General features: G+C 38.7%; 2 protein-coding genes and 1 long non-coding RNA gene across 11 annotated transcripts; 1 reads left to right on the top strand and 2 right to left on the bottom strand.

Annotated features, from left to right (window-relative positions):
- Window positions 1-1,221: 1,221 nt before the first annotated feature.
- Window positions 1,222-4,130, bottom strand: LOC129734616 (talin-1-like). The gene is given in 4 exon segments (XM_055698250.1): window positions 1,222-2,282; window positions 2,939-3,064; window positions 3,967-4,055; window positions 4,058-4,130. Coding segments are annotated over 4 exon segments (420 nt in total). The 3' UTR covers window positions 1,222-2,150.
- Window positions 4,131-85,055: 80,925 nt separating this feature from the next.
- Window positions 85,056-100,790, bottom strand: LOC129734533 (uncharacterized). Its single transcript, XR_008730101.1, has 3 exons — window positions 100,198-100,790; window positions 90,614-90,723; window positions 85,056-85,172 (listed from the first exon to the last, which is right to left on the bottom strand). It is a non-coding gene; the product is annotated as an uncharacterized LOC129734533 (long non-coding RNA).
- Window positions 100,791-100,914: 124 nt separating this feature from the next.
- LOC129734519 (nipped-B-like protein) lies at window positions 100,915-268,550 on the top strand. Of its 9 annotated transcripts, none has more exons than XM_055698075.1 (48): window positions 100,915-101,409; window positions 154,404-154,513; window positions 161,521-161,664; window positions 164,465-164,630; window positions 165,836-165,966; window positions 171,363-171,462; window positions 175,112-175,263; window positions 176,325-176,485; window positions 179,657-179,750; window positions 191,063-191,695; window positions 204,592-206,151; window positions 220,924-221,106; window positions 224,390-224,587; window positions 224,734-224,805; window positions 224,893-224,982; window positions 226,114-226,217; window positions 227,812-227,898; window positions 230,112-230,343; window positions 230,652-230,803; window positions 231,181-231,261; window positions 232,329-232,429; window positions 236,194-236,332; window positions 236,540-236,622; window positions 237,649-237,781; window positions 239,435-239,578; window positions 243,319-243,408; window positions 243,633-243,847; window positions 243,948-244,050; window positions 244,981-245,079; window positions 245,182-245,328; window positions 246,507-246,641; window positions 248,077-248,175; window positions 249,376-249,429; window positions 250,614-250,722; window positions 251,292-251,428; window positions 254,281-254,421; window positions 254,745-254,838; window positions 255,239-255,393; window positions 255,608-255,698; window positions 259,206-259,379; window positions 259,912-260,102; window positions 260,885-260,992; window positions 262,928-263,128; window positions 263,525-263,671; window positions 265,088-265,383; window positions 265,696-265,870; window positions 266,502-266,687; window positions 267,241-268,550. In XM_055698075.1, exons 3-48 carry the CDS (start codon window positions 161,601-161,603, stop codon window positions 267,604-267,606), a joined length of 8,373 nt encoding a protein of 2,790 aa, XP_055554050.1. In that variant the 5' UTR covers window positions 100,915-101,409; window positions 154,404-154,513; window positions 161,521-161,600; the 3' UTR covers window positions 267,607-268,550. The 9 variants fall into 9 exon arrangements, with proteins under 9 accessions (XP_055554050.1, XP_055554049.1, XP_055554047.1 ...); XM_055698074.1 differs by lacking the exon at window positions 154,404-154,513 and adding an exon at window positions 104,259-104,377; XM_055698072.1 differs by lacking the exon at window positions 154,404-154,513.
- Window positions 268,551-288,358: the final 19,808 nt, after the last annotated feature.

Below are 288,358 nucleotides of genomic sequence, written 5' to 3'. Positions count from 1 at the left end.
CACTCAGAGGGGCCCTGTGTGCAGCCAATACCTGGGTGAGAGCCTGGTATCAGGTCAGGCCAGAACAGATTGTCAGGGGACACCTGGGAGGACTAGGATGCCTGCAAGAGCCACAAATTCACCCTGGAGCCTGGCCAGGGGTGAGCATCCCAGGAGAGGACAGCCCCTCTGCATCTGTCACAGCACTCTCCCAACTAGCCAGCTGCAACAAGGTCTTTTACCATCTCATACCAACATACTCTTCATGCCAGTCCCTCTGCTGCCTGCTCCTAGTCCCTCCTCACCTAAGACACATATCCTCTCATCTCTTCCTTAGCTGCTCTCTTTTCATTGGCTGCCCAACCACCTAACAGAACCAGCCACAGCTGCACCTTATCTACATCGGCCAACCCACCGCCCCTGAAGCCAGCCCACAGCTGTATTTTATCAATGCTAATTAACCCAGCTTCATTCCTCTACATGCATGCCCAGGGATGTGCCTGCAGGGGGACAGAGGGTCGTTGGTGGTGATGCTGCCATCGCTACTCATGATGCTTGTAGCTCATGCTGCTGTGGACAGGTCCTAGAGACAGGGGACACATGCCAGTCTAGCCATGTCCCTGTTCCACCCTACAGCATCCCTGTCTGCCCCACCACTGCTTGGGCACTCCAAACCCCTGCTGAGTGACAGGGTATGAACAGGTGGGGACATGCTCAGGACAGCTGCCACCCACACAGGTTGGCCCCAAGGGGCTATTTCAGGAAGTGACCTCAGTGCCAGCAGCTGGGAGGGCTCCAGACCCATTCCTGGTCTTGCTGCATGCCAGGCACTGCCGCTTCCCCACCGGTGGGCTGCTGGTGACCAGGGGTCCCCCACCTACACCCCCATAGCACCCTAACCAGGGATATTTTCAGCTGGTATCAGGAAAATTACCAGAAACCTGTCTGGTTCCCACCCTGAAGCCCCAAATCCCCCAGCAACAAAAAACCCAGGGCCCCCTTGTGCAGCAGTATCCCCCCAGCAGCACCTGTGAGGGTGAGCACATGGCTAGCAGCAGGAGTCCAGCCCGCCAGATGCCGAGGGCCAGGCCTGCCTTGAATATTTTCCATACTGTATAAGCACCCAGAAAGCATTCCCTCCCCTGAATCCTGAGGGCAGGTGCCTGTGGGCCTCTCTGCCTACCAGCCCCTCATTTCTCCTAGGAGGTCCCATTGATGTTGATACACAGGTGGTGAGAAAGAAGTAAAACTAGATTTTATTGATGAACATGTCTTTCCAAGGAGACATTGACACCTCCCAGGCCAGAGTGTCAGGAGGAAGCTGGTTTCCTCCAATGTTTAATAGGGGAAGCTTAGTAAATGTATGTTAAAAGCTGCAGGTTCGATACTAGAGAAACTAAAAAGTTCCAAAAATACTGCAGGTCTTGGAAAATGATGCAGGCACTTGGGAAAGAAGAACAGGGCAGAGCTGGCTGGGGCCACAAGGGGGAAAAGCCCGGTGGGAAGGCAAAGAGCAGCTCCAGGGGCAAACCCATTGCATTCCCCCACCCTGAGTAGAGGCAGTGCAGCTTCCAGACCTCCCAGGAGGGGCCCAGGCTGAAGAAGATGTTCATGGTGTGTGTGTGTGTGCATGCTTGATGTCTCCCAGGGAAGCTGGGGAGGAAGAGGGAGATTTAGCCAGCAATAGGGCACTGGAGGTGAAAGGCAGCTCCATGCAAGAGCTCAGTGAAGGACCACGCTGCTCCCTGCACCCCATTGCACAGAGGGCAAGCTGCCCGCCTCTCCCCTCCCATGCAGAGGAGAGAGAAGAAAGGAACACAAGTGGGAATGATGAATGCACATGGAAACATTCCCCATGCTGGGGAGCTCTCCAGCCCCCCAGCCTCTGGGTCTGGTGGGTGAGCTCTGAGCTGGCACAGCCCCAGCTCTCACTCCAGTTAGGCCCCTTGAGGTGCTCTGGCCATGCCCTAGGTGTGCATGGGAAGGTGGGCTGGGTGGCAAAGCACAGTTGCTGGTGCAGTGCCAATGAGTGGTGACTAGGTTAGTCCTAGCACTCTGGGTGCGGGCAGAGCTCTGGTCTAGCCCAGGCAGCCCTTTGTTTGAGGAAGGTTGTCTTAAATAGGAGTGGGTAGGCAGCAGTCTGTGTGGTAAGTGGTGGAAGGGTGCAGGACTCAGTTCTGCTCTTCATTCTGCAGCTCCAAGGGCGGGAATTTGTACTGCTGCTGCCGGATCATGGCCAGCTTTTTCCACGCCTCCTCCAACTCCTGCTCCTTGCGCAGCATTTTCTCTTGGGCAGTGATGATCTGCCAGAAGAGCATGGCGAGCACTCTAGGGTCACAACTGTCTCCATTGGGGATGGCCAGAGCCTCCGCTGTGGCAATGCTGAGCCCAGAGTTGGGCTCTTGGGCTGCTGCTTTTCCCCCATCACAGCCACAGTCTCCCTAGGCTGGCATAGCCCCAGGCATGAGGGCTACTGTCCCTACAGTGGGACTGCAGTCCTCCAGAGATAATGGGGAGCAGCAGAGCTCCTGGGGCTCAGCCCCACACACTCTGGGGAGGGTCTCAGCTGCAAGCCCGTGGCTGGGAGGCAGTGCTGGGATATGTGGCAGCCCATACCAGGCAGCTCTCACCCCTTACCAAATGCTCTGCCCTTCACGTGTCCTGGACACAAGGATAGTGAAGGCACCATGCCAAGGAGAAGCCAGGGCATTATGCTCCTGGGAGCATGCATGGTCACCGGCTGTGCCTGCTGCTACACACAGCAGTACAAGGATAAAGCCACAGCACTGAATTGGCACTGGGTGGGAAGGGTGCATCTGCACCATTTTTTTGAGGCTCTACAGAGATGTGCCCTGTGCCAGTGGGTGGTAGGACATGCTCCTGAGACAGGAGCACATAGGCTGTGGTGGCAGACAGCCAGAGCCACCTCTGCTCCATTGAGAGCGGCCCCACTCCTCACCTGTGCAATTCTCCCAACCATCTTCTCCTTCACCACCACTGTCTCATCATGATCCTGGAAGGCAGCTGCTTTTTGTGCTGCCTTCACCAGATTGTCTGATGCTCTCTTCACTGCATAGCCGGCAGCCTGCAGCAGGGAAGAGAGGGAGCAGCAGCCTAAGTCCCAGCCCCAGGGCCCAACAGCCGCCTGGGGGGATGAGAAGGAACCCCTGCCTCAGATCAGACTGGCAAGCAGGAGGGCATGCTGGGAGCTGCAGGCAGGGATTCCTTTACACCAGGGGTCCTCAAACTTTTTAAACAGGGGGCCGGCCGGCGAGCAGGTGAAGTGGCAGGAGGTCATCTGCAGCTGCTTGGTTTCCCCCCCCAGCGGGGGGGGAGGGTTCTGTAAATACCGGGGGCCGGATTGAGGACTCTGGGGGGCTGTATCCAACCCTCGGGCCGTAGTTTGAGGACCCCTGCACATGGCTTGCTGCTGCACTACTACTACCCACTCATGACCATGTCAGGCACTGCTGTTCCCAGCTGGGCTCTAGCTCCTGTCTGAGCTGGGGGGCAGGGACTGGGGGGCAGCCCTGCTGACCCTCCAGCCCTTCGCCCTGAGGAACCATTGCTGGAACCATGCATTAACCTCCCAACATGTAGGTATTAACCTCTTGTGTGCCATGGCCTCTGAGGATTGAGTGCTACAAAACATGCCCCCCAAACATTAACCTCTTGAATACCAGGGATCCAGTGCACACATTTCAGGCATTTCCATGCCAGTTCATCAGCCCTGAATGCCCCTAAGCTCAGCAGCCTAGCATCGCACATATGCCCAGCATGCAGTAGCAGTAAAGTCCAAGCTATCTGGAGCATGCACCCCAACAAGCTCCCCACTGATACACACAGTTAGGGAGCATGAGCCTTGGGGAGACACATCTGTTGTGGAGGGCCCCATCCTGAAGTCCCACGTGCCCTCACCCCACTCCCAACCACCTCTCAAGTAACCAGGAGGAGGCAGCTGGGGCTGGAGGTCAGCCTGGGACTCACCTGGAGCCAGTTCATGGCCTCTGAGTCACGGTCAGCCTTCACCTTGCAGGCCACCAGGAGCTGTGATGTGGAGGCAGCCACCTGCTTGGCTTCTCCTTGCTGGCATGGCCCTGCACTGCTGCATTGGTGGCTTCACACAGGTTGTTGGTAGCAGCAGCTACCATGCATGCCTGTGGCGAGAGAGGCTGTCAGGGGTGTGGCAGGAGCCTCCCCCAGAGAGGATATGCCCAGACTGGCCCCAAGGAGGTCATGGGATATGGGATGGGGATGACCAGCTTCCATGCCATGTCTCAGCTAGTGGGAAAGGGAGCAAGAAGTGAGGCTGCTTCTTCCACAGAGAAGTGCAGAAGCAGAGCATCCTCATCTTTGCAGCAAGAGCTGAGAGGAGGGTCCCCTCCCATCCCACAGGCATGACCTTGATACTCATGGCTGAAATGAGTCCCTGAAACCACTGTCCATTGTCCACTGCATTGGCAGGGATGATGCCCACCTGTGAGGCAGGAGAGGAGTGAAGCTCATTGCCCCACACACTCCTTGCCACAGGGCCTGAGGGCTGCAAGCAGCTCCGGGAGAAGGGAGAGCCCACCACAGCCCTAAATTTTCTTTCCCCCTTCCAGCCTTACCTTTCCTTGGGCCACTAATTCTCACTGGGCCACTGAGGCTGACTTCACCAGGGTGCTTGTGGCTGCAGCAATGGATTTGGCAGCTTCCAGGATCTGTTCCTCAAAGTTCAGGCTCTTGTCTTCTTGCTGCGGGCAAAAGTGGGGCATAAGTCCCAGTCAGGGGTGCTCGGACAGATGGGACAGAGAAGGAAGATGGTTGCAGGGGGCTGAGGGGGACACACATAGAGCTGGATTAAAGGCCATGGAGAGCAGGAGGGTATGAGGCTGTGGATAACTGGCTAGCTGAAAAAGGTCTCATAGACATAGTCCAGCTGGCTGGACAAAAATGCACATTGCTCTCAGCTTATCTGAAGTAAAGCAAAAGTTACAAAATAACAGGAAGACTGCGGTGGGAAAAGAATGTTGCAGGTGGGAACAGATAACTACAGAAGAGAAACTAGGGGCGGGCTTGGTATTTAGGCAACTAACCAATAATGAGCTTAACTTTTGTAATATGTATGAGCTAATTATAAGAAGGCATAAAAGGTGACTGTAAGGGACAATAAATGAAGTCTGCTGATCACTCATATTGAGCGACTGTGTCTTCCCTCCGTCGCAACAAATGGCGCCCGAACAGGGACCCTAGAGAGGGCTGAACCTGCGAGCCACGGTTCGACGGAGATTCGGGTACCGGTGCTGAAAGCAGCGCAGGAGGCGGAAGGGCACAGTCCCCGCGCCCGGGAGCACCTACAGAGGGTCCCGCCGGCCACGCGTCACCGAAGTCTCGCAAAGGCTGCAACAGCGCTGACGACGGTATGGAGAGACAAGCGACGTACGATTCGCTCATATGCTTTTTAGAAAAGCGGAGCGTTCGGGACATAGATTGTAAAAAGGAATTCCTCGGGTTATTAGCGTATGGGATAGCATCCGGGACCCCCGCGGCAGCGGCGAGCGGCGGCGCAGCCCGGCAGGCCCCGTCCCGGCCGCGGTTTCTCTCCGAGGCGGCACCCCCCCACACCCCCCCGCTCCGATCGGCGCCATGGCGATGCAAGCGGCCAAGCGAGCTGACATCCGGCTGCCCCCAGAGGTCAATCGGATCCTTTATATTCGGAACCTGCCGTATAAAATCACAGCGGAGGAAATGTGTGATATTTTTGGGAAATACGGACCTATTCGACAAATCAGAGTTGGAAACACTCCTGAAACAAGAGGAACAGCTTAAACTCCTCAAGGAAAAATACGGACTTGATTACAAACCCACAAAAAAAAAAAAAAAAAAAAAAGTGCTTCAGATGTCCCCTACAAGAAATGGGTTTCTGCCTTGAACTAGCAAACATCTCTGTGCTTAAAGAGAAGCCTTTTTGCCTTGATGGAGATAATTTATGCTGTATTCTGTATTTATGCTGTATTCTGAATGTGGAAATTGGTTGGGACTAGGAGGCTGGCTTAAAGGCATTTTGCAAACGGGATTATTATTTTTGATCATTACTGTAATAATAGTTTTTTGATCAAAACCAGCCAAAATTATTTGTAAGCATTAGGCATATCTGAAGAGAATGCCTTTATTTGAATCAGCAGTTAAGGTGTAGTTTAGTCTGAGGCTGTGGTTTTATCTGCTTCTGGTGAATTTTTGAAGTGATGAAATCAGAGATACTAAGAGTTATGAGGTAATAAGGTAATAATCTAAGTAAGGGTGCTGTCTTTTATATCTACAAGTGCAACATGCTTTTATGTAGCAGAGAGAAACTTTAACAATAATGTTGCTTGAGCGAGATGTGCATGTGAACTTGGGAAAAGGGATATCACAACTGGAGTGCAACAGTGTTTCTACGTCTGGCAGAGTGAAATCTTTCAAGGCCTGAGTTTAGACAGTCTAAAATAAATTGTTAGTATTCAGAAAACCCATCTTAAGCCTCTTTTGCTTACATAGTGTTATGGAAGTCAACTGCTATTGTAGAGAATTAATGATTTTTTAATACATATTAACAAATACTACTATTTTACCTTGAGGCAGTTGAGTGAGAAATACTCACGTGTAGCATTTGAGGGAATGTCAGCATAAATCGCACTTACAGTAAGACTGCATTTTTAATTACTGTACTCGTTAAGATTTGATGATGCCATAAGGCTAAGGCCTTTTATCACAGATTGGTTCTGAACTAAAAGGTGTGTGCACATGTAGATATGCACATTTGTGTTATTTTCCTTAATTGGCTACAAAATAATATAATTAGGTTGGGGACTAGATCTTGGGAATTTGTCTATTATACTTCTGTTTGTTAAGGAACGTGCATAACACACAGCACCCATGTAGGCTTGGCTTGTGGCACAGTTGTCAAATTTAGCATAGACATTCAGACAGATAAGCAACGTACTCTTCTTGTGTGTATCACCTACAAGCCATTATGGCTTAGTGTGTAAATCTGTACGTAACTATTGAAAAATCCCCTTATGAATGTATATAGCTTAGAACTAATTTTTCCCCTTTGTTAATTCTTTGATATCAATGAGGTATTCTTCAGAAAATGTAGGGACTGGTTGGTTGCATAAGGGCAGTTGTTATTTGGACAGAAAATTGTTAATGGTCAGGGATTTTCCACTAAAATATTTGCAAATATTCCTAGTCAAACATCAGTTTGGTTTCTTTTGGGGTTTTGAGCTTGCATTAGTCCATGTTCAGAACTTTGAAATTACCTTTGAATTTTTTAAACTTTTTATATCACTGGAACAGAAAGAGCATCTAAATTAAAGCTTCAAGCTAACTTTATTTTTCAAGTATTTCAGGAATTATACTTCTGAACTGAGATTTTATAAGTTGGCTGTGTATTTTCCTGTGTTAAAACGCTGTTATTGAAAATGGTCAACCAAGCCTGTGTCGCCCAAAATAAAAATGGGGGAATTGTGGATAACTGACTAGCTGAAAAGGGTCACATAGACATAGTCCAGCTGGCTGGACAAAAATGCACATCGCTCTCAGCTTATCTGAAGTAAAGCAAAAGTTACAAAATAACAGGAAGACTGCGGTGGGAAAAGAATGTTGCAGGTGGGAACCGATAACTACAGAAGAGAAACTAGGGGCGGGCTTGGTATTTAGGCAACTAACCAATAATGAGCTTAACTTTTGTAATATGTATGAGCTAATTATAACAAGGCATAAAAGGTGACTGTAAGGGACAATAAATGAAGTCTGCTGATCACTCATATTGAGTGACTGTGTCTTCCCTCCGTCGCGACATGAGGCTGCCCAAGGAAGGTCCAGCTGAGGATGTGGGAGGCAGCAGGGGTGCAGGAAGAGAGACTGGCTGTTGGATGGGGCTTCCCATGGGTGACCCTTCACATCTGGCCAAGGCCCAGGCAGGAGAGCCCCAGCCTACCCCAAGCTGAGTATAGGGCTCAGCACCACTACACCTTGGCTTTAGCCCTTGGTTTCAGCTGCTCCAGCTTCTTGGCTGCAGCCTCAATGGCAGCTGCTGTCCCCAGCAGCATGACAGTGGGGTCTTCTAGGTCAACCCACTCCATCCCTAGAAAAACCAGGAAGTGATGCAGGTTAAATCTGTGTACAACCTCATTTCTGACCTGCCCTACCTCCTCCAGTAGCTGCTGAGCCCTCCACCCTAATCTCAGTCTTTAGTCCTGCCCCTTTGAGCAGGACTTTTCTTTACCTTTCATGGCCTCAGATGCCTGGATGAGCTCAGTGATAGAGCTGGCCACATGCTTGGAGTAGCCTGCCAGCTGCTACTTCAGCTCACGAGTTGGCTTTTCCAGGATCTGTGGGAAAGGAGGAGAGGTAAGCACCTGGAAAAAGAGGGGGGCCCATTGGCCTGTTCAGGGTGAGCTCCCCAGGGAAGGAGAGTGGGATCCCCCAGACCCACTGCATGTGTGTAGTTATTGGGCATTGTCTGCAATGCTTTCTTGAGTGACCCTAGCTGGTCCCTGGTCTCCTCCTGCCCAAGGATGGGATGAGCATCCACAACTTCTGGGACATCTTGCAGACAAGTCCCTCAATGCAAGCCTTCCTGCATTCAGTGGCTACCCCCTCCAGTATTTCTCCCCCTTGCCAAAAAAAAAAAAAAAAGTATTTCAAGCTCCAGAAGCATTTCCCCCTTGCTGCTCCCACATCCCAGCCTGGGAGGGCTGGCCCCACCAACGCAAGGTGGCAGGAAGAGCCACAGAGGTCCTTCACCAGGGCAGGGGACAGACACACACATACCATGGCATGTGCATGTGCACACACGCAGGGTCTGTATGTGCAAGCAGAGCTCACTGCTGGCCTGACTCACACTGCATAGGCAGCAGCCACCCCATCAGCTAGAGCAGGTGTGAGTACACATGTGCGTGCACACACACACCAGGGTCCTTGCAGACACACACAAGTGCCACCCCAGGGCTGGGTACACAGACACACCATGAGCAAGGCTCACGCTGAGGTTAGACACTGGCAGGCACCCCAATGTTGCCTTACAAGCTGACAGAGAGGGAGGGAGGGAGAAGAGAGATAAGACAGCAGTGAATGCCCTGGCTGGGAAACATGGGTGCTGGGGATGGGGAGCACAGGAAGGTGGGTGCTCTCTGGTGGGGGGTGAAGGGCAGGCAAGAGGAGAGGTAGGAATGAAGGATCAGAGGCCCCAGGTGGGGAGCCGTGCTGCCAGTGTTAGCTCATACTTCAGCCTCATCAGGGCCAGGGGAGCTGGGGTGCTGGAAGAGGCTGGCTACCCAGACCTAGAGGTTCCTGGGGCTGGAGGAGCCACCTACACTCAGAGCAGCCACAAAGTCACGGTTCTCCTTGCCCCCCTTTGCACTTTGTTTCTCCCCACTCTGAACTGCTTCGCTGTGGTCTTCAGCCATCAGATCGCTCTGCTTTTGAAGAGAGAAACCTATTGTTACCAAATACCAAGTCCCTGTAGAGGTTCAAATTCCTTCCCCTCCCCAGTGAAATATGCAGGCTTTCCCACTCTTCTGCCAGGAGCCACATTTTCCATTCTGAGTCAAATAACTCCCTTTCTCAAACCCTAACCATGCTTGTTCACGCTCCATGCAAGGTGCTGGTTCCCATGGGAACCCAGTGTACAGCAATGGTCTTACTGCTGCCAGGGAGCAAGGCAGCATTGCATCTCCCTTCCAATTCCCCTAGATCCTTCCTGCTTGTGGCTTTCCAGGAACCTGCTGCTCTGATAAATGTGACCCACACGCTTAATTCCTGCCTTCGCAGGCCAGAGTGCTGCAGAGGCTGAGGGGGTCATGACTTTATTCTGGACTCACCCACATATGGCCATTTGGCTGGAAAGCTGCCTAGTGGAAAAGGACCTGGGAGTGCTGGTTGACAGTTCAGCATGAGCCAGCAGTGTGCCCAGGTGGCCAAGAAGGCCAATTGCATCCTGGCTTGTATCAGAAATAGTGTGGCCAGCAGGACTAGGGAAGTGATTGTCCCCCTGCATTCAGCACTGGTGAATCTGCACCTCAAATCCTGTGTTCAGCTTTGGGCTTCTCACTTCAAGAGGGACATTGAGGTGCTGGAGTGTGTCCAGAGAAGGGCAATGAAGCTGGTGAAGGGTCTGGAGCACAAGTCTTATGAGGAGCAGCTGAGGGAACTGGGGTTGTTTAGTTTGGAGAGGAGGCAGCGGCTCAGGGGAGAGCTTATTGCTCTCTACAGCTATCTTAAAGGAGGTTGTAGGCAGGTGGGTCAGTCTCCCAGATAACAAGTGACAGGACAAGAGGAAACAGCCTCAAGTTGTGCCAGGGGAGGTTTAGTTTGGATATTAGGAAAAAATTTTCACTGAAAGAGTGGTGAAGCATTGGAACAGGCTGTCCGGGGAGGTGGTGGAATCACCATCCCTGGAGGTATTTAAAAAACACATAGATGCGGTGCTTAGGGACATGGTTTATTGATGGACTTGCCAGTGCTGGGTTAACAGTTGGACTTGATGATCTCAAAGATTTTTTCCAACCTAAATGATTCTATTATCCCAGCAAAGTCACAAGAGCTGCACGAGGCTGAGTCCTTGAGCTGATGACATACAGCAACAGACTGTTTGCCTTCATAAGTGCATCCAGACAAAATGCCACATGATTAAGTCTGCTGTTTGCTCTGATGCGTTTAAAATTGCTGAATGATCTCTATTGGGAACTGAAGGAAGCCTGGAAGCTATGAGCTTAATAAGATGCACCTCTGTTGCAGAATGGCTGTGTGATCATGGCCATGACTCCCTTAAAGATCTTTGTGAAACAAAGTTAGCGTAAGTTAGCTGAAGCAGGCCTTGCAGCTATGCTGAGGCATGCTGATAAGGAAGCTGAGAAAAACACTGACCTTGTGCCTAATGTTGTAAATAACTTTGAGGAATTCGCGTAGACAAGAGAGGAAAAAAAAAAATGTAGCTAGCTATCCGCAGAAACCGCAAGTAGGAGGACGTATGAAAATGTAACCCTTTAGAGCTTAGCCAATCAGCAGATGACTAGTAGGCATAATTAACTGGAACTGTATATAAGACATAATTGCGCCGTAATAAATCGAAGCTTGCTTTATCACTCATATTGTCGGCCGCGTGCTTCCCCTCGCTCGTCAAAGTGGCGCCCAAACAAGGGACCCCTAACCTTGTTCTTCACCGGACAGCGAGGATGGAGAAGCACTGGTAGCAGCGACCAGAGAGCAGAAGATCGGCTGATGCTGGCATCGTACCCGATCCGTGCTTGAGCCCAGGATAATTCAAGAAGGGGTTCGCCGTCCGTGAGCTGCTACCCAAGGGAAAAGGCTGCAACAAAGAGGACTTTAACGAGTGCACAATGGAAAAAGAGGTAGCGCTAGCACTTTTACAATGCTTTTTAGAAAAGCGGGGAGTAGGCCCTTTAAAAGATCTGGCCAGGTTAATTGTATTAGGTAAAGCAAAAGGATATTTTGCAGATCCTGAGCATATGTTTGAAGTAGAAGAATGGTGTAATTATGGGGATTGTTTATGAGATTTAGTAATAGATGATGATAAGGCAGCAAAAAGATTGATGAAATCATGGCATGAAGTAACTAATTGTATAAAAAGATATCAAGCAGAAAAGCGCCTTGCTGCAGCAGTAACAAGCCGACTTGCAAGCGCAGATCCTAATGCAGGAAAAATTAATTATGCCATGTGAAAATTACATTCCAATACCCCCTTTATCACAAACGGTGCCCTCTGTACCACCTATAGAGCCCACTGTACCACCTATAGACCCTTCGTGTCCTCCGCCCCCCCCTCCGGCGAAGTAGCCTCGGGGGGGGGCAGAGGGCGGGGACACATCTGACGAAAGTGCTGCTGAGGAAGAAAATAGCAGTGGGCAGTCAATACAAAATTAAAAAAACAAAACAAAACAAAACAAAAAAAAGGAATAAAAAAAGACAGTAAACAAACTGGTGCGTTCTACGTGCATTAATTGGCAAAAAATAGCACAAGAAGCAGCTGCTCAGGGAATATTTGATATTGCTGAGCAAGTCAACCCCCCACAAGCTTTCCCTGTAACGTATCAGATAAATGCCGCTAACCAAAGACAGGGAACCTGGGAGGCTTTGATTGGAAAATATTGTCAGTTACGTAGTACAGTGAATGAGTCAGGCCTCCACAGTGAGCCCACCAGATATACCTAACTTTATGAAAGGGCCGTTATTGTGCCAGTGTATTCTGGAGAATAGTAACAGTTACACCAAAGGCATTTTAGTAACCCTGCCCTTAGATTCTTCTGTAGAAACAATGCTAGAGCGAATGAGTTGGGTGCCAGTAGGTCAGCAAGCCTTGCTAGTGGAAGCAATCCAAGCAGTAGGGAGAGATTTAGTGCAAGCCCAAAGTCAGGCTTTTGCAGCGCTTGCGCCTCTGCGCCCCCCTGGGGCAACCGCGCCCCCAAAGCCAGCGACCACCACGTGCCGAGACTTCCCCTGCTATCGATGCGGGAAGCCAGGACATACCCGTGACCGATGTCGACAACGTCAAGTGTGGTGCCAAAATTGTCAGCGAGGGACCCACAGCACCAATGTCTGTCGGCAGACGGGAAATGAGAAACCGAGCGCGAGGAGCCGCAGCGCATCAACCCCAATCGCGACTCCTGTCACCTTCACAACACCCCCTCCAGGAGACATGACCAACTCTTATCGGCAGACACCGTGTTACAACCCGCCACCCGAAGGAGCCTCGGCCTGGACCTGGCAACAGCAGTAGATACAACATTAATTGACAACTGACCACAAAACATCGCAACTCGTGTCCGAGGACCTCTGATAATTAATGGACAAAGCTATGGTGCTCTATTATTAGGGCAGTCTTCTGGTAGTTTGAAAGGGCTGTTGTAAAGTGTGTTGCTTATAGTAATAATTGCTATCATTGCACTCGTATGTTTAAGCTGTGCTCTCTCTTGTATTCAAAAATTACTTGAGCGTGTAACTGCACAAGTTTTGCTTGCGCAACGAGAAAAAGGGGGAAATGTTGCAGAATGGCTGTGTGATCATGGCCATGACTCCCTTAAAGATCTTTGTGAAACAAAGTTAGCGTAAGTTAGCTGAAGCAGGCCTTGCAGCTATGCTGAGGCATGCTGATAAGGAAGCTGAGAAAAACACAGACCTTGTGCCTAATGTTGTAAATAACTTTGAGGAATTTGCGTAGACAAGAGAGGAAAAAAAAATATGTAGCTAGCTATCCGCAGAAACCGCAAGTAGGAGGACGTATGAAAATGTAACCCTTTAGAGCTTAGCCAATCAGCAGATGACTAGTAGGCATAATTAACTGGAACTGTATATAAGACATAATCGCGCCGTAATAAATCGAAGCTTGCTTTATCACTCATATTGAGTCGGCCGCGTGCTTCCCCTCGCTTGTCACACCTCCAGTGAATGTTTCAGGGGATGTACTGTACATATGATATTCAAAAGATATCACACAGCAGCTGGACAGTTACACCCAAAATACAGCAGAATAGTGTGTTCCTGCAAGTAGTCTGACCTCATGCACTGCCACAGTAAGTCATTACACCAATCATCTGTTAACAGGTCAGCCAGAGATTTTTTCGTTAGCACTACAGCCTTGGCTGCGATGACTTATGTGTGGCTAAAGCATCTTCCAGACAGATGTTTGATCTAGATGCAGAGGACAGAAAACTCACTGCTCCCTTTGGAACTGCACCCCAGTGGTTACCGCCTTTGGATAAAACCATCCTTTGACCTCCCCTCTGCCCAGCTTCAATTTCTAGCCACTGATTCCTGCCCACCTCCTCTTTGTGCTGCCAGTGCTGGTTACCCTCTGCCTAAAGGGGCTTTTTCTGGTGAACCTGTGTCGCGACGGAGGGAAGACACAGTCACTCAATATGAGAGATCAGCAGACTTCGTTTATTGTCCCTTACAGTCACCTTTTATGCCTTGTTATAATTAGCTCATACATATTACAAAAGTTAAGCTCATTATTGGTTAGTTGCCTAAATACCAAGCCCGCCCCTTGTTTCTCTTCTGTAGTTTTCTGTTCCCACCTGCAACATTCTTTTCCCACCGCGATCTTCCTGTTATTGTGTAACAAGAACAGCCAAGGATAGTGTATTTTTGCTTTACTTCAGATAAGCTGAGAGCGATGTGCATTTTTGTCCAGCCAGCTGGACTATGTCTATGTGACCCTTTTCAGCTAGCCAGTTATCCACAATTCCCCCGTTTTTATTTTGGGTGACACAGGCTTGGTTGACCATTTTCAATAACAGCGTTTTAACACAGGAAAATACACAGCCAACCTATAAAATCTCAGTTCAGAAGTATAATTCCAGAAATACTTGAAAAATAAAGTTAGCTTGAAGCTTTAATTTCGATGCTCTTTCTGTTCCAGTGATATAAAAAGTTTAAAAAATTCAAAGGTAATTTTAAAGTTCTGAACATGGACTAATGCAAGCTCAAAACCCCAAAAGAAACCAAACTGATGTTTGACTAGGAATATTTGCAAATATTTTAGTGGAAAATCCCTGACCATTAACAATTTTCTGTCCAAATAACAACTGCCCTTATGCAACCAACCAGTCCCTACATTTTCTGAAGAATACCTCATTGATATCAAAGAATTAACAAAGGGGAAAAATTAGTTCTAAGCTATATACATTCATAAGGGGATTTTTCAATAGTTACGTACAGATTTACACACTAAGCCATAATGGCTTGTAGGTGATACACACAAGAAGAGTACGTTGCTTATCTGTCTGAATGTCTATGCTAAATTTGACAACTGTGCCACAAGCCAAGCCTACATGGGTGCTGTGTGTTATGCACGTTCCTTAACAAACAGAAGTATAATAGACAAATTCCCAAGATCTAGTCCCCAACCTAATTATATTATTTTGTAGCCAATTAAGGAAAATAACACAAATGTGCATATCTACATGTGCACACACCTTTTAGTTCAGAACCAATCTGTGATAAAAGGCCTTAGCCTTATGGCATCATCAAATCTTAACGAGTACAGTAATTAAAAATGCAGTCTTACTGTAAGTGCGATTTATGCTGACATTCCCTCAAATGCTACACGTGAGTATTTCTCGCTCAACTGCCTCAAGGTAAAATAGTAGTATTTGTTAATATGTATTAAAAAATCATTAATTCTCTACAATAGCAGTTGACTTCCATAACACTATGTAAGCAAAAGAGGCTTAAGATGGGTTTTCTGAATACTAACAATTTATTTTAGACTGTCTAAACTCAGCCCTTGAAAGATTTCACTCTGCCAGACGTAGAAACACTGTTGCACTCCAGTTGTGATATCCCTTTTCCCAAGTTGTCACATGCACATCTCGCTCAAGCAACATTATTGTTAAAGTTTCTCTCTGCTACATAAAAGCATGTTGCACTTGTAGATATAAAAGACAGCACCCTTACTTAGATTATTACCTTATTACCTCATAACTCTTAGTATACCTTGTATCTCTGATTTCATCACTTCAAAAATTCACCAGAAGCAGATAAAACCACAGCCTCAGACTAAACTACACCTTAACTGCTGATTCAAATAAAGGCATTCTCTTCAGATATGCCTAATGCTTACAAATAATTTTGGCTGGTTTTGATCAAAAAACTATTATTACAATAATGATCAAAAATAATAATCCCGTTTGCAAAATGCCTTTAAGCCAGCCTCCTAGTCCCAACCAATTTCCACATTCAGAATACAGCATAAATACAGAATACAGCATAAATTATCTCCATCAAGGCAAAAAGGCTTCTCGTTAAACACAGAGATGTTTGCTAGTTCAAGGCAGAAACCCATTTCTTGTAGGGGACATCTGGAGCACTTTTTTTTTTTTTTTTTTTTTTTTGTGGGTTTGTAATCAAGTCCGTATTTTTCCTTGAGGAGCTTAAGCTGTTCCTCTTGTTTCAGGAGTGTTTCCAACTCTGATTTGTCGAATAGGTCCGTATTTCCCAAACATATCACACATTTCCTCCGCTGTGATTTTATACGGCAGGTTCCGAATATAAAGGGTCCGATTGATCCCTTGGGATAGCCGGATGTCAGCTCGCTTGGCCGCTTGCATCGCCATGGCGCCGATCGGAGGGGGGGGGGGGGATGGTGCCGCCTCGGAGAGAAACCGCGGCCGGGAAGGGGCCTGCCGGGCTGCGCCGCCGCTCGCCGCTGCCGCGGGGGTCCCGGATGCTATCCCATACGCTAATAACCCGGGTAATGCCTTTTTACAATCTATGTCCCGAACGCTCCGCTTTTCTAAAAAGCATATGAGCGAATCGTACGTCGCTTGTCTCTCCATACCGTCGTCAGCGCTGTTGCAGCCTTTGCGAGACTTCGGCGACGCGTGGCCGGCGGGACCCTCTGTAGGTGCTCCCGGGCGCGGGGACTGTGCCCTTCCGCCTCCTGCGCTGCTTTCAGCACCGGTACCCGAATCTCCGTCGAACCGTGGTGAGAGAGAGAAGGGGGGGGTTAAGAGATAGGGTAAAATTTAACGACTATGGTAGTCTGCTTAGCTGTCTAGAGTAAAGTTTAACGATTATGATAGTCTGCTAGTCTGCTTAGCTGTTTAGGGTAAAGTGTAAACGACTATGATAGTCTGCTTAGCTGTTTGCCAAATTTTACATGGTTTGCTTGGGTGCTGTGATAAGGTATACGGGAGTAGAGGGCTTTATGACCATATAAGTCCAGAGAATAATTACAACCTTGCAAGAACAAGCCAAAGCCGGTTCTGCGGTTTGGACAAAGACCAGGACGTTACTGAGCCTGCGCCAGGTGTGGGGGCAACTAGCGGAAGACTCACCTGCCTTCATCCTCAGGACCCCCGACGACCACCACCAGGGGACACTGCGCAAACTCAGTCGAGAGTCATGGAAATGACTCGCAGAGCTAATTTTAATACGAAGCGGGGATAGGTAATGCATATGTATAGGCGTATTGCAACATATTATGAATATGTAATGAGTTGCCCTATAAAAATAGAGCAAGTTTTCGAGTCGGGCGCGCACGGTTTTTGGCGGGACTACCCCCCCCCGTGCTGCCCAGCGCTGAATAAACATACCTACTTTACAATCTTACAGATTGTGGAGTCTGCTTTCCGCACGTCAGTGGCTCGCAGGTTCAGCCCTCTCTAGGGTCCCTGTTAGGGCGCCATTTGTCGCGACGGAGGGAAGACACAGTCACTCAATATGAGTGATCAGCAGACTTCGTTTATTGTCTCTTACAGTCACCTTTTATGCCTTGTTATAATTAGCTCATACATATTACAAAAGTTAAGCTCATTATTGGTTAGTTGCCTAAATACCAAGCCCGCCCCTAGTTTCTCTTCTGTAGTTATCGGTTCCCACCTGCAACATTCTTTTCCCACCGCGATCTTCCTGTTATTGTGTAACAAGAACAGCCAAGGATAGTGTATTTTTGCTTTACTTCAGATAAGCTGAGAGCGATGTGCATTTTTGTCCAGCCAGCTGGACTATGTCTATGTGACCCTTTTCAGCTAGCCAGTTATCCACACATTCCTTTCCGATTCTCCTCCCTATCCCTCTGGGTGAGGGGGGAGTGAGCGAGCATGTGCATGGTACTTAGTTACTGGCTGGGATTAAACCACGACAGTCCTTTTTGGCACCTAACATGGGGCTCGAAGGGTTGAGATGACAGGTCCAATCAGACTGTGTTAGAACGAAATACTTGTCAGTGTTCATTGTATTGGATTAATAATCATTGGCAACAATGCTGATTTCTCTGCTCTTGAATTTGCTGCCCATGGTCTCAGGGTTGTGTTATTTACTTTACTTGCAGTATGTGTTCCCTGTTGTTCTGTTGTCATTGGGACCTGGGCTAAAGTCATTATAGTGTTATACTATATAGAACTGGTTTATAATATGATGGACTCGCTGGTTATCAAACTAATCTGGTCGGTGTACGGGGTGTTGTTGTCACCCTTGTGTCTCGGGTGGCCCCTGATGGGGAATGTCAACAACTGCACCTTTGGATTTTCTGGAGAGCCAACCTATGGGTGGGGCCCACACCTCCCCCTTCTTCTCAAAGCTAATTACTGAAGCATTTAGGATTTTTGGAAATTCTGAATATCTTTGGTCCATTGGAGCCACCATAGCGCAGGTCCTGATCCTATTGCTAGTAATACTGAATGTGGTTTTCACCTTCTGTACCTGGTGGAGAATTAAGCAACTAATTGTAACTACTCTAGCCTCCATGGCAGAAAAAACAGCTGCTCCAGCCCCTGCAGCTACTCCAGCCTCCACGGCAGGTGCTTTAGCTACTCCAGTCCCTGTGGCAGGCACTGCTGCTACCTTGGCCCCCGAAATGAGTGATGCAGAAGATCAACCTGTGTCAATATCAGTGGCCTCTATAGAGAAAAAGAAATGGAAACAGAAAGCAGCTCGTTTTGTAAAGGAAGATGAAGCAGGGCCATCACAGGATCAGGATGAAGAAGGTGAACAAGAGGTAACCTCTCGATCCCTATCTTTGAATGAACTGTGGGATATGCGGAAAGATTATGCCCATCAGGTGAACACATTATCACCTGGTTGCTTTGATGCTAGGATAATGGGGCTAATAGTGTAGAATTAGAGGAAAGGGAAGCCAAGCAGCTAGGGTCGCTTCCTAAAGAACAAGATATTGACAAGGCAATTGGAAAGGAATGCAATTCCTCAGCCTCTGGAAGCCTCTTCTGTCAAGCATTAAGGAAAAGTATCCAATCAAGGAGGATATTACATGCTGCCCAGGCAAGTGGACTGCAAAGGTATCCAGTACCTGAGGGGATTAGCTGTGAAAGACATGATTGATTATGACTAGGACAATCCAAGGTCATTGATGGATCCCAATGAAGTTCTACGCACATGACCCATGTGGTGGAAATTGATACAGAGCACACCATCATCATATGCCAACTCATTGGCAGTAATGGGTTAGAAAGACAACACAGCACCAACAGTGAAGTGGTTCATCATCTCTGGGACTACAAAGATAGCATCTCTACCTCCGTCATCTCAGCTGTGGAGAAGCTGGTCCAGCAACTTGAAGAGGCTATATCCCACTCTCCACCTGTACAGACCTGCATCTCAACTATCAACCATAGATGCCCTACTGTTTGGGAGGGAGAATATAGAAAATACACACCACAGGGTACTCTGTGGTTCTACCTGCGAGACCACGAAGAGGACATGAGGAGGTGGGATGAAAAACCTACCTCAACCCTGGAAGCACAGGTGCGTGAACTACAAGGAAAAACAATCACAAATGGGGAGTCTTCCAGGAAGGCTGCTGCTCCAGTCTCCAATGGGCAGTTTCCCAGACAGAGTGATAGGGCTGACTTTACTCTTGATCCTGTGAAAAGGAATTCTAACCCATTCTGGCAACACATAAGTGGACAGAATTACTCCTTGATACAATTGCTTCACACCAATTCCCATCCTGCTGGAGAACCCTATAACTAGGATTAGAGGGACCCTGACTCCAGCCAGGTGGAGGAAAGGGATAACAGGGTTTGCTGGACTGTGTGGATGCATTGGCTTGGCACATCAGACCCACAGGAATATAAAGCTCTAGTAGATACAGGTGGACAGTGTACTTTAATGCCATCAAGCTATGAGGGGGCAGAACCAATTAGTATTTCTGGAGCGATAGGGGGGATCTCAATAGCTAACCGTATTGGAGGCTGAAATAAGCCTGACTGGGGATGAGTGACAAAAGCACCCCATTGTGACTGGCCCAGAGTCTCTGTGCATCCTTGGCATAGACCAGGGGTCCTCAAACTTTTTAAACAGGGGGCCGCTGCATGGATGAATTGGCAGGCAGTCATCTGCGGCTGCTTGGTTTCCCCCCCCCAACCCCCAGTGTGGGGGGGGTTCTGTAAATACCGGGGGCCGGATTGAGGACCCTAGGGGGCTGTATCCAGCCCACGGGCCGTAGTTTGAGAACCCCTAGCATAAACTATCTTAGGAGAGGGTATTTCAAGGACCCAGAAGGGTATCAGTGGGCTTTTGGTATAGCTGCCATGGAAATGAAGGAAATTAAGCAGCTTTCTACTGTGCCTGGCCCTTCAGAAGACCCATTTGTTGTGGGGTTACTGAAAGTAAAAAAGCAATAGGTGCCGATCGCTACTTCAACAGTACACCAGCAGCAATATCGCACCAACTGAGACTCCTTGATTCCCATCCATAAGCTGATTCACTGACTAGAGAGCCCCATATGATATGGCCAGTACGAAAGTCTAATGGAGAATGGAGACTAACAGTGGGCTATCGTAGCCTGAATGAAGTCACGCCGCCTTTGAGTGCTGCTGTAGCAGACAAGCTAGAACTTCAATATGAACTGCAAACAAAGGCAGCCTGTTGGGGTCTGCAGCGGGTCTGCAGATAAGTTAGTTGACCTCAAAGACTTAGCCATGTATCTTTAAGACAGCCACAAATTGTCAGGTCTGTAAACAGGATGTGAAGAACCAGAACTTAGAACCGCAGCATACGGGCACCTACAGCAACAGAAAATAGCAAGCAAGAACACAAAAACGTATCAGGGTCTAACACCTGCACTGTCTAAGATATATAAATAGTTTGTATAAACAATAAAGGCCATTTTTTGTCCGAACCCAGCCACACAGACATAGTGTTTTTTTCAGTCCGCCTCGACTTGTGTCACCATAGTTGGTGACCCCGACGTGCCGATGTGATCCCAGTAAAGGGTATCAAAAAGAGACCCTGAGACTGTGCCGATGTGACCCCGGTAAGGGGTGTCAGGAGCGATCCTGAGACTGTGACCAGCGGGTTGCTGGGGAGGCGGAGCCTGGTGAAGCGGAATAGCACAGAGAGTGGCTGCCAGATCCCGGGAGAAAGTGACACCGGTAAGGTGAGCCACCAGGGACAACATGGGGACTAAGTTATCTAAAGAAGATACCATGGTGCTATCAATGTGGAAATTAGTATTAGAGAAGCGTGGAATTACTTTAGATGGGCTTCGGTTAAAAAATATGTTATTGTGGGCCAAAATACATGGAGTGGAAATGTCCCCAGCGACTGCTCTTAGTGTGTGGACCTGGGACAATTTAGGATCAACACTGTCAGAAGCTCTGGAGAAAGGGGACAAAGAGGCGTCCGGGTTTTTGCTTACCTGGGGACTGCTTAGACATGTTGTAGGGGGCTTCAAGAATCCACAAGACGCAAATGGGGGCTTGCAAAATCAGCAAAATGCAAATGAGGGCTTGAAAAATCAGCAAAATGTGACTGGGGGCTTGCAGGATCAGCAAGATGCGAGTGGAGACTTGCAGAGTCTGCAAGACGCGAGTGAGAGCTTAAAAAGTCAGCAAAATGCGAATGAGGGTACATCGTTCAAACCTCCCCTGTATCCCCCTCCAGAACACAGACAAGAGGATGAGGGGGTGGGGGAGGGGGAGAGACTGTGTCCCTTACCAGACGCCACTCCCCAATGCCCCGAATCCCCTAAATCTGTCCAACTGCATCGACTTATACTTGATACCGATTCCGAGGACAAGGACGGCAAGCAGAAACCTCGGTGGACCGATCCCAGCCCCCCTGACTCCCCCCAGCCCACACTCCTTCCCCCCTCTGCTCCGCCCCCCCCCGCCCGCCCCCTCGGCTCCGGCCCTGCCTGCGCAGGATGGAAATGCCGAAAACCCGGATTCGGGTCCAGCTACGACAACGTTATCAGTCACAGGCAATGAAGAAGGTCGAAGGTGGTAAAAATCCAGTTTCCAGTGGTACAGTAATGATGCGCGACCCTCGGCGATTTTGGCAGGCTGTAAGAGATGGGGCATTAAGAGACGGGAACTGGGATTTAGTAGAACAGATAGGCGGACCGCTCCTTGATCTTCCTACTCCTTCCACCGATGCACCGCACACATGTCCTATTGTATTGGGAGATGCGGCTGCTGGTAATACCTCATGTTCACACACCATTTGCTTGGAAAGTAGCACAGGACTTGCAAAAAACTGTTTCTCAGTACAGGGTGACTGTGTTCTGTCACGCAGAAAAGCTGTCTATACTCTACTGTATTACAGTGGTTGAAATGTATTTTGCTGTTAAAAAAAAAAAAAGGAATTGTAGAATTGTATGGAACAGAGCAGTGGGTTGTTTTGACATTGATGTGCAGTTTTGGCCTTGCTTTGAATGATGTGCAGCTGACATCCTGCAAGCAAAGCGTTAAATAACTAAGGGAGTATGAGTAGAAACTAGGATGAGATGGAAGTTTTAACCTATCAACTTTTAAATAACAAAGTCTGCGTAAGTGTGTGTATTTTTAGCTGGGTTACACATTGGTGTGAGTCTATTAATAAAGTGGCACTAACTTAAAAAAAAAAAGGGAATGAAGGGAATGACCCCAGAGGCACGATTAGAGAAAGCATGAAGGTGTCGTACCAGGCATTGGTCGGGACAGCATGAATTGTTAACTTGGGGGAGAGGTTATGCTTGTGTTTCTACAGATGAAGGTCTGTGATGGATACTTGTAGAGGGATTTTTAAAGGCCCGAGGACATATGTTACCATTGTCCGGGTTGGACAACCCAGGCCTGTTAGTTCAAGCTGCAGAGCAACTTTGAATTGTCCTGGGAACAAGCAGTGGGAGAAAGAAAACAAGCTGTGCACAAACAAGAAGCCAGGTGCAGAGCAAGTCCTGGGAACCGCGAAATCAACACACTCTCATCGGCACACTCTGATCAGGTGCCTGCAGCATGCTCACCGATCAGTGACACGGACACCTGCGTGACCAGAGACTTTTATCCAATCACCTGGGTGTAGAGTCGTGTGAGCGGTCGGTTTAAGTTATAAATATGACCTGTTTGTTTAATAAAGTGAGCACGGCATGTAGCCATATTGGTGTGATTGTCGTGACTTGGCTGACTCTCCACGGGGGACTCTCTTCCTCTGGCGCCCGAACAGGGACCCATTTAGTCGCTTAAATGCGGTTTAGCTTAAATGCTGTTCGCTTAAATGCGGCAGTCTCCGTGCATCGGACCCGAAGGGACGTTGTCCGATTAGGGAGCTGGAGGTCGGAGGCGGGCGGAACCTGGAAGGCGAAAAGCGGAGTCCAGAGTTCGGTGTAGAGCTGCAGATCGCACCTCCGCCGGCGGTAAAACCGCGTAAAGTAAATCGCGGCAGGACTCTCCGCTAAATTCCTCTCGGGCGGGGGGGGGCGGGGCACTACGGAAGGCCGCGACGAGGAGTGCGGCGGGGCTCCCCGCTGATACCCTTTCTGTGAGAGGGGGGAGCTCTGAGAAGACCGCGATGGAATTAGATGCGGCAATTAAACCGTTAACTGGCATCCTCCTTGGGAGAGGGGAGGGCGTTAAAGAGACAGAAATGGAGACATTAGTTCGCTGGGCACCAAAAAAGAGTAAGATCCCCGAGCCCGCGTTATTGTTTAGTATTGCGGAATGGAGAGAAGTGGGAAATTGCGTCTGGGACACTACGATCGAGGGAGGCAAAGAAGGAAAAGAAGCTAAAGCGTTAGGAGCTACGTGGCGGTCGATAGTTAACACTCTGGAAACTATGAAGGCGGAAAAAAAAGTAGCGGCGGCAACCATAGAAGCGTTGGGGGGAGATGTGGTAGAAAAGCCGGTGGAGCAGAAGGGTGATTCACCTAAGCCTTCTCTCTTGGCTACATTTTTCGGAGTTGGGCATACTCGTCCTAGGAAGGGTATGTCAGCCTCTGCGTGTTCAATAGTGCAGGAGCTTTTAGATAAGACAGCGGACAAACCGGAAGTTCCTCCTCGGGAGTCTGCTGTAACTGAGCCAGACCCGGAAGAGGCGATTGAGCCTCCCCAGGAAGGAGGAGCAGCGAGTCCTGCTGCACCAATTGGAGCCGTGGGTGGAGCAAGGCCGAAACGGCGGGTGCCCACAGCTCGTAGGTCACATCAGGGCGGGCAAAAGCGCCGTTGGATGATGTATCCTCCTCTTCCTGAAACATCATCGCACGAATTTGAGGAGGAAGGCGGGGAGAAACTTTGTGATAACAATACAGGGAAATCCATACAGGAGGTAACAGATAAATTAAGAAAACTGGAAAAGGGAGTTAAAATGAACCTGCCTACTACTCCAATACCCGTAGTTCCTCCAGTTAGCCCAACTACCCCACCGATGCTGACCGCTAGAAAAGATCCAATTCTACAGTGTTGGTCTGGTGTTATTCGTGATGCTATTTTGGAGGGTGACTGGCAGGTGATTAGCTGGTTAGCTTGTCCAGTACTGATTAATAATCTTGATGCACATAACTGGGACATGATTTATGGAAGATTAATGATCAGATTTTCGCGATGGGAGTGTTGCAACCTGTTCTTCCACCTTTTATGATGATCCCACAGATTTGGCAAATTGTTGTGATAGACTTGAAAGACTGTTCTGTCTTTTTCACGATTCCCTTACACCCTAATGACACACAAAGAGACTCACTAACGATGATTTGCAACTGTTCCAATCCTGGTTGCATGGCACCAAAGCCAACAGTCCTCAAACTTGTTCACCAGAACAGCGGGCTGCCCTGAAAGTTGTGTCCCGCAAGATTCAGACTTGCTGGTGTGGTCGCCAAATGGCGAATCATCCGTTATCTTTTTTGGTTTGTAATGTTGCCACTTCACCTTTTGCCCTTATTTTGCAATGGCAAAAGAAAAAGGGGGAAAATACGGCGATCGTTTTAGAGCGGTTGTTTTTGCCATTGCAACCAAGACATCATATTTTAAGTCATCCTGAAGCAGTAGCGGCCTTGGTGAGAAAAGGAAGAGACAGGATTGTTGAAATTGATGGGACTGAACTGGCAGATATCAGTATTCCAGTCCGTGGTGATGATTATGAATGGCTTCTGAGACATTCAACAGCCATACAGGGAGCCTTGATGGGCTATACAGGTCTTGTACACAACAACCGGCCAAAAGGACCTCTCTGGAAAATGTTAGAACATTACCAGTGGATTGCGAGACCGTTATGCTCAAAAAGGCCAGTTGAAGAGTCAACAGTGTTCACAGATGCAGGACGAATGATGAAGAAGGCTGCGTGTGTTTGGCAATCCGATAATCAGTGGCAGAAACACGTGATCACCGGTGAACCACGGGACAACCTTCAAACCTTAGAACTGAAAACAGTGTGTTGGGCATTGGGAAGCTGGAAAAATACAATACACCTGTAAACATAGTATCAGACTCATTGTACGTAGTTGGTGTAGTACAGCGCATTGAAGATGCCTTGTTGAGAGAGACAAAGAGCCAACATCTTGGTGAAATGTTTCTACAACTGCTTAGTACTCTTCGACAGAGAAAACATGAATTTGTATTATGCATATTAGAAGTCATCAGTGGACTGTTGGTTTGGGCGAAGGTAATGCTAGAGCTGATGAAGCAGTCAGCTGTCTGGCAATAACTCCTCCAACAAATAAGTTCGAAAAAGCTCGTAACAGCCACGAGATGTTTCATCAAAATGCAAAGTCTTTACATCGACAGTATCAAATACCCATAGTAGATGCAAAGGGTATTGTCCGCTCCTGTCCTCAATGTAGTCATCATGGACCTGGTTTAGGGGTGGGCACTAACCCAAAAGGTCTGAAGGCACTTCAGGTTTGGCAAATGGATGTAACACATGTACCTGACTTTGGGAAGCTTAAGTATGTGCATGTCACAACTGACACCTATTCTCATTTTATATGGGCCACTGCACAAACCGGTGAAAAGGCATTACATGTGGAGAGACACTTAATGTCTTGGTTTGCTGTCATGGGAGGACCTGTAGAAATAAAGACAGACAATGGTCCAGCGTATAGTAGTCAACGGGTCGCTACGTTTATGACAGCTTGGGGAATTAAACACGTTAAAGGGATTCCTCACTCCCCAACGGGGCAAGCAGTTGTTGAAAGGGCAAACCGTACCCTGAAGGATTATCTTCAGAGACAGAAAGTATCGCAGGACACAGATGTAACTAAACGGTTGACTAAGGTGTTGTTTACCTTAAACTATCTCTCCCTTACGGAGGGTAGAGAGGGACCACCTGTTGCAGAATGGCTGTGTGATCATGGCCATGACTCCCTTAAAGATCTTTGTGAAACAAAGTTAGCCTAAGTTAGCTGAAGCAGGCCTTGCAGCTATGCTGAGGCATGCTGATAAGGAAGCTGAGAAAAACACAGACCTTGTGCCTAATGTTGTAAATAACTTTGAGGAATTCGCGTAGACAAGAGAGGAAAAAAAAATATGTAGCTAGCTATCCGCAGAAACCGCAAGTAGGAGGACGTATGAAAATGTAACCCTTTAGAGCTTAGCCAATCAGCAGATGACTTGTAGGCATAATTAACTGGAACTGTATATAAGAAATAATTGCGCCGTAATAAATCGAAGCTTGCTTTATCACTCATATTGAGTAGGCCGCGTGCTTCCCCTCGCTCGTCGCAAGTGGCGCCCAAACAGGGACCCCTAACCTTGTTCTTCACCAGACAGCGAGGACGGAGAAGCACTGGTAGCAGCGACCAGAGAGCAGAAGATCGGCTGATGCTGGCATCGTACCCGATCCGTGCTTGAGCCCAGGATAATTAAAGAAGGGGTTCGCCGTCTGTGAGCTGCTACCCAAGGGAAAAGGCTGCAACAAAGAGGACTTTAACGAGTGCACAATGGAAAAAGAGGTAGCGCTAGCACTTTTACAATGCTTTTTAGAAAAGCGGGGAGTAGGCCCTTTAAAAGATCTGGCCAGGTTAATTGTATTAGGTAAAGCAAAAGGATATTTTGCAGATCCTGAGCATATGTTTGAAGTAGAAGAATGGCGTAATTATGGGGATTGTTTATGAGATTTAGTAATAGATGATGATAAGGCAGCAAAAAGATTGATGAAATCATGGCATGAAGTAACTAATTGTATAAAAAGATATCAAGCAGAAAAGCGCCTTGCTGCAGCAGTAACAAGCCGACTTGCAAGCGCAGATCCTAATGCAGGAAAAATTAATTATGCCATGTGAAAATTACATTCCAATACCCCCTTTATCACAAACGGTGCCCTCTGTACCACCTATAGAGCCCACTGTACCACCTATAGACCCTTCGTGTCCTCCGCCCCCCCCCTCCGGCGAAGTAGCCTCGGGGGGGGGCAGAGGGCGGGGACACATCTGACGAAAGTGCTGCTGAGGAAGAAAATAGCAGTGGGCAGTCAATACAAAATTAAAAAAACAAAACAAAACAAAACAAAAAAAAGGAACAAAAAAAGACAGTAAACAAACTGGTGCGTTCTACGTGCATTAATTGGCAAAAAATAGCACAAGAAGCAGCTGCTCAGGGAATATTTGATATTGCTGAGCAAGTCAACCCCCCACAAGCTTTCCCTGTAACGTATCAGATAAATGCCGCTAACCAAAGACAGGGAACCTGGGAGGCTTTGATTGGAAAATATTGTCAGTTACGTAGTACAGTGAATGAGTCAGGCCTCCACAGTGAGCCCACCAGATATACCTAACTTTATGAAAGGGCCGTTATTGTGCCAGTGTATTCTGGAGAATAGTAACAGTTACACCAAAGGCATTTTAGTAACCCTGCCCTTAGATTCTTCTGTAGAAACAATGCTAGAGCGAATGAGTTGGGTGCCAGTAGGTCAGCAAGCCTTGCTAGTGGAAGCAATCCAAGCAGTAGGGAGAGATTTAGTGCAAGCCCAAAGTCAGGCTTTTGCAGCGCTTGCGCCTCTGCGCCCCCCTGGGGCAACCGCGCCCACAAAGCCAGTGACCACCACGTGCCGAGACTTCCCCTGCTATCGATGCGGGAAGCCAGGACATACCCGTGACCGATGTCGACAACGTCAAGTGTGGTGCCAAAATTGTCAGCGAGGGACCCACAGCACCAATGTCTGTCGGCAGACGGGAAACGAGAAACCGAGCGCGAGGAGCCGCAGCGCATCAACCCCAATCGCGACTCCTGTCACCTTCACGACACCCCCTCCAGGAGACATGACCAACTCTTATCAGCAGACACCGTGTTACAACCCGCCACCCGAAGGAGCCTCGGCCTGGACCTGGCAACAGCAGTAGATACAACATTAATTGACAACTGACCACAAAACATCGCAACTCGTGTCCGAGGACCTCTGATAATTAATGGACAAAGCTATGGTGCTCTATTATTAGGGCGGTCTTCTGGTAGTTTGAAAGGGCTGTTGTAAAGTGTGTTGCTTATAGTAATAATTGCTATCATTGCACTCGTATGTTTAAGCTGTGCTCTCTCTTGTATTCAAAAATTACTTGAGCGTGTAACTGCACAAGTTTTGCTTGCGCAAAGAGAAAAAAGGGGAAATGTTGCAGAATGGCTGTGTGATCATGGCCATGACTCCCTTAAAGATCTTTGTGAAACAAAGTTAGCGTAAGTTAGCTGAAGCAGGCCTTGCAGCTATGCTGAGGCATGCTGATAAGGAAGCTGAGAAAAACACGGACCTTGTGCCTAATGTTGTAAATAACTTTGAGGAATTTGCGTAGACAAGAGAGGAAAAAAAAATATGTAGCTAGCTATCCGCAGAAACTGCAAGTAGGAGGACGTATGAAAATGTAACCCTTTAGAGCTTAGCCAATCAGCAGATGACTAGTAGGCATAATTAACTGGAACTGTATATAAGACATAATTGCGCCGTAATAAATCGAAGCTTGCTTTATCACTCATATTGAGTCGGCCGCGTGCTTCCCCTCGCTCGTCGCAACCACCTGGTATACATCACCAAACAGCGTGAGGGAACCAAACAACTACAGTTCCTGGTTTGAATGTTCTGTATAAAAATATGGCTTCAGGTGTATGGGAAGGACCTAATCCGGTGTTATTTATCGGTAGAGGTTATTTTTGTATCTCCACAGATAAAGGACCGATATGGGTCCCTAGCAAGTTTATGCAACCTGTATTTCCAGATCAGAAGATGGAAGAGAAGACTCAGAGCGAGCAGACGGAATAAACTGTCTATGTTGTAAGGGATGTAACCCACGGGTATTGTGCGGGTGTATGCTATGTGGGGTAAAACGGTTCTGTAAGCCAAAGCTGAAATGTAAATGGAGTAAAGAGTGTATGTGTTTGATTGGTAACCGGGCATGAAGCAAGAGAAAACATACGACTAGTGTAATACCATGCCGATTGGAGACAGTATACATCAGTGTGAAACGTCGTAAACCCATTTTTGTATCTAAAATTTGGTCTGTTTTAGAGCAGGATAGGGAAGAAACTTAAAAGATTTGTTTAAAACAATTTTGCGGTAAATAAAAAAAAATAATTGTGGAAATTTTAGAAATTGTAGGAGTAACATTTTTGAGTGGTGGACTTGGTTTACGGTCTTGAATTTTTTACCAATTGGCCAAAGTATTTTCGACGTTTTTGCCCGGAGAATCGTATGGGTGACGTGGGCAAATGTCACGGGAATAACAGACTTTTGTCTAAGTCTGCAACAGGCAGACAACCCCTTTAGAACTTGTTTAATTGGTATTCCCCTGCAAGAGAATGAAACAAATTTTGATGGTTTTTGGAATGTTGACTTCCAATCAGAATGGTACATGTATGAGTCCAAATGGGCAATATGTTTGGCCTTCTATGCGTAATGCAGCGTGGTTATTGAGACGGTTATTGAGAATTTAAATCAGCCACATCATTTACCTTTACAGGAGTCCTTGCCCCCATATTTATTCCGGGGGGAAATGGCAGCATTATATGCTAAGAATATACAAAGGTTAGCGTGCTGGGGAGAGAAGCAATTTAATCTTACATCACAGATATTAAGTTCGTTATTGCTTGACGTAGATAGTGTTAGGCATGATACGTTACAGAACAGAGCTGCAATAGATTTTTTGTTATTAGCTCATGGACACAGTTGTGAGGATTTTGAAGGGATGTGTTGTATGAACCTTTCCGATCATTCCATATCGATGCACAAGAAGTTGTCACAACTGCAGGGAAACATGAAGCTTATTCTTGCTGATGACAATCCCTTCGATGAATGGTTGAGAGGATTGGGCATAACAGGATGGTTAAAGATGTTATTGATGGAAGGAATACGCTTTGTTATAATCATTGTTGTAATGTTTTTAGTTTTTAGCTGTTTATTTTCTTGTGTGAAGAAAGGTTTAACATCTATTGTGAATCAGATATGGGTTGTCCAAAAATAAAAAGGGGGATATGTAGAGGGATTTTTAAAGGCCCGAGGACATATGTTACCATTGTCCGGGTTGGACAACCCAGGCCTGTTAGTTCAAGCTGCAGAGCAACTTTGAATTGTCCTGGGAACAAGCAGTGTGAGAAAGAAAACAAGCTGTGCACAAACAAGAAGTCAGGTGCAGAGCAAGTCATGGGAACCGCGGAATCAACACACTCTCATCGGCACACTCTAATCAGGTGCCTGCAGCATGCTCACCGATCAGCGACACGGACGCCCGCGTGACCAGAAACGTTTATCAAATCATCTGTGTGTAAAGTCATGTGAGCGGTCGGTTTAAGTTATAGATATGACCTGTTTGTTTAATAAAGTGAGCACGGCATGTAGCCATATTGGTGTGATTGTCGTGACTTGGCTGACTCTCCACAGGGGACCCTCTTTGGCTCCCTACAATGGCATTCTTTACAAAGTAGTATCCATATTTCACAATTCCCAGGAATTTGTTGTAAGGCTATGTTACATTCACAAATGACTTATTTTCCATCAGATTTAGATAGAAAAGTCAGAAACTTTCTGTAGCAATGAATGGCTTGGGTTTATTGGTCTGGTTTCTTTAATGGTTTCTTATCCCTTCTGATAATAAGACTTGGAAAACGACTGTATCACTGGAAAAGAGGATTCTCTGTTCTCAAGGTGTGTTGCTAATTATTCATTACAATTTAATTTTGCACTCTTCTGAACAGACACACCCAGTCTCTTGTGAAAGATTCAGGAAATCAGTCTGACTTGCAAGTTACTGTGTTAAAAATGTACTATTAGAATTACCACTAGTCTAGTGCTACATTTACAGTAGTGAGATATTCCTCACAAACAAGAAGGTCATTTTTATTGTCAAGGTCTTGTTCAGAGGATTTTGTGAACACCAAAGTCATCCTTTCAGTACCCAATTTTGGCTTTATTTAGGGTAAGTGTTTTATCCACAGATATATCTGACCATAGTGAGATACATGGTAGCCAGCAAGATCTATTGTCATTTGTAACGCCTTTTGTTTGTCTTTTTTTTTTTCTTTAAAGATGAAAATACCATTTTTTATTTATTTAAATGACATCTATACTGTAGTGAAGAAAATTCAGTGAAAGAACATAGAGACTTTATTCTGGGCTATAAGGTACTCAGTGCAAATACTTGTACTCACATTTTTTTGCAACAATAGTGTTTGAATATGGCAACTCTCCCTTTTGTTATGTTTGCACTTCAGAAGTGTCAACTTCATTTTCCTCCTCCTTTTTCAACTGTTTATTAGAAAATGCTAATGTTCTTGAAGTTCATTCTTTGCCTGATGCCTTCCTTGTGGATACTGTGATACTATGATAGCAGGGTGGGGAAGCATTTCTGTGTTTTGAATAATTTAAGTGTATCCTACAGATTTTCATGGTTAAAGTTGTTTAGAAAAATAGAACAATGCACACAGAACAGCTACAGAAATAAGATATTGTTTCTACACATGGGGCATCAACTGCTGGTTTTTATTTCTCACAGCCATGGTGTGTTATAGTACCAGTATATACATATTACACACTCCCCTATCATTTTGTAAATTAAATGTTGACATATTTAAAACCTTTAAGTATGTCAATATTTATTTAAATGATAAGTGGCCTACCATATCCACATTGACCCTCCACAAAGGCAATATTTTAATATGCTACTCTCATGAGAGTTTGCAGCAAAATTTCTGCTTCCAGATACTGTTGCCATCTGCACACAATGAAGTGACATGCTGTTGATCACCACTGACCAGCCTGGATATTTGCAGGTCATTTGTGATAAGAGAGGAAGACAGTTTCATCACAAGAGTGAATAATGAAATAGATAAAATGTATTCTTGATAGATAAACCTGTTATGAGGGAAATTGGAAAGTATTTAAACATCCTGCTCGATACTAATAGACTATTCTATAGGAATAGATCTGAGATAATTCATAGACATAGCTTCCTCTGTACAGTTACAAGCTTCTCTTGAGTCTTAGGTGATTTGTTTTTTTGCAGGTGAGAAGAACTGAACTTTATCAGAGCAAAACCACATATGCTTTTAGGAAAAAATAGGAATTTCTTTAAGGAAGGTCTAACAACATTTTATTCTATTTGTTATTTCATTTCAAAGACACCATTGATTTTATTTTAAACATTGACCTAGTTAATTTTCTTTAAGAGTAAAAAGACGACTGGAAGTTGCTTCTTTCTACCAGTTATAATGAAGGCAAAGTACCTTTCTTAGGGAACCACATCTTCAGGTGCTTGCTTGGAGCTAGGTTCTCTTTTACATATGAGCAGAGGAAAGAATGGCTCAGGAGTTCTCCCTGCCTTGGGCAGCTCATGAAAATGCCAAGTAGAATTGCAGCCTTTTTTTAGCTGAGGGTGGAAAGGACTACTTTGCATTCCTGCTTTTTCCAGTGGAATGATACAGATCTCCACAGTGCTGTAAGCTATATTTAACAGAATAATTCTCAGGTCTATCTCATATTGGATGTATGCTAATAAAGAATTAGTAAATATATAGGACTGTCATTGTTTTCAAGTACAATTCTTCATTCTTTACTAGCATGATAAAGATTTCATGATTCATTTGAAGTCTGAACAGGACAATATGGATTTAGATAGTTGAATGCATGTCAGATGTAATTAGAATATATAGTTAAAATATTTTAGGAGCAACAGGAAAAATCAGTTGTTTCAATCTACTAGTTTTTATGAGTTCTAATAATGAAAATAATTTTCACATTTTTAACTCATCTCTTTTAATTACCTCAGTGCAAAATTGAGAACTAGAGATTAGAGATTCATGAGAACAAAAATACCTGCAGAATGACACTACCAGTAACAAGTGCTACATTCTGTTATGAAAATCTGATAAATTGAACATTGAAATATACACTTGAGATTAGGGTCAGATTTTCAGAACAGTCAATTTGTGCAATTTGTGCTTTTGAATTTTGGTGAAGAATACAAATATCTATGCAATAATGTCTTGATTATTCACACAATACTGTAAGGTCTGATTCAGTGGAAACCAATGTACATATCTGACTCCATGTACTTTCACTTATTCATGATACACTGTATTTATTTTTACTTTTTTGGATCAAGGCCTGTGTTACAAACAGAGAAGTCAGAAGGGAGAGTCTTTGGAGAGTCTTCAGTTGTCAGATAGGGGAGTAAGAGATTCCTGCAGCAAGAATATGAAGAATGGAGAACTCTGGAAGAAAAGTGTTTCAAGTTGTAAAAAGTTGTTTTGAGTGTAAAACAGGTGTAATTGATGTCATGTCAATATCCAGCATAGATAGCTATAAGCTTTATGAGTGGAAAAATATTAAGATACTGGAAATCAGAAAAAAGCCTGGAAGAAGAGATCACAACATTAAATGAAACTACATTATATGAGAAAACACTGTATAGATGACAAGTTAATGGAAGATTAATTTAATTATAGACATGACTGCTTTTGTCTTGCATTCATAACTGAAGCATTTTCTCCTCCTCTTCCTCTTATCTTCTTCTACTCTATACTCCTTCCTGTATTTTCTCATCTGATTGCTGTGATTTTATGGTATAATGTGCTCCACATAACATGTTATTAATATATTTACGGAAGCTTTATGTGCATTTTTATTGTAAACAGGAGGAGTAAAAACAAAATTGTATTGAGATATGGATAGGCATATTGGAAATGAATGTGAGATTCAGATATTATTAACCTCTGAAGGTTCCAGATGGAAAGAATGCTGTCAGCCTGCCAGAGGGAAACTGGCTGTGGGACCTGAAACTAAAGAGTCACTATAGCCTTCCACTTCAAAACAGGAGATGCAATACAGAATCCTTCCATGAGGTTAAGTGTTATGTTTCCTGCAGACTTGAAACAAAGAGGTATACCTGGATGAAGAACAATAACAGAAACTGCAGAGCTTCAAAGAGGCACCTGAGTGTGTGTATTTATCTTTGTGATTGCAGCTACCCTGCATTTACACAGGCTGTGCAGCGAGTCTTACACATTATTGAGAAATATATAGGGCAGAAAAAAATATTTTAACCAATGTTAATATCCTTACTTTGACTCCTTCCAACTGCAAGGTGTGAAACTGAGAACAATACAATTCTTCTTAAGGAGTCGGGTTTGTGTGGAAATGGCAGTCTCTTCTCTCCTAAAAGCTAGTTGCCTTTTGCAAACCAGAATATAAATGGCTCTTTTCCTATCACTCTAGGGAAAAGAGGTAAGATTTAAGGTGTGTTTTGAGAGAGACGAGGAGAATCCTTCCATATGGGAAGTGATATTTTTCCAAGCACTTGAGGCAATATGAGAGCAGTCACTGAATTTTAAAGGAGACAAAGAAAACTCTGAATAGAGGAGTGGGCAAAGCTTCAGTAATACTGAACAATGAATGTAAATAAATTACCTTGACCTGTAGTACAAAATAAATGCATTCAGCTGCTTCTATCACGTATTTTTAATCTCTGAGGAGAGTGTCTTTTTGGTGGTTTTTACTTGTATAGCATAGAGCTACAAGGACCAAAACAAAGCAGAAGGTATAACATAAATGAAAACAGTATGATTAAAGAGATATGTAAACATTTTATTTCATTGTGAAGTGACTCATTCCCAACACTTGACTTAGGATAACAATCTCTCAACAATTAAGAGAGAAGCTGCCATGCCTGCTAGCATTAGAAACTTGTTTCACTACTAAGAGTGGAGATATCTGATATGTGAGAGATCTGACACCCTTAGGGAAAACACACAGATGCAAAGGGTAGGAGTAAGCTCAGGTTCTGATGATTATTTACTGGAAACAACACTGAATCATTGGTGCTGAAGTTCTCATCCTAAACTAAGACAATGCTGTGATCAGGAAGTCCCACCAGGTGTTCACAGGTGGGAATACAGACCACATGAAAAATTTCTAATAATATACATCCTTGCCACGCTGAGCTGCAGTGCAAACTAAACACTCTCAAACTTGACTGGAGAGACAGGAGTTCATTGTTAAGCTTTCCTACCAGTGTTGTCTCTTTCATTGTAGTTAGAGTGAGGTAATTTTACCAAAATGCAAGTATTATGGCATCATTAGCATCTTCTACAGATTGTTTGACAATGCAGTTACAAACACAACATTGAAAGAAACATATACTCCTTTCTTCCATAGTGATCAGAGAAGATAATCTGGAGTTACTTAATGGAAACTTCATTTTTTCTTCACTAGCTTTATAACAGCCATATCAGACCAAATCCTCAATTAGTGTAAATTGGCTTAGTTCCACTGAAATCAATGACGCTATACAAAGGCCTTGGCCACTGTATATAGATAATACCAAAGAGTCTGTCAGTTCAGTGTTGCTTGGTTCTTTGAAGTTGTTTGCTTTTGATGAGTAGATAAGGACTAGGAGTCAGGACCTAAGTGATTGAATCATTTACAAAGTGTTCCATAGTCTTTATTCATTGAGCTGCTTTTTGGAATTTCTCAGATCCTCTTTCATCAGTCTCAACTTGAGATAATTAAAGAAGCTCTGAGGAGTGGTTAACACTCATCAGCTTTTATTTATATATTTCAATAGCTTCTCCTGGGTTTTTTTGTTTCTTTCTATTTCATAAGCTACATCAATAGTAATATAATCTATAATGAATGCTCATCAATTTATTTAGTAGGATTAATTTCTAGGTGCTATTGTATTCTATATGAGTTTGCTAAATCATTCTGTGACCTGGTTAGATATAAAACTGCTAATTTTAAGTAGCACAAAGAAAATTTATCACCTATGATAGAGTGCTAAGACATCCTCATAGAACATTACAATCTGATACTGATGCTTTAAATCCTGCCAAACTGTAAGTTTGCTTATTACCTCTAAAGTATGAAAATTAGGGAGATATAAGGCATGCATAACTTTAAATTCAATATTTTGTTGTTCTCTCTCCTTCTCCCCTGTCTCTCTCCTGCAGAAAAAAGGTTGAAAGAAGTTGCTATAGAAACACAGGTGTCTCAGTTAAAAAATTCTGAAGTTACAGCACGAGCTGAAAAAATTTTGAATGAACTTCCTGTTCCTCTAATTAGCTCCCAACTAAACATCATTTTATTAGGATATATGACTCCAATGGCATTCATGATGAAGGATGGAAGAATCTGGATCTTAGCTAGTTTCAAACAAAATATATAATAAAATGAATTATTCTTAAAGATATCATAGAGATTCTAAGCCACCTCTTAGAGCATGACTATTCCATCAACATTTTTCAAGGGAGATAAATAAGAGAAAAAAACCAGCAACTAATTTACTATGATTACAGCTATATGGAACATTTACTGCTGTAAAATGAATCACACAGGAGAAAATTTCAGAAGCTGAGCTGAGAAATGGGCCTGTCTTCACAGGCTTGGTAATATAATTGGATGTCAAACTGACCTTTAGACCTTCTAGAAGAAATAGGGGACCATTTTTTTCATTAAAGACATGAGAATAAGAAACTATGAAAATAAAAATTTTGTTTACTATTATTAGATTAACAGTAAACTTAATACTTGAAAAAAAAATCCTCAAATTTTCTGGAGAATTTGATAGAAAAGTATGAGAATATCTGAAAAATTGATAGCTGCTGTTCAATTTGTAATACTTCACATTATTATAAACATAGTTCTTAATTTGCATTACTCTGCTGGCCATACACCTCCGTCAGGACCCAAATCCTATATACCTCTGTATTCAAAAAGACACTTAACTCCAGAGGTATTAAAATAAAATGCTAGTGAGTTAAAAGAGAAGACAACATCAAGGACTTGCAGTTAATTTAAATCTTCCTTTATTTAATAGAATTTTTCAATAATTACAATAGCTCTTATATAGCATTTATCATCCATAGATCTTAGAGGATGATGAATAAAATTATATAATTAATTATGTAGAAGATATGCTTAGTCAAACACAAATCACCGGGCTTAATGTAACGGTTCCTTTGGCCTTAAAAATCTTGGGATGCTTGTACTTAGTTTACAAATTAAGGTATAGAGGATGGAAATGAGTCAGCAGAGTGAGATGCAGGAAGGCAGAGCAGAGATATCTCCTGTTTCTACATCAAACACCCTCTCAAGCCCTTGCCAAATTTAAACAGAAATCAACTACTCTAACAGAAGTTAATGGCAGAATTAGGGCCTCTGAGTGACTTAGGCAAAATCAGAATATCTCCTTCTACTTAGGAAACTAATAACTCTCAAGCTGATAAGCAGCACTTGCTACAGTCAATTGTGTCAAAGTCCACTTTGAGAACATTTGGTTTGCAGATCAATAACTTGGAAGGCCATAACTACTCAGAAGCCATTGCACTCAGTGGACTAATAGAAGCATTGTTTATTGATAGGCTATAATATTTAGGCAGGAGATGTTTTTATCTGTTGTGCCAAAGATGATTGCATCACCGACTTTATAAAGTCCTCTGAACTGTAACAAGCTATCCAATCAATGACTGTGACAGCTGAATCATAATTTTGCATATTATGCAGACTAAATAGTGTGCATTTTTAAAGATGAGTCCTGGTGTTACCCTGTGCTCCAGACAGTCATTTGCATGCAAGTGCTCTCCATTAGGGCTCTCTTTCTGTTACTTTGGTCATTTTGACTGAGGAGATCCATGCTGCTCTGTGTGACAGCTAGCAGGCATCACTCAAACCTGAATCAAGATGCTCGATGACTAAAGGGGATAGTTCAGGTTTCCCAGGTGCTCCTGGTATGAAGACTGAGGTACCAAACTTCAGATTGTCAGATATGGTCAGGGTAACAGGTGGTTTTATGTGTGCAGATGTCTCTCTTTTCCTCTTTGTCTTTCTGCTCAGTACTGAAAATGCATAGGAGTATTTTTTTTAGTTAATTATTATTCTTTTAATTAAACATAGGCACCTAGAACAGATACTATCAGTCTGCAAAAGAATGTCATGCAGAGTAATAAAAGCAACATAAAATCTGCTGGAATGTTGCACACTGAAACTTAGTTGCTCCAAGAGACCCTAAAAGATATAAAATTCAAGTAATTTCCACTACATTTAAAAAGTGTTATCAGCTTCTAATTTGAAAATAATTTTCCTTAATAATTTTATAAAATGTATTTTTTCTTTGTTTCAGGAAAAGGTATAGAAATTTAAATAAATCATACATATATTTGTCCTTTTCTACAGTCAAAAGAAAAAAGAGAACAGTCTTCCCCAAAACAATTCCTGATCCAGTATCTGCAAAAGATGACCTCCTGAGGAACAAAAAAGAGGTCTTTCATTGAGTTTAGATATCAACAAACCCTGTGAATCAATTTAGAAGAAGCTTATACTGTAAGTGGAGGTCTTTTGTGGAGGATAAATAAATAACAGTATCCTTATGTGTCTGAATAGGAAATTAAGTATCTTAAGGTACTATCTGACCTTAATTGTCATGTAGGTCAGTGACAGATAGGTGAGCTCTTTAGAACATCTCTAAGACTGTATAGACCAGACCTTCAGCATGGAAGCAAAGAGGAAATCATTGTAGCAGGCACAACCAGTTGAAAAATTGGTGTAACTTCTGCTCCTTATAAACCCTCAACTAATAAACATTCAGTCATGTCCTTTGTGGATTTCTCTCTTTAGTGTCTTAAAATGCGTTCCATGCAGAATCACCTGAAGTGGTTCAATCCAGAAGCCAGAGGCATGGGGAACTGAGGGAGCTCTATAATGAGAGGAGAAGCCTACAAGAGATGCCAAGATATGTGGAAACAATTAATGCCACTTGTGATTTGAGAAACAACTTAGATCTAAGAGCATATTGCAGCTCAAAAAATTATTAATGGGAGCAGAAAGCTGTGCCAGTCAAATGTAGGATATTCTTCTGCAAACTAATGTCATCACTATAATCTTCTTTGGCCTGTACTTCATTCCTGTCATGCCTCTTCATTCAGTCATACTTAGTAAAGAAATTTTCAGCTGCCTAATTACAGCCATTCTCTGTTTTCTGAACAGAGCAAAGGGTCTATATTTTACTTGGCTTGCAGCATGACCACTGAACTTTGGTCTGTAGGAGACCGTTTGCAGGCAGAGATGATCCACAAGCTGCCATACAGCAAATTTGCTCTTTGGAGGTACTTGATTGATAAAAGAGCCATCCTGCTGACTCAGTGTAGAAGTCAGACTGTCTCAGAAGCATAATGGATAGACTGTCCCTAAAGCATAGGCAGAAAGGTCAGAAATGAAGCTGTCCTGTCAAACCTGAGGTATAGTAAAGTTCAGACTGAGATTTATGATTTTCATTATTTAACTTAGTAATGAAAGCAAAAGAAGAAAGGGAGGATGTGTACACCATATCCAGTGAGAGAACATTAGAAACAAGGGAAAGTGATCTTGCTCAACCACAGAGAAGGTGGGGAAGCTAGCAGACCTGCCAGGATCAAAGTGGATTAGGGAAATCTGGGGAACCATGGTCTTTTCAGCCAGAGAAGGAAGAATACCTCAGTGAGAGAAGGTCCTTCACTAAGGAAGAGGTGCCATTTAAACAGTGAAGACTGGGTAGTTTTAATATAATATTGCTGTTCAGAGTACTAGACATCACGTTCATTATGTGGGATCCATGTGTGCATGACAAACAAAAACCCAACAAGGAAGGACTGAGCTCTCCTATAAAATATGTCTCAGACTTATCTGCTGGCAAGAAGGTAACAATGCTGGAATTTATCTGCCTTTCTTTCCCGAGTAAGTCCCTAATACACATTCACAGCATGGCTACACTTTGAACTCTAAATGCAAATTCATGCCGTTTGGTATTCAGGCTGCTTCTCAGCTCTGTTAATTTGTAGAATCCAGCACATACTTTTGTTTGTGCAGTGGATGTTGTCAAGATGTCTGAATGCTAACTGTAATCTACATCTAATTTTTGTTACTTAGTGTCTCTAGAATAAATATTTCCATTCCCCTTCCATCCTTTCCTCTTCATTGTGGGATTTAAGCAAGCACAGGTAAAAATTAAGGCTGCCATTTGCAACTAAAAAAGGCATATGGCTCTTGTTGGCACTGAAGAAAAATAGTCATAAAAATGTTCATAAGTGTACAGTACAAAAGCTGGGAAAATATATACTGGTTGGGCAGGTGAAGCATTTGCAACATCTTTGTAATAGCTTCAAAATATCATTACCTCTGAATGAGAAATTTTCTGTATGAAATCCAAGCATTTAAATTAGCAGGGAAGTGCTCCTAGTTTTGGATTTATTTATTATAAAAACAGGATTTCAAAATTAGGTAGCCTTGGGGGAAGCAACATAACATTTTAAGAATTTGGTTCCTAAATGAAAAAGCAGCTGATATCTTCTGTGTTCCTGGTCCTGCTGTTTGTACTCCTGGTCCATTTATTGACATGTTTCTGAATTATTTTCTGATTTGAAGTGTAGTCCAGAGAGATATATAAACTCAAGCTTGAGCTATTTGAACAGTCGTACTGACTGCTGTGGGACATGCATAGCTCACCTCAGGTCAGCACCATTTAGATGACAATTGATTCATTGACTGGAAAATTTCTACACTTGGAGCCATAAATATACAGTGTTTGTATATTGCTCTCAGTGTTGGCTAATTTTCCTTTCCTGCTGTCCCTACAATCTTTCTGTTACTGTCGTAGTTTAACCCTTACCAGTAATTAAATACCATGCAGCCGCTCGCTCACTCCCCCCTCACCCATAGGGGTGAGGAGGACTGGAAAGGAATGTAAAACTCGAGGGTTGAGAAAAGAACAATTTAATAAATGAAATAAAACAAAACCAATAATAATAATAACAGCTATAATGAAAAGGAAGGAGAAGGGGAGAGGAATGAAATCCAAAGGGAAGGGAGAAAAGAAAACTAGTGATGTACAATACAACTGCTCATCACCCACTGAGCGATGCCCAGCCAGTCCCCAAGCAATGATTGGCAGCCCTGGTCAACCCCCTCCCAATTTATATACCAAGCATGACGTCCCATGGTATGGAATACCTCTTTGGCTCGTTCAGGTCAGCTGACCTGGCTGTGTCCCCTTCCCAGTTCAAGCACTACCCATCAACAACCAAAAACATTGATTTGCTATTAACACTGTTCCCACACCAAATCCAACACACCACCAAGAAGAAAATTAACTCTATCTCAGCCATAACCAGAACACTGTGTTATACAACGTAAGAGCAAAATTGTAATAGCTTTTTGGAATAATAGCTGCTCATGAAAGCCATGCTAACTTCTTCACAACTTAGCTCTATTTCCTTTTAAGTGCATAGGAAATTCTTACTGACAGTATTGGATCTTAGGTCAGGCCCCTTATCATCCCTGAATGATTAATCAAGCAAATGCATCAAATACACAGAGCAAAACTATACCACAACCATAATACATATAAAACACAGAAGACACTGAAATGTGTTATTTGAAATAGAATCCACCCAACACACACAAGAAAAGAAAGACTAACCAGTAGGAGCTACTTCCAATGCTTATGCAGGAAAGTCATCATTATCCATCACCACTGGATTTAAAATCTACAACCTATAATTACCTTGGACAATTCCAGGTTTGCTTATATCCTTAAACCATCACAGCTACCACATCACTCTTATAACATATGAAATGTAGCTCATTAATAACAAAGTAAATATAATAATAAAGCAGAAAGTATCAATCAGTAAATCAAAGGCAATTTTTGATAGCAAACGCCTTACTTTTTTCAACTTGAGAAGGACCTGTGTCATCTATGAGTTGCTGTAGTCTGTGGAAAAAAAAAGTTAAAAGGCAATAAAATTTATTATTCACTAATGTGCATAGTGTTAACGGCCAAAGAGCTTCTTGACTGCAGCTCCATACTTTAAATTTCATTTAATACAGTTTGATATTTTAAATGTAGTACCACAGTCAAGACCAGCCTCAAGACAGCCACTGCAGTGGCCAAGGAATCAGATTTACAAGTGATGCTCTGCAGCTGTTGACTAATGCAGATTCATTAGAAATAAATTTTTTCAAGATAGGTATAATCTGAAGGGTTTTAAATAAAAAGACTACATCAAATCAGTCATCCTTGAGAAAGAATTCTGGCTTTACCTTCCTTATATTACTGTGGATCTACATGTTACTTGGAGAAAATACATTCATATAGGCCACAAAAAACATGTTCATCATCAATGTCTCATTAAGGAGAATAAATTTGTTTATATTCTTTCTTGCAAACACATTCCAGCTGGAACCTAAAAACGCAGGTCTTGTGCTTTTAAAATCACAATGTAAATCTTAACCTGCATTAATAGAAGATAATCATTCAGACAAAAACTATGTTTATTTACCTTGCCACTACTCTGTAAATTCTTCTCACAGCTGACTTCATTCTGTAAAGTATGTATAAAAACTAAAAATCATAAAGAGTTGAAAGGAAACTCATTTAGTCCATTCTCTTGCCCAAAGACAAGATCTAAACTATTCACAGCACCTGTCCTTAAACCTTCAGTGACAGAGATTCTACAATCTCACCAGGCCATCTACTCCAGTATTTAACTACCACAGTGTGAAAATGTTGGATTTTTTTTCTCTAATGCTTAATTAAATCTTCCTTCCTGCGAACTGAGCTGTGATTTCTTGTCCCATCCAGAGCAAACATTGGTGTTCCCCTTGCCATTTTCAGATACACTTTGCATATTTTAACACAGTTCTGAAAGCTTCCTCAAGCCATCCTTCCTTTGGCTGAACAACCTGAATTCATTCAAAGTTGTTAGGTCATGTTTTCCAGCAGGCTATTCTCATTGATCCTTTGTAGGTTTTCTCCAGTTGTCCACAACTTTCTTGAAATACAGTGATCAAAACTGAACAAAACACTCCAGTTTAGGCTTTATCAATTTCAAATACAGTGGACATATTACTTCATATATCTTACTGAAGATATTCTTATTTAGGCATCTAAATATTGGCTTGATTATTGGACAGTAGCATGATAGTGCTGACAGATATTCAGGATAGCTACTAGTACTCTCTGATCTTTCTCTACAGATTTGTCATTCTCCACCCTGCATTTTGCATTTGATTATTCCAACCTCCCTCACTTTGAAATATTTCTCATTTATGCCCTTAATATACTTTTTCTAAGTACCTGCTGGCATTCCTAAGCTCCTTTTTCCATTACAATCCTTTCCTATGGGATTTTGTTTACTAATGGTATTTTCATTCTCTTCCTAGGAATCATAAATTCTAGAATTTCATGACCACAATCACTAATGTTGCTTTTCACCTTCAAATTCTCAAATAACTCTATACCTATGATTTTACTCTCAGATGCACTTCACCCTGTTTTCCTTCTTACTGTCTGAAACAAAAATCTGGCCAATACATTCCAATAACTTGTTCATACTTTGCATCCTGCTACATACTGTACTTCTACCAAAGTTAAGCCTAGTCTGAAATTATCTCATCACTTTGGATTGATGTTCTATATTGGGCTAACCATGAAAGCACCTTTGTTATTCTTCCCTTTTATTGCCACTATGGACTTTGAACAGGTTTATCTCCTGACAGATTCTGCCTCTCAGAGCAAGCATGTATCCCTCAATATATGGGATAATATCTTATTCCTCTTCTTCCGTCTGTTCTTCCTAATAAGGTTTACCATTCTATATTCATATTTCAATTATGAAATTTATCCTATGAAATCACTGTTAGGACAAACAGATCATAATCTTGATTAAGTAATAAGATTTCCAGCTTCACCTCTTTATTTTGATACTTTTTGTGTAAGTATACCATACTAGAAGAGATTATTTGACATGGTAGTTTGTAAATAAAACAAACTCAGTCCTATTCCTATTAAATTGAATTTAATTAATCTTGGACAGTTAGTTTTTATCTGCTTATTTTGTTTTTGTTCTCACTGAACAAAAGGGTACTTTACTGACTAGGCTTCCAAACAGCTCAAAATATTAGCATGTTTTTTTAAACATGGAAAACCTGTAACACTAAACCAAATCATCCATGTAAATAAATAAATAAATTATTAAGGGTAATAGAACATTTTCAAAATGAGAAAATGTCTGATGCAAATCTTAGATGCAAAATTTTTCAACAGCTCAATAATGCCAGGAAAAGGTCAAGCTATGGCAATGTCATTATTAGCCTACCACCAAATACCTATCACAGCGTGAAAATATATTTATATTATTATGATGTTGTTACCTTCGGAAAGAAAATATTTTGAAGCTCTATTATAGACCTGCAATTCTAAAATATCAGGTACAATGAATGGACTGTCTGGTACAATTTCAAAAGACTTCTTATGCTTTCATTTAATTCCCCTTAAGATCATTTACAGCTAAACATGAAAACCTTTTAAGCTCATTGTTTCTTTCTGAGATTTCCTTTAATTACTGTTTTAGTACAATATTTAACTTACTGATACAAATTAGAATGTATCTTTTGTGGAAAGTGCAACTTAATTTGAATGTTATTTTCATGTATTGTTCATTTTAATATATTTTTATGTCTTGTTCAATGAATCATTTATGAACATTTTAGGAGGTAAATAATATGATCTGGTAATAATAGTACAGTACATCTGAAGCAATAATTACTCAGAGTCCTAGGGAAACTTAGGAAAATGATATAGTCACAGAATTGTGAGCAAGAAATTTATCTGAAAATCCACATTTCAATCTATAAGATTCCCTAGCAGGATATGCACTTATAGCCAGTGAAACAGAAATTAAAGCACTATGTTATCATTTAATAAGCATTTTTGTTGATCAGAGTGGAATCACACTCTCTGTAGCAGCTACTAAAATGTAACAACCCAATTTTATAATAAGCCTTTTTCCTGGGTAAGACACACCACATAGTTCTTCCAAATTCTGAGGGCTGTTCATCACTGCAGGCATGCAGTATGTAGATTAAACTTCTTTGGTCCAGATGAGGCTGTACTATGCCCACTGAGTGATTCATCTTTGCAGGAGAGCAGGCAGTCTTTGCACCATTAACTTTCCCTGAGATTTTAGTGGGGGGGAGCTTACTTCATTATTTTGATGTGATTACATAAAAGTCTTGGTATGGAAACTACCCTAAATTGAAACATTTTTGGATATGTCCTGGCCATGGACCTAGTATCTGCAGTCTTATCCATTTGGAGCATAGCACAGGCTGCATATGATGCTTTAAGACAATTGTAAACTGTTTTTACCCTTTCCTGTGATGTAGAGGGATTTTTAAAGGACAGAGGACATATGTTACCATTGTCCGGGTTGGACAACCCAGGCCTGTTAGTTGAAACTGCAGAGCAACTTTGAATTGTCCTGGGAACAAGCAGTGTGAGAAAGAAAACAAGCTGTGCACAAACAAGAAGCCAGGTGCAGAGCAAGTCATGGGAATGGCGGAATCAACACACTCTCATCGGCACACTCTGATCAGGCACCTGCAGCATGCTCACCGATCAGCGACGCGGACCCCCACGTGGCCAGAGACTTTTATCCAATCACCTGTGTGTAAAGTCGTGTGAGCGGTCAGTTTAAGTTATAATTATGACCTGTTTGTTTAATAAAGTGAGCGTGACATGTAGCCATATTGATGTGATTATCGTGACTTGGTCGACTCTCCACAGGGGACCCTCTTTGTCTGGTACCCAAACAGGGACACATTTATTCGCTTAAATGCTGTTCACTTAAATGCTGTTCGCTTAAATGTGGAAGTCTCCGTGCATCGGACCTGAAGGGAAGTTGTTCAATTTGGGAGCTGGAGGTCGGAAGCGGGCGGAACCTGGAAGGAGAAAAGCGGAGTCCATAGTTCGGTGTAGAGCTGCAGATCGCACCTCCGCCGGAGGTAAGACTGCGTCAAATAAAACGCGGCAGGGCTCTCCACTGATATCCTCACTGAGAGAGGGGATAGCACTAAGGAAGAGCGCGACAAAAAAGACGTGGCAGGGCTCTCCGCCGATACCCTCTCTGAGAGAGGGGGGAGCACTAAGGAAGACTGCTGCGGCGAATGAAGAGACGGGACGCAGCTTGATGCAAGCAAATGTCAATTTATTGTACAGAAGCACGCGTTTTTATACACTTTCAGAAGCTGCGCGTTTTAAACTAATTGGTTCTTGAAGCTAAGCACTGCATACTAGGCAATCCCTGATTGGTGGTTAACTACCAGCAATTAACAGCAAGGGGTTACCTTTCCTTGGCGCCATCCTTGGCGCCATCCGTCTCCCACTCCCCCGTGCTCTGCAAACATGCCCCATCATGTTAATTGTTGTCTAGACAAGCTCGAGCACATTCCCCTCAGCTAACTGATTGCCATGCGTGGTCCTAGTTTCCAGCCCGCTCCTGCATCTCCCCCTTCCTGTTGCACAAAAGAACCCCTGAAACCGAGCAAAAACAAGGCACAAGTAATAGAACAAATAAAAAACCAACTAAGACATATTATCAATGTCAAAATAACCCACTGTCTTTGTTCCGTACAGTTTTACAATTTCCCCTTTTTGTTTTTGAACAGCTAGTACCAGGTTTGCCATGTTCTGCAGGGCCCTTGCAAACATGACAGCAACCAAGGCAAACAAACAATACTGCCAATTGAGTGAATGGATGCCAAAAAGGCTGAAATTTTCTCAGATTTTGTTAACATGTTGCTGCAATGGGGCGCCTAAAATCCACGCAGCACATACCATCAAAATCCTCACAGCCATGTCCTTGAACCAACAACAAAAAGCAGTGGCAATTTTGACTCACATTCTTAACTGCCTAACAAACAAGGTGATTTAACTCTTTAATGCTTTCCCTGCTGTTACTCCGGATAAGAGAAGAACCGCTGCGACACGTTCCCATCATAGCCTCCTACTACATTAGCATCTACAGAAAGACAATTATCGACAAAGTGTAAACAATATCAGCTTCTTTTAGATTAACATTATACATAGGTGGAAGGGCACACCAAACAAGAACTGGTTCAGTCAAAAAGTTCGAAACATCGCATGCCTTCTCTGAACATACCTCTGGGGTCATTCCCTTTGTTATAAATTGAGACCACAACGGATCATAATCCAATTAAATTTTATTAATTATAGCAAGTAGAATATGAGCAAAACCAGCGCTGGACGGCAGGGGAGTCTGCGCTCCGCCAACTGCCGTACTGAGCAGTTCAAACAGTCCCTTTTTATACATCTTTACTTCTGTGTTCATGAAGTAGTGGAGGTACTCTGCGCATGCTTCAGTTGTTGTTAGGGGGTCGTTTTCTGCCTCCTGGTGGTCGTTGAGGCCGAAGTAAGAAGTCTTCCTCCTTTGTCCCATAGTTGACCCCTCACTCATATGTCCTTATATGGGGTTGTTTGTCCTGTTTCTGTCGGTTCCTGGACATCTGGTGGTTATCTTATCTTGCACAAGCGGTATCTGGTGGCTGTTTTAGTTTGCATAAGCGATTTCATATCTTTTGCTGTCCGACCTTTACATTGGGCTTAACATAAATCTTAATAAACAATACCCTAGTCCATAGTTTCTCACAATCCCCCCTTTTTCTTTTTATCCTATTATTGTTTATTAGACGCTACTTTCATTCTCGGCACTGCAAGCAAACCTTTTTCCACAATCCCAACATTTATCATAACACTCACAAGGTAATACCTCACAATTACAATAGGCATAGTTCTCACGTGGCATAACGCATTCACAACAATCTTCATCCTCATTAATAGATACACTCTTATATTTTGCCCCAGACCTCGTAGTTAAAATAAGCAGTTTAGCTATGTCAAACCGTTCTTTAATAAAGTGTAAAATATAGCGTAATATACAAGGCCCAAATATAAGTCCCAAAATCAACATGATAAGCGGTCCTGCTAAAGCGGACAACAAAGTGGTTAGCCAAGGTGAAACATTAAACCAGTTTTCATACCATGACCTGCCCGCCTCACGATCCTTCTTACGTTGATCTAACCTTTTCCGGAGTTCAGACATGGTGTCCTGGACTACTCCCGTATGGTCAGCAAAAGAACAACATTCTTCATTGAGAGCTACACATAACCCTCCTTCCTTTAAGAACAATAGATCTAATCCTCTTCTATTTTGCAGCACTACTTCTGATAAAGACTTTACTGAAGTGGCTAAATTTTGGATAGATTGTTCTATTTTTGCTAAATCCTCATCTACAGCCATCTGCAAACTTTGTAATTCCTGACCTTTTACTAGGGAGGCTATGCCTGTACCTGCTCCAACTCCGCCCGCTATCAGCAGTGTAGCTAGGGTTACCACTGTAATTGGCTCTCGTTTTTGTCTATTCAGGTCTTCTTCAAAGTGGCGTAACACCTCCTCGGAGGTGTGATAGATCAGACGAGGAACAATAATCACCTGTACACAAAACTGAGATTGATTAAACACGTTTAGGGATAGGCAAGGCGTTACTCCAATGTCTGAACAAACCCATTTAGCTCCTGGTGTCGGGATAGCCCATTTGTCAGCTTGATTCTTGTGTTTCTCTATATTGGTGTTAGTGACTGTTCGGTTGCACAAAGGCTGATACTTTTCGGGCACTGTACCTATACATTTTCCTTGACCTGTTACTAATTGAATAGTAATTCCTTGTGTATGGTTCCTCTGGTCATCCCATGGGCATTCTCGTGGATTTGAACCATTAGACCATTGAATCCTACCTGGTTTTCCAATTGCCTCAAAATATGGTGGTTTAACATTATAACATAACCAGCATTCCTCAGTTAAATTTGGTTTGCTTTCATTAAGGGCACGATAAGAGGCTTGCATTAGATTCCATAAGGGGTTTTTGGATTCTGACAACTCTAGATCCCTGGATAAAGAAAATTCAGTCACAGTGTCATTAGTTGTTTCCGAAAGGGAGTCTGGAGAAGGGGTTACAACAATTACGGGGGCAACCTTTTTTCAGAGGAAGTGGGTGGATTCAGGACCAGGTTTGGTCCTACTGGTAAGGGATCGTGTGGAAGCTTTTCCTTTATTACTTTAATAAAACCCCCTCGGTCTGGCCCTGGTTCTCTGATTCTAACTCCCCACATCTTTCCTACTAACCAACTATCATCTGTAGGACTTGATATATTTATTTCCAGATATTGACAGTTTGACGAGTATTGTCCCCCTAATATATATCCATTGTAAGTATATGAAGGTGGGTTACAGCCTTGGGGTCCCCAACTAATTTTCAAATATTTATCATTATTAATTCCCCATTCTAGGGCCATTGTTTCACATCCCCAGTATGCGCAATAATAATGTCCAGGGTAATTACAGTATTCTTTCCCTGGATTAGAGGCAGGACAAAAATAAGTTGAACTTTTATTACCTTGCCATCCTTGTCTTTTGCATACAGGAGTGAATTGCCCGATTAGTTGACATGGAGTTACGTTGAATGTTGGGCTGCCAGGTCCTTGAAATTCACCAACGACTTGGCTTGTATCTAATTGCAATAATTTCCAGCTCATTGGCTCATGAGGGTTTCCATCTGCTTGGGTTATTATCAATAACAGAACTAACGGCATAACAGGAAAAAGGGTGTCTGTCAATTTTGCCAATTTAAGTATATTTTTACCAGTCCTGGGGAAGTTCGGCCATTGTTGCTTTTGTGTCCCATTGTTCTGGTTCTTTTCTCCACAGTTTGTTTCTCCTCTGCCTTGCCCGTCGACTCGGTTGCTTCGAGCCACGGGGTGTACCATCTTCTCGGCAGCAAGGGAATTCTTCAGGAGAACAGCTGTTTCGGGCTTTCTGCCTGTTTACATAGGCTTCCCACTTTGCAGCTTTAACTAATGGGGCAAAGCAAAACACGGTTAGTACTTCCCTTCTGCACTTTATAGCCAAGATTTCAGCTATAAAGGGGACTGGTTCGTTGGAGTGGTAACAATAATATTGAGGGTTTATTCCTTTGGCAAAAATTTCCCACCACTCATGGGATTCTCAAATAATTTCTTGTTTAGACTCTAATTGTTTTAATTTCCACTCAGTGAGAGTTCTTTGGATTTTTCCAACACTGTGTGTAAACTCCTATCGGAGGGTATCTACATTCACAGTGTGTCCACCATTTATCCTGGCATACCTTACACCTGAAACAAGCAAATGGATAACAATTGCAGTTCAAATTATTACACCTAATTCGTATATCTAGAGTACATATATTATTTACATCAGCATATCTTCTATATTCAATATTGTGTGGTTGCATAAGTTTAGCAATTTCCTTCAACACACTTTGTACGCTTCCATATATAATAGATAAAAAAGAAATAATTATAGCAAATATAAACAGCAATACACACTTTATACCAAAAGGTAATGCGGCAAAATAATCAAATAAAGTCTCTATCATTACGTTATCTTTTCAGGGTTATCTTGGTGTCACCTGGAGTACTGATTACTTTCCAGTGGGGTCTCGTCACTGGGCCTTTAATGCGACTGGCATGACTCCATCCACGCTCAGCAGTCCGGACAGCTGTTTCTTCCACTATTCGAGATGACCCATCTATGAAAAATATTTCTCCATGTTGTAATTCCTCTTCTTCTAGGTCTGGTCGAATTCGTGTTTGTTGTTCAATCGTTTGAAGACAATCATGTACTAACTCAGTACTTTCCCCTGGGTATAGAAATTCTGCAGGGTTAACCGCTCCGATAGTCCTTAGGGATAGTTTTGGAGATTCTATGAGTATTCCCTCATACTTTAATAGTCGGCTATCTGTAAGCCATTTTTCTGCTTTTTGTTGAAGCACCCCCCTTATATTATGAGGCGCATATAGGACAACTTCTCCATTAAAGGTAATACGATTCGTTTCTTCAAGTAATAAGGCAGCAGCAACAATGATTTGTAAACAACTCGGCCATCCCCTGCTCACAGGGTCCCACAGCTTTGATAAGTATGCCACCGGTTTCTTTTGTCCGGCCCATTCCTGAGTTAATACTCCGAATGCTGTTCCTTCATGTATGTTAACGAATAAATGGAATGGCCGCTTTAAATCTGGGAGACTTAAAACCGGTGCTTGACTTAGCTCCCTTTTGAGACTGGCAAACTGCTCTTGATCCTGAGGGGTCCACTTGGGTATTTTGTCTTTAGACAGTTGTTCATATAAGAATTTAACTTTAAAGCTGTAGTTCTCTATCCATTGCCTACAATACCCAAATAGCCCTAATGCCTGCCGAATTTGCCTCTTAGTGACAGGCATAGGTAATTCCAGAATTCCTTTAATGCGCTCTGGATCCAATATCTTCTTGCCGTTAAACAAATAATGCCCCGAACATTTCACTTTTTCCTCCACAAATTGTAACTTTTCTTGTGATACCCGTAGTCCCTTTTGTGCAAGAAAGTTTAGGAGTCGAATGCTTTCTTTTTTTACATCCTCCTTATTATTCCCTGCTATGAGCAGATCATCTACATACTGTAACAGCACGTTTCCCGTTTGTACCTGGTATTCTTTTAAGAGCTCTTCCAGGGCCTGTCCAAACAGATTAGGGGACTCAGTGAACCCTTGGGGGAGCACGGTCCATCTCAATTGCTGTCTACGGCCTGTCTCTATGTCTTCCCATTCAAAGGCAAAATAATCACGGCATTCTTCTGCCAGTGGACAGGCCCAAAAGGCATCCTTTAAATCAGCCACACTATACCAGGAGTTATGGGGTCCTAGCTTGCTTAGCAGTGTGTATGGATTTGCTACTACAGGGAACCGGGTGATAGTTCTTTTGTTTATTTCCCTTAAATCATGTACGAGCCGGTATTTCCCATTTGGTTTCTTTACAGGCAGAATGGGAGTGTTAAAGGGTGACATACAAGGCTCTAAGATTCCTTGTGCTAACAATCGATCAATTTCTGGTTTTAATCCTCTCCGTCCTTCTAGGGTTATGGGATATTGCCTTACCCTCACAGGTATGTGGGGTTCGGAAATTTGGATTTTAATCGGTGGGATTTCCAGTCTACTAATTGTGTCCGGAGAGTACCAGACATCGGGGTTAATTTGTTTTTGATCATCCACGGTCAAAGGATAAGCAGACACCGTTAGCTCTTGATTTTTTATTTTAATTTCTAATTGCAATTCAACAATTAAATCTCGTCCTAACAGATTAAATTCTGCTTCAGGGACGAGCAAGAGTTCACCCATTCCAAATTTATTTTCAGTTTCGAATACCACATTTTTGATTTTGCTTACTTTAAAGGGTTCTCCTTTTGCCCCAATTACTTGTACTTTTTTTCAGGGGAAGCTTTACATCCCTCAGGTATTTGCCTAATAGTCGATTTCTCAGCTCCAGTGTCTACTAAAAGGGTGAACCCTTGTTTATGGGGACCTATTTTTAATTTTATCAAGGGCTCATGATGACTCCGGTCCCCTAAGATATAAAGCCCCTGACTCTCCTATTCCATTTTCAATATTTCCTCATCCCTGATCCTTTCTCTGCAATTCTTCTTTATATGTCCCTTCTTTCCACAGTAAAAACAACATCCCTGTTCCTTCTTTACTACTATGTTCCCTTGTTTCGTTCCAGCAGACCTGTGTTCACCAGTCCGCCCTTTGCGATCCTCTCTGACCGCTGCTACCATCATTTTTACTTGTCGCTTGCTGCTCTCTTCTTCCCGCCTTACGTAGACTTTCTGAGCTTCCCTCAATAATTCATCCAACCCTCTATTCTGCCAGTCTTCTAACTTTTCAATCTTCTTTCTGATATCTTCCCATGATTTTGCCACAAACTGAGTTTTGAGGAGTGCTTACCCTAAAGGGTTGTCTGGATTTACCCCAGAGTACAGCTGAAGGGCTTTCCTCAGTCGTTCCAGCCACTCAGTAGGGCTTTCATCTTTCTTTTGCATTTCATTAAATGCTTTATTGATATGCTGGCCACGGGGTACTGCTTCTCTAATCCCCTGAATTACTATAGTTCTCAGGTCCTGCATATGAGTTCTATGCACCGGATCCTGATTATCCCAATTAGGTTTTTGAAGTGGCCATTTAATATCTGCTTGAGGTCCCTGGGCATGTTGAGCATCCCACAGTCTCATTCCTGCTTGTCTAATCATATCTCTTTCCTCGGTAGTAAATAATTGACCAAGGATAGATTACATCTCATCCCAAGTATAAAGGTTTGGTCCCAAAAATTGATTTAATCTTTCTGCCACTCCGAGTGGGTCCTCAATTAAGTTTCCCATCTCGATTCTTTTAAAATCTCGTAGGTCAGCCGAGTTTAGGGGTACGGAAATATATCCAATCACAGGTTGAGGTCCCCCCATGGGTATTACCCTTAGGGGGTATATCTGAGCTGCCCCTTTTTGACTTCTAGTTACGTGTCTAGGAGGAGGGGGAGACCCTTGTTCCGACTCTGGTGGGGGAGTGGGCGCTCTGGGGACCTCTGGAGGGGCTGCGGGAGCAGGAGGAGGAATGTAAGGAGGGGGGGTTAGAAGGGTTTCGTCTAACTCTTCCTTCTTTTTCCTTTGTTTAATTTTTACTTCATTCAGCGGGTAAAGTCTAGCTCCTGGTCTTTCTAGCCACACTTCCGCATATTGACTCTCCTCCGGGTTAAGGTTTTTTTTTTTTTATTATTAACCCAGAGGTTTAATTGCTGTCTTACCCAATCTTCTTCTGACCCATAGACTGGCCAAAAGACATTTTTAGAAATCTTCTTCCCTCCCCATATCTTAGTACAATATTCTATCATCTTCTGCTTATCTTTCCCTAGGGTTCCAGGGAAATATCTCCAATTGTCTAAGATATATGCCAGAGGGGTATTCTTAGGTACAGTGGGTACCCTTCCCATGGGAGTCGAAGGCTTGCTGCCCTTCGCCCCCATCTTCTGGAATATCCACAAACATACACTCACTCGCTCCCCTTGTTCCTGGCCCAGTCCCTCACGGGAGATGGGAGACGCAGTACTTAAGAGTCCACACTCGCTTGGTTCAGTATATCGAACCTCTCACTCGTTATATTCCAGGAAACCCAATCCCGCCCGAACGGCAAACCCGCGAACAAATTCGCAATATACTTACGCGTCCTGCGTCTTCGTCCGGACTCCCGTGCACAGAATTTTATGGGATTTTACCGGTTTCTCCTTTGCTCATTATTCTAGAATTTAGGTTCGTCGGTAAGGTTGAGGTAGGCTGTCGGTCGCGGGGCCGCGGATTGTCGCGGGGCGCCTCCCCGGAGGACGGAAGCCCACCGTTCCTTATCCGAGTCACGGCACCAGGAATTGTTATAAATTGAGACCACAACGGATCATAATCCAATTAAATTTTATTAATTATAGCAAGTAGAATATGAGCAAAACCAGCGCTGGACGGCAGGGGAGTCTGCGCTCCGCCAACTGCCGTACTGAGCAGTTCAAACAGTCCCTTTTTATACATCTTTACTTCCGTGTTCATGAAGTAGTGGAGGTACTCTGCGCATGCTTCAGTTGTTGTTAGGGGGTCGTTTTCTGCCTCCTGGTGGTCGTTGAGGCCGAAGTAAGAAGTCTTCCTCCTTTGTCCCATAGTTGACCCCTCACTCATATGTCCTTATATGGGGTTGTTTGTCCTGTTTCTGTCGGTTCCTGGACATCTGGTGGTTATCTTATCTTGCACAAGCGGTATCTGGTGGCTGTTTTAGTTTGCATAAGCGATTTCATATCTTTTGCTGTCCGACCTTTACATTGGGCTTAACATAAATCTTAATAAACAATACCCTAGTCCATAGTTTCTCACACCTTCATTCCCTCTCTTTTTTATGCAAAGAGAAACACTTTTACCATAACAGAGAAGCCCCTATTTACATCTCTGAGCCAGGACACAAACCGCAGCTGTATGCTCCACCAGGCTCAGGGCAGAAATCGTTCATGTAGTTACATAGCTATATATCACTACAAGCATGCAGACACCTATTAAACACTAGATAACCATGTTTATCTTTCCTAGTCTCCTTCACAATACCCAGCTGTTCTCTCATCTCTTGTTAGGTCAAATATTCTCCAGTTTCCTCTCCTACATCTCTCTTCAGACATTCTCTATCCTCCTCTTTTTTGCTTGTTAATTGCGACAAGGCAAAGGTTGTGTGTAGCTGGGTGACCATGACCTGATTTATGTTACAATCAACTTAACACTGAATACAGGAAAAAAAGGTATGGGAGACATAAGGCAAACATCAATAAGGTGGTTAAAGATAATTATAATAAATCCTGTAATACTTTTGAGTCATGGCCCAAAGTTTCCCAGCTGTGAGAAGAGACCAAAGGCATCCCGCCCCTGGCTCTGTTGCAGATCTTTGTTTTAAGGCTTTTGAGTTTTGTATACTTTTGTAAATTAATTCACAGTGGTCACTCAGATTCACGTAACACATCCTATCAAAGTCTTCACACTTGTGTCCCTGTGCTAATAATAAAAATCAATAGCAACTCGGTTCTGTAGCAACATATGATGGACAGAATCAACATCTGTTAATAAGCCAGAAAAAAAAGAACAGTATTTGTAGTATTACTTTGTTTAGCAAGCTAGCAGCCTAATTTACTAAGCAAGTTAAGAGCGTGTACTATTCTTACAGAAGAGATTAAAGAAGCAAAAATGTGTTATGCTGCATTCCAGAACTCAGCCTGAGAATTACAGTCTGCTGTGAGTTCTGCGTTACAATCATTTGACACATGTTGGGGTTGCGATTGTGAAAGTTGCCCGTTTACAATTTTCATTGACATTATCACAGCTAGTTGTTTTAAAAGCAACCCTTGAGCTACCTGAAGTTTGACTTGTTGCAAAATATTCTGAAGCCAATCAATAAAGTTAGTATTAAAATTAGTGACTCTCTAGGACCCTGCAAGACTGTGGCAAGACTCTTGCATCCTGACTGCCTTAATAGCCATCTCATTCATTTGCAAACAGTTGTCCCTGGGATACCTTGCCTGAGTCACAGAATCGGCACAGTTAATTGCTCCAGCCAACTGCTCATAGTTAACAGCAATTCCCCGATTAAGGTTTTCAGTCAAGGCCACTACACATAGCTCACAAAAATCAGATAACCACATCATATACTGTATCAGTTAGTACCATACAAAGCAATAACTTCCAATCATGCAGTGTGAGTGTATAAGGCTCTGCCATCACTTCAAGAAGGGACATAGCAAATGTATTATGAATCCTCCCTTCCCGCACTGCTTTGCTTAACTCTGTAACAGCCTTGTATTGCACAGGCTGCCACTCTGCAGGTTGATTTGTCTGACAAAATACTGAACATGCCCTAGCGACTCCCAAAACCCATCACTGAAGTGTTTCCCACTTGCATTCCTGTCACCAATCCCTCAGACTCCCTTTCACCCTCCCCAAAAATACAATCAATGCATCAGGAGAGACGAGGGGGTGGGGGAAAGGTCTAGCTCCTTTTCCAGATCTATAGGACCTGGATCAAAAGGTTTATCAGTGTCAATGGAATCATTGTCCGAGTTGTCCTGTTCCCGTACTTGGTCCTGTGTTGTGAGGGTCGCTGCAATCAGTGACAGAAGCTTTGGGGGCAGAGGAGGTGTGGACGGAATCGCCATCGCTGACGGTGTCTTGAGAAGAGTCGTGCTGTCGGTGGAATTTACAGCCTCCTCTGGTTTAGCACCGTTAGTAGAATTAGTCCACACTTGGCAAAGAGTAGTCAGAATTTGCCACCAAGATGTTAAATGCATTCCCGACACGGAGTTCCCCTCCGCGGCAGCATCATACAATTGGCTGCTGTATGTACACACTTTCATTCTTTCAAAGTCTCTAAAGTTTCTTGGCTGCTCACCTGTCTCGATAAATACAGGCGTTATCCTGGGGGTTTAGGTTGTCCGCCTGGTCCAGACAGCAAGACGATCGTTCAGCCAAGCCGTCTCCTCCGGAACGCAGCCCTCTTCCACGAGCTGTCTTTTTTCCGTCCTTATTGTTCCAAGGCTTGGGAACACCACCACAGGGGTCACCATTTGAGGAGACTGAGGCACGGACTCCCTGATCTGACTAGAAGACCCTTTATGAGTCCATATACGTCTCTTTCTGGGGACGAAGCCTGATTCCCCATTACGGATTTCCCACAGCTCACCTCTCAACTCCGGAGGGATTTATGGCCAGCTCCTGCTTCCTTTCAGCAGATCATTCAAAGTTCTGTGGGATTCGCTGCATGTCGCTCAGATAGGCGATTCGAGAGCCCTTCACGTTAGATCCTTAAACGCATCACGTCGGGGTCACCAATTTGCGGCGAATGAAGAGACAGGACGCAGCTTGATGCAAGCAAATGTCAATTTATTGTACAGAAGCACGCGTTTTTATACACTTTCAGAAGCTGCGCGTTTTAAACAGATTGGTTCTTGAAGCTAAGCATTGCATCCTAGGCAATCCCTGATTGGTGGTTAACTACCAGCAATTAACCGCAAGGTGTTGCCTTTCCTTGGCGCCATCCATCTCCCACTCCCCTGTGCTCTGCAAACATGCCTCATCATGTTAATTGTTGTCTAGACAAGCTCGAGCACATTCCCCTCAGCTAACTGATTGCCACGCGTGGTCCTAGTTTCCAGCCCGCTCCTGCAGACTGCAATGGAATTAGACGCGACAATTAAACTTTTAACTAGTATCCTCTTTAAGAGAGGTGAGAGCACTAAAGAAACAGAAGTGGAGGCTTTAAATCGCTGGGCAGGAAAAAAGGATAAGATTCCCGGGCCCACATTATTTTTTAGTACTACGGAAAAGAGAGAAGTGGGAAATTGCCTCTGGGATACTACGATTGAGGGAGGTAAAGAAGGCAAAGAGGCTAAAGCGTTAGAAGCTACGTGGCGGTCTATAATTAACACTCTGGAAACTATAAAGGCAGAAAAGAAAGTAGCGGCAGCAGCTATAGAAGCGTTGGGGGGAGATGTGGTAGAAAAGCTAATAGAGCTGAAGGGTGATTCACCTAAGCCTTCTGTCTTGGCTAAATTTTTCGGAGTTGGGCATACTCGTCCTTTGAAGGGTATGTCAGCCTCTGCGTGCTCAGCAGTACAGGAGTTTTTAGAAAAGACAGCGGACAAACCGAAAGTTACTCCTCGGGGGTCTGTTGTAACTGAGCCAGACCCGGAAGAGGCGATTGAGCCTCCCCAGGAAGGAGGAGCAGCGAGTCCTGCTGCACCAATCGGAGCTGTGGGTGGAGCAAGGCCAAAACGGAGGGTGGCGACAGCTCGTAGGTCAAATCAGGGGGGGCAAAAGCACCATCCGATGCCATATCTTCCTCTTCCTGAAACATCATCGCACGAATTTGAGGAGGAAGGCAGGGAGAAACCTTGTGATAAACACTACAGAGAAATCCTTACAGGAGGTAACAGATAAATTAAGAAAACTGGAAAAGGGAGTTGAAATGAACCTGCCTACTACTTCGATTACTGTAGTTCCTCCAGTTAGCCCAACTACCCCACCGATGCTGACCGCTAGAAAAGATCCAATTCTACAGTGTTGATCTGGTGTTATTTGTGATGCTATTTTGGAGGGTGATTGGCAGGTGATTAGCTGGTTAGCTTGTCCAGTACTGATTAATAATCTTGATGCACATAACTGGGACATGATTTATGGAAGATTAATGATCAGATTTTAGCGATGGGAGTGTTGCAACCTGCTCTTCCACCTTTTATGATGATCCCACAGATTTGGCAAATTGTTGTGATAGACTTGAAAGACTGTTCTGTCTTTTTCACGATTCCCTTACACCCTAATGACACACAAAGAGACTCACTAACGATGATTTGCAACTGTTCCAATCCTGGTTGCATGGCACCAAAGCCAACAGTCCTCAAACTTGTTCACCAGAACAGCGGGCTGCCCTGAAAGTTGTGTCCCGCAAGATTCAGACTTGCTGGTGTTGTCGATTTGTTAAAAAGTTGAAATCAATTGATTTTATTTGTTTGATTATCTTATTTTATAGGGTTATTTTATAGAATAGAAATATAGGAGGATAAAAATATATTTTGAAGAAAGTTATGATTATTTAGTAAAAGCAGTTGTGAGACCCTTTGTACATTTTGTACTAAGGCCAGAAGAATGGGTTGGAATCATTGTTGAAACTTAAGTAATAATTTAGGGTTTGAAGGGTTTCTTTGTATCTAACTAGTCTTCTGTATATAGAAAGTATATTGAGATGTCAGAATGTAGGATTAATGGAAACTGGGGAGAATCGACTGGAACAGCTTGTAGTTACCTGCCAAGAAACCGTGAACTTTAGTAAAAGGTAATTCCGGCAGGGGGAGATCGCGACCACCGACTCATATACCACCTACCCAAATCGTACCCCAGACCCATTTCTAGATCTTTCTAAGCTTTATTGTGCAGAATCGGATATGGGAGGAGAATATGTTAATGATTTATGGGAAATGTTATGATTATGTATGAATATTTAATGAATATGTATGAATAAGTTCTATATATGGAATCTGATTTTGGGACCTGGTGTGTGTTGATCGTGAGAGGACTCGCTCACGCACCCGGCCGTCAATAAAGAAGTGTTGGCTTATCTACATCACATTGGTGTCGATAAGTTCTTCATTCCGAGATTTCGGTAACAGTTTTGGCGACCCAGATGGGACCTCGCTGAAGGAGACCGGAGGAGTCGGGGACCTGATCGGTTCCAGCCGGCACCAAGGATTTCTCGGGGACACCCATCGATCCCCGATCCGTAAGGCTCTTCACGACGTTCCCTGGATATTTGGTAAGACACTTCTTTTTTTGATTGTAGTAAGTAAGTGCACTAGAGGAAGTGGGTAGGAGTCCCACTATAATAAGTGTATGGTAAGGAGTGGGTTGGAGACCCACCAGTGAGTTTGAGTCTCACTGAGTAAGTCTGCCTGTCAGACGCGGTGAAAGCTGCGCAGGGTTGGACTAAAAGGATCCTTGTGGAAGTGGAAGCCTAGGCGTCTGCCCGTAAGACATAAGCGAAAGCTATTGCAGGGTTGGACAAAAGTGGAAACAAGAGAAACTATATGCTATAGTGTTCTCTAAGGTAGTGCCTCTAACAAGAAGTTAGAAGAAGCTTTTGTTTTTGTTGTTTTGTGTTTGTGTATTAAGAAGAAAATTAAGAGGTATAATATTGTGTTATATGTTTGTTTAAAGTAACTGTGGGAAAGTGTGAGTGTGGCTGTAAGGGTGAGACGTGCAATTGAGCATGAAAGCGAGTGTGGAGTGTGTATCCGTGGATCGGAGTGACAGAGTTGAATAATTGTGTATTGTACGGAAGAGATCATATCATGGCATCTAAGTTAACTCGGTTGTTTAAAAGTAAAAGCTTGGGTAATCTTGTGTTAAATGATAAAATCCCAAAAAATTCTTTGTTGGGATGTTTATTGGCACATTGGGGAAATTTATAGGTTGATCTGTAAAAGAGCCAGATGATTGAGTATTGTAATAATTTGAGTATTGTAATAATTGGTGGCCTTTGTATATATTGGATGATCAGGAAAAGTGGCCCACGAATGGGACACTGAATTATAACACTATTTTGTAGTTAATGCTGTATTGTAAAAGAGAAGGGAAATGGAATAAAATGCCAGATGTGGATTTGTTTTTTATTTAAGACAAAGAAAGGATTGGCAGGATGAATGTAAGCTAACTATTAGAGATAATTTGGTAATGGCTATAACTTTTGATAATAAGAAAGTGGAAAAAATGTTGTTTAAATTGTGAGGTTGGGAGTGGATACAGGAGCAACATTTTTTTTTATTAAATACCTGTAAAGGAAAACTTGGAACAAAAACAGGCCATTCTTGCAACCCCTGGATTTGAAATTTGGAAATAAGATAATTACACATGAATTTTTGTATGTACCAGAATGTCCGATACCCTTCTTAGGAAGAGATTTGTTATCCAAATTAAATGTACAGATTGTTTTGACGAAGGAGAACTTTTCTTGAAAATTCCTGAGTCAAAACCGGGAGAAATCCTGATGATACAAGAAAAGGTAAAGGAACAAGAAATTCCACCGGAGGTGGATTTGGCAGTGATCCCTACTGTATGGGAAACAAATATTCCTGGTAAATCGAAACTAGCAGAACCGGTTAAAATAGATTTGAAGGAAGGCGCAGGAACAGTGAGAATTAAACAATATCCAATTAAACCAGAAGTGAGAAAGGAATTAAAGAAGTTGATTGATAAATTTTTTTGGAGTATAAAATTTTGGAAGAATGTGAATCTGAGTATAATACTCCTATTTTACCAGTCAGAAAACCTTCGGGTGAATATAGACTGGTACAAGACTTGAGAGCAGTAAATCAAATAGTTAAGGATATTTATCCTGTAGTAGCAAACCCTTATACACTGTTAACAGCGTTAAGGGAGAATTATCAGTGGTTTACAGTGCTTGATTTAAAAGATGCTTTCTTTTGTATACCTTTGGAAAAGGAAACCAGAAAACTGTTTGCTTTTGAATGGGAAAATCCTCAAACCGGGCGAAAGATGCAGCTGACATGGACTAGATTACCCCAAGGATTTAAAAACAGTCCAACTAGTTTTGGAAATCAATTAGCTAAAGAACTTGAAATCTGGAAACAGGATAAATCAAGACCTGGGCATTTACTCTTACAATATGTGGATGACATATTGATTGTTGCAGAAGAAAGACTTACCTGTATACAGGTGACTATTGATCTCTTGAATTTCCCGGGACTAAATGGATACAAAGTGTCCAGGAAGAAAGCCCAGATAGCCTGCCAAACTGTGATATATCTGGGCTTTGAGATTTCAAAAGGACAACGGCAATTAGGAAAAGATCGCAAAGAAGCTATTTGTAGTATACCTGAGCCGAGAAATATTCATGAACTCAGAGCATTTCTGGGAATGACTGGGTGGTGTCGCCTTTGGATCATGAACTATGGGCTAATAGCTAAACCGCTGTACGAGGCCCAAAAGAATTCTCCCTTTGTATGGGGCCCACAACAACAAAAGGCTTTTGTAGAGTTGAAACGTGCCTTAATGTCTGCACCTGCCTTGGGACTGCCGGATCTAACCAAAGATTTCCAGCTGTTTGTACATGAAAGACAACACCTTGCACTGGGCGTGTTAACCCAGAGGATAGGAAGCTGGAAACGACCAGTCGGATATTTCTCTAAACAACTGGACACAGTGAGTAAAGGGTGGCCAAACTGCCTTCGAGCACTGGCCGCAACAGTGATGCTCATACAAGAAGCTCGGAAATTGACTTTGGGAAGAACAATAACAGTCTATGTCCCACACATGGTGATAACTGTCCTAGAACAGAAGGGGGGACATTGGCTGTCCCCCAGCCGAATGATGAAATACCAGGTGGTATTGACTGAACAAGATGATGTGATTCTAAAGACAACTAACCTGGTAAATCCTGCAGTGTTTTTAAGTTCCATACAGGAAGAAGGACGACTGGAACGTGATTGCTTGACTACCATCGAGTATGTTTATTCCAGTCGTGAAGATCTGAAGGATGTGCCATTGGAGCGACCAGACTGGGAATTGTATACTGATGGAAGCAGCTTTATGGAACAAGGAGTCCCATACGCTGGATATGCGGTAACAACAGAGACTACAGTTATAGAAGCAGGAGCATTGGCGAGTACCACATCAGCCCAAAAGGCGGAACTCATCGCTTTAATTCGAGCCTTAGAACTAAGCAAAGACAAGAGAGTAAATATCTGGACTGATTCAAAATATGCCTTTGGGGTAGTGCATGTCCATGGAGCTTTGTGGAAAGAGAGGGGGTTATTGTCCTCTCAGGGATCAAACATTAAGCATCAAACAGAAATTTTATGATTATTGCAAGCAGTTCAAAAGCCGGGTCAAGTAGCAATCATGCACTGTAAAGCACATTAGATTGGAAATATAAAAAGAATAGTTGGAAATAATTTAGCTGATAAAACAGCAAAAAAGGTAGCAAAGAAACAAGCATCGCAAATGGCAATAATTTTTTTTAAAACAGTAACCCTTCCTAGGGAAAAACCGAGATATTCAGAGGAAGATGACAAATTAGGTCAGTTATTAAATGCTAAGAAAAACTTAGCTGGATGGTGGATAACTCCTAATGGACAGGTAGTAATTCCACCTCTTTTAATGAGAGAGATAATTCAAACAAAGCACCAAGAATGTCACTGGGGGGCAGAAGCTTTAGTAACATCCTTACGAAAACAAGTGGTATCAGTTAAGATGTTGGGAATAGCTAAAATGATAACTGCAAAGTGGGAAGTATGTTTGAAAAATAATCCAATGATTAAGAAAAGGGTTCAAATGGGTAGACTGAAATCTGGTGTAGAACCTGGAGATTATTGGCAAGTAGATTTTTCAGAATTACCCAGACAAAATGGGTATCGGTACATTCTGGTAGGGGTTGATACTTTTACAGGATGGCCAGAAGCCCTTCCCTGTCGCACTACACAAGCAAAAGAGGTGGTGAAGTGGTTATTACAGGAAATAATTCCGAGATTTGGAGTTCCTATTGGAATTTCCTCTGACAGAGGTCCACACTTTGTTGCTGAAGTAGTCCAAAGTGTTAGCAAAGTATTGGGTATTAATTGGGATTTACATGCGTCTTGGAGACCACAATCTAGTGGGAAAGCGGAAAGGATGAATCAAACTTTGAAACGACAAATAAGTAAAATTTGTCAAGAAACCAGTTTAAAGTGGCCTCAGGTGCTTTTATTGGCATTATTATGAATCAGGGTATAGCCAAAGAGTGGAACCTCAGTCAGTTTTTATGAATTATTATATGGAAAAACATGAGTCTCCAGAACCAAATCTAAACATATATGTAAAAGGAAAACAAGATGTGTATAACTATTTGCTTTTTTTAAGGAAAACTTTGGCTGCAATTTGGAGTGTAGTAATTTGGAATAGACTTTATTCTAGGAAAATTCAGTGTATGATTTCCAACCAGGGGACTATGTCTATGTGAAAACCTGGACCTCTGAACCTTTGCAGGAACGTTGGAAAGGACCTTTCCAAGTACTGTTAACCACTTTTACAGCTATCAGAATAGCAGAGTCAGAAGCTTGGATCCATTATACCCGAGTGAAGAAAGCACCTGTTCCATGGAAGATTATCAACCGTGACCCAAAGACTTTAAAATTGACTTTGAAACATGTCTAATTTTTTGTATCAGATCATAATTGTTTTGTGGATTTTATGTTGGTTGATTGTGTTGACAGGATCATGGGCTGACTTGGTGGACAGGAACAAAAGACAAGTAGAAACAGAACAAATGATTGACATTTCCAAACAAATGGCTGAGGAAAATTTGATGGTAGGACTGATTAAAGAATTTGCCAATTTACAAAACGTCACGCAGATCACTGCTTGTTTACCAATACCGAGGGCAGTAGGTGAATCTATTCCATGAGGAATCTTAACCATGAATATGACCAAATTAGAATATGAAAATGAGACGATGGATTGTAAACAAGAACCTAGGAAACTTGGGAATTGCAAAAGGTTAAAGTTGGAGAAGAATCACCAGTATATTCAACTATGTGGGAATGTAAAGGACGATTTGTAGCTAAACCGGGATTAGAGGGAGATGTAGGGAACAAAGGATGGTGTTATTATCCTAAAATGGCTACAACAAACACCAGTGTATGGGTAACCGAGACGAAATGTGAGAAAAAGAATCGAACCCTACAGGAAAAGGAAATAGTTTGGGATTCAGTTTGGTCTATGACCTTATATTCCCATTTTCAGTATATGGCAGAAACTCCTTGGTGTTTTATATGGGAGGGAAAAGTTTTTTCAGTATTACCCTGGGTCAATGATAGGTCAACTTCATTGGGAGAGAAGGAAGATAAAATAATGCCATGGTGGAAATGTGAAAAAGTATATGATTGCAGTAATGCAGACTTAATAATCCAAAGAATTCCTCTGTTGGCTGTTGTTTTGAAATATGGTTGTTTTTGTCGAGGTCTTAAGAATACTCACAATTTAACCAGCACTTTTACAGTCAGAAGAGGAACTTTGTTTAGTTGCAGAAAAGCTACTATTCAAAGTCTTGGACATTTAATTTGGGCATTGAGTGATGGAACCTGGACAACTCATCTATTATTAGATGGTAAAGTGAAACAAATTATTTTAGGCATGTCAACATTGTGTCCAATTTGGAAGAAATCACCATTTAAAGGATCCTTAGAGAATTTAGAATTGAAACGAATAAAGAGATCTGAGATAAATGATGATATTTGGAATGAACCATTTATAGGAGTGAAAACTGGTTGGGCACTTGAATCATTTTTAAATCTTATAGCTTTATATAGAAACAGAGCATGGCTTTATAAGTTAACTGGTCAAGTAGAAAAATTAGCAAACGTTACTAAAAAGGGGTTTAAGGAATTGAACATATAATTACAGGCGACCTCCAGAATGACTTTATAAAATAGAATGGCACTAGATATGTTCCTATTTAAAGAACATGGAGTATGTGGGTAGCTCAAGGATAAACTGGACCACTGTTGTGTCCACATTCCAAATGTCACTCAGGATGTGGAACATGATCTAGACCTATTAGGAAAATTGAAAAAGAAACTGAAACAATTCAAAAGGATATGTCAGAAGATTGGCTTGGGAAAATTTTAACAAATTAGGATGGAACTTGAGCTCTTGGATACAATCCATAATCAAAACTTTGTTTTTGTTATTGATTGTCTTTTTGATGATCATGTTAGTATATGTATGTTTGAAAAAGCAGTTTATCAATAGGATTGCTGTCAATCGTATGATTATGAGAGAAGTGCCTAGTAGTCCACCAAGACACAGCCCACCACCAAAATATGTTGAAACAAATGACATGTAAATAGTGTGAAAGTATTGAAATAATGGTTTTCAACACTTTCAAAGGGGGGAAATGTTGTCAATTTGTTAAAAAGTTGAAATCAATTGATTTTATTTGTTTGATTATCTTATTTTATAGGGTTATTTTATAGAATAGAAATATAGGAGGATAAAAATATATTTTGAAGAAAGTTATGATTATTTAGTAAAAGCAGTTGTGAGACCCTTTGTACATTTTGTACTAAGGCCAGAAGAATGGGTTGGAATCATTGTTGAAACTTAAGTAATAATTTAGGGTTTGAAGGGTTTCTTTGTATCTAACTAGTCTTCTGTATATAGAAAGTATATTGAGATGTCAGAATGTAGGATTAATGGAAACTGGGGAGAATCGACTGGAACAGCTTGTAGTTACCTGCCAAGAAACCGTGAACTTTAGTAAAAGGTAATTCCGGCAGGGGGAGATCGCGACCACCGACTCATATACCACCTACCCAAATCGTACCCCAGACCCATTTCTAGATCTTTCTAAGCTTTATTGTGCAGAATCGGATATGGGAGGAGAATATGTTAATGATTTATGGGAAATGTTATGATTATGTATGAATATTTAATGAATATGTATGAATAAGTTCTATATATGGAATCTGATTATGGGACCTGGTGTGTGTTGATCGTGAGAGGACTCACTCACGCACCCGGCCGTCAATAAAGAAGTGTCGGCTTATCTACATCACATTGGTGTCGATAAGTTCTTCATTCCGAGATTTCGGTAACAGTGTGGTCGCCAAATGGCGAATCATCCGTTATCTTTTTTGGTTTGTAATGTTGCCACTTCACCTTTTGCCCTTATTTTGCAATGGCAAAAGAAAATGGGGGAAAATACGGCGATCGTTTTAGAGCGGTTGTTTTTGCCATTGCAACCAAGACATCATATTTTAAGTCATCCTGAAGCAGTAGCGGCCTTGGTGAGAAAAGGAAGAGACAGGATTGTTGAAATTGATGGGACTGAACTGGCAGATATCAGTATTCCAGTCTGTGGTGATGATTATGAGTGGCTCCTGAGACATTCAACAGCCATACAGGGAGCCTTGATGGGCTATACAGGTGTTGTACACAACAACCGGCCAAAAGGACCTCTCTGGAAAATGTTAGAACATTACCAGTGGATTGCGAGACCGTTATGCTCAAAAAGACCTGTTGAAGGGCCAACGGTGTTCACAGATGCAGGACGAAAGATGAAGAAGGCTGCGTGTGTTTGGCAATCCGATAATCAGTGGCAGAAACACGTGATCACCGGTGAACCACGGGACAACCTTCAAACCTTAGAACTGAAAACAGTGTGTTGGGCATTGGGAAGCTGGAACAATACACCTGTAAACATAGTATCAGACTCATTGTACGTAGTTGGTGTAGTACAGCGCATTGAAGATGCCTTGTTGAGAGAGACAAAGGACCAACATCTTGGTGAAATGTATCTACAACTGCGTAGTACTCTTCGACAGAGAAAACATGAATTTGTATTATGCATATTAGAAGTCATCAGTGGACCGTTGGTTTGGGCGAAGGTAATGCTAGAGCTGATGAAGCAGTCAGCTGTCTGGCAATAACTCCTCCAACAAATAAGTTCGAAAAAGCTCGTAACAGCCATGAGATGTTTCATCAAAATGCAAAGTCTTTACATCGACAGTATCAAATACCCATAGCAGATGCAAAGGGTATTGTTCCCTCCTGTCCTCAATGTAGTCATCATGGACCTGGTTTAGGGGTGGGCACTAACCCAAAAGGTCTGAAGGCACTTCAGGTTTGGCAAATGGATGTAACACATGTACCTGACTTTGGGAAGCTTAAGTATGTGCATGTCACAACTGACACCTATTCTCATTTTATATGGGCCACTGCACAAACCGGTGAAAAGGCATTACATGTGGAGAGACACTTAATGTCTTGGTTTGCTGTCATGGGAGGACCTGTAGAAATAAAGACAGACAATGGTCCAGCGTATAGTAGTCAACGGGTCGCTACGTTTATGACAGCTTGGGGAATTAAACACGTTAAAGGGATTCCTCACTCCCCAACGGGGCAAGCAGTTGTTGAAAGGGCAAACCGTACCCTGAAGGATTATCTTCAGAGACAGAAAGTATCGCAGGACACAGATGTAACTAAACGGTTGACTAAGGTGTTGTTTACCTTAAACTATCTCTCCCTTACGGAGGACAGAGAGGGACCACCTGTTGTTATACATCACCAAACAGCGTGAGGGAACCAAACAACTACAGTTCCTGGTTTGAATGTTCTGTATAAAAATATGGCTTCAGGTGTATGGGAAGGACCTAATCCGGTGTTATTTATCGGTAGAGGTTATTTTTGTATCTCCACAGATAAAGGACCAATATGGGTCCCTAGCAAGTTTGTGCGACCTGTATTTCCAGATCAGAAGATGGAAGAGAAGACTCAGAGCGAGCAGACGGAATAAACTGTCTATGTTGTAAGGGATGTAACCCGCGGGTATTGTGCCAGTGTATGCTATGTGGGGTAAAACGGTTCTGTAAGCCAAAGCTAAAATGTAAATGGAGTAAAGAGTGTATGTGTTTGATTGGTAACCGGGCATGAAGCAAGAGAAAGCATACGACTAGTGTAATACCATGCTGATTGGAGACAGTACACATCATCAGAATCTGTGAAAGCACAGATTTGTGGGGTGGAATGTAAACAAAAAAACCCCAAACAAAAACCCCCAAAAAACCCCCAAAAACAAAAAAAAAAAGGTGGAAATTGCAAGAGTAAACATGTGGACTTGGTTTACGGTCTTGAATTTTTTACCCATTGGCCAAAATATTTTTGACATCTTGCCTAGGTCAAACATATGGGTGACGTGGGCAAATATCACGGGAGTAACAGACTTTTGTTTAAGTCTGCAACAGGCAGACAACCCCTTTAGAACTTGTTTAATTGGTATTCCCCTGCAAGAGAATGAAACAAATGTTGATGGGTTTTGGAATGTTAAAACAGTGAATCTGACTTCCAATCAGAATGGTAAATGTATGAGTCTGAATGGGCAATATGTTTGGCCTTCTGTGCGTAATGCAGCGTGGCAGAAGACGGTTATTGAGAATTTAAATCAGCCGCATCATTTACCTTTGCAGGAGTTAGACCTATTGGCTAGCGTTGTACCTGTTGAATATGTTAATGTAACTGCAACTGGTATGGCAGACTGTACCCACATGTCATCACCACTTCAACCCGTGAATGGCACTGGAGTAATTTGGTTTGGTGACCTGTGGCAGTTATGGCTAACACGTCCAGGTGAACGGGGGTTTTATACAGGGTTTCAAAATCTAACCGGTTCACCTATTTGGGGAGAATTGAAAACTGGGGGTTTCCATATAGATGTATCAGGGGTTATCAGTTGCCACCAGGAGTCTTTCTGATATGTGGGGACAGAGCGTGGCCAGGGATTCCTTTGTATCCTGTTGGTGGACCATGTTATTTAGGGCATTTGACTTTGTTTGCTCCACATATGAAAGACTTATTAAAATTGACTCAACAATCTCACAGATCACGGGGGGCACTGCACACCTTTGATGAAACATGTAATGACTGAGTCGATCTGCAGTCTGTAACAGCAAATGTCCTAGCCTCCATATTTATGCCGGGAGCAATGACTGCATTAAACACTAAGAATATACGAAGGTTAGCGTGTTGGAGAGAGAAGCAATTTAATCTTACATCACAGATTTTAAGATCTTTATCGCTTGATGTAGATAGTGTTAGGCATGATACGTTACAGAACAGAGCTGCAATAGATTTTTTGTTATTAGCACATGGACACGGTTGTGAGGATTTTGAAGGGATGTGTTGTGTGAACCTTTCCGATCATTCCATATCTATCCACGAGAAGTTGCCACAACTGCAGGGAAACATGAAGCATATTCTTGCTGATGATAATCCCTTTGATGAATGGTTGAGAGGATTGGGCATAACAGGATGGTTAAAGACGTTATTGATGGAAGGAATACGCTTTGTTATAATCATTATTGTGATGCTTTTAGTTTTTAGCTGTGTTTTTCTTGTTTAAAGAGAGTAGTTTTTAACATAACCAATCAGGCCTGGCTTCTGCAAAAGAAAAAAGGGGGAATTGTAGAAGAATGGCTGCAGAAGCGTGGCCTTAGAATCTCTGAAGATCTGCACAATCCAGGCCTGGTATTAGAATAGGCCTGCAATTAGAATTGTGCTGAAGTTGCTGTGCTGAAGTTAACAAGAAAGGTAGCCTTGAGCTATTCTTGAATCCTGAGACTGAATAATTATGTTGTGCCAACAGGCCGTGGCTGTAACAAGATACAGCTGCTGGGAAAGCAGGTGCAGGGCCAAGAAAGATAGGGAGCGGTATGGGAATATAGGGAGTAACAAACTACAAGGCTGAAGCATAGCAACACAATTAGCTACATGGATAGAATGCTTATTTTAGTCATGATAATTAGGGGTGTGAGAACCGCGTGCGTTTAGAGACTACTAACCAATTATATTTCTGCTTTACGAATATGCATGTGCATCGGTTCTATATAAGTAGTGTTAGAAACTAATAAAGTTGAGCAAGATGCATAACTCATATTGAGCGTCTTCTTGACTCCGGCAAACCCTTCTTCCAACAGTTAGCCAGGGTGATTGATTAAACCAGGTTTCATACCATGCTTGCTGTGCCTCATGTTCTCGTTTACGCTGTAACAAACCCTCACGCAATTTCACTAGTGAATCTCTAACTATGCCCATGTGGTCCGCATAAAACAGCACTCTTCCTGTAGGGCTGCACAAAGGCCTCCTTGTTGTAAGAAAAGAAGGTCTAGGCCCCGCCTATTCTGTAGGACCACCTCTGATAATGAGGATAGGCATTTCTCTAGGGCCGAGATAGATCGTTCAAGTCTTTCTAAATCCTCATCAACTGCTGCATGCAAGGAGGTCCAGCCGTTCCGTTGTTGAACTAGGGAGTTGGCGCCAGTCGCCGTTCCGGTGATTCCAAGTGCCATGAGGGTTGCGACCATTATGCACGTTATCGGCTCCCTCTTGACCCGGACAGGTGGTGGTTGTTTTTCCCAGTGTGCATATATGTCCTCCGAGGGATGATACAGAATCCTTGGCATAACTAAGACTTGGATACAAAAATCAGTGATGTTATTAAAAGGTTCAAGTGATAACACACGGTACGAGGCCCTTCCTGGAACAAATCCACCACCCTCCTTCTCCGGGAATAACCCATTTGACGTTTCCACTAAAGGACTGTTGAGATGTTATAAGCACACAACGAGACCCAGCTTCTTTTCACCCGGCCCAGACAGGTTCCCCCCCCCCCCCAATCGCTAACATCATGAGGCCAATATTAGATGTCTCCCACTTACATGAACCGGGGTTATCCACCGTAGAGAAATTATAGGTGCCATTCCAAGCAATACCTTCATAAAACGGGGGTTTGCTGTCATAGCAGAACCAACAGGGGTTAGTTAGGTTTGGATTAGATTCATTCAAGGTGAAATACATCGTCTACATCATGGACCAAAGGGGATAAGGGTCAGGGCTTTCGGTATGAGTCCTTTGAGGGACACGAATTGTACCTTTAATCGCTTTGGAAGTTGAGTCAGGGGCGCGGGTCTGTGGGGGTAGAAGCCATGAGATTACTACGTTGGGGCCTAGGGGTTGAGGTTGAGGGGTGTACTGTGAGGTTTCTTTTGTGATTTTAATAAGGGTGTCCCTATCAGTACCTAATGTCCAAAGCATTACTCCCCAAGTTTTGCCAATAAACCAAGCTAGATCGGACGGGTTAGTGACGTTTATCTAGAGGTACCTACAATTCCCACAGTGCCATACCGTCCCACCATCAGTTTTAGAAGGGGTCTTACAGCCAAAGGGACCCCACGTTACCATAAGAAATCTATCAGGTTGACTCGGGGTCCACACCATGGCAATAGTTTCGCAGCCCCAGTAGGCACAATAAAAATAACCAGGGGAATTATAATAACTCCTACCGGGATTTGAACTTGGGCACCAATATGTATTCCTACCCCCAATGTCCCATCTGCTACTGTTACTAGCACAGTTCGGGGCTCGCCAACCATCCAGTAGATCTGGGCCCATCAGCTGACAGACCGTGACATTGAAGGAGGGAGCACCCGGAGTCACTATAGATTGTAGTATTTGCGATTCTTGAAGTTGTATCAGTGTCCAGTTGTACGGGCGATCACCGTTGACCAAGGACACGCAAACCAGTAGCAGTGCTAAAAACTTCAGATCCCTCCTTTTCCGTTTAATGTGACCAGGTTGTCCACAGTGATGACACGTCTATGTGGTTACGACTTGCACCAGCGGGGTTGGTGTTCCTGATGGACCTGCTTTCTCCTGAAGTGCAACTGTTCGCAATAAACGAGGTAACAGTGTCGACGATGACAGAGTCTGCAAAATACCTTGTGCAATCGGGTTAGCATTACTACACAAAGCCTCTGTCAATACCGCATCATGAGTAGCTGGTGGCAGGTTAGAATTAGCTATCGCCCGCTGAAGCCTGTCTGCAAAATCTAAAAATGGTTCATTTAACTTTTGTTTAATGGTCATCCATGGTTCTTTTGCGCGCTCGTATTGACTCACCACAACAAATGCAGATTTCGCAGCCTGTGTTGTTGCTCATAGTATTCTGCCACGCAAAGTGTGTTTGTGCCTGCTGTGTCGCAAAGGCTCCTGTGCCCATCAATCGGTCAAACGTTGCTCCTCTGGCATTTCTGCTGGCATTCATGCCCACCGGTCATTTGACAAGATATTGCACGTCATTAATTTAAATCCTGAAGCTACCAGCCAGAAAATGAACGCATGGGGGGTGGTGGGGGCACGTGTGCACGGAGTGCAAAACCTGAAGGAGGCCGTAAATGGCCAGGAGGCAACACCATCAATATAGAACTTGAACACAGGGCGAAGGTTAACGTAAACAAGTCCCGCGTGGATGTGAACTTTTTTTTTTTTTCTTTCAGACAAAATGGCCTTTATTGATTATACAAACTATTTATATATCTTAGACAGTGCAGGTGTTAGACCCTGATACGTTTTTGTGTCCTTCTTGCTTGCTATTTGCTGTTGCTGTAGGTGCCTGTATGCTGCGGTTCTAAGTTCCGATTCTTCACATCCTGTTTACATAACTGACAATTTGTGGCTGTCTTTGAACTCAACTAACTTGTCTGCAGACCCACTGCAGACCCCAACAATTCCCCCTTTTTGTTTTTTGACCAGCTAGTACCAGGTTTGTCATGTTCTGCAGGGCCCTTGCAAACATGACAGCAACCAAGGCAAACAAACAATACTGCCAATTGAGTGAACGGATGCCCAAAAGGCTGACATTTTCTCAGATTTTGTTAACATGTTGCTGCAATGGGGCGCCTAAAATCCACGCAGCACATACCATCAAAATCCTCACAGCCATGTCCTTGAACCAACAACAAAAAGCCAATAGTTGCTCTGTTTTGTATATAATGGTGGCAAATTTGACTCACATTCTTAACTGCCTAACAAACAAGGTGATTTAACTCTTTAATGCTTTCCCTGTTGTTAGTTTGGATAAGAGAAGAACCGCTGCAATACGTTCCCATCAGTTCCATAAATCAACTACATCATTACATGCTTCATCCAAAGTTATACTGCGTTTAAATGCATTATGCTTATCAGCATGTTCACGTGTTGACTTATGTGGGTGTCATGGTCCCATCATAGCTTTCCACTACATTAGCATCTACATAAAGACAACTATCAACATTTAAAGTGCAAACAATATCAACTTCTTTTGGGTTAACATTATACAGAGGTAATCAATTATCGAAAATACCAAGACTTTCAGTAAGATTCTTCATTCCCCACATACATTCACTTTTTTGCAACATTGTCTGCAAGTCAGTTTCAAGGAAGGGCACACCAAACAAGGACTGGTTCAGTAAGGAGGCCACACATTAGTTGTTGGGTTGACTGGCGGCAGCAGCGCTCCCATGATCCGGCACACTAAGCTCAGGCCGCACACAGCAAGCAGGTATCCATCACGGACCTTCCATCTGTAGAAACACAAGCATAACCTCTCCCCCAAGTTAACAATTCATGCGGTCCTGACCAATGCCCGGTACGAAGGTCTTTCATGCGTGCTAAAACACCTTCATACTTTTGCTGCTTGTCACCAATTGACACAAAATGTCGCACAGTGGGAGGCACCACATGGTCGACAGAGATTTTCAGAAAGTTCAAAACATAACATGCTTTCTCTAATCGTGCCTCTGGGGTCATTCCCTTAATTCCCCTTTTTTTTTTTTTTTTTGAGTTAGTGCCACTTTATTAATAGACTCACACCAATTTATACCCCCAGCTAAAAATACACACGCTACGCAGGCTTTGTTATTTAAAAGGTGATAGGTTAAAACTACTCGTTCACACGCTTCCATCTCCCCTATGATTGGTCCCGGTGCGGCGCCCACACGCTGCTCCCCCCTTGTGCAGGCATCCTGTTCTTTCTCTTCTTTCTGTCCAACTCTCTTATCTCTCTGCGAATACAGTTTCTTTGTCTCCCTTGGCCTTGCATATGTCCTTCACAACACTTGCAGCTTGTTACAGTTTCGGCCTGCTCGGCCTGCTATTACAACACAGTTACTTGGTCTGGATTGCTCGTGATATGTCCGTTGTCTTCCAGCCATTCCACAAATCCCCCTTTTTGTTTTTGAGCGATCCAGACCCCTTTTATTATTATGTTCATAATTCTCATAAAGCAATTCCACACACAGCCCAATATTATTAAAAAGATTACAATGGCAATTAATACCGTTATCCCATGCAGAAACAAATCTTTTAACCATCCAGTAATTCCTAAACTCTGTAGCCAGTCCGTTAACCCGTTCTCAATCTTTATGACCTGTACATTTTTTCTCAACTCAGCAAGCTGCTTATGAATACAGTTTGAGTTAACAGCCAAATTCATACAATGCTTTCCTTAGCGCTGTTCACTACAGGCTACTCTCTACTGTTCATGCTGTTTCCTTATCTTCTAGAGGTGAGATCACATTCCTCCTTTGTTTCTGTCTCATCCTAGTTTCTTCTCATACTCCCCCAGAGTTATTTAACTCTTTGCTACAGGATCTCAGCTGCACATCATCAAAGCAAGGCCAAAACTGCACATCAATGTCAAAACAACCCACTGTCTCTGTTCCGTACAATTCTACAATTTCCTCCCCCCATTGGGCTGATGTATTTAGGCAACCAGTCTGCATCAGGTAGTTCATTGCTGGCTGCGTTATCACAGTTTTTTGAATCCTCCTCTTCATCTGAACTAGATGAAGGGAGGGTTGGCACGTCCAAATAACTCGGCGGCTGTTCTCGCCAGCGCCATGTTTGGGTGTTGTCCCCTGCTTTGTCTATTCTGCGCAATCTGTCTTCGCCTTGCCTAATAGCCTCCCGCACACTACTTTCTTTTGCCTTATCCCTTTCCTGTAGTTTTTGTTCCTCAACTTTTAATCTCCGCAGTAAATTTGCCAGGTCATCTGTTGGGTATAAGTTCTTTTGATCCCACTTTGCATTCTTATCTTCTACCGGATAGCATTCCGCCTTTCTTTGTGACAGTGGACTGTCCGGTAAATTACCCGGTGGACTAGGAGGAGGACTAGGAGGTTTAGAGTCCCCTGCTAATGAAGTGCCCACCTGCGCTTCCTGATTTATTCCCGGGAGCCGAGGACGCTCCGTACCAAATACAGATGCTCCTGCCGCAGCCCATATTTGAGCCCCTTCACATTTTTTGTTCATAGCACGACATATCTTACCCCAGGTTGAACCCCACACCATCGTGCCCATTTTCTCAGATTCCCAAATTTCTTGTTCAAAATTTTCCCACAGTTCACAATGCATAATATCTTGCGGGTTAACAATCAACCCTCTGCCCTTCATCCATAGGATGATTTCCGTTATATCTTTCCACGGGCATTTTCCCCCCGCCTCCTTCACCCATTTTTTCAATACCCGTACCACGAAATCAACATCAACATCTTTTTCCAGCTTCATCGCCCCTCCGGAGGTCCAGCGTCGTCCAGCGCGCTGCCTCCCAGGATCACGTCGGGGTCACCACTTGTTGTAGCTCATGACATGTCCAAACCTCAGCGCAGCACCTGAGGGACCATCAGCACTCAGACTCTCATAGAGAGGAAGGCAAAATGGCAGTTTTTTGAAAGACACAGGCACTTATATACTAGTAGCAGAGCCAGCCCCTTCGTGGGCGGTTTTCTACTTAGTTCCTACATTTCTGTCACTACATGTGATCTTCCGCATTGCCACATCCCTATGCTACTACACTGACATAATTTAGGAGTGTACAAGAATCCTAAAAAAGATATTTGAAAGAGTAAGTTTACTTGAAAAATTAAAATCTCATAGTGAACACTAAAGTAACTGTTGCTCCCCTCCCAAGTTTGAATGTTCTAATAGTCTGTAGAAATAAGATTTGTCTGGGGTACTAACATCAATAGATTATAGTCCTCCAAAATCAAAATAAAAGCTTGCTAAATATATTTGATTCTCTTTTGCTACATAAACCTTTTAAATTCTCCAATAGAAAAAAGAGGATTTTTTTCCTCTTTAATATCTTGATTATAGCCTTAAAGGCCCACATATGTCAGATCCCCTCACAAAGAAATGTTCACAAACTAGTAAGAGAAAACGAAATACTCTGTATTTTTAATCTTCTAAGCAAAAAACCTCAAAACAAAAAAACCCCGCAACCAAACAAGAAAAACCTACAAAGAAAAAACAGGGAACAAACACATAAGAATTTAACTGAACTGCTCAGTTGTTCTACTTTCCCATTCTTTCTCATTTAGTCCTTTTTCACTTGACTGTGTATCTAAACTGTAAACTATTTTGGGTGAGGGAGTTGTTCTCTCACTTTCATATTTGTCAGTAAAGATTGCTGGTGTTCTGTACTAACAAGTAACTGTGTCCTGGTTTCAGCTCGGATGGAGTTAATTTTCTTCTTAGGAGCTAGTACAGTGCTGTGTTTTGGCTCTGATGTGAGAACAATGTTGATAGCACACTGATGTTTTTAGTTGTTGCTGGGTGATGTTTATACTAAGTCAAGGACTTTTCAGTTTCTCAGGCCTTGCCAGCCAGAGGGCTGGAGGGGCACAAGGAATTGGGAGGGGACACAGCCAGGTCAACTGATCTGAACTAACCAAAGAGGTATTCCATACCATGGGATGTCATGCTTGGTATATATATCTGGGGGTTTAGCCAGGGAGGGCAGATTGTTGCTCGGGGACTGGCTGGGCATCGGTCAGCAGGTGGTGAGCAGTTGCATTTGTGCATCACTTGTTTTCTTTCTTCCTTTCCCTCTAGATTTTATTTTTCACCTCCCTTCTTATTATAACTATTATTGTTATTATTTTTCTTTCATTTTTATTCAATTTCAATTATTAAATTGTTCTGACCTCAACCCTTGATTTTTACATTCCTTTCCAATTCTCCTCATCCCTCTAGGTGAGGGGGGAGTGAGTGAATAGCTGCATGGTACTTAAATACTGGTTAGGGTTAAACCACGACAAACTGTTATAAACAACAACATGAATACGCTTTCATACAAACTTGCTAGAATTTTTAATGATCAAGAATGAGGATTAGAAAAGAGATTCTATACTTCAGCCTAGAAAACTGGAAATTAGCTGAAAGGAATGAGACAGCCAGACCCCATGAGTTAAGGAAGAGATGTTCATAGTGCCAATAGTGGCACGAAGCAATGAAAGGACAGAGGGGAATCTAATTTTAAAGGACTAGAAGAAACATTGTCCTGGTTTCGGCTGGGATAGAGTTAATTTTCTTCTTGGTAGTTAGCGCAGTACTGTGTTTTGGCTGTGATGGGAGAACAATGCTGATGGGATACTGATGTTTTTAGTTGTTGCTGGGCAATGTTTGTACTAGAGTCAAGGACTTTTCAGTTTCTTGGGCCCTGCCAGCCAGAGGGCTCGGGAGGCACAGGACACTGGGAGGGGACACAGCCAGGACAGGTGACCCAAGCTAGCCAAAGAGGTATTCCATACCATATGACGTCACGCTGAGTATATAAACTGGGGGAAGAAGAAGGAAGGTGGGGACATTTGGCATTATGGCATTTGTCTTCCCGAGTAACTGTTACATGTGACGGAGCCCTGCTTTCCTGGGGATGGCCGAACACCTGCCTGCCCATGGGAAGTGGTGAATGAATTCATTGCTTTGTTTTGCTTGCATGCATGGCTTTTGCTTTACCAAATAAATTGTTCTTATCTCAACCCTGGAGTTTTACATTCCTTTCCGATCCTCTTTCCCATCCCTCTGGGTGGGGGGGAGTGAGCAAGCAGCTGCGTGGTGCTTGGTTGCCAGTCGGGGTTAAACCACGACACACATAAAGGGTTGAAAATGAGACACAAGTGAATCACTGTAGCATGAATGTGGCTCTCATTCACAAAGCTCAATGTAGTAGAAATCCGATATTATGTAGGTCCCAGATTTTTGAAATTGCCCAAGCCAAAATGCTGCTGGGAAGAAAATTCCAAGCTTTACAGTAACACTGTACAACAGACAACAGCGACTGGGTCTGAAACAATGGATGTCCTCTCTCCAGTGGCCAGTTCAGCAGGATCACAGAGAGGCTATGACAGTTATTTTACAGACATCTCTATCTGCAGTGCAATCCATTTCTTTTTTAATGGAAAAATTTAGTACTTCAAGGGTACCCAAAAGTACTAGTAAATAAGTGATTTGGTTCAAAATGGAAATAAAGAATATGTGTATGTTTATCACCGTATAATCAATATATTATTAGATTCTATTAATTGATTTTAAAAAATGATTATGAAAGAAACATGACAGGGAACTTGTTCATTCATACAAATAGCTATATGTAAAACAGAATAGCCACAGTATGAGAAAAAGTAATTCATAGTTATATTTATGGAATTGGTAAGAACTCATTAAGAAAGTACAATTCGCATTTGCCAATCTTAAAAATCAGAACTTAAATCACATTATAGAAGAGCATAAACTGGTTATTAGTTCTGAGTGGCAGTATTTATACCTGTTATGATACATAACCACAATTTTAAACATTGTGTTGATTAATAAGTTTGCCACTAAATGCAGTTCACTAAGGCTTGGTTCTCAGTGCATTTCTGTAAAATTTTGTGTACAGTCATTATTTTCATCACTGTAATTGAAATTGTTACCTGCTTTATTTCAAGATTAAGTTCTAAACATTTTTTCTTTTTTCATCTTGTAAAACTCACATAATTCCATATCACAACACAATCATCATCAGATAAAATTATTATTAATGATTTTCCCAGTACATCTGGAACCACAGCCTAGAAAGTCTGATGTTCACAGAAGGCAAATTGGTAGAAACAATACTAAAACATACAAATAATGGACATGTGGATAAATATTGGCATAGGGGGAAGCGTGAACTTGGCTTTTTAGAGACAAATCATGTTTCACAATTCTTTTGGACCACTCTAGGTATATCTCAGTTCTTAATTTTTCCATTACACATGGTGTTCCCAGATCCAACTCTCCCTCATTCTTAATATACAGAATACTCCTATACCTTTTCTTACATGATACCAAATATATTTTCAAATGTCAGCTAGCTCCTGGCACAAGCTCAAATTTGGCAGCAGGTAACACAATTAAAAGATGGAAAACCCACTTATTTGCTCAACATTGCTTTTTAAAATACTGTTGCTTTACCACTTTGTTAACTTATCTGCTTTTCCACTTTTTTTGCTACATTGTCTGTTTCAAATTTGAAAATCTGATGTCTAAAACTGTGGTTCCAAAAATCGTTCAGTGATAAGACTGTGGAATGTTAATTTTACCTGTTTTTTTTTAATGGAGGGTATCTAGCAGTTTCTTGAATTACTATTTCTCAAATGAAAGACTATAGCATATTGTAAAAATGAAAAAAACCTTTGGATTAGAAACAGAAATGACTGTGGGAACTAAGTAGGGCATTAGAAAAGTGTGCTAAAAATATACCTGTTCCCAGAGTAAGAAGGTGGACAGGACCATTCTGCAGTAGCTGACATCAGTAGCTATCAGTCAAGGTAAGAGGGGAAATGAAATTGTACATAGAAATTCCAGCAAATATATGCCACAACCTTAAATAAATGTCTGTATGGGATTTTTTGATTGTTTGTTGTTTTCCTTCCACTAATGCAGCTCTATTGGTGTTTCTAACAGTGGAGGAAGGATGTAGGTGTTATCACCATGTCATCTGGTCCTGCTCAGGGCAATACTAATAAATGCTTGTAGATTTCTCTAGAAAAAGGCATTTTACTGCCTGTAAAAATGAGGTAATAGTTGTCAAAGTTGTGAAGAGAACATATTTACAATCATAAGAGATATGGTAGGATGGGATGAAGGATAACATCAAGGCACCTCCTCAAGGAAGTCAAAAGGGTGGTCTGAACTGGTAAGGTTCAGACAGGATGTGTTGGTACCTGATGTTAATAAACATAAAACAATCCATACTGGCAAATCTCTTCGTTCCTAAAGTGTCTCACTTCCTGCCTATTTCTGATAGCAACAACTTGTACCAGGATGTTTTCAACAATTGCTAATATTTCAGAAAAAACTAGATGCTGACAAGGAACTGCAAAGCCCAGTTTAAATTTTCCAGTGCAGGGAGTAAAGCTATTGTTTGATTAGTTATCAACTCTGAGCAATTAATTTAGCCTCTCCATATAAACTTCTAACTTACTAATAATTAATGAACCTTTTACAGTCTGGGTTAGAATCACAGATAAAGTGTTATCCATAGAAAACATTAATTAAAATAGCAGTAATTCTGTGTGTATGCCCAATTCTGAAATTATAAATGCACTGATTTTCAGATAACAGTATGATGAAAGTGTAAACATTTCTGTAGAACCTTTTCAGATGTTTTTAATTTTTCTGTAGGCAAGATAATGAAAACTAAGATATTATAAAGTCTGTTCTACTTTCTAAACAAGTCTTTCAGATAACCTAATTTTAAGTGATTACAATACCACAAAAATAGTAACTTTGTGGCATATAGTTAATTCTAGTTTTCTCTCTACTTTTAATTTTTTTAAGTTGCATGGCATGTCGAATTTAGCGTTACCTATTGTTTAATTATTAAAATATTCAGTTCAAGCTTAAACTATTTTACAAATTTAGTATATATTGCTACAAACAATATTATAAACAGAAATATTATATAAACCACAGATGTAACAGCATAAATATTAGCTATTCATGAGGCCTTATGAGATAGAAAGGGAAATTAATGTCTCCATCATTTGGTTGACAGGATTCAGATTTCTTTTTCAACCAGAGCAAATCAAAGTAGGAATAAAACCTGACTCCCTATTTTAGAGACACTGAACTACTGCAGAGTAACATCTCAGATGTTCTTGCCCGTGGCTTATAAAATTTCTCAGATTTATTTTTTCAGAAAATGTTAAGAATTATATCCTTGTCTCAGAAGACAACCATGGTGAAAGTGCCTTTTGACTAGGATAAGTTCCAAATTTCAGCCTATATTTAAAGATTTCTCCTCTACTTAGATGATTTACTTAGATGCAAGATTATCTTTCTGGCCCAAAACCCAAGCTTTCCAAACTAATTTTATTATTCAGTGCTCCTATATACCATATTATATTTTTAGGGGTGTAGCCTGCACCTCAGATAACCAACAGCCTTTTAGAAGTACCAGGCCTTGAGAGTAAGCATGTAGATAACATGTAGAGGACCAGAGGAAGGAGGAAAACTACTGGGGAATAAGAGCTGTGGAGTAAATCTTTTATATGCAGCCTACACTTCTAAAACTGCTCAAGTGAAGAGGATTTTTGTCTATTTTAAAGAAACTGAAGTTCCACATGTGAGAAAGAAGCGTAAGGCTTTGAATTGCTACCAGTTACTTTCCATATGTACCATTACTTTCTCACAGCTCTGTAACATCCAGCTTCCTAATGTTTATACCATGCATTTTTTGTTATAAATACCTGTCTTTCTAAATATATTCATAGCTTCAGTTTCTGCTTCTGTCTTTACATACCTAAGTCCACGTACAACAAGCAGTTCCACACACTGCTCTCTCTGACATAACTAAGGCCCTTCCACACAATCATTCATGCTGTATGGATTGATAGATTGCTGTGCTGAATTAAACCATTATTTTTTAGTTAGGCAAAAGATTATGATTGATGCCATTTAGAATGTCAAATTTCTAAAATATATCTTCCTCCAAAGTGTCCTAATAAGTTTTGCACATTAGTATTATCACCACACATATCTACACATTATTTTATTATTCAGACTCAAATACCTCCTCTCTCTTGAGCAAGCTCATCCTTCTTTATAATCTCATCATAGACTGCACTTCCTCAAAACAGGAAAGAAATTTGTTTGAAAGTATTTTTAACTGTCCGCTTATATCTAAGAGACCATGCATGAGTGAGTGTATTGCTTTTTGCTAGCCCAGAGATTAACCTGCTGTCCCTCAAATAGGGAAGCCGGAGCTTTTCCTCTATCACCATCTAGTGGGAAAGAAACAGGAAGTGCTGGAGGGCCGTGCAGTGGCTGTGGGCTGGCAGTTGGAGCGATTACCTTCTATTGACTCTGCTCCTGTGAACAGTGCTTGGAAATACGCACAGTTCCTGTCTTTCCACAGACGTGCACATAACTTATCTGAACTTCATAAGTATGAAATCAGGTTCTTGACAGAATGCCCTAACTGATGGATTTCACATTACCTGCTTTATCTGAATCTTGATATCCTGACATCAAATAACTCTCAGATAGGAGACTGAACTGAACATTAGATCAGAGATGTTAAAAAAATCCAGCCCAACAGCTCTGAGTACATCACCTTTTTTAACCTCTTACCATTTTGGACAGAAGCAGAGTATTTTTGAATGCCATAAATTCCATGCATGGAGATTAAAAATTAGAAACTTCCCTAGCTATTATTGAGAGTAAACATTTACAACAAATAATTGAGGTTTCTTGTAAAATAACAAGCCACAAAACTGGCATGATTATTTTAGGGAAATAAAACAACTGGACATAATTTGCTCAACCCCTGAAACAAGGACAAGAGTAAGACACTATGGAAAAACATGTCTTTGGGATAAAAATTCAAAGAACAGGGGAAGATTTGTAACACTTATTTCCCTTTTTGCAGCTTTAAAGCAATAACTCTAACAAAGTGGTAAAGAAAAAAATGGATGTCAGGACAAATTTTATATCAAATAGGGCTAAAATTTAAAAGATTTATTGATATTTTCAGAGACATTAGAGGGACATGGTAATAATTCAGAAAATTTTACATGGGCTAGGATATTTTAGTGTATGTGCTTCCAAACTAGATTTAAACTATTAAAGGGTGTCATTTCTCTCTTCATGTGTCAATATAGAGTTTAGAGTTACTTTTCTGACCTAGCTATGTATTTCCATACCTAAATTTCTTGTAAATATAATCCTAACACTGAATTTCTTGACATGAAAACTAGGCAGAAGCTGACAGATGCCATGAGGGGAATTCAGTTTAAAGCACTGTCCATACCAATGCTTTTTTGCAACCTTAAATATCAACCAAGGCCAAAGGTGGCCAAGGTACCTTTTACAAGAAAAGGTTTATGGGTGTTCTGAAAGACTGGTTTTATATTATTGTCGTTTATTTCTGAAGGAAGAAAAACAAGCTGTAGATTTTCTCTCTCTCTCTCACACACACACCCCCCCACCCCCCCCACCCCCACCCCCCAGAATCATAGCCATCTGTGAGGCTGTAGTGTGAGAGAAAAGTCGTCCTTTCTAGAGTCTAACTGGAGAGGAGAACAGGAGGTCAATGGAATCAACCAGAACTTCAAAAGTCCCCAGTGCTCCCAACACTTCCTCATATGAAAAGGAAAGCTCTACATTTGACTGAAGAGAACCAAACAACAACATTTACTGAGTGAATACAGTACCCTTGTTTACCCTTTTATTTAAAACTTGCACAAATTCTCTAAGCAAAAGTAGACATTTCTTATATGTGTTGTATTAAACAAAATCTTGCAATTTATTGTTATTTTGCAAAATGGTTTCTTTCTCTTTTTACTTTTAAGGGTTATGTTTGCAATTGTATACCATGTGTGCTTTCTAGATTAGAAAACTAGGCCTAATGTTGAAATATAAACCAAATGTGCAAAACACTTTTCAAACAAGAAGTTATACAGCTGTAATAAATTTAAATATTCTAATGCCTAGTTTGTTATAGGAAATGTAATACCAGCATTCATGAATTGTCAGACACCAGTAGAAGTAACTCACCTTGCATGGCCTTAAGCACTCTAAGAACTGCAATTCATACATCCACTCATACAACTTAAGAGGCTTCTAGAAAAAGCTCTCCTGCACTAGCACAGGTGACACGAACTTCTTGCAGAACTTCTACCAGAACTCTTTCCACATGTTCCCTGCTACCAAGACATGCCTAATAACCTTAATAACTTGGAGTAAAAGCAACAGTTTTCTTCTGCATTTACTTTAAGCTATATACCTCCCTTTCTTCCTACAAAATGTAAATGTCTCTTACTGTACAGTTCAGTATGGTTCAGAACAGTATCCTTTAGGAATTAGAGAACAAAAGAGAATGGGAAGAAAAAGAGTGGTCCAAAGAAGGAACCTTGTTCCAGCAAAGATGTCAGAGAGGGAAAATACTGAAAGAGAAACATTTAATTGCAGCCATTAAGGTCAGGGAAAATTACAGATCTCCAGTGCTATGAACCCAGGAGACAATCCGAGGAAGGGAAACAGGGTTTTTAGAATTCAGTACAGCCAATAAACTGAAGAGGCTGAGAACTGAAAAGTTGATAATTTTTTATATGCCTTATTTAGAATAACTGAAGTTTTCTGAGGGATTGAACTACCACTTGAAGTTGAGGGGAAGCAGGAATAGAGAAATGGAGGATTAGTTGAAGAAACAGAAAATTTTATCTAAATGACCCCTCACATTATATTATTTTAAAAAGTAAGTACATTTACTACAGTTTTCTTTAATTCCTCTGCAATTCTAACTGAGAAAGACCGTATATCAAAACCTATAACATCTTACCATACACTTAAGTGCTTAAATTGAGAAATGGAGGTTAGGACCCCAGTTCTCAGGTCAGGACACATCCATGTCTCCAGTTATTGCTCAAGAGGAAGAAAAAAATGTTTCTGAAAGGAGCAAATGTTTTCCGCTGACCGAGGGCAACGTATGTCCTCAAGGGATGAGGAGATTGCTGATCTGGGGTGGCAGGTATGCCACAGGGTCAACAAAGTTTTCCACTTCAAAACTTAAAAAAGAAAGAAAAAAATCCGTTCACCCAATCAATACTTAAGCATTGATACATATCTCCACAACACTTATTAAGAAGAAAACACAATGGATGACTTTACCTGATGGCATTTAAGTCCATCTTGAGTTTTTACACTGCCCATATGCGAAAGTTCCTACAACCTTGACCTGTCTGTGATGTTTAAGTGTGACAGAGCTTGAGGCAGGATCCAAGTCTCTGAAAGAAAGAACCTTCTACAAGGGAGGATTGGGATTTGGCAGAAAAGGAATTAAAAGTTGAGTGTCGGTGCCGAGGAACCCAGCGGACTGTTCCATTACCTGGAGAGGGGGAAATCTACTTCCATGCTATTAATTATTCGCTATAAAATTAAAGATAAAATTTCAAAAGGAGAGCGATAAACAGTCATTATAAAGCATGAGGAGGAGATCTATGAATTAAAAGAGGTGAACCTGAGGTAAAATCTTGAGGGCACCTCTCTCCTTTCTCCTGCGTGGGCAAGTTCCACTCAGGCGCCTGGTTTGAGGGAGGAGGCGAGGTGGCACTCCGGTAGCGTGTTTGGGGTTGGCTGGGTGTTTTAGGAGCTTTTAGATCCACTTTTATTTCTCCTTCCAGCATCACCAGTGTTTCCCTCCTCACTGGCGCTGTGGCTGCTCATAACAGTCTCATTTATATGAGCAGGACTGGGAGGAGAGAAAAAAGGGAGAGCAGGGAAGCAGCGATGGGAGGTGGGGTTTGGAGTGACAAAGGCGCAGGCAGCGGCCACCACGGGGTCAGCCCGGGCTGCCGCTCAGTTAAGAGTCCAGTGACTTCTTCAGTCATAATCTGACGTACTGAGCCAAAATCTGCTCAGTAGGTGTAACAAATAGGCTTGGCTAACGGAAGTCCTGAGCATAAATGCAAGTAACTCGACCAGATTTCATACAAAGCGTTTTAAAGAACCGGAGGCTGGGTGAGACCCACCACAGGCAGTTCTCAGGAACATGCTCAGCCATTGAGTACTTCTCCAGGCATCTGATTACACTAATGTATTGGAGTATTTGATATATTGTGTTCTTTAAGAATAATTTAAAATGTCAGTGTATACAAAAAATACTTTTTGCTATTAAGTGATTATACTGTGGTGTCTTTGATTTAGAGGCCCATAATAAAAATTTCTCAAGAAAGTGAGGAACTGGGTTCTTTGATCTGCACCTAGATGACAAGAAACTGAGGGCACTTAAAATGTTCATGAAGTAGCTGGTGTAGGAGCAGCTATCAGTGATAAACATGAGAGCTTTCCATCATACTAAAAATATTTCTGTAGAATCATAAGCATGTGCAGTGCTTCCCAAGCAACTTTAAAATGCCAGTCTCACTTCCTCTGAGAAACTCTGAAACTTAAAAGCAAACCAAAACCACACAGAATAAACAAATTAGGAGCATAAAATGAGGTGAATAGGAGGGGTATTGTCTTTGGAAAGTCCAATTAATTTTTTTAATGTGATAGTTTCTTCTATATAATTAATAAGAACATTTATTGACTACCCAATTACACCTAAGTACCTGAGTAGTATAAGCAATAATACTGTGATAACATGGTATGTATGGAGACTCCATATACTAAAGAGAAAGAAGAGATTGAACTACATTATAACAACTGTGATCCCTCTGGGGCACACCAGTGAAACATCACCAGGAAGTCTGCATTAATCATTGTTCTGGCACTATTTGTGGGGGGGTTTTTTGTGGATAAATAAGGACTTCAGTGCACTAAGCAATCCTGAACCTTTCTTGAGCTCTACATTAACAAATAACCAAACATAGTATTTAATTAAGAAAAAGTTGCCATATGCTTTTGCAGCCAAAGGGAAGTATGTATGCTGGATGAAACCTATTAGATTAATAGTACCACAACTTTTTGCTTGGCACATACATGGTTGTAAGAATTTGTCCTTTAAATTTTTGCAGATGAAAAGAAAACATTCCTAAAGGCAATAATTAGTTATTATTCTACAGCTACTGAAACATGTAGTTGTATTCCTATAGCCTGATTATTACAGGTCTATAACTTCCCTGAAATTACATGTGAAATTTTTGATTTCAGGCATTTTGGCATCAGTATATAGCATTTCGGCATCAGTATATAGCATTTCAAATGAAATTTTGGGGAATCAGAGAAATTATATTTATTACATGTGAAGAGCATCAGCCATAAATAAGTCATATAGACATCTCTGAACTGCTTTTAGAAGAGGGCAAAGCTGTTACAAGGCCTTGTAAGAAAAATCTTCATTTAAAAATACACATTTGTTTTTATTGTTGGGAGGGAAGATTATTAAAGGAGTGAGAAGGAGGAAAAAAGATGTAACTAACTGCTAAGGATAATCAGTTTGATAGATTGTGAATGTTCAACAGTTATGCAGTTTTATACTAACTTCATAACACTATGAAGGTCATCAGAGTGCTGTGTAACACAATGTTCATGATAATGAAACAAAGCCTCACAGGCTATAAAATATGTGACACTCCTGCCCCTATAGACCATGTTATATTTTTGAGTTAATCATCAACAATATAGGGACACTAAGCGTTTTTCTCTTTTCAAGCTCTAGCTGGTATTAATGAGAAGATTTAGAAAATAAGGGGACTATAAGATTATGATGTGACTAACTGTAAAATAAAGACCAATGCCTTGCATTCAAAATTTAAATGGACTAGAAAAAGCTACATTTACCTTTATTAATCTAGATTTTAAAAGCAAAACAAAATCCCCAAACTTCTATTAGTACTTGTTTAGATGACCAATTTTTCATGAAACTGCATTATTAAGGAAAACTCAGATGAGGTTAACATCAAAATACATAGCCTGTACAACTCAACATGCCCCTAGACTAGACAGTCAACTTTAGTACTTCTGAAGATTACATGGAAACATCCAAGTTTTCATAGCATAAGTAATATGCTAAGCTCTTAACAGTCAGTCATAAACACAGCACATTTATATTTTAAATTAAAAAAAAAGAAATGAAACATTTACACTCTATAGTCTAAATGAAGTTTCTGAAATTAGCTGTGAAAAAACTGAAAATTGAAAGATCATATTTTCAAGTCTGCACATATATAACAATTTTTCTGAAACAATATTTTCATATAAGTATTTCTTATGGTACACTATATTTTAAACATCAATTTTATAGCATGGGTTTTACAATTAATCTCTTTACCAAGAGTATTCCTTATTTAACTGACTTTTTTATCCAAATGTTATTCAACACAAATACCTTTTCTATAGTATTAAAATAGGATATCCACCAAAACAAATTTTACATTCACCTTCTGCGATGAAAGTTTATTAAATAATGATTGATTACTGCTTATGAAAAAGTCTTTGATCATGTATTTAATTAGGAATTGTTTAACTTGGACAGTGAGTTCAAGGGCAACTATAAATCACATTTAATGGATCCAACAGGTGGTGCTTGTCCTAAGCCCCCTGAACAGGCAGGATGTGAGCAGGACCATCCAGACAAAAAATACTGTGTGCAGCTGTGTCATGACAGTAACTCAACCACGCTTGGATGTCTGGCCAATGTCCCTGATGTGTGTGGACCTTATGGATCATGAGATAGCGTACACCTGCACTTAGCCTAAACTTAAAAGTTTGCAAACGCTAGGTATGTAAGCTGGGTTGTTTTTTTTTTTTTTTGCTGAGTATAAAGGCGGGCAAGCTCCAGGACTGGGCCAGAAGCCTCATCTACAGGTGGATGCACCATATAGGAACTTCCCAGTTACCAAGAGACTCCTGGCACTGGCTGCAATGGGGCTTCCCAGCCAAAGTGGGGGTCAGGATGATGTTATTAAGGTGGTAATTGGCCATGTATCCTTTTCTTAATCGCTGTAATGCTTTGCAGTAAGGATGTGATGCTTTGCTCATATTGCTCTTCTATCATATTGTGCATAATAACTAGTACTGTTTCCTTTTATCATATTGCATACTATCTTCCTTTATTATATTACAATATAATAAACTACATTTATTTTTATATTTGATTTGGAATCCATTTTTGCTTGGTAGCCAGTCAGTCAGCAAAACACCTACTCAAAGACATAATAAATTATTCTTTTGCCTCTATGGGCATTTGACTAGTTTGTAAACATTATTACAAGAAAAAATAAAACAGCAAGATCATTGCTTATAGAGAGAACCTTTTTTAAGCCAGTGGATTCTTTAAGAGGAACAGGTAGAGATTTATATTTTGGATTATTTTTGCCAATGAAGAACAGTCAAAATAGGAAAAGAAGGCAAGTAAGGGCTTTTATATGCTGCCTCTATATTTGGAAGCAAGTGAGAAGGAAACAATCTAAAACATTAGGGAAAACACAGTCTAATGGCAGAGAAAATATAAATATTACCCAAGAAAATGCAAGAGAAACAAGCGCTTTGACCAGAAGAGAGCAATCACTAGTGTAGTCTGGAAATGAGGGGAAACAGCAGTGGAACCATGGAAGGTATGAAAGTAACTAGTAACTTCAGGAAACTCTAGCAAATGAAAGTATTAAAAAAATATTTAAAGGGGCATATGCATATATTATCCTGTCAGGAAAATTCATATTTTGAGTGCTGCCAGGTTATTGTAATTTATGGATCTATTTAGAAGGCAACTGTCTTTAAAAATGGAAACGTATTCTTATGTGCTTTGACTTGAATGGCTAGTGGATTGCCTCTGTCAGAAAAAATATATGATGGCATCAGATATTTTGATGCACTCTATTTCTAATGATTGTGCATACATTCTTTTCCTCTGAAACCATGGGAAAATTTCACTCAGTCTCAAGTCCTTTTTGCTTGACAGTCATCTTGAATCTCTCTTGCTCCATTTTCCTTAGAGCTATGCTCCCAGTGATTGCTCAGACCTGTGTATGAGTTTCTGTGCCTTCTCTGCATCTGTTCCTATGGCATTTTTGGGTTTTTTTTCTCACACATCTAACTTCAAAATATTCAATAAAATATGTGCTGCCCATATGTGCCTTTTTTTGGGTGGTGACATGTACCCATGTTCTCGTGGAGGCTGTTCTTGTTCCAGAAAGTTTAACTACTTTTAAGCAATTTTAATTTTTTAGCAATTTTAAGAAGCACTGTCTATGATAATTAGCTGTAATATGTTTTATCTAACATTATGGCTAAGAGACCATCTTAATACATTGAACTCTGCATGGAAAACATACTACCAAAAGCACAGGTATACATATTACAGCCTCCTTAAGAGAGTGACTATATTGTCTTTCATATCAGTACTTGCACTGGAATGCAATCTTTACTGGGAATACAGTAGATAAAGTTGGCAAACCTACAAAATGTTCAATAGTAACTAAAAACTATAAATTAACATTAATTAACAACGCTGTGCATGCTAGTGTTCTTTCATTATAGTCAAGATTTGTAAACAATTTCCGCTTACCTATAACCTTTAAGAAAACTGCTCATGCTTAATCCCGTTATTTCTCCAAATCTTAGGACAAGATTTTCTATGCTGTTCTTCTCTTCAAAGATGAATTACATTTAAGGAACCTGAGGGAAGTCATATAGGTATTTTAAAACAGCGGGAGAACAAATAAAGAAATTTAAACATCAAAAACTTTTGCAGCACTCTCAAAACTAGCCAGCTGCAACAAGGTCTTTTACCATCACATACCAAGTTAACTTCAATAAGTAGTTAGCACACCTTGCCCCGGCACAGCCACCAATCCCCCACAAGGTTTCTAAGGTCCATCTACTGTTCATGCTGTTTCTTCATACTCTTCAGGCCAGTCCCTCAGCTTCTTGCCTCTGCTGCCTTCTCCTCCTCTCTCCTCATCCAGGTCTCTCTCTCTCTCTCACACACACACCCCTGAAGCCAGCCCACAACTGTATGTTATCAATGTTAATTAACCCAGCTTCATTCCTCTACAAAAAACTAGAATTTAAATATATCATGATGCAGAAAAGGACATTTTTCATAAATAGATCATTTTGACTTGATTTTAAAGTTATGGTGTTATGAGCAAAAAGCAGGTGCAGATCCCTCAGGGATGAGGCACAACACTCAGCAACTGAAAACTTTGGCTTTAATGAAAGTGTATGGTTACCACTGTGGGAGCCCCTGGGACACCATCACTAATCAAATAAGGACCCTATGCAGTGGAGCCCTACTAGGAAGTGAAGCTCAAAGGAAAAGCACCTCAGGGGTGGATAATAAAACGTGTGCTTATTAGCATATCATATATATGCAATGTCTTGTTACCGTGGTTTAACCCCAACCGACAACCAAGCATCACACAGCCACTTGCTCACTCCCCCCCACCCGGAGGGGTGGGGAAGAGAATCAGAAAGGAATGTAAAACTTGAGGGTTGAGATAAGAACAATTTTATAATTTTAACAGAACAAAAAAAAGAACAATAATAACAATTATAACGGAAAAGGGGGGGGAAGGGTAAAACGCAAAGGAAAAGGGAGAAAGGAAAACAAGCAATGCACAGTACAACTGCTCACCACCTGCTGACCAATGCCCAGCCAGTCCCTGAGCAACAATCCCCCCCAGTTAACCCTCCAAGTTTATATACCAAGAGCCAAAACACAGCACTGTACTAGCTACTAAGAAGAAAATTAACTCCATCCCAGCTGAAACCAGGACACTTGTTTTGCTTATTAGCAAAGTAGCTGATGTAATGCGGGTGGTGTTTGAATTCTGAGATCTGCAGCTAGCCACCCTCATTGGCACCCATGCAGGGGTATGTGCAGATGGGTGGGGTGGGTAAGCAAACTATCCTGGGTTACCGTGACAATGAAATAAAATGTGCTTGGGACTCTACATACTCCTATGGGGAGAAAGAAACTATCCCAGGTTACCGTAACAACAAGATAAGATGTTTTATTTATCCTTACTCCTTTTCCATTTTTATCTTAAAATAAATTACATTTTAGAAATTATTTTCATTATGTTAGCCATAATTTAAAGGAGTGCAAAAGTTACTTGTGTTTATTTAATTTTATTGCACAATGTATGCTTCCTGTTCCTTTTCTCACTATAATTTTTTTTTCATAAGGATGTCTAAAAGAAAGAGGGACATCTGTTGCAAGTTAGAAGGCTGTTTTAGCCACCATAAAGGACTTTCTAAAATGTCTTCATATGAACAAAAATCTAACTTGATAGCCAAATTCCAATCAACATTCTTTTGTCAGGTTTCTGGATAAAAAAAATAGGTGATTAATTGCTTCAATAAAGAATTAATTGGAAATATGAATGTGATTTATCTCTAGGTAGAGGACCACAGTTCTCTCTTTCTTACCTTCCTTTTGGCTAATTGCTCCAAGGAGACTGCATTAGGTGTATCTATAAAATGCAATGTAAATGAAACCACCATAAAACATTCACAGGCACTGGAAATAATTTGTCTAAAAACTGTGTATTAAAATGTTCGAACAGACCTTGGCACAGGCTAAAAGCATGCCAGCTAGTACTTTCCTAAACAATTCCTGGGCACGGTTTGGGAGTTAGTGTGAGTCAGGAACCATTCCCAATGGGCAGTAGATGCATGTGACTATCCTGTTTTGAAGAATAAAAGGGTTTAATAATAAAGGCATAAAACATTGTATGGTTACCAATCTCAGTGCCAGAGAACAATCCCAGACATGTTTAACCTAATAGCTTATATGTAGCCATTGAATCTTTTGGCTGATATGGATAACACTTCAGTATCTGAAGAATGGAAAAGTTCTGCTTTCTTTCAAAGAAGCAGTTTTTAAAGGCCTAAGCCCAAGAAGCTTTTAACATACATGATTTAGATAATCATCTCTCTGTCTCAAATCATTTTTTACTGGCAAGATCGTTAAAAAGGGCATGGCAAGGCATTTTAAGCATGATATGATGTTCTCAGATTTCTTTAATCCATAAAAGTGTGGCTTTCAGCTTGCACCAAATACAACAGTCCATCAGGCCAATTTTTAATTTCTGTCCTTTGTCAGAAGATGAATGTCCACATTAACTTGCTGGCCCATGAAACTGCATCAATTTACCTTTACACCTTAAAAAGTTAAAAAAAAAAATTAAATGCCTGAATGTGTTTATCGTAATCTCTCAAAATAATCCATAGCAGCCCTCACATCTCTTGTATGAAATTGCACAGGATTTGTTATGTAACCGACATGCAGTTCTATATCTCTGTTATAAAACATGATGGTAAGTTGCTTTCCCAGTGCCCGTCCAAAAAAAGACTTTTGAGAGGATAAAGTCATATGAGGCTCAGATTAAAGAAAAAAAAAATTGTGGGAAGTTCAGGAAGTTATAGCAGGAACGGTACCTGCTTTCTTTCTGAAGTTCACCAATAGTGAATCCACAGAAAAGAGCCTAAAGAGCATCTTTAGCCAGATTTCAGATTTCTTTCAATGACAATGTATAACTGATCATTTATCTTCCCTACAAAAATAACTGTTATTATGTCTGTTCTTACAGCCCTAACAATACTGGGACAATCTACTTGTCCAGCAGAGTATTCTATCACTGACCTCTTTTTCTGTTATATAATGTATTTTATTGTTATCTATATTTTATAATCTAAATTACATATATTATCTGTGTTTTAAATTTTTGCCTTGCATAATCAAAAACTGACTGTAACATTCAAATGAAAATACTAGAGCTTTGTCTTCAATATTTTTCCTCCATATATAACAAGTATACATTTTAAAAGACATATTTGCCATAGAATCCATATCCCTTCTTCATAGAAACAGAAGCATATTCTTAACACAGTAGAGACAGTGCAAGTTTGTCACTTAAGAAAAAATTAAAAGATGAAATAGTATTATTTCATTCCATATGAAATTCTTGTTGGTAAATTATGCTAAATAATTAGAATAAAACACCCAAACCAACAAACACAAACCTCCATCTGTCTTACCAGAAAAAAAAATAAAATAAAATCAGTAGTCACCATCAAGTTCTAAACTTAGAGCAAGTACCTATACAAATATTTTACTACTCAATATGCAGGCTTCCTTAGTTTTTTATTTTACCTGTACCACTGAAGGCCTCATCTGATATTAGGTTGCTTACTTCTCACAATGAATATTCCATAGTGAATTAATTGCATGGTGCTATTATTTACTCCTTTGAACTAAAGTCAATGCAAAGAGCATAACTTTATCTTACCTGCCATACAGCATTCAGCATTACATTCTTCCTACTCGCTGTTGTAGTTCAGCCTTAACACCAGACTCCCAATCATTTGAATAATTAAATTTAGGATGATAGCTATATGATTGCATTACTATATTACATTCAGATAATAAGCTGAGTTACTTTCAATTATTTTTTTAAAAATTAAAAATATACCATCAGGTGGATAACTGGCTAGCTGAAAAAGGTCTCATAGACATAGTCCAGCTGGCTGGACAAAAATGCACATCGCGCTCAGCTTATCTGAAGTAAAGCAAAATACACTGTCTTTGGCTGTCCTTGTTACACAATAACAGGAAGATTTCGGTGGGAAAAGAATGTTGCAGGTGGGAACAGAAAACTACAGAAGAGAAACTAGGGGCAGGCTTGATATTTAGGCAACTAACCAATAATGAGCTTAACTTTTGTAATATGTATGAGCTAATTATAACAAGGCATAAAAGGCACAATAAACGAAGTCTGCTGATCACTCATATTGAGCGACTGTGTCTTCCCTCCGTCGCGACAAATGGCGCCCGAACAGGGACCCTAGAGAGGGCTGAACCTGCGAGCCACGGTTCGGCGGAGATTCGGGTACCGGTGCTGAAAGCAGCGCAGGAGGCGGAAGGGCACAGTCCCCGCGCCCGGGAGCACCTACAGAGGGTCCCGCCGGCCACGCGTCGCCGAAGTCTCGCAAAGGCTGCAACAGCGCTGACGAAGGTATGGAGAGACAAGCGACGTACGATTCGCTCATATGCTTTTTAGAAAAGCGGAGCGTTCGGGACATAGATTGTAAAAAGGAATTCCTCGGGTTATTAGCGTATGGGATAGCATCTGGGTCCCCCGCGGCAGCGGCGAGCGGCGGCGCGCGGCCCGGCAGGCCCCTTCCCGGCCGCGGTTTCTCTCCAAGGCGGCACCATCCCCCCCCCCCCCCTCCGATCGGCGCCATGGCGATGCAAGCGGCCAAGCGAGCTAACATCCGGCTATCCCAAGGGATCAATCGGACCCTTTATATTCGGAACCTGCCGTATAAAATCACAGCGGAGGAAATGTATGATATGTTTGGGAAATACGGACCTAGTCGACAACTCAGAGTTGGAAACACTCCTGAAACAAGAGGCACAGCTTAAGCTTCTCAAGGAAAAATACGGAATTCATTACAAACCTACCAAAAAAAAAAAAGGTGCTTCAGATGTCCCCTACAAGAAATGGGTTTCTGCCTTGAACTAGCAAACATCTCTGTGTTTAACGAGAAGCCTTTTTGCCTTGATGGAGATAATTTATGCTGTATTCTGTATTTATGCTGTATTCTGAATGTGGAAATTGGTTGGGACTAGGAGGCTGGCTTAAAGGCATTTTGCAAACGGGATTATTATTTTTGATCATTATTGTAATAATAGTTTTTTGATCAAAACCAGCCAAAATTATTTGTAAGCATTAGGCATATCTGAAGAGAATGCCTTTATTTGAATCAGCAGTTAAGGTGTAGTTTAGTCTGAGGCTGTGGTTTTATCTGCTTCTGGTGAATTTTTGAAGTGATGAAATCAGAGATACAAGGTATACTAAGAGTTATGAGGTAATAAGGTAATAATCTAAGTAAGGGTGCTGTCTTTTATATCTACAAGTGCAACATGCTTTTATGTAGCAGAGAGAAACTTTAACAATAATGTTGCTTGAGCGAGATGTGCATGTGACAACTTGGGAAAAGGGATATCACAACTGGAGTGCAACAGTGTTTCTACGTCTGGCAGAGTGAAATCTTTCAAGGGCTGAGTTTAGACAGTCTAAAATAAATTGTTAGTATTCAGAAAACCCATCTTAAGCCTCTTTTGCTTACATAGTGTTATGGAAGTCAACTGCTATTGTAGAGAATTAATGATTTTTTAATACATATTAACAAATACTACTATTTTAACTTGAGGCAGTTGAGTGAGAAATACTCACGTGTAGCATTTGAGGGAATGTCAGCATAAATCGCACTTACAGTAAGACTGCATTTTTAATTACTGTACTCGTTAAGATTCGATGATGCCATAAGGCTAAGGCCTTTTATCACAGATTGGTTCTGAACTAAAAGGTGTGTGCACATGTAGATATGCACATTTGTGTTATTTTCCTTAATTGGCTACAAAATAATATAATTAGGTTGGGGACTAGATCTTGGGAATTTGTCTATTATACTTCTGTTTGTTAAGGAATGTGCATAACACACAGCACCCATGTAGGCTTGGCTTGTGGCATAGTTGTCAAATTTAGCATAGACATTCAGACAGATAAGCAACGTACTCTTCTTGTGTGTATCACCTACAAGCCATTATGGCTTAGTGTGTAAATCTGTACGTAACTATTGAAAAATCCCCTTATGAATGTATATAGCTTAGAACTAATTTTTCCCCTTTGTTAATTCTTTGATATCAATGAGGTATTCTTCAGAAAATGTAGGGACTGGTTGGTTGCATAAGGGTAGTTGTTATTTGGACAGAAAATTGTTAATGGTCAGGGATTTTCCACTAAAATATTTGCAAATATTCCTAGTCAAACATCAGTTTGGTTTCTTTTTGGGTTTTGAGCTTGTATTAGTCCATGTTCAGAACTTTAAAATTACCTTTGAAGTTTTTAAACTTTTTATATCACTGGAACAGAAAGAGCATCTAAATTAAAGCTTCAAGCTAACTTTATTTTTCAAGTATTTCAGGAATTATACTTCTGAACTGAGATTTTATAAGTTGGCTGTGTATTTTCCTGTGTTAAAACGCTGTTATTGAAAATGGTCAACCAGGCCCATGTCGCCCAAAATAAAGATGGGGGAATTGTGGATAACTGGCTAGCTGAAAAGGGTCACATAGACATAGTCCAGCTGGCTGGACAAAAATGCACATCGCTCTCAGCTTATCTGAAGTAAAGCAAAATACACTGTCTTTGGCTGTCCTTGTTACACAATAACAGGAAGATTTCGGTGGGAAAAGAATGTTGCAGGTGGGAACAGAAAACTACAGAAGAGAAACTAGGGGCGGGCTTGGTATTTAGGCAACTAACCAATAATGAGCTTAACTTTTGTAATATGTATGAGCTAATTATAACAAGGCATAAAAGGTGACTGTAAGAGACAATAAACGAAGTCTGCTGATCACTCATATTGAGTGACTGTGTCTTCCCTCCGTCGCAACACCATCATAATGCTAATTTCTAAATATTTTACTGAGACATCACATTTATTTAAAATTCTGCCCAGAAATACATACTACCTGTAAATTACTAACAGGTAAATATAACAATGTTTGTTCATCCCATTAACAACTTAAAATGACAAGCACCTTTATGTTATACCAGCCCTTACAGAATCAAAAATGGAAAAGCACAATACATTTTTCATTCATTCTATAGAAAAAAAATTAATGACAACAAGCAACCGCTAAGAAAACATTGGTGTCAGGTGTGTTTTTACAGTAATATTACATGCTGTCCAGAATTTATGAAGCTAAATGACAACATGTAGCTGTCAGGGAAATTAACATCAGAATGAAAAGGGCAAAGAGGCCTCCAGTATTTTCAACAGTGTATACATGCATATTGTATAACTAGAAAGCTTTTTATCTCAGTACACAGTTTCAAACAGCAGCAAGAGAGGTACCTACAACAACGTATTTTTTTGTGAAAATTGCTTGAGAAATACATTTTAAAACCAGTACTGTCTGCATGGAGATCTCCAATTCCTGCCTTTTAAAGTTACACTAAAACTACTGAATTATTGATTCTTTGAAGAACAAGAAATTAGTCTCAGAATAACTGACTGTGCAAACACCTTAGATTTATGGGAGCCCAGTCATTTGTTTAGGGCAAAAGAAACATTCTCCCTTGACATCAAAGGGAGCAGGATTAGGTTCTAAAGCTTTACCCTGAATCTTGCAGTTCATTTTCAGGGCTACATAGGCGTGGATTTATCAGGGGAATTCAGAGAGCTTTGCATTTGCATAGCCATCAGCTTTGTTTAGTGCAGCATATGCTCCTTAAGTGTGCCACAGTCATGGTTGTATGACTGCATAACTCCTCCCATACAGATTAGGACCACCTCTACCCCATGACTAAGATCTGGAACAGACATAAGATTTAAATTATCTTTTGATATGCTTTCCAGTAATATTATGAAATACTTGTTTTTATCCCTTTTTCTGGGCATTTCAGGCATAACAAGATGAACCCCATGCATACTAAAATATCTTTTTAGGAACATAGTGAGTTTTCATTCTGCAATAAATCTTTGTTAGTAGACCTTTGAAGACAAAAGGAATACAAGGAACCACTTGTCTGAATGCAACTGAAGAATTTGCACTTTCCTTTAAAAAAGTAGATTACAGTAATATCTAATGGAATAAAACATATTTAAGTATTTAATTTCCCTTAAAAAAATGTCCTGATTTGCTCATGTGTGTTACAACACCTTCTAAAACAACTAATGACTTAAATTAGTTGTTTTCTTGTGCAGGTAAAACATCATAGTACTCAGACAAAACAGCCATTTCTACAAATTCTTTTAGTTGAATGGGATTTTAAAAGCATAAAATGGTCCAGTGACATTCTCACTGGAAAATTCCAACAGAAACAAAGTAGTCAAATATGTGTTGTGTCTTACCATGATGTTTGTACTGGCTAAACCATATTTCATATGGAAGACACATGGCATTTGAAAAGCAAAATTTCAGTATTTACATTTTATTTACACCCTAAATCACCAATTAAGAAAAAAATCACTATATAAATAAGTTACTAAAATCACATGAAGACTCCATCAACATGAATTGGTAACAATCAGAAGTAGACTGAAGTAGTATTCCTAGACCAACTTTGTCATTTTTGAATCATATTTTCCTTTGAATTCATAGGTGTACATGTCCACATAAATATGCGTATGTGAATTCTTAAATAGGTAGTTTATTAAACTTTAGTTTGTTACCAAAAGAAGATAAATATTTCCCCCTTGACTTACAGAGTTGCACTGTATTAAATTAAGCACAAAGACTTATGAACATACTTAGTTTACTACACCAATATCTATTTCAAATGAATAATTAAGTTGTGAATGAATAAACCTTTTATATGAACTTGGAACAAAGGTATATAATACATTTATTTCAGAGCCCAGTTTACTCTGTCTCCATTAAACTTACATGAGCATGTACCCATTAAATATTTGTATTTCCAGTACTGAATTACCATATTCTCCAGTGCTGTCTTCATTTCTGTACTTTCAAACAAAACCACATACACTTGTAAAATGAACTTTGATTCATCCAACATTATAAATTTAATAGTCTTTTAAGCTTGAGAAAGGCATTTTAAATCTGTATTAAAGACAGAGAACTATTCAGGAAATCCTAAGACTTGGAAAAATTCAAGTGCATTGGTGTGAGATATTATCCCTCTGTGCAAATAATATCCATCCAAAGCTGAAAGGGTGTGTTTATATGTTACAGAATATTTAAAGCTGGCTGTGTCCAAATGTATGGCTGAATCCTGAAGTCCACAGACAAGGAAGGCTTCCTCTGAAAATCAAAGGATTTTTGTCCAAGTACTGAGGAGCAAAACTATATAAATAGGAAAATACATAGTTGATTCATCAGATATAAATGATATTATCCCATTCTATTATTATTCACAGTTTACCTACACAGAGGAAAATCAGAAAATCTTTCAGACTAGGACATTCACTTTCATCAAACACTCCATCACAACCCAAAATTAAAATATTTCCAGTAAATCTAGCGGTGGTGGTGGAGAGCACCAGCCTCCAGCAAAGGGCCCCGAATTTAAATATCAGCATTCCCCCCCATGCTCGTTTCGGTACGCCCACCTGGAGATTCCTCGCCCCAGCAACGTTTCCAGCATCGGGTGTTTCAGTTCCTGCGACGCGGCCTATTTACACCCGCAGAGATGGACATTAGCAGTAACACTAACTCCAGCAAGTGTCCAGCCGGGTCTGACACATCTCACCCGCTGGGGCGGGAGGATGGACACACGAGACGACAGGACTGCCACCTTTGTGGGTTCATTTTAAGATGCTTTTTTTAAGTCTGCCTCCTGCAAGACGGCATTTTTTAGTTCTCCTCCCCACCATCCTTAAGGAAGGCAAAAATAAAGCCCAAAACACGTGCTTTTTTCAATGGTTACTTCATTACAAATCACTGGCTGCCTTCCTTTCAGCGCAGGCCTAAGCATAAACTCCAGTCTTCTTCCACACGGGGGGGGGGGGAAGACAAACTCAAGCAGCAGCCGAAGGGGTGGGGAAGCCATGTAGCGGAGCCTTGGTTGTACCCGCTGCGGCGAGGCGAAGAGATCTACTCCAGCTGCAGCAGAGCTGGGAGGGGAACGACGTGGAGCAGAGCAGTAGCAACAGCGGAAGCAACACTGGTTGAGCGAGTGAGAAGAGAGTAGCGGAGGGAAGGGGGAGGCTGTTGGTGTTTGGCGCCGGTGGAGGGAGTCATTCCTGCAGCGGCACTTCCGGTCGGCATTTTGTTCTGAGAAGGGAGCGAGAGGCACACACAGAGGATCCTTTCCTTTCCTTTCCTTTCTCCTGTTCCTTCTTTTTCTCCTTCTTCTCCCTCTCTTCTCCCCACCCTACCCCCTGCACTTAACCCCGCTTGGTATCAACTCACTGTGCCCAGGCTGCTACCTCCCCCACCCTCCTACGCTCGCATATACGGAGGGAACGGCGGCCCCTTGGCAGCTCCCCTCCTCTTGGCTACCTCCCTGCGGCTTGGAGTGTGTCTCGGAACCGGTTCGGTCCAGCTCATGTTGATGTTGTGAAGCAGGCTCAGGGGGAAGGGATTTGTTTCGTCTGCTCACCTCCCGGCTCTACATGTTTGCTGCACCGAGGAGGAGACGGAAGAGGAACCAGCCCCCCTCCCGGCCCGGATTATTGTTGTTATATTATCTCCCCTCCTCCTCCTCCTCCTGCTCCGCGGCGGCGGCCTAGCAGCGGCGGCAGCTCCTCTAAGGAGGGAGGGGGCGGATTTCTCTCCCCTTCTTTCGCATTCTCGTTGGATTCAAACGCCGATTTGCTCAGGTAATCCCCCTTCCTTGTCTCCCCTTCTCCTCCCTGCCCTCTCCAGCAGCGGGCTGGGCCTCCCAATCCAGACGGCCCAGCACTGCCGGGAGCGGAGGGGATTAGCTGTTATCTGGGGTAGAGGAGAATGAGTGGCAACCAGAGGTGTTTATTTCGCAGCCCTCCTTCCTGCTCGCTCGGGTTTGGTGGAGGAGATTGGTTCTTCCCGGGCTGCCGGGAAGCCTAGGCCCAGTAGAGAGCGCAGGCCCGCCGGCCAGCGCCTTTACTCCAGCTCGGGGATTAGAAAGGCGAAGCGGCTTCTCAGTAGTAGGCCTCAACCCGGAGAGGAGCAGGAGGAGGAAACAATACAATTAGCCGCAAACGTGCACTGATCCTTTTGTCATATTTACAGCTTCCCCAGGGCAAGGAAAGAAAGTCCTAGCTCAGACGGCCCTCTGAAGTGGAGGAGTAAAGTGGAGGAATAGGGGAAGAGAAACAATGTAAATACCCAGAAACTGAAATACCACCTCTCTTTACTGTTGCTTTTTTACCAACTCTGTTCTGAACATTCAAAAGTTCGAATGCACATGGATTTATAACGTGCAGAGCTTTAATCTTTAACTAATATAGCGATTGATTAATGTGTTAATCACTTAATATATTTATAGCATAAAACTAGTGCTTATGGAATGATTGACAACACAGACACCTGCAGACCCAGGAAATACAGATAGGCAAGCATATTGTGTCAGGTACTCCACACAATCCTGGTTTTCATGTGCTGTATATGTTACAGGAATATGTACTGAATTCAGATGAAATACTATTTTATACTCTTAACAAACAGAAAAGGGGAGAGGGGATCGTGTGTAAAGTGTGATGTTTATGATATTTCAGGGACCAAGGTGAAGATGAGATCTTACCCTAAGTACTTGAGAATCAAGAGTAAATTAAGTGAAAAGTGAGGAATCTTAAAAAGTGTCATCCTTTCTTGTCAGGCCGTATCACTGAGCTTATTATTATCCTGAGCTTGTTATTAGCTGTTTGTGTGCATGATATTTGAATATGTAGTTAGGTGTCATTTTAACAGGTCAAATGTGTTTTGTAAATGATGGTTGATTAAGTGTCAGGTCTTTAAATGGTAGCTAATTTACAGTAAAGTAAATCTTGGGTTTACCGTGTGGTAGAGGTAGAGAGTGTTATTAAAAATGGGGGTCGCTTTAAAACAAACACCCTGTGAACTAATAAAAATATGCCTACAGAAGCTACATAATTGAGTGAAATTTTAAGATACTAAGTTTCTTCTTTCATATAGAAAGGAAACTACATAATTTGTCTTTTTCAGTAGGCTTTTTGGTTCTGCAGGTAGATCTGTTGTAATAAGTGGTTAATGTATCTAATAAAGTAACTTTCTGGTATATTTTGTTTAGAGTCTTATAAACTGTGCTATCATATCTCAGAGTGCCCTCTGAATATTAACTCGGAAGTTAATATAGCTGTCACATAGAAGTGTATTTTTAATGCTGTAAATCCGTGTAGCAGTCAGTAGTGTGTTGGTGATTTGTATTGGTCAGGGAGCAGTTTGAATTTTAAAAAGCCTGAAGATCCTGCTGAGCCCCAATCCCGGCCTCCCTCCCTCCCACTAACCTCCCATTCCTGCCTTTGTGCTGCCTGGTCCTGTTAGACACTGTTTGCAACAGGGCCTCAGGCCTATGTGCGTGGAGAGGAACCATTTAGGCTTCGAAAAAGCAGCTTTTTACCTTAAACTTTGTGAATTGCAGAGGGAGCTGTTAGTTGTCTCTAACTGTCCCTATCTCTGCGTGTAGCTGAATTGCTGTTTTCTTTTGGTCCGTAGCATTCGTAGAGGCCCAGTGTAACTCTGCTTTACAGGAAAGGGCTGTGCAGAAGTAGTTGTAGTTCTTGGGTAGTTTTTATCATCAGGAAGTGACGTGAACTCTAGCGTTTCTTTTGTCGTCTGTGTAAAACTGCTCTCATTTTAACAAAAATGGGTTTAAGCTAACAGTAGTGAACTTCCCTGACTTATTTTTCATATAAGGGGGTTTGCTTTAAACATACCACATAAAAGCAGGAAATAAGCTACTGTAGTTATGCAGTTCCTGTCAAGTTTATCTTGCCAGGATTGTGTTTACAACATGTTCTTTTTTTTTTTTTTTTTAATTCCCCCCCTTTAAATCGAGAAAGCATGCACTTTTTTTGGTATGAAAAATAGGTGTATTTATAGAGGGAAACTTAAGATGCTGCTTATTTGTAATGAGTTTTTTTGATTTTGTTCTTCAGAGCCATGTGGTTAATCCTGAATTAGTTGCATTATCAATTATCACAGTTTATGTAGTTGTAAATTTATCTTGAAAATTATATTTAGCATACAGAAATACTTAATGTGGAAACGTTTATAAGATGACTTTTGGTTTAGACTGTATTTTTAGCACATTTAAGAGTGTGTGTGTGTGAAGCAGGACTTTCGTTCTTTTTTTTTCTTTTTTTTTTCCTTACGCTCCACCCCTTTAGTTTATACTGGTCCACTTGTTTATCACAAGAGCTAGCTGCTTAAGGAGGATGTAGTTATTTTATTCATGTTCTAGAAATAAAAAATTATTCTTGAGGCATTAGTTGTAACAATTATTTTAACTGGAAGAGGAAAATATTTTCTTCTTGTTATCTTTTATTTTGTGCTTTTGACTACCTTGTATATATTGAATTTTTCCTGTGTACAGGTTTTATTTCTTTTTTTTTTAGCCTTTGCTATCTTTTAAAACTGTTTATACTTTTTTAAAAAACATTTTTTACACTTATAGGGGGAACAGAACAGGATCAGAGAAGCAAAATTAACCACTTAAACCCATTTACAGATCCCTGTTCTACATAAGAGTACATGTACCCTGGTGCAACCTCATTGCATGTTTGAGACTATGTATGTTAATGTTCATATGACTTGCAGAATCAAGGCAATAGATGGTTCTAACCCAAGGTAATGACTATGGTTTTTTGTTGTATTTATATGATGATTTAAGGTAATACAGCCTTAATTCTAAATTTTTCATGTATATATTCCTCTATAATATAAACTATATTTTGAAGGATACTAGATGAAAGATAGTCAGTCTGAATTGATTTGAGCCAGGAGTTGGTATACCAAATTTCCTGTTACAGTTTTATGTATGTATTATAATAAAAATTGTTAATGATATTAAATTTATATTAACATTTACATCCTGTTGCACAAGAAATGCAAAGTTAGTGGACAATTGCTAGTAACTAGAAGGAAAAATATACTTCTATTCTTTATATCTATATGTAGGAAAAATTAAGTATTCACATTCAGAAATTTCTGCTTTCTGAGTACATAATATTCATTGATGTGTGGACATTTTGACAACAATTATGAGCATACTTAATTGGAAAAATGAGTTTTGATATTTAGTTTGGTGTCTGGTAGGTTTGTGGTGGATTATCCAGTGTTAGAACAACTATTTAGGGTCACAAAATATTTCACTAGAAATATTTAACACTTGAAAAAACTGTCCATTTCAAGATGATACTGCTTTTTTTCAGTCTTTCATATGCCTTTATTAGAAGTAGTACAGGTTAAGTTAGCTTCTGATTTTGAATCATTAGCAGTAATGAGCACTCAGTTGCACAGAGATGCCTACAAGGAAATGCTTGAAATTGGTTATGTGTGTATTATTGTTAATAATGATCCTTTTTAATAATCAAAAAAGGAAGACCTTTTGAAATTACAACTGTTAAAGGCTTGTATGCTAAAAACTTCTAATATAATTCATCTATATTTGTGGTTTAAGTTTATTAGTGTTACATGCACGCTTTATGGCTGATTCTGACCTCCGAAGTACATGGGAGAGGAATGCTTTATATTGATATCTACTGCACACCAGGAGTGAAGAAATTGTGTTTGAGGAGATTGTGGGGGACCTATGATTTGTGTCTCACTTCCTGTCCCTACTTTTCACTACGGAAAAATCTCACTAGCAAAAGGGAGAGGAGTAAGGATTTTGGCTCAACTGTATGTAGAAACTAAAAAGAATTCCAGTCAAATTGAACACAGTTGTTGATACGTACTTGAAGGTGACTACTTAGTTCATACAAATAAACACTGAAGAACATTTTTCATATTTAAGTCAGGGAAAAATTCTAGAAAATTTTATTTTTATTGCTTTTAATATGTGTATCAGTTGGCTCTAAGTGGTTTTCCAATTGGAGATCTCAAAATTCTGAAAAATGAAAATATCTACCCATATAAAGATTATTGCTGTGGCTTGATTTGAAGCACTTTGTTTCTTTTGGGAGTGTGTATGTGTAGACATGCAATGCATTTTACAGGAACACTGTTAGAAAACACTAGGCTGCAATGTCAGGGACTTGGATAAGGAAACAGCAGACTGAGATTGCAGGAAAGAGTGTAATCCAGCCCTCTTCTCCATATGCTGGGCCTTTAACTACACTACTGTATTTCCCCCTTACCCTCGTGGCCCCAATTCAGTGCCTGGGAAATAGTAGCTGACTGGTATACTGATATAGCCTAGCTGATATATTTGTTTTTCTTTGTCATTCAGTGTGCAGCTTACTGCTTTATCTACTGTATACCATCCATATCTTTCAGGAATGCTGAAGTGTTTTCATCTATTCATTTGTTGGAATTATCTCAAAATACATACCTGCACTTCACAGACATTAGAGATTTTTTTTTTTGTACATCTGTAAAATGTTATTTCCATTTTACAGATGGAAGACTGAAAGTGAGTCAAATAGTGAGTTTGTAAATTGCTTATAAATCTTGTGTAATTTGACATGCTTTATTCTTGAGATTTTTCAAGTTACTTTACAGCACTTAAAAGTTCATAACATTGTTTTGACTTGATTTGTGGTTGAGCGCCCTGCATTTCAACATACTGGGCTCATTGTTTCTCATGGTGGATTCCTAAGTAGTATAGAATGGGGGTTTGCTGATGGCCTTAAGCATCTGTTCAGTTTCAGCTGTCTTGATTATGCTGAGAGCTGGACAAGAATAGATTTCCTGTCCTGAAAAATCAAAAAGAATCATCCTCCATATTAGGAAGAAATCAAAATCTCTTAAAATTTATAAGGAAGAACAGAGACAACTAGATAATAACCCAAATCCTGCAAGTAATTAAATGGTTTGTCTACAATATTGGAGACAGATTCGAAATATTACTCTGTTAACTTCCAGCAGGATCTAGTAACCCTGGAAAGTATCCTAAGCATTGGTTATTGGCTGTTAGGGATAAAACTCTGCCTCTTAAATTGATGATTGTTATAGTTGACGTAAACTGGTTGAATGGAAACCTCTGCAACCTAGGTGTCAGACCATTTAACTGTGATGTCAGTCTGTTGTCCAGCTGCTGTACAGCTGTTAAGAAAGCAAGACTGTTCAGAGGTGTAGTAAGTGTGTTCCTAGCCAGAACATTGCTTTTGGGATATCAGAAGTCCAGGTTCAAATGCCTGATCTGTATCAGGTAGAGAGGTTCTTGAGCTTTTCTTCCCCTGTATGGCTTTTTATGTTCTAATCCTATGCTCTAGGCATGACCCAGAGGCTGTGGGTATGTTACGGAACAGGTAGAATTTTTCTTTCTTTCTTTCTTTCCTTGTGATAAAGTTTTCTGTAAAAATAAGCTTGCTTTTTTATTTTTTTTAAATAATAGGAAATGAATTTTCTTCTACTAGCATTCTCGGTGATGATTGATTCCTCTTGGCAGGTTCCTTAAAAACTCTTGTTGAGGTATAATCTTTAACATAGAAAAGCTTAAGTGTATCCTATTAAAATTTGGCAGTTATAAGCAACACTTCAGTTGCTTAACAGAATTGTTAGTCAACTTCAAGAATGCATGTTGCTCCCTGCTTGTTTTGTATAGGTGATGTATATAACTTGGTGAAAAAGTAGCTGACTTATCTGATTGTAGACATTAAAGTTGAAAAAATTTTCATGTGCAACAGAACCTTCCTAATAAGTGTGGTTCTAAGCAGCGAGATGTGGTACAGACTCTTAGTTCTCTGGTGTCCATTCCCTGTTTATCCACCGTGCCGATTCATTTGAATGTGGAAAAGACAAGAACTGAGGTTGCAGATGGCTGGAAGGGTGAGCACATGGAGAAGAGTGGTGGACTGGAACCAGACTTATACAAATGGGGAGGGAATGGGAATTTGAAGGGCAGGAATTTGGAGGAGGGTAGGAGCTTGGAGTTCCTAAGGAAGTAATGGCTGAACTGAGAGGACTGGATAACAGAGCTGGTGGGGCAGATAAGTGTCCTTAGTGAAGAATACAGGAAGAGCTGTGAAACAGCCTTAGCAAGAAACTGAGACAGAAAGGTACTCTGGAATTGGGTGTGCAGTCAAGGGAAACAGTTTAGGCATGGGAATGGGTGGGAAGTATGTACTGAGAGAGACCAGAGAGGGGAAGAACAAATGGCTTCTCAAGCCATTTGTACGAAACAAGGATTGGCTGGGCAAAGAAGCATTATTTCACACACAGGATTTTGTTGTTTGAATTGTCTTCCCCACTCACCCAGGAAATCGCATAGTTAAAAAAAAAAAAGCTCAGAAATGTGGAATACTTGTACTTGTGAGAGCAAACTGTAGGGCAGGGGTCCTCAAACTACGGCCCGTGGGCTGGATACAGCCCCCCAGGGTCCTCAACCCGGCCCCCGGTATTTACAGAACCCCCCCGCTGGGGGTTGGTGGGGGAAACCAAGCAGCCGTAGATGACTGCCTGCCCCTTCATCCGCCCTGGCCCCCTGGTTAAAAAGTTTGAGGACCCCTGCTGTAGGGAATTCTGTAGTTCAGATTACTTGTGTAGTCTGCATTTGGCATCTTTGTGGATGCATTGTGGTAGTCTTTAACTCTGTCACTGTTTCTTCCTACAGCAGGATGCCTATTTCACTGACTATGTGGAATGAATAGAGATTTAAAAAAAAAAATTATAAAATCAACCAAACAAAAAAACCCAACTCCACACACACACACCCCCAAATACAAAAAACCAGGTTATATTAACACATCCTAGGATTAGCTTTAGATATTGTTGATCCTGCCTTGGGGAAAGGGATAGACTCTTGAGATTACTTCCAGTCCTGTCTTTTATGATTAGATATTTTGGTTTCTCTTTGGTGTTCAATGTGTACCTTAATCACTTCACATCATTAAACCCTGCTCCAGAGACAGAATTCTTAATTTCCTCATGGGCTTTTCTGTGATGTGTATTATGATATTGGAATGCTTCACAAATACTTGCTTGTTTAATATTTTTGAGGGAGAGTATGTAATCATGCAGGTTGGGAACTGAGATGCAAAATTAGTCTTTATAACTTTGGAAGTCCAACTGGAGCAACTGTAGGGCTTGAATTTTAAATTAACTTGACTTTTTTTCTATCATAATGTGTGTGATGATAATATAACAGATTTTGTTAATTTGGTTATAAATGACTAATCAGTGCTTCTTCAAATTTGGCTTCAGAGCATGCAGGAAGAAAGGAACACAGAAATATAGTAATAGAAATAGAATCAGATTCCCAAGAGCGGCATTTTTGTTTCCTGCTATCTCATATGCAGCCTCTTTCACTTCATGCTTCTCTTTCATTTTTACTTGAAGTTGGAGAGTCATGTATACAACAGACCATACAGCCTTATGAATAGCCTCTGATTCGTTTCCAGAGCAGATCCTTCCTGTAGGCTGAATGAAGATTGGGCCCAGGGGTGAGAGGAGAATGTTACGCAATTATATAATCCAAAGACTGTGTCAGAATTCTTGAGTGCAAGGGATCTTTATTAAGTTTTGGTTGACTTTGCAAATGTGATTTTTCAGCCGGGGGTATGGAATTTCTGGTAGAAGTCTAGAAAGCTTTGAGTTGATACACAGAAAATTTGGTATCAACAAATACTCAAACATTACTTTTTCTATGTTGAATGCTCTGTTTTAGAGGGCTTTTAAAAAGTCAGATCTTCAACATAATTTTAAATTATATGAATTTTAACATATGGAAATGCATTTAATATATTGTTTTAGGCATTGCCTTGTAAACCAGCTGTCACAGTGCAGTAACTAAAATTTGTAATCTTGATTTCTACGTAATAAAAAAGGAATTGGAGTGAGATCAAAAAGGGACTTCATTGTTGTGATACTGCTGTTGAACAGGTCAGCCCCTAAGTGTTAATCGCTAGTTTGAGATGTGTGAGTATGCAAAATGGAACTCACAACTCCTGTGGTGCTCAGTAAGTGATCCATATTGGTTAGTCAATAGAAAACATTGAAGAAATTTTTACCTCCTGAAAGAGAGTTTAAATTATTTGATAATCATATTCTATCTTTCAGGTTTTTTTCCCCGTTCTAATTAATTCTCTTTGCAATGTTATGTAGTACTCCTTCAACAAGAGAAGGGAATGCTTGCTACCCTGTAAAAATCTTAGAGCCAATCAAGGACTCTAATGGATAGTGACAAATGCATGTTTGAACCTCCTGCTACTGAGGAGGATGTTAGAATCTGGGTGTCTGATATCCTGAGCAAGTGCCCTTCCTCTGTCCTGCTGAGATTTTGAGTGATGGAATAGAGGCAGCAGCTAGTATGCAGTGTGAAGTACTCAGTTTTGTGTGTTAGGCATGTTCAAAGCATGTGTATATGACTGGACTTTCCTACTCTGAGGATCTTGCTCAGGCTTAGGTTTAAAACAGGTGTTGAGCTGCTTAGTTCTACAAAAATAGTGGCAGTTGTGGCAGTTCTGGCATACACTGAAGCAAAGCTGTAGGTGAACTTTCCTGCTGATAATTTGGGTGGCTAATGGCTTAGTTGTAGGAACACACTGCACTTTAAGGTTGCTTATAAAAGACTATTTAGAGTTATGGCTCTGCATATTTACTCACTGTAGTAATTCTTTCTGGTTCGATCTAGCGTGATGTAATGTTTAATAATTCTACTATGGAAAATATACCATTTCTATTGCAATTTCTAAAATACAGACAAAATTTTTTAAACTATAACTTTCTAAATATCATTATATGAACAAGCCATCATAATACTGCAAGGTAAATATTTTCAGTTTTCATATCACACTGTAATCTTAGCCTGCATTTTGGAGGAAGAATAATGAAAGCTACTTATTTAATTTAGTGACATGTTAAATAATTATATTGAATTAGTAGACTTCATTTACAGAAAGAGAGAATTCCTATTCTGTTTGATTATTCTTGACAAATCCTTTTTCTAGGCTCAAAGTAGACATGATATCATGGGATTAAGCAAATTCTTAATCGCATCTATTGGCTAATTATTTATCAAAAGTCTTATAGAAAGCTCTGTAGATGGACTTATGAGGATTCAACATAACTCCAAATTGCCAGGACTCAACAAGTTATTGCATGCTCAGCTACAGTGAATGCTCAATTGTAGATAGGTAGCTGGTGGCAATTGTACATAACTTGATTTAATTTAACCATGTTTCACTGCTGGCTAAGGCAGGCTGAATCAGTTTGCATTTTTCACAGGCTAAGTGTATGTGTGCAATTATTGCAAGTCAGCTGATGCACTGTAACTTGAGAGTCTGGGCTAATCAACTTGCCCAAATGTGGCTGAGACTCTGTGTAACCCTATGTGAATTTTGGGAGAGAATGATATTGTCTGAATCAAAAATGTTGAAGGTCTTCTACCTGCACCTAATTACTGATATAAGTGTAAATTTGAACAAATGTTTTGGGAAGGACAATAAAAAGGGGTAAAATACCTCATTGTAAAATACACGAATTTTGACATCCTGTTACAAGATATCATAAAGCTTGTTATAGATATAAGCAGATAACTATTTTAAGAACAAAAAACCCTCATCTGTTTTATGACCACGAAGCTTACATGCTTATGCTATTTTGTAATGAAAACCACAGAGAAATTAGAAGATGGATGTAGTTTAAACTGATGCTATTTCTATAGTCACTGATAAAAAAGTTAAATTTGCTGTACAGACCTTAGAGGCTTTATTAGTAAAATGATTTTACCTTGGCAAAGAATTCTGTTTAGTTTCATGTGCGTGGCTATGACAAATGTTCTGTAAATAAAGTTGCATACAGGTTCATTAGTGGAGTTGTGTGTTAGTGCTTTAAAATTATACTTCTGCAAATGCATTGCCTTCAGTGGGTTTACATAGGTATAATTACTTGAAACTGATATATACCAACATATTTGCTTCCTGAAATAAGTTGGAATTTCAGTTGGACTCTAGGTTAGTCTGTAAATCTTAGGGCATTAAAATATAGTAAAATATTTATTCACTGAACTCAGTGTTTATAAAATGGTGCACACGAGACTAAGAAGCATTTTTGTTTTTCTTTAAATAATATATAATAATTTTGTGGATTAGATTTACCCTGTCAAGATTTAATGATTCTGTCATGGTTACTTAGCATTGTTCTTGTGGTTGATTATGAGAAAACCCAAATTATTGTTAAGCATTTTATGAATTGTTGTGAGTTAGATGTTTGTATTTTGTGGGGTGGGGTGGGTTGTGGCCTGGAGTGCTAATTGCCAAGATGTAGTGGTAGGCTTCAACTTGTGATTTCTTTCCAATAACTTTCTGAATTCTGAACAATAGTTTAATAAATTCAGTGATCATGTAGCTTATGAATATACTCCATCAGTGATATGTTGATGTTAATTAGCTTCAGATAACTTGAGATAATTTTTATTATCTGTGTAAAAGGTGCATATATATTTTATATATGAATGAATGATTGGGTAACAATCCAGATACTTTTTCACTGAAATGACAGTCATGTTTGAAAACTTGCCTTAAAAACTTTTAGAAATAAGAAACACCTACTTGACAGCCAAGAAGATCTAGAAAAGGATGTTTGCTGTGAGTAAACATTAGGAATAATTAGCAGTGGGGGGAGCTCAAGTTCTTTGTAATACAAACCTGGAAAAGACAAATGTAAATGAATATTGGATAATGTGAAATAGCAGTTCAGTACTATACAGAATACTATCAGTATAAATTTGTCTTGGATATAAATATGATCATGTGTGCTAAAGCATGCAGACAGTTATGTCAAATGTGTGGCCTGGGAGGGCTACTTGTGGTTCTGCTTTAATTTATGGTCTCCCATGGCAACTGCTAAGGAGAAAAAAAGGATTATGAATTGAGATGTGTCCCTGGATCATGTCCTGTGAGTTTAATGTAAAGACTTTTTTTTTTTTTTTTTTGAGGAGGTAAACAGCCTGTTGTTACAGGAACAGATCTTTTCCTTATTGCTGCTACTTAGTTGCTCTTCTGTTGTATGTTTTATCACAGAGGCTGGTGGTAAGTTAGATATTATGCTATTGGAAAACAGGACAGGAAAACAGGACAGGAATCCAGTAGTTTGAAAGCCTGGGTGAATAGTTAGCAAAAGATAGTGCCCCTACCCATATAGGTGCCTCAGAGTCAAATGAAAAAAGGAAATACAGGGAACTGAAAACTAGCTACTCCTTATTGCTACTTGAGTGTATGTATCAGTCTTGATGCAAGTTTAAGGTAGTTGAGGCTTGATCTATTTCTGTTGCTTCTGGTCTCTGTTTGAATGGCATATGAATAGAAACTAGAAGGGTATCATGCTTCATTTTTAATGATTCTGTATTGCCAGAATATTCCCATAAAGATGTGTAGTCTCTGGGTCTCCTTTGTGGTAATTTACAATTTGGAAAAAAAGCAAGTTGATTTTATTCCTTCTACAGTAGCAAAGCTACTGAGAATCTTCTCCCAAATGAGCCTGACTTGTGAAATAATGGTAATGTTTCACACTAGAAAGATTGAGCTACCTCTCTAAAAGGTGGTTGTATATCACTTGCATCCCAGGGAAGACTGCAAAGATAAGCTTTAGTTTTCCCTTGGAGGTACTGCTCTGTGTTTTTTTTTTTATATATATATACATACGCACATATATATCAGTGCTGTGTTTCACATCTTTGTACATACTCATTTTCATGTCGGTGAATGATGGTAGGCAAACGGCTATAACTGTTTTGCTCATAACAGGATGACCTGAAATATATAACACTTAGGATATTTTGAAATGTTTAATTTTTAAGTAATTAAAATATATAGTAATGATAATCCCATTTCAGTGGGGTTTTATGTTTTTTCAAAATCTTTAAAACTTTGTGACACTTCAAATATAACTTTCCTGCATTTTAAAATCCATCCCTTTGCTAGCAAACAGGGATACTTCATTGCAAATTGTTGCAGTTGAAGAAATTACAGAAATCAAGTGCTCAGCATGCAGTTGTGTACATTCTATTAAAACTAAAAAATTAAGCATGACTTGAGTAATCTAGTCTTCAGTTTTACTGATTTGGTTTATTGGCATGGTCAAGTTGTGGCTGTTAATGTATTTGTAGCATATGGGCCACAGTTCAACTTTGCCTTAGCAACAGCAGGGACAATAGTGCTGTCTGAATTCTGCAGTAGAAAGCTTTGTATTAAAGCCTCAGAGTAATTGATGGCTATAATTAGCCCCCTCTTCCACAGCAGTGAGTTTTAGATTCTTAGGAAAAGAAGACGGTAGTAATTTGAAGTGCCCGGAGAATAAAGTACATAGAAGGTAAGCAGAACATCTGTAGGTTGACTTATTTGCTCTCAGAGTTGTTTTGCTTGTTCTCAGAGTTATGATGGGTAACACCTTACTTGGAGTATATGTTCCTGTTGTGTTCTTTATCACCTCTGAGGGCTGGGCTAAGGTTATCATTTTGTTATACTGTGTAACACAGACTTATGATAGAATTGCTGGTTGCAAGACAAATCTGGTCTGTGTACTCAGCATTGCTGTCACCTCTGTACTTTGGGAGTCATCTAATGTGAACGATTAATAATTATGCTTTTCGTCTTTCCTCCTTGGAGAGCCAACTGACGGAAGAGACATCTCCCCCTTCTACTCCAGTCTAATCACAGAAGTATCTGAGAATTTTGAATATCCTTGGGATATTGAAACCAGTATGGTCCTGTAGCTATGAAACATGAATGTTGTTCAGGTCTTGTTTAGGGTTAAGCAACTATTTGAGACTACTCGGACCCAGCTAACAGGCAGTGTGGCTGCTCCCAACCCCCTGTGATGGGTGATGCACCTGAACCAGAGGACCAACCCATGTAAGTATCAGTCGCCCCTATACACAAGAAGAAATGGACACAAAAGTCAAGCTCATTAAGTAAAGGAGGGCGAAGCAGGGGCCATCATAGGAACAGGAGGAAGAGCCAGAACAAGAGGTAACCACTCGATCCCTATCCCTGAATGAGCTGTCGGATAGGCAAAAAGATTTTAGACGTCATCCAGGTGAGCACGTTATCACCCGACTGCTTCGATGCTGGGATAATGGGACTAATAGATTGGAATTGGAAGGTAGGGAAGCCAAGCAGCTGGGATCACTTTTCTAGAGAAGGGGGCATTGACAAGGCCACTGGAAGAGGGGCACAAGTCCTCAGTCTTTGGAGGTGACTCCTGTCAAGCCTGAAAGGAAAGGTATGCCTTCAAGGAGGATATTAGATGTTGCCCAGGCAAGTGGACTGCAATAGAGATATCCAGTACCTGAGGGAGCTAGCCATGAAAGAGATGATTTATTATGACCAGGACAACGCACAGTTACCCACAGATCCTGACAAAGTCCCGTGCACGTGACCCGTGTGGCAGAATTTTCTATGGAGTGCGCCATCGTCATATATATCAACTCATTGGCAGTAATGAGCTGGAGAGATGCAGCGCCACTGACAGCGGATGAAATGGCTCACCGATTCTGGGCATATGAAAATAACATCTCTACCTCCCTCATCTGGGCTGTCCAGGAACTGGTCCAGCAACTCAACAAGGATAGATCCTACTCCCCACCTGTAGGGACCTATATCTCGGCTATTAACAGTAAGCGCCCTTCTGCTGGAGAGGGAGAACATAGGAGGTACACACTACAGGGTACCCTGTGGTTTTACCTGTGGGACCGTGGAGGGGACATGAGGAGGTGAGATGGAAAACCTACCTCAGTCCTGGAGGCCACAGGTACGTGAATTACAAGGAAAACCAATCACAAATAGGGAGTCTTCCAGGAAGGCTGCTGCTCCAGTCTCCAGTGGGCAGTTTCCCAGACAGAATGGAAGGGATGACGTTACTCCTGATCCTGTGAGAAGGGGCTCTAATCTGTTTTCACAAGACGCAAATGGGCTGGACTGCAACTGCTCCACGTGATGGCCCCTCTGCACTGCTTGCTGCTGTGGTAGGGAATCCTATGACCAGGACTAGAGGGGCCCTGCCTCCAGCCAGGTGGAAGAGAGGGACAACCAGGTTTACTGGACTGTGTGGATTTGATAGCCTGGCACGTCAGGTCCAGAGGAGTACAAGTACATACTTGTGCACAGTGTATTCTAATGCTATCAAGCTATACATGGGTGGAACCCATTAGTTTTTCTGGAGTGACGGGGGATCTCAACGGCTAACTGTACTGGAGGCTGAAATAAGCCTGACTGGGAATGAGTGGGAAAAGCACCCCATTGTGACTGGCCCAGAGGCTCTGTGCATCCCTGGCATAGACTATCTTAGGAGAGGGTATTTCAAGGACCCAGAAGGGTACCGGTGGGCCTTTGGTATAGCTGCCTTGGGGCTGGGGGGAAATTAAGCAACTGTCTACCTTGCCTGGTCTTTCAGAGGACCCTTCTGTTGTGGGGTTGCTGAAGGTCAGAGAACAACAGGTGCTGATCACTGTACACAACAGTGCACCATTGGCAATATTGCACCAATTGCAACTCCCTGATTCCCATCCGTAAGCTGATTCATTGACTGGATAGCCAAGGAGTGATCAGCAGGACCCCCTCACCCTTTGATAGCCCCATATGGCCAGTGCGAAAGTCTAATGGAGAATGGAGACTAACAGTGGGCTATCGTAGCCTGAATGAAGTCACGCCACCTTTGCTTGCTGCTGTAGCAGACATGCTAGAACTTCAATATGAGCTGCAAACAAAGGCAGCCAAGTGGTATGCCACCACTGATATTGCAAATGTGTTTTCCTCAATCCCTTTGGCTGCGGAGTGCAGGCCGCAGTTTGCCTTCACTTGGAGAGGCATGCAATACACCTGGAATCGACTGCCCCAGGGGTGGAAACACAGCCCTGCCATCTGCCATGGACTGATCCAGGCCGCACTAGAACAGGGTGGAGCTCCAGAACATCTGCAATACATTGATGACATCATCGTATGGGGTGATACAGCAGAAGTTGTTTTTGAGAAAGAGGAGAAAATAGTCCAAATCCTTCTGAAAGCCGGTTTTGCCATAAACCAAAGTAAGGTCAAGGGACCTGCACAGGAGATCCAGCTTTTGGGAATAAAATGGCAAGATGGACGTCATGCAATCCCAATGGATGTGATCAACAAAATAACAGCCCTGTCTCTGCCAACTTATAAGAAAGAAACTCAGGCTTTCTTAGGCATTGTGGGTTATTGGAGAATGCACATTCCAAACTACAGTCTGATTGTAAGCTGTCTCTGTCAAGCGACCCGGAAGAAGAATGATTTCCAATGGGGCCCTGAGCAACCACAAGCCTTTGAACAGATTAAACAGGAGATAGTTCAAGCAGTAGTTCTTGGCACCCTGGTTACCAGTGCTGGGCTGGATGTTTAAAGGGAGGGTTTCTTCTACACATCACACAACTGATGCTACATGGAGTAAGTGGATCTCACTGATTACACAAGAATGGATAGGAAACCCCAATCCCCCAGGAGTTTTGGAAATTATTATGGACTGGCCAGAAGGTAAAGATTTTTGGATGTCACCAGAGGAAGAGGTGGCATGTGCTGAAGAAGCCCCTTTGTATAATGAACTGCCAGAACATGGTAAGCAATATGCCTTGTTTACTGATGGGTCCTGCCGTATTGTAGGAAAGCATCGGAGGTGGAAAGTGGCTGTATGGAGTCCCCTACGACAAGTCGCAGAAACTGCTGAAGGAGAAGGTGAATCGAGCCAGTTTGCAGAAGTGAAAGCTATCCAGCTGGCTTTAGACGTTGCAGAATGAGAAAGATGGCCAATGCTTTACCTTTGTACTCAGTCATGGATGGTGGCAAATGCCCTGTGGGGGTGGTTACGGCAATGGAAGCAGAGTAATTGGCAATGCAGAGGCAAGGCCATCTGGGCTGCTGCATTGTGGATATGTCACATTCCCCATCATCCACCAGACTCTGGGAAAATTGAGTGATGTAATGGACTGCTAAAGACTACACTGAAAGCAATGGGTAGTGGGACTGTCAAACATTGGGATACACATTTAGCAAAAGCCACGTCTTTAGTCAACACCAGAGGCTCTTGCCAGTTGACCTGGCCCTGCCCAATTAAAAATATTATGTGCTGTAGAAGGGGATAAAGTTCCTGTAGTGGATGTAAAAAATTATGGTTGGGAAACATTTGTGCTATTCCTGCCTCTGGCAAAGGCAAGGGCATTCATCAGATTGCTTTTACTTAAGGGTCTGGACGCACTTGGTGGGTAATGCTGGAGGGTGGGGAAGTCTGATGTGTACCTCAAGGGGATTTGATTTTGAGTGAGAATAGCCCAAGAGTTAAGTTGTGTGGTTTTAGTTGCTATATAAGAATGTATGTTGTTACTTCTGTGCAGATATATGCAATATCAAGGGTGTTACAGTAAAAATCACCCAGATTAATAAAGAATGAACTTTGATGAAACTGGGAAAGTGCAGGTTTGGTGGAATCAGAACTGTTCTGAATGACTGTTTACTACAGATGGAGCCCAAAGTTCGAGGCTAAATGTACTTAACGGGCATTTTGTAGGGATGGCCTGTAGAGTAAGGGAATAATATCTGTGTGTTTATATCAAATGTCATGGAAGGTGATGTTGTTTGGATGGGATGTATTGGAAAGTGTGGGACTTGAACATGATGTAAATGGGATGGAATAAGTGGTGGCTACTGTCCTGGTTTCAGCTGGGATAGAGTTATTTTTATTCTTAGTATCTGGTACAGTGCTGTGTTTTGGTTTTAGTATGAGAATAATGTTGATAACACACTGATGTTTTAGTTGTTGCTGAGCAGTGCTTACTCTAAATCAATGACTCTTCAGTTTCCTGTGATGTGCTAATGAGCAGGTGTACAAGAAGCTTGGAGGGAGCGTAGGCAGGACAGCTGACCTGAATTAGCTAAAGGAATATTCCATACCATAGAATGTCATGTTCAGTGTATAAATTGCAGGGAGGGGGCTGATTGCTTCTGGGGGACTGGCTGGGTATCTGTCAGCAGGTGGTGAGCAATAGTATTGTGTGTCACTTGTTTTTCATGGGGTTTATTCCTCTGTTTTTGTTATCTCCCTTTTCATGACTATTATTAAAATAATATACCTTATTTCAGTTATTAACTGTTCTTATCTCAACCCATGGGTTTTACCTTTTCCTAATTCTTCTCTCAATGCCTCTTCGGGGGTTGGGGGGGAAGGGAGAGTGAGTAAATGAGTACTTAAATGGTATTTAGTTTCTGGCTGGTGTTAAACCATGACAACCTGTCATCTCTAAACCTACCTATTGTGCTTGTTTTGTCAGGTTCATATGACAGGGCAGCGGTTGCATGGTTTTACAGCTTTCTATCTTCAAGACTGCTATGTCTAAATTTCCTTAAGCCTAAAAAAAGTAGTATATGTACTTGGAGAGCATAAAACCCATTAATGTAAGCTTTTGCTCACCACTAACTGACCCATCCGATGCCCAGCCGGTCCCTAAGCAGTGGCCCCCTGCCAATCTCCCCCCTTGTATTGCTGAGCATGATGTCATACGGTATGGAACATCCCTTCGGTCAGTTGGGGTCAGCTGTCCCAGCTGTGTCGCCTCACAACTTCTGTGCACCACCAGTCTACTTGCTGGTGGGGCAGTGCGAGGAGCAGAAAGAAAAGACCTTCAGTCTAAGCACTATTCAGCAGTAATGAAAACATTGGTGTGTTATCAACAGTGTATTCAGCACAAATCCAAAACATGGCCCCATACAAGCTACAATGAAGAAAATTAACTCTAACCCAGCCAGAACCAGTACAGGGTGACCATGCTTAGTTGGTGCACACCCTATCCTAAATTATTGAGTAGTTACTTTGTTTAGTCAATTTGTTTACCTGAACAGTAATGCTTTTTCCACAGTAGGTAGAGCAGGAGTTTTGAAAGTTTTTCATATTGTATAAATTTAGTATATTCAAAACTTTTGAATTGTAGTGAGAAATAGTTGATATACAGGGCTATGATCTTCTGGCTCTCTAGAACTGGAAAAGTAAGGAAAAATGCTTTTATTTAAAATTGATTAATGAAACCTCTCTATCCAGTTTTATTTACTTTTTGTGTTAAGAACCCTCCTTAACGCTGCCATTTAATTTATATCCCTGGAAAGGACATTCTTTAGAAAGTAGATTAAAAATCTGTCATAGTGCTGCTGCATGCATTCCTTACATATTGACTGAAGAATCCATTCTGGATGATATATTTCTCCCTTCCTATTTAGAACATGAGCCTATTTTGAGTGATGTCTGCTAATGATGTTTAATTAAATGGTAATTTTTAGTGTGGACAGGCTGCTGTCTTTCAAGTTAGAGTGCAGTCACTCAATTCAGATTTCTCTGTCATTTGTTAAAAGTGGTATCACTTAGCTATTTGTGTGGAGTGACAAACCTAGGAATACATTGTTTACTTGAAATAGTTATTCTTATTTCTGACACTAGTGTGGCTTATGGCTTTGACAATTTTGGATGGAGAATATAAGGAAAATTCTGTGAAGGAAAAAAAAAAAGTATAAGAGTAAACAGACAACCAGCCCCAAACCTTGAAATATTAAGTTTTCCTTTATGTATGTATATTAATTATTTAGCATACCTCCCTGGCTTTTCCTGTCATTCTTATGTTTACATTTCCTTTTTTTGTGTGTGTTGGGGTTTTTTTGTCTTTTACTGCCCTGATTAAGATGGTGATGTCTTTTCCTCTAAGGCTTCCCCTTATTGGCTTGGGAGAACCTTGCTTTAAGAATTGTTTCCAGTATTTTGCTGTTACTCGATGCACTTAGAATTTTTAATACCATGACATTTTTCATGTACAATATTTCTCTTCTATTTTTTTTCTTTAATGAATGGTAAGAATCAAAGTTTTTTTCATATTTTAGTATTACAACTTTCAGATTGCATGTTCTGTTCAAAATTATCCCTTTGTAATCAAGGGGAAGAAAAGCAACAAAACCAAACTGTATTAGAAATGAGGGAATTTGAAAATGCTTGTTCTTTAGTAAATTTGATCATACATTTAATCTTGTGATGGTAATTTCCAAAAAGATGGAGAATGTGGTTTAAGGATGTTGTCATTGTGAACAAGGAATAAGGCATGTACAGAATTCAAGTATAATTTTTTTTTGCTAAAAGCTGGAAAGAACTACCTGGGGATTAATGACAAATGTCTCTCCCTGTCCACCACAAGTTATGTTGATGAAACATCTTTGCCTACTACCTTTTAGAACCCAGACAACTTTCTGCTCCTTGACAGGCCAGTGAACAGGTCTACAAGACCCATATATATTTCTGAGAAATACTGCTACTTAAGCCTGGGCCCCTTTATAAAAGGGCTACTTATTTTCTAGCATTTATTAGTGCTGCTGTTCATTAATCATAAATCATCTTGGGTCATTAAGCTTTTTGAAGGTTATTATCTGACAGTGTTGGAGGCATTGCCAAAGTATTCCTGAAGCTTCAACCAGAAGCTGTTACTGCTTTGAAGGCATGGATGCATAATTTGGAGTTGAAGGTCAAGCTGTCCACTAAATAGAATTCAAGTTAGAGAAGACCTCGCCCTTAATATCTGAAATAGGAACCTGTACAAAATGAGCTATTTTCAGTGGACAGTGAGGATTAAATTCAAAGTAATGCTATATATTGAGTGCTGTCTAAACAATGTTACATAATGGGTTAACTATCTACATATATATATATAGATGTTTTAGAGGTCAGCTGTAAGTTGTTTTCCCTCAGTCTATTCAGTAGAGCAAAACTTCCAATGAGCTGCTATGAGTTTGTTGGCAAGTTGAAACATCAGCTGGAATTTGAGTATGTTAGTTTGGCTCTCCAGAGGCTACCATGGGTAACTTGTCCAGTATAAAAATAGAAATTGTAGTAACTTGGTGAGGCCTTAAATGTCTTTTCTCTACAGTAGTACCAGTGAAAATGGTCAGAGTTTGCTAGTGTTATGCTGCTGTATTGCAAAAGGTGTAAGGTAAGATTTTTGTGAATTCTGCAGAACAGCATGTTAGAAAGCCTTCAGTGACTTAAGTCAATTAGAATAGCGGATGTTAATAGTAATTGTATGTGTTTATTTTGATGTGGATATCATATATAGTGTTATTTTAAATCCAGCTTATTTTACATTGTTCTTGCATGTGATTTTTGACATATTGATGCTTGTCATTATATAATTATCCTGCTAGAGGTACAGGTAACCCTAGGATTGGTCTAGAATAGCTGAAGGCTTTTTTCTGGTACGTGGGACCAATAGGGTGTTTAACAGTGGACTAAACATTTGGATGTGAGTGTTTTGAAGTGACCAACTCTTGATAAGATGATAGCAACAGGTGAAACAAAAAAAATTATTTACTTCAGATCACCAGATAGTCTCTGTAGTAGTTGGAGATGAGAGGCCTTTTGTTAAGATGGTAATCTTTATCATTGATGATAAAGTTTCCATGACCTTTCTCTGTAATTTTTTTTCTTTGTAGCTTTTTGCCCATATACATCTGGGGTCATGTACACATCTCAAGTTTAAATTAACTGTGTAATATTTAAGAATTTGGAAATATTGACAGGCTGGACAGAAGAATTCAGCACATCAGTGCTCTCAAAGCACTTTTCTCGCCACTCTTTCTACTAATACTTATATTGAATACACTACAGTGTTGCCCTCCTGTCCTGAGGGAGCAAAAGGAGCAGGATTAATCCTGTTTTTTCTTGCTGTTTCAGTAGTAATAGTTTTTCTTGATCTTTGCATGAAGCAATGGGGACAGCGTGGAAGGAAACCTGGCTAATGAGTTGAACTGAGAGGAAAGGAAAGCAGTAAGATATAAATACTTGAATTTGAGGGAAGATTTTTGCAAAATAATGTTTTTGAAAAGTTGCCAGTAGCAACAGTAGTAGGAAAGGAGGCATATTTGATTTTGTTTTAGTGGTTGAAAACACACAGGAGGCAGCAAAGGGAGATAAAGAAATGATTAGTGCTTCTCTCCTGTTTCTCAATCCAACTCTTAATTGCATTAGAAACTTAAAATATAGATTTCTTCTTGAGTGCCTTCTTTCAGGATAAGATTAGGTCATCTCATTCTTATCCTCCTATTTGTTAACTTATCATCCTTTCTCATTGAAATGAATAATGAATTGGAGAGTGTTGTGGGAGCAATAGCTTTCAGTGACAGTGAGCCACTGAAACAGTTCAGCTGTTACATGGAACTTTACCCTGTGCTTTATGTCAGCACCTTTAGTGCTATTACTTTCACTCGGTATCTCTGATTCTTGGGTTGTCCTGTACTTATTTTTTTTTTAATATATTAATTTCTATTTAGTCCTCCAGTTTCCTGATGCATTAACTTAAGAGAAAGTCATGGGATTAACTTTTGTCAACTGATCATGCTACTTTTTGCTCTAGTTTTTCTGTTTATGTACATAATACAATTTTAATTTATATTGTGAGTGGTCTAAATTAAAAATAACAGTGGGGTGATTCAGACACCTGCATCTCATATTTAATCCAAACTTAAAATGTAAGGTATGTATTTTAGGGCCAGTGCTTTTTAATGTTTTCATAAATGATCTGGACTCAGGAGTCAAATGTACATTAAGTAAGTTTGCTGACAATACTAAACTAGGAGGTGCTGTGGACTCCCTCAAGGGTAGAGAGGCCTTACAGAGAGATCTGGATAGACTAGAGAGCTGGGCAATCACCAACCGTGTGAAATTTAACAAGAGCAAGTGCTGGATTCTCCACCTGGCATGAGGTAATCCTGGTTGTACATACAAATTGTTGGACAAGAGGCTGGAGAACAGTCCTGCAGAAAGAGATCTGGGGGTTTGGGTTGATGGCAAGTTGAATATGAGTCAACAGTGTGCCCTGGCAGCCAAAAGGGCCAACCGTGCCCTGGGGTGCATTGAGCACAGCATAGCTAGCCAGTCAAGGGAGGTGATTGTCCCAATCTACACCGCACTGGTGCGGCCCCACCTCGAGTACTGTGTGCAGTTTTGGGTGCCTCAGTATAAGAAGGACAACAAATTGCTAGAGTGTGTCCAGAGCAGGGTGACCAAGATGGTGAAAGGCCTCGAGGGCAAGACTTATGAGGAGTGGCTGAGGTCACTTGGCTTGTTCAGCTTAGAGAAGGCTGAGGGGTGACCTCTTCGCAGTCTACAACTTCCTCAAGGGGGACAGCAGAGGGGGAGGTGCTGATCTCCTCTCTCTGGTGACCAGCAATAGGACACGAGGAAATGGAATGAAGCTGCGTCAGGGGAAGTTCAGATTGGACACTAAGAAAAGGTTCTTCATTGAGAGGGTGGTTGGTCACTGGAACAGGCTCCCCAGGGAAGTGGTCACAGTTCCAAGCCTGTCAGAGTTCAAGGAGCATCTGGACGATGCTCTTAATCATATGGCTTAATTTTGGGTAGCCCTGCGAGGAGCAGGGAGCTGGACTTGATGATTGATTCTTATAGGTTCCTTCCAACTTGAGATATTTTATGATTCTATAATATTTTATCAAAATTACCATGTTAATGTAAAAGTAAATGAAATAGCTTCCTGATGTATAAGGCAGATGTTTTCTAGGACTAAACTTCCACTGTCAAAGTATGCTAGCATAATGTTTTTGTATATTGACAGAGGCATATTTGCACTTTTACTAGATATTGTTTGCAAAGCTGCAGGAAGTCATATGCAGTTACCATAGTTGAGCTGATGCACAGTAGCCTGAAGAGCAGCCCTAAGCCAGAATACTGGCAATATGTGGATAGAGAAAATCTTGATGACTACGGTTCTTGTACCAAACTAAAACTCATTCAGTGATTTCATCAGGAAAATAATGAAATCCATTCCTGAAATAAGCAGTTTTCAAAAATGGTGAGTGTAGCTCATTACCTTAGCTGTGTAGCTGCCTTCTAAACTAGAAGTTGCAATAGCCTTTCAGTTTCCGGAAAGATAGGATAATTTGTGGGTACATGAAGTAGATAAATACAGTTATGTTTACAATCTTATATACATAAGGATATACAAGTTTTACTTTGTGTATGACAATCAACAAGTTTTCCATGCTTTTCAAGGAGAATTTTGTTCACAAGAGATTTCAGGGTGGAGAATGCAAAGGACTTGTGGTTAATCTAGGAAATGTACTTTGTATACGGAAAACACCTAAAGGCTTTGTTCTGTCAGTGTGAAGAGGCCTAATGGTAGAGGGAGCTGGCCTTATTTGTCAGTATGGAGGAGATGGAATGGAGCATGTTGTGAGACAAAGTGTGTAAGTGATATGTAACATCAAGTGAGGAAAAAAACCTGCAAAGTCTTCTAGCTGTAACATAGTGGGGTAGAAATGGAAGCTGGTTGAAGGGACAAGATTAATGAAAAGGTGGGCTCGGAATGCGTAGAAGACAGTCGTAACAACAAAGTATGCTGTTGCCTGTGAGGACAAAATTGATCTGAAACCAGAACGTAAATGACACTCATATTTTTTTTTTTTTAAAAAAAAGGCACAAAACCAAACGCTGACAAACTGGAGGGAGTGTGACAGACGGCCACTAAGATTGTTAGGGGACTGGAGCATGATATGTAGAAGAATCTAAGGTAGCTGGGTTTGTTTACTCTGGTGAAGAGAAAGCTAAGAGGGATTGAAATGCTGCCTTTAGCTAATGAGTGTTTATATAGAAGATTAAGACAGGCTTCTTTGAGGTGCACAACAAAAGAAGCAACAGCTGCTGTTGCAGTAAGGGAAATACTGATTGGATTTAAGGGAGAAAAAATTCACAATGAATCTCCATCCTTGGAGATATTAAGAACTTGACTGGTAAGGCCTTTAGAAACTTGATATAACTTTCAAGTTACTCCTACTTTGAGGAGAGGGTTGGTCCAGAGATCCCTCTAAGCCTACATAGATCTATGATTTTGTGGTTAACTTCTGTTTATGATTATCTATGCTTGTGTAGCAACAGGAGTTATTGAGAGAAAGCAGTGTTAAAATACAGGACCAGTTAAATCTTACCTGGCTGACATATTCAGTATAATCCAAGTGTGAACATAGTTTCATTTAAGCACAATGTTTAGGAGAATAACTGCCGTCTAAGATGAGTTATATGGTACCTTGTGGATTTAATGAAATGAAATATTTGTTAGACTAAGATGTTTATCTAAAAGGTAGTTTTTAAAATGTATTTTCAAATTTCTGTATCTAATGTACTGTATTTCCATATCCAGTTTTTGAAATTCTATGTTTAAATGATGAAAGAAAGAGTGGGGATAGTTGTACTGAAGTATCTTGTACAGAGGTGTTACTCAAGCCAATCATAATTACAAGTTCAATTACTAAGTAAAATTTTTATTCTTTATCATCTTTTCCTATGGATGGACTTTTTTTGTGGATAGAGGCTGTTCTATAGCTTTAACTGTATTCTTTCACAGTAGTGATACTTAAAATGTTCTTTAGAAAAGATCAAATTATATTATTGTCTTAACTACTGAAAAATTAGATGCTGGTATAGGATCTCATTTTGTAGGTAAGTGCAAGAAGGAATGCACTCTTATTGTAAAAAAAAAAGTCTTAAATGTTAAAAGATTGTTAATAGTAAATACAAGTTCTGAAGATGGATCTAAAAGCTGTTTATTCATGGCTTATTAATAAATCCAGTTTAAAAAAAAAATATATCGCTTGAGGATTTAAATTTGCTAGCTATTGTCAGTTCAAGGAAGGATGGGAATACTTGTCAGGAAAAAATTGATTACTTGAAAGCGGCAGAAATAGAAGTAGAATGAAATTTAAGTGCCAAATATTGATACATTTAGAGATTTATTATACAATTTCTGCTTTAAGCAGATACGCTTCCTCTGTCATACCCAGGTGAAAAGCTAAGATCCATGTATATTAATATTATTACAAAATACCTAGTTAGTCATCAGTAAAATGAGACTATTAAAAAGCATATGTGGTTTTTGAATCAATCAGGAGAGATATATCTGTGTAGAGATATTTAAATATCAGAGTATATGCATGAGATGACATCTGTGTGTGGTTCCTTTGTGCTCAGGAAAAAAAATAATCAAATGGTATCAAATGTAGAGGTTAGAAGATTGGGAAAACTTATGCTGAGTTTCCTCTTACAAAATAACTTACTGTGCAGCAGTCTGAACTAATTTGTTTACGTGGCTTCTGTCTAATTAGCTGAGTGTTTACTGAGTGATACTCTATTTCATCTATTCGTACAACAATTCTGAAGATGAGCTTGTGACCATGTTTGGTGGTGGTGGGTTGTTTTTGGTTTTTGATTATTTTTTTTTTGTGGGGATTTGGATGTTTTTTGGGTTTTTTCCTGTTTGTTTTTTTTGTGGGGGGTGGGAAAGGGGGGGGTGTTGGGTAGTTTTTATTTTTTAGGTTTTCTTGGGGTGTATGTTTTTGTTTTTTTAGGTTTTTTTTGTAGTGATGCTCCTGCTGTTAAATTTGTCAAATCTGTGAACTGCTTGTGTTCTACAGCTCCATCCTTAGGGGGTTGCTGAGGGATAGTACAAATGAGTTCTCTAAATATTCTGGAAGGGCTCACATTTGTAAAGGAGAGGAACTACAGGCAAAGATGATGGAAGAAAAAGGGAATATAAGCTGAGTCTGAATAATTCTAGTCTGGAAATTGATATAAAGCTCTAAAATGCAGAAGAAAGATAACAGAATTACCTTCCAATAAGAATGATGAAGGCAAAATGCTTAACTAGTTAAGGAAGAGAAGTTGATGAAATTATTAAATGCTTGAAATACTTTATGTGATATTATTGATAAAGTGTGATAAATTGTTTAATAATTTCTTATGTATTTAATGTGAAAATGATAAAATCTGTAAATAATGAAAGTTACAAGAACCTGAAAATTACATTACAGAACTGATATATTTAGCCTTATTCAGTGTGAGGGAATTACTGTTACACCTCCAGCTCCTGGTAGTTTTAGGCTGTACCTCTTTGAAAAGGAACTTTATAAAGTAACTAATTTATTCAGATGAATTTCTAAATTGTATTCTGAACATTATATTTTTACATTGATAGCTACAGTTTCTGTTCTTTTCTCTTGGGAATGTAGAGTCATTGCTCTTACTAGAAAATGAGATAAAGTTGTTCCCCTCTCTTTGCTCAATTTGAATTTACTATTCATATGTAAAACCATTGGTGCTAATAAGATTAAGGTTTTTGGATATCTTATGGTGGAAATGAAACAAACATTTATAGTGTTGAACTGTTTTCATTGAGGGATTTGTGCAAGTGTAATGCAGAACCTAAAGAAGTGTGCTTGAAAGGAAGAACCTGATTTGATGTTGGGGTTCTAGGTGGACACTTGAAAAGACAAACCTGCTTGCTTTGCATGTTGCTTTTTCTTTGAAAAGAACACAATAAATGGTGGTGTTGATTGTAATCATACTGCTATAGGAGCTATTTGTTTGAGATAAGAGAATGGCATTGTGCTATGTGATTCACAAAAATGTAGTTAAGACCCTGCTTTGGAAAACTTACTTTCTAAATGCATATTGTATTATTTGTTCTCTTTACCAAAAACTATTTTTGTTGCTAAGGTGCATTTCTTTCTTTCAAAGGAATAGGCTTGTCTGTTCCATTTCTAGTCCAAAATAGTTTGTCTGCCCTCATGACTTTTCAGAGGGGACATTTGTTTGTGAATGCTTTTGTGAATGACCGTGATAGGTTTTAGAAATGTGTGTAGAGGGGATGAGGGAGGCTGTTCAGTGTTCTGTTTCCTGTTTAACTTATGGCAGAAGTGCCTAGAGCCTTGAACAGGTGTGCCGTTCTGTTTCTGTTCAAATTTGAAGAAATGTAGATAAAAGGGATAAAGACAGAAGAAAAATTGAAGCACCAAGAGGTGAATTTGACTAGGTCAAAAATCATACAGCAAATGAATTGATAGCCAAAAAAGGAACCACAGTCTTTCTAGCTCAATTTGGAGCCCCATTCTTTTGCTATGATTTTAGTCCAAATGCTGGGAGCTAAAGAATGGGTTGTTTATGATAGAGAAACCTATATTCTATGAAAATCGGAGAACACTAGTTTTATTGCCACCTTGGACTGTAGTCCTATAACAAAGGCAAAGGATTTGTTGATGAATCTTCCTTTCTTTCCCCAGCAAGGTCAGAGCTCCTCGGCTGAGGAGTGGAAGACACTTCTCCAATTCCATCCCAACAACTTCCTAAATAGAGTGAATAGCATCATGATACTTGGCTGTATTGTTATTCTTTACATGGTGTTAGTATAATGAAAGTTTCAGATAGTATTACTCAATTTGTATGAACCATATGTAGTCAGCAGTACACAATTTCTGCCCCTGGCAGTAGAAAAAGCATGAAAACTTTGAAGTATTAACTGCTTCTGTTATGCTCCCTCCCCACCAAGTTTTTTTGATTAGTTGGAAATTACTTGGAACTGGTTTGGAAGAAAAACTTTTAAGTCTGGCAGTTACAAAAAGATAAATACTTAAGTTCTTGAAGTTTATAAAATTCATGTGAAACAACAAAATTTCTAGGTTTGCAAAATTTAGAAGTTCATGCAAGCAGATTCAGTTGTATCCGTGAAGTAAAGCTACAAATGAATAGGGGTTGAATGAGACTTTAATTATATTACTTCAACATTTTAGGTTACTATTGGTTATACCACCTTCATTTTCATGACTTGCTAAATTGCAAGAGCATTTCATCATGAGCCCTGTTCTTTTGAATCAGGGTTTTGATAAGTCACCACTGAGTTAAATTGCTGGTATGTTCAACTTGCTGACTATTGCATGCCACTTTCTGTAGTATTTCCCTATCTATCAATGTCCCTTAAAGATCATGAGTACTGTGTGATTCTTTAGCTTGATTTCTTACAGAAACAATCGTACCAAATTCTGAACCTTCTCTGCCATTATCAGCTGTATCTGGAAGAGGGGTGCAAGTCTTAAGACAATTTGTTATTGCAGACTTCATGAAGACTGTCTTGGCTGAATGTGGTATAAGCCCTAATTAGTCCTTCTCTGCCCTGTTATCTTAGAAAGAAATCAGTTATAATGTTTTATAGCATTGACCAGCATCCATGTAGCACCGAATTAGGAGTAGGATGTTGTGTGTCTATATATAGTATCTCTAGATAGATAAGGGTTAAAGGGTGACGTTCAAATTAGTGTGAAGGTAAGGTACAAAGCTGCATGAAACAAGTTCTCCTTAGTTCGGCTGCGTGTGGAACAGCTTGTTTTATTCTTTGTATCTCCCAGTACCAGGGAGAGAAGCAGACTCTGTCTTTGGGTCATAGGCTTCTGATGATAATGCCTTGCTTTTTTCCATCCCTGGCAAAATATTTGGACTCTATGAAGTGTGCCAGGATTGTCAGATTACAGGCTTAAGTGTTAGATGGTTTTAAACTGTTCTAGCAATACCGGGACACCACTTTGAGAGGGCAAACCTTGCACTTTTAGGCTACTTTGTTACCAGGAGGTACACTTAAATAGCAAAACAGTCATGTGTTCCCTCCTCCCCACCTAAAGCAGTTTTACAGAGCTGAAATACAGTTTTTAAATTCTTATATGCTTTCTTCCTAAAAATCTTAAAAAAAAAAAAAATAAATAAAAAAATCCCTTCTAGTCTGGAATAAAATTGAGTCTATAATGGAGAAACATTTCTGACCCAAATTATGAAGACATTCATTTCCATTATTCTGGTTACTTCTTTTACAGAGTTCTGCTCAAATTCATGACTTTTTGTATTAAACTCTTTAAATGGGTATTACAATTATAAAAAGTCCATTCTCCTTTATACCTGTGGAAGTGAGTACTATCAGTTTTCATTGATAGCAAAGGGTTATTTATGAGGTAAACTGCCTTGACTTGCCTGTCTTTCTCTCCTACTCTGTGTGTAGTTTGTTGCAAAAAGCAAGTGCTTCAGGTTTTCATTATGTTAAAAACTTCCCAGCACTCTGCTTGAGCAAAAGTGAATTTTGTGGCACTTCTAAGGTGAAGGTTGAAAGATGAGTTGACTGTACAATGGAGGAGTACAATAGCTGACGTTGAGGAGGAGCAGGTGTCTTAAACTGTGGGTTCTCCAGCAGTAGCTCCCCTCACATTAAAAATCTTCAAGAATCCTTGGTAGATACTCACCACTGTCATTATTATCCGTGCCATCCATGGTTTAAATCTGCTTTAGCTGTCGTGTAAGGTAGAATTGGAAATGCTGCATTGTGTTTCCATTTCCAATGTGATAATGCTGCGCTATATTCTTAAAATCTTTCTTTAGTTATCTTAGAAAATTTAAATTGCAACAATGTTACGAACTCATATTTTTTAAAAAATAATAATCTGGGTAGCATGACTTTGTATGTTTTACTGATACCCTAAACTGCTTTGATCATATATATAACTTCTAATAGTTTTTATTCTGTCTGGGATATGGACTGAAAATTTCTATTGCCAATGACTTCTAATTGTATAGTCAAAGCATGCATGTTTAGTCTTTTTATTTATTTTTTTTTCCACCATAAATTCCTCCCAGCTTGTAAAATCTTGAGTTGCATTAGTTTCCTTGGTGTCCTAGTTTCAGCTAGGATAGAGTATTTTTTCTTCTCGGTAGCTGGTGCAGTGCTGTCTTTTGGATTTAGTATGAGAATAATGTTGATAGGACACTGATGTTTTTAGTTGCTGCTAGGTAATGTTTATACTAAGTCAAGGACTTTTCAGTTTCTCAGGCCCTGCCAGTGAGAGGGCTGGAGTGGCACAAGAAGCTGGAGGGAGCATAGCCAGGACAGCTGACCCAAAACAGCCAAAGGGAAATTCCATACCATAGAATGCCATGCTCAGTATATAAACTGGGGGGAGTTGGCCGGGGCCTGCCGAATGCTGCTTGGGGACTGGCTGGGCATCAGTCAGTGGGTGGCGAGCAGTTGTATTGCACATCACTTATGGGTTTTTTTGGTTTTTTTTTCCCTCTTTGGATTTTATTCTTCTCTGTGGAGTGGCTAGAAGAAAATGGACATATTATGAGCAATCCAGACCAAGTAACTTCGTTTTTTATCTCAACCCATGAGTTTTGCCTTCTCGCCCCCCCCCCAATTCTCCTCCTCATCCCTCAGAGCAAGGGGGGAGTGAGAGAGCAAGTGGCTGTGTGGTGCTTAGTCGCTAGCTGGGGTTAAACCACAACAGTCCTGTTTTGGCGCCCAACGTGAGATGGTGAGAGGATTAAATCTAGTTTACTTGATTTATTGTCTTTAAATGTTATATTATTTACTGTTTTAAAATATTATGTTACTGGTTTACTTAAAATTTATTTAAAGTTACTAAAATCTTTTAAAACGAAAGAAGTGTGTGCAAAACTAAACCAAACATTCTCAAGATAATAACAGTTGCTTCTTGAGGGAGTTTCTACATGGAAACAAAATTCAGTCTACAGAGATGGAGCTGAGGGGATAGGCCTTTAGAAGTAGCTGCAACAATTGTGAAAGCTAAGAGGGACAAATGAGAACCAGCGTTATAGGGTCTAAAAGTTTGATTGCTTTTTGTTTAGTCCTCAAACATCTGGTAAAGAGGAAAAACAAAATTATCAGTCTGTGTTGGTTATTGGTCAGTGCTGTAGTTTCTTACAAATTGTGCAAAGTATTGCTGAACACAGAATAACTTGTATAATATTCAGTTTTTTCCACAGGTAAAAAGAAAATATTAGTTTGTCTCAGTATCTGTACAGGTAGTACAAAGCAGCAGTTCAGCAGTTGAGAGTATAATTCTTTGCATGCAGAAGCTCTGTAGCTATCATTTAAAATTTAATCTTGGATTACTGAGTAGTTAGCTTAACCCTGAAACAAAACTATACAACCACAGAACTATCATATGTTTCAGTTTTGCATGGGCCAGTATTTGTTTCACTTACTGAGACAGAATTATAATTGAAACCAGTAGACAGTGTGCAAAATAAGTGTCAGAGAATCATGCAGGTTTTTATCTTGACAACTTAATACGTACAAACATTTATTTATTTTTAAACCCATTTAAACTATATTTGATGGCTTTACCCATACCCAGAGAAGGAGCCAGTGCTGTGATTTTTAGGATAGGCATTTATTAAAACAAGATTCTGGGGATTATCTCTTCAGAAGATGATGGAAGGGTTTAACACTTTGTTAATCTGTAGATAATTGATACCTGAAAGATATAGTAAGCTTCATTCTACAAGTTGATCAGCATCAAACCTGAGGAGGCACTCAGTTTCCCCTCTTATAAGACATTCTTTATCAGATGAATCATGGATGAATTATTTTTTTCAAATGATCTTTAAAAGGTTACTGTTACTTCTTTCAGATTACCCATTAAATTTTGTTCAACAATTAAGAAACTGTAGTAGTTCACCAACTAAATACCATCTCTCTTTAAGCAAAAATTCCTGTTTTAGATGGATTAAGTAGGAATTTTAAAATTTAAAATAGTGGCTTTGATTCCTTTTTTGCTTTATGCTTTTTTTTTTCTCCTAGTCTCCTTATGGCAAGCCTTTGTAGATAGTGTTTCTGCTCACTACATGTTCTTTTATATATGTGGCTTTGCTATCTTGACGAAGTTTGCATTGTTGATTCCCTGTGTAGAGCAAAGGAAGAATACATACTAAGCCTGGATGCCTCTGGATTATGTCTGGTAATTGTGATGTCATTCTTTAACAAAAAAGGAAATTGTGAGAACTTTGAAGTCAAGTAGAACTTCATGAACTGACAGAAGTAGAAGACTACACCTTGTAATGGGTTATTTTCTTTTAGAATACTTTCTATGTGCATTTGAAGACACCTTAGATTGTATTTAGGAGACAGTTTTCTTTCCTCTATGATACCTACTGCAATTTTTTTGCTTATCTCTTTATCTAAAGTCTTAATTAAAAAAAATCATTTGGAGTCATCAAGTTTTCTGAATCAGAACTATAGAAAGTGTATGTGAATATTTTCCCTCAGTCACATGCTGATGTTTTGAAGAGCTGTGATGTGCGGTACAGGCACAAGGAAGGGAAGATAGTTGCTGGAAGATGTTATGCTGTACATGTGTAGAGATGTTTTTAATAGGCTTACATGGACCTATGCAAGTGTGTTTGTAGTGACATTGTTGTCCCTTAGGCAGACTTGTTACTCTGTGTGTAGTGCCAATTCGCACACCTAGTCAAGGTATTTGTTTCTTTATTCTAATTTGCACAAAGTAGGGAGCTAGGTGGTCACCCACAAATGCCTAGCTCCCCAATTGTCTAAACTTTACACTATTTATACAGTTCAGCAAGCAAAGACATCAGCCTTCATTGGTTACAAGTTACTAAACTCCTTCATTACTTAGCATTCGGTTTCCTATTTGTCAAGTAATTCTCTCTCTTCTCACGTTAATTAGTTCACATACTCGTTAATTAGTTCACATACTCGGTCTCAACTTCTTTTTGGGTCTGGGGGGATTTCTTGAGTGGTGGTCACGATCTCCCTCTGGAATTACCTTTCCCCTAGTTTTTGCTGAGCTCATTCCTCATGGTCGACTTCCAGTCAGCTCATCTGTCTTGTAGGGGTGCTTTCTTTTGAAGTTGCTCTTTTGGACAATGGATTTATTGGTGCTTAACGAAGCGCTTAGCAGGATATACTTATATCTTGAATTAACCATTAACAACTCATTAGTTTCAATTGTCCTAAAGTCAAACTTCTAACAATACATTTGATTTTATTAATCATTCCCTTAATCATTTGATGTCAACATGGTAGTGGCTTCTGGAAAGAAGCTCATTTTCTCTGTAGTTGTTGGCCAGAAAAAACTTCAGCTGAATATAGTTTAGGTAACATGTGTTTTGTCATGGCCTACGCTTAGCTTATTCTCATGCGGTTTTATCTAACACAGGGTTGCAACACTTTTGAGAGAAGAACACAGGAAGAAATTAGCATGATTCCAGTTAACTTCTGAAGTTAAATAAAAATAATTAATATGAAAAACTGATGGTGAATGCATGTCTTCCATCACTATCTCTATATAATAATAGATTCACAGAATGGTTTGGTTTGTAAGGGACCTTAAAGATCTTCTAGTCCACCCACCCCCCCCGCCATGAGCAGGGACATCTTCAACTAGATCAGGTTGCTCAGAGCCCCATCCAACCCTACCTTGAATCTTTCCAGGGATGGGGCATCTATCACCTCTCTGGGCAACCTGTTCCAGTGTTTCACCACCCTTGTAAAAAAATGTCTTCCTTATATCTAGTCTGAATCTGTCCTCTTTTGGTTTAAAACAATTATCCCTTGTCATATACCCATTTCCATTTCTGAAATCAATGCCAGAAGTCCCCAAAAGATGAGGCAGTTTGAGGCTCTTCATTAGATGCAGGTTTAGAAGGCATGAGCTCACCTCATAACAATATCTGAAACTTTCAAGCATTTCCTAAGTAACAGTCATTTAGTTGCAGAGAGGTTCATTATTCCAGTTGCTATTTGCACTCTTTGTTTTTGGTGTTTTGTTTTTTTTTTCCCCTGCTACGGATTTGTTTTGACTGTTTAAAATATTACCTCTTCTAAGGGTTTAGATTTTAAGTTTTGGTTTAGATTTTTTTAATATTTTTTTTTTTTTAAAATCTACAGTAGAAACAAAACTTTAGCAATTTAAATGAGATAGCTAACCCTTTGGTTGGAGGTTAGACGTGTAGACTCCTATTCGGGTGATACTGGGTGGATTGCTTAGTGTGAGGAGTCGCCACTTTCAGGTCACTAGGAAGGAACTGAGCCCTTTTTGGTGCTGTGTTGTCTTTTGGGGTGTGGTTTTTTTTTTTTGTTTTTTTTTTTTTTTTTAATTTTTCTTCCTGCAAAACTAAGCCCTTTGTGGAAAATATGTGTAAGCAAAACCTCAAGCTGGTCGTGTAAGCATGCATTCTCCAATAGTCAGTACACAGATACAATGGGCAGATACAATTCCAGCTCAAATGCTACTCTAGAGTGTTCATGTATATAGGTAAAGCCTTTCCACCTCTCCATCAAAAATCCTCCTGTACTGGAAGGGATAGAATATCTAAAGCTCTTGATGTCTAACCCTGCATATAGATGTTAGTGACTTCATTTATTCCAGCTATATATGTTTAGTTCTGTGATTCAGTGCACTCTAAATGTGAGGTTGAAAACCTTTTATTGGGGTGTGTGTGGTGGCAGTAGATGGGGGAGCGTGAATATGATTTTCACGCATCTTTAGCATGCAACATGGAAATTCTGAATTTTATTGCTCTCTGGTAGTGTGCACCCAACAGAGCCCTACAGCATCCTGTGCTTTTCTGAATATACTCTGATCCCTGGTATAGCAGTGTTCCCTATAACCTTTTGCATTACATAATCCTGCTAGGCTGCTGTTATCATTCACAATGCTTTCCCTGTCCCTCATGGATGTTTGGAAAATCCGTATACGGTATGCAAGTTTCATACTTGAAACAGGGGTGGAGGACAGAGAGACATTCTTAAAGTTGCCTTTAAAATGTTGATTTGTATGACGACTGTGTGATTTGTTATGATTAGTCAAGGAAAAATATCTTTTGCCCCCTGTAATTTCTCCAAGAAATTAGGGTGATATAGGATTGGGTGGGGGTTACCCAGGTCATCAAGTTTAGCTCCTGTAATAGCTATAATGATACAATGGTTGTCTACCTCAGAAGAAGCCACGTAGTTTATTCCATGTACTATTTTAATTTGTCTCATAATTTCTTTCTGATAGCGTTACCATACAGGCAGTATTATCTATAGAAACAGATAATTATTAGTAGAACAAGATATTAAACAATTGGGGATGCAAGTATAAAACAGCAGATAAAGAGGTGATGGATGGTAGGGTATTCTTGTAGGGTTGGGGTTTTGGTTTTTTTTTTTTTCAGTTTTTAAACTTATTTTCTGGCTCTTTTCTGTAAGAGTACTACCCTCGCTACTACTTTGCTGCTGAAGTGTGTGTTAGACAGTTATGAAAGGTCCTGACTAGTGGTGAGTAGTTCTAGCAGCTATACCGAAATTATTCTGTGGACCAGTGAATCTGTTCCTATTACAGCTGATTGTTCAAGAGACATTTTTTTAAAATAATTTTCAGGGAAGGTGGAAGTTTCTATTTTGGGGGTGGAGTATTTCAGTATGTATTTATCCTTCAAGTTTTAAAAATTTGTTGTAATATGTTGCTGTACCCTAGCAGTCATTTAACAATGAATTTATGATCTAGTAATTCTTGAAATGAAATTATGTGAAATAACACTAAAAAAATTACAACTTTAAATGCAACTATATGACCTTTTTATTCTTGGTTCCTTTAATTCAGTAATATGTAATATTTGCTTTTCTAGTTTAATAATGAATCAAGGCAACACTATTAGCTTTTAACCCTTTTAATTAAGCCTTTTTCTTCTTATGGAATAAGCATATTGCAATTCCCAGCTGCGTTTCACTTTTTATCTAAGTGGTTACCTCTGCAAAGGCTTATTTAGCGACACACTCTCTATCTATACTAAATTTCTCCTTATGGTTATAACTGTTTATTTTGGCCTTTTTCTTTCTTTGCTTTGTGCAATTAGATTTCCAAATGGAAAGCAGTATTTCAGATAAGGAGATATTAATTTGTCATGTAGTTTACTAAGATGGAGTATGCACTAGAAACTTTTGCAGACACATTTCTTATGAATTCATATATGTATGTTGTTTTCTCGGTGGTCCTAGTAAAGGTGCAGATTTTACTGATGTATTCTGTCAGTGAACCGATATAAAATATGTAAAAAAAAATGTGCTCTTAACAGAAGTTGAAGTAGGAAATCATGCTGCTTTTTATAGCTAAAAGCTTAAATGCTGATTAAAGAAGTAATTGGATGAAAACATTACTTTCTGACAACTTATTTGCTCTTTTTAAAAAAAATGAAACATTTTGTCATGATGTATTTCTCTTCCCTAGTTTGTATTTATTGGTACTAGTTAAAGACAGATTGGGAAGTTCTGCAATCTTCAGCAGTGGACCATGAAAGAGGGAAACATAAAATTTATCAGTGAAGGATAGGCCATTTCTTCCTCACTTTAACCCCCTAAACATTAGTTTATAGAAATAACTTAGAGTCCTTCTGACTTTTATTATTCTTTTGTATTGATCTCCATCTCTTATTCTGCTAGTTTTCTAGTTTTGGAAAGACGTTTAATATTGAATGATGTAGTAAAGGTAGCAATGACATGCAGAATAACTCAGGATAGGTTATAAAGCAGGTATGTTTAATTCACTGGCGGGCATCAGGGTGGATAATTCCAAAAGCACCTGCTGCCCCGACTTTGTGCACATGTGATTTAAAGTATTCATTCATACATATTCAATAGATGCCCGAGAATAGGTTGGGCTAGGATAATTAGTCTACCGAGAAGTCATTAACATAAGTTTCCTCCTGTTTGCGCTTGCGCACTGTCTCCTGGTGGTGGTTGTGGGGGTCGTTGAGGATGAAGGCTTAGTAGTCTCCCTCGCTCTGAACTTTTCACCTTCACTCTTTGCGCAGACTCAGTCGTGTCTTGAGTTTCTTCCAAACCACTAACCAGGACAGAACCAGTTTTCCTATCTCAAGGCACAGATGTTCGCATGCGAGTGTCATCTTATCGGCACACAGAGCATCCCAGGTCCACCTTATCAGTACAAAGGGCCCCAGGACTGGGCCTAATTTGCAAAGTCACACTGTGAAGCTCCTCTTTGTACATACAATGAGAGTTTTAATTATTCTAAGTTTTCCATATCCTATTAATCTAGTTATTTCTAAGCTTTCTTTCAGCAATGTGTGGCAGGTTTTGATAATGCCTTTAAAAGTATTGCTGAGTTCCTGATGAGTGTCTGCTAAGCTCTGATCATTTGCTCTTTCTTCAGTTTTTGTGCCTTAATCAGCTTTTATTTGTCTCCCTTTGCTGGTCACCAGTTTCTATTACAAAGTCTCTTACAGATTGTTCTAGAAATCATTTGAAATCAGTTGTATGTAAATGATATATTCACAAGCACTATCTGTAATCATACTTCTCATGCCTACATAATTCTTGAAGTTAAAATGCCATGACTTGAATTCTTCATGAGTTTTGTGGAGCTTGGTTTCTTAATATCCTAGTTGCATATTTATTGGTTTTATGGTTTAATGGGCATTTAAACTACTTTTTCAGATACTGAAAGTAGGACTTGGGAGTATAAAATTCAGAAGGTCATTTAGTGCCTTTTTGAAAGAGCTATGCAGTTTTGACCGCTATGCATCCCTTAAGAGACCTGTTCTTGATCACTTGCACTTTTCAGTTTGATCTTTGAGTCCTCTCAAAACTATCAGACGAATGCCACCAAATCCTTGTCGTTAATCACACTGCTTGAAACAGCTCCTGTATTTTGGATGGGCTCCTATATTTGACAATAAAATGTGCTAAGTGGGAAACTCTTACAGTTCTTGTCAAGACTAATGATGGTGTGAAATTCAGATAGTAATCTAAATTCTTCTGTACCTGGAGATGTTTTCAATTTCCTGATATTTCTGTACAGGACTCATCAGTGCTGTTCTTATTTAAAGGCTATAAATATATTTAGATGTTTTATATTATGCATAGAATCTAGGATTTAATTTAACTGCCTCCCTCTTCTTCATCACCCGTTTCTATTATAAAGTCTCTTACAGGTCATTCTAGATACAATTTGACATCTGTTGTAAGTTATACACTCAATATCACCATCTGTAGTAATGCTTTTTCATGTCTACGTAATTCTTGGATTTAAAAAGTCAGGAAGAAGTACTAGTTGAGGAATCCTTTAGACAACTAGAAGAATTCTTGCATTCCTAGGCCCTGGTCTTCGTGGAGGACTTTACCACCCTGGTATCTCCTGGAGGGACACCATAGTAGGGCACAAGTAATTCAGGAGGTTTCTACAGTTTACTGACAACTTCCAGACACAGGTGACTGACTAGCTGATGAGCGAAATGCTGTGTTGGACCTTGTATTTACAAACAAGGGAGAACTGGTTGGGGATATAGGTTAGGGCAGGCTTGGCTGCAGCAATATGAGATGGTGGAGTTCAGGATCCTGAGAGGAAGTGAGCAAGGCAAATAGCAAGATTGTAACCATGGACTTAGGAGAGCAGACTTTGGCTTGTTCAGGGCTCTGCTTGGAATAATCTCTTGGGGTACAGCCCTGGAGAGAAGAGAGATCCAGGAAAGATGGTTGATTTTTCAAGGATCACCTTTTCCCAGCTCAAAAATGGTCCATCCTGACATGCAGGAAGTCAAGCAAAGGTAGCAGGAGGTCTGCATGGAGACCTGACAAAAACTCAAATATAAAAAGGAAATACAGAAGTGTAAGCAGGATCAGGTGACCTAAGAGCATGCAGGGATGCCTGAGCATGCAGGGATGGGGTTAGAGAAGCCTCATCCTATTTGGAGCTGTGTTGTGAAACTGAGGGCAACAAGAAGGGTTTCTACAAGTACATCAGCAGCAAAAAGAAGATAAAGGAAAATGAGGCCCCACTGCTGAATGGGAATAGGGACCTGGTGACAAAGGACGTGAAAGAGGATGAAGTACTCACTGTTTTCTTCACTTTAGTCTTAACTGGTAAGACTGGCCTGCAGGAATCCCAGGCACTGAGGCTAGTGGGAAAGTCCAAAGCAATGAAGACTTACCCTTGGTCAAGGAGGATCATGCTAGGGAACATTTAAACAAACTGGACATGCACAAGTCCATGCAATCTGGTGAGATGCATTCATGAGTGCTGAGGGATATGGCCAATGTTGTTGTGAGGCTACTCTCAATAGTCTTTGAAAGATCAAGGTGATAGAGGGAGGCATCAGAGAACTGAAAATGAATGTCGCCCGTATTTCAGGAAGGGCAAGAGGGAGGATCTGGAAAATTAAAAGCCAATCAACCTCACCTCGATCCCTGGGAAGTTGTTGCATCAAGTAATCCTGCAAACTGCTTCCAAACACATGGAGCACAGGAAAGTGATCAGGAGTAGTCAGCATAGATTTGTGGAGGGGAGATCATGCTTAATAAGCCTGATAACCTTTTATGATGAGATGACTAGCAGCGTGGATGGATGAGGGCATGTTCATGTTTTACTTTAATAAGGCTTTCAACACTGTATTCCATAACATCCTCGTAGACAAATCAATAAAGTACAGATTAGATAAGTGGACAGTGAGGTGGATCAAAAACTAGCTGAACTGCTGGACTCGAATCATTGTTAACAGTGGCATGAAGTGCAGCTGGAAGCCAGTCAGGTTGACACCGGGGCCAGGACTGTTTAGCATCTTCATTAATGATCTGGATGATGGGACAGAGTGCACTCAGCAAGTTTGCTGACAAAATGGGGAGGAGTGCTGATACACCAGATCAGTGTGCTGCTATTCAGAGGGACCTCAACATGCTGGAGAACTGGGCACATGGAAACATCAGTCAGTTCAACAAAGGGAGGTACCAATTTCTGCACCCCGGAGGTGGATAACTCCATGCAACAGTACAGCCTGGGGGACAACCAGCTGAGAAGCAGGTTGGCAAAAAAGGACCTGGGGGTCCTTGTGGATATAGGGTTGAACATAAGCCAGCAATGTTCCCTGTTGCAAAGGGTAGCAAATAGAATCCCGTGCTTCAATAAGAATAGTGTTGCCAGGAGGTCAAAGGAGGTAATTCTTCTGTTCCATTTGTGAGTGATAAGACACATCTGGAGTGCTGGGTTCAGTTCTGGGCTCCCCAGCACAAGACAAACATGGACATACTAAAGCGAGTCCAACAAAGGGCCATGAAGATTGTTAAGGGATCGGAGCATTTAGTATTTGAGGAGAGGCTGAGAGAGCTGGGGCAGAGATGGTTCAGGGGGACGCTATCAATGTGTTGATAAGATACCCAATGGGAAGGCAGTAAAGAAGATGGAACCAGACTCTTCTCAGTGGTGTCCAGTAGCAGGGCAAGAGACAGTGGCCTCTATGGAGGGAGCTGGACAGGCTGGATTGATGGGCTGAGGCCAGTTTTATGAGGTTCAACAAGAAGTGCTGGGTCCTGCACTTGGGCCACAACCCCACGCAATGCTACAGGCTTGGGGAAGAATAGCTGGAAAGCTGCCTGGCAGAACAGGACCTGGGGGTGCTGATTGACACCTGGCTGAACATGAGCCAGCAGTGTGCCCAGGTGGCCAAGGAGGCCAGTACACACCAGCATGCTATCAGAAACAGTGTGGCCATCAGGACAAGGGAAGTGATTGTCCGCCTGTACTGGGCACTGGTGAGGCCCCACCTTGAATACTGTGTTCAGTTTTGGGCCCCTCACGTCAAGGGGGATGTAGAGGTGCTGGAGTGTGCCCAGAGAAGGGCAACGAAGCTGGTGAAGGGTCTGGAGCACAAGTGTCATGAGGAGCGGCTGAGGGAACTGGGGTTGTTTGGTCTGGAGAAGAGGATGCTCAGGGGGGACCTTAATTGTTCTCTACAGCTACCTGAAAGGAGGTTTCAGGCAGGTGAGGGTCGGTCTCTTCTCCCAGATAACAAATGACAGGACAAGAGGAAACTACCTCAAGTTACGCCAGGAGAGATTTAGACTGAATATAAGGAAAAATGTGTTCCCTGAAAGGGTGGTCAAGCACTGGAACAGGCTGCCCAGGGAGGTGGTGGAATCACCATCCCTGGAGGCGTTTAAAAAACATGTAGGTGTGGTGCTTAGGGACATGGTTTAGCAATGGCCTTGACAGTCCTGGGTTAACAGTTGCACTTTATGATCTCAAAGTTCTTTTCCAACCTAAATGATTCTATGATTCTGTAAAACTGAAATGCAAGAAATCCCATTTAGACAAGAAGCTGTTTGGCTCTAAGGGTGGTCAAATATTGGAATATAGGGGATTGTGGAGTTTCCATGCTTGGAGTTATTAAAAATCTAACAGGAGACAGCCCTGAGCAACCTGCTGTAGCTGACCCTGCTCTGAGGAGGGGGATAAGACTAGATGGCCTCCAGACGTCCCTTCCAACCTTAACCATTCTATGATATTTTTTTTTTCATATGTAACTCCCTTAAAGAAAAACATACTCATGTTGTACATGTTACAGCTGGCACTTGCCAGCTATCTATTACAGAATTCTTTTATGGCATTACTTCCTGATTTCAATAACTTATCTTTCACATATATTTTACTTCTAGGAAATGCAAAATCTGCGTCTTGTCCCACATACATTTCAGAAATGACAATTTATTGCCTAGATACTTTATTACCCCTTTACTTTTAAGGCTCTTGTGTTAACATATATAGGAAGCTTTATGGGATGTGGTGTTTTTTAAAAAAAATTATGTCCTTTCATATGTGCTGATTTTACTAATTAAAAATGTCTTTTTCACTCCTTATTTTTCCTTGGAAAGCCATTAGGTATTCAATAAGTTATTGGGGGCTTGGTTTTGTCTGTTTCTGCTTTAGAGCTGCTTGTGCAGTGTGAGCATATAAACCACATTATTACAAAGAATATTCTTATCATCATAATTAAATTGTTGCTGACCGCCTGTTTCCATTGAATCCTGCTGAGTCAATAGCATCTATCAAAAGTTGCTTTAATGAGATTTTGATTTAAAGAATCAACTTGAAAGTTTTTAGATCTTTTAGTGGAAATTGTGATAACTGCTTTCTGCCACAGAGGAAAAAAACATGGGACCTGATGAGATGCATCCATGAGTCCTGAGGGAACTGGCGGATGAAGTGGCTAAGCCGCACTCCATCTTATTTGAAAAGTCGTGGCAGTCCGGTGAAATTCACATGGAATAGAAAGGAGAAACGTAACCCCCATTTTTAAAAGGGAAATAAGGAAGACCTGGGAAACTACAGACCAGTCAGTCTTACTTCTGTGCCCGGCAAGATCATGGAGCATATCCTCCTGGAAACTATGTTATGGCACACGGAAAATAAGGAGGTGATTGGCGACAGTCAACATGGCTTCACTAAGGGCAAATCTTGCCTGACAAATTTGGTGACCTTCTATGATGGGGTTACAGCATTGACAGATGAGGGAAGAGTGACCGATGTCATCTACCTGGACTTGTGCAAAGCTTTTGATACTGTCCTGCATGACATCCTTGTCTCTAAACTGGAGAGACATGGATTTGATGGGTGGACCACTCGGTGAATAAGGAATTGGATGGATGGTTGCACTTGAAAAGTTGTGGTCAACAGCTCAGTGTCCAAGCGGAGACTGGTGATGAGCGGCATTCCTCAGGGTTCTGTACTGGGACCGGTGCTGTTCAACATCTTTGTCGGGGATGTGGACAGTGGGATCGAGTGCACCCTCAGCAAGTTTGCCAATGACAACGAGCTGAGTGGTGCAGTCGACATGCTGGAGGGAAGGGATGCCATCCAGAGGGACCTTGACAGGCTAGAGAGGTGGGCCCATGTGAATCTCATGAGGTTCAACAGGGCCAAGTGCAAGGTCCTGCACCTGGGTCAGGGTAACCCCCAGTATCAATACAGGCTGGGCAGAGAATGGATTGAGAGCAGCCCTGAGGAGGAGGATTTGGGATTACTGGTGGATGAAAAGCTCAACATTGGCTTGATAATGTTTGCTTGCAGCCCAGAAAGCCAACTGTATCCTGGGTTGCATCAAAAGAAGCATGGCCAGCAGGTTGAGGGAGGTGACTTTCTCCCTGTACTCTGTTCTCATGAGACTCCACCTGGAGTACTGTGTTCAGCTTTGGGGCCCGCAACATAAGAAGGACGTGTACCTGCTGGAGCAAGTCCAGAGGAGGGCCACAAAGATGATCAGAGGGCTGGAGCACCTCTCCTATGAAGACAGGCTGAGAAAGTTGGGCTGCTTCATCCTGAAGAAGAGAAGGCTCCATGGAGCCTTTCAATACTTAAAGGGGGCTTATAAGAAAGATGGGGACAGACTTTTTAGTAGGGCCTGTAGCAATAGGACAAGGGGTGATGGGTTTAAACTGAAAGAGAGTAGATTTAGATGAGATATTAGGAAGAAATTCTTTACTGTGAGGGTGGTGAGATGCTGGAACAGGTTGCCCAGAGAAGTTGTAGATGCCCCATCCCTGGAAGTGTTCAAGGCCAGGTTGGATGTGGCTTTGAGCAACCTGGTCTAGTGGAAGGTGTGCCTGCTGATGGCAGGAGGTTGGAACTAGATGATCTTTAAGGTCCCTTCCAACCTAAATCACACTATGATTCTATGAAAACTGAGAAAAGTTGCAATGCTAAAACCCCCCATTGCTATTGAACTACTGAAACTTGTGTTATTATATTTCATTGGAGCTTAATATTTGATGAAAATCTGCTCTATAAAGGGCTATGCTCTCTAATTTTCTTTACTTACTGATATAGTAAGTAATAGTCATTCTTGGTTTGGGGAAAAAAAGAAGATAAGCTAGGTCTCCTAAATGCTTTTCAAAGTAGAGCTATGCCCTAAATGACTACAGAGGGAATTATCATTTTGGAGACTCATAGTGTGAACCTTTCCAGTTTCCTCAAATTATTATCTCAAATTGATTTCCAGCTAGAGTTTATTCTTGTATGATATGCAGTGGAATTCAACTTTCTTTTAATATTGGAAACCATTTTTGTCTATTATGTTATAATAAGCAGTTTGGTCTTTCTTACTAAATTTACTTCAAAAGAGGTAGGAAATCATAATGAACATTTTATGGGAACAATTGACTGCTTACAGCTTTCCAAGATTGCTTGTCTGACATAATATCCTGGACACTGAAATAGCACTTGCATAAGAGGTTTTGCATGCTTTGTGAAAGCTAGATAACAAAATTTGCCTTCTACTCTAAGAACTTGGAATCAGCTCAAGAGCATAGCAAGTCCCAGTCTTTTTTCCTTCTAGTTTCAAAATCTGTGGTGAGGAGTGATTCTGAAAAACTTTCTTCCAAGAGGAACTGAAGTTTAGTAAAGGTATTTCTGAGAACCAATATCTTAAGAAGTTGGTTTTGTGTATGTGTGGTTTTTTTGTTGTTGATTGGGGTTTTTTTAGTTGTTGATATTTATTTATTTATTTAAAACTAGGATGCACTTTTCACTATCATTCAAGCTTTGGATCATGCACTCTCAAGTTTTGTGTGACAGATAACGATAATTTCCCTTGGGAGAAGGTACTTGCTTGCAAAGTCCTGCTGGAAGACTGAATTGAATTGAGGGAAGCCAGTAAAGGAAGTCAGATGGTAATTACAAGCAGCCACATACATTTCTAAAATAGTTGCAAAAGCGGTGACCATTGCTTTGAAACCAACAAAGAAGTTTCAGATGTGTCACAATGCAGTAAAAGGTACTTTGGAACAATTGAGCAATTGGCCAAAATGTTTTGTTCCTTTAAGGCTTGAGAAGCAAACATTTTGCTTGGGAATCTGTATGTTGAGTGTTAATGGCTGCTTCAGCAGTTCAAAGGCATTGTATTTTTTGATCTTAGAGAAGGGTCACCAGAAAAGGAGAAATCTTATTAACAGGTAGATTTTCATCTTTATCAAACGGTGCACCTCATTGGAGATGGTTCAGTCTTATTGGTGCTCTTAATTTCTCTTACCGTTCATAGCAAAGTTGTGGGCATTGTTAAGATTTTACTACTTTTATTCTAATTTCATGTTTGCAAACTGTATTGCATATTCTCCAAAAGAAGAGAAACAGGAGGAAAGTACAATGGAAATAGCAGATGAAGTAGTTAGCTTTGATTAAATAGTGATTGATAGCATCTTGTAATGGTAATGTCACATTATGTTTAAGGCTCAGCTTTGTAGTACTATTCAGGGTAGTTTAATCATAAGTAAAACTCTGCAGGTATATTAAATAAAAAATTAACAAAACAGAAGTTTTCTATATTTTAACTATTGTTATGCAGACTGACAATTTAGTATAGTACACAACTATTTTAGTATTTTTTTCTTTTTTTTTTCTTCTCCAATTAGAAAGGGCATGGCTTTGGCTGGAGATGTATTCTTTAGGGATTAACATACTTGGTTTTCATCCTGGTTGAATAACTGTAGTGGTTGTTCTAAACTGTAGCTACAGTCTAATTGAGGAAGTAGAAAAGTTTGATACTTGGATCCAGTGTTTCCAGTTCATCCACTTAATCTGGTTGCAGAGAGTTTATTTAACCAAAGGTCTGCATATTTCTCAAAGCAAGAATAGGTAGCCTGTGGCTCATATTGAGTACTGGCACTTAAAGCTGGAAGCTGAATCTTTTCAAGTTCCATGAATGTGTGAATAGAATAGTGATGACTTTGTTGTTTCCACTGACCACATAGGAAGAAATGCCTATTATTATGGATACTTCTAATTTTGTTTAAAAAGACCATTCCAGTTGGAGACGTTGAGTTACCTGTTTCTTTTTGCAAGATACATTTAAAAACCTTCTGCTGGTTTGTGTTAGTTTTTTTGGTTTTGTTCTTTCTTACAGTAAAAGGGATTTTTTTTTTTTAAAATATAACTGTTCTCTGTACATGTCAACTCTCTTCCTTCTGTCTTCCATCAAAGTAATACATAAATAGGAATAAAAGCCCAAAGTAAAAACTACAACGTGGAATACCTTTGGGAAACAAGTAAACTTGAGTGTAGATTTTTTTGCAGAATTTAGTGCAATTTCTGGATTACTGATGCTTTTTTACCTTGTAATAATTTATAACTTTATGTATTCTTGGAATGTGATTACATGTTAATTGTAACTTGGTCTAAAAAGGTTAGTGTGGTGAACTTCAGGGAAAGTTTTTGCTTTGTTATTGTCAATGTCTAGATTAGAGATGTTAGATGCAGCTTTTCTTGGGGTCTTTGTAATCTAAAAGTCTCATATTTTTCTTTAAAATGGAGAAAATCTCTACTTTTAGAGGAGGAGTTGAAAAAATATTCTGCAACTGTTGAAAATTTTTTGTTGATGTAATGTTGCTCAGTGGCTTGTTTACACTTTTATCTTTGGAATAGGGAGCCTCAGATTTTGGGAAATACTTTCTTCCTCAGTTTAATAAAGTATGTTGTCTAAACAGCTGAATTGTCTTTGGATTAATTTTGTTATAGAGCAAGTCAGGTAGTTATATGTCGTGTATAATAAAGATTACTGCTAAAGAAAATATGTAGTCAGTTTGAGTACACAGGGTTTTTTTATTTTATTATTTTTTTTCCCCAGTTTCTGGGCAGCCTGATCTTGGTGTCCCTGCTTAAGCAGGAGGTTGGACAAGATGACATCCAGAGGTTACTTCCTACCTCAACCATTCTGTGATTATTTTTTTTTGGGGGGGGGAGGGGAGAAAAGTAGTGAGATATGCAAAATCATGGATGCATGTGCGTGTTAGTAGTCCTCTATTCCTTCCTTCACCCTCAAAGGGAGGGGGAGAGAAGGGAAAACGAGTATATGCAATGTCTTTAGTATTTGTTGCTACAGACTACCTCATTGGTACTAAAAGACATTGTTCAGTGCAGTGGAGAAGAGTTGCGGTGTTAGCTTAATGGTAATTTTTAGACCTGTCGAAATTCAAGTGACTTGTTTTCTGCTGTTCCTTGTGTTGCATACGGAAAAGGAGAGCTCTACATAAGTATCTGCATGGGCAGACCATGTTTTATGGAGAAATGAGATTAATAATCATGGACATGAGGAAAATTATAAGTAGTTGGAGCAGGAGAAAGGCAGGTCAGGAAAAAGTAAAGTTGTGTGTTGTGCCTTCAGTCACCTAAAAGCTGTGTTTGTAAAAGTTTTGGGAAATGTAACTGTTCTTTTTGACTCATTTGTCTTTGTGCTGTCCACTGAGTCATCAGAAGCCCTATTTTATAAGAGGACAGGATTCCCAGTTGTAGTTACTGATTGCATGTATCTAAACTCATTCTTCCGTCTTCTTCCCCAGTCTCTATATGTGCACATGCATGTGTGTGCATGCCCTCCTGTCTGAGGGACTGAGCTGCTGCTTTCTATAACTCTGTGACTCAGCCCCGTAATTGGGGATTGTGAAAGACGGCTGGCAAAATATAGTCCTAAAGGAACAGAACAAAACCAGACTAGAATAAAAAGGCATGAAATTTTAAAAAAAACCCAACAAATAATCTTGGATGGGGGAAAAAGGGCAGTGAAGGATAACTTGTTTGGTTGGTAATCACAGTGTTTTGTAGACTGTTCTATAAGCTCTTTGGCTGCCTTTGTCTCCTCTAACCTTATGCCTTCTGGAATTGCTATGGAAGGAGGAGGTAGCCATTATAGAAGTGCCCTGTTCTGTGTTTTTTCAAAATAGTCTGCAAATGAAGTGAAAACTTTTTAGCACAGTTCCTCAGTGGGAAGGTTTCTAACCTTTTTGTGTCATGGATTCTGGTCCTGCTTTGCTCTTTTCAGTGAAAATAATTTCTAGTATTGATCATCCACAATCTAATCTCTTTATATGACCTGCAGTGTTTTTACTTGATCTCCAGTGATATGCCTTGGTTTTCACATTGTTCTCCCTCTAGATTAACAATGGATCAATCTTGAAATGTCATAACAAATCTTCTGTTTTCTTTTATTTGTTCTACCCACTTTTATTCTGATTGATAAGTTTATACCAGAAGTTAAGATAGAAACTTCCAATGTTGTACCTGAAATTTTCCCTTTTTCTTGGAAAATCAAAATTGAAGCTAGATCACAGGCATATTATTTGTGTTCAGCTGAACTCTTTCAAGATGTGTGACTGACTTTGTCCAAGTAATTAGGAATAAAGGGATTACTCAAACCTTGTCTATGTAAAGGTACTTAAAGCTTTTAATGTAAATTAAAGAACTGAATTTAAAGTGGTTTAGTTGAGCTACATTAAACACTTGAATTGATATTCTCATTCAGAATTAGTAGCTTGAATTCAGTTGGTTTTATCCCACTAAAATTCAATTGTGTTGAACTCTAATTTGAAGAAAATGTCCACCTGATTTGAGATGGTTAAATCTGTGTTTAAAAAAAACAACCACAAAACAAAACCACCAACCAACACAAAAAACACACCCCCCCACCCCCCCCAAACCAACAGATTAGTGTTTTAGGGAATTTCTATGCATAAAGATATTTTCTTCAAAGTAATGTTCTTCATTGTACTTGCTTTCTACTAACTGGTTTGTGGTAGTCCTTTCCACACAAATTTTTAGCTGCTGTTTTGCTCCAAATTATTACTTCAACAATGCTTTCACTGTTAAACAGCTATTCCATATTCCTTTGTATTGCTGCTGGGCTTGATGTCTTGTAGAATTATTCCTGCAGTATCCAGTGGAGGTGAGCTGAGTGTTAAACATGGACAGATCAAATGTCAAAAATCCCCAAGCCTTTTTGTGTATGGCCATCATAATTTTGAGATGCCATCTCATTGTTATTGATGGAACATTTGTTTATGCTGTGACACTGGTAATTTTGGAAAATTTGAAAGTTGGGAAGTTTAAGCTTGACTGAAGTGATCATAGCCTCTGAGCAGCTTTGCAAACCAATTGCAATTGCCAGGTAGCTTTGGTTTAGATTTGTGACATCTGCAGCCTGTCAAGAGTAGAATATGGAAGATTACCAGTAAGGTGAAAGAGAATACTGCTTTAGAGAAATGTTTTTTTTGGAAGCGTCCCTCTTTTCAGCATGGTTTGCGAGCTTAATAAATTATTATCACATTTGTGCTGCAGATGGTGGGAGAACCAGCAGTAGCAGCAGAAGTTCAGTATGGCATAGGACACTTTCCTAAGTAATTGTATGAATCCTTCCCCAGACCTGATTGTTGCCATCTAGCCCTAGTTGCTTGTGGTGAGATGGTCATCATTTGAACTTTTTTAACATTAGTTCCAACATAATACCTCTAGATGTTGTGTACTGTATGCTTCAGGGTTTATTAATAACTTTGAATATGTGTGGTTTCCCAGCTGTAGTCTCCATTTGTTTCCTACACTATGTCTTTGAGTTCACTGTGCTCCAAAAGTTTAGCTGACTTTAATATTTATATGTTGAAAAGCCTTTAGTCACCAGACTGTGTGCGCAGTTGGAAAAAAGGAATATCTTGGATGACTAGTGATATTGTTTTACATGCTTGTTGATAATATCTTTATTTATAATGTTAATGGGAATGACTACCTGGAAGATAACAGAAAAAAATAAAATTCTATAAAGTAAAGAGTCAGGGACTTCTGATACTAATCATACTTTTGTAGTCACAAAGTCATGGAACTCCTACATTTTTAGGATTGCTAAATAGGATAGTGCATGAAATATTTTATGTGATCTCCTGAATTTTAGAATATAAATGCTAACTAAAATCAGTTATCAAGAGATGAATTTTTTCATGTTTGAAGTATCTTACACAATTACTTTATTTTAGACACTAACACTACATTTTTTCAAAGTTACTTTTGCTCGTGTTTAATCTTTCCAAGCAGTATGGTTTTGCAAGATGTTAGTAAACTTAATTAAAATGTTAAATTCCATTGATTATTTTGGGATTTTTTTAAAAATAATGTCAGCATACTTTCCTTTAGAGAGAGTATATGTTACCTGTATGTTGTATGAGCAATATAAACTACCTCTTGTAAAATGAACCAAACAGAATAAATTTGGGTAGTGAATGCTATAAAATTACAAAAATAATTGCATTACCAGTAATTATGCAAATGTGTACAATAGGGCAGTACAAACAAAACTATATGTTTCTGTACATAGTAAAAACATTGATTTATTTGATGATTTTCTGTCTAATGATCATGGCACTTGTTTATCTGTAAGTCTGTCTAATAATTTTGGAAATAACAGCTAATTTCAGTTATTTTACAGGGGGTGAAAGTCTCAACCATTTAGTTTGTGACAATTTGTTGTTGGATAGAGGAGATGCTCATGTCCCCATTGAGTAAGTGGCTGCAGCATCTGCTGTCTCTCTTCTATCTAGCAGCTCAGAGGTGTGGGAGTGGATTTGATGTGAGGGGAGGAAACTAGGTATGTTACAGAGGGCTGTCTAGAGCCTTTGGATGGAGGAATTACATAATCATGGTGAGGGGATGAGGGGGAATAATACACCAATCCAGAAGAAAAGCATCTTAACCACCTACAGTGCTGTACAGCATCTCTCTTAGATGTGCATGGACCTTAAGTTGAAGAACAGGCAACAAGATTAGGACAAAATGGAATAATATATCACAGATCAATATTAATTCCAATATAAAAAGGCAGTGAGCTGCTTTTGAAATGTAACACACTAAATTTGTTTATATACAGTTTTCCATTGGCATTTATTGTGGATCTCTAAAGAAATGTTATAGTTGTGCATCTGTTTTCTTAGTGTGTATTAGAGAAGCTTAGAGGTATTTTAATTGTTTTTCAAAGACAAAAAAGAGGCAAAAATAGTGTGACTGCAAGACTTGTGCAAAATCAGCTACTGCCTCAAGAGCTATATTTCTTCCCAGTTTTGTTTTATAAAGGTTATGAATCATCTGAGAGAGTTAAAGGACAGAAGTGCAAGATTAAAAGTTGGAAAAGACTCCTGAATTTAAATAGATTTTGGTCTAGTGTTTAGTCACTAAGTTTTCAGCCTGGTTAAGAGTCAACCTAATTAAAGAGAAGTCTTTAAAATATAAGTAATGTTAGTACACAGTTGTTTTTAGAAAAGGGTAACACTACTACCAGCTAACATGAATGAGACATTCAAGAAACAGTTAAAAAAAAACCCCAGAAGTTACTACTTCCTTTCTCATACCTGTCACAACTATTTTGTTAACAAAGATGTGTTGCAACCTAAAGTGCTCTCCATTTGACAGAGCTGACCTACCAAACCCTTTTAATTGCTGTTGCTCTTCTACACATCTCTTAGCTATTTTCTTCCAATAAAATGAACTGTAATATCAGCCACTGCTTGTGTGCCTGAGCAAGCAAAAGGGCTGTGCTCACCAAAAAGACCATAATTATGAATGTACTTTCTTTGTTGCAATAGAAGTTGCATGTGGAATATGTAGCACAGATGGCAAATAAATGTATGAACTACTGAAATAGCTTGAGGTTTTCCCTTTATATTTGATTTTCTCTGCTATGCTTTAATATCATGACTGCTTCCAATTTTATTGATGCATTGGGCATTTTCCTTGAAAATCAGTAATTCTGAGATTTGCATTTTCCTCTCTGGCTGAAATAATCTCCACTTGTTGATCATTGCAACACTTTGTAAATATAATTTGGTTTTCTGCAAACTTTTGGGACACTGTTGCCCTAATGGATAGGCTTTTATTGGATGCTTAAATGTCTTTTGTGTATGAAGGACTTGATATGGCCACATTTTAAGAGTTCTTAGTGCTTAGGCACCTGAATTAAACATTTGAGATGTTAATTTTTAAGTAGAGAACGCTGTTTTATAAGTGCTTTTTAATTTTTATATAAAATAAAAAGGAAGAGCTTCCTGTGCTTACGAGATGGAAATGGCTTTAAAAGAAAAGGTACTAATAGTGTTGGGGACTTGGGGACCTATTCCTTCTTTTCAGGAAACTGTGTTCTAATGAATTTTCATGGTTTATGATTGAAAGGTAGCAAGAAAGGTAAACATTTCCTGCTAGACATTCATGTGGTATAGATCAGGGAAGCTGCATACTACCTGTAGGTATCTGCTTTCTGCACATGGCTTAGTCTGGTTTTTTTTTTTTCTTTGTTTTGGGTTTTTTGTTGTGTGCGTGTGTGATGTTTTTTGTTGATGTAGTGGTGGTGTGGTGGTTTTCTTTTTTTTTTTTTTTTTTTGGTTGGTTTGGTTTTGGGGTATTTTTTGGTGTGTTGTGTGTTGTGGGTTTTTTTTTTTTTTTTTTTTTTTTGTGATGGTCTGATTGCATCAATTCCTTTCCTCCCTCAGGAAGACTTATGACAGGTGCAAAGCACAATTATGCTTTATGTTAGTTTACTGTGGTAGAAAACTGTGTGTGCTCCTGCAGTAGGGGGCATCTTTCCTTGAATCCACAGACATCTCGTACTGTGTATGCTTTCATCACCTTTACTGGGGTTTCTCTTGATATTTACTGTGGTGTCATTGCCACTACTAACACATGGGCAACAGAGGCATCAGTGTCATGGTTACCGAATAAACCATCAAAACAGCAGAGACCAAAGGAATGCAGCAGTATCCACAGAGGAAGAAGCTGGTTGCTCTAAAACTTTTTTTTCTAAAGGTTGCTTCATATTCAGAAGCAACTTATACTTGGCCCAGTTACAGTACTTTTCACTAAGGTTTCTTTTCTTACAGTGGTTGTAGTTTGTAGTGATTTGAGCAGCTACTATTGGAATAGTTTTAGGAAAACGCATCATGCTAATACTGGTTTAAGAATCATACTAAATAATTATTATCTCAAAATTTTAAATTTTTCACTTGCTTTGTCAGCATCACTCGGATTCTGCTGGCTGGTCACTTTATGAACCAAACATATGGATTTCACTAGTACACTGAATTTCATCTGGTTTTATGCTTCTGGGATTTCTTTATCTCTATTTTCAAACATATTTTTTTGTAGCCATTATTGTAGACGGTGAAACTATTCTTTATATGCTGTGAACTTTACTGGTTTTATAAATGCTGATGTGTTTTCATGGGCTTTTATCGTTAACAATGAGTCTTCTGCTTTTCTGATGTGTGTCCCCCCCCAGTTGTTCAAGTTACTCATACATCACTATTTTCACCTTAGGCAGCTGCATCAGTGATTTAATTACTGTTCACTTCCAGTACTGACTTTTTCTGAGATTGAATTAGTATTAAGGTGCTTTATATTGTGAATGTGTATGCTTCTTTTTTTCCATGTAAATTAAGTGTTAGATTATGTTTTGGCAACCATATCTCCTTTCTTAGTATTTTTTTAGGTATTAAAGCATTTTGTTCTGGAAACTTGTAACACAAGTACTGTCACTGTATCAAACTTGCAGCTCTGGTATGAAAACCAGAAATCTGCCCTCTTGTGGGTAAGTCTGTATGATGTACTCAGTCACAGTATCTTATTTGAATGAGAACTAGAGGATATTAATTCATTCTCTTTCTGCCTCTCTCCCTCATTAAATATTTTATTATTTTATTTTTGGACAGTTTATGGACTGATTACTAGAAGAGCTTAATGTAGTATCTACCAAGAAAAGTGGTTTATTGCAAAATGTGGAAGCTTGAAACTGGCTATGAGGCAAGGCTTCTTAAATTTATACTGGCATGTTTGCTGTTTTAAAAAAAGTCCACTGCTTACCTAAATTATAAAGTAGCTAATAAATGAGTTGTACTGGTTTGCCTTTTGCAGCTGCAGAAATCAACTTTGATCGTGGTGCTGCAGTTATATCAATACAATCCTACTTAACATATAAGAAATTAAACCCACTTTTTAAAGTATTTTCATTCTAACCAAAGATTTCATAATCTAAATAAAACATAACTGTATTTAAAGTATTCTATTTAATAGGATGCTTTTAAAAAAATAAAAGGAGGATATTAGATGTTGCCCAGGCAAGTGGACTGCAATAGAGATATCCAGTACCTGAGGGAGCTAGCCATGAAAGAGATGATTTATTATGACCAGGACAACGCACAGTTACCCACAGATCCTGACAAAGTCCCGTGCACGTGACCCGTGTGGCAGAATTTTCTATGGAGTGCGCCATCGTCATATATATCAACTCATTGGCAGTAATGAGCTGGAGAGATGCAGCGCCACTGACAGCGGATGAAATGGCTCACTGATTCTGGGCATATGAAAATAACATCTCTACCTCCCTCATCTGGGCTGTCCAGGAACTGGTCCAGCAACTCAACAAGGATAGATCCTACTCCCCACCTGTAGGGACCTATATCTCGGCTATTAACAGTAAGCGCCCTTCTGCTGGAGAGGGAGAACATAGGAGGTACACACTACAGGGTACCCTGTGGTTTTACCTGTGGGACCGTGGAGGGGACATGAGGAGGTGAGATGGAAAACCTACCTCAGTCCTGGAGGCCACAGGTACGTGAATTACAAGGAAAACCAATCACAAATAGGGAGTCTTCCAGGAAGGCTGCTGCTCCAGTCTCCAGTGGGCAGTTTCCCAGACAGAATGGAAGGGATGACGTTACTCCTGATCCTGTGAGAAGGGGCTCTAATCTGTTTTCACAAGACGCAAATGGGCTGGACTGCAACTGCTCCACGTGATGGCCCCTCTGCACTGCTTGCTGCTGTGGTAGGGAATCCTATGACCAGGACTAGAGGGGCCCTGCCTCCAGCCAGGTGGAAGAGAGGGACAACCAGGTTTACTGGACTGTGTGGATTTGATAGCCTGGCACGTCAGGTCCAGAGGAGTACAAGTACATACTTGTGCACAGTGTATTCTAATGCTATCAAGCTATACATGGGTGGAACCCATTAGTTTTTCTGGAGTGACGGGGGATCTCAACGGCTAACTGTACTGGAGGCTGAAATAAGCCTGACTGGGAATGAGTGGGAAAAGCACCCCATTGTGACTGGCCCAGAGGCTCTGTGCATCCCTGGCATAGACTATCTTAGGAGAGGGTATTTCAAGGACCCAGAAGGGTACCGGTGGGCCTTTGGTATAGCTGCCTTGGGGCTGGGGGGAAATTAAGCAACTGTCTACCTTGCCTGGTCTTTCAGAGGACCCTTCTGTTGTGGGGTTGCTGAAGGTCAGAGAACAACAGGTGCTGATCACTGTACACAACAGTGCACCATTGGCAATATTGCACCAATTGCAACTCCCTGATTCCCATCCGTAAGCTGATTCATTGACTGGATAGCCAAGGAGTGATCAGCAGGACCCCCTCACCCTTTGATAGCCCCATATGGCCAGTGCGAAAGTCTAATGGAGAATGGAGACTAACAGTGGGCTATCGTAGCCTGAATGAAGTCACGCCACCTTTGCTTGCTGCTGTAGCAGACATGCTAGAACTTCAATATGAGCTGCAAACAAAGGCAGCCAAGTGGTATGCCACCACTGATATTGCAAATGTGTTTTCCTCAATCCCTTTGGCTGCGGAGTGCAGGCCGCAGTTTGCCTTCACTTGGAGAGGCATGCAATACACCTGGAATCGACTGCCCCAGGGGTGGAAACACAGCCCTGCCATCTGCCATGGACTGATCCAGGCCGCACTAGAACAGGGTGGAGCTCCAGAACATCTGCAATACATTGATGACATCATCGTATGGGGTGATACAGCAGAAGTTGTTTTTGAGAAAGAGGAGAAAATAGTCCAAATCCTTCTGAAAGCCGGTTTTGCCATAAACCAAAGTAAGGTCAAGGGACCTGCACAGGAGATCCAGCTTTTGGGAATAAAATGGCAAGATGGACGTCATGCAATCCCAATGGATGTGATCAACAAAATAACAGCCCTGTCTCTGCCAACTTATAAGAAAGAAACTCAGGCTTTCTTAGGCATTGTGGGTTATTGGAGAATGCACATTCCAAACTACAGTCTGATTGTAAGCTGTCTCTGTCAAGCGACCCGGAAGAAGAATGATTTCCAATGGGGCCCTGAGCAACCACAAGCCTTTGAACAGATTAAACAGGAGATAGTTCAAGCAGTAGTTCTTGGCACCCTGGTTACCAGTGCTGGGCTGGATGTTTAAAGGGAGGGTTTCTTCTACACATCACACAACTGATGCTACATGGAGTAAGTGGATCTCACTGATTACACAAGAATGGATAGGAAACCCCAATCCCCCAGGAGTTTTGGAAATTATTATGGACTGGCCAGAAGGTAAAGATTTTTGGATGTCACCAGAGGAAGAGGTGGCATGTGCTGAAGAAGCCCCTTTGTATAATGAACTGCCAGAACATGGTAAGCAATATGCCTTGTTTACTGATGGGTCCTGCCGTATTGTAGGAAAGCATCGGAGGTGGAAAGTGGCTGTATGGAGTCCCCTACGACAAGTCGCAGAAACTGCTGAAGGAGAAGGTGAATCGAGCCAGTTTGCAGAAGTGAAAGCTATCCAGCTGGCTTTAGACGTTGCAGAATGAGAAAGATGGCCAATGCTTTACCTTTGTACTCAGTCATGGATGGTGGCAAATGCCCTGTGGGGGTGGTTACGGCAATGGAAGCAGAGTAATTGGCAATGCAGAGGCAAGGCCATCTGGGCTGCTGCATTGTGGCAAGATATTGCTGCTTGGGTGGTGAACTTGGTTTTAAAGGTAAGTCATGTAGATGCTCATGTACCCAAGAGTCAGGCCACTGAAGAATAGCAAAACAACCAGCAGGTAGATTAAACAGCTAGGACTGAAGTGGCTCAGGTAGATTTGGATTGGCAATATAAGGGTGATTTATTCATAGCCTGGTGGGCACATGACACCTCAGGCCATCAAGGACAAGATGCAACATATAGATGGGCCTGGGATCAAGGGGTGGACTTGACCATGGAAACTATCACACAGGTAATCCATGAATGTGAAACGTGCTGCAGTTAAGCAAGCCAAGCGGTTAAAGCCTCTCTGGTATGGAGGACGATGGCGGAAATATAAATCTGGGGAGCCCTGGCAGATTGACTATATCACACTCCCACAGACCCGCCAAGGCAAGCACCATGTGCTTACAATGGTGGAAACAACCCTTGGATGGTTGGAAACATATCCCATGCCACTGCCCAGAACACTATCCTGGGCCTTGAAATACAGGTCTTGTGGCAACATGGCACCCCAGAAATAATTGAATTAGACAACAGAACTCATTTAGGAAACAATCTCATAGACACCTGGGCCAAAGAGCATGGCATTGAGTGGGTATATCACATCCCCTGTCATGCACCTGCCTCTGGGAAAATTGAACGATGTAACGGACTGTTAAAGACTACACTGAAAGCAACGGGTGGTGGAACTTTCAAGCATTGGGATACATATTTAGGAAAAGCCACCTTGTTAGTCAACTCCAGAGGATCTGCCAGCTGAGCTGGCCCTGCCCAGTCAAAGATTATATGTACTGCAGAAGGGGATAAAGTTTCTGTAGTGCACATTAAAAATATTCTGGGGAAGGGTCTGGGTTATTTCTGCCTCAGGCAAAGGTAAACCCATTTATGGGATGACTTTTGCTTAAGGATGTGGGAGTGCTTGGTAGGTAACACGGGAGGATGGGGAAATTAGATGTGTGCCTCAAGGGGATTTGATTCTGGGCGGAAATAGCCAATTAATGGAATTGTGTGATGTTAATTGTTATACAGTATTGTACATTATTATTTCCATATGCCCATCATTGCACTGGGTGCCTTGTGGTGCTTGTCTGTGCCATTCTGAATTTGGAGATCTGAACCTGACTTCCTTCCAATTGCCACATTAATGAGGAATGAATTTTGATGAAACTCTACCAGGGCAGCAGTGATAGAATCAGAACTGTCTTCAAGATGCAACAGTCCAGCACCTCACACCATCTTTCCTCCCTTGAATAGACTGTCTTTCACTGTTTTCCTTTTACTAGTGGTTTTTTTCTATCATTTCCTTTGTGTGCTGTAGTTTCTTCGTCCCTGGTTTATCTTTTACAATATGCATTGTTTCTTATAAAGCAGTAAGAGTTTAAATACATAAATACTGAATATGCAAGACCTCCTCTGTGTATATGTAAATTGTATTTTTACTTCTCCATTTGAACTGTTATATTTTACATTCCTTAAAAGCTTTCCAATGCAGCAGTTCTTTGATTTTCTTAATTCAGTTAGCAATGTTAGCTAAGTCTTTTTTTTCAACCTAGAGGTAGAAATGCTGTATTGGTAATAGCTACTGTACAAAGCTGATAATGTAACATTTTGTAAATACTGATAAATGTTTATTCCTCTTGACTAATTGTGAGCTGCTACAATGTATTACTTTTAATTCATTACAGTTGAATGAAAAAACAAAGCTAAAACACAAGAAAAATTGTCTGTCAGTGAAGCCGTTAATTGATGCATGCTGTTCTGATGTTTTGTATGAAAGAATGTATCTTGTCTGGAGCTGTCATTTTTTTCCCCCAAACTGCTTGATATTTTGAATTCCCTGAATGAGTGAGTTTAGTAATGTTTTCAGTGACATCAAATTCTATTTCTAGTTTCACTGGACCTCAGTCTCTAGTTCTGGAATTGAATTCCACCTCATTTGCTAGTTGTATGACAGATGCAGTTTTCCTCTCAATACACAACAGATGTAATATTTGGACCTGTATATTTCCATGTACTTTTTTTCATTTTGTGTTTATTGTACAAACTAGTCCCATCGCTTAATTTCATCAGTCTCTTTGTCTTTTGTTTACTCTCATTTGTTTACCCACATCATCATACTTACAAAAATTTCCTAGTGTAAGAAACAGACTTAAATCACTGTGCTTTGGTTCCCAGCTGGTGCAGGCAACCACATCCTGTGCCTTCTGTAACATCTGTATGATCTATTTTTAAAGTAATGGTGTTGCTTATCTATGCTGCTACTCCTAATGGAAGGCTGTTCCAGAAAGCGGGTGCTCTGATGGTGGGAAGCTCTGTTCTGATTTTCTTCTTCCTTGCGTTCATGGCCTTCATTTATTTTTGTGTTAGCATTGCCCTGTAGCATTTTTCTTTTGTAACCTTTTTTGACTGCCTTAGAGAGAGCAACCACGTCCCATCTTGGAAAGCTTAGTTGTCTCCCTCTGTGTCCGCCATCTTCCCCCCCCCCCCCCCCCCCCCCCCCCCAAGAATTTAGTTGTATGTATGTAGATAGGGAAACTTTCAAAAGTGAACTTCAGTGGTTCATGAAAACTTTGTTTCCTTGTCTTGCTTGGAATCTGTACATATATGTTAGCAGTGGTGTCCTATATATTGTTATTGATGTGGCATAAGAAAGAATGAGATAAAAGTTACTAAGGCAATGACAGTGATCTTTTGATATGTATTGTATATGTAATTTGCAAAAATGTTGAATTGTAAAGTAAGTGCAAGCAAATCACGATTTCAGAGTCTTCAGTAGACAACATAAATGCTGACGGAAGGTCTTTTTACTATTTTGCAAAATGTTAACACAGGAGCCTGTCTATAATAGGTAAATTTATATATGTCAAGTTCCTTTCCTGTATTTTGTTTGTTCTCAGAAAAGATCATGCTCAATTTCTGTCATTTTGTTAGTATAATGATAGTTGATTGTAATGTTGTGATCTATGTAAATTTTTGTTGTTTTGGAACTGCAGTTGAAATTATTGTGATGATCTTTTGGGGGGAGTTTTTGGTGAGGGTTTGTTTTGGTTGGTTTTATTTTTTTATTTTTTAATAGTGTTGACTTCCTTACAATTGAGATCTTTTATAGTTAGTGAAAACTGGATTAACAAATTCTTTTTCAGTAGATGAATATAAACTGTGCTGTTTTACAGGAAATAAATGAACTAGTTCAGTGGTGACTAAACCTTTTCTTTCTGTGGAGTGGGTGAAACAGTTCCTGGTAGTGGTTTGATGAGAGTGTGTTTAAAGAGATATTTTCAGATACATTTTAAAATAGTTACTACTTTTAAAATATACTAAGATTGATGTATTTGTTGCTTTGTGTAATACTTAACTTTTGCATCTGTAAATTATTCCTTTTGGTTTTGCTAGCTTCTTATATGAAAAATATTTCCTTCTCCAAAGCTGGGAAGTGAATATAGCAGCTAATTACTTTAACTGGTTATGGATTAAGAGCTGACCACTGCAGTATGAACCGACAAAAGTTTTGTTACCAGTTTTTGAGTTGGTGCCATATAACCTCAGTAAATTTTCTATTGATTGCCTTATCTTGCATCTCTTTTGGTGAAGGGCTCTGCCTCTGAGACCAAAAGCTTGCCTTCTGATTGCTTAATGCAATTTGATATTTAAATTCTACATTGTTCTACCCACTTTTGACAAAATTTACTCAGTATGCAGCTGAGGTTATGGTCTGTGTTTCATTTATGTTATTGAATTTAAAATTCTTTTAAGTAAGCCAAGAATTTTAATTTGGTTTTGTGTTGTGTGTTTTTTTTGTGTTTTGTTTTGGTTCTTTTTTTTTAGTGCTTGGGAGATGGGAAGTAATGATAGCTGGCACCTGAACTAAAATATTTGTGTAGGCGCTACCATCCCAGAACTTCAGGATGAATGGGGATATGCCTCATGTTCCCATCACTACTCTTGCAGGGATTGCTAGTCTTACAGACCGTAAGTACTCCTCTTATTTTGTCTTTGCTGTGTTCCCTTCTACCTCTTCAGTAAATATCTGCATTTCCAAAATACTAAAAATAGTTTTATTTTTAAAGTCTTTAAAAGTAAATCTGTTCAAAATCAGATTTGGTATCAAAAATGTTAATTTTGTCATTGCTCAAATTTGAAAAATATATTCAAACAAAATATGCTTATTTAAATATGAAACAAAATGTAGATTAAAAAAACCCAAACAACCCTTAAGTAAACCCAAAACATAAAATATAGGAATTCATTGTTTATTTGGAATATCATTCAGTAACATATCTGGATATCCCACAAATAAAGAAAAACATATACACGATAAAATATTTCTCTAAAACATGCATTTCATTGTCTTCACTGAAGAGAGAGAGAAGATTAGACTGATGTTCAGCTAGAGAGAGTTGTGGAATATGCTGAATATACTTGAAACCTTGTTCCTTAGTTTTGGACAAAGTACAAAAAGTTGCTCTAATAGGTGCAAAGAATGGCTGCTAGAATGGAAATAAGTAGCTGAACTTATGTGGCTTCTTTCTTGGCTGTTCAGCCTACAAAAGGAGCAGATGAGGTGTGTGCACTGTCTTTAAATATGTCAGGAAGACATAATACAAGGAAAGGAGAACTATTTAAATAAAAAGCTGATACTGATGAAAACCAAATGGTTATAATCTGACCAAAAATAAATATCTCGTGGAAATTAAGAGAAGAGTTATCATTACTATAATGAGATCCTAGAACAGCCACTCCAATAAAAGAAGCTGGGACAAAGATGCATCCTGTTTATAAAGTGTAAGCAAGAGTTTATAGCTCAGTTGTCTGTCTGAGGATAATTGGACTTAGTAAACAGAGTGATTCTTCTGAGCTCTTGTTTTTATTATTATACTGTTGAAATTTGGAGACTTTCCAAGAGACACTGAAAGTATATACCCAGCAATTGAATTTAATTGGCTACAGTAAAAAAGCAGATGTATTCAAGAGGAAAAAAAACCCAATTTTTTATGTCTTTCTGGTATTCTGAAATATTAAATTGGAAAATGCTGCTTATATATTTACATGTGTATATATGTATCATTATGTGTGTCTAATAATGGGCCATCAGGATGCAAATCATAAGTTTCTGGGAATGGGCAGTTTTCCAGCACTAAGTATTTGCAGGTAAGGTTCTAAAGAACTCAAAATACTTAACTAGAAGTAACTGGTCAGACTCCTGGTGAAAAGAGTTTTTTGAAACACTGAACTACCTTTGGTGGGATTAGTTCTTGTATTAGGTACATTTGCTTCTTTATCTGTTGTATTTATCTGATGTTTAGAAACTCAGAAGTAGGTGAAAGAGAAAGGCTCATCACTGCTTCACCTTATTTCTCTCTCTGTGAAAAGAAGGTACTGGAATGGACAAGTCCTGTTGCCCTAAAAACATGGAGGACACAATGAGTAGAGGCAGTAGAGTAGTAGGCTCAGTTAACTAGCTGAATTTATACTGTTTTAATAAATATGTTTTGTTGATCTTGCAAATTTTTCCAAGTTTCAAGGCACATTCAAGGTAATCTAATGAAAGTAATGAAAGCTAGGCTAGCTATTTTAATATATTATATGCTTCTATTTGAATTTCAGTTTATTTTTAAATACATTAATGATATACATTGTATAGAGGAGGAAAAAACCTGGAATTTTCCGCCCCCCCCCCCCCCCCCCCTTTATTTTTTAAGTATTGCAAAATATAAAAGAGCCAAGAGAGTATTTCACAGCTGCTTTTTTTTCTGAAGATATTCAATCAACTAATGTAATTAGCCTGGGAACTTGAAGTCAGAGTCAGCTTGTTTTCATGGGCCCATGAAAGTATCTTTCCTATGTAGCAGGCTTTTTGGCCTCTTCTGACTCGCTCTTGTCTCTTTAGCCCTGACAAATCATCTCGTCAAGGCTTCTTATTCGGTACACTTCCTTGTTATGCCTGTAGACCTAAGAATGTCCTCTGAAAGTATATTATGCTCATTTATAATCTGAAATATTGTGATAGGTGTTTTCATTAAATCTTTTTGCTGAGATTTGTGAATAGGTATATTGACTGAATTGATGCTGTAGTAATCATTCCAACCAACAATATTAGTCTTTTCTTGAGAAGACTACTTACGTAAAAACGAATACAACAAGAGAAGAATAAACTGAGAATTTAATTAGTGACTTAAATTGGTTGTTGGGTTGTTTAGATTTTTTGGTGTATTTTTATTGTTTTGTTGGGGGGGAGGGTTGGTTTTGTTTGTGGGGTTTTTTATTGTGTGTTTTTTTTGTTGGTTTTTTTTTTTTAATCTACCCTCACCATACAAAATGGGATCACTAATTAAATACGATGGTCAGAGTAGAAAACTTAAAGTATATGATAAATACACTTACAGTACTACATGCAGCTACAAGGATTTTGCATTTCATTCCTTCCATTTATCAATGCTTTCAGCTCCAAGAGAAAGCTGCCATAACGTTAAATAACTCAGTTTTCTGGAATGTTCAAAAGTATGTTTTTATTCGTAACACTTGCCTTAGCACAGTTAAATATTTATAGTAATATAACTTATGGACTTGACTGTATTACTTTGTTTAAAAGAGTCCAGCCTTTGTGTGTGTGTGTGTGTTCATGATTTAAAAGAAATCCAGAAATATTTCCTGTATTTCAAATGTAGCTGTCAGGTTTTCTTCTTAATCACATGAGGGAGTAAGGTGTCCATCTTTGTATGCTTGTGTTTCATGAAATGATTCTGAACTCCTTTCTGTTTTCTGATAACAGTTTTGAACCAGCTGCCTCTTCCATCACCTTTACCTGCTACAACAACAAAAAGCCTGCTTTTCAATGGACGGATAGCTGAAGAGGTGAACTGCCTTCTGACTTGCAGGGATGAAAATCTGGTTTCACAGCTTGTCCACAGTCTCAATCAGGTGTCAACAGATCATATGTATGTATTTTGAACTTCAACTATATCAGATCAACATCCTTATTCCTTGAAATTAAAATGAACCTAATTGAGAAGGGTATTTGTACAAATCTGAAAAGTAGAATGTGCAGGGTTTTTTTATTAGACTAGTTTAGCAGATTACTGCTGTATAAGAGTCAATTGTTTCAGTCAGAGTGGTGGTAGTTGTCCGACAGCCCTTATGCATAATTAAACTTTTTTTTTAATAGATCTACTGCTTGTTCCTTTCTTGCTAGTTAGGAATGCAGACTTTGTGGTATTGATTGTGCAATAGTAATTTGTGTTTGACTGTGGATAATAGTGCACATAGACAAATTATATACCCAGTATTCCACAAAAAGATACTTTTTTGAGACACCCACATAAGACCCATGTCAGTTCTGATTAGATATTGAACTTAAGATTTGAGCCAAAAAGTATGCTCATGTAGTCTCTTTTTGTTAATATATATTTTGGGGTTTTGTGGGGGTTTTTTTGGTGTAGGTTTTGTTGGGATTTTTTTCCTCCATTTTTCCCTGATGTCCTTTGAATTGTCTTATGTTGACAGCCCTGTCTTTTTCCTACATGTTACAATCAATTGTTTTGATTAAATGGAAGTAGCTTTTAAAAGACCTCAAAGCAAACAATAAGTGAAAGCGTGGATGCATTTATGGAAATCCATTACATTTTTGATGGTTCAAAGGGAATACCATTATGTCAAAGATATGCCAAATTTTCTTTTTAAAATAGAAGATTCTCAAAGTGTTGGGCTGCAACCTGAATGTTATACATTCATGCATATCTTATTTTCACACCTACAGTAATGCCAAAGCATTTTTCTTTTATGGAGAATATCATGATGCAAAAGTAGGCATAAAAAACTTATATATATACATGGCTGTCAGTTTCAGAATATTATAATTAAGTGCTTACTAACAGAAAATAATTTTGAAGGCTAGTAGGAATACCTATTTTCCATTCCTTAAATGGGGGGAGGAGGGGGAGGGAATAGAATCAGGGAACAGGACTTTGCAGACTTTGTTTTTTCTATATTTTAACAGTAAATTGTAGTTTGGTTTGGTTTCGGTCAGGTGTTTTTTTGTTTGGTTTGGGTTTGTTGGTGGTTTTTTTTTTTTTTATTTGACTCATGGTTTCTTAAAACTTGAAAATGCATTTGCTTCTTTATTTGCTTGCTTCCACAATTCCAGAGAACTAAAAGATAACCTTGGCAGTGATGATCCAGAGGGAGATATACCAGTTTTGCTGCAGGCTATCCTGACAAGGAATCCTAATGTTTTCAGGGAGAAAAGCATGCAAAACAGATATGGAGTACAAAGTGGTAAGGATTTTTGATTATTTATTGATTGTCTTTTATGTTGTTCTATAAGTTTAGGGGACTGATACTAACCACAAATATATATGGAGCACAACTGTGATTATGCCTTACCTTGTATTTGATAGTGACGTAAAGCTATGTATGTTGACATCTTCTAAGAGTGATTACATTAGAATTAGCATAGAAATAAAATCTACTGGGTATTTTGGTAAAAAATAATATTTAATTTCACTACAAAATTTAATTTCTAGGATGAGTGATTGGATTTTATTTTAAAGTAAATTAATTTGAATTTCTTTATGGCTAGGTTCATATGTTTGTCTTAGTAAATAATTGAAGTTGGGAAAATATGTCTTGATCTTACTGAAAATCTGTACAATTATAGCATATCATTGTAGTGCGAGTTCTTAATAGTTCTGGGTTAAGGAATAAGGTTGAATGAACCATACTTAACAGCTCCTCCTTGCCATTCCTCAGCAATTTGTGATGTCATGCAGATTTTACTGTTTCAATAGCTGATTCTTTTCTGAGGTTCAGGGAGATATACTGCTGGATAGCAAAACTGGAGAATGAGAGAGACTGAGCAAAGGATTAATCAGATTCTACTTGTAGATCTGGAGATTTCTTATATGCACCTGAAATCTTTTCTTTAAATACTAAACTATGAAATGAGTAAGAGAATTTCTACTGTTTTCGCAGTGTGAAGATTAAGTTTTGCTAGTATTGTAGAGATATAGATAGAAGTGTTACCAGAGTCCACAGGGGATAGAAAGCGTAGGGTGGTTTTGGAGGGGAAAAATAATAAAATGAGATTATTAAGTTTGTTCACCTAGGCTAGTGAGTAAAAAGCCATACAATATTTGAAAAGAACTTGCTAAGGACAGAACACATAATCTTCCTTGAAAGAATGCAGAAATTTCCTGGAATGAAAAAATAAAATGCAGTGCTAAATATTTTTTAGCTCATTGATACATATATACTGAAATTTAAGCTCTGAAAACAGTCTCTAGATTCTAGATTTGGTGGTAGCCATGACAGAGTATGATTTTTCCAGCTGTGGGAAGAGTTGTGACTGTCCTGCCAGTTTTTGCAGAGTGATTCCACAAAGAACATACACTTGAATCGGAGTTTTCCACCAGTTTTGTAGAGTAAAATATTTTTTTGCAAGTGCAAAAGGGAGACATTGTTTTTGAAATTATTGTTCCAGCAGAGGCTTTTGAAAGAAAGAAGGTAAAGTGAGTTAATTTCTTTCTAATTTTTGTGAATTCTGTGCTTCAGAGGGGAAAGACTTTACAGCTTGATTCAATAGGTTAAAAATAATCCTTAATGAAATAAAAACACTTCTGTCTTTAATAAATGTGCTTTGGCCTATGCTTGAAGGAAGGTGCTAGTATAGAAATAAAAACAATTCAACAGGAAAATTAAAAGAATAGTTGATGTAATTTTAATAAAGTTATTAAAGTGGTTTCAGAGAACCAGAAGAGATCAGACTTTAAAACTTCCTTGACTATTTAACATTGGTTTACGTAATTCTGAATACTTGTACCAGTGCAAACATTGCAATGTAAATGTGAAATCAGAAAAATTGAAAGAAAGGGGGGTGGGGGAAAAGCATAGCTGTAGACCAAGTATTTTGAGAGGAAGACAACCCTGGAATGAATGTTTGGAAAAGCTAGGCAAAGTGTGACTTTACTTTCTATGGAAAAAGGCTCTTACCTGGAAATAGGAAGATTTTGAAGCTAGATACTGGCAAATTGTGGTGGCCTTATTAGCTGTTAATCCATCCCATTCAGACCCCCAAGGCCAATGGGGGATATACTGATGTGTTCTGGCAGAAAAATTTGGGTTTTCTTCTGCTTTCTGAGCAGATTTTGTAATATCTATAGAGTCATGATTTGTAGAACAATTGGGGGTTTGGTAGAAAACTTATGTAATGCATTTTGCCAGCTAGAAGAATGAAATTTAGACTCTATTCTAGTATTTCAAATTAATCTCTTCTGCTTTCCTTACTGTCTTCCTTCTGAATTTTGTCCTTCTGTGTTTTTTTGAGTCCAGCATGTAGTGAATTCAGTGCTGGGTACTGTGATCCAGTATTTCTGTAATGCCCAGAATTGAGAAGGAATGAAGGCAGCGGGGACCCCCTGTGGGACTCAGCCTGGGGTGGGCCCCTGCACCATGATCCCTTGAGTTCCAGCATTAGTATGGACGAACTGAACTCATATTCATTTCTCCCAGTTGTCTTTTCTAATATAAGAACAGAAAGACCATCTGACTAAAGAATTACATTAAACGTGGAAAAAATTTTTGGTACAGTACAGTTTGTCCGGAAATAAAGGCATCTTTAGAAAGCTAAATGTTATGTTTTGGATAGTTGTGAATATAAGGTAAAGCACAAGCAGAATGCTGTGCTGATGTTTTTCTTTTTTTCCCAAGATCATATTGATTTGTAGCTCATCATTAAGTTTAGAGTGAGAATTGGTTTTAGTTATGATGAACAAATAGTACAAGAAAGATGTATTATGTGGATGCTTCTTTGTGTCCTGGGCTCACACCCTCCCCTGCCACCTCCACTTCCAAAAAATTGCTGGCATATTTCATTTCAGGTAATGTAGCAGCTGTGTTCAAAGTATTATTCCCTGTCTTTTGATAATAGTCACATTGTTGAAACAGTCTTCATACAGATTAGATTTTTAGTTAGATTTTTTCAGACCGTTTTCTGTTACTGGGTTGTCTGAACAGACTGAATCACATCACCAGGCATCAGGCCTAACTTTGTACAAGGGCAGCATATTAGTTTTATTTTAGACTTTTTTCATCAGATGATAGAGGAAGTTCTGGGTGCCATCTTTCAACTACATCTGTCTTGCATCTTATAGTGTATGAGTGAAGTGGATTTCTTTATTTAAAATTAAGATATTATTTAGTTTTTCATAATATTTTTTCCTCTTTTCTCTCTCAACACTTTGGCTTTGGCTTTCAGCAGATATGTGTTGGAAGATCAGCTAAAATAATGTATTGCAATAGGTTAGTATTCATAGCATAGCTTAGGGTGCAGAAAAGACTTAAAATTCACTTTATTGCAACTTGTGCATTTTTTGAGGATTAAAATCTTATACATCTTTCCATAAACATCAATTACTTCAATAATTTTTTTCATTTATACAAGCATTCAAGTGTACATGTCTGTAAAAGGGAAAAACTTTGTAGATGTATGCTTTCAATAAGAGTGTATATTTAACTGAAAAATAACCTGTTGGTGAGCAGTCCTAGCTTAAGCATGTGTGATGCTGTAATACAGTTTAACCATACAGGACTTTCTGTGATCCTGAGCTGTGCTTTCACGTGGTTTGTTCTTTGGCATTTAGTAGGAATGCTAAAATAGATTTATGTGTGTTGCTTTTTTCCAAGCAAAAATAAATTATAGTCAAGACTGGGAGTATGTGTTAAGGAAACTAATTCTAGGAATATTATTATTAGGATGATGTTCTCTCAAAACTGAACATTACCAACAATCAAAATTAAAGTTGCATTTAAAAGAAATCCTTAAGTATTTTAAGGTATGGAAATGTACAGTGGAGCCATAAGTCTGCTGCTTAGTGATATGACAACAACGTAAAAAACGTACAAAAAGATATTTTGACATTAATGGCCTCAGACTATTTTCAGCTCCTTTTTAGACTAAATGTTTGGGGCTTATTTTTACACCTTCCTCATTACATTGTTACATTGTTACTAGGCAGACTTGTTATCTGTCTTGAAACTTTGGAGACACTGTTGTGGTGGGGGCTTTTTGTGTTGTTTTTTTTTTTGGGGGTGTGTGTGTTTTTTCATACTCATATGGGCACATTCTGTCAGCTTTCTGTACATGAATGATAAGGGCTAGTAGTTTGACTAACTACTACCTAGTTGTGACGAGAGTGACTAAGAGGCGAGCAGACAGTGGGCATGCCAGGTGGTGCCTCCAACACAAAACCCCTGGAGTTTCCTCCTCACTTGCCTTCTATGCAAGGCAAAAGTGTTCATTTAAACAAATTTTGCAGGAGTTGAGGAGTCCTCTTCTGTTGTTTGTGACAATGAATTTTCCTCTGTACTGAACTATGGAGGTCTCTGATTTGATTCCTCCCCATCACAACATGGGACTTTTACGCCTGCTCTGGGCTAGTTTTCCTGTGCTAATGTACTTGGAAAGCAGCACTTCATACCTACAGGGAGGTAGTAATGGCTGCATTCCTGGGGGATTATCCCATCTCTTACCTGCTGGGGAGAGGGAAAGAGAGGGAGGATTTCTGAAACTAGCTTTGCTTGTGTGAATATTGCAGTAATTGAAATCAGTGATAGTAATTAAAGGACTGATGGCTCCCAAACACTCTGGATTGGGGATTACTGTCAGCCTTCTATCTAACCTTTGGTTTAAAATATTTGCATTACTGATGTGCTTTTACCCATGGCTGTGGATCACTTGCTATGGCTTCCCAGGCTGCAGTGCGCACATGAATTCTGATGCTGTTTTAGTTGCAAGACATTCAACTCTGTCATTAAAATCACCTGGTTAAAAGTCATATAAGTTTTTGTGTACCTGCACCTCTTCAACTTCCAGTGTCATGTGGTGGTTAGGAAATTCTTTATACATGTATCAAAGAGGAAGGAAAAAAAAAAAAGATTCCTTTAAATTATCCCTAATAAAGATGTAAGTTAGTTTCAAGCATATTGGTACTTGTGGCTTGCCATCTAATAAAACTCCTGAATTTCCAAAGGCTGATTGTGGGAATCTACAGGCTGTTGGGAGTCTACAGGTGGGATATTGGTGGTTCTTTGCAATTGAAAATATTTTAGCACCTTCTTTGATAACATTCCTTATAAGCTTGGTGGAGGTTGAATAGAAAGCTGTCCTCCCTAGGTAGAAAGGAACCACTAAGGCATTATTGGAGCAGGGAAAATATCTTCAACCATGCAGTCTGAGGTGATTGTTTTCTGTACTTGCTCTAAAATGGGAGATAAGTTTTCTGTGTTCTTCTGACTTGTGAAGTTTTCAAATCTTTTACTTATTGGCATGATGAGTATTGTACACACCAGTCTGAGGTGTAAAAGTATACATCCTGTTATGAAATGTTTCTGTTTACTAGCAGGTTTTTGGCTAAGGAACAGAGAAAGGAACTACTGTTGATATTTATAACTGAATTAATACTGCTTTAGGGAACACTCTTTTTATGTCATGGTGTAAAATGGACACTTTACATGGACTTCATCTTTTTTTAATGTTTTCTAACAGTTGTAGGTAGAAGATGTTAATGTCTGTAAAGTTTATAATTTCCTTGTATATAATAATTTCTGAAATAAGAGACTTCATTGATTAAAAAGGAAGTGCGTGTAAAGTAATGCTGCTATCTTCTTCTTAATAGGGATGATGATGTCCCAGTTTAATATTTCTCAGAATTCCATGCGAGGTAGTCCTGCATCTTCCAGTTATCAACAAACCACTATCTCACATAGCCCTTCCAGGTAATGTTTTCTTTCAAATGGGGTGGGATGGGCAGCGAACTGCAAATTCTTCCTACAATGATAGTCAATTCTTGTTGCAAGTATGTGAATGGAAGATGATCGGTGTCAAGACAAATTTTGCATTTGTCTGACAGCAGGGTGAGTTTCTTCAGCTGCCAAAGAAACATCTTTTTGTTAGCAAGTTAATCTTTGTGTTCTGACTAGTCATGATTCCCTGCTCTCTCTCCTTCACATAATTTTTGTCAAACTTTCTTTCCTACTTAAGGAATCCCCCTGCCTCCTGCCACCCCTCTAGCTGTTCTTTACCTGTGGCAGAGGCTGAGTCTGGTGGCGGGAAGATAGGAGAGAAGAGGCTGTGTTCCAGCATGTATAACAGTACCAATGTGACAGGAGGGTGGGAAAGAAGGCTTGTAAAAGCATGGAGTACTGCTGTAACAGTTATACAATAGGCCACTCAGAGAACCATAGGCCCAGTAATTTGGGCCACAGTTCCAGCAGCTTCCTCATCAACTTTCTGATTCTATTTTAAACTTTGAGTGTTGGCAATTAAGATGTACCTATAATCCAGGCCTATTTAAATATAATAAAAAACTCTGGACTAAAGGAAAGAGTTCTGCATGTAGTTTCAACCCAATTACTGGGCTTTAACAGATTTCATCTCCAGTTATTAGATATCATTATTAAAATAAACTTTTTTCACTTCAAGTTAGTGTAATTGTCTTGGCAAATGAAATGCTTGGTATCTGCACAAAAAAGTACGCTTTCTTTTATGTCTAAAAGTGATATTGAAGAAGGTGGGTGGTTTTTTTTCAATTGTGAATATTACAATGTGCTAAGTCGTCTTGAAATCCTTGTGTTATATACATATACTTTGCTATTTCTTTCTATGGAAGCTTACCTTCACAGAGTTGCTATCTAGAACTGAGGGTTGTGAAAGCATATATTGTACTTTCTGAAGTATTTGGTTTATTTTTATTTTTAAAAGCTCATATAAGAATGTAGGTTATAATGTACATTTATCGTCACAAGCCTATTCGAAGAGGGTCGGCCAAGTCACGACAATCACACCAATATGGCTACATGCCGTGCTCACTTTATTAAACAAACAGGTCATATTTATAACTTAAACCGACCGCTCACAAGACTTTACACAAAGGTGATTGGATAAAAGTCTCTGGCCACGTGGGGGTCCGTGTCACTGATCGGTGAGCATGCTGCAGGTGTCTTATCAGAGTGTGCCGATGAGAGTGTGTTGATTTCGCAGTTCCCAGGACTTGCTCTGCACCTGGCTTCTTGTTTGTGCACAGCTTGTTTTCTTTCTCACACTGCTTGTTCCCAGGACAATTCAAAGTTGCTCTGCAGCTTCAACTAACAGGCCTGAGTTGTCCAACCCGGACAATGGTAACATATGTCCTTGGGCCTTTAAAAATCCCTCTACCTATCATCCTTTTTCTTTTTGGACAACCCATGTCTGATTCACAATAGATATTAAACCTTTCTTCACACAAGAAAATAAACAGCTAAAAAATTAAAAACATTGCAACAATGATTATAACAAAGCATATTCCTTCCATCAATAATGTCTTTAACCATCCTGTTATGCCCAATCCTCTCAACCATTCATCGAAGGGATTGTCATCAGCAAGAATAAGCTTCATGTTTCCCTGCAGTTGTGACAACTTCTTGTGCATCGATATGGAATGATCGGAAAGGTTCACAAAACACATCCCTTCAAAATCCTCACAACCGTGTCCATGTGCTAATAACAAAAAAATCTACTGCAGCTCTGTTCTGTAACGTATCATGCCTAACATTATCTACATCAAGCAATAATGAACTTTAAAATCTTTGACGTAAGATTAAATTGTTTCTCTCCCCAGCACGCTAACCTTCGTATATTCTTAGCATTTGATGCTGCCATTGCCCCCGGCATAAATATGGAGGCTAGGACATTTGCTGTTACGGAATGTAGATAGACTCGGTCATTACATGTTTCATCAAAGGTGCGCAGTGTCCTCCGTGATCTGTGAGATTGTTGAGTCAATTTCAATAAGTCTTTCATATGTGGAGCAAACAAAGTCAAACGCCCTAAATAACATGGTCCACCAACAGGATACAAAGGAATCCCTGGCCACGCTCTGTCCCCACATATCAGAAAGACTCCTGGTGGCAACTGATAACCCCTGATACATCTATATGGAAACCCCCAGTTTTCAATTCTCACCAAATAGGTGAACCGGTTAGATTTTGAAACCCTGTATAAAACCCCCGTTCACCTGGACGTGTTAGCCATAACTGCCACGGGTCACCAAACCAAATTACTCCAGTGCCATTCACGGGCTGAAGTGGTGATGACATGTGGGTACAGTCTGCCATACCAGTTGCAGTTACATTAACATATTCAACAGGTACAACGCTAGCCAATAGGACTAGCTCCTGCAAAGGTAAATGATGTGGCTGATTTAAATTCTCAATAACCGTCTTCTGCCACGCTGCATTACGCATAGAAGGCCAAACATATTGCCCATTTGGACTCATACATGTACCATTCTGATTGGAAGTCGGATCCACTGTTTTAACATTCCAAAACCCATCAACTTTTGTTTCATTCTCTTGCAGGGGAATACCAATTAAACAAGTTCTAAAGGGGTTGTCTGCCTGTTGCAGACTTAGACAAAAGTCTGTTACTCCCGTGATATTTGCCCATGTCACCCATATGTTTGTCCTAGGCAAGATGTCAAAAATACTTTGGCCAATGGGTAAAAAATTCATCAAGACCATAAACCAAGTTCACCACTCAAACATGTTTACTCCTGCAATTTCCACAATATATTTTTTTTTTTTTTTGGCTACAGCCAAATAGTTTTAAACAAATCGTTTTAGTCTCTTCCCAATCTTACTCTGAAACAGCTTGTTTTCTTTCTCACGCTGCTTGTTCCCAGGACACTTCAAAGCTGCTCTGCAGCTTCAACTAACAGGCCTGGGTTGTCCAACCTGGACAATGGTAACATATGTCCTCGGTCCTTTAAAAATCCCTCTACACCTGTTTTATTTTTATGGCTTCCTATCTTTAGGATAAGTCTAAGATAAAGCCAGTGAAAGAATAATTTGTATTCAGTGGACTTTGGGTCAGGTCCTACCTGACCGCCTATCACATTCCTGTATCTTAGCAATATAGTTCTGTTAGATGAAGTTCTTTGAAATCTTACTGGAAAAATCATATTTAGAGTAGATGGCTTCTTGTTAATCCTAGCGAGCTAGTTGTTACATGATAATTAAACCTTAGATGTCACTTTCATTCAAACTTCTAGGACTAACTTTTGGAAATTGCATATCTTGTTTTAGTAAATCTGCAGATCTTACTTTAATAATTATTTGTTATTGTTTCCCTAGGTGGAGGTCTTATGAATGCTTTTTATTCTGTTCTTTACTTTTACTAATGCAGTACCCAAGCTGTGGTTCTGAAGTAATAATTGAAGTTTGGAAGGTATTGACAGCTTAAAATATTGGTTTTGAAGGGGTTTCTTGATTGTGTTCAAATTTTGTCTCTCACAGGAGTTACAATGTTCCACAGGTATAATATTCCGAAAGAAATAAGAAATTTGTCTAAATTTCCAACTTTTAAAAACTTCTAAAATTTTACTTTTAGCCGGTTTGTGCCACCACAGACAAGCTCTGGTAACAGATTTTTGGCACAGCAGAACAGTCCAGTGCCTAGTCCATATGCTCCTCAAAGTCCTGCAGGATATATGCCATATTCACATCCTCCAAGTTATACACCCCATCCTCAGATGCAGCAAGGTGAGTCTATGATGTTTGTTTTTATTCTCCTATCTCATGTCAGCTTTACCTTCATGTGCATGTTTCATAGCTCTAATTTCTTTGAAGGAGTCACATGCTTAATGCAAATCATGAGTTGATAGGGAATTTTGGGGGTATGTTTAAGCTTTGTTTTCCAAATTGTACAGAGTGGTAGTGTATACTTTTTTTTTAAAAAAAAAAGGGAAGAAGAAATAGTGAAATATAGGTTTATGTTACACTGCTCCTCCCCTATGTAAACTGATTTTGCATAGTTGTTACATATACATGACAATAGAAAAATAAAACCAAACCAAAATCTTTTATTTGTTAGCTATGGCAATTGTTTATCTGTACTAGTAAAAACCTAATTTTTGCCAGTGTAATGTAAGATTTGCTGCCATCTTATTTAGCCTTACCAAACCTTTGTAGTATAGACTAGACAATGTTGGCTAGAATTATGCTCAAAGTATGCTAGTAACTGGCAAAGATGACCTTCAGAATGAATGGATTTCTTTGTTCTTCCCTTTTGTAAAAACAGTTTTGATCAACATAAACACTATTACATATCTAGGCTTATTTTTTTTTGTAAGTGGAATTCTCATTGGATTCTTTTAAGTCATCTGTTTTTAAAGTTTAGCAATGTGCTTAGAATTTATATAGCTATTTTGTATATAATGTTGTGTGTCTCATGAATAACTTGGAAGTTACTAAGAGTAGCAAATACAAATTATATAGAGGAAAATAAAGTTTTCTGTAAGCTATAAGAATATGATACTGACTGTAATTAGGATAGACATGGAGAGAACCTTGGCTAATCTGTACATGGAATTTAGGTTTTAAATCCCCTCTAAAATTAAAATCTTAGATATCTAATTTTATTCAAGGTATTTGTGGCAAAAGAATTCAATCAAGACAGTTGGATTCCTGTTCAGATTCCAGACCTCTTACATCCAAGTCGTTAATATCCATTCTTATGATGTTTTCTGTGAAATTTTTCAGAGTTAACAAATGTGTGATTATATCAATATAGGTTTGAGGGTTTTTTGTTTTGTTTTTTTCAGCTTCAGTATCCAGTCCCATTGTCACAGCTGGGATGAGGAATCTCCATGAAAATAAAGTTTCAAGTCAGTTGTCTGGAAATTCAGCTAATCATCATACTGATAATTCTAGACATGACTCAAATGAAGACTACCTACAGATGGTGAACAGGCTAAGTAGTGATGTATGTTACCTAGACCAGTTTATGATGATAAAGCAAATATGTGTTTAGCTGTTTTAGAAGTCAGATATTTTACTATGTTGTTGATGAATAAAACCACTGAAAATATATTTAGGTTTCAGATGTGTATACTCAACTGTGCGACTTTAATGTGTGAGTTTTGTTTTTTTTTTCTAGATCTCTCTTTGGAACAGTTTGTAACATTGATTCTGATGAAATTATGAAAAGTAAAAAAGTTTTACTCATATTTCAGTTTATTTTAAAGAAATGGTAGTGTCTCTGCAATTATTGTAGCAATATGTTGATGCAAACAATACTAGATTCTAAAGAGGTATATAGTTGTCTTTATGAAGATTACCATAACTGTCAATTAGACTTGACATATTTGAATAACCTATTGGGTAATATAGTAGTGTTGTTGAAGGCAAAAATTCCTTTTGATGCTGTTTATTACTGGTTTATTATGTGCTTTTATGGCCTGGTTTCTTTATAAGATGATTTTTTCATAGTGATTAGTTCATGTCGGAAAAATTCTTTCTGGAATCTTGATTCTAAAGGAAAAAACCAGCAACTTTCTCCTACAGCTTTGTGAACTTCTTAATTTTCTTCTTAATGAGCATCACACCCTGTGAATGAAGCATATTGGGATTCTTTACAAGTTTGGCACATAGTCTCCTAACAGCTCTAAAGGGGAGAGCACTTAATTTTCATTTTTATTTTTTGACTTTAGCTCTTTGAACAGCGTAGTCATAGTGGTGCCTACAACAGTAGGCATAACAGTAGTTATAAAACTTCATTAAAACCTGCTGGCAAGCAGGCCTTTTTTTCATGTGTGTGTGTCATCCTAAATTAGCTTGTGGAAGCAAAAATGAAGTGTTGTATTCCACAGGTGTACTGTTAACACCAGACTCCCTAAATCCCTTACCAGGATTAATACACTGGAACTCCAAGAGCGTTATTAGTTTTATTAGTCATCTTTTTTTTTTTATGCAAGAATTATTCTCATTAAAAATATTAGCTAAGAAGTAGTATCTTAAGAAAGCTTTGTAATGAAGGAATCTATCATAATACACAATCATCAGATGTTTTTCTCAGTCTCTGCTTCAGCAATGCTAATTCTTCTAAATAAGAAGCTTTTCTTGGCACTAAGTGTACATGTTATATCCCCCAGCTATGTTAAAGGTACACTTTCAAGAGAATCTTGGGGGTTTTTAAGACAAGATTTTTGGAAAACTTTAGTATTAGGATAATTTATTTCACAGTGTTTAAAGAGGAAGTATTTAAAAATATTCACCCCTAATTTTGTGATCCAAACATTGCAACCACATCCTAGTTCATGAGAACTTAAAAATGAAGCTCATTCAAAACTGGCAGACTATGAAAACATAAAACATGCCATCATTGTTTGGTTTGATTGGAGAAATACTGAATGTAAAAAGTAATTACACCTTTTAAAGCTGATTTTAATAGCTATCATGGAGAAAACAGTTTGAATAATTTGGATTAATTAAAGTTTTGCATCTATGTGTGAATAATAAGCTTAAACATAAAGCTGCATCCTTTTCAGAAGCAATGTCACTTTTGGCATAGATAGCTATGAATGAGGATTATTATATCATAAAACTTAAAATGTTTAATATTTTTCTTAGGAATTTTTTGCTTTAAAAATTATGAATAGTTACAGGATATTGTGTATTTGCAATATATTATTTTACAAAATCAGCAAGTATATACCCTTGAAGGCTCACTGCACATATACCCATTTTTTGATAAACTTGAAAACATTCCTAGAATATAAGTTCGTGCCTACATGCCTACATTTCATTATTAGAAGTTCTGAACTAGGAGACAGTAAATGAGTACTTCTGAAAATTTGTCAGCTACGGTAGGAATGGCATGTGTACCTGAAAGATCATAGATCATCTACCTAGATAGTCTGTTTAGTTAATCTAACAAAAGGTGCCTTTGCCTGTGTCCTTGGTAATCATGGGTAGAGGACCTCTCCCATCCTAATAAAACATATATGTTCAGAAGTTACTAAGCTCCCCCCCCATTTTTTGGGGTTTTGAGATTTATTACAATTCAAAGATAAGTCAGTTTTGAAAAAAAAAAATAGCTCCATAATTTCAATGTACTAAATAAATGAGTAACTCATACATCAGGAAATTAATTCATTTTGACTTGCAATAATAAAACACATGTGCGTTTAAGGTATAGTTCTTTTTATTGCATTGAATCTGAATGTTATATTTCTTTGCGCATGAGGCTTTCCTCATGTGAGGCAATAAGTCTTTTTGCAAGTGCTGTTGCAAAAATAAGTGTAATTAATAGCACAGCATGAGTTTTAGATTCATTTTGCTGTGGGAGGGGAAAACCCCCAATCAAATAGAATTGTTTTGTAAGTGCCTATGGATGATGAAATGTGGTTTCTTATGGATTTATATTATTTACCTTGTAAGCACCTTCAGTCCATAAATATAAAACTTTTTTCCTTTTTCCTAAGTAATATGAACTACACCTTCACAAGGTATAACGTGTATGGTAGCTAGTCTACTGCTGTGCATGTGGAAATTGGCCGTTTGAACATTGTCAGAGGGAGTGTGTAATTGCCATCCACTTTTCTCAGCTGCTGCAATGGGGGTGCTACAGATTTTGTTCAGTCCTGATGTGTGTATGCTGGAGGTTATAAATACAAAGTCTTAGTTTACTTAACTGTAAGATAGCATTCTAATAAACTTTAAGGGTAGGTTAAGTGAAAAAATGGCGAGTTTGTTTTAAAAAAAAACAACCTACTTTTTATACTCAATTTTTTCCAGTTGGTATTGTATAGAGTTCATTTTCCTGTTTTTCAGCTCTTTACTATGAGTGCATATAGCAAAAAATCTAAATGGAATCTTAATGTTGACCAAAAGAGCTTATTTAGCTAGAAGACCTAGATTTATTTTTGTGTGCATGTTCTGATTCTAGATTCTTCTTAAGGCTGTGCTCTGGAATGTTGCCTATATAATAGTCTAATAGCAGTCTAAATTACAAAGATTTTAATATAAATAATTATTTTTCTAATATTTGTTGTATGCTTCTTTATTCAGTCCATTTTATCAGTATACGTACTAATTTCAGTCTTTATCAAGTATTCATGTTCATAATGTTATTTTTTTATCATTGTCACTTTAGGATGGTGATCCTTCAATAAGGAATGCTGCATCTTTTTCCTTGAGGTCACCACAGTCAGTCTGTTCTCCAACTGGAAGCGACGGAACACTTAAAGGTAGTCTAGCAGTCATACATATCAATGTATTTTTTTTCCAATTTCAAAGAACAGAGAGTTTACAGAGGTATTTATTTCTCCCAACTTGTGTATTCCTGTAGTACTAAATAGTATGTCATTAAGTTTTGGTTACAAAATTATTTTGAGTCCTGATCCAGAAGAAATTTCTGAAGGTCCAAAAATTGATTAATCATACTTCAAAACAAAGCTCAAATTCATGCATGACAGTAAAAATTTAAATCCTTTTCAGTATGAGGATTAAATTCTTTATAAGAATGGTTTCAGTTGCTCTATATAAGAAATGGTTTAAAGGCGGCATTATGAGTAATAAACGCTTAACCAGCTCAAAAGTGTTTTAAAATGCAATGTTTGTCTTGATTGCAATCATCAAATTTCAAGAATGGGAAAATAAAAGTAGTTTAATTAATACAATAGATGTAGCGTAAATGAAGCCTGAAAACCTTAGCTGTGCAGAAGGAATAGGGTGAACTGTCAGTCCACTGAGAAAATAATTCTTTATGCTAAAATCTGGAATGTATACTGCTGTTTTTAATATTATCCCTAAGAAGCAATGACTGAGATACATGAGACTTAGCAAGGTAGGGGTTTGGGCATATTCCTGTTAGTTTAGGTTTTCAGTGTTTATGTATTTACATGACAGTAGTCAAAAGATGCAACAGTACTTTCTTCTCTTTAGTCCTGAAACAAAATAAAGTCTTTCTCGATGGTCAGGTTAGGTCAGGAGGCCGGCACGGATGAAGGGGCAGGCAGTCATCTGTGGCTGCTTGGTTTCCCCCCCCAACCCCCGGCGGGGGGGTTCCGTAAATACTGGGGGCTGGATTGAGGACCCTGGGGGGCCGTATCCAGCCTGCGGCCGTAGTTTGAGGACCCCTGGGTTAGGTGGAGAGGTAGAACAGGAGATGGGGGAGATTCTAGAGAAGGTGAGTGTATTTGGTTTGTGCAGCCTGGATAAAAGGGGGGGGGGGGGGGGGGCAGCAGGATGGATGGGATGACACACAATGGACAGACATGACCATAAAGCAGTCTCCTCATACCTATGAGGAGATTATCAGGAACACTTGAGTCAGGCTTTTTATAGTGTTGTACAGGAAGGATGAGAGACTGGACTTGAAATGGGAAGTTCTGACTAGGTATAAGGAAAAACTTTTTTGCTATCAGGGCAGTCAAACATTGGAAAAGCCCAGAGAATCTGTACATTTTCCCTCCTTGGAGGTTTTCAAGACCAAGCTAGATAAAGCCCTGCATAATGTGGCCTTGTTCACCCTGCTTTTTGAGTGTGAGGATCAGCTAAAGATCTCCTGAGGGTCCCTTCTTAACTGAATTATCCTGCGATCCTGTGACTGCTAAATGATGTAAGTGGTTCATCTTCTGTAGGCATATACTGTGTTCAACGGTGATAGAAGAAATGTGACTCAAATGCAAGCGAGAAGGACATGTATAGCATGCCAACAGCATCAGTATTTTAGGAGGCTTTGTGCTAAAGGACTTGTTTGTAAGACTTGTCTAAATGGCGAAGACTAAATGTGGTTGGTTGTCTTTAACTCAGTACACAAAATCCATGTTTGTTGAGCTTATTAGTTTAACAGCATTGTGAATCTAAGCTACTTCCACTCATATATGATTACCACTTCAGCCAGAAGAATATTTTAATTATTTTTTTGGTTAAAGTTGCTGCTGTTTCAATTGGTTGTCTCAGAACCCATTTTGAAGGGATACCTTTTCAGAAACTGAAAACAATCTGTGATTGTACAATTTGGATTGTAACATTTCAACATTAGCACAAAGAGGAGTTTTTTGATTTATTTACCTGTATGTTAGCCTTACTTTTCTCATTGATAAAGCACACAACTGAAATACTGTTACTAATGGTGCTACCATTTTGCCTTCTTAAAGATATTAATGAACTCTGACTGAGAGAACCATTTCTTGATACTGCAAGAATCTTGCCAGACATTTACTTCCACTAATCTTGCATTTTAGAAATATATTGAAGAGGTGTAGATAATTACAGTGTTACTTAGAATATGTGATCCCTGACAGTTTTTGGCCTATGATTTGGAGTGAAAGCAATTGGTTAAGCTGATAAATTTTCCAGTGGTGAACAAACAGCAAGTATCTACACTGAGCTTTTTGTTGCTACTCTTATTAGACCTTGAAAGTTTGGATGACAAGTTGCAAACTTTGATAATAAAATTTGGCAAAATATTTAATTATTTGGGAGGACAGAAAGAATGGCACTAGACATCACCAATCCAGAGAAAGGTCACAAGAAGGATGTTATAATATCTAAGTTTTCTTATATAACATAGAAATGTGAGGCAATTACCGAAGGTATGGGTACAGACTGTGTTTCTGTACTTCTGACATGGAAGTAGCAAGGACTTCTGGAGACTTGGAGAATGTGATTGTACAGCCTTGAATTACTTTAAGATTGAATGATAGCTGTCTGATTGACAGAATCTGAATGAGGAAGAAGTAGTTTTGTTTGCAACTCAGACAAATATTTGAGAGATGACAGAAATTATATTTGTTCTTTTGGTTTGTTATTCACTCAGTGGAGTAAAATTTCTCTGTTACAGAAATTTTTGCCTTGCTTCTGTTCCAGTAAAGGTACCAGGGCAGCTGAAGTTTTTTCCATAAGGCTGGTCTTTATCCTTTCTTTTTTATATAAATTTTATATTTTTAGCTATGCAAACAGAATAGTGGCTTTGCTTTCATGTTGTCATCTGTTACTTCATCGGCTTTCGTAGAAAATACATGTCTATGAATTCATCTATGAAGAATTAACATGAAGTATTTTCCTTCTGTTTAGCTCAAAATATTCTGTGGTATCCATTATCCAAGATCAATTACTCATCAAAATCCTTTATCTATTTGTTCTACTTTCCCACTATGGAATCAGATGATTGTTTTTTTAACTTAGGACAACTTCTAAAGATGGAGAAAGGAAAGTCTTCCACAATGTTTTTAGTCCATTGCTTTCCAAATAGAAGTGTTTCATATATTTACAGTCCTGTTTCTATAGTTTCCTAAACTCCTGGGAAAACATCTGTAAGGAATAGCGATAACCCTTAGGATACCATATAATTTTGCACTCTTTTCCAGAATAAGTTATATTCCCTCCGGAGATTGTTAATGGGTACTTGATTATTTTCTGAATAATTTGGAAAGATTACTTTTATGTTCTTAGGAATTTATAGGACTCCTCCAGAGACATTCTTCTACACTTGGTCTTTGAACATATAGAGGGTAGTAAGAAGAATTAGGAATCTTCTCAAATCTGTAGTACAAACTTCAGTGCTTTCAAAGGTACTTGTTAAGAAAAATTATCATCTCACCCTCTCTCCTTCAAAAGAAAGGTGGAAGAAATTTATTCCAAAATATTTTCTGACAGGGCCAAAATAAACATTAATTCCTTTTTCTTTCTTCAAGTCTTAACTTTTTATGCAGGGATTCTTCTGAATACAGCAGTTCTCAGCTTTGGCTGTTCTAGCTTAGGTTTTTCATGAGGCATTTGAAGCTCTGGAGAAAAATGGTGGGACTCTTCCCTGAAAATTATTGAAAGAGTATGTGGAAAGTGAATACAATCTGTCCTGAAAAACCTCCTAAATGTATGTTCTTTGTCTCATATGCTATTCCTTTTAAGTTTGAATTTTAAGCTATGCTCTTTGAAAATGAATGTCAATATAGTTTGTTAATCAAAATAAGTAATAATTTCTTTATATCTAGTACAAAACTTGGGAAGATTTCCAGAGGAAGATTCTGTGATTTTAGAAAATACAGCAGGAAATGGCTTGGGGGCTTCCCATCTTCTTACCCTCATGTTGGATGAGCTGTACCAGTATCCCAATAACTGCCATCTTTTTTTTGTTGTTGTTAAAATGTCAGTAATCGAGTTTCCTTACTCTTGCCATGCAACCTGTTCACATTCTTAGTGCTAGAAAGCTTTTCTTCTGATGCTTAGCCTGAATAATTTTTGTTGCAGTTAGACATGACACTATTTGACTTCTTTCCAGTGGGCAAGGAAGAACAATTCACAATTTATTTATTTTTATTTATAGCAGTCACATATCAAAGAATGTTATTGTGTCTTGCACTAATCTTTCTACAGACTGAACAGCATGGTTTCTTTCTATCATCTTTACATAAGTAATAATTTCTGAGCTTTTTTTTGTCTCTGTTTTTATTTGAATTCTAATTGGTCTGCATTTGTCTTGATGTTGTACGGCCTGAAGTTGTGATACAACTATTTGAAGACTTAGAAGGATGAGTAGTCAGAAAAGTACTGTAGGTGACCTTGTATTATACTACTGTCATATATGAATGTAGCTGCTGTTTGGTGATAACTTAGATTTGTGTTGCAAGCTGTTATAAACATATTGCTGTCTTTCTATAGAGCTTATCTATCTTCCTCTCGTGTTGTTACAATTGCTCTTTCTCAGCTGAATAAAAAGTTTGTGCTGCTGCTTACTGAATATTTTTTGTTTCAGAAGGTTATTCCAGTTAGTGAAAAAAACTGTAAATTTTGATTCATTTTTTTAAAAGCAGTTGTGGGTCTCAAACACTTGACACCAAAAGCTCATTATGATCTTTAGATTAATAAAATACTCTCTAATTCTGTTACATGAAAGGTTATTAATGATAAATATTTTATACTACTATCCTCAAGACAGTGCTCTGGAAAGCTGCACTTGTTCACCTATGTTCCGTTCATCCATTTTTACCAAGAACAACTGATACTCTGAACACAGTTTTGCAACAGGGTATACTGCAATCTTGTGGTATTTTTGCCTAGACCATACTTTCTCAGCTTGTTAATGAAATTGTTATGAGAAGCTATATAAAAAGCCATGCTATAGTCCAGGCATAACACTCAGTTCTCCTTAATCCACAAGACCTATTGCTTTACAGAATAAAATTGTTTTGATTTGATGATGCATATTCTTAACAAAATCACTTTGGAATACTACCTCTTTGTTATATCTTAATCATTATAGAGAAATTGTTCTTCTAGTATGTACTTAAATCATACAGACTATATATAATACTCTGGGCAGTCCTTTATCATCCTTTTAAAGGGACTAGTTCTCCCTTTTTGAATCTGCTGTAGACACAGATTCTTGAAATTATTCTTATCAATTCTAAGATAGCTTTAGCCAGGGTTCCAGGGTGAATTTGTCTGATCCCATTTTCATGAAAACACTTGATTTATGTGAAGGTAGTAAATAGGATCATACTAAATAAATAATAAAAAAAGACTTCTCCATTTACACATTTTAACTTGTGGCCTCTTAAAATATTTGGCAATAGTGTGTGAATGTTCCTCAGGATCTGGCATCACCAGGTTCTCAGCTTTTTCCAGACAAACATCAGTATGAGTGCAGTATGGATACTCTAGTAGTCTTCTCCATCTTCTGCCTTCAAGGACTTATTTTCAGAATAATTACTCAGATGTGAAGTCTGATAATCCACACATAGAAAATATGCATTCATTAAAGCCTCTCTTTCAAAAAATAATTTCAGTAAAAAGTCTGGAATGCTGTGTCCAGGTTTGATGAACAATAGTTTGATACCCACTTAAATAATGGTCTCAAGGATCACTTTGCTATAGATTTAAAAAGGCATAGCACTTGAATGTTCCTGATGTTTCTCTACAGTGTGCTATGAACCAAGTATTACCCATCAGTCTTCATTTGTTCACTAGTAGTATTTTTCCAGCTTTCATGCATAGGGATCAATACTTCGTGCAAAAGAGCATGTAGCATGGGTTAAAGACTTTCTTTTGAGATCTGGGAACCTTTACTTGCAAGGGATTTAAAGGAATATGGAGATACTATTTCAAGTGACCCTTTTGAACTCGTCGTTATTGTGCAAGTGGAAAATGAACAATTCTTTAAAATATGTGAATCCTAAGTACCTGGTAACATTAATAGTTGTTTTTTAACCATGTGGAACACAACAAAGAATGTGACCAGTGGTGGGACTTCAGTGCATCAGCTTTAAAAGGCGAGTGGTCTTTGCTCTGAAGAGGCTCAGAGAAAGTATCATGAATGTTTAAATAAGATGTGAGTAGAATAGAATATTTCAATTGGAAAGGGACCTACAACAATCATCTGGTTCAACTGCCTGACCAATTCAGGGCTGACCAAAAGTTAAAGCATGTTAAGGGCATTGTCCAAATACCTCTTGAACACTGACAGGCTTGGGGCATCAACCACCTCTCTAGGAAGCCTGTTCCAGTGTCTGACCACCTTCACGGTTAAGACATGCTTCCTAATGTCAAGTCTGAACCTCCCCTCTTGCAGCTTTGAACCATTCCCATGCATGCTATCACTGGATCCCAGGGAGAAGAGCTCAGCACCTCCCTCTCCACTTCCCCTCCTCAGGAAGCTGTAGAGAGCAATGAGGTCACCCCTCAGCCTCCTTTTCTCCAAACTAGACAAGCCCAAAGTCCTTAGCCGCTCCTCATAGGACATGCCTTCCAGCCCTTTCACCACCTTTGTTGCCTTCCTCTGGACGGATTCAAGTACATTTGTATCCTTCTTCAATTGTGTGGCCCTGAACTGCACACAGTACTCAAGGTGAGGCCGCACCAATGATGAATACAGCAGGATAATCACCTCTTTTGACTGGCTGGTTATGCTGTGTTTGATGCACCCCAGAATGTGGTTTTCCCTCTTGGCTGCCAGGGCACACTGCTGACTCATATTGAGCCTACTGCCAACCACCATCCCTAGATCCCTTTCTGCAGGGCTGCTCTCCAACCACTCCTTTCCCAATTTATACTTGTGCCTAGTGTTACTCCATCCCAGGTGCAGAATCTGGCATTTGGACTTGTTAAATTTCATGCCACTTATGTTTGCCGAATGTTCCAATCTATCCAGATCCCCCTGCAAGGCCTCTTGTCCTTTGAGAGAGTCAACAGCACCTCCCAGTTCTGTATCATCAGCAAACTTGCTAACGGTGCATTCAACTCCTGCATTCAGATCACTGATAAATATATTGAACAGAGCTGGCCCTAGAATTGAGCCCTGAGGAACACTGCTCATGACTGGTCGCCAGCCAGATGTAGCCTTCTTGTAAATTGGAATAACGTTGGCTAGCTTCCAGTCAGCGGGGACCTCCCCAGACTACCAAGACCTTTGGCAGATGATTGAGAGGGGTCCTGTCATAACTTCTGCTAGCTTCTTCAGTACTCTGGGATGAATCCCATCAGGCCCCATGGACTTGTGAAAATTCAACTGATACAGCTGGTCCCCTACACTTTCAGTATCTGCAAATGAAAAGTCACTGTTCCTGCAGTCATGGTCTTTCCCCAGTATTGGGAGGATCAAGGAAAACACTACTTGTGCTCCTGATTTTTTTAGCATTTTTCTCAGGGCCCTGTAATCTCTTTTGATTGACTTTAGACTTTTTGTTGTGACATCATCAGTACACACATGAAAGAGCAGGAGTAGGTAATAGTTCGAAGGCTGTACTAATCTCTTCAGTCATCTTGTGACATCCCTAATTCAGGCCCCAGGGAGGCAGAAAACTTCCCTGAAAAAAGGGTCCAGTCTGCAATGGGTGCTTTTGTTCTGCATAGGAGGGAGTCACTAATGACCATAACTTGCTGTTGTTTCTTTTCAGCACTAGTCTTTATGCAGGTCTTGTTGCAAGGGGTTGGTTGATCTGATCTTGGTGAGAGTATTTGCATAGGTTCCTTCTATCTCATTATATGTTTTGTCTACCATACCCAGGGCCTCATAGCTATTCTGTAAAGGTATCTGAGAGGGTAAGGAGGGGTTTCTCTTACAGCTCTGCGCAGAGTATTGTGGCAAAGTTATAAAGTGTGCAGACAGAAGCTGTAAGATTTAGATGTTGTTGATATGTGCAATCTCCTGGACAGAAGCTTATTTGTTTGCTACCTGAGTTACTGATGTACAATGAGCAAGCGAAGCTATTCCATTGTAAACAGGAAGTTTTTTTGAAACTATATGTTTTTAAGAAGGCTAACTTACTGTCAATGCAATGCATGTTATAGTTTGCATTATAAAGGATACGATAAGAAATCAGTCAAGAGTTACAGAAAAAATAATGTTTAAGAATTGCTACAGCAGTTGATAAAACTTCTGTACTCAGTGCCATCTACTATTAGGAATCAGTAGGAAAACTAATTGGTATAGAGAACTAGTTCCAGGATTATCATAGGTGGTCAGGATGACTGTTAATGAAAGATTGTGGAGGTCTTGTTAATGGGTGTGTTTGTTCTCTGTAGAGGCCTTATTTCCTATGATGTTACCTGCATCGTGACTACATTTGGCATTATCTGGATGATCATCAGTGTTTCCTGTTCAGTAATGATACAATGACCTTCTCAAATCAGTAGAGAATCACTTTTTATCTCACAAGTTTTACATATCCCTGCCATACAAAGAGTTTGGACAGTTATTTTACTGATACTGTGGAAGATCAACTACAGAAAGTCAGTTATTTTTTCCTGAATTACCGCACAGTTCTAGATTTAGACTCAAAATCTGTCTACATATTTCTCTGTTCTAAAAGAGTATTCTGAAATTCAGTTCATTCCCAAAGATAATTTCTGAAGATCACTGTATGATTTACTATATTGACAGCATTTTGTAGAACAAAACTTTTCAACCTTGGAATCTTGACTAGTTAAGCAAACAGATCATGTTTTGTCTGTCTGTGTATTCTTTCCATAAAAAACATTTTTTCTGTTATCAGCAAGTCTTGTAAGAGCTTTGTTCTCAAGGCTCAAGCCTTTTCCCATAGGAAATATTCCAGACTGACTTCAACAGTAATAGGCACAACTCTCTCTGTATAATGGGTGATGTTATGTCTGAAGTCTAAGCATCCAGCAGAACATGGTACATGTTCAGTGTGGGATACCTGTTCAAAACTGTTAATGTCTGTGGTAGAATTAAACTGTTACAGGATGCTTCATCTTTTTCAATTTCTTTTCACCTCAGTGTATAGGTATTGTAGCTTCTAAGCCCCTTTGTTGCCAGAGGCTTAGCCATCATTAGACATCTTGAAAATATGTGAAGTTATTGCCAGAACATGTACTCTTAAAATGCAACTTATAGGCCTTATTATCAACTCCTTTCAGGAGGAACATACTTTCAAATAGCTATTTGTGGTGCTGCTGCTGAGGAGGAAATCTTAACTTTTGTTTTTTCTTTTACTGGGCTCTAAGTACGTTCAATGGAATGAGCTGAAATCCTTCTGACTTCCTCCAGTTTACCCAAAGATAAAAAAAACCCACCTTATCTGTTGCTGCAGTGTTATTTTTCAGCATGAGAAATACCGAATGAATACAAATCAGAACAATTTTGTCAAATTTACTTAAAAGTTTAGGACAAGGGAGAATCAAATCTCTTCCCTCTATTTGAAGCGCAACTGTGAAAAACATTAAATATTCTATTGTTGCAACTTAAGAAGTATGCAGTTAAGAGATAATTCAAGACGAAAATGTCAGTAAGATCTCTTTGAAAAGTTTTGAGCTGCCTCTAATATTTGTAGAAATAAAAATGCAGACTGTATTTCCAGTGAGTGGTAGTCATTTCCTTAAAATAAATTAGTAGCTAACAGTTTTTGCTATGCATTACACTGAGACAGTCTTATAAATTATTGTCTAAAGATAGTTATTAGGAGAAATTAGCGTGTGTAGAGGGGATATCGCAGTTATAGGAACCTCTGGTAGAAGGCATGTGAGAAATCTTTATAGGGTATGGCCGGGTCTTCAGTACTAGTGATTGAGCGTGGTATCTAATTTGAGGGGAGGAAATGGAATAGTGAAAAGATCTTGAGAATCAGGATGAGTCAAAACAGGGCTTCCCAACCTTGTGGATTTTATTGGCAGAATATGGATGGAGTTGTTGCTGATGGTCAAGAAAGGGTAAGATAAACCCATTTTATACCCTGCTCTACATACAGGGATTATAGGATTTCTCACAGAATGAACTAGGGAAAGAAAATAAGTAGTCTGTGCAAAGTAGTCATCAGTAAAGGCACACATTTCATTTGAGTTGAAGTTTTACTAGAAGTATCCATTCTTTGTTTCATCTACAGGTCAGTATATTGCTTAATGATTCTTAATATTTCTTAAAATATCTGATAGAAATTTAAGCTTCAGAATAAAGCTGCTTTCTTGTTTAGTGGTGTATCTTGAATGAAGCACATGGGGACTTGTATTCCAGTTAGGTTTTGAGTGTTGTTAGAAGTATTGACCTATGATGACCTAAAACAGAATGACTAATAATAATCTCAGTCACTGCTTTCTGAAGATCAGTATTCCCCAGTGGATGAATGGGATCAGATAAATGTTTGCTTTGAACAAGAGGAGGTTGGCACTATTGGTCCAGCCAGTAGGCTTTTTTTATCATTATTATTTTTTTCCACACACCAGTATGTCTTTTTAAGCCAAAAATTATAGCTCAAAATTATAATTGGGACCGGTTGAAAAGCTCTGTTTTTCAAAGCTTTTCTGGGCTAACAGTTATGGGGAGCTGGTTTAATTTGAGGAACAAAAACATTCATGTGATTAATTGGAGAATGTTTTAAATAAAAAATGTTCTCTTTTAAAAATTTCTCTAGATATACTCAGAGCCTGAAATGGGTGCATGTAGAAGTAAAAATTAATATGTTTAAAAAAAGAAAAAAAAAAAGAGGGGAGATAAGACAGAGTGATAGAAAAATGCTCTAGGACAATTGGTGGTTTTTAGATAGCAATGAGTGGGGGAGGTTGGAATGAGTTTATAAATAAAAAAAAGTTGAAAATGAACTGTCAGAATCAAAGTTGAGGAGGTTGTGTATGTTTTGATTTTTTTAATATATATGTATTTTTAATTACTTAAAAATATGTGGCTAAAATGGCTAATGCCTATACACTGATGATTAAGTCTTCATCATGACCTTATTAAGAATCTTTTTTATATTTCCTTTTTCTGTAGTCAACTTGCTTTCATTGACTATTTTCTAATAGTTGATATTCTGAACCTGCAGGTACTATTTTTATTTTTTTATTTTGTTAGTTGTGGGGGTTTTGTTTTCTCTAAAATGATCCCTTCTTTACCTGCAGTGGACAGCTAAAATTCCTAGTACTCTGCAACTGTCTGGATTACAGCTTGATCTAGGAATGATGTGCTTCCTACCGATCTCACTTAGACCTTCTGTGAACTCAGATAAATATACAAATACATATTAAAATTACGTAGGTTATATTTAGTGTATTTTTATATAAACATGGAACAACATAACTGTTCAGTTTTTCTGAATTATTATTCTAGGATCAAGACAACCTTTAATCCAACAATCTCAGCCTCCACCTTATTCATCACCTAGAGATGTTCCCCCAGACATATTGTTAGATTCTCCAGAAAGAAAGCAAAAGAAACAAAAGAAAATGAAGTTAGGCAAGGATGAAAAAGACCAGACTGAAAAAGCTGCAATGTATGATATCATTAGTTCTCCTTCCAAGGACTCCACTAAGCTTACATTAAGACTCTCTCGTGTAAGATCTTCGGATATGGACCAGCAGGATGATATGCTTTCTGGTTTGGAAAACAGCAGTGTGTCAGAGGGTGATATTCCTTTTAATGTGCAGTACCCAGGACAGTCTTCTAAAACACCCGTTACTCCACAGGATGTTAACCACCCACTAAACGCTGCTCAGTGTTTGCCGCAGCACGAACAGACAGCTTTCCTTCAGGCACAACAAGTGCCTGTTTTACAACAGAACACTTCAGTTGCTGCAAAACAACATCAAACTCCTGTGGTACAGACACAGCAACAGGTTTCGCAACAAGGAACTATAACATCATATGATGAAGTAGAATTGGATGCATTGGCTGAAATTGAGCGGATAGAGCGTGAATCAGCTATTGAAAGGGAGCGATTTTCAAAAGAAGTGCAAGACAAAGGTAAAAGAATTGTGTGTGTGTATACACTATGTATATTATATAAATATATTTATGCATATAAACCATATATATATATAAAAACCTTTCTGTCGTTATCACATAGTTCAATTCTGTTTACTCAGTGTAGGTGATTTGATGACATTCATCTCCATTTCTCTCCAACAATGAATTGCAATGTCTCATATATGCCTATTTTTAATATTTGATATTCTTTATTTGAGATCTTAATGGATAGAAACTGAAGTTCTTATGTTTCAAAATTCTTTTTAAACTACTCTTATTTTGAGTAGTAGCAGTGCCATAAGTAAAAATTTGTACTAAGTTTTGATAGTTGAATTATTAATTAATTATCTATGTTGCCTAATTTTAAAAATGTACAGGAAAACTCTTTTATGCCATTTCTATTCATATCCCAATTTGAAACTAATGTGAAGGTGGTGTTAGGCTAAAATCACATCTATTCTTTTAAAGGCTCTGTAATGATTGAGTAATATATACTACTATGTTCTCTCCAATGTTTGTTCAACTGGATATTCATTATTATGTAGTCATTACAAGGTTTTAGAGAACTGCCATATATCTATATGGTCTCTAGCACAGAACCAGATGAGACTCTGAAATGTTTGCTCTTCAGTAGCTGTACTGGTTATCTTAACTGTTTTCATTGAATCTGTCCTCTTTTTGGTTTTTCTTTTTTTTTTTTTTTCTTGTCCTTTTAACTAGTTTGAAGGTCTTAGGCTTCAGAAATATCAAAAGTGGATGCAAAACCCACATGTAAATCTTGAAGATAAGATGTGGTTTATAAAGTAGATAGTGATATGTGTAAGTGTTTCTCAGAAGCTTCCTCTGCGGTTTTTAACTTCTGAGGAAAAAAAGTCTTTTATAGTATAATGCTAATTAATTAGATACCCCCAAGAAAAATCTTGCAGAGTGGAAAATGGCACAGATTCTGATTTTGGAAGTTCATAAGCAAAAATGGTCAATTTTGGACATACTTGCGTAGAGGCAACTGAATTTACATATGGCTTGGATCTTTAACCAGCAGAGAGAGTACAGGTTTTCTCCCTATTCAAAGATTATTTCTTTTCTGTTTTAAAGATGGCAAGAAAGATTGTTGTGTTTGTGTGTGTAAATATTCTTGTTACGATTACTAAAAGGATTAACTTTTTAGGTATTTCTTATTTGGTAACTAACTAAAGTCTTGTTAGAAAACATTGTGAATATACAGAGAAAATGGGTACTCACCTCAAAAGAGATCTCTACTGCCTTTTATTTTAATATAATGAAATGGTGGAATTTGTTACTTTGTTTACATCTCTTCCACTAATTTTAAATTTATTTATGGAGAGCTTGTGGTTTGTCTCCTACTACTTAAAAAGCTACTCTTGTATCCCCATACTTTGAGTAGATTCTCCAGCACAATTTAGCTGAGAAGCATCTCAAAAAATGCAGTGTATTTTTGATGGTACACAGCACCCTTCAAACACTTGGAGCAAGACTAAAACATTTTCTCTTTTGTTTTGGCTTTCAGGATATGTTGAACATTAGTTTTGAAGTTTATTTACCATAATTATATAGCCATAGGCACACTCTGATTTGTTTCTTTTGGGGAAAGGAGTGATTTTTATAGAATGTGATTTCTCCCTTTCACTACTGCTGAATAACCATCTTGCCAAATAAGGTTTCCAACATTATGCTTCCCTTCTACCTGCATCCTCTGCCATGTCTCGGTTCTTCCTGAGTTTCTGCAGTTGCTATGGATCAGGTACAAGAGTTACTGCCTTCTGTTGGGGCAAATGATCAACATTTATTCACTGGTGGTAAGTTGCCCCTGTGCTAGGTGGCAGCTCTTTTCACTTTAGCTGCTGAGGTTTCACCCATGAATTAATAGTATTGAGTAAGAAGGCTTTTTAGTAGTCTTGGGACAGATTTCCTGAAAAGCTATTACCTTGGAGAAATATGGTTCTTATTTTTTGGTAATGTTTTTGCCATTGCTTGTAAGTTTGTACTGTGTCTACAAGTTGATAAAATCTGGGATTGTTCTAGTTATAGCTGTTTGGTTTGGTGTGACTGCGGGGGGGAAACTTCCTTTATTGTTCCTATGGCAATATGTCTGTTAGAAATATATTCAGTAACTCCTAAATATGTAATTCATTTTTGTGAAGTTGCTTACTGTATTTATGCAAAAGCCTGGCATTTGTGCATTTTAGTACATATACTGTAACTTCAGATCACATTATGTCAAGAAAATAGTGTGATTGTAGCATGTACTTGGTCTAATTAGAACAGGACCTATAGTGCTAGCTGATGCTGTGCATAGCGTGTGTCCCTCTAGAGATCTTACACTAGACCAGGGGTCCTCAAACTACGGCCCGTGGGCTGGATACAGCCCCCCAGGGTCCTCAGTCCAGCCCCCGGTATTTACAGAACCCCCCCGCCAGGGGTTGGGGGGGAAACCAAGCAGCCGTAGATGACTGTCTGCCCCTTCATCCGCGCCGGCCCCCTGGTTAAAAAGTTTGAGGACCCCTGCTCTAGATGCTAGCACATGCTAAAATCTGCATGAAAGCATCTTTGCTGCTTTTGTAATTGAGGCATGGGAATAAATATTACAGTCACACTACACTTTCTGCATAGGCATGCATTGTTGTATTCCATAAATTACTTTGAGTAGAATTGTGTTCTCAGGTTTTGCTAGAAGATTAGTGGTCCATTTTGTCTTTTTTTTAGACATGAAATATCTACAGTACTATGCTTCATCAGAGGTTTTCAGATGCTTCTTTTTTAACAGTAAGGCTTTGAATAGATATGACTTGTTCTTTCTGAGGATCGGAACCAGTAATGTGGTGGAAATGTTTATTACAGAGGAGAGGCAATGTTTTTTGGGAGATTCTTGCTAAAAATTACCCAACTACTACACTTGCCTAAGGCAATGCTAAGGTCTTTTTTTTTTTTTTTTTTTTTTAATGCTGAGGTCCTTTTATAATGTTTGGTACAGGTGGAAATGAAGATTAGAGTCCTTTGGAAATTATAGTACTTTCTGTAATAAATTCCGAATTCTAACAAAACTCTTAAAATATTTAGCTTCCACCAAACAAAGTCTCTCACAGTAGGAGGCAGTCTTCATTCCACAGGTGGAACTAACACAGGGTTTTGCAGAAGTGCCACTGCCTTTGAAAAGCAGTGTATCTTTCTGAAACCTGATTGTCATGCTTTAGCTTTCTGAAAAAGGAATTCTTAGTGCAAAAGTCATTAATGCAAATCTGGTAGAATTGACCTAATATATATCAGATATGCATAAGGAGAAATGTTATAATACAGACCTTTTACCTTGATATCTAAGTGCTTTTCAGAGCTCTGTTTTTATAATTCTTTTTGGTCTATTTGGATCTTTGATTAAGTGGATTATATGGTCTTTTCATCATGATAGAGATATGTAAAATTTGTAAAACTTGGTTTTGTCCTTGTCCTCTGTGTGGAAGGGCAAGAGTCCGTTTCCTCTTCTACTTTTTCCATCACGGAAGTCTCTCTGTATTGATTAATTTTGCAAGTAATTTGTCTGTATCTGTTAGTGAAAGGAATAATTGGAGATTTTGGAGATCTAGGCACTCTGCACCAAAAGTTACATTCTAATACATCTGTTAATGTTTAATAGCTTTAGAACAAACAAATAAGTCCATGGAACATGACAAGCCTCAAGTTTTCAGTTCCCATAACCTCCCTCATAATGGCCTCTATACCCTCATCAGATACAAGTTGTCAATCAATACTAGATCATATCTTCTCTTTTGAAAGGATGTGTAATATCACAGATCAAGCTATTGTTTATCAGTACTCAGATTGAGTTGAAAAAAAGTGATTTGGAAGGGTTAATACAGAAAGGGATTATCTTTTTTCACAACAGTCAACAAGTGAACCATCCTCTGCTTAGGTACATCAGAATACCTTTCTAAAGAAATTAGAAATAATGAAGCTTCACGCACACTTTCCTCTAATCACTGTCAGTAGTCTCATTTTCTGTACTACTTGGTGCTCTTGAATGCTTTCAAAACAAGCAGAGGCCCATATTCTGAACCTATTTTGTTCACTTAACTGGAGCTGTGCTTAGTTCACATTCTGAAGTTGACTACTCCAAGAAAGTACAGGAAATCCTGTGGAGTTTTAGAAAATTATGTCCCAGGAATTTCTGTTGTTCTCGGGAATCTTTTTTTCCTTGCAGGGGGGAGGTGTTGAGGGAGAAAGTTCATTTTGCTAACCTCAGTTCTTTGTATTAACTCATGCTTTGCCACTGTTCAGATACAAGTGAGTTATTTTTGTTTATAGTCAAGTAGTTCAAAGCTAGTCAGTCACTTTCAGTCTAAACCTTTCCCAGAAATTACATTAAGTTCTTCTTGTTCATCAAGATTTAGACGTGCTACTGAATTAATTTTCAGGTTCAAGGTTTCTACCTCAAGATCTTTCACGCTTTTCTAAAAACCCCAAATACTGTGAATCAAAAATATTTAAGGTATTAATGTAAAAAGGAGCTCCAAGTCTTCTAGAAAGGGGAAAAGGGAAGATAACCTTGAAAACTACTTGAAAAAACAGAAAGCAACCCATCTTTTTTCAGAGACTCTTTTTCAAATTGCTTTAGTTATTTATGTTATTCAGATTTGCTAAACTTTAATTTGAGCTTTTCCATACATAGTATTGTGTGTTCACTGTTAGATTTTAGGATACTTCAAAGACACTTTTATGTAATGAAGCTGTCTTAACAGATTAAGGAGTTCTGCTTTTACTTGTAAAAGGCACTGTTCTCTGGAGTTTGAGAGAAGAGTCATGAAATCATTAATCGCTGACCATTTAATTGGAAAGATAATATTTTTTTTCAAACTTAAAAGCATTAGAAGCATTTTTTAAATGAGAAAAAACCTACTCATTTCTGTGGTTTTTTTACCCTATATATTTTACCTTTGAGGATCCATTTTTACCCACTTTGGAATCTTACTGTAGATTCTTTGAATTGGGAAGAAGTGAAGCTGTAATAACTTTATTTCCAATAATTGGATTAGTTAGGGGGCATTTGGATGCCTGTTGTGGGCTTCCTTTTTTAGTTCATTCCAAGCCCATAGCAGCAGACACACACATCCCGAGTGTGAATCTGCTGGAGCAAAAGTCAAAACTACAGTTATAGGTAAGTAAACTTTTTATCTTACCTTTTATGTTCTTATCCAGCTCCTCTCCCTTTCTCCCCATTACCCGTCTCCCAGAGAGGAGACTAACAGAACAACACTATTAAGAATTAATAGTTTGCTTACATCTAATTTTATGTAGCCAATGAATTAAATGAGAGAATGTGTAATTATGACCAGTATATTACCATTCATTTCCAAATATGTTATAGGGGTTTTATTTATTTAAAAATGGAAATATGAGTGTAGTCATTTGTATAGTAATCTTGCAAGAGATTGCAGTCACTAATACCAGAAGACAAAATGAGACACTGTAAAATATAAATTATTGTGTATCTATGTAGTAGGACAGTGTGTAAATTCAGGTATGGTGTATTTTGTGTGTACAAAATTTCATTAGGTCTGCATGTTTTAGTGTTATGTAATGGATGAAACTGGCACCTTACATAGCTTTCCCAAGAAAAAGCAGATTTGCAAGGTCTAGTTCCTATAGATTTTTTTTTTTTTATGTGTTCAGATGTGTTATAAGAAAAGGGGAAGAAATTCTTCTACCTAGAGAAATTGCAATAGTGTTGCAATGTTTCCATCTATCTAGGAAAAAATAGTTTCTTTTATATTTTTTTAAAGAATAAAATACCGATTGAGTGAAATTTTTTTTAAAAAAAGTAGACGTATTTTTAATGGTGTTTACTTTCTTTTGGTGCTCTTGTGTAACATGAAGGCAAATTCCCACATTTATCCCAGCTTGTGCTTTACATAGAGTAGTGCAGAAACCTGCTCGTGTAAGCAGGTGTAGAAAACTGAAATCCAGAAGTCTGGGAAGAAGTGTATTTTGGTTTTAGCTGTTGTGTAAACTAAGATTAGAAAATTAAATATAATTTGCATGTAGCGTATACCGTTGATTGTGCCTGTTAAATGGATGGGAGGATTTACATTACTTAACCAGTAATGACTTTATTTTGCTCTGGGAAAGCCACTTCTCTATAATGAATTTAAAACTTGATAAAGAGACAGCATGTATAATAAAGCTTATTAACAGTTTAAGCCTGACATTTCTATAGCTCACAGTCATAAGTTCACTCCAACATCAACCTAAGATGGCACAGATTTTTTATTATCATCCCGTATAAACATTACTGGATCTAGTTAATTGAAGATATTTTTTGAATGCAAGATATGATGTCAGAATGAAATCAATGCCTGGAAGGGAGGTTAAAAGTGTTCACCAATAAATTTCTAAGTCATTTGCTTATTTCTAAAGTTTGTTTTTCCTACAAATGACTTTGAAACTAATCTGATACGTTCATCTGTGATACATAAAATAATTTTCATTGTCTACTGTTAGTGTTGCATTTTTCTTGTGAAATTAAGTGCTGCACTGTGTATTTCAAAAGTAATTGCATTTCAGGTTTTGCTCAGATTTTTAACAATTGAGTTTACAAAACTATAATTCTTCACAAAGCAATCGTGGTTAAAACCCAGAATTTGTGTCAGAAGAATCTATCTTGTAAATAAATTGAAATCATATTGTTTGTAAAAGCAATATTAAAATCATGGAGGTTAAATTACAGCTTCCAGTATCTAAACAAGTAGAGATGCTTGATTATAATTTGCTGTAGTTAAATTCTTGTTATTTTCTAGTGTAATATTTCTTTTGTATTACTGTAGTTGACAGGGAATAATGAGTTATCAAACGTCCTTAAATAGAAAAATTTGTAAGATCATATTTCATTCTCCAGTTATGCTGATTACGTTGTTTAAGAAAGCAAGCAGAACTTTACCAAAATGAAGATTCTGAGTTCTGCTACACCCTAAGGCATGTCAGAGACTCCTGTAGTCTTTTTGGTTTTGTTGGTTGTTTTATTTTTCCTGAATGAGTTTGGACATCCCTCCTGATGAGCTTTCTTTTTTGCATAGTGACCAGAAGTTTGATAAAGTCTCTTGACAGATTGCTAAAAATCAGCAGCTGTTACTGTTCAGATTCGCAGCAATGCCTTCCTCTGAACTGCAGCAGCTGGAAACCCTCTGGTCTCTACTTTGGAGCCTTTGGAATTATTTTCTGTTCTATAAAGCTTCTTATATCAGGATCTTGACTGTACTTAGTTTCTTCTGTAAGGGAGCATGCAGTGAGACTAAAATTTTTACTTTTGTTTCCTGAGTCTCTCCTTCAAGGGGAGGAGCTAGTGCTGTGGGAATCTCTTCTACTGATAGGAAGGGATCTCTTTGGTTGTTTAATTCTTTGCTTATTGAAATATGGTTTTGGGGGGAGGTCAGGTGAGAGCAAACTCCCATGGCCAGTAATGCTGAACGTTCGCAAAAGAGTAGAAAGATAAGAATGGATGTTTGCCCTCATTTCATTGATAGGTCACCCATCAGTACCGTTAAAGTAATTTTAAATCTTCCTTGTATCCAGTTTATATTGATTGGGTTAGATTCTTGTGGTCTACACAACACGGTTGGGGGGGGGGGCAGGGTGATTGGGACAGCTTTGAAGAGATCTGTGAAAAATAACTAGGAAAAGAAAACAGTTGTCAGTAAACAGATTTGTTATTTAGGCGTATGGTTAAGTGTTATTTGTTGAAAATTTCTAGTCTTGACTGATAGCTTAAATAAGATAAGCTTGTAATTAGCCTCTGGCTGACTTGTCTTTGATGTTCAAAAATGGAAGGTTTGACAATAAGTAATAACTGCTTAGGACTGGTATATTTGGTATAGATTTATTCATTGCTGATTTAAATAATGCAAACAAGCAATATTTCAAATGTGTAGAGGCATATCCCAATAATCTCTGAAGAGTGTTAGAGCTTTAAAATATTAAACTCTTAATTGTTGTGCTTTAAAATGAAAGTTTGTACTGGAGTCATCAAAATGGTTCATCCAGAATTAAGCATTAGGGGGTCAATCTTTTTTGTGGTTCTGAACAGCAGTACATTCACATTTAGCCATCTTGGATATGAGGTCTCCAACTGAATCCCTTACAAAGTGAAAATGGGAAAATGGTAATTTATCTGTTGCGTCTTCGAGATCATTCAAGATTATTCAGAAATCTCTGGATTTTAAAGTCTGTCAAACAGTGCTAATAGAGTTGAGTATTACCATTTTGCTAAAACAGCTCAGCAACCATGCATGTGGTTCTTAGACTTGTTACCTTTTCACAGGTATTTACAAAAGGCCCGTTTCAGTTTGCTAGGACAGGCAGTTCTAGAAGGTTTTAGGCTATCATCCTATTATACTCATTTAATAGGTTTTAAGAGTTTAAGAGTTTTAATTTAAGAGTTTAATCTGGGACTTGAGACAATCATCGGGTTTGCAAGAAAGCAGTAACATCGGAGACTTCAGCACTAGTGGTGTTCTGGCTGCTGCTTTGGAAAGATTTCAGATTTAATGGAAGAACGAAGATACTTCTTTAATACAGCTCCCCTCATCCAGCTGCTGTCCCTAATACTTACTCAACTTCCAAGTATATCCGTTTTCAGGAGGGATATTCTTCAAATCACGATTGACTTGCAGTTTCAGCAGAAATGTTTTTGAAGGTATCTGTGGTTATTCCAGTGCAATGTGTTTTTGCACAAAGGTTCTGTGGTAATTAATTTCTAAATCTGAAAGTACTCATTGTTTTGACACACAGATATTTCCAAAGATGAAGGCCACAACCTGTCTCCAGGAATACTGTTCATAACAGGACAGGTGAGACACAACTGCTTGGAAATCCAGCTAACCTTTATTTCCATTTCAAACTTGTGGTTCCTGTAATATTTTCTTTCTTGTGCCACAGTGACCCATTTAATTTGACAGAACATCTCTGCTATTTTTTAGAATAAGGTAGCTTATGATCTTGCTTTGAGTACCAAGGTACTGCCTTTTGGTGAGCATGTTGCAATGTAAAGAGAATATCCATGAAGATTTGCCAAGCCAAAAGAATGCATACATAGGAGAATAACTGGGATCAGATGGTACCCTGAACTGTCATAAATTTGTTCAAGGAATTGAACAAAATGTAGATATGTTTTGGATATATCTACATTCTTGGGGGGGGGGGGGGGGGGGGGAGAAGGAGGAGTGAATAATGTTTCTACAAAGAAAAGAAACTGAAAACAACAAACTTGGATACCTGATCTCTAATACAGTCAGAAAGCTCTTCTGTGGCTTACTAAATATTCCTTTTTATTACGAAAACTGTTACAGAGAGTGAAACAAAAAGATCCTGATCACGCTTTATTGGTCTCAAGAGCTTGTGAGCCTACCTGTTCAGAACTGTGGCAAGCTTTGAACCTAATTCTGCAGGATTTGAAAGAAAAATATTAGTCTGATATTTTGACAAAGTTCTATATCCTGATAATAAAAAGAAATTCTACTATCTATGGAATGAAGTGGACGAAGCTTGGATACTGGTGCCTTGAAAGATTTGAATGGATATTGTAAAAGTTCCTAAGTTCATCTGTTCGTTAAGACTCTAAGGGGTCTTGGGACTCGTGCCTTAACAAGGCAGTTTTATGCAAACTTGCATATATTTGATTGTAAAAGAGAAGACCCAAGACATCTGTAATCAGAGGTTAATTACTCTTTCCTCACTTGTCTGATACTCTATTGATTATTCTCATCTAGTTCAAAGTGAGTTCAAGATTTGTTAAAGCCCTTGAAGCCCAATGGTGTCTTTCACCTTTCATATTTCTGCAGCTATGATGCCAACCTAAAAATTTTTTGTACTTATTCAGTGGAGTTTTTCCATTACACTCGATGAAGATAGTGGTACTGTGTACTCATCCTACCTTTAATGCCCTAGTTCAACCTGATATTTTCATATACTTGGGCCAGCTTTTTTTGTCCTAGATCCAGAAATCTCATAGAGGTAAACCAGTAAAGATCAAGTCTAGTTCTGTGGATTGCCATCAAGAGGCACTGGAAATATGAAGAAATCTGTGAGTAATCTGTAACTCCATCTGGAATCACCTTGCCATTTAGGAAAATTAAACTTTGAAGGCATCCCTTTCTTCTCAGATAAGATGTCAACAGGTTGTGGCTATAATTTACTTTAAAATATCAGTACTCGATTGTCAAGAGAAATGAAGAAGATGCATCAAAACCTCCGTATTTAGAGGGAATATGCCCAAGTTGTGATGTGATCATCTATTTATATGTTCTCAACTTACAATTTGACGTTTTGGATGATGATGATGAAGAGCAGCAATTTTGAGCCTGGTCAGTTATGGAAGTTCAAGAGAGAAAATTGACCCTACCTGAATTGTTTTGGTTTTTTAATCTTGGAGCCCTCAGCACGAGGGCTCTGAAAGGTGAGTATTGGTTGATCCAGCTACAGCAGTTTAAGGCATCACAGCTCCTGGCCATTGGCCTTGCTCCTATAGTAGGGGTAGCAGAAGGAAACATTTGTTTGGCTCTTAGCTGACTTGTTCATTCTGGTAGGTTAATGCAAACCATCTTCACTAGTGCCTTAAGCTTATGCACTGCACACTGAAATGCACTTGTGGAAATATGAATGTGTGTTCCCTTCTGCTAGAGGAGATAACCTCAGTTAAAGGAATAGGGTAGATAACTGGTAACAGTAATGTCTTAAAGGCTACTGTTAGATCCACCATCAGAACTTTACAGGACTTTTCCAGTGTGACTGATGTTTCTAGGTTAAAATTAAAAAGCTGACTGACTTTTTCCTAAGAACACAAGTTTCTCAATTTGTGTTTCAAAATTTAAAGTGTTTTAATTGAGCAATAAGGTAGTGATATGTGTGTGTATGTATGTTTATTAGTGTATATGTTTAAAAAAAATATCAAATTTGAAATCTATCAGTCTGGAAGCTTCTACTTCATGGCCATTCCTAAGACCTGTCGTGAAACTCAGTGAGGTCAAAGCCCTCTAAGTCACAGTGAGAAAAAGATTTTTTGTCACTGCATGAAGGTTTAAAAAAAATACATTTGTTTTAATAAGTAGTGTAGGGAAGTTAATCTATATAAGTTCTCATATGAATCCAACAATAGTAGTTGTACAGAAAAAGCAAATATCACTATGCTAAAAAGCTGCACCTTTGATTCAGCAAATGTATTTTGCTTTACATGTCTACCATAAAGTTGGCAGGCATTCCTACAGGTTTTTGTTGAACTTTTCAAAATTCCTTATTTGCAGTTGACCAGTTTCTGCATGAAGTTTATGGTATCTGTCTTGACTGTCTTCTAGCCATTAAATGTTGTACATAATTTTGGAGTTTTAGGAAGTTAGAGATATACAAATAAATTTGAGAATGAAAATGATGGAAAGAAAGCACAAATCTGTTCACATCACTGGAATTGACCATGTTACTACTTGTTACTGTGTTCTAATGTTAATTTTGGAGGTGATCCTTCAAAGTTTTAATTCTTCTGTATAAGAATCTTCTACAAGTATAGAAGAAATTGAAAGTCATATGTTATAATTCTGGTTTACAACTTGAGAGGTTGGGGTGTTTTTTTTTTCCTTAGAGTTTAATTCCCTTTTCCTTGATCGCATCCTCCTTTACCCTTCCCCTGCTTCCAAAAAGAGAGCTGGCTCATTGCATCTGGTGATAACCACCACAAATCTAGGCACAAAATAAGTTATTTTTCTTATATTGCGTTTGTGGTCTAGATGTTTTGATGACATATCTACAATAGAATTTCCAACCTGTGTTTGGTTATTACTTAAGACTTAAAATCATATTCCCTGATTACAGAGAAAATAATTGGGTTTTTTTGACAGATTGCAAAACAGTAGTTGAGAAATGAGAATATAAGCCTTAGTGCAGGTAGGGCTTTTGAGTTTCATGGCAGAAATTAATTTTAAAGTACCATGTTGGCAGTATAAATAGGTTGTATTTTAAAATAATAGAATATACTCTTTTTGATATTTCCATGTGCTTCTTGTTTCTATGAATTCTACCAAATTACAGGGTGTGTGGTTGGCTCACTTTTTATTTTTCTGTATTCTACTCTTAATGATTCTTTTTTTCAATGTAAACTGAAAGGGTTATTGCAGACTCTTGACACTACATAAAATTATCACTGAACCTTTTATTTCATCCATGAAAAGCATTATGGTTGCAAAGGGAAAATACTCAAGCTTTTAAGTGTGCAGTGGCCCCCCACTTAATATATATGTGTTATGGTATAGACTCCAACTCTTTATATAGTCCTTGTTTCAAATAGAAGCATGGAGTGTTGGAGTTATTTTAATCATTGTTGTTCCTGTGTTCCCTGGCTACAATATGTGTGAAGTTCAACTGATGCACTGAACCAAGTAAGGGAGAACCTTTGTCTTAATCATTGCAGATCCTTGCTTAGTTCATGTATAATGAAGCAGGCTGAATCTGCAGAAGAGAATCTGTATAGTAGTATTCCTCAAAACTTCCTTCAAGTGTAAATTGGTTTGGGTGGGGTTTTTTTTCTGGTTGTTATGTATTGCAGCTGCTTTAATAGATGGTTCTCTTGGGAATGTTAATAGGACTTTGATTTCATATGTTTTTTAGGGTATTTTTTAATGATTAATTGGCACATGTGGTAGACTGACAATGAATGATAGTCTGAATACATTAAAAAGTATTAGTTAGAGAAGCTCTATTCTTTTAAATTCAGTGAGTTTTGTTGTGTGTGCACATACATGCTGAGGAGGATTAATTGGTCAGGGTGGAGGGCAATGGACATTTTTGCTTGGACATTTACCTGTTTTTATATATAGCATTTGTGATTTTTCTCTTTTAATTTGCAGATAAGCCTCTGAAGAAGCGAAAACAAGAAAACAAACCACAGGAGGCTGGAGGTGCTACTGGAGGAAATAGATCAGCTTCTCAGGAGACAGGTTCTACAGGAAATGGGGCGAGGCCAGCGTTGATGGTTAGTATTGATCTGCAGCAAGCAGGAAGAGCAGACTCTCAGGCAACAGTAACTCAGGATTTGGACACCATCAAAAAACCTGAAGAAATTAAGCAATATAACGATGGGTTTGTGTGTGTTTCCCAAGAAGACACTGTTAGAGTTCTTAAATTTAAACCTGAAAACCATCCTGAGATTTTTAGGAAAACATCAGACTTTGAGGGTCAAAAGACAGATATCCAGCAAAATGAAAACAGACCAATGGAATTTCAGCAAAATGTGAGCAGGCGGTTGGAAAGTAAACACAATGAGAACAAACAGCTAGAAGCTAAACATGAAAGCAGACAAATGGAAGTGAAACACAATGAGGACAGACAGACAGAATCAAAACAAAATGAGAGCAGGCAAATGGAGATGAAACAAAATGAGGGAAAACAAAATACTGGCAAGCAGGAAATAAGGCAGAAGCCAGAAATGCCAAAACAGAAGAGTGAAGGCAGGCCTGAAACACCAAAACAGAAGAGTGAAGGCAGGCCTGAAACACCAAAACAGAAGAGTGAAGGCAGGCCTGAAATGCTGAAACATAGACATGATAACAGGAGGGACTTGAGTAAGCCATTGTCAGATAAGAAAATTGAAATATCTAGGCATAAACTAGATGTGAAATCTGATCCTTCAAGGATAAAATCTGAAAGTAGATCTGATCCAACAAAACAAAGGCCTGATGGGCGTTCAGTTTCTGATACACTGAGGCGTGACCATGATAGCCTTAAACAAAGACCCGAGGACAGGGAGGAGTTGGAGAGATACAGAGGAGATCCATCCAAGATTAGAAGGCCTGAATATTTGAGATCCTCAACCAAAACTGAACATGATTCTAAACATGGTATTAAATCTGATGGTTCAAAAATGGAGAAATTTGAAAGGAAACATAGACATGAGTCTGGTGAATCAAGGGAAAGGTTTTCTTCTGGGGATCAGAAATCAAGACCTGACAGCCCTCGCATTAAACAGGAAAGTAAAGGAGACTCTAGTAAATCAAGACCTGATAAACCTGGGTTTAAATCATCCAACAGCAAGGATGAACGAAGGACAGATGGTAATAAGAGTAAAGTAGACAGTAATAAAGTACATGCTGACAATAAAGCAGAGTTTCCCAGTTATTTGTTGGGGGCAAGATCTGGTGCGTTGAAACATTTTGTCATTCCAAAAATCAAGCGTGATAAAGATGGCAATGTCACTCAGGAGTCAAGGAAAACTGAATTGAAAGGTGAACAGAAGGGCAAAGTAGAGAAGATTGGGCTAGTTGAAGATCTAAATAAAGGAGCTAAGCCTGTAGTTGTCCTTCAAAAGCTTTCATTGGATGATGTGCAGAAATTTATTAAGGATAGAGAAGAGAAATCAAGGGTCTCTTGTTTTAAACCTAACAAGAACAAGTCATCCAAATCTAATAAAGGTAAGATTTTTTTTTTAATGTTAATTGCATTATATCTTGTATGCTCCTGTTCTTTTAGATTTGCTACTCCTGTGGTTAGAAATTAAATGCAAATGTTTAATAGTTAGCTTATATGTTTCCTTATATGGTTATTTTGGGGAATAAAGTGAAACTTGTCTATGGGATTGTTGTTATTGGAAATATTGCTACAGTGTAACTGAAATGATTTTACTCCAATGCAAGTTCCTAATGTGGGAATGCTTAAATAGTCTTAAGCTGTACTTCAACTACATTAGTTTAATCTGGTAATTTATCTTGTTAAACATAACTGCTATATGAGTGATTCAAACTGGTTTAAGTGTGTCTGTATATGGACTGGTACTACTGTAAATGAATCATTGTAGCTGGAGTGGTGGGAAATACTATGTATACAAGCCCTAAGATTCTTTTATATTTTTAATTGGAAATGAAATGTGTTTTTTCCAAGGGATGTTTTGACATGATGAAATAAGGCAGTTATAAAGTCCCATCTACCTCTTACACTATAAATACAACTCTGTTGGGAAGCCTCCACACTTTAGGCTGTGTGACAATAGGCTTACAAAAAGGTTCTGTCTTTAGGAGAATTCAGATATTGTTGTCTCCATGTGGAAAGAGGAAATGAACTGGTAAACAATGGGCTGGTATTTTCAAATTAGTAATACGAACAGGAAATTATTCAGAATAGTTTGTAGGTTTGATATTTGATTGATTGTCACTTCTGCAGATTTAACGCTTTTTCTAGAAATTGCTTTTCTTGGTGCTATAATTTTGGCTTCTTTGGTTTCAGACTGAAGTAGATAATTTCACATTGTGAAATCAATGTTACTGACTGTTCAGGGTTCCTTTTTTAATGTTTAGCATTTAAATTTCTTACATAGTTATGTTTATAGAGCTGTCATGTCTCAAAAATAGACAAAGTGGCAGGGGAGAGGATTTCAGCTGTATACAGGATTATTTATGAATGCAGTTCCAGGTATGTCATTGCTGGTGAAATCAAGATTAAAGTGTTTTCTTACAAAGCTGATCTAATAAGAAATGATGTAGAAATCATCTTTGTGAATATATAATTATGTTTATGTGCATGTGTACAGAGTTGATATCTGTATAACAAATTTATTGTGCTGTCTCTTCTCTATCTGCTAACCTGATTGTATTGACTCTTAAAGACTTAATTCAGGATGACTAATGCTTATTTGTAAGCTATTAGCCTCCTTGTTAAATATCCTTTTTTATCCTGGAAATATGAACATTTCCCCTCTCCTTTTTTGAGGTTCACAACAGGCAAAATTTCCATTTCTATCAATAATAGGTATCTAGAGTAGGACATAAAATTATGACATCTTTGCTGTCAGCTCACTCTAAAGATTTCAGATGAAACTTCTATGTCCTTGATAGGGAATGCTGAAAACTTTCTGATGGAATTCAGCTCTAGTCTCAAAAGGATAGCCTTTGAATTCACACGATTCTATGTGCAGAAAATTAGCAATTTTTACAGCCCTGAGAGCCATATACGGTGCATGTATGCTTTCTAAAATGTTTCTGAAGTAGACTTTTTTGTAGTCTGTATTGTATTTGGTTATTTATATAGTATATTTTAGTAACGTGTAAAGGTTTTAATGACACTTATCTGATTGGCATGACTCTAGTAGCTGTCACACAAGCAGTGCATTAATTTTAAAGTCGGTTTATAACTTTTCTGCAATGTTTTTGTGTATTTTGTGTTTTCTGAAATCATATGTATCTTACATATTCTAAAATAACTTGGGACATATTTTCCAGGAGAAAAAATATGTTTGAATCTGATATCAGTCTCTTTGCTATTGTATCTAGAATAAGATTCTTATAACAATACCAGAAATAAGTTTTGTGGAAAGAATAGCATTGCAACTATGTTTCTCTTACAAATCAAGTTTTGAGTGTTCATCCAGGCACGTTTCAGAGAAAGTGTCTTTGAACTTTGGATTTTTCATGTGTATTTTTAGTTTTACATCCTTTTCTCCAACTTCCTGATAACCTGCCTCCTAGGATATTTTATGCTAAATAGTTAGGCGAACTCCAGTATTTTAAAAGGCTCATAATTCATAAAGATATCTCTTTATAAGCAAAAGTCTATTTTTCAACAACTGACTAATAATAGAAAATATTCATGTCATTTCCACAGTGTCCTCACTCCAATTGAGAGAAATAGCATTCACTGCTTTACTCTGTGCCAATTTTAGTTATAAACATTTTCATACACTAGGAGATGTAATTTTTATAAACATTCTTTTAGTTCATCCTATCTTTCTTAATAGATTGTAGCAAATCTTTTCTGGTGTTGCCTTTTAGCATCATTATTCCACTACTTCTTGCATCCCTCTTATTCCATGTAGCTTAGTATATTTTGCTTTATCTTTCCTTCTTTTACCTCCTTGTATTTCTTGTCCTTTGCTTTTCCTTTCTCATACATCCCTCTCCCAAGAAAATGTCCTGGGTTTGTCACATACAACATCATTGCTGTGACTTATCTGAAATCCAGTTTAAAATAGGATTAGTTCAACTAGTTCAAAACACCATTTAGATAGTCATTCTGTCTTAAGGCACTAATGCCCATTCATTATGGGCTCAGTAAAATTGACTTGTTTTAAGCTAAAAATAATGTTATGTATACTGAAAGTCTATACAACTTTTTACATTGTTTCAGTAAACTTTAAATTTTAAAATCATACCTTTATTGTACACGTGGATAAGCCTTGCATTGTACTGTAAAAAAACCCAAAATAACATTTTAATCAAACTTTATGGATAGGTTTGAAATTTTGTTAAGCTATTATATGAACGAGGTAGCCATAGTATGCAATTAAGATTGAACCATCCCAACAGTCCCTTTTGGCATTAACAAAGAAGAAGCAACGTTTTTCTCTCTCCTGATCCTTGAACATTTTTCTGAAAGATACACTCTAGCTCAGAGGAAATTTATGGAAGGTTATTTTCATAGTATTTTTGTTAAGGGATCTTATGGTGAAATTTTGTGGCCTTTTTTGTCCAGGTCAGAATGAATTGTAAAACTTTTTTCTTCTGGTTCTAACATCTGTGAATGCCTTTTATTCTGGTTTTAATGCCACTGTATGTTGTTAGGGAATCCATGAAGCTTTTCCCTTCGAGTCTGTGCCTGCTATGAGGAGGTCATGTTTGCTATCCTTTTTTTTTTCTTTTTTTCAGAGCTTCAGTGAATACCTTCTCTGCTGCTTCTTATAACTATACTGATCAGCTATGTTGAGATGGGAGCTGTTACCAGTTTTACAGTTACTGCATTCTGAACAAGACAAATTTTACTTTGTTAAAGTATGAAACAGATATGAGTAATGAGAGAAACTGTAACTGTCTGTGTTAAGGAGATGTCTGAGGTCATTTATAATATATTTGAAGAATTGGTTTTCCAAAATAAGCACCACACATATAATGCAGATTTTAGTTCTAGGACAAATGAGTGCATGTTTTTTAAGTCTTGCACAGAAACACCTTTTGGGTCTTCAAATATCTCCTAAAAAGACTTTATTGTTTAAAAAAAAAGTAGTGGTAATTTCACTGCAGAATCTAATGCCGAATGCTACTCCTTCATTGTATAATTGTTATTATAGGATTTCATTATCTGTACAACACAACTTTAAACACAGGCTTTCATTGCTCACTACAAGTCTTTCTAAATATACTGTGTTCTATGCTGCTGTGATCTGAAATTTGAGTGAAGATTTGCCATTTCTTCAAAGGTCCTCTTCATATTTTTACAGGTGCAACTAAAAAATTTACTGCTGCTTAATCATCTTTTTGTGTGGTAGAGTTAAAACAATGCTTCTAAGTTTTTCTGTGTTCTATGCTTGTGTGTTTGGTTTTTAATTCCAGATGACTTTCAGAGCCTATAACTGTAATTTGTAGTCAGTGGTAGGTTGTAGCAATGTAAAATTCCATGGCATTTGTGTAACATGATGGTCTATCTTTGAGTTCTAGCACTGCTGGAAACAGTATCACTTGTGAAGCAGAGTAATCAATTAGGTTCTCATCTTCTAGGTAAGAGTGACGAGAAAGGGTGTATTCCAGGGTGAAAAGCTGTATTCACATTGTGTTGGCTCAGTGAACCAGCTTCTGATGCTTCTCACAGTCTTCTGGGCAGCACAGAGCTACTCACCAATACTTTTTTGGTACAGCTGAAAACTGTAGACAAAACGGTAGTATAAATTTTAAGCATATATTTAAATTCTTCATGTATAGGACTTCTACAAAGACAAAATTGGCAAACCTTTGAGAAAAATAGCTTATGGATATTAACTCATCAAGAAAACTTTAAGAGTTCAGCTCAAATTTATTTCCGAAATAACAATCTATTGATGCTGAAACAGACATACTGTTGTACTCACTGAAATCAGTGGGGCAAGCAGCTGTGCTGCAAGGAAATAACTGGAGTAAAAGCATATTTCCTTTGGACAGGAAAAGACTGCAACTCAGCTTGCTTATTACAGATTGTGCTTTTGAAAAGATACCAATGTGAAAGTCTGTAATTCCACAAATCTGAAATTTGGAATCACTGTCTTAGAGTTCCTGGTAGCAACTGCATTTGCGTGTGGGAAGGTCAGAGTAATAACCCACTAAACATCTTGCATGTGCATGCACTGCCAGATGGATCAAGCATGTTATAACTTTCTCTGAAGTTCTCTAGTAAATTAAGCCACATTTCAGAGTAGTAAAGGATATATTTCATGGTTTACAGCAAGGAGTTTATTGTGGTGGTTCTCAGCTGAAATCTTTAAAGCTTCTCTTAAACTGAATTTAACTGAATTTGTAGAAAAAACATCACTTTCATGAGAATTCTACAATCTTCCTGGTTTTCCTCTTTTCTTACTTATTAGTGACTACCTCTTTTCAACTTAGTCTAGAAGTGGAGCTGGCTGTCCCTTGTGGCGTTAGAAGTATTTAAAGATATGTTGGATTTGCAGAGGATTCATTTTAATATACACTTTGTCCATTTAGCCCTAATTATTTTTTTTCTCCTTTCTGGACTGAACAGGTTCATAGTTTGAAAAATATTCCAGGCATTGTTTAGTCAAAAGCCAAAACCAAACTGTATACAACCAGTTAAATCCAGTAATCTAGGAAGATCTCGGTTCTCTAGCATGGATTGTTCCTACTTGCAAGGATATATTATTTTTTTTTAGGCATGGTGTGTATGTCCTATCCCAAAAAGTATGTTGGGATGTGTGTGGGCATTGTATGTATTCTCAGGGGCCTTAGTTTTTGGTGTTAGTTTTTCAGAAGTAGATGTTGGATAAGCTGCTATTAGTAGACATCAGGAATTCAGCAGTTGCACACTGGTGTCCTTTCTTGTGTTGATCTGTTACCAGTACAATAGGAGACGTTTACGGCACAGTGCTTTGCCCCAAAGCTGCTTGAGTTATTTCCTATTTTTTTCTTTGCTACTAAGGTAAATATTTTTATTCTCTTTCTCACAGTTGTTCTTAAGTCTTCTCTGGATAATAAGAGTGAACTTTACGCGTTCCACATCTAGTTCTTAGCAGCAACAATAAACTTGATCAAATCTACTAGTTTAATTGTACTTTGGTTAATCTGAAGTATGCTTTGTCTGTTTGCAAATTTAGGAGTGCATCGTTTAATTACTTCAGTTTTGAAAAATTACTTTGGCACGTGTAAGTGATAGAAATGTATTACCTAATTTTTCAGAGCAATTTGTTGAAAGTCTGAAACTGCCTTTGGTTCGTGGGCTTGGATGCTTGATCAGGTTCCTCTTGTTTGTGGGAAAGGCTAAAGCTATTTTGCATAAATGATTTTTGTGACAGTGCATTGCAATATGTAAAAATGTGGGCCAGCAATTTGTCTGACATTACAATATGCAATGCAGACCTGTTCATGTGTCTAAGTATCTAAATATGGATGTTATTTCTTGGCTTATGTGCAGTAATATGTGATCAAAAATTTTGGTTTTAATTTTCTTCTATACAAAGGGTAAATTTGGCAGAATACAAATAGGGGAAAGCCTCATGTTTGCTTCTGGTAAATGAACTTTTCTGTTGCTTGACATTTTTAACTGGTTTAGGTGACTTTTTGTATAAGAAAATTTAAACTATTTACTTGAAATTTGTGATTTATTTTTGCTCCGTAGAAATATTACCAATGAACATAAAAGGATGAGACCTTTTTTATTCTTCAAATTACTGAACTGTTGTTTGCATCAAATAAAAGTTCCTTAAATATACTTACTGTTTAATTATCTTCTGAGCAACTTTCCTGTAGTATTTTATACTAAAAGCTAAAATATCAGCATTTTTTTGTTCTTGTTGTTAATGTAATTAAGTTACTTTGAAGAAGCAAAACAAGAGTAGCTTCATGTGATATTTTCAGTGGTAAAGGCTGAGAATCTTTCCATTATAGAGCAAGGTAAAAGCAGATCTTGATGTGCCTATAGTCATAAATCAGATATCAATCATAGTATTTCTTTTGCTTGTTTTCTGAAAAGATCGTGGTTGTATTGATTATATAGGAGTTTTTCTTTTATAAGAAGAAAAAATTGAGGTTTAATTTGATTATATTTAATGAAGGTCTTTTTTCTTATGTGAGGCCCCATGGCTCAGTTTTTAAATTAATCAGAATACATGGCTGGGAAAATACATCAGTCATAAATTTCAGGTTCCAAACATTATTAACAGAAAATTACATGCTGTGTTTTGCAACTGTACAAAACACCTTACCTTTTTAATACAGTAAACTGAGTTGGCTTAAATTTCAATGCATATGTTCAAAAGCAATGAATGAGAGTGAAATCCAAAAGCAGTCCCCTGACACTGATTCATAAGTGAGATTCTTTGTGCAGCACTGCATTTATTTTAATTGCCAATCTTAATCTTGCTTCATTTTACTCTAAGTACTGCTATATTTTTTGTGAAGTATCTTGCAAAACTAGACAGCTCTATCCTTTCATAGATTTTTATAAAGACGAAGTCAGTGAATAGCAATAAGGAATAAAATAATTTGTGGCTATAGTTGCTGCAACAATCGGATAGCTTGAGGGAATCATTGATACTGATGTAATGTAAGTTCTCATGCTTCTTGGCATCTTCGGAAAGTGTGCATTGGGTATATTCCTTGCTTCTCTGTCTGGATCCTTTGGGGTGCTCTTTGGAAATCTCTTCCCTCTGTCAAAAAATGTTTCTTGCTTCTAAGAGTATTTTCTGCTATTCTAAAATATTTTTTGAATCTCTGCTGCTTAGCTGTGGGCAATGATGACCTGTTACATCATGGAATTATTCAGTTGCTGTATCCAGGTTCTTCTCTGACCCACCAACCTGGCTGGGTCCCATTTCTCAAGGCCAGAACTAAGGACTGGAATATAACCAGGGAGCCTGAACCTTTCCTTTTGTTTAGCCCGAGGCCAAGAGCCTTGCCTTTATGCCAGTATTGAGGTAGATGAGGAAAAATGATTTTGAAAGATGTGTTTAAGCAGATTCTATGGAACAATATAGGGCATACTTCTTCCTAACACTACTTCTCTCCCTTCTGCCAAATACATTGCAGCAGAGAATCCTGTGGATGCAGTGGTGAGCAGATCTTGGTCTCCTGCCCTTTCAGGCATGTGTGTGAGCTGAGCTCAGGAGTTATCCCTTTATGGATGTAGTCAAAAGGTGAGGCCAAGGGGCTCAATAGGGAGTTATATCCTGTTTATAGGATGTAGCTGTATACCCTTCCACAAGCTTTAAGGCAGAGAGTGGAAGAGGAAAAAGGAAAGCCACTGAAGTAAATGGATGACTACTCAAATTATTTTCATCAGTATTCATCTTGATGGTGTGTTTTTCAGCTGATGATATGGTATTGAGATAAAGTGGAACTTCTGTCTTATGAGCAGATGTACTTGCCTCATACCTTAAATTCAGTTTTGAAGAAAGGATTGTGATTTCTCTGTCTTTCCCCTTCCATTCTTAAAACTCTCCAGAGCACAGAATTATTTGGAGGAGTGTGATGCTGGTGGGCAAGGGGACTGATCACCAAGAACTTGGATATAAAGAACATACTGGAGCATTTTAAGGAAGAGTACAGTGGAAAGGATATAATTAAATTTGCACATTAAAGGATAGCTGAAAATTTTCAGCTTTAACTGTGTCCTGGTTTCAGCTGGGATAGAACTAATTTTCTTCTTAGTAGCTAGTACAGTGCTGTGTTTGGGATTTGGTGTGAGAACAATGTTGATAGGACACTGATGGTTTTAGTTGTTGCTGGATGATGTTTATACTAAGTCAAGGACTTTTCAGTTCCTTGGGCCCTACCAGCAAGAGGCCTGGAGGGGCACAGGAAATTGGGAGGGGACACGGCCAGGACAGGTGACCCAAGCTAGCCAAAGAGGTATTCCATACCATATGACGTCATGCTGAGTATATAAACTGGGGGAAGAAGGAGGAAGGGGGGACATTTGGCATTATGGCATTTGTCTTCCCGAGTAACCGTTATGCGTGATGGAGCCCTGCTCTCCTGGGGATGGCTGAACACCTGCCTGCCCATGGGAAGTGCTGAATGAATTCTTTCCTTTGCTTTGCTTTGCTTGCGTGTGCAGCTTTTGCTTTACCTATTAAACTGTCTATTCCAACCCTCGAGTTTTCTCACTTTTACTCTTCTGATCCTCTCCCCCATCTCACCAGGGGGGAGTGAGCAAGTGATTGCGTGGTGCTTGGTTGCCAGCCAGGGTTAAACCACGACAAACCAGTAAGCTGTTCATCAGTCACAGGTAGTCATGTGGCCCGTTGCACTGTAGTGCCTGAGCGCTATACTGTAACAGAACTTAACTGTTTTAAAAGGGTGTTTATTTTCCAAGCATCTTTATAAAGTAGGGAAGTACTTCTATTCCCTCTTTTTTTCTTTTAGTTCTTAATCTGAAATAGAACCTTATCTGCATGAGTGGTTGTAGTAGAATTAAGCTGTGAGTCTGTGCTGTTGTACTTACAATGACATGGCTATCCAACAACAAGAAAAGGCACTCTTGTTACGGAGTGTGTATTTTATTTGATTTATCACAAAGTTTGAATGTTGTTTGAGCTAATTCAGAAAGAAACTGCTTTCCTTCCTGTATATATGTCTGACACAGGAGGTTTTATCAGTGTAGTTATAGCAGTGACCCAACATTACTTGAGAAAGCTAGACAGTAAGCTCGTGATACATAAGGGAGGTAGACCTGAAACCACTGGAACATCCTCTATCAAATGCTCAGAGAGGACATATAAGGAAGGTGAGCTTGGCCTCTGTAGAATAACAGTAAGACTGGATATGCTAGTCATCAGCAAAATAAGAAGAGTCCAGTAGGCAGTTAATTTCTTCTGTGTTTAAAAAGGAGTGAGGGAGGAGGGCAAAATTGAGCTGTAATCTGTTAAGTTTTTAAATTTAATGTCAAAATGAATATGTGTGGCAATTCATTAGTGTAGAAGTTCTAGAATATGGGGAGTGGCTAAACTTAAATTTCTAAACACTGAGAAATGCAAAGTTAAGATTCATATCCCTACTCCAAACAAGTGGTGCTGTTCTCTCTTAGACCCTTGTGTGTTCTTTTCTATGTCTTGATATTTGGAAAAAGTTGCATTTTAAAATATAGGGTGTATAGAGAGATTACTAGTATGAAATTGCATTAACTGCAGTTTTGCTTATTACAAAGTATTAGCACACAGAAATGGAAAAGACAATATTTATGGGAGGCTAATTTATGCAAAAGACTTCATTAACATAAACCTTAGTTTTGAAAAGAACTTCAGGGCAGTTTTTCTTCAAGCACTTGTTCATTTGTTGCTATAGATGTATATGCAAACAGGCCATTTTGATGTCATGAGTATTTTAAAGTAACCATATAAGCAAACTGATATGGATTGTTTCCACTGTATTAAATGTCTCTTACAGTTATGGAAGTAGCAAATTGGAGTTCAGGTTTCTAAACATTTTTGAATCTTGATGGCTTGTTAGTTAATAGAAAATTACACCAAAATGTAAACCATACATCTGTTTTCCATAGTTTGAAAAGTAAAGATAAATCATTGCTGAGAAGATAACGGAGTTTATTAGTGTTGGCTTTGATTTTATGGCAGGAACAGCCTCTCTGATCTTGGAAAGCTGACCTAAGCGTCAGCAAGCATCATCCCCTTTTCCATAGCTGCTTGTTTGAAGTTACCATATCAAGCCTGGTGAAACTAATTTGAGCACACTGTTGTGTCAAAATATAGTTGTGCTGTCCATATTGAATGGATCTAATAAAAGTCCATAATGATGTTACATTTTTTGGTGGTTTTTTTTTTATGTTCAAGCTCTCTTGAAGGTATTCTGGTGATGGATGCATCTGCCTGAATCAGGGAGATCTATTTGACCTGCAGATTCAAGGCAAAGTAATTTTTGGATCCTTCTAAAGATTAGATTTGTGTAAATATTAGCTAAAGGCTGTTCTACAAACTTGAAACCACCTGTCAAGTTATGCACAAAAAGTGATGCTGAACTTTGAATCAGATCTGTGCCTTGCCATTCTTTTTCTTTTAAGCCATACGTGAAGAAGGGAAATACTATATCCACTAGGCATTTGTAGAACTCTTTCTACTATACATGGCAAAACCCTTTGAAAAGCTTTCCAGATTAAAATAGAATATGGGAGGAGGTTTACAGACTAATTAATTTCTGACTAAGATTCTCTGGCTGTTTTTTAACTGTATTGTATTGTCAAGAATTACTTGGTGAGAAACAAGTATCTTGATGGTCAGTGGATATTCAGTAACAGCTGAAGATTCTTGAATATCTTCTCTAAGAAACCTTTTGGTAACGGCAATCAAACAAAACCAAGCATATGTTCTTCCTCCAGCAAGCAACTAGTAAGTCATGAACAGCATTGCATAAGTTTGGAAAAGCACTGAAGAAGTGGTTGTTCATGTATGCAGTTCTTCAAGATGTATTGTTGAAAAATTGTTCTTACAGCTACTCTGTGACTCACCCTTCAGTTTCACTAATGTGGAGTTTATCAGCATTGTAATTCCTTACAGTGGAACAAAGATTTGGTTATGATGGCACTTTTCTTGTGATGTCTTTTTGTTTGTTTTAATAGTTGTGGCAGCTTTGAGAATATGTGTAAGTGATGTCTGAAGAACACTGACGCCTATAGTCCATTTCAGGCATATTGTATATGCTGATCACATGCATTGCAAAAAAAATTGAGTTATTCTGTTGACAAGGACAGTTTTTCAGAAAGTTTGATTTGCTATGGCAATCTTATTAACTTGTGGAGTAATTTTTTAGTAAGGTTACTTTCTCCTTTGCTATTTAAAAATCCATGCAAACTAGAATCGAACGTAACTGATTCAAGTGGAAGCAGGAAAGTAGGTACCAGGTCTTAGTAAACTTATCAAAGAAATTGAAAAATTGAAGGTGATCTTACCTGGTTTTGTAGATGCTTTCAAATGTTTTTGTGTTCTGTATTTTTTAAGCATTTTTGAAAACTATCCTGTAAACTGAAAACGCATTAGTATAGGGTTTGTAACCTAATGTTTGTTGCCATGTTGACTGGATTCTTATGGTGAACTGGATTCTCTTAAGTATTTCTTTACTACCCTGAAAAAATAAATAGTACATTTATTATAAAATATGGAGCTATAAAAAAGGAATTTAGTAAGATGTTTCTAGTGAAGATTGGGTTGCTCTGACTCAACATAAGTAATAAAGTAAAAGAAATATTAACAAGCTCTTGAATAGAGTCTCACAGTATATAATATCCTTGAAATTCTTCAGAAAGGATGGGGAGTCCTTTTCCATGTATATCAGAATTGTTCATACATGTGCAGTCATGCTTAACTCCTTTGTACGGCATGAGTAAAACTCTTTAATTTGGTTATTTACAGTCCTCAGCAGTTAAGGAAACTGGGCATGCAGCAGACTTGTTCCAGGGAACAATGTGACAGAAACAGAAACTTTATGGATGGCTTATAGAGCACTTTACAATAATTCTATTTGTTCTCTTTTCTGCTATTCCCTTCTTGAATAAAGAAAGCTTTTCATATTCTCTAATAAAAGAAAAAGAGGGAAGCTTATACTGTCATCTGAAATATCTATAACAGGAGAGAGTGCAGTTTAAGTATTAGTTGAATTTAGCATTGGAGAACATAGAAAACTTGGAATTTTTGAGAAGGAAATAGTCATTTATCCAAATATTTCAAGTACTTAAATTATTAGTTTTTCATTTATGTCTAATTAACACTATGGTAATTGACTTATTTTTAATGATTGAGTAGTGTTCTACCCAAGGAACAAAATCAATAAGGAAAGCAAGAATAGATATTCCTAGGAGGTAGGAGAGTAGTAGCTTGAGATTTTTGTTTCTTGTTTGGTTTTTTTTTAAAGGGTTTTCTTACTTAAAATATATCACCTTTCATCTTACTGAGATGTTCTTTGTGCACAGTATAAGGAAAATAAAGAACAAATCCTGTTCTAACAGTTCCTCAAAGCAATGATCACAATTTTAAAACTACATCATGAAACATTCATAATTTTGAAATTGAGTTTGAAATTTAATTGAATTAGAATTTGGTCACGGAACTCTTTCCAAGCTAAGTATACAATCCATTACTGATTTTGTTTCCTTTTCTGATTTCCTCTCCAAGCAATCTGTCTTACCAGTTATTCTGGTTTTAAATCTACTTTTCACTGTAGACTAGGAGAGGCTTAAAGAGTTATTTGTAGAAAATGCTCCTGTTGTGTAACCACATCTAGCTTTTAAGCATCTGTATGAATCTTAATGCAACTTTTGCTCCTTTATTTGCAGCTGGTTTTTGCAGTGTCTTTGGCCAGATTTGCTGTTGGTTTTGTTCTGTGTTTTGTCCTGCTGATTTCAATAAAATCACCAACAGTGCATGAAATTGAGAATATGTGTTTAAAAAACAGGACCTAAGGCCCTCTAGCAATTTCATCTGTGGAAATTGTCTTAAGACATGTATGTGCAAATTTTCCTCTAGTCTGGGGCTGAATGTAAGCTAACTCTCTTCAGACATTGTATAGGCATACAAAGAGACATGGAGTATTAGTGTGGGGACACCACTGCTCAGACGTGGCTATGCAGCGTCCAGATTAGACCTGGCTGGCATCTAGTCAGCTGGTGGTACACACAGAGGAACTGATCTGTGTGTATTGCTGTCATACTTCTGCCAATCTTCAGTCAAGTGCCCAGCCTGCAAAGAATAATAACTCCACAGCACCATGGTAAACCAGACTGTGAAATGTTTTCTAGCATTTTTGAAAGCATTATTGAGAATTTAGATAACATTGGCAGGTGGTGATTATCAAAGGATGGTAACTTAAAGCAAATAAATGAGTGACCACAGCATGGGAGAAGCAAGGACAACTTTTGCCATCAGTTTTACTTTATAGATATTTCCTTATCTCAGTTTGTAAAGCCCAATATTTTAAGTTAAATCTTTTTTTTAAATTGCACTTAAATGAGATGACTTGCTGAACATACCTGAGAATTATAGAAAAATAATTTTCTTATCATTAGTTTTGTTGCTTATAGGCAGTTTATATGGATGTAGAGATATGTGAAACCAGTAATATATAAGACTTTTTAAAAATTTTGTTGCTGGAAACTATTTTCTCATATTAAGGCTCTTCTAATTCCAGTTAAAGTGTTTTAAAGGAGAGGGGAGACTTAAGATTGGATTAGAACATGGGAAATCCAGAAGAGGATTTCTTGGAAGATTTTGTGTGTGTGTGTGTGTGTGTAGCAATTGGCAGGTGATTTCCTCTCTATCTAAATAATATAGTATGCCTTGGGAAGGAGGGAGAGGTGCTTATGACAAAGGCATTTGTTCTGTTGTTGGAAAAGGTTAACAATTTAGTCCATTAATCTTAAAATCTGTGCAATAGATTCTTTGATAAATAAAGATAAGACATCAAATAAACCCCCAAGAAATACTTCTGAATTAATTTGGTTTCCTTTTGTCACTTGTAAAATATTTTGACTGTAAATCTCCTTCATACTGACTACATATGGGCCTAATTGTAGTTTCAAAATGTGATGAGAATTGTGTGATGATATCTATTTACCTCTGTGGGAAAGAAACTTGATGTGGTCTAGCTTGCTGTTTGTCTATATTAAATAAAAATCTTTCAACTATGCTTTGTAACAATATCAAGCAAAAATTTGGGTTGTGTTATAACACTAGTAGTAGGAGGTAAGAAAGAAAAAAATCTGAGGCAGAGGTTGGGATGTCAATGATTTGGTCTGTATTTAGGGATAAGACCCCAGAGATTCTGCCACAGATTCTCTACCTACTGGAAAAGGGAAGATTGCTGTCTTGTATACCCTAAATAATATGAATGAGAATAAACAGAACTGCTGATGAGGGATAATGAATCCTTAATTTACTTACACTGTTAGAAAGCCTATTGAATTCAGAGGATGAACCGAAATAAGACTAAATTTTGTGCAAGTAGAGCAAAGAAAATTCACCAATTTGAATTTGCTTATATGTCTGAAAAAGTATTTTTTTGAAGATGTGTATACAATTTATTATGTTAATTTCTAATTGCAGTGTGAACAATAAACACAACTTTAGAAAGGGATTTCAAATACATCCAAGTATATCTAACTGTGGTATTATTTATTAGTGGATATACTGTAGGCAGTTCCTGGGAAAAGGACTGTAGTTTTGGGCCCTTATTATTATCTTCAGGTTCACATTTACTCTTCTTGCTCTTCATTAATAGGTAGCATAGATCAGTCAGTGTTAAAGGAGTTGCCTCCTGAGCTCCTGGCAGAAATTGAATCCACCATGCCGCTTTGTGAACGTGTGAAAATGAACAAGCGCAAACGTAGCACAGTTAATGAGAAACCAAAATATGCTGAAATCAGTTCTGATGAAGACAATGGCAGTGAAGAAGCTTTTGAATGTAAGTAGTACGTTGTTCTGTTCCTACTCCTAAAGAAAGCTAATATTTTGTTTTTACAAAAAGATATACTTTTTTGTTGTTGGCTACCCTAAAACATATGAAAACAAATTTGCTGTCCAGACAACTACTTGGCCAAGAACCTTTTTTCTTTCTTTTAAAAGAAAAATTACTTGATTTCAATTTGTCACTCAAGATGAAAAGCAGCTAGTTGTTAAATTTCTTTCCCTAATTACCTTATGGGAAGCCACTGCCTAGATTTATTTTTTTTTTAGTCGTGCAATGAAACATTTTTAGCCAGTCAGATTAAAGAAAATAGCCTGTAAAGCAGCTCAGAAAACTTGTACACAAAGCTATGCAAAGAAAAAAATTCAATAAATACATTTTACATTATTCTGAGTTTTATTGATAAGAAAAGCAAAGGAACCCCTCTTGAATTTTTCTAACATGATAAATTAAGAATATTAGTGCCTAGAAGTTTCTTAAAATATTTCTTCTTCTATTATTTCCATGGTATATTGCTTGGAAAACTGGAATTTTTGTTAGTGGTTTCACAAAATAGTATTTGCTGATGATACTGTTTCTGAATTAAGAGTGATTTCAAAGGAAGAGAGGAAGCTTGTAGTTAGACTTTTGCTGTGCAGTCAAGGTAATGTTCATAAGTGTGAAAAAATTGTTATATGCCTCTAAGTTAGGAAGGGATTTCCTACTTGCAAATAAGTGTGTAGTTAGTTTGTCTCTATGGTAGTTCAGTTAGCCAACACTGAAAAGAAACTCCATTGAAATGGAGTGAATCAGTTCAGTCTGAGTAACGTCTTAGCTGTTACCTATGCAGAACTACAGAAGTGTCTAATCGCTGTTAACCTGAGAAGACATCTTGCTTATAATGATTTTTTTCCAAGTTTAGACTCTTCCACCTTTGCTTATCTAAACATCTTACTGAGCTGTTGTAAAACATAATGTTTAGCTTCCTAGTCTTTCTTAGGGTTCAAAAGAGAACGATTTATTTGTCCTGCTTTTTTAATATGTTTCAAGTTCTCATCCAAGTAATACGCAATGCATATACATAGACATACAAATTTTAATAGTGATACCTCTGATCTTTATCAAAGAAGCAGAAAAGAATGTCCTTTTGTTTGTTTGTTTTTCATTTAAAATATAACTGAATAATGCTGCTTTGACCATGAGTATGAGATCTTGAGCTAACTTGTAATCAGATGATTTGCTTCATTTTGAATGCTGTATTCTCTGTTTACCATATCATTTCATCTGTTTGTGATGTTAATAATATGGAACAGTGAATTAAAAACAGAATAAGTAAAGCAAAATTATTTAAGTTGGTTGGGAATGGAGAGGATTGTCAGGAATCTTAGAGATCTTAATTTACCTATTAGCCGCAGTGACTGTTGAAATTCTTAGATGCGAAATAAAGCAAATTAAGGAAAACTTTCAGTAATTATATGCTTTAAGGGATTCCAGTTTCACTAAACCACTCAAGAGATCTGACCATCATTCTAAACAATTCATTGAGGACATCTGGTTTAAAAATAAATTATATTTCTTAAAGGATACTGTAGAACTTAACTGAGTTAAAATGAGACAAAATGATCAAGAGAATGAAAGATTTGTAACAAGTGGATTTAAATTTATGCTGGAATGCTATATTGGAAGTTACTTTTCTCATGAAGATGTAGCTGGGGTCAGAATTCATCTTACAGAGCTTAAATTAATAGTGATGATTTGTAAACTGTGGAGACAGATTTCATCTACCTCCACAAAATACTGCCTCATGGGAGGAAGAGAATCAGTTAAGATATGTAAAGTCTTTTCCAATAAACCCCCAACTGACTTCTCCAATATGCTCACTTTGTGTATCCCAGAAAGCTCGCTCTTCAGTCACAGTTAACTCTCAACCATTTTAGAACTGACAGTGTTAGTAGCTCAGGCCTCATGAACATGACTGTACTGCCTCCAGAAGCAAGTCTGATTCATAAGCAGAAGAGCTCAAAGCATGAACTAAGTTATTACCTTAAACACTTGGTCCACCTCTGTGCAGAAGTTTCACACTGTGTTTTCAGAAGTGGGAGCCCTCTAGGGTGCAGTGCAGAGCATTAGTATCACCACAGGTTCAATGTTGTTTTTATTAGTTCTGAGCCTGGGCTGCCTATTAACCGTATCCTGGTACTATACTAGGTATAACTATATCCTGGTATGTTTCCTATGCTTCTCAATAAACTGGGGTTGTGGAAAGAATTTGTCAGTTCTGTCTGAATGCTTGGAACCATTTTGCTCAGAAACCACCCTATATACAGTCATACCTCTCTAAACTTCAGGAGACTGGTAAAGATACACAGATGTCAGGGCTATTATATGCAAGTTCACAAGAATAATAAACTCTGGTAGTCTAGAATGTAATGTTTTGGAGCCGTTTTGATCTTCACAGCACAGTCCATGTTAGACATCTCTGCTAACCCAGTTATCCTGTTACATTAGATAATGGAGAGTTGGCTGTTTTCATGGGTGAAATTGCCCCCTCCTCCATATCCTTTTTCTATTACATCTTAGCACCCTCTTCCCTTCAAGACTGTCTTTGAAAACAACAAAGAACTCTCCATTCCTCCCCCCTTTATTTCCCCCAAGTTTCTGTTTCTGTATAGAACACTTATCCCGTTTTTTCAACATTTAGTTCTGCAAGGCTTTTTGGTCCTGACTGAAAACTGGTTATAATAACTTTCTGTGGTATATCCTCACTGCCTGGCACAAAATTGTGACTCCAGCTTTCTCCTTTACACTGAATTTCCTGCAATATATATCAAGACAAAATTTTAGTCGTCTTGGCAAAACAATATCTTTAAGCAACTAGGTTACCAAGTCTCATTGGAACTTGCTGTGTTAGATGGGCAAAGCAATCACTGAACTAGAACATGGACACCCAGTAATAGTCACAATTTAGATAACTGAAGAAATCATCTCAATGTTCTCTTATGAAAGGATGAAACTTATTTTGATTTTTTTCTACTTCCCTGACTTTGTTTAAAAGGACAAACGTCCTGTAAATTTGTATTTTTAAATGTTTGCTGGTGTCTTTGCCAGTTTCAGGCACAGTTTTCATGTAATTCAAAAGATTGTTAGAATAATGCTATAACAGAATTTTATATGATAGTTTTAGAGCACTCACTTGTTTTACAGAACATCTATATAATAGTGTTTAACTTGAAAATGTATAATTTTGAGCTATTAAAAGTAGAAATTTTGTACTTATAATGAAAATGCATTTCATTTCCAGATTCTCGTAAAAGACATAGAAAGGATAGAGATGAAGCTTGGGAGTATGAAGAACATGACAGAAGAAGTTCTGGTGACCATAGGAGAAGTGGTTATTATCATGAAGGAAGGAGGACTTCTGGTAGTGGCCGTTACCGTAATCGCAGTCCCGATGACTCTGATATCGATGATTATTCTCCTCCTCCTAGTCTCAGTGAGGGTATCATTGTTTTAAATTTTTTATTTTCTTCCATAATACTAGTGCATTTTTTAAAAATATGTTAAACATTTAAAAATAAACGTCTTTACCTGCAGTATTGAATATAAGCATAAGAAATGTAAACAATTCTTTATTCTCTTAATTAGTGGCTAGAAAAATGAAGAAAAAAGAAAAACAAAAGAAGAGGAAAGCTTATGAACCTAAACTAACACCTGAAGGTAATTTTAGAAGATTTATTTTCTACAGTTTGTATTTTCTGTTTTGTATATAAAATAATTATATATACATTTATTTTTTTTCACCAGAAATGATGGATTCTTCGACTTTCAAAAGATTTACTGCTTCAATAGAGAATATTTTGGAAAATTTAGAAGACATGGATTTTACAGCTTTTGGTAATATGTCAGAAATTTTCAAAATGCTTCCCCCAATTAAAAACACAAGAAAGAAAAAAATTTGCATCTCAGTATTTTCAGACTTCCTCCTTTGTGATTTAATTGCCTGTGATACATGCTACGGTATGCTGCATTTATATGGCTTCTACCTTGAGTGGAGGTCTTTACCTTTCTACTTCACTTGCTGCTACAGGAAGATCATCTTTCTTCTTCCTCCCTGCAGAATCCAAAAGGGACATAAATCACAATGAGACAAATAATAGTCCCCTGGAGTGGAAAGGATACCTCTTTGGGATGTCATTAGGGTGTTCTCTTCTGTCAAACATATCTTTGTAAACAATAGTAATTAATGTAAGATGGTTCTCTTGCCAGTAATGTTTAAGGAACATCATTTTGCATCTGTTGTGTCTTTGTCCCAACAGAGCTTGATTATTCAGTTCAGCAGCAGAGTGCTTATGCACTGATGGATGAGGCACTGAATCACTGTATGCTCCTTATCCATTTCAGTGGAAAATAAGCCAGTTTGGCATAAGTGTCTGATGAATTAGTTCAGGTTGACCAAGATGACTTTCTATTGAAATGGATAATGGATCATTCATTAATTTTTTTCCTATCATCTTTGTCATAAAATTAGAACAAGGGGAGGAGCATAGTAAACAAAACACTACAGCAATGGTGTCTACAACCTTGGATTTAAAAGTGAAGTAATTAGTTCTTTCTGTATGTCTTGTAACATCATGGCATTTTTGTCAGGGTAAATGTGATTAAGATGCAGTGTATCCCAAGGTACTTAATTTTCTATGTGTTTTTCATCTGTTGCCCTTCCCCAGATTTGAACTTTTGAATTGGGACTACAGTCATTTAAGATTTGTTTTATTGTAATGAGGGTGATGGCACAAGAGCTGCAATAAATGGATTTTTCTATATTTCAGTCATATTTAACAAGTAGTCATTTTAACACAACCAAAAGTTGTCATCATGAGTCTTCATTAGATGGAACTATTAGATGCTAGCTATTTGGAAAATCAGTTCTTTTTCTTCACTTGGCTTTTTCATATTGACAGTAAAATACTAGTTGCCTTGAAGCCTTATTAGAAATATGATTGTTAATGTTTTAATTTTTTTTTAAAGGGGATGATGATGAGATTCCACAGGAATTGCTACTGGGAAAGCATCAGCTTAGTGAGTTGGGTAGTGAATCTGCAAAAATCAAGGCAATGGGCATTATGGACAAGGTACACCTTCATAGTTTTTAAACTCTTTTTGAACATGTAATTTTTTTAAACATACAAAATCTTGTGTCCTCTGTAATATTCTACCCTCTTCAGGTGTGCATGTGACAGGTACTGTGAACAGTTGTGCTTCTGCTGACTAGCTGAAGTGCTTAAAAAGTTGCTGCATCTTAACTGTTAGTGTCTCTGAAGCTGAGACATTTTTGTTGAATGGTCCTTCTCTGTGTTAACGCTGTCTCAGATCACTATATGCTAATAGGTAACACATGTCTGAGCCGTAAAATCTAAAATAATTAATCTACTTTCACAAAAGCACATCAACCTTTGCTTCTTACTGCTAGTGCTGAGCAACCACAGTAAAACAGAACCTGCTGACAAAGTAAAAAAATCCACCCTTTCTGATATATGCTGTTAGTGCAATCTAAACATATGATGTCCATCCAGCATCACACTGAACTGCCTACTTCCTTCCTCTCTCCAAAGAGTACTGTCAAACTTAGGAGATTTAATGCCCCAGGTGAAAATAAGAGTAATTTTCTGTAGTCTGCATATTGTGGTTTCTTTGCCGTACTCTTCCTGACTTCAGTTCAAGGGAACTTTCTGTTGGCACAAACTGTTGGTATCACACCTCTAGAAACAACGCTCTTGCTTTCCTTATCTTCCTAGAACTCTTGGCTTTGGGCAGTCCTGTGTTAAATTCTTACTCTGCCTGCTCACGACCACTTACTATGTTTATGAAGTATCTGTGAAGCCACTTATTATACAAATCACTCTGAAGGGTTTTCTTTAATCCAAGATTTAGATATTCTTCCTGGCATTTTCTTCGATCTCCCTACCTTCCTTTGTAACATGTTATCAGCCTGAGTGTTTCTCTTTCCTGATAGTTCTCACCCTTAACGTCTGTCCCCTGGGGTTTTTTTCACACACGTACATACATATATGCATAAAATCGGAGTTTTGTTGCTTCTAAAGGTGAACACCAATAGTATGTATCTGGATGAATGAAACTTACTCTCCTGGAGTTTAGCATATTCTACAGATTATTTAATCATAATTCTGTAGAACATCAGTAAGTGAGTTTGAGTTACATTTTTTAACATGCTAGTTTTTCAAAGTTAACACAGTTATTAAGAATATGTTTCTTTTTTATGAGCATTCAGGTATCAGGGAATTCTATTTCTGCTTGACCATAGAATTTGGATTTTCTTTTAATAAAGCTCTATATGGTCAGTTAGAATTTGTGATTGATACTTGGACTTGGTAAATTTCTGTTTCTAGAAGCAAAAGTGTATAACTGTACAACATTAATTACAGCTATGCAGTTTTAAATACGTTTATAGGGATTTTGCTGATTGGAAATATAGTTTGATTGCAGTCTTAAAACATATTTCACTAGTTTAATTGTTGTCAGCATTCTCAGTCATGCTGTGTCAGAAACCATACAAGTCAAGATCCAGTCCTTATCTCAGATTACTTACAATTTAATTTTGTCAGAATACATAACATGTTCTGTCCTTCATTCATGGACATTTTTTTCAGCAACTTGGAAGCCATTGCATTCCTAGAGTTGTTTGATGTGTTTTGTTTCTTGTTTTAGCTATCCACAGATAAAACAGTTAAAGTCCTGAATATTTTGGAGAAGAACATTCAAGATGGATCAAAGCTTTCTACATTGCTTAACCATGTGAGTTTCAAATTACATCGTTTCACATCATTGTGTAGAATACAGTTTTCTTCACTTAAGTGCCATATAGTGATAGTTTCAAATACTCTGTGTGTAAGGAATTTCTGATTTAATGTGTATGTCATTAAGAGATTGCCAAATTTTAAGATTTGAAGTAAAATTCAATTGATTATATTTTTTCAGTACTAAACATGTTTTACTATAGTACTGATAGATAACATGTATTGGGAGAAATTGAGTTGTCTTTTGACTTAATTTTAAATGTTATAGTTTTATCCTGAAATATTAATGGTAACTGGTATAACTTGCACCATTGGACATTTCTTTGCTACTTTTCTACGTGTCCATAAAAGATCCCTTACACAATGGAAAAAGTGTTACAGCTTTCATGTAGAGCATATTCTTCTGAGCATTAAGAACTTAGTGCTTTATTTAGGTCTGCTCTTATGCTGCAAAGTTGAAGTTATCAACATAAACAAAATTAACAGGAAGTTTAAAATTTTAGGGGGGGGGTTCTGATATTTCTAAAACTACGTGGGAATTTGGATTTTTTATGAGGCTGAAATGTGATATTATGCATTGTATATATTTATTTATTTCTATGCTTTCTAGTCAAAACAATATTTTAGTAAGAATAGAGTTCTTGAATTTAATGAAAAAACCCACACCTTTATCTGCAGAAATAGAGAATAATTATGTATATTGGAAAGGAAGAATTTGAACTTGAAAATGAAAACCAGAGACACATTACCTCTACCTAAATATTTTCATCTATATAGTTTGTTAGGTTTTCAAAGTTTCAGTACTGAATGTCTTTGGCAGTATGAAAAATAAGTGAAAAGAAGGTGCTGGTTTACCTGCTCTAATTCAATATGATTGAGTCTTTATGCCAGTGCCTCAAAAGGGGTATTTTTCTTTAACTTTTTTGTAGTTAAACTCAAGATTATTAAGCAGTTACTGAAATTGTCCAGTGATTGCAATTCAGAGACAAAGCTTCAAATAAAAAAGAAGCGATCTTTAACCAAACAAGTTCTAGATTTTTATTAAACCCATTAAACATGATTCATTCAGGTCATTATGTCAAAGAAAGCCTCTGCTAAGGAGTAAGCTTACTACTTTCTGAGTGCAGTGAAAATATCCTACCTCCATGTCAGGATATTTTTCAGAGGCAGATTGCACTTGCATATTCTTTTTATTTCTAAGATTAATGAAGGAAAAAAAAATAGAAAAGATTTAAAACTACTTGGGGTTTTGTTTTGTGGGGGTTTTTTGGGGTGTTGAGTTTTGGGGGTTTTTAAGCCTCCTTTGTGTAAGGAACAAATTATTTAAAGCCATTCTATGCAAGAAATTTACAGTGATCTCCTGATGTTGATTTTTTCAAATATCAATCTCTCTCATATATATAACGCACTGTGATATTTTTAGATTCTCTTACCCCAAAGGGAAAAAGTTGATATGGTTTCACCAACCCCTTATTTTTACAAGGAAAGCCAAGTGTTGAACTGTGCCGTTATACAGGCAGGAAAGATTCTTTTTCTCTGTACCAGAGAAGTTATTAAAGATTCCATCTGGTTTTGCTATTAACAGGTTTATTACAATATTTCAGTAGTGCTGGGTGGTCATAATTAACCTCATGTATGTTTGTTTTTATAACTTGTACAAACACAGAAATACAGAGATTCTATACCCTGTGCTAAATCTAAATGGTCATATTTGTTTTAAACCCATTGATAGTAAATGAGTCAGTCTGTGGAGAAAGTTGTATTCTCATGAGTTTTGTGTGACTTAACAGTCTTTTTGTGTAAGAATTCCCTCTAGCGGCAAAAATTAGACTGATCAAAGCAGCAACTGGTGTGCATAGGCCACTGAACAAAACTCTAAATGAATGAGTTTAGATTTTGATTAAGGTACATCATTATTAAGTAGAGAATGTGGCAGTCTTCCTTCATAGTGCTTCCCAGTGATACTTGGAAAGCTTCCTTGTGTTTTACCAGAAGAATACAGTGAGATATTGAAGACTTGTAACTTAGGGTTACAAATCTGTTGCTAGTAAAACAAACATTAGTTGATTTCCAAAACAATTTTTGTATCATAAATGTTGTATTTGTGTGTGTGTGTATGTAAATATATTAAAATACTGTTATCTTTTATTTGGTAAGGATAGAAATTTGACTTATTGTTTACACTATCTTGTTTTTTATTGCCTGTTACAGAACAATGACACTGAAGATGAGGAGAGATTATGGAGAGATCTTATTATGGAAAGAGTGACAAAATCTGCTGATGCTTGTCTAACTGCTATCAATATTATGACATCACCAAATATGCCTAAGGCTGTATATATTGAGGATGTAATAGAAAGAGTTATTCAATACACAAAATTTCATTTGCAGAACACTCTCTATCCTCAATATGATCCTGTGTACAGAGTGGATCCTCATGGTGGTTAGTGTGCTAAATGCTTTGTATTTAGCATTTTGTTGTCACATACATACCATCAGATATGGGTGTCCAACTTCAAGAATGGTTTTTAAAATTTTGGATTCAGAATTCAGAGCAATTATGAAAATATGAAATTTTTGCTTTTCAGCTGATTCTGCTAAATAGCTTTTTCTTCTGTAAGCAATTACATTTACAAAGCTGTTGTCATGGAGTTGTTTTGGGGACGTTTTTTGAGGAAGATGATAATCTTTCTTAATATTTGATGTAAGTGAAACTGAAAATAAATATTAAAGATTTTTTTTGTTTTCTAGGTGGTGTTTTAAGTTCAAAAGCAAAACGTGCTAAGTGTTCCACCCACAAGCAAAGAGTTATAGTGATGCTGTATAACAAAGTTTGTGACATTGTCAGTAGTTTGTCAGAGTTGCTAGAGATACAGCTTCTTACAGATACAACTATTCTTCAGGTAAGTTATCAGAAGAATTTCTGTCTGAAAATGTTTGGTTTTCTTTTCCCAGAGACTGTAAAGTGTGATTGTCTCAATGACATGAAGTATGAAATCAGTACAAAATTTTGAATTATTAACATCAGTGATTAGTTTGTTGTGTAGTATGTAATCTGAAGAAGAATATTTAATGTTCAAATCTTTAATGGCTTTTGTTGTACGCTTAAGAAAAGTTTAACCTGATTGTATTTAAATATCCTTTAATAACTTTATTTGCAAATAATATGAAGTAATACATATTATTGGATACCTTACCTGCTGAATGAATAACCTACTTGTGAAACTGCATAAATCAGTTTTAGTCAAATATACTTACAATAACTTCTTTCTGTTGATAGGTATCATCCATGGGAATAACACCTTTCTTTGTAGAAAATGTCAGTGAACTACAGTTATGTGCTATCAAATTAGTGACTGCAGTAAGTAATTTTTAATTTGCAGTTTCATGTTCCTGTACTTCTGAGAGTTACTAGGGCATTTACATAAGCTGTATTTTTGCTGGTAGAGAATTGGAGTTTAGAACTAATTTTATTCTTCAATATTTTTACAGTTTGGTATCATAATCTAGAAACAGTATTAAATCTACCTGAGCTCCAATTTGCAGAGACTCTATAGGAAGAAATAGCCTACTTAAGCCAAGGAATTTACTTAATTTTGTTTATGTTTTTTAAAGTGTAAACACAAACCCCATCCTCTTACCAGTCCTTTCTTGTCTTAAGAAATCTTAACAATGTGGTTTTCCTTATTTCCTTTGTTAAGATTTGAATTTATGCAATGGAATAAGCTTTAGAACTAGTAGGATACTTTTATATAATAGAAGAAGTCCTTTTCCTCAGAAGAGGTGGCTATGTGAAAAACTCATGGGGCAGATAAAATATTATTTCAGGAAAACTTCAGTGCAACACAGATGCGCTTGTTCAAGTGGAAATTTTCCATCTTTGTAAGGATGATGTACTCCAGTATTTATAAAAGTAATTCTACCTAAACAAAAGGAGAGGCAAACTCTACAATCCTGATGTGTAAATTGAAAGAATATTTCATGTCAGGAAAACATTAAACTTTAGATTATGAGGTAAAACTGGTTTCTCAGATGTGTTCTAAAACCATACATGTGTGCATCTTAATTTATGTTACCACAGAGTTTTGCTCTATACTGGAGTCTGAAAGTTTAGCATTACACTGTTTGACTTTCTTAGTGTATTGTACCATTGGCAGAAATTTTTAAAACATGGTATATTTAAGAGCTATTACACATTTCTGCTGTTTGAAGATTTTTAAAAATCCATATTTGAAAAAGTTTTTATGTATTTTATAAAGAAATGCTTGCTTTGAAAAAACAATGTATTAAAACCAAGGTATGCATCAAATATAATTTCAATGTCATGTAAAGTGTATATTTCTATATATTATTTTTTAATAATTTTTAACAAGCAATATTGTATGTAACAATAAATAATTTTTTAACAATCCTATAACTGTTAAATAGGTGTTCTCCAGGTATGAAAAACATAGACAGTTAATACTAGAAGAAATTTTCACTTCCCTTGCAAGACTACCAACTAGCAAGAGGAGTTTGAGAAACTTCAGGTAATTTCTGTCATAAATTGATAGTTTGTAGACAGTAGCATTTACATTTTTGTAGATGTAGGATTTTAGGCTTCAGTATTAACTTTTTTAAAAATCTGTGACTCCACAAGCTGCACTTTGTTAGAGGTTGATATTTCAAAACCTCTACAGCGAGAGCAGAATTGCCTGACAAATGTATTTTGTAATAATCACTGTTTCTTATGCCATCGTATTTATGCCTGCTTACAAAAATAATTTCAATATCTTATTTGTCTCACTAAAAATGTAAATGAGCCTAATGTTAGTGTGCATGCAAAGTTTTTTTGTTGGATAATTCTTTGGTTCTGCTTATATGGATTTCATACAATTTCTTCATTGCTAAAGCTTAATAGGAAAATTCTGGCTGAATTTCTTTGAGGACATACTCAGAGCACACTTTCCAGGAAATCAATCTATTACTCCTTTGAATTAGTTTCATTTAGGCACTACTCAGTTTACTTTAACTGTCTTTTAAGTGCTTCAGGTGGATTTCAGTGCATCTTCTGAATAATAGTATAGGTTCACGTTCAATTTGAGAAAGAACCTGACCTGAACTGGATTTCAGTTAAAATTGAGGTTGGACACTTTAAATTATTCTAAAACGTTTGTTGTTGGCATTGATTTTGTTCCTTGCTTGCATACATCTTTCCCCAGACAGACAAATTGTCAATGAAATGGGTTGTCTGATCCAGGGTGGATGAACAGGAAATATCTAGGAAAAGAAATTCACTGAAACTTTGAAGTTGAATTCAGCAACCCTAATGTTAACATGTGTGCTTGTTCCTAGTATTTCTTACTGTTTTCATTATAGACATCAGAGATCTACCAAATAGGAAGGTAATATGCATAGGAGCATAAATGGTAGATACCCTCTGTGAATTAGGACCTTTAGCAGATGGAAATCTCAAAGCCACAATGACTGCACTGTTTATCTTTAGTTTCCTAGCTCTGGTCTGTTGAAAGACATTCCCTGTCTGTGGCTACAGTCATGAAGGGTACAGCTTACCTAAAATATGATATTAAAATATTTTCTCTGTAAAAATAGTCAAAGATAACGTCATAAAGATAATATTTGCAATCTGGTTTGTGCCCAGTTATTATTTTGATAATTTGGGGAGAATGATATCAAAGATTATCACCTTTTCATATTGTTAAGGGTAACTTTAAATGGCATCGATGTATGTATGGGTAGTAAATGCTGTACTATTTGTCAGGTTAAATCACTTGGAAAGGGAGAAATGTGAAGTAGAGTGTATTCATTCATGAGCAAGGAGCTTCTGGCAAACCTCAAACAGAAGAAGGAAGTTTATGAAATGTGGAAAAAGGGACAGGCGACTTGGGAGGAATATAGGAATGTTGTCACAACATGCAGGGAGGTGATGAGGAAGGCTAAGGTCTGTTTAGAAAAAAATCTGGCAAGGTATGTCAAGGACAACAAGAAGGGCTTCTTCAGTTACATCAGCAGGAAAGGGATGACTAGGGAAAATGTGGGCCTGCTGCTGAATGTGGTGGGTGCCCTAGTGATGAAGGACACAGAGTTACTGAATGCCGCCTTTGCTTCAGTCTTCACTGCCAAGGCTGGCCCTCAGGTTTCCCAGACTCTGGAGGCAAAAGAGAAAGTTTGGAGAAAGGAAGAAATTCCCTTGGTCGAGGAGGATTGCATTAGAGATCACTTAAAGCAAACTTGACACCCACAAATCCATGGGCCCTGATGGGATGCACCCCTGAGTGCTGAGGGAGCTGGCAGATGTTATTGCCAAGCCACTCTCCATCATCTTTGAAAGGTCAAGGAGGACAGGAGAGGTGCCTGAGGACTGGAGGAAAGCCAAGGTCACTCCTGTCTTCAAAAAGGTCAAGAAGGAGGACCCAGGAAACTACAGACCAGTCAGCCTCACCTCCATCCCTCGAAAGGTGATGGGACAGCTCATCCTGGAGGTGATCATCTCTAAGCATGTGGAGGAAAAGAAGGTCATCAGGAACAGTCAACATGGATTCACCAAGGGGAAATTATGCCTGACCAACCTGATAGTCTTCTGTGACTGAATGACTGGCTGGGTTGATGAGGGGAGAGCAGTAGATGTTGTCTACCTTGACCTCAGCAAGGCTTTTGACACTGTCCCCCATAACATCCTCATAGGTAAGCTCAGGAAGCGTAGGTTAGAGGAGTGGACAGTGAGGTGGATGGAGAAGTGGCTGAATGGCAGAGCTCAGAGGGTTGTGATCAGCAGCGCAGAGTCTAGCTGGAGGCCTGTAGCTAGCGGTGTTCCCCAGGGGTCAGTACTGGGTCCAGTCTTGTTATAACTTATTCACCAGTGACCTGGATGAAGGGACAGAGTGTGCCCTCAGCAAGTTTGCTGATGATACAAAGCTGGGAGGAGTGGCTGACACACCAGAAGCCTGTGCTGCCATTCAGTGAGACCTGGACAGGCTAGAGAGTTGGGCAGGGAGGAACCGAATGAAGGTCAACAAAGGCAAGTATAGGGTCCTGCACCTAGGGAGGAACAACCACACACCAGTACAGGCTGGGGCTGACCTGCTGGAAGGCAGCTCTGCAGAGAAGCACCTGGGAGTTCTGGTGGACAGCTAGTTGCCCGTGTGTCCTTGTGGCCAAGAAGGCCAATGGGATCCTGGGACACATTAGGAGGAGTGTGGCCAGCAGGTCGAGGGAGGTTATCCTTCCCCTCTACTCTGCCCTGGTGAGGCTGCATCTGGAGTACTGTGTCCAGTTCTGGGCTCCCCAGTTCAAGAGAGACAGGGAACTACTGGGGAAGGTCCAGCAGAGGGCTATGAAGATGATGAGGGGACTGGAGCATCTCCCTTATGAGGAAAGGCTGAGGGAGCTGGGCCTGTTTAGCCTGGAGAAGACTGAGAGGGGATCTTATCGATGTCTACAAATATCTTAAGGGCGAGTGTCAAGAGGATGGGGCCAGGCTCTTTTCAGTGGTGCCCAGTGACAGGACAAGAGGCAACAGGCACAAACTGCAACACAGGAAGTTCCATCTGAGTATGAGGAAAAACGTTTTTGAGGGTGACAGAGTGCTGGAACAGGCTGCCAAGAGAGGTTGTGGAGTCTCCTTCTCTGGAGATATTCAAGACCCACCTGGATGCAATTCTGTGCAACCTGCTCTAGGTGAACCTGCTTTAGCAGGGGATTGGACTAGATAGTCTCCAGAGGTCCCTTCCAACCCCAACCATTCTGTGATTCTGTGGTCATACCAGCTTAAAGACACTGTTACATATTGAAGTTTATAGTCTGTTATGCTTCCTGATATTACCATAGGTGTAACTCTTGTAGAAGTCAGTCCAGGTCATGGTCACTATTTTCTCTTGTTTAAAAGTCCTGCACATTTTACATACTGTTAGGACAAGTTCAGTCTATTTTTTTTAATGTTGTTTTGGAAATGGATATGGCATTATAATAAGCATATTAGTAAGTGCCTTAGCATGTAGGTGTTTGATTTATTAAATATTTATGTAGATTTTTCAGCTGCTGAACTTCAGAGATACTCTAATAGCCCATCTGTGGGCTGTTTCAATTCATCTTTGGCCTGAGAATAATGCTGGATTTGTTAGACCAAATCTTTCACTGCATACGAGGGAAGAAAATGACTAGATAACTGTCTAGAAAACAGTTTTCTAGCTGTGGTAATAATTTTAGACTGATGTTATTTAGAACCAAAAAATTTTGGTTTGTTTTGTCTTTTTAGTTTAGTTTTAGTGTTAATGATGTATTTTCTTATTAACAGGTTAAACAGCAGTGACACTGATGGAGAGCCTATGTATATTCAGATGGTAACAGCACTAGTTCTGCAGCTTATTCAGTGTGTGGTGCATTTGCCATCAACAGAAAAAGATTCTAATTCAGAGGAGGAATCAAACAAAAAAGTAAGATTTTTTTTTTGAGAGCTATAAATTTTTGTGTGTGTGTGCAGGAATGAATTTGTAGGTATAATATTTTATGATGGTGCTCTAGTAATTAAGCTTTGTAATTTTATGTCTGCTGTAATTATTTGATGACTGAGAAGCGCTGATCTAGAAATCATATTTCTGTGTGTGCTAAAATATTAGACAAATACATCTTGTTATTTTTAGGTGGATCAAGATGTGCTAATTACTAACTCATACGAAACAGCCATGAGAACAGCACAGAACTTCCTTTCTATTTTCCTTAAGAAGTAAGTACTGTTGCATTCTTTAGTGTATTGATGAAACCAACTCCAAATGAAACCTGTCACACCTTAAGACAAATCAAACCACTTTGTAATGCTAAATGCCTACTAATAAAGTTACTTATAACAGTATAGATCCCTAGGACAGCTACCTGTCTGGACAAATGTTTTTTATGGAACAGAAATTCTGCAGAGAGTTCTTTACACATTTAAGAATCTGTCTGATAGTTTACGTAGGATCATTTTATCAGGGGTCTTTTACTCATCTGAAGCATGGAAGAGCAGAATGAGTACATATTTAAGTGATGAAACCAGATTCTTTCAGTCATCAGAATGACAAAGATGTAAAAAACCTAAAATTACTTTCATTTAGATAGTTAGGAATATCAGTAGCTCAACAGGGGAAAGAAAGTACACCTGAATAACCAAAGGACTTGTAATATAAAGTCCTGAGGTTTTTATCATGTTAGCCTTTCAGCTTAACAGTAGAAATCATTTACAAGCCATCTAGCCTTCTCTCTGCATACTTCTGTTATCATTGAAGTTAGGAATGCCACATATAAGTGAAACACTATTAGGTATGTTATCTTTTGATTTTTTTACATTCTGATTTTAAACTTTTGTGGAGCATAATACTAAGATGTCTTATCACTTTGAGATAAGTCAGACCAGGTTTAAGGACACACCACCTCCTAAATACCCCACTCTGGCTTGAGCTTTAGAATTTTACCTACTATGTCCATCCAAGTTAATGCAGACTTTAACTCAAAGCAATAATAAAAAAAAACACTTATGAAAAATTATGCTATCCTGGATTAGCTGCTTTACTCACAGTGCAACTTGGAGTGATGACTATTTAAACTATTTGTCCATAAATGGATAAAAACAATTTTTCTGCTAATATTTTGGATATTTTTTTAGAATCGCATAAAACTGGTTTTCTGGTTAAACATAGGATTACTTCTGTCTGCATCAGAAGAAAAGTTTAAATGGCTCTAAATTCACTTACAAAATGTATTTACTTTTAAAAAGGTGTGGCAGTAAACAAGGGGAAGAAGATTACAGACCACTGTTTGAGAACTTCATTCAAGATCTTCTTTCCACAGTCAATAAACCAGAATGGCCAGCTGCAGAGTTGCTACTTAGCTTATTAGGAAGGCTATTGGTAAGGGATTCTTGTTCTTAATTATTATATTATTTCTTAATACAATGAAACTTGTTTATTTCAGCTGTTGTGGTTTAACCCTGGCCAGCAACCAAGTACCACTCAGCCGCTCGCTCACTCCCCCTCACCCAGAGGGATGGGGATGAGAATCGGAAAGGAATGTAAAACTCAAGGGTTGAGATAAGAACAATTTAATAGGTAAAGCAAAAGCCATGCACACAAGCAAAGCAAAGCAAGGAATCCATTCAGCACTTCCCATGGGCAGGCAGGTTCAGCCATCCCCAGGAGAGCAGGGCTCCATCACGCATAACGGTTACTCGGGAAGACAAATGCCATAATGCCAAATGTCCCCCCTTCCTCCTTCTTCTTCCCCCAGTTTATATACTCAGCATGACGTCATATGGTATGGAATACCTCTTTGGCTAGCTTGGGTCACCTGTCCTGGCTGTGTCCCCTCCTGATTTCCTGTGCCCCTCCAGCCCTCTGGCTGGCAGGGCCCAAGGAACTGAGAAGTCCATCAGTGTGCTGTCAACATTGTTCTCACACCAAATCCAAAACACAGCACTGTACTAGCTACTAAGAAAATTAACTCTATCCCAGCTGAAACCAGGACATCAGCTCAGACTATTACAGGAATGCTTTTTGATTGCTGACACACACATGCAGCATCTTAGGATTTTCTCACGTGCATCATTATTCTGTAATGCATAGAAAATAAAATTTAGGTCAGAAGATCATTGATATGGAACTTAGTAAAGGTCATATGTATACAGTTTCTCATGGAAGTCCACTTCTATTCCATGATGTTTCCCACATTAAAAAATGCCATTGTATAGCACAGGGGTCCTCAAACTTTTTAACCAGGGGGCCAGTGCGGATGAAGGGGCAGGCAGTCATCTGCGGCTGCTTGGTTTCCCCCCCCAACCCCTGCCGGGGGGGTTCTGTAAATACTGGGGGCCGGATTGAGGACCCTGGGGGGCCGTATCCAGCCCACAGCTGTAGTTTGAGGACCCCTGGTATAGCATCTAATAAGTGTAGTTATTAATTGGGAATAAAGTCAGACTAACAGCTGTAATTATTCATGTTAAATACTTCTTTGGACTATTCCTTTAGCACAGAACCTGAGAATTAAGTAGTTTGGTCTTTTACCAGTAATAGCACATTTACTTATGGAATGTGGCATTTTACAGAATGTGAGTTTTTTCATTGACATGTTTTTTGAGAGTTGTTCTTCAGTATTACAATGTAATTAACACAGTAATTTGAGCTGTTTCTTGAAAAATTTTTTGTGGCCTTGTTCCTCATAAAATGTAGCTTGCTTTATACTTTTCTATATATCAATGAGGAAGTTGCATTATGGTGCTTAAGATCTATGCTACTGCAAAGGATATCTGCTCTACTAGATGTTCAGTTTATTTTATAAAATACATATTTTAGAAAAACTATAACAGGCATATTTGTAGAGAGACCAACGCAATAAAGGCAAAAACATTAATGTAAAGTAAGGCGTGTATCTGTGACATAATAGTAAATTTTATATTTTTATGCAGCATAGAAGTGGAATTTTTAATAAGGTCAAGCAGTGTCCTGTGTAAAGAAACTCAGTTGCATAAATAAATAATTTTTTATAACAGTTTATTCTGCTTTTCTTAGGTTCACCAGTTCAGTAACAAATCTACAGAAATGGCATTAAGAGTTGCATCACTTGACTATCTTGGAACTGTAGCTGCAAGACTCAGGAAAGATGCAGTCACTAGCAAAATGGATCGAGGATCTATAGCCAGAATCCTTAAACAGGTGTGTGAGAGATCCTGTGCCAACTGGATTGTGATGTATCGATTTAAAAATTTGAACATTTTAAAGATGTGTGAAAAACTGGTGTTGTGGAGAATGAATTTTCATTGCTGTTCAGATTTCTGAATCAAATATACTCAATTTATAAGTATCACATTTGTTAATTCATGTCTGTCTTACGCTGTCTCCCTAGTGATCATATTAAGTGGTTAAATACAATGGTAAAACCTGTTTTCTTGTGACATTATGGAGGAAATAACAGCGATAGTTGGATTCTATCTTAAGAGGCCTTAAAAATATATATGTGTGTGTATGTATGTGCATTTGCTATTGCAAAGTGATAATTGAGCTTATGACACTCGTACATGAGCTTTAGAGTTAAACTGTTAGGCTTGGAAGGTTAGTTTTTATGTGATGTAGCTGGTATTGGTTGGGGTTGTTTTGTTTTGTTTTTTACTGAACTTGCAAATATCTTTTGTTAGAGAATGCATATTTGCATTTCTGCTAATGCTGCTTATCAAAATGTCTCCCAATCTGCAAGAGTGGCAGCAATTAACAAAGCAATGTATGCATTTGGGCTCTCTTCAGTACATAATATGATGAGAAAATCTTGGGTCTTATGTGCGGCGAATGAAGAGACGGGACGTAGCAAGCAAGATGTCGATTTATTGTACACAATCACGAGTTTATATATGTTCTCAGAAGCTGCACACTTTAAACAGATTGGTTCTTGAAGCTAAGCGTTACATACTAGGCAATCCCTGATTGGTGGTTAACTACCAGCAATTAACAGCAAGGTGTTATCTTTCCTTGGCGCCATTCTTGGCGCCATCCGCCATTCATCCCCCACTCCCCTATGCTCTGTATCATGTTAATTGTTGTCTAGACAAACTCAAGCACATTCCCCTCAGCTAACTGATTGCCACTTTATGGTCCTGATTTCCAGGCCCCCTCCTGCACTTATGTGTCCTTTTAAAAATGTGGACTTGCACATTTCTTATGGATGCTATACATTCCTTTCTAAACTACTAATTGTTCTCAGCATGATTAGATCTGAAGTTGAGTAGTCTAGTTAATTTCCCTTTCATTTACCTGAAAAGACTCCATATCTATTATATGTGTTTTATAACGACTTACAAATTTGTTGAAGGAAAAACTTGTGCAATTTACAGGCATTCAAGGAAAGAATCAAAATTAATCTACTCTTTTATGAGGCTGATACTTCCCATAACTTTTGTCATTTAGAATTTTGTACTACATATAGTGTCAAATCTTTATGTCCATGCCTTAATATAATTTGTACTTCTGTATGCTAAGGGGTTATAATTCTCTGTTGGCAGTGATTTTGACAATTCTACATTAGACTTCTTCGTAGGGAAATATTTTCGAAGAATTCTTTTCTCCTTATCTCCAGAAGTTATATAATAGTATTGAAAGATATTCTAAAAAGTGGTGACCTGAATTTTTCTATTTGTTTTGGTTTTTTTATAGGATCAGGCAGTAATTAGGCATTGGCATCTGCAGAAAATAAAATTGCTGTGGGCATTTTTTCAGTTACTCAGGAAGCTTAACATCAGTGATGGTATATAGTACCATCTGTACATTAGGGAAGGTGTATACTATACAGTACCATCAGGGTAGACAGTGTATTGTTTATAAATGATTTGTAACCTAAGAACAAATAACTACTTGGAAAGGTTTACGTGACAGCTAAGCTTCACTTTGTTGTTCAAATAGCAAGAAAATAAGATCCCCTATTGGTAGACTTATTCAGCTTTAGTCATTGGAATGATCTTAAATTATTGTTTTAATTCAGAAATTAACTTATACCTCTACAGATTTTTCTTTCCTGCTGAGTTGAATACTTAAGACTTGATATTTCCTTCTACCCTCTGATATCATTGCCAGGATATTCCCCAATGATTGATGAATGCTTATAACTCTGTCTACTGTGGTTTGGACTCATGAACCATAGAATTAGATTTAGGAGAAAATCTGTTCTTTTTTGATGTTTTTTTAAACAGTAGATTTTTTTTCATAAAATCTGTCATAGATTGTCAAATTGATTTGAACACTTGTGCATGCTTTTCATTAGTTTATCTCTTGATGTGCCGATCTTCTGGACCTTTTTCTGCTTGCTGATGTTTGCAAGCTATATTATGTGCTGCATTTGTGACAAGATTCTCAGTCTCTGCTGTTCATACAGAAATTAAGATAGAAGTTTTATTGCTGAAAAAGAAAAGTGTTTTGTATCTGAAGAAGTTTAAGCCAGAAATTTTTCTTCTACTTTTATTATCAATATTGAATATGCTTTGTTACAGACTTCACAGTTTCTTTTTGTTTATTCTGAGTTTTTCTTACTTGTTTGAAAATAGGCAGTTACGGTTCATCAAGCAACTTTTTTTTTCAGCCTCTTATCCACAGAATTTAACATAGCTTAAGGTCAGACGTTCAAATCACAATTTGCACATATATTAGGGTGACAAATTTATATCAGTAAACCTGTATTAGTATTATGTACACTGTAAACATGTTTTGAATTCTTAAACTCATTCATTTTGGAAGAAAAAAAATCCTTTTTTCTGCTGTAGCATCAGCAATTGCAAGGACCTGCATATTTTAGTATAATACTAAGGAAAAAAGGTGGTTTATGTTCTTGGTTTTATGCTGCCTTGTAGGTGTTGAGAAATTTTATTTCTGATTTATTAACAAGCTAATTGATACTGATTTATTCTCTATAACCTCTATATGGGGGGAAGTACATTGTCTGATGATCACATACAAAATCATTGTTCAATTTACATAGGCTAGAACTATTTAAGAGATCAGAATATACATATTTCCTATAAAATAGCTTCTTGGAAATAATACATTCTGGGTTTAGCATTCATACAGTTTAGATATTTACAAGCCTGATGTATAGTATCCAGAACTAGTTCTCAGATTAATATTTCATCTGTAATCCTTTTTGTGCATCTTAAAAGTGCTTCACAGGAAAATTAATATTACCCTATTCTGTAGATAGGCTTTATGCACTAGGTAGCATTTTTTATAAAATATGTGTTTGTTCTGAAGCTTTTTGACTGATAGAAACTTAGTTGAGTCTCAGAGAGCATGATTCTTTAGTGCTTAGGAGTGTTTGGGAACAGCCTCTGTAGGTTCTTTCCTAGATGGATTGAGCATACTTGCTGCACTTTCTCTGTATAGATGCTTTATCCCTCGGATATTTTTGCAGAGGGATAAGTTGTGGGGGTTTTTTGAAGTTTCCCATATGTTTTTACTGTTGACTGTGTTTCATATTTATTTTCATTTGCCTTTTTTGCCTTTTATCCCTTGTTCACCTGAGAAGTCACTGTTTCAGTATTTAATATTGGTGAGAGAGTTAACAATGACTTGTATAGGTTAAACTTTGTGTCAGTCTACTACATGTGATTTCAGCCTTTCTTTTTTCCTCAGGGACAGAGGGTCTTCACACAAGATCCTAGAATGAAAACTAATCAAATGAGTCAGTCTGTTTTAAAACCAGTCTTATTCTGCTGTTAATCTTTTTTAGACTTTGGAGCCAGTCTAATTTGGTTTAGCCTGTATAAAGTTTAGAAGTAATTGATTAAAAAATTATTAGTTGTATTGATAATTGCAGAACATTAACTTCAGTGTATTTTATATGTGGACATGCAGATTTTCAGATTCTAATTATCATTGTGCAATAGTCTATTTTATAGCTATCTTTCTATTTCTGACAGGTTTCAGGAGGAGGAGATGAAATTCAACAGCTGCAAAAGGCTTTGCTAGATTACCTAGATGAGAACACAGAAACTGATGCATCATTAGTGGTAAATTTCAGCTTTCTGATGTCAAGTGTATATAAAAATAATTTCATTAACATGTACTGAATAAAAAGCATATTAGTGCTTCAATTAAATTGTCACACTAACATATACTGTTGATTGTGTTTTCCAAAATATGATTGATGCATTAGACTCAATCTCATTATAAAGCCGTTAATTTCACTCTTCTATATCTGTTGGTTTCTGTGTATCCTGCTGTATTTCTCCAGTTTTCTCGGAAGTTTTATATAGCACAGTGGTTCCGTGATACAACTATGGAGACAGAGAAAGCAATTAAATCTCAGAAGGATGAGGATTCATCTGAAGGAACTCATCATGCAAAAGATGTTGAGACCACAGGACAAATCATGCATAGAGCAGAAAGTCGCAAAATGTTTCTTCGCAGCATTATTAAAACTGCTCCATCTCAGTTCAGTACATTAAAGTACGTTTCAGCACCACTGATTTCTTTATTAACCATACATTTGACATTTTTAATAATTTTAGATAAACATGTCCTAATTAAAACATTGTATTTGTTGAAGGATGAATTCTGATACTGTGGACTATGAAGACGCATGTTTGATTGTTCGCTACTTGGCCTCTATGAGGCCATTTGCCCAGAGCTTCGATATTTATTTGACACAGGTAAACTGTGCTGGAATTCTTAGTTGAGTGAAACACAGTTGGTTTCTGATTCTAAACACTTTTGCCGTAGTGTGCAATATCTGTTCATTGTTGAGCACAGATATTTAACAGGCCGTGATAACACCATATATGCTTTCATATTCTGTATTGATGACATAAGTGCTTATATTTCTTTTTCTTGCATGCATTTCATATGTCATATTGTACATACATTATTTTATTTGTCCATGTATGTATATGGCAAAATCATTATGTTAGATGTACACAGTAAAAGAATAATTACAAAATGTTGACATCTTTTTTACAGTTTCTGCAAGATGCATGCTCATTTGGTAATATTAACTCATTAAATTGATATTAATTTGATTTGAAAATACAAGCTAACTTGGTCAGTTGCTTGCAGTGCATGTTACTATCACTTTGGAAGCTGTTTGACCAGTGTGGTTTCTTTCCTTTTTCTGGGAGAAAAGCACTAACAAGTTGGCATGGTGACATGTTTGAACTCCAGTACTAGTTTAGTTTAGTTTGTGTTACTTTATATTGATCTGCATACAGAGCCATTCTTAAAATTATAGTGCCCAAATCCAACTCTCCTGTTGAAAGAACCACGGTGAAAGCCACAACCAAATGGCAAAAGTAATTTAAAATTGAAGTGACTCTAAAGTGAATATATGGACCCTGTGTAAATCTTGTTTGGGACAGTCTTAGAGATGTAGCAAATCCTGGTAAATATCCACACTCAGTTATCAGTGCCATGGAACATCACTTTCATGCACCTTTTTACTGTCTGAGAAGATATATACAATTTTTAGTAGAAAGATATTATTTTAGTTAAATCATTTGCATGTTATTCTGCGACATTTTTGCCTGTTAAACGTTGTTTGCTACCTTCCCAAAGCAATTGAATCTTTGTTTTTGTTCCCTTATTAGATTCTGCGTGTACTTGGTGAAAATGCAATTGCTGTTCGAACAAAAGCCATGAAGTGTTTGTCTGAGGTTGTTGCTGTAGACCCCAGTATTCTAGCCAGGGTAAAAAAAATGAAATGTCCATAATGCACATGCATTATTTTGTCATGCTTGAAAAAATCTTTATTTCTCATTTTTGATCTGTGCTTTATTTGTTCTTTTTAGCTGGATATGCAACGAGGTGTTCATGGACGATTAATGGATAACTCTACTAGTGTACGAGAAGCAGCTGTGGAGCTGCTCGGCCGATTTGTGCTCTGTCGTCCTCAGCTTGCTGAGCAGTATTATGACATGCTGATTGAAAGAATATTGGTATGGTGACTTGTGATATTTATGATAAAATAAGTGTCATTGGAAAATTTGTTTTCAACTGAATTTTTATGTTTCATAATATGGAATAATGATCCGAAGAGTAAATTATATCTTATTATTTTAATCATGCTTTCAAGACCAATCTTGTAAAGTGTATCACTTGTTTCCAGCGAGGCTTTGTTATGTCAAAAGGTAAACATACATAGAAAGTTGTAACGCATCAGAACCAGGATTATATTCCTTTTGATTCCTTTATTAAGGCACAAATTAAGTGAAATGAGGAATTTTGCCACATCTCTGAAGTCTGAGATGTGGGTTACTGAGGGCAGCTCAGTAGTGTGGGTGATGAAGAAATACCTACAACACAGTAATCTAAAGTTGCCATTTGTAATCCAAAAGAAAAAAAAAAAAGATACAACTATTTTGGTTTTCTGTGCTATGTTTTAAAGGCTTCTTAATATAGTTTTTGTATAAAAAGTGGGTTTTGTCTGGATGTTCAGATAAAATACAATGTTAATTTAACTGTAAGATAACACTAGCTTTTAGCATCCATCAGGTTTTTAGTCAAATACTACTCATTTGCTATAGTTACATGATAAAACATATTTGTGAAAGATTTTGGAGATGTGCATATGAGCATGCATAAAGCTGTTCATCCTGACATTCAGACTAAACAGGTTTTGAATAAGGTAATATGAAATGAAGCTGCTACTCCTTTCTCCTTAGACGAAGCCTAGGAAAGTGGAAAAGATTTGCTGCGTGTAGCTTATCCATAAGCTTTATCCAAAGGCTTTTGAAGTATTACAGTCCAGATCTACAAAGGGTCTTGTGTTCCAACAAAGTAGCTAAAGCATCATCACATCTAGCTTGTAAGCTCTTGAATTAAGAAGTAGAATTATAAATTTGCACCATCATGAGCTCTTAAATGGGAGGGTATAAATGGAGGAAGCATTTCGGTGTTCTGGGGACTCAGTCAGAAACTTTAGAATTACTGCAAATAAAGTGGTACAAGCTGTGCTTACCTTTTGTATAAATGCACTCCAGAATATTTTAGCTGCCTTTTCTAAATACGTTTTGCCGGTCAGATTGGGTGATCTTCAAATATTAATTCATATAATACATAAATTAATTAATATATCTGATTTGTTTTCAAGAGCATAATGCTTTTCTCCTCACAGGATACTGGTATCAGTGTCAGAAAAAGAGTTATAAAGATACTTAGGGATATCTGCATTGAACAACCAACATTTCCCAAAATTACAGAGATGTGTGTGAAAATGATTCGGAGAGTCAATGATGAAGAAGGCATTAAGGTAGAATGATATATATATCCTTCAGGATTTTAATTGTCATAATGTGTTTCTATATTTTGACCAAAAACAAAAACAATCAAAAAAGTATTTCATTGCTCCTTTGTAACCTTTATGATTTTTATTCATTTTTATTTTTTGAGAGCAAATATCTTAGCTTTCTACATTGCTGACTTGATTTTCTTTCTTTTCTTCTGTTTTCTTCAAGTTCTTTCTGACAACTAAAAGATTTTAAAAAGTTATTGTCTAGAGATGTTTTTTTCTTACAAGTGTTGTCTCTGGCACTTCTCTTTTCTAACAAATGAAATTGGCATATAAAACTCCTTTCTGCAAACAAAATTTAAGTAAAAATTAAGTACCTTATGTTAGTATATGCCAGATTTGCCAGTTCTGTGTATAAAAATTATAAAGTATTCATCTGTGCTAATTTTGCATTAATTCTGAATGTTTAATTAATCAGTTATTCCCCCTAAAATGTTGCTTATGTGATCATATTCTACTCTTTGTGCAATGTATATGCAGAAGGGAATAAAACTAAGATTATGTGTTGAAACATAAACCTGACACTGATGTATGTTTGATTTGGCAAAAATTTTTAAAATTGCTGGGTAATTAAGAATATACCTGTATCACACTTTCAGTGGGATTTGAAATCTGCAACTTTAAAGCTGCAGCATATGTTTTTACCACTTGAGATACCTTAATGCCAAGTGGCTTTCTGAGAAGACTGTTAATCAAGAAATGGATGAACAGCTGGATCCAAGGTGCTGCTAGGAAAGGAGGATGACTTTGTTCGCTTTCCTCCTTTCCCTTACCTTTCCAACAACCTCAGAAAGATGAGGCAGTATCTGCAATGTATTTTATTTTTTTTCTTATGTCTCCATGGATGAGGAAAGCTTCTTACAACCATATGCTTTATAAGTAATTCAGGAATAATTAGTTCACTTTCATTCTATTCCATCTTTTCCTCCATCCAAAAACATTGGAAGGGAACAGGCTTCCTATGCTTGGGTAGGGAGACTTGGCTTCTCTCTTTTTCCCACCTTGTCACAGCTGTTCTGAAAATGCCAAAGTAATCTACAGTTGCTGTTAATTCTGCTGTAGAATTTATAATCTTGTGTTTGGTTGTCAGCTTCTCACAGTACTGTGTTTTCCCAAGGAATGCAAGTTAGTGCACAAAAGTGGTAACTCAATTTTCTGTAGTATCAGTTCCCAGTGATCATTTTAGTGAAGCTGGCTTAGAGGCCAATATAACTGCTGTAATAGTAGATTTCAGTCTGTATCAGATAACATTCTCTAAAACAGTCTCGCTTACGTTGAATAATTTCTTACAAAATGGCACGTATCATCAACAAATCTATTGTATGGATGTATTAGAAATAATACTTATGTGCCAAGATAAGCTTATGTATTTCTGCTATTTTTTTTTCCCCTTCAGAAATTAGTAAATGAGACATTCCAGAAGCTCTGGTTTACTCCAACTCCACACCATGATAAAGAAGCAATGACCAGGAAAATACTAAACATCACTGACGTGGTATGTTAAGCAAATTTGAATTAAGTTGTGTGTAAAATTTGATTATGTTTTTAGTATCTTTGAAATATTGCCTAGTCTTTTAGAATACAAAAAATATGCAAGTAATTTGATTATCAGGTGGTTTTCTTTATTCAGTGTCAGGAGACATATGCTAGAATTATTCATCTGATGGAACAGGCTGTAGGAAACTTTAAATGCTCACTAATCTGCTGGCAGTCATAACTGAGACCACGTTATATTCAGGTTATATAAAACACTTGTTCAGTTAAAACACAATAAATTTCTGTTATATTTAACATTTTCCAGGAAATGCTAGTAGCAGCATATAGTTAAGCCTAATTAAGAGGTTGTCTCTTAAAAAAAAATTATGTCCTCAATTGATAACATTTATTTTGAAAGATTAATAAACTGTTTTAGTAAATACAGGGGTCATGTTCTCACTCAAGGTAAACTAGTATCTGCATAATTTTATCTACTTTTTAGGAGCAGCAAATTAAATAACGTGTCTCAAAAAACCCACTTGTTTAAAATAAAATGCTTATACGTTTATAGTGAAAACGTGTTGTGTAAAACCACTGTGCTGAGAAGGTATTTTAATATCAATTATACCAAGGTGTAAATATCAAATAAAGGTAGTGACTTCGCTACTTAAAATTATGGGTTTAAACTCCATCATGCTTTTCAATATTTTTACTAAATGGTAGTGTAGCGTGCGTTTTTCCAGACTGAGAAGTCAGTTGATTTGACTTCAGCTTAATTCTCAGTTCTCCAGCCAATTCTATTTTGGAGCACCTGTGAGCTGTTCCTGACATACGATACCAGTGAAAACTTAGTTGGTTTATATTAAAACATGTATATGCATATATATACACACATTCATTTTTTATGTCAGGCTTGTATTTGTGCTTTAATCAGTACAAAATGTTCTATGAAACCAAAATTTGGTTTATGCTAGAGCCAACAATCTCCAGTAAAATGGATAGGTCTTGTGTTGTATGGGATACAAATTCTGGGATTGCTTAAATGGTGAGAACTATTTTTCAAATGCAGAAGACAGTTTCTGATCTCCAAAGATATTGTACTGAATGTATATGAAAATATATCTATGCATGTTTACTGATCTTTTAAGATGACATCTGTATTGAAGTAATTTTTCTTCAGATGCATTTTTTAACCAGTTTATTCCAAAACTACTTTTAGGTTGCAGCTTGTAGAGATACAGGGTATGATTGGTTTGAACAGCTTCTTCAAAATGTAAGTAATGAATTTTGAATGTATGGCGCAATTGTAAGAATTTTAACATTTCTTTTGGTACTAAAACACATTGAAGGGAGACTATAAGAGCAGCCCTTTACAGTAGACAAATTCAATTCATACCCTTTAAACATTTGAGCTTTTTTTAAATCTTCATTGGTGTAATTTTCTTTGTCTCCAACATTACTTTCTTTCTTTCAATATGATCTGTTTTAAAAATAATTCACTTTTTGTTTTGGGGAGAGTTTTTGGATTTTTATTTTTAATTTCATGGTCTCTTCAATAACGAGTGACATAACATTAAGTCCACAGCGAAGATAATTCTGAAATGAGGCCTCTAGTGTATTGTGGGGGTGTGTGTTAATGGTAGATAAGTGTATTTTCATGTCAAATATATTTGTTATGCAGTTTATAGAAGCAGTGAATCTTCAGAGTTTAGCTTACTTCTACATTATATTTTACTCTGATTTTTCTAATAAATGAGCTTGCTTTGTTTATATCTCAGCCTGTGTTATTTTTCTCCTCTACAATTTGTATGCACTTGTTAATTTTCAAGAAAAATTAACAAAAGCATGCATGGGGGAATTGGAGGTCTCCAAAGATTTTACTTTAGCCTAGAGTGCCATGAAAATAGGTAGCCAAGTAAACCAAAGTGCCTCAATGCCTGCACTGAAGTAAAAGCTATAGTATGGGTTCAATTAAATGAACTGATTGAAATGTTCATAGAACTATGTTTCATCTTAGTTTTATATTTTTGCTTAGTGTCAAAAACAATGTTCCTTTTGAATTTGCTTTTTTTTGTTTTTTTCTAAGCGTTTTAAAAAGCCTTCTAACTCCTATTAGTTACTGCTGGCAAGTATGACTACATTATTGTTTTCTGCATTATTTCATTAAGCACAAAGTTAGCTTTCATCCCAATGCAAAAATCAGTAGAACTGTTCTGTTCTCTTTTGTCTTTTTGTTGCAGTTATTTTTTCTTTACTTATCTTGCATTTTGGTTTGATTTTATATTTTTTTTTGCTTCCCTTAATTTTTCTTTACCACGTAACTTTTATGGAGAAGTTAATTGCTTTTGTAGTGCAAATTCCTTGTGTATCTGTAGTAATTGTTATAAAACCAGCATGTATCCAATATAAATGAATGCACTCTTAATACTAAATCATTTTCTGTTTCATCTGCTATAGCTGTTGAAGTCAGAAGAGGATGCCTCATATAAACCTGTGAAGAAAGCCTGTACCCAACTTGTTGATAATTTAGTTGAGCACATTCTTAAATATGAGGAATCTTTATCAGGTAATATTGTTTACAACCCAGTAGCTCCTTTGAATTTTATGTGATACTGTAACAGTTGTGGTTCAAATTACTATTGTGAAAAGTGACTGTTACAGAATTCCTATTATGAAATTGATGGTAATGAATTTTTGCATTTAAGTTCATTGTGAACTTTTAAGCACTGTACAATAATAAAGCTTCCCTAATTTTCCCTAGCTAACCACAATAACAGAACTACTTTTAAAATAAATTGTTCAAACTTTTAGATCACTAAAACCAAAACAAACATGGCAAGCTTTATTTGCATTAATACGTTCTACAGTTGTAATAAGAATCATTAGCTGGGCCACTCTTCTGTGTACAGTAAGTAGCTTAAAAACTAGTGATGTCTTTGAAGCATCTATGCTTCTTATATCACATATTTTGAGAACGTAATGTGTTAACATTTGTATGTGATCGCATCTAATCTAATAAGAATATTCTGTATTGGTCTTGAAATATAAGTTATGAAAGATATATTCATGTGATGTTTTGGTCATATGTTTTCATTGCTCAAACATTACTTTGTGTATTTTCTAATTTTTTTGCAGATTCTGACAACAAAGGTGTGAATTCTGGTCGATTGGTTGCTTGCATAACCACTTTGTTCTTATTCAGCAAAATCAGGCCCCAGCTAATGGTCAAACATGCCATGACCATGCAGCCATACCTGACTACTAAATGTAGTGTAAGTAGAGAAAATTAGAAAATCAGTCTTCCCCCTCCCCTCCCCCCCGATAATTAAGATAGGAAATAATTGGCTCTCTTATATGCTTGATGAAAATGAAGGTAGGAAAAGAGAAATAAAAATTGTGTTTCTATTTCCTGAGCATCATATCTTCTGAAGATATTAGGTTCTTTTGATGAGCTCTGTAGCTTCTAAGATGCTGTTCCTCACCCTCTACCTCCACATTTTACAGTCAAATGAAACTGAAACCTGTTCTGCCTCTTTCCCTTGAGGACTAAAGCCTAGTTTTTCACCTGTTATGAAAGAATTTCTTAAAATTGTTTTGGTTTATAGTCACAGTCTTAAAAGTAGTTAAGATTTAACATGAATCTTAAGACTAAATGTATGGTTCCATAAGATAGAGTGATCTAACATATAGCAAATATATCAGAAGGAAAATATCCTGCTCTATCTTCTCCAGCATTTCACCTCTCCCTTCCCTAGCTTTGGTGTTTTTGTATTCCCCTGTAAGACAGTTTAGCTCACAAAAATGGTAGAGAGCTATAATGCTTAACCCCCTGCTCTGATAAAACGCCCCCCCTCCTCTGAAATATTGCATCACTTTCTGCCATTTCTATTAACACAGTTGGCTCAGTGAAGGTTGTGATGAACCCCTGATCTAGCAGAAGGAGCAGGGCAGGATCATGCAGCCATGGCTCAAGGAAGAGCTTGGCTGTGTGGGTGGCAGCAATCCGTTACATCAGGTCAGATGCTCAGGGAAAGGCAGGCTTGAGAATACTTGTTATTGGTTTAGCTTGTAGGTATAGCCTAGCACTTTACAGGTTCAGCCCTGGAGCATTCTCTAGGCACGTCTAGAACAGACTTTTAGAGCTGCTTCTGATCAAACAGTATAGGAAAGGGTTATCTAATTATTTACTTGCTGCAACATCTCTTTAGTGCATTACGTAAGTTTTGTACTTATACAGTTAAGAGATGAATTGTACAATTACCACTGTCAGCTCAAATATGTTAAATAGCTTGATAGTAACATTTGGGAATTATCCTATTGTGATTAGTGAGCTTGATTTGTCAAAAAAGTCAATTTCTAGCAAGATGTATATTTAATATATAAATGTTTTCCATAGCTTCTTCATTTACAATACATATACAGTCATGATAATGCAAATCAGTAATCATTTTAATTGTAAATTCTGTATTCATCCACATTACTATTTATTTTGTTTAAGCCACATTCAGCCATAGCACAACTTCATTTGTTGCCAATACATGTTGCCAGGTGTTGTGTGTTCTCTAGCATGCACGTGTTATGAATGGTTTAGGTCACTTAAAGAATCATTATCAAAGTTATTAGTGAAATAGTTTTAATAGGAATTTGTGGGAGTGAGACTTCACAAAGTTCAGTGACAAGGTTCACTCTACTACTTACTACAGAGATAAATCACACAAAGAAGAATCAAATTAAAATTAAGCTGGAATGCTTTACATGGAGACTAAAGATGTAAAAGGGTAGGAGAGACCCTCCTGTTGAGTCACGAGATTCAAAGTGTACCCTTGATAGAGCTTAGGTTTGGCTAGATCCAGTCCTAGTCTCAGACTTGGACAACGGTTTATATCTAAAGGATGTCTAAGGTTTATTCACAATTTAAGTTCAATCATAAGATTCTAGCAGCACTTAACCTTTGACTATTTTTAACATTTACAAAGTGAATCAATAGGATTTGCTTAAATTACAAAAGTGGCTTTAACTATGGATTTGTAATGGCAATACTTGTTATGAGGTACCTAAATCAATTCACACACACATGCACAAAGGAATAGATGTGTGTGTGTATATATATACACATATATATAAAAAAATGTACAAAGGTATACCCATTAAAAGTTCCCCTTGAGTTCAGTGAAATATTCACATTGAATGCCTTTGCATTTCTCAGCGGGTGAAGGGTTGAGCCTCGAGGAGTGGGGGTATCAGCCCAGGCTCTGTTGTTAGTTTTCGGCAGTGGTCCTCCTAACTTTGCAAACTTGGAGTTTACAAACTCTGAGAGGTGTCCCACTCAGAGGGAGATGCTGTTTGCAGCCCACTGTGGTCCAGGAGAGCTCAGAAGGGCCTCGCTAAGACCACTGTTTATAGGTTCAGAGATGATTGGCTTTAGTCAACAGTAATTTTCTGTCCTGGCCACAATCCAAGTCAGTAATTCCTGGGATTTTTCAAAATTCCAGTGACAGTGGTACCATACCACTTGGATTCAGATAAGGAATGTTCCCAGACTTGTTAGGGGATGTTATGATTCAGATAGGAATTGTTTCTGATACAGTCAGTGCCATTTTCCACCTCAGCCAGGCAAAAAGTTGCTAGTATGATCAAGGGATGCTTATCCATCCAACTCATTATGCAGAGGCTAAGGCCTATTGGGGATTCCTGAGATCCTATAGCGGCCCAGGGGAGGGGGTGAGATGCACCACCTTGTGTCAGGAAGAGTTCCTTTTGAATTGTTGTAGGACTCAAAAAAATTATAAGGACCAAAAGTTTTCAGGTCTGCAATAGCCTTGATGGGAGGTGAAGTTCTGCTTCTACCGATTATTTTTTTTCTATAAGTTCTGTAGAGAACAAGAACTTGCTTTCAAAATAATATGTAATTTAAAAGCAGATGTAAACTACATAAATATTCTTTTAAATCTTTGCCAAATATCTTACATAACATACATAATTGTATAATATTATGTAATTGTATTGTATTAATATTAATTATGTAATGTTAATACATATAATTACATAAGAATAATAATAATAATACTTGGCTTATAGGTAACACAGACAGGAATGTTAAGTGCTATAAATACTGTTGTTTCAGACCCAGAATGATTTCATGGTAATCTGCAATGTTGCAAAAATATTAGAACTTGTAGTTCCATTAATGGAGCACCCAAGTGAGACCTTTCTTGCTACTATTGAGGAAGACCTCATGAAACTTATCATCAAATATGGCATGACGGTAAGCTTTTAATTGCTGCTATTCAGTTGATTCCATTTCACATTATGAAATACACGGTTTAGACTTAAAGAAAGTCTGTCTTCATTATGAAAATAACTTTTGAGCCATGAAAAATCAATGTTCTTTTGGTTTACTGGTGTTTGTATGTGGTGTTATATTTTAACAAGTATAAGTTTGGGCAGGTTTTCAGAGCAGTCTAGGAGATGGACATTACATCTTTTAGGTCTTTAGTTTTGGTTCTACATAGCTTTTTCCTACATAACTTAACAAAAATCTGGTTTAGCTTCTAAATATAGAACTCATTTGTTCTTTCTTGATCCTAGGTTGTTCAGCATTGTGTGAGCTGTCTTGGGGCTGTTGTGAACAAGGTCACCCAGAACTATAAATTTGTGTGGGCCTGTTTTAATAGATACTATGGTAAGTAAAATCACAACATATAATTTGTAGAGGAATGAAGCTGGGTTAATTAGCATTGATAATATACAACTGTGGGCTGGCTTCAGGGGCGGTGGGTTGGCCGATGTAGATAAGGTGCAGCTGTGGCTGGTTCTGTTAAGTGGTTGAGAGCCAATGAAGAGAGAGCAGCTGAAGAAGAGGCAAGAGGAGAGAGGGCATGTGCTTTGGAGGAGGTGAGGAGAAAACAGCAGAGGGACTGGCATGAAGAGTGTGTTGGTATGAGATGGTAAAAGACCTTGTTGCAGCTTGATAGTTTGGAGAGCGCTGTGACAATAATTGTCACTTCAGTTTTGGTTGTGAGTCTTGTCTTGGGGATGCGCCATGATTAAATACTGTGATCAAAACTTTTATCTTATTGTAGGTGCACTTTTGAAATTAAAAAGTCAATACCAAGAAGACCCCAACAGTACAGTACTTACTGCCAATAAACCAGCACTCCTTAGATCACTTTTCACTGTTGGAGCATTGTGTCGGCATTTTGATTTTGATCAGGAAGATTTTAAGGGCAACAGTAAGGTAAAATAACTTGTATTTACTCTCCGTGTCTTATGTATATTAAATGATCCACTTTGATTTGCAAGCACACTGTTTCTAGTCCCTCAAAGCTATGTATTTTTTCATAATGTGTACAATATAGCTTTTTGTAAATACATGGTTTTTCTCCTTTTTATAAGAGATTAAAAACATCTGTTTCATCTTCAAATAGTTATTTTAATTTTAATTTCCTCAGGTTAACATTAAGGATAAAGTACTTGAACTGCTGATGTATTTTACAAAGCATTCAGATGAAGAAGTACAGACAAAAGCCATTATTGGCCTTGGTAAGAAATATTGATAGTTTTTATTATTATTCTGCTATAGTAAAAATCCATGCATTTCAGCAAGAATTCATTTATTTGTGTAGTGGCAGGGGAGTTTGTTTGATTTTAAATCAAAGTTCACCGCATGTCTTATTTGAGAACTGGCTATAGAAATGTAGTCAGAGGGATACTTTGAAGTTGCATAATTCTGCAGCAGATTGGATGCTCTTGACAGCTAATGCTTTTTTGATGTGTGACCAAGTCTTAAAAAGCATCAGATTTCCGAAGTAATGGAGATGTTATTTTTTTTCCCACATGCAAGTATGTTGTAACTCAATCTCATTTTTCAGTCCACAGGGTATGGTTAAAGAATAACTAGAAAAAATGCTGGAAAAACTTTGAGAATTTTAAGTGTAGGGGCAGATATTCTACAGGAGTCAAGGGAATTCTGGCAGTTTATACCAACTGGAGGATACTCTGAAATTTCAGGAGGCACTGAGATGATGTCATAGTCTAAATATTACAGTTTGGCTTGAGAATTTGGTAGTATTTCAGTTTTAAATAGATTCTTTATCTGAAGGCATTAGTGTGGTATCTCAGTGACTTGCAGTAGTGCATAAAATACCATTGAGTGGTTTGTATTACATTCATCTTCTGCTCAAGGACCAAAACTGTATATGTGAGAGACTCTTGTTTGGGCAGATAGGCCTTGGTTTCTGGAAGAGTTCAGTTCATGGTTATGGCTTAGTCAAAAGCTGTCTCGCATACATGTGAGTTGCGTTGTATGGATTAATTATGGACAAGAATTTGTCTCCTTACATTGCTGTTTAGATGGTTTTTTAGATATCCTACTTCAGCTCAAGCTAGGGAGGACTCCAATGATAAGGACAGAGACTGAATCTTGGTTTAATATTCTGTGAGGAAACAATTTCAGACAGCTGAGTGGGATTAATGGCTTTAGAGTTGCCTCTGTTGCAGGAGCAATGCTACAGTGTTCTGGACTAGCTGGAAGTTTTTCTAGGCATTGTATCAAGATGCACAATGCTTACTGTAGTCCATTCTAATTTAATTGTCCTCTACAGAATATTGCCCATTGGTTAGGGACTGTCTTCCTAACCATAGGCGTAATTACTTTACTCATGGATGCTGAGAATGTTGCATTTATCAAAAATGTTTCTAAATTGTAGACTGAACTGTGATCAGTTTGGGGGAAGAGGAGAAAACAGGGCTGGCTATCAGTAGGCATTCTTCATATATATTTTTTTTTTCCTCTGCCCATAAGCATGTCTGTATTTTAATGAAACCTCAGACAACTATTTTCAGTTATATATTAATCTCATCTAAGTAGTGGTTGCACTTTGAGGGTTGCTGCTGGATGTACAGAGATGTGGTAGGCAGTGCAAAGTTCTAACTTACAGGCTGGTAATTGAGCCAAGTTTTCAAATACATACAACATTTGTGTGCAGCAATAAGGTGAAAATTACTAACAAGGTAATTCAACATGTATATACAGTGAAGGTATCATGTGAAGAGCATGTGCTTTCCTATCAGTAATTATTAGTGTGTCCTTTCAGTAAGGACACTCAACAGTTTTAGCCTTTGTTTTGGGATGTGTCACTGCTCTTGAGGGATTAAGCTTAACCATAAGCTTTAATAATTATGGTTATGCTTCTCTTCTAGATGTGTACTTGCAAGGCAGATTGAGGATACAAAATTTTGTTAGTAAATTTAGCTAAACCTATAAGTATCTAATAGGTAATGACTTACTCGCCCAAGTTCAGTGCTTACTCTTAAGAGAGTGAAAACAAAGGTATGAAGAGAAGTGGTGTGAGGGCAGCCCCAAGATGTGAAGTCAGTCCTTAAAAGAACACAGCAGATGCCTTTTTTCATCTCCTATGACAAATTCTTATGCCAAGTAAGATTTCTTCCCTGCTTACAGGAGATGGAAAAAATAAGAATTTCCTTGAGAATACTGGTGGGTTTAGACCAGGGGTCCTCAAACTTTTTAACCAGGGGGCCGGCGCGGATGAAGGGGCAGGCAGTCATCTACGGCTGCTTGGTTCCCCCCCCCCCCAACCCCTGGCGGGGGGGTTCTGTAAATACCGGGGGCCGGATTGAGGACCCTGGGGGGCCGTAGTTTGAGGACTCCTGCTTTAGACTCTCTTAAGTGAATGAAAGAAGGGAAGAGTTATGGATTGTTAAACATACATGCAAATGCTTTTAATTTTTAAAATTAACCTTAAGAAATGGGTTGGATTTTCTTAGAGGTGTTCAAGTTATAAACATCAATATACACCTGTATAGAGTGTACAATTATACATACTTCAGAGGAGCATCACTAATTTTTTTCACCTCTCCCCTCAGTCTCCCCTGTCTTCTCTCCTATTCCTGTTTTGAGACTGAAATGAGATCTTAAACACACTGAGGTCTTGCCCTAGACTTAGCCTTTACCTACGTTGTCTTTTCTGTGTGCACAGAGCCAGTTTTAAAAACCTGATTCAGTCTTCCTTTTGTTCAGCCACTTTTATACATTGCTTTTGCATACTTTTATTTTGTTTTCCCCCATTCTTCTATTATGTTTATGTTTTCTGTGTTCATTCAGAATCTTAGTTTTCTGTGGCTGTGAAAAATACTTAGTGTCTGCTTTTCTCGCAGTCTTAATAAAAAATGAATCAAGTAGTTAAACACAGTTTAAATTGGGAAGTTGTGTTCCCATTGCTGTTTATTTTATGATACACTGTAAGAATGTCAGCAGTGCTTCTAAATCTACATATGTGATCTAAAATTATATATACTGTCACTAATTTAGATCAAAGTTTTTATGAAGCAAAGACTTCCCTGATTAAGAATAACCAGTTCTTTGTCAAGGGTAGGGATGCAGCTAAAAGCAGTTCTATAGTGTGTATCTTCCAACAGATGTAGTCTTGGGAATGCTTCAGATAGTTTTCAAGAGAAGATCTTAATAGGTATATAAATAATGACAGCAAGAGGTATAAATTTTGTTTTACTGTGTTCACTATGTGTTTTTTTCTTTTAAGATTTTATTTTTTTAATACTCATGGTATTTATCAATTTTTCCTCATTTGCTCTGCCTCCATATGAATAACTCTTCACAGTTTGAACAGAATGTTTTTCTCAAAATGTATTAGAAAAGCAATAGGTAATTTTTAGCAATGTTCCTCCCTTGCTTTTGGGAGATCTCCTAGTCATTCAGATGCAGACCATTACACTGGACATAACTCCAGACCTGTGTAATTCTTCTTAGTGCAACTGCCCTGGGTCGGCACCCCATCTTTATCAGAGTCATAGCTAATAGAACTGTCGTAGCTAATAAAACTGTTGTGGCTATATAAGCCCTCCTTACAAGCTTAGAATGTCCATACGAAAAAGCAATACTGCTTGTAGTAGGAAAAGCTATGCTGTTGGGAGGAGATAAACTTCATACCTCTATTTTGAAGAAAGACTTAAAAAGCAGAAATACAATTTCTAGATAATAATGTGGAATGCTTCCTATTTTTTCATCCTTAGGATTTGCATTTATACAACACCCAAGTTTAATGTTTGAACAGGAAGTGAAGACTCTGTACAACAGCATTCTTTCAGATAAGAACTGTTCAGTAAACTTAAAAATCCAGGTGTTAAAAAACCTCCAGACCTACTTGCAGGAGGAGGATACACGTATGCAGCAGGCAGACAGAGACTGTAAGTGTTGAGTTCTTCTGTGCTAGAGGCATGCAAAACCTAACTTTCTTGCATACGGTTACTATATACATGAACTGAGTCACTATAAGATTGTTATCAATAATATTGTACACAAAGTATCTCTAGAATAATTTTCAAAAATTCATTATGTACATACGTATATTGAGAAATTAGCTTATTATTTACTTTCAAGGTGTATAAATCCTGAAAGCAATCCAGAATGCCTAATTGCTGTAATGATGGTAGTAATAGTTTTTATCAAAATTTTCTGTAAGGTTAATTTGCAGATACAAAATAAGAAATATTTTAAAAATTAAAATCTTTATTGAGGAACAGGACTTTAAAGTAGTGTCTCTAGTTTTTTGAAGTCTATTTGCTATCACTGCTCTGTTTCATGAGATCATAAACCCATTCTAAAGACAACTGGAATGTGTATGTATTGTATAAGCTTAAAGATGAGTGCACATCAAGTAATGGCAAAGTAAATGATTATACTGTGCTGAGTGTGCTATTGCTGTTGTCCTTTTTACAGGGAAAAAAGTAGCAAAGCAGGAAGACCTAAAAGAAATGGGTGATATTTCCTCAGGGATGAGTAGTTCCATCATGCAGCTATATCTCAAACAGGTCCTTGAGGCTTTCTTTCATACTCAGTCCAGTGTACGCCACTTTGCTCTAAATGTCATTGCACTGACGTTAAACCAAGGTCTCATCCATCCTGTTCAGGTATGGTGGGCTTTTATGATGGAAGGTTTTGTTATTCAGGTTTTCGGAGGTTTTTATGCTTGCTAGATACATTTCTAGTTTTATCTTTCAGCTGTGTTATAGTAATTTCATATTGTAGCAAGGGGCCTTTACAGAAAGCATATTTTGAAATCTATTTTATGTTGTTTACCCAGTGAGATTCCAAATGCTGTATTTTCTTGTCTTTAGATCAAGATGTAAAAGCCCAGCCAGTGCCTAAAGAGCACTTAAAAATGTACATTGGAGCATATTTCTGTTATACTTATAAATTTCAGGTGTATGGCAAGCTATTTTCTTTGATTCTTCATCCTGAAAACTGTGTCAGCCTGCCTCCGCCTCAATCCCCATGTCCTCCAAACACTATGGAATTCAGAGTCAATGTCAGAACTTCAGTTATCTCCATTATTCTTTGCTTGCATAATAGTTTTGTAATTATTTGTTTATACCACAGCCATTGTGCATGTTCAGTCATAAGTGGTGTTTTCTTTTTTTAATGGTATTTCATTGTAGTGTGAATTGATTTTACAGTTTTAGAGAAATGGAAATACTACCTGAAACCTCATACAACTTCTATCGTTTGTAGTGCTGGTCTGTTGTGTATTTTTGTACTGTTTGCTTGCAAAAAAGTAGTCAGGTAGTAAGTTGCATATAGCTTCCTATTCTAGTTTCTGCAGTAGTCAGAACATAACAAGAACAGTGTAATAGAAGAACAAAGAGTGAGAAAGAGGAAGTACAATGAATAATCATTTCATTTGTTTTTCAAGTGTGTGCCATACTTAATTGCTATGGGCACAGATCCAGAACCCTCTATGCGAAACAAAGCTGACCAGCAGTTGGTGGAAATAGACAAAAAATATGCTGGGTTCATTCACGTAAGTAATTCTAATTTATGCTTTTACAAAATACTGTTATGTTCTTGGGTGACTTAACGCTTCAATAGACCTCAGCTGCAGAAAAGGAATGTAAAGTAACAAATTCTCATGGTTTAACCCCAGTCAGCAACTAAGCACCACACAGCCACTTGTTCACTCCCTGCCCTGGTGTGATGAGGGAGAGAATCAGAAGGGTAAAAGTGAGAAAACTCATGGGTTGAGAGAAAGACAGTTTAATAGGTACAACAAGAAGAGCTGTGCACGCAAGCAAAGCAAAACAAGGGATTCATTCACCACTTCCCATGGGCAGGCAGGTGTTCAGCCATCTCCAGGAAAGCAGGGCTCCATCATGCATAACGGTTACTCGGGAAGACAAACGCCATCACTCTGAACATGCCTTCCTTCTTCCCCCAGTTTTATATTGCAGAGCATGATGTCATATGGTATGTGATCCCTTTGGTCAGCTGGGGTCAGCTCTCCCAGCTGTGCCCCCTCCCAACTTCTTGTGCACCCCCAGCCTACTTGCTGGTGGAGTGGGGTGAGGAGCAGAAAAGGCCTTGACTCTGTGTAAGCACTGCTCAGCAATAACTAAAACATCTCTGCATTATCAACACTGTTTTCAGCACAAATCCAAAACATAGCCCCATACTAGCTACTGTGAAGAAAACTAACTCTATCCCAGCCAAAAAACAGCACACAAATAAACAATAAGTAGCTGTAATGAAGATCCCAACTCTTTCCCCTGTTTGGAGATTTTGCTTCTTAGAAATAGAAAGTATATAATAATTTGAAGCATCTCTTCCAGTCTAAAAATTCCTTTAATTTTTAATTCACAGTAGTGTTGTGTTCACTGAATAGTATACAAGAGCATTTATTTGGTAAGAGGTAAGGACAGCTGTTTCATAATGTTTAGCAATGATTTTCCTGTGTCAGTAGACTAGGGAAGAAGAACAGCTTGTAAAAGTAGAGGTCCTTGGTGTATATGTATTAGAATATTAAGGCATCAAGGTTTTATAAATTGTAATCTAAGCAGAAGCATAGAAAGGTGTTAAGAACTGAGGGATCTTGCTGAAAGGAAAAATCTGAGGGCACAGTGAAGACTTGTAGAGTTTGTGGCACAGTGCCATTAGTTCTGCTTAAGATCTGAAATTGAGCTACAGCACCCTCTCCTTATTTCAGGTCCCAGTCTTGGTTGAGTATGTGTACTACATTGTGGGACTTCCTAAATCTGATTGTATTCAACTGAAATTGGAGCACTGCACTGTTCGTGGAACCCAAACAGATACCTAATCCAGTAGGTGAAGGCTAGCATATGAAATTTGCTATGGTAGGCAGATGGGATTTAGGACAATGTATAGATGAATAGACAACTACACTGAACAGAAGCAGAGGTGGTATGAGGAGAGTTGGATATGCAGCCTAGCTAGAGATTGTTTGTTCTGAAACTAGAGCAGAAGCCTTGACGTAAGTAAAATCAGCTGGAAATTACAGAATATATGCAAAAACCCCTCACTTTCTGTTTTTTAGTCCTATTGTACTAATGGACTCAGTTGTTGGTTTCACAAGTGACATCAAGCATACACATTTGGTAAAATATTTTGTTCGTGTATGAAAACATTTCAGTATTCTTGAAAATCGTTTAAATTGGAATACCTGGCTGCAGTGGGTAAACAGATTAGCTATATGTTCTAACAGAATTTATGGTGAAAGACATTTTGCTCTTTGCCACAAATTCTGTCTTTGTTTGCCAACTCAAAAGGTAGTAGTGCCACCTCAGTGCATGTTTGAAAGTTAAACCTCAGATGAGCATCCACTTAAAAGGAAGTAAGCTAAAACATGAGCTGACAGTTTCTTTTGACAGGCATTTGTTTAATTTTCCACTTTCAGCTTTACTGTTTAAAAGCAATGGTTTAAATAAATACTTTTCTATTTCAGATGAAAGCAGTGGCTGGTATGAAGATGTCTTATCAGGTACAACAGGCAATCAATACTTGCCCAAAGGATCCTGTAAGAGGTTTTAGACATGATGAATCATCCAATGCATTGTGTTCACACCTATACTCCATGATCCGAGGGAACCGTCAACACAGACGAGCGTTTCTAATTTCTTTACTCAACCTCTTTGATGATACTGCAGTAAGCATCACTTTCCTTCACTTAAAAATAAAATACAGCATTACAAGTTTAAATTCTCCTTTTACGGTGTATTTTTATGACATAATTATTGAAAGCTTTATTTCCTTAAGGTACTTTGGTTTGCTTTGTACCTATATAATAGAATGCATTTGTTACATTATTTCCAATCAATCCAAACTGAGTACAGAAAGGTACAGAATAATGCAAAAGTATCTTCAGGTATGACTAAATTTTGCATATATACATGTTGTTTAGAGCAGGTTTGGGGAGGTATGTAGAATAAAATTTGTGATCATGTTTTTGCTCTAGACTGTTAGGAACACGGGATAAGTGTATAAATCTAAGATATTTGTATGTATATTTACATGTAGTTTTGGGTTTTTTTTTAACTTCCAGAAAACAGAGGTGAATATGCTCTTGTACATAGCAGACAATCTAGCCTGTTTTCCTTATCAAACGCAGGAAGAGCCGCTGTTTATAATGCATCATATAGACATCACACTATCAGTTTCTGGTAGCAACCTACTACAGTCATTTAAAGAGGTATGTATATTTATATTTTAGTATATTTATTATGGCAGCAACATATCTTCTCTATAATTTGGTCAATTTTTCAGTTAATACAGTACCATTATTATGATATGGACCAGTAGTGTTACTTTGTAACCAGTAGTTAAAAAACAAGCAACCTTTTCTGTTCTGGCCTGCACCTGGTAGACACTAATTAAAAACTTTTCTTACATTGCTGCTTATGTTATTAAAAAAGAATGACAAATTAATTGGAATTAATATTAATTGCATGCATCTGGGAAGTACATGAACCCAGAATTATAGTGAAATATTGGTTTATTGTGTTTGATTGTTTAATTTTAATAATCTAGTTTGCTGTTTCTTTTGTTGTCAAATAGCTGATGACAGTTGCACATGTGTCATCTGGGAGATTTTATATGCGTTGTTTATTGCAAGAAAAGTGTGCAATATGTCTTAATGTAGCATATAAGAACCCAAATAACAGTATAGTATCTGTTGTTATGGCAGTACACAACCCTGTAAGAAAAAGGCCTCTGTTTCTTAAAGACTTCAATGTCTTTGTTTCCTGGACAACTTTAACAGTAGAAGGTCTAAACTGTTGGGAAACAAATCCATTTCTAGAATTTCCAATCTGACTGACTAGTAAGTACAAGTCAGAGTTGATACCTGAAAAGTACACTGCTTTGAATTCTCATCCTACTAAAGTAGGTTTTTAATCTGCTAGAAAGAAACAGCATGTTATTCAGATGGGGGACTAGTGTGTAGCATCAGCACATAGAGGATGAGATCCTATTTGGGACATCTTAAGTTCTGTGTTATGAGGAATCATACTATGTGCAGTAATAACACAAGTGTGAAATTCTGTAGCTTTATAAGTAGTAGAACTGATTATTAGTAATACTGTATATAATGACTTGGGGGTTTCTCTGGTCAGCAGTGCAATTAGTGTCATAGAATTTTAACAGAGACAAGGATTAAAACCAGCTTGGACTAGTCTGTACCAAAGTATTTATGGAAATATATGTAACATGAAAAAATTATATTCAGGTGAAACAAAAATGGAATTGTCTTCCTGTTTCATTGTATTTGGCCTTCTACTGCATTTTACTGTCTCTGCTAACAAACTTGAGCAGTGCTTTTAAGAATAACATGCCAGTGGAGTACTTACTGCTTCAGTTCCTTCTTTAACCACCTTGCAAAAAAATGTGGACTTTGGATCACTTTTTCGGGGGCCTTGGATTATAATTCAGCATCTTTTTGCCATAAATAATTTTAATCTTTCAATATCAAGTTACAAATTAATAACATTGATCAGGAAATTCTACTGAATTTAAGCCAATAATGATTTTTGGAAAGATTTTTTTTAGAAATGTACATGATGGTACTTACCATAATTTTGGAATATGTGTTAACTTCTCTGTCTCACAGTCTATGGTGAAAAACAAAAAAAAGGAAAGAAAGCCTTCATCAGATGAGGAGACCGAGAGTGACAGTAACAGTGGTAGCGAGAGCGAAATTGAGGAGGAAGCTTCTAAGCCTCGGAGGTTACGGAAACGAGTAGACTCTGATTCAGATTCTGATGAAGAAAATGATATAAATTCTGTGATGAAATGTTTACCAGAAAATTCAGCTCCTTTAATTGAATTTGCAAATGTCTCCCAAGGCATATTATTACTTTTGATGCTGAAACAGCATTTAAAGAACCTCTGTGGATTCTCTGATAGGTAAGGATATTTAGATAATAGGCCATCATGTTATCTAGACAGTTGTTTGGAAGTTGTTGTGTGGGGTTTTTTTAAAGTTGATTGTTAATAGTTGTTTAAGCAATAGAATTGTATAAGAGAAAAAACATGTAATAGGTTGAATGTAATGAAACTTTGGCTTAGAAAAAGCAATGATTTTATTTCTTACCAGGATGTCCATTGTATACAGAATGCTTAAAATATAACTACTTAGACTGAAGATTTTAAAAGTTTTTCCTTGAAATTGCTTTGGACTTTCCTTAAAAGCTCTTCTCTTCTGTTTTTTTTAAACAGTAAAATTCAGAAATATTCTCCATCTGAATCTGCAAAAGTTTATGATAAAGCGATAAACAGGAAGACAGGAGTTCATTTCCATCCAAAACAAACTCTGGATTTTCTGCAGAGCGATATGGCTAATTCCAAGATCACTGAAGAAGTAAAGAGGAGTATAGTAAAACAGTACTTAGATGTGAGTAAAGTTGCGCTGCAGAAAATCTGAAATCCTTTCAAACTAGGTAACACACTATAAACTGAAAGTAGATGCTGATGTATTGGATGAACATTTAAAAATGTTAAGTTCCTGGTAATCTTATGTGGTATACTGAAAACTCAGTTTCCTTTCAGGATGTTTAGCAGGATTATCTTTCAAAGACTTCTAATAAATTTAAATACAATAAAAATGAATTTCAACTAAAGGATATTAATCTTTGTCCTGGTTTTGGCTTTTTACAGAGTATCTTCTAATTTCTGGTATCCATCTTGTATACCTCTACTGTGTAACTTGTTCACTTTATCCCTGTTTCCCTCATAGGAACAGAGACCAGATCTAGTGTATTTACATTTCTCCTCCCCCTAATTCTTTAAAATATTAACTAGAGCAATTTTGGAAACACAGGAAGAAACCTCTTGCATATCTACTAGAAAATGAAAGTTAAAAAAGTTTGTAGAACAGAACCCAAGCTGTTGAAGTTTGTAAGTTGTCTGCCATTTGGTTTACTCTGTTTCTTTATCTTTTCATTTGTTATTTAATGTAGTGTGATATGAATACCTATTTTAAAACTTAGAATGTGGACTGATCTGTGTTTTGGGTTTTTTAATAGTTCAAGCTCCTTATGGAACATTTGGATCCTGATGAAGAGGAAGAAGAGGGAGAGGTGTCAGCTAGCACAAATGCTCGGAACAAAGCAATTACCTCGCTGCTTGGAGGAGGCAGCCCTAAAAACAATGCAGCTGAGACAGAGGATGATGAAAGTGATGGGGAGGATAGAGGAGGAGGCACTTCAGGGGTGAGGCGGAGGAGGAGTCAACGTATTTCGCAGCGTATTACGTAAAATTATTTTTGTGCTTATAAATGTCAGTCTATTATATTAAATGTACACCAAGTAATGTAATCTACATGGAAGAAAGCATTTTGTAGATAGAGATTCTCTACTTAACCATTTATACAACTTTTGTAGAAAGTTTAACAGAAAAGACAATAAAAACCAACCAAACTAGAAAATGAGATTTATCCCCTATAAAAATTTATTAATTTTCCTTTGGAATGTACTATGTGTTATCCTTCTTATTGTTGCCAAGTTTTTATGTAGCTTTGATTTATGTGTATATATAATTTTATATATCAATAAGAGATAAAGACACGGGTACAAATTAAGAGTATGTGGTTTTACAAGGATATGTTAACCCCTTGGCGCTGGCGGTGCGTCTCATTGCCGGCAATGGAATGTGTGCTGGGAAATCCCAACTCCCGGCGTCAAGGGATTAAAAGCAATAAAAGCAATAATTTCACTAAAGTTCTTTTGTGTAACACTTGGTCTTTTTTCCCCCCCAATGTTTTAGTCATTGAGAAGGTCAAAACGAAATTCAGACTCTACGGAGTTGGCAGCACAGATGAATGAAAGTGTTGATGTCATGGATGTCATCGCTATTTGCTGTCCAAAGTACAAAGACCGACCACAAATTGCAAGAGTAGTACAGAAAACCAGCAATGGCTTCAGTGTTCAGTGGATGGCAGGCTCCTACAGTGGCTCCTGGACTGAGGCTAAGCGCCGTGATGGCCGCAAACTGGTGCCTTGGGTAGACACTATTAAAGAGTCAGACATAATATACAAAAAAATTGCTCTAACAAGTGCTAATAAGCTGACTAATAAAGTTGTACAGACTTTACGATTGCTGTATGCTGCCAAGGATGGAACTTCCAGCTAATGAATTTGTACATGCAGCCAAATTTACAGGAATTGAAATAACAGGAAAACTTGAAATATCAACTTTATGGGGGAAAAAAAAAAACCACACACACACAAAAAACAAATCAGTTAAATGAAGAGTAAGAATGGAACCTGGGATGCAGGAAAAAAGAAGGAAATGTTTGGTAAACACTTCTGTGGGAGCTTCCTTCGCTGTTGTGCAGCAGAAACTTCTCAGTTCATTTTTACTCCCACTGTATTATAGTTTAACAAAAAAATGTTTATATCTTGGAAAAAAAAAAACCTTTCTGTTTAAAAAAATAAGTGAATGTTGAAAATTAGTCTGTTAATGTTCTTAATAAAGTGTTCTTGGAGTTTAACCTAGCAGCGGATGGCTTTCTTTAGCTTAGCCCAGTTTCCAGGGAAGCATTGTTTTTCCAGGCTGTAAAATGGCAGAATCTCCTGGATATATAATTTATTCTGTTGAAGGAAAAAAGCATGCAGTATCTATGACCTATTTGCAGGAGCAGTTTTTGTAAATGTAGATTTTGATGTATTGGGTCACCCCTAAAATAATACATGAGAAAAGGGATCCCCAGCAAATCTGGTGGAATGAATACTGCAATAAATTTTTTTACTACTTTGTTACTTGTCTGTTTCCATTTGAATTTCTTATTGTAAAGATCTGTTTAAATCCATTTATATTATTCTTCAGTCTTTTATGTAAAATTTACTATATTAGTGGTTTTCAAAACAAGACATAAAATATTGTTTATACAGTTTGTATAGGCTGACTTCTGAATAATTGGTATCTTTTTATTTTTATCCCTTAAAGGGTGTAAACACAAGTTAACTCCAGGGTTTTATTGTATCCTGCAATATTTAGTATTAACTATATGATTTAGCACTGTGTCAAACACATTTTCAAGAGTACATTTTGATATAAAAAGAAACTATAGTTTATTCCTTGTATGCTTCAATTTATTTCTAATGCTGTCCAAATGGTAATTTATGATAGTTTAAATTTTGGGAAAACTGAATGACTATTCTGCCTGGGCTATCTGGCCATGCATGCATTTCTCTGGGTTAATATAGAGAGGCCTTGTGTCAAAAGGAGATAGCTACCACTATCTGAAGAGTGAATGGGTATGAATCTGGGTAATTAAGTTACATTCCTTCACAAATGAATTTTTTTAAAAAAACATTTGTATATTAGCCTATTTTGTTTTACTAATTGAAAGATGATTTCACATTTTGTAAATTGAAAAAATGCTATTGAAAGCTTTCAGAAGCATTTGCTTCAACTGCTTTACCATAAGCCTTTCATAAGCAGTCTGCCTTCCTAGAGAGTAACAAAAGCAGCAGATTTGCAAACAGAAAATCTAAAACTACTAAACTTTTTAGGGGAATATTAAACCCTGCTATGTTTTCAAATGTGTTTATCTAAAACAGGTGTTCCTCAATAAGTAAAACTTTCTCTTATGTTTATTTTCTTTTACAAGTTTAATTTATTGATAGGAGACTTTTGATGAAACTAGCTTGCAGAATTCTAATGCATTATTAGATTTGTGAGGGATAGTAACATTATTCCAAAATACACTCATGTACAGAAAAAACATTAAACTGAATGAATTAATTAATCTACTCCTCAGAATCTAGTTAGTAATTGTTCCCATGGGAAATGCCTTTTTGCTGTTTCACCACTGGAATTTTTATAAAGACAAATATTTTCTCACCTTTTTGTTTTCACCATTCATGGTATTTTCTTCATTGTACAAAAAGCCACATTTTGTGCTAAGATAGGTATTTTTAAAGTAGGGAGAAGTAGAAAAAGCAGTCACCCCTGTAGCTCTGGAACCAAAATGGGGGGGTGTACATAAGTGCTGCAGTGCAGTAATTGATACAGTAACAGAATTTTATTTTTTTATATTGACATAACTTTGTAGTATTTTTTTTTCCACACATAACTACTGAATTTTTTTATTCTTACTGCTCTCTCCCTTTGATTGCAAGTTCTGTACATGGAAACTTGTCGCGGTAGCTTACCTAACAAAGGGATGTTGTCAAGCTTTTAGAATTAACACTAACCATATTGTACTCTTTAAGAAAACATGGACACTTCCACAATCTAAATATAAAAGAAATAAATTATTTTTAATCTTCCATTTCAGTACTGTAAAATTACAGACTAATTCTTCAATATTTTCATTATATGCACTATAAAAGGTCACAATACTTTTGTCAAAACTTTAATTACAAATAAGTATTTTTTTAATTATTAAGTAATGCCCTTTTATATTTTTTAAGTTCTCTATTACTTATATTAACAACTCTAAAATCTATAAAGGTAGTCATGGGCAATATTCAGCATAAGTATTTTAACAAGGTGTGGCCATTAAAAAGCTATTTAATATTTAAGTCTAACTTTAGCCTTTGTTTTGCTGTTGTGGTGTCGCTAGTGAAAATACTGTTACTGTGAAATAATTGGATTGTGATCAACATATTAGCTCTAACATGAAATACCTTGTAGCACTGAAGTAGATCTTAAATGTATTTGTGGCTCATGACAAAAAAAAATTTGTAATTGAGTCTGACTCATGGGTGCTAGTTAACCAGCAGGATGTTCTGCCTAAACGCAGGTGTTAATAATGATCCAGGATAATGAATGGATCAGTTCAGTTGATACTTACTGTAAAGATAACACATTTTAACTCTGAGCGCCAGACAGATATTAACGGAATTGGACTCAAATAAACACCTAATGCTTTTGTTATGTGCCAACACTCAGAAGTCTCATACACTAGAAACAGCAAGAGCCCAAGGCAGAAGTTTGCTTCCACTCACCAAAGAGCCATGCTGTCATGGCTTAACCCCAGCTGGCAACTAAGCACCACGCAGCTGATTCCTCACTCCCCTCACAGTGGGATGGGGTATAGAATCAGAAGGGTAGAAGTGAGAAAATTCATGGACTGAGCTAAAGACAGTCTAATAGGTACAGCAAAAGCCACACACACAAGCAAAACAAGGAATTCATTCACTACCTCCCATGGGCAGCCAGGTGTTCGGCCATCCCCAGGAAAGCAGGGCTCCATCACACATAATGGTTACTCGGGAAGACAAATGCCATGACTCAGAACATCCCCCCTTCTTCTTCCCCCAGCTTTATATTGCTGAGCATGATGTCATATGGTATGTGATATCCCTTTGGTCAGTTGGGGTCAGCTGTCCCTACTGCATCCCCTCCCAACTTCTTGTGCACCTCCAGCCTACTTGCTGGTGGGGTGGAGTGAGGAGCAGAAAAGGCCTTGACTCTGTGTAAGCACTGCTCAACAATAACAAAAACATCTCTGCATTATCAACACTGTATTTCATCACAAATCCAAAACATAGCCCCATACTAGCTACTATGAAAAAAATGAACTCTATCCCACCCAAAACCAGCACACACACCATAATCATACAAGCATTTCCATATCCCTCAGAGACATCTTATCATTAAAGTACTGAGTTGTAAAGGGTGAGTTCTTAACATTAAGTAGTGAGGTTTTAAATTTCATGCTTCTTTGACAGAATATTAAGGTGTTATTGTTATATACAAATAAACATGAAAGTATTTAAAATAAATGTTGTAAGAATTTAGTTTGGCCCATTCCAAAATGAAACTTGCAAGTTTTTGTCCTAGAATGTACATGCACTTTGTTGTTCACTTTCTCATTATCCTCACAATGCTCAAATTATGCCTTGGGCACCTATAAGGCATCTAGGGAACCCTTTTTTTAATTATTCTGAGAGAATTCTTGCCAGTTTATGTTCAACATGTCAGAAAACTACATAGTTTCTACATGGTTCAAATGTGGTTTCCCACCTAATTTTGGAGCTCTCTGTATTAGAAAGGGTTGTGGGTTTTTTTATTGGTATACATGTAACTGTATGCGCTACTTGCGGCTACCATGTTAAATGTCTCTTCCAAACATTCTCTTCAAAAAAATCCTTAACATGAGGGTTGGTGGGAGGGACGAGTTTATCCTGCGAGGAACAGCAATAGCTCGGGCAACCAAATACCAGTGCAGTGGTTGAAGAAGTGTGTGACATCATCTGTCCAGGCAAGGAAGTCTACAACACACCTTTTGAAAGTACATTACCAAATAACTGACTGTCCCAGTTATGGTTTGTGACACAGAGTGGCAAGTATTTCAATGACTATTTTAAAAAATTTTTTGTTTTGACTTCAAAAGAGCTTTTCTCCATCTCTGTACATAAAAATGAGCCTTTCAATGTGGCTACATTATCTTGAAAACAAGTATTCTAGTTCCTAAAAGCTAGAATAGTGATTTAGCTGATTTTCCACCCCTATCTCCCCCGAGGACTGACTATTAAACAGGATACTGCTGCTGCTGTTATTTGTAATGTAGCCTTTGTCTTTTGGAAGCTGTAGTTATGAGCAAGCACTAAGCCACATTACACAGGGCACCTCTTTGACTACTAGGTTTGGATGTAAACCACCCCCACCCCACCCTCTGCTTTTTTTTGTCAATCAGCTCATTTTCAAAGTATTTCCTCCTTACCCTTCCTGTCACAGCACTCTCCAGACTATCAAGCTGCAACAAGGTCTTTTTACCATCTCATACCAACACACTCTTCATGCCAGTCCCTCTGCTGTTTTCTCCTCACCTCCTCCAAAGCACATGCCCTCTCTCCTCTTGCCTCTTCTTCAGCTGCTCTCTCTTCATTGGCTCTCAACCACTTAACAGAACCAGCCACAGCTGCACCTTATCTACATCAACCAACCCACCACTCCTGAAGCCAACCACAGCTGTATGTTATCAATGCTAATTAACCTGCCTTCATTCTTCTACACCTTCCCCCAAAATAACTTCTGAATTTGTTTTACCTATCTCTTATTTGCAATACTCTTCCCAATTATAGAGGGCTACAAAATTTGTTGGAAACAACCCAAGTCTGTCACTACAGTTAATTTAGTTTTGAGAAATCATACAGGTTATCATCTGTTTATTTCTCATTTTGACTTCACAAGCACAGACTGAAGACTTACACTTTCTTTGGATAACAGCCTTCTTTCTATCACTTTTACTTGTTTGGTTCTCTTGTTAGGGTTTATGCTTGTACAGAAATAATACAGAACCTGAACTGCACTTAAATTGCTGTAAGCCAGAAATAAGTGCATAGAGGAGAAATTCAGTGGTTTGTGCTTCCTGCTTAGACTAAATATACTCTGTGTAATTCTTTGAGAAAATGCATTTGTTTCAAATTCATGAGACTTTTTTGATTCTGAAGAGTTCTGTGTGGAGATGGATTTTCAACTTCAAGGTCAGCCTTGAACATGTCTGATGCATCCCTACAGTTCTGAACAGTACCACTTAATTACATTCAAACCTGCAGGTCAGATTCATGTAATACTAAGTTCTCTGTGATTTGGATCACTCCTCATCAATTCTTTTTATTTGCTGTCCAAAAGTACGGGTTGGAAAAAAAAATAAAAATGCACATAGTGGTATTTTCTAACAATCTAACAGCTGTTGCACATTTTATAAAATTCTCAGTTGTGACCAGCTCAGTAGCAGGTCAGAAAACTCAGAATTTTAATAAAAAAATGTTTTAGAACTCATTTTTTCAAAATCAGCATCTGTGATTATATGATTAAACATGTGCCCAGTTGTCAGAGATTTCTGGAAAGGCAGAAATTTATTCCTTAAGTTATTTATTCCTCAATTTATTCCTCCAAAAGGCCTGTCTGCTATGTTCTCAAAGTATCAGTAGTATTTTAAAACCAAAGCACCACAAGGAAAGGGGACTATTATGTTCTCAACTAGAAAGCAAATTTCTTTTGAAGGTATTATTCTACTTGAGAGAGAGAGGATTCCTTTCCTTCCCTTCATATTGAAATCCATGTGAAATAATTGTGGGCAGTTGTCACTAAGTCTGTGTTCAGCCTTCAAGTCAGCTGATCCAAACTTTCCAGACCAACCATGTACAGCCTTCTACACACCTACTCTTTGGGCACCTGATTAGTACTGGATGTTCCATAGTTAGTGGAATTTTTTCCTACCTTCAATTTTAAATGGTGGCTGAGAAACCCACTCAAACAGGCCACTTCCTTAAATGTCATATTAAATACTTTTAGGAGGATGCATATAGTTGGTCATCACAAGGTATGTATTTCTCTTAGAAGGTCCTTTTCAACTTTTTATTTTCTGATCTTACCTTCCTTCTATTTGTTGTGTCTTTATACATCAGGAAAAAAACAACACATTCCATTATTTTAGCTTATTTAAAAATATTCCAATTGAGGATCAGAGTAGTCTGTTGATTCCTTACCTATTCTGCCCTACATAAAGTGGTGCAATGTGATTTCAAAAACAAGTTTCGGGGTTGTATTTATTCTGTGAGTAGTAGCTATTAATGAATACTTGTTCCTTTTTCTTAAAAATTTTACAAATTGTAGCGCAGACTTCAGCACATGTTCCAATGTCAAGTACAGTTTCTTGAAGCCTGTGTAGTATCTTAAAAGTAGCTTGTTCCACAGCTAAACACACTCTTTCATCTTCAGAAGGTATGAGTGTAACTTTGAGGAGCTGGGAAGCACAAGATGCACCTACCTTTCCTTGTATGTTCCCTGTGAAGTATACCTATTTCAATTTACTGTGGCAGGATTTTTGGAAATAAAACATAGATGCTAGCCCCGTGAATCTTAAGCTGCCTTTTCACATAATTTGACATCTCTTTAGTAGTCCCTTAGTTTAAATATCTCAGCCAGAGCTCTGACAGAGACACGTTTTCTGAAGATGTATAGCTAAAGACAGCCAATGACTACTAAGTACCACTTTATTACTGAATCCCTTAATAATCAAGTTATCATATTAAAGAATAAAGATTGTCAAAATAGTATCATCTTACTTTTGTAGCTTTATATTTTTCCTCTTTCTGTTTTAATTCTTTTGTTTCCTTGGGGTTCTTTGGTTGGTTGTGGGTGTTGTTTTTGGTGTCTCTTTTTGTTGTTTTTTTGTTGATTTTTTTAAAAAAAAACTTCCTGGAAGAAAGTTTTTTCTGTACATTCATTTTTGGTTTTTTTTTTAAGCTTTCTGACTGAACCTACCAAAGACACCAAAGACAAAAACATGTATTAAGATATCAAATATGTGGAATTAAGTACAAAATATAGAAAAAATTGTTTCAACCAGTCATTCTTATAGAAAGGTTATCTAAATTCAAGTTTCTAAGTCTATGTATATGATTTAACCCAATAAAATAATCTTATGCTTAAAGCTGTGATATTTCAATCTCAGAGTTAGATGGAAATGTCTTGTGGATAACTGGCTAGCTGAAAAAGGTCTCATAGACATAGTCCAGCTGGCTGGACAAAAATGCACATCGCTCTCAGCTTATCTGAAGTAAAGCAAAAATACACTATCCTTGGCTGTTCTTGTTACACAATAACAGGAAGATCACGGTGGGAAAAGAATGTTGCAGGTGGGAACAGATAACTACAGAAGAGAAACTAGGGGCGGGCTTGGTATTTAGGCAACTAACCAATAATGAGCTTAACTTTTGTAATATGTATGAGCTAATTATAACAAGGCATAAAAGGTGACTGTAAGGGACAATAAACGAAGTCTGCTGATCTCTCATATTGAGTGACTGTGTCTTCCCTCCGTCGCAACAATGTCTCACTACAAGATTGCTAAAGGAAATTTAGGTTTCTTCAGGTGGGACTCCAAAAAAGTGTTGCTGTGCTTTAAGAAAATAAAAATTGCTGTATCTTGTGCCACTTAAGCCATTCTAAAAATTCAACCCTTCTTTTTAAAATACTTTTTCTCCATTTGTTATTTTTCTATTAGGTTGTTCTAAATGAGTATACATGAGATTATATAGATTCTATTATTTCCCACATTTTCCTCCTCTGTATTTCCATATGTATTTTCTTAACTAATTGATATTTGCAACTTTCTGCAACTGATCTGTTTCATAACATACTCTATTTGGCTTATGTACAGAGCCTTTTGGTTAAAAACAGACATATAAATCAGAAGTTCTCTCATGAAAACAGGACTCTGTGCTAGTATTAATTTTTGCCCTTCAATCCTTCCTCTGCATCTCTCTCCAGCAGACACTTGGAAAAAGGAAGAGGTGATCTCTAACCATGGATGGCACTTTCAAAGAGTACAATAAAATTGAATTTGGAGTCAGCCTTTCCAGTCCAAGGTTCAGCCAACTGCAAGCTGCCATGTGGCACTCTGCTCTTCTTTTCATAGATAGACAATGTCTCTGTTAATTTTTCTAGTAGGACCAATGGGATATTTGCTCTCACTGAGGATCATGCTGTTGGTGACTTTGCCAGAAGTGTTCCTATTTTGCTTTCATCTTGTAGCCAAAGCCAGTACACAACTTCTGCCAAGCCTTTTAAGAGATCTTCCAAAACCTACTTGCTAGTTTTCCAGTTACAAGTCAGAAGAAGAGGTGTTTACATTCATCTCAGCATCCCATGTTCCTACTGTCTCCCTTTGCTTGTGTGATAGCAGAGGGAAATCCAAGTACATCAGCATTTCTCAGGAAAAAAAAGAGGAATTATTTCAACTGGTTCACAAGACAATATTTTTACAGATAACAATTTTTAATATAGAGGAGCATTGTTTGCTCCTGAGGCACTAGAAACTTTTTTTGAAGAGCATTTTTCTTGACATGCCTCATGTGAAAGCATCACCTACTGTTGCCTCCCAACTGTTGTTCTCAGAAAAGAATGATCAACAGAATATCAAAATACTCCAACTGATAAAGTATCCAACCTGTTCATATGTGTTAAAAAAAGCTCCTTTTGGCTTCAAAAGGATGCCTTGACCTTGCATCACACTTCTGTGTCCATGTTGACTTGAAATCTATTTTCATTATAGAGGTTATCTCAATCATCAGGAAGACCAGTGTCACCACCTACCCACAGTTAAGGGTTTTAAGGCAATTCTAAACATTTTTGTTAGCAGAGCATTGCTGAGGTGGATGCATCTTGATTTTCTAAGCAAAAATTGTCCATCTCCATCACACAAGATCCTGCACACATTTACTTGCTGATGATGAACACCTTTTAAGATTCTGACTTTACAGAAACCTGCTCTAGTCTAGTTAGGGAATAACAGAAATGGTGGTTTATATCCCTCTCTGTCCACTTATCACTGGGACATATTTTTCTTCTCCCAAAGTTCCTCAATGACCTGTGGAAACTCATGGCTGGGGGAGATTGTCTTAGCTGCATTTTGCAGAAAAGAGCTTATGTTCAGAGCATTACAACATTGGATTGTTTTGCATTCAATAAAATAGAAATGACAAGTCACCATATGAAAACAAAACAAACCCAAGGCTAAGCTCTTAAGATCCTTTATAAGAGATATGTGCCTCATAGCACAAGAGATAAATTTGTACATCTTTTTTCATTAAATCCCAGTTATGAAAGGTCTTTTTGCTGTCCTTCCTGAAGAAAGTGAAATAGTGGGCAGTTTTTCCCCTCAACTGGTCTTTGCTCCTAGTATCCTGGCAGTTTACCATTAAGAACACAACTCTGGGAGGCAAAGAAAAAATCATCATAGTCTTTCATCTACAGCTTTCTCAGGTATGGGCTATCAACCCATACCAGACTTCTACTCATTTACCTCAGAGTCTACCTAGTGAGTAGAAGTCTGGTCAAAGATCTTGTGGCATTTTACAGCATTATGTGGAGGTCTTTGTTCAAGGGTGGCTTTGTTGGAAACTACTTTCAACTTAACTGGAAGACATTCCATTTGCAGCCTTTCATTCTAACAAAGTGTCCTGAAGTTGTTGTGATCATCAGCTGTTGCATTAGCAAAACTTTTTACTTCAGGTTGGAGTTGATGAAAGATAGGTTGTGTATTTTCTTGATACAACAGAACCCTTCATTAATTGGAAGGAGCAGCTCTGCTTCCTTCCCTTTTGAAAACAAGCATCACTTTTATTTGGCACAACATACAACAAAATGATGATACAATTTTTAAAACATTGCTTTCCTGATCACTTAACAGCAAATTTTAACACAGGGCTCACCTGGGGTATATTGGGGATTACTCTTGGATGAAGAGGGATGTTATTATTTCAAAGAGATTGCAATGCTATTATCCTGATTTTGGCTGGGATAGAGCTAATTTTCCTTTCAGTAGCTGGTAGAATGCTGTGGTTTGGATTTAGTATGAGAATAAAGTTGACATACAATGATGGTTTTATTTGTTGCTAAATAATGTTTATACTAAGTCAAGGACTTTACAAAAGTTTCTTAGGCCCTGCCAGTAAGATGACTGGGGCACAATAAATTGGGAATGGACACAGCCAGGACAGGTGACCCAAACTAGCCAAAGGGATATTCCATACCACAGAATGTCATGCTGAGTATATAAACTGGGGGGATTGGCCAGGGCCTGCCAATCGCTGCTTAGGGACTAGCTGGGCATCAGTCAGCAGGTGGCAGAGCATTTGTATTATGCATTGCTTGATTTTTTTCCTTTTGGATTTTATTCCTCTCTCTCCTTTTCATTACAGTTGTTGTTGTTGGTTTTATTATTATTATATTTAATTTTATTTCAATTATTAAATTGTTCTTATCTCAACCCACGAGTTTTACCTTTTTCACAAATCTCCTCCCCACCCTTTGGCAGGTGGGGGGGAGTGAGCAAGCAGCTGTGTGGTACTTTAGTTGCCGGCCGGGCATAAACTACAACAGCTGTCTACCTGTTTATGAAAGGTAGATGTTAGCATAATGGATTAATTTGGGTTTCTTTCTTCCATCCACTTTGGTTTTGCAGTGCTTAGAAATTACATGAGAGAGCGCATATGTGTCAGGCTGTGCTTCTCCCACTCCTGGCTGGATTCATTGATGTTTATGTAAAGTTCATTAGACATGGGTTATTAAATGCAATATTTGTGTGCAAGCTTTTCCAAATGCAGGCCAAATTATTGCTGATCAAAGTAACATTGCTGATCAAGGCAAGAAAGGTGAGAAATATTTACTTTCTGCTTCCCAGGAGTGCTAGCAAATGAGGAAATTGCTGTTACAAGGAAATTTACTTTATATTTTGATTCTCTGCCTGTTGTTTCTGTGTTGAAGAGCATTTCTATATTTGATGTGTAACAAAGACATACCTGTAAACAAAAGTGTGAAACAGGTAACTTGTAAAATTTATAACAGATCCATGTAGTGCTGTTACCAAGTTTCTGGTAAAAGTCTGGAGGGAGGTTGGGAAAAATATGACCATTACATGATTAAATACAATGTATGGTTTATTGGAATTGTTTGTCATTTGCTCTTTTTTTTTTTTCTCTGATTTTATTAGGCTTTGATCTCCTACTTTTGCTCTTTCTTATTTCTTGCCCTCAGAACTTAGTCTTGCTGGTATCATTATAGGTCTAGATACTCACTGGCCCCAAAGAATCATCAGATTATTGGAAAACTACCAGGTGGAAATCATATTTGCATGAGAATCTGATTAAGAAGGAAAATTGTTGCTTTTCTTGACTGGCAGAAGAAGGGAGAGGTATTTTGTCAAGATATGCAATTATAGAACTCATTGGAGGACAGTAGCAGAGGGGAGAATTATAGAGGAAAACTTAGGCTAGAGGAAACCTGTCAAAGGAATATCAGACTGCAAGTGAAGGGGAGAACACATGTAAACAGGTAAGAGGCTATGACAAAAAAAAAAAAGGGAGGGTGGGGGGGTGGCAAATGTGAAGTAGACTTCAAAACAAAATTGGAAGAAAGAAAGTGAGCTGGATAAAGAAGGAAAATGGCATTCACCAACGTGTTGTTTTCCAAAGTTTCCGTTTCTGGATGTTGGTGTTTGTTGAGAATCTTAAGCCTTCACATTTCAGTGTGAGCATTAACTTCTATTTCAACTCTGCAAAAGAGACTTAAAAAGCTTTGATCCCAAAAAGTTAAGAAAATAAGGCAACTAAATTGTAATATGGGATTTGTAAATACATTTATAGTTGCATTTCCACTAAAAATCTTTACAGAGACATCAGAGAAAAAAACTTCTCTTCAGTCTGTCAGAGCATGGGGGTTAAGAAAGGTCTTAACAATCCTATTCCCATGTGTAGGAGTGCTTTTTTCATACTGCTGTGACTCTGTAGTGCAGCTCTGCCCAGGCACCTGCTTCCATCATGTCTCAGGCAAAGCAGGTTAGCGTTGAACTTGTGGTTGGGAGGTCTCTGCCCTTGTTTTACAGATTTGTGATGATATGCATCAGGAAGTAGTTAAAGAAAGGATTTCCTTCGCCATTGTTAAAATTAAATGAACTGCTCATTTGCAATTTTTTCTTCTTTTAGCACGTGGCGGTACATTGCTTGAAGAAAGTGGATGAGCCATCCTATTCCTGCAACCCCTCAGTAAGGAACAAGCAAGTGCTGCACCACCCCAAACAGTAAAGTGTGTATTAAGAAATAAGATATGTGATGAAAGACTGTAAAGGTTCTTCAAACATCTTCAACATCCTTTTTATAAATGGAATTCTTACACCTTGTTTCTGCATTTCCTCCCCCCTAAACTTATGTGAACATTTTGATCATCAGAGATCTACTATCAAGGTCTGCATTCTTTACAAACAAGGCCCTTTAGGGGAGCAGGTACAGTCTTGGTAACCTGTATAACTCAACTGCTATCAAACTACCATGTTTGTTATCTCCAATCTTGTCTGGAGAGTTTTTTAGATTATTTTGAATATTTTTGTGCATCACAGCATATGCATTAACATTTAATGACTGTGATGCTGTAACTATCATCAGAAAAAAAGTCTGAGTCTGATACAGTTCTTACAAGCCTTTTAGGCCCTGGTTTATGAGTCACTGTCTTGTCCCTGACTACTTTCTCTTCCTTCTCATAGCTGGCTATGATCATAGGGAGACTCATACTTAGCTAAAATAGGATTTTTCAGGTTTTTTTCCACCAAGAACAGAAGGTACTCACTGATAAGTGATGATTTATTTTCTACCACTCTGGAAAAAGACAGTTTGAGACTTTGAGTAAAGTCACAATTTCATGCTTTGGACTGGCTCTTTGAAGGTACTTGCCCTTTTCATTTGGAGATGATCACTCCCAGTCTTGCACTCTGGCCATTCCTGTGGGACAAGCTCATGCAGATTCTGAGGACTGCTAAAAATAAAAAGCCAGTTTTGTCAATTCTATCCTGATACATGTGTAATCCTGTAACAGACTTTCTTTGACTCATATTTCTTGATGTTTTCAAAGATGCAGCTTCACTTTGAAATATGAAAAAAAAATATTTAATTACTGTCACCCAAAACTGTAACAGTTTAAACCACTGGAACCTAACACAGTTTTGAATTCCATGAAAAATTCAAATTTCTTCACTACAAAAATAAAAACTGCTCTTGGGAAAGAATCACCACAGCTACAGTTGTTTGGCTACTGCAAATGGTTTATGGCCACTGAACACATGGGAACTTTTTTTAAAAACATCTGGGGGCTGCTAGAAGAGCTCTAACAAGACAGCATGTCATGGTTTAACTGCAGCTGGCAACTAAGCACCACGCAGCTGATTCCTCACTCCCCTCACAGTGGGATGGGATATAGAATCAGAAGGGTAGAAGTGAGAAAATTCATGGACTGAGCTAAAGACAGTCTAATAGGTACAGCAAAAGCCACACACACAAGCAAAACAAGGAATTCATTCACTACCTCCCATGGGCAGCCAGGTGTTCGGCCATCCCCAGGAAAGCAGGGCTCCATCACGCATAATGGTTACTCGGGAAGACAAATGCCATGACTCAGAACATCCCCCCTTCTTCTTCCCCCAGCTTTATATTGCTGAGCATGATGTCATATGGTATGTGATATCCCTTTGGTCAGTTGGGGTCAGCTGTCCCTACTGCATCCCCTCCCAACTTCTTGTGCACCTCCAGCCTACTTGCTGGTGGGGTGGAGTGAGGAGCAGAAAAGGCCTTGACTCTGTGTAAGCACTGCTCAGCAATAACTAAAACACCTCTGCATTATCAACACTGTACTTCATCACAAATCCAAAACATAGTCCCATGTAAAGGACGAAAGTAAGTTGACCTTGTAGAGCAGGGGTCCTCAAACTTTTCAAACAGGGGGCCGGTTCACTGTCCTTCAGACACTGTCGGGGGCCGGACTATAGTTTGGAAAAAAGTCCTATGCACACTACACATATTTTATTTGTAGTAATGCAAAAAAACAGGGAAAAGAATGCAATATTTAAAATGAAGAACAATTGTAATCAACAAAAACAAGTAATATTTCAATGTGAACTATGGGCCTGCTTTTGGCTAATGAGATGGTCAATGTTAGGTTCCATATTTGTCACTGCCAGTCGTAGCAAGTGATGCAAGTGTTCATCAGTTAGTCTGGATCTGACTGGAGATTTCAGATGTTTCATTCGAGGAAAAAAATCTGCTCACAGACATAGGTGCTGCCAAAGATGGTTGCAATTTGGAGTGCATGGTTCCTGGGATTATGATATGTCTCTGAGGGGAGAGACGCATAGAAATTAGTAAGGCTGCTTGATTTGAATGCATCTTTCAGCAAGTCACAAGTCTGTAGCTCGGCCAATTCCATTTGGTAAATCGGATCAACAGTTTCAATGTCAACAGAAAATGGGTTCCGGAAAAGCTGCATGTCCTGTTCATGGAGACGAAGCTCTTTAAATCTAATTTGAAACTCCTTTTGAAACATTTCTAGTACATCCATAACTGTTTTGTTTGGGAATGCAGCTGCTGGCTTTTCTGCAGACAGGTTTTGAGTTGTGGGGAGATGGCAGAAGTTTTCCTCCTTTGCTTGGTTAATGAGCAGGTCTAATTTGACTTGAAATGCTTTCACATGTGAATACATATCACAGATGAGCTTCCCCTTTCCTTGAAGCTGGACATTGAAATTGTTGAGTAGCTCTGTTACATCTGTCAGAAACACAAGGTGCCGTTTCCATTCTGCATCTTTGAGCTCTGGTACTTCTTTGTTTTTAGAAAGCACAAAATCATAAACCTGTGGAAATAAGTCATAAAATCATTTCAAAACTCTCCCTCGACTCAGCCAACGGACTTCTGTGTGGTACAGAATATCTTCATAGGCAACATTTAGCTCAGACAGAAATTCCTGACACTCTGTGGTTTAGTGCGTGAGATCTAATGCAGTTAACACAAGAAACCACAATTTTCATGACAGAGTCCAGCTTCAGTGATTTACAACACAGTGCTTGTTGGTGGATGATGCGGTGTATGGCTATTGGATGTGAATGGTTGTGTTTGTCCATCTCTTTGTTAATGTGTGCAACCACTCCTTTCATGGACCCCACCATGCTAGGAGCACCACCAGTTGTCACGCTGAATAGTTTACCCCAGTCCAGCTCCAAATCATTCATAGTTTGGCAAACTTTCTCATGGATATCCTCTCCTGTAGTTGTTCCTTTGGTGCTTTTCAGTGCAGCAAGCTCCTCTGTGACTTCGAAATGATCATTTGTCCCACGAATGAAAATTAGAAGTTGTGCAGAATCATGAACATCATTGCTTTCGTCGAGTGCCAATGAGAAACAGCAAAGTTTTTTTGAGGAGTTTTGCAACTGCAGATTCAAATTTTCCCCCATTTCTTCAGTCCTTCGTGTAATTGCAGGTCCTGAAAGCCTCACTGTACTAAATAAATGCGCCTTCTCTGGACACATCTCTTTGGCCACAGAAAGAAGGCATTCTTTAACAAATTCTCCCTCTGTGAATGCTCTGCCAGTGCGCGCTACGAGCTTGGCAACTTGATAGCTTGCTCGAAGTGATGACATATTGAGCTGCTTTTGCTTCACAAATGTATTTTGCTGAGTTGTCAATCCATGTTTCAGTCTTAATATTTTATCTTTTCTCACTTGTCCGACCAAAGAATCATATTTACCTTTATGTTGAGTTTCGTAGTGTCGACGCAAATTGTATTCCTTTGACACAGACACTGAATTCTGGCATATCAGACAAACAGCTCGCTCTTTGTACTCTGTGAAAAAATAATCAGAAGTCCACTTTTCTTGGAACACCCCGCACTCGGAGTCAATTGTTCTTTTTTTTGACATGATGGTGCGCGCGCTTCCCACTGGTGCTGGCTTGCTTGTCCTGCCTGGGAGCTGGAGGGAGGGAGGGAGAGACGGGGGAGCCGCCCCCCTCGCTGACGACGACGCCCCCCTCCTCAGCCCGGCCGCGCAGTCCGGACAGGGTGGCCAGAAGGGACTGAAGAGACTTTGCCGCGCCGGGGCTCTGGCGATTCGCCCGAGTTGGCTGGACCTCGCAGTGCAGAGGCTGCCGACTGAGCTTGCCCGGCAGAGGAGATGGGGGGGCCGGGGGGGTTCTGTAAATACCGGGGGCCAGATTGAGGACCCTGGGGGGCTGTATCCAGCTTGCGGGCCATAGTTTCAGGACCTCTGCTCTAGAGTATCAACTGTACCTCTCAGCTTGGTGTCATCTGCAAACTTGCTGAGTGTGTCCTCGATCCCACTGTCCATGTCCCCAACAAAGATGTTAAATAATACTGGTCCCAATATGGACCCCTGATGGACCCCACTCATCACTTGTCTCCACCTTAACTTTGAGCCATTGACCACAACTTTTTGAATGCGACCATCTAGCCAATTCCTTATCCACCAATTGGTCCACCCTTCAAATCCATGTCTCTCCATTTTAGAGACAAGGATGTCATGTGGGACAGTATCAAATGCTTTGTACAAGTCCAGGTAGATGATGTCAGTCACTCTTCCCTTATCCTCCAATGCTGTAACCGTGTCATTGATGGCCACCAAATTTGTCAGGCATGGTTTGCCTTTTTGCGAGACCATGTTGCCTGTCACCAATCACTTCTCTGTTTTCCATGTGCCTTAGCATAGTTTTGAGGAGAATCTGCGCCATGATCTTGCCAGGCACAAAGGTGAGACTGACTGGCCTGTAGTTCCCTGGGACTTCTTTTTTTTCACTTTTTGAAAACGGGAATTACGTTTCTCCTTTTCCAGTCACTGGGAACTCTACCAGTCTGCCATGACTTTTCAAATATGATGTATTAAGGGGAACATTTTTAGAAAAGTAAGTGCAGGAAACTACGTATGTTAGTTTGGGACCAGTAATCCTACTTAATCATCTGGATGCCTTCAGCATCTTTTTTTGTTTTACAAAGGTATTTTCCAAGTGTTATGGGCCAGGATCTGGTTTGAAATGCTTGGCAAAGACAAGGAAGTTCTTGCATCAGCTCTTGGAGATGCTTTATTTTATGAAGTTTAGGCATGGAGGAAGATTTCCCCTGGAAGATTTGGGCCAAGAAAAAGCACTCTTCTGCTGCAGTGTTTAGTCCAGATGATGCTGTTTCATCACCCTTACAGCACTGGAGCACCAAACACTATCTGCAGGCACACAGGGCTGGTGGGAAGCATTCCCTCACCTTCCTAAACTGCAGGTGAACCTACAAAGGAATGGTCTTAACTTAATACACCACCATCTTTCTTCCAGGGCCACATCCTGTGCCTGTGTCTGTGTCTGTGTAGAAGGCAGAAGCTGGTTAATAGTGTAGAGTAACAGTACATAATTTTTTAGGACAGGAAGCTGCAATATCCACTGGCAAGAATGTAATTGCTTTTGAGCTGGAACAGGGCCAGGACAGTTGATTCCATCTTCTAGGAACAGCTGCAGCTTTGGAGGCAGACAAAACCAGGCCTACTGCATGGAGGGGAAGAAGAGAGAAACTGAGATTGCCAGCAACCTTCTGAACCCAGAAGCATATAGGGGAGGACCATGCCCAGATGCCTCATCTTTCCTGCTCCCCTGCGTGGCCATCGTGAAAACCTGCAGAGGAGCTGGCCAGAGAATGCAGCCAGCCCCAATCCTGGGACTTCTGGCATTCAGAAGACTCTCTGGAGTTTTGCCTGGACTCCAGCTACCCCATGCTGATTGCCTGCTTGCATCCACCCTCTCATTCCCTTTTGTTCAGTTTCTTCAGCCCAGTGTCACTCTATTCATCCCTTTGCCTACCTATTTTTACCGCAGCTTTCTCCCTTTCATCAGCTAAACCTTCAGGCCGATCCCTCTCTCCAATGCCAAGGAACTACTGTTTTGTTTATGTTGTGCTGTCCAACCATCACTAGGTCTCTGGACCATAAACTCCTTCTGTGGGGCCAATCTGCTGTTCTCTTGGTGCAGCACCTAGCATAAAGCCTCATTCTCCATTGGTTCTTAAGTCAAAATGAAAGTTATAAGTAACAAAAAACTTTGCGTTTTGTCTGAACCCAGCCATGCAGACATAGTGTTTTTTCAGTCCGCCTCGACCTGCGTCACCACATTTGGTGACCCTGACGTGCCAATGTGATCCCAGTAAAGGGTATCAAAAAGAGACCCTGAGACTGTGCCGATGTGACCCTGGTAAGGAGTGTCAGGAGCAATCCTGAGACTGTGACCAGTGAGTTTCTGGGGAGGCGGAGCCTGGTGAAGCGGAATAGCACAGAGAGTGGCTGCCAGATCCCGGGAGAACTGACACCAGTAAGGTGAGCCACCAGGGACAACATGGGGACTAAGTTATCTAAAGAAGATACCATGGTGCTATCAATGTGGAAATTAGTATTAGAGAAGCGTGGAATTACTTTAGATGGGCTTCGGTTAAAAAGTATGTTATTGTGGACCAAAACACATGGAGTGGAAATGTCCCCAGTGACTGCTCTTAGTGTGTGGACCTGGGACAATTTAGGATCAACACTGTCAGAAGCTCTGGAGAAAGGGGACAAAGAGGCGCCGGGGCTTTTGCCTACTGCTTAGACATGTTGTAGGGGGCTTCGAGAATCTGCAAGACACAAGTGGGAGCTTGCCAAATCATCAAGACGCAAGTGGGGGCTTGCAAAATCAGCAAAATGCGAGTGGAGGCTTGAAAAGTCAGCAAAATGCAAATGAGGGTGTATCATTCAAACCTCCCCTGTATCCCCCTCCAGAACACAGACAAGAGGATGAGGGGGTGGGGGAGGGGGAGAGTCTGTGTCCCTTACCAGACGCCACTCCCCAATGCCCCGAATCCCCTAAATCTCTCCAACTGCATCGACTTATACTTGATACCGATTCCAAGGATGAGGACGGCAAGCAGAAACCTCCGTGGACCGATCCCAGCCCCCCTGATTCCCCCCAGCCCACACGCCTTCCCCCCTCTGCTCCGCCCCCCCCCGCCCGCCCCCTCGGCTCCGGCCCTGCCTGCGCAGGATGGAAATGCCGAAAACCCGGATTTGGGTCCAACTACAACAACCTTATCAGTCACAGGCAATGAAGAAGGTCGAAGGTGGTAAAAATCCAGTTTCCAGTGGTACAGTAATGATGCGCGACCCTCGGCGATTTTGGCAGGCTGTAAGAGATGGGGCATTAAGAGACGGGAACTGGGATTTAGTAGAACAGATAGGCGGACCGCTCCTTGATCTTCCTACTCCTTCCACCGATGCACCGCACACATGTCCTATTGTATTGGGAGATGCGGCTGCTGGTAATACCTCATGTTCACACACCATTTGCTTGGAAAGTAGTACAGGACTTGCAAAAACCTGTTTCTCAGTACAGGGTGACAGTGTTCTGTCACGCAGAAAATCTGTCTATACTGTAATACAGTGGTTGAAATGTATTTTGCTAAAAAGAAAAATAAATAAAAGAAAAAGAAAAAAAAAAAAGAAAAAAAAATGGGGGGGGAATGAAGGGAATGACCCCAGAGGCACGATTAGAGAAAGCATGTTATGTTTTGAACTTTCTGAAAATCTCTGCCGACCATGCGGTGCCTCCCATTGTGCGGCACTTTGTGTCAATTGGTGACAAGCAGCAAAAGAGCATGAAAGACCCTCGTACCGGGCATTGGTCGGGACTGCATGAATTGTTAACTTGGGGGAGAGGTTATGCTTGTGTTTCTACAGATGAAGGTTCATGATGGATACCTGCTCGCTGTGTGCGGCCTGAACTTAGCGTGCCGGATCGTGGGAGCACTGCTGCCGCCAGTCAACCCAACAACTAATGTGTGGCCTTCTTACTAAATCAGTCCTTGTTTGGTGTGCCCTTCCTCGAAACTGACTTGCAGACATTGTTGCAAAAAAGTGAATGTACGATTTTGACAAAGAATGTGGGGAATGAAGAATCTTACTGAAAGCCTTGATATTTGGGATAATTGATTACCTCTGTATAATGTTAATCCAAAAGAAGTTGATATTGTTTGCACTTTGAATGTCTATAGTTGTCTTTATGTAGATGCTAGTGTAGTAGGAGGCTATGATGGGACCATGACACCCACATAAGTCAACACGTGAACATGCTGATAAGCATAATGTGCTTAAACACAATATAACTTTGGATGAAGCATGTAATGATGTAGTTGATTTATGGAACTGATGGGAATGTATTGCAGCGGTTCTTCTCTCATCCAGAATAACAGCAGGGAAAGCATTAAAGAGTTAAATCACCTTGTTTGTTAGGCAGTTAAGAATGTGAGTCAAATTTGCCACCATTATATACAAAACAGAGCAACTATTGGCTTTTTGTTGTTGGCTCAAGTTGGCTGTGAGGATTCTGATGGTATGTGCTGCATGGATTTTAGGCGCCCCATTGCAGCAACATGTTATCAAAATCTGAGAAAAATATCAGCCTTTTTGGCATCAATTCACTCAATTGGCAGTATTGTTTGTTTGCTATTGCCTTGGTTGCTGTCATGTTTCCAAGGGCTCTGCAGAACATGGCAAACCTGGTACTAGCTGTTCAGAAACAAAAAG

This window comes from Falco cherrug, chromosome W (assembly GCF_023634085.1).
Source record: "Falco cherrug isolate bFalChe1 chromosome W, bFalChe1.pri, whole genome shotgun sequence".
NCBI lineage: Eukaryota > Metazoa > Chordata > Aves > Falconiformes > Falconidae > Falco > Falco cherrug.
The sequence above is the reverse complement of the archived record's forward strand: the minus strand, read 5'-3'. Positions and strand labels throughout refer to the sequence as shown.

Coding starts and splice junctions, on each gene's coding strand:
- LOC129734519 (XM_055698072.1), top strand. CDS start 161,601: ATGAATGGGGATATGCCTCATGTTCCCATCACTACTCTTGCAGGGATT. Junction 191,696..204,591: donor AAAAGAAGTGCAAGACAAAG/GTAAAAGAATTG, acceptor TTTAATTTGCAG/ATAAGCCTCTGAAGAAGCGA. Junction 250,723..251,291: donor ATATGAGGAATCTTTATCAG/GTAATATTGTTT, acceptor ATTTTTTTGCAG/ATTCTGACAACAAAGGTGTG.